Consider the following 288,358-nt stretch of genomic DNA (forward strand, 5'->3'; position numbering starts at 1 on the left):
TGACATTGCATGATAAAAATGCGCAACTGATAACCACCCAAGGAGGAGGGAAGTAACAGAGGCTCATCTTATTTGAAGAGATTCCGAAGAACTGCTTGGCCCACAGCCGTATCCGCTTCCTTGATTGCATCCAGGCAGTAGTGCCTCGTGAACGTGTGCCTGCTGGACCACGTAGCTGCCCGGCAAATCTGATGGATGGGCACACCAGCGAATAAAGCAATGGAGGAGGACATTGCTCTCGTAGAATGCGCCCTCACTCCAGAAGAAAGAGGCTTGCCAGCCTTCTGATGGCAGAAAGATATCGCTGAAGAAATCCAACGTGCAATTGTTGGTTTGGTAACAGAATGTCCCTTACAGGTGCGCCCCTAGGCAACGAACAGTTGATCAGACTTGCGAAAGGGTGCAGTTCTGCTGATGTAAAACTTGAGACACCTCTTTAAGCCCAAAGAGTGTAGACTCTGTGCCGCTGGAGATTGCGGATGAGGAAAAAATGTTTTTAAAATTACGGGTTCATTAAGATGAAAATCGGACGGCACCTTTGGCATGAAAGCTGGGTTAGTGCGGAGGATAACACAGTCCGATTTAAATTGAAGAAAAGGAGGTTGGATTGTAAAGGCGTGAATGTCACTTACTCTGCGAGAGGAAGTCAGTGCAAGCAGGAGAGCGACCTTCCATATAAAAAATTTGAAATCCGCTGAATGGATTGGCTCAAAGGGCGCCTTCATGAGCTGAGCCAATACGATGTTAAGACGCCACGTGGGCGGAGGACGCCGAATGGGCGGGAACATCCGGAACAGACGTTTATAGAATTGCTGAATTACTCTAGAGGAATAGAGAGAGAGGAAGAGCCGTCCTGACGAAAGCGAGAGATTGCTGCTAGAAAGATTTTTAAGGTACAGTGAGACAATCCTGACTGTGCCAACTGCAGAAAGAAAGGCAGAATCTGTGCCGGGGAGGCGTGCACTGGGTGGATGTGAACAGACAAACACCAGTGACAGAAATGCTTTCACCTTAGCTTGTAGGTCTTCACCGTGGAAGGCGCCCGTGCCCTGGCCAAAACTTCCCTGCATGCAAGTGGAATGTTCAAATGAGCAAATTCAAGGTGCTCAGGTTCCAAGCAGACAATTTGAGTGAACTAGGAGTCGGATGGCAGATCCGACCGTTGTTCATTGTTAGAAGGTCTGGCCGAGGGCGAAGAAGGATGGGCTCGCACTGAGAGAGGAGCAGCAACTCCGAAAACCATGCCTGCCGAGGCCACCGTGGACCAATCAGGAGAATGTGGCACGGTTGTCTCCGCATTTTCCACAACACTCGAGGAATCAGAGGGATCGGCGGAAAAGCGTAGGCAAACATCTTGCACTAGTCCATCGAAAGGGCATTTCCGCGCGACCCTCTGTGGGGAAGCCAACTTGCATAAGACTGGCATTTGGTGTTCTGTGGAGTTGCAAGAGATCGAGGTTTGGGCGACCCCAAAGGCTGAAGACAAAGTCTAGAGTCGGCTGGTGCAATCCCACTCGTGGGTCGATGACGTTGACCAACTGAGTGCGTCCGCGAGAATGTTGGAAATGGCGGGCAGGTGGACTGCAGTGAGCGTGATCCGATGGAGTATGGCCCAATCCCAGATCTTCTGAGCCAGCTGGGAAAGCAGCGGAGATTTTGTCCCACCCTGCTTGTTCAGGTAGTGCATGCTGGTGGTGTTGTCCGTCTGAATGAGCACTGACTCCCTTTGAAGCTGGAGCCGGAAGGATTTGAGCGCAACGAAAATTGACATCAGCTCCAGTCTGTTGATGTGCCAGGAATGTTGAGACAGAGTCCATTTGCCCTTGATGGACAGATGTTGAAGGTGTCCGCCCCACCCTTCCAGGGAGGCATCCGTGGTAAGAACGAGTTCCGGGGCTGTCGCCAGAAAAGAAGTTCCAGCGGCGATGTTGCGAGAAAGTGTCCACCAGCGCAGAGCTTGAGCCATGCGAGCGGTTACGAAGATCCGGTCGCTGAAAGAACCGGAGACCTAACGCCATTGCTTGTCTAGTTCCTCTTGAATGGGACAACTCTTCAGTCTGCAATGTGGGATCAAAGAAATGCAGGAGGACTCCATCCCCAGAAAAGACTTCAATATGCGGACTGAAACGGACCGTTTTGATCTGATGGAAGCTGCGAGCTGCAGGATCCGTGTTTGCCGATCGGCGGAGGCGCAAGCCATGTCCATGGAGGTATTGATGGTAGCGCCAGGGAACGTTCTGTGTAGAGCTGGCGTGAGCTGAGACTTCTGTATGTTGACCGACAGGCCCAGAGAGTGGAACAGAGTCAGACAATACTGAGTATCGAGGGATGCTTGGTGGGAGGACTGAGACTTGATGAGACAATCGTCCAAATATGGGAATATTTGGATGCCTCGCAACCTCAAATGGGCCACCACCGGGGCAAGGACTTTCGTGAAGATTAGAGGAGCTGAGCGAAGCCCGAAGGGCAGAACTTTGAATTGAAAGTCCTTGTGGCCCACACGGAAGCGTAGGTATTTCCTGTGGCGTGGTAAAATTGGCACGTGGAAATAAGCGTCCTGAAGATCGATTGTTGTCATGCAGTCGTCCTGAGAAAGGAACTGAAGAATGGCCTTTAGCGTGAGCATGCGGAATGATTGGTCTTTCAGAAACTCGATGAGGGACCTTAGGTGGAGGATAGGGAGCCACTACCCAGATTTCTTTAATACGAGGAAAAAACGGGAATAGAAGCCTAGCCCCTTCTGTGTTTTCGGAACCACTTCGACGGCCCCTTTCTTGAGCATAATGCTGATCTGATGGAAAAGCTCTTTGAGATGAGTGGGAGGAGGTCCAGATGGCGGGGTGTTGCGAGGGAACTTGACGAATTCTAGGGCATGGCCCTTTGAAACGATATCCAACACCCAACGGTCTGAAGTGATCAATGACCAATTAGAAAAGAATTGGGAGATCCGTCCTCCAACTCGGGATGAGGGGGGACTGAGGGGAGGGGGACATAAACAAAGAGAGTCATTGTTTTTTGGAGGAGTTCCCCCTATAGTTGGACTTGCCTCTGTAGGATTTACCAGTCTGTTGTCTGTAAGACTGTTGGGTTTCGGATGAAAAACTTTGGTGTCCTTGGTTGTAGGAGCGGTACTGAGTGGAATTGCCACGAAAGGAAGAGGTGGTGCTGCGTCCGCGAGCACCCCGAAAAGGCTGCCTTCTAAACTGGAGCGAGCCGAGGGCTTCTTGATTGTTTGGAGGGCGTCATCCACATGTTGTCCAAACAAGGATTCCCCATCAAAGGGCATATTGAGAATCTTTGCCTGGACTTCTTGACAAAAAGAAATGGAACAAAGGCAGCCTTGCCTCCTTAAAACAGCTGCTCCAACCAGCTGTCGAAAACCAGTGGAGGCAATGTCAACAGAGCAATCAATAATCTCTGAAGAAGCTCTTTCACCTTCGTGCAAGATTTTTAGGGCGTCGCCTCTAGAGGGCTCTGGAATGAGCTTAACGAAAGCCTCCATGTCCGACCACATTTGGCGATCGTAAAGGCCCAAGATGGCCAAAGAATTCGCCGCCCTTACTTTTGTGGAAGTCATGGTAGAGAACTTCTTCCCGATGGTGTCAAGGCGACGGCCGTCACGGTCAGGTGGAAAGGAAAGTGGAGACAATGGATTCTTCGAGCGACGTTGTGCCGCCTGGGTGATGACTGAGTCCGGCTTAGGCTGGGACACCAAGCAAGCTCGGGCCTTGTACTTTTTCTCCAACCGCGGAAGAACTGCCGGGATTGAATTTGGTGTTTTCATTAGTTTAATCCCTTCATTCCAAATAAAGTCAATGAAGGGCACGGCCCGGACTTGTTTCTGTGGTTGTGATTTGAAGTCATACAGAAAGCAATCCTCCTCTCTCATGACCATGGGGAGATGAAATTGCTGCGCCGCTCTTTCCATCAGCTGATGGAAACCTGTAATCTCAACAGGTGGAAAGTTCACTGGCGACCTTGGAGGCGACAAAGGCGAATTTATTTGATAATCGTCCCAGTCGGCCATGGTATCGTCGTCATCGCCCTGGAGCTCTCCGTCTTCCGTATCCAGAAGAACGTCACAGTCACCCCCTGCAGGGGGCACTAGTGAAGGGGCGGATGGCGTTTGCTCCGCCGGCACTGGAGGAGGAGTCGGAAAGTTCGATGGTGCGTCACGTGGAGAACTATGAGATGAAGGTGGAAAAGCGACGGTTGTAATCCTCCAACATAAATTGGAGGTTGGAGATGAGGGACAAAGGAAGCTGTGCCATAGGAACCTGTGAAGGATCCTGTTCCTCTTCCTGATAGCAATGATCGTCCAGATCGTCATCTTGGAAATCCTGACATTTGATGAAGAGTTCAGATGGACTGTGAGCAGCCCGGAAAGTGGAGTGAATGTCCTCATCAGAAGCAGAGTCATCCTCGTTGCCAGAGGGAAACAACTGTTGCGGTGGCTGAGTGGCCGGTGGCATAGGAATGGAGCCCAAAACAGCGTGACGACGCTGAAGCAAGGATTCGTCAACAGGAGCAGATGTTGGCGTAGACATTGGCACCAGAGGCTGAAATGCAAAAGTTGACAACACCGTCGACGAGGCCGCCGTCGACGAGGCCGCCGTCGACGAGGCCGCCGTCGACGAGGCCGCCGTCGACGAAGCCACCATCGATGAAGCCACCGTCGACGAAGATTTGGACGTCGACGGGATAATCATCTTCTTCGTCGTCAACGAGGAGTATATAGGAATCGTCGACGAGACAGCCTTCAATGAAACACATACCACTGTCGACGGAGAGTACGTCGACGAAGGCGTCGTCGACGACATAGGAAATCTGCTTGAAACCGTCGTCACCGTTGTCGACGAGGTTGAAGAAGCAGCAGATTTCGTCGACGGAGGGACCGTCGACGAGCCCGTCGAAGGTTTGGCACGTTTTTTAGCAAAAACATGCGCTGAAGGAGTCACAGACGCCTGAGAGTGAGATCTCGGGGGTGTTGACGTAGTAGCAGAATGTACTGGCACTTTAGAAACTCCCAAAAGGTGAAGCTTTCTCTTTTTAGAAAGGGAGAGGGCAAGTCCTGTACACTACTACGCTTGGAGGAGACTCCGGTGCGAGCAGAAGCCACACTTTCCACCTCAGAGAGGGGATTATCTGCGTCCTTCAATATTTGGAGCCACAACAGGAGGCGACCCTCCCTGTCCTTTAGAGTCTTCTGTGAGAAAGTTCTACGGATTTTACAGTTGCCCACCTTATGGTCGGATTAAAGGCAGTATATACATTTTTCATGAGGGTCCTCAGAAAAAAGTCTTAACTTCCCACAAGAAGCACAAGAACGAAAAAGAGACTTCTTACTTGAAGACATGAGGAGAAGTTGAGGAAAAATCCAAACCAGAGAAATAAACTGAGCAGAGCTCAGGGAGGCTCCCTTCACACGACGTGCGGTAGAAAATCTGAGGGCCTGAGCCTCTGAGGAGAAGGTTCTAGAGGGTGCTTGCGCCTGATTGGCTAGAGTTTGGACTATAAAAACGACATGGATATGTCAGTAAAGTGATTATTTGTTCTCAATACTTTCCTATCTGTCAATGTTATCCTATGGTACTTTTGACTTGATATGTTATTTTGAACTATATAAAGTTCATTTAGATATGTATTTTATTCTTATATGGTTTATGTATGTATCTAGATACATGAGACTTATTGCTTTTTATGTACCGTGGGACTCCCACTTCGACGACGGGGAATATTCAAGCATGTGAATCTATGAAAGACACCCCAATACTGGAGAAGAAATGTTTTCAAAGTATTTGCCAGACTTCTGGGGAGAGCATATATGGACTTCAGATTTAGTTAATAAAGTCCAAGAAGGGAGACCCAGACTCCGTCTAAACAGTGTCCACTCACAGGTAGTAATGCATTTCGTCATCCGAATTGTGACCCATCTCTATGCATCTAAGGCGAAAAATCCACATGGCCTCTTTTTTACGGAGGGTTAATTCTCTATTTCCACCCAAGGATTAAGAGGAATATGTTCGATACCATGGAACCATATTTTGTAATTTGCACTGTGATGTTCTCTCATGTGGTATGTCATGGGATATTTCAAGTCATAATTCTTTAAAGCTCTTACGTGCTCCTGGATGCGCGATTTAAGCGGTCGCACCGTACTGCCTACATAGACCTTGTTGCAATCACAGCCCAGTACATATACAACATGACTTGTTTTACAATTAATAAACTGTTTTATGTCATATTCTTTTGTTGTATTGTAATTAAATTTTTTGATCTTATTCTTACCAAACGAGCAGACATTATAACTCGAACACGTATAGAAACCTTTTGGTGTAATGGGCATCCATGTTGTAGGGCTTGTATGTCTAGGGTAACTAGGGCACAGTAGATTGCGAAGTGTTTTGCCTCTCCGAAATGTGACTCTGGGTGTTGCCGTAACATGTTCTCTCAAATTAGGTATCTCATAAAGCAATCCCCAATGTCGCTTGAGGATGTTAAACAGCCTAGCACTGTTGTTTGTGTGCTGTGTGATAAAGGCTAAATGTGACCCTTCTTTCCTTTTACGTTTGGCTCTTGTATGTTTTTGTAATGTACTTGCTCTAGTAACATTTTTGATTCTTGAATCAGCCTTTGTCAAGATGTCTTCAGCATATCCCCGTTGTCTAAACCTTTCTTTTACTTCACTGATGTTATCCCTAAATGACTCGTCTGAGCTACAATTGCGACGAACACGCACCATTTCTCCAAATGGTATGTTCTTGATGACTAAATCAATAAAGGGTTACAGTGAAATCAAGTTACTTACAAATACAGCAGCATAGTTCATTGAAAATCACGGGGATGGGGGATCATCACCATCGGCATCGTGGGGAGGGGTACATATATCGCCACGGTATGCATTTCAGGGGGCCCAAACCCTGGACCATTTGCGGGGGCATCCACGGGCCACATAAGCTGTTTCTTCTCTTAGCATACACCAGTCAAGATCTCGCTCCCAATCTGTGACAGTGGGCGGGTGTGGGGCTCCCCAGAGCTGCGCAATATTTCTCTTGGCGATCATGCAGCCAAGCGTGACCCATTGCGTAGTATAAGTGTTGAGGTCGGTAGGTTCCCAGATATTAAGGAGGCACCTGGGCGCTTCCGGTTTGATTTCTACCCCCAACACTCCACTCATGATTGTGTGTATGTTGCGCCAATATTCCTGGATCTGCTCGCAGTGCCACAGTAAATGTATGAATGTACCCAATTGTGTGCATCCCCTCCTACAAGAGCCATCCGTCAGTCCACCCATGTGCACCAGCTGGGGACCAGTTATGTAAATTCTGTGGAGGATCTTTAGTTGCACCAGTCTTAGTCGCGCCGGGATAGCGACTGTTTTGGGAGAGGAGACCGCTTCCTTCCAAGTTTCATCATCTAATTCTATTCCGTCCTCACTCCATTTGTCTCGTAGTTTCAATAGGGGGTTTTCAACATTATTAATGAGTTTTCGATATGTCAGGGAAATGGCCTTGTCTGGCAGGTGGCCATCCAGTAGTCTATCCTCTAGTGGGGAGGTATCTGGCGGAGTAGAGTCACCGGGAAATGCTGTTTTTAGCGAGTGTTTTATTTGTAGGTACCGATAGTACTCAGAATCCGCCAGGGCATACTGAGTTTGGAGAGCGTTAAAGGGCTTCACACCCTTTGCGTGCCAACGGTCCTTGACATGGGAGATGCCTATTAGGTCCCATTTATCAAACCCCTTTGAGTTTCCCATGTATCCAAGTTTTTGTGAGTCCCACAGAGGCGTGGCGAGAGTCAGCTTGTTTTGCCAGCCGAGTGACTTAGTTGCAGAATGCCAGATTTGAACTATGTGGTCGGTAGGGTCGGTGAGTGGGTATTTTCTTGGTGTGGAGTATAGCGCCCGGGAGAAGGTCCCGTTGGGTAGAAGCCAACGATCCATAAGGAACCCCGGGTTGTAAGGGCGACCATATGTGCAATGATTGATAGCTGTTAGACGCGCAGCCCGATAATATTTTTTAATATCAGGTAAGCCGATTCCTCCATCATACCAGCTAAGTATCAGCTTTTTCAGAGCAATACGCGGTCTCCCTCCCCATAGGAGGTCTCGCAGGAGCCCTTTGAGATCTTTAAAATACGAGTTTGAGACAGGATCGGCTGAGTTCTGCAGGACGTACAGGAAACAGGGCAGAGACATCATTTTAAATAATGCTGCCTTGCCCCAATAGTGAGAGCGGGAGTAACTTCCAGTTTGTTATGTCGCTTCTGAGCCTTTGCAGTGGGGGGATCAAATTCCGGGCGTATCGGACTGAGGAGTCAAGAGAGATAAATATGCCTAAATATTTGAAGCCTTCTGAGACAACTGGAATCTGGCAATTTCGGAGTAAAGGGGGGGAATTCCCCCAGAGGACATATAGAAACGATTTTTGCCAATTGACGCGAAACCCAGAATACCTGCCAAAAATATCCAATATGTCAAAGACTGCTATCAGGGATCTCTTCGGGGACGTGAGATAAAGAAGAATATAATCCGCGTATAAGGATATCCAGTCCTCCCAGTCCGCCGACCAACGCATGCCGCGGATCATTACATCCTCACGGATCCACGCCGCAAGTGGTTCAAGGGCCATAGCGAATAGCAAGGGAGAAAGGGGGCACCCCTGATGGGTCCCTCGGCTGAGTTGAAGGGCTCTGACTTCCTCTTGTTCACAACTATCTGAGCCATCGGCACGCTGTATAACAGTCGGACCCAGCAACAGAAATTCGGCCCAAATCCTTGTTTGGCAAGTACTGCAAACAAAAAAGGCCACTCCAGTGAGTGTATCAAAGGCCATAGTGGCATCAAGGGAAAATATAATGGCATCCTCACGTATCGTCGGTACTCTGCCCAGGACCCCGTGCAGTCTGCGCAGGTTGAGAGCAGTGTTTCTTTTAGGCATGAATCCTGATTGATCTGGATGGACTAGATCACCTATCACCTTGATCAGCCTCGTGGCAAGTACTATAGCTAGAATCTTGGGTTCCACGTTTAGCAGCGATATGGGTCGATAGGAGGTGCATTCCGTTTTGGATTTCCCTTCCTAGTGGCAATCCTCTGGTCATATGGCAGTGAGCCCTGCTTAAGGCTGTCTTCGAACATGGATTTCAGATAGGGGGCCAATTTATCTGGTCGAAGTTTGTAAAGCTCGATTAGAATGCCATTTGGGCCTAGGGCTTTTCCCGAGTGTAATGTTCTTATAGCTGTTGCTATTTCATCAGCAGTTAGGGCACTGTCCATAAATGTTTGGGCTGAGTCTGACAGTTTCGGGAGAGAGATATCTTTAATAAGGTCAGTAAAATATGCCTCAGGGTATGGTGCCATCGAACTATATACTGTTTGGAAGTGAGCTGCAAAGTGGTTAGCTGTGTCTTGGGGATCTGTCACAGGGGACCCGTCGGTACCTCTAAGTTCTGGCACGAGCCTGCTGGCCTGCTCCTTCTTATCCAACCAGGCGAGCAATTTGCCAGCCTTGTCACCCCAGTCTTATATCGGGCCCAGTCTATCCTGTCCCATTAGTTTGGCACGGTCAGTGACCAGTGCCCGGTATTCATCCTGGCGCAGACGGAGGGAGTGAAGGGCTTCAGGTGTGGCATCTGAGTTAACGTCCTGTTCTAGACGATAAAGCTCCTGTTCTATGTCGGAGATGTATTTTGCCCATTCCTTTTTGGAGCCCGCAACTAGGGTGAGGGCCTGCCCTCGAACCACCGTTTTGAAAGCTTTCCATAATATTTGGGGGACTCAACTGTGTGTTTGTTCTCCAGGAAGTAATCGTCAATAGTTTTGTTTAGGTCTTTCCGTATTTTTAGGTTCTTGAGGTACCAAGGATTTATTGGGGCAACTCGTCCCACTTGTGTGTGGTCTAGAACTATGCGGACCCACAGAGGGGAATGATCGGAAATACCTCTGGCCAGGTGACGGATTTCGTGAATATCTGTGATTTGTGGAGCCGGGACAATTATGTAGTCAAGACGGGACAGCCTGTTGTGTGCCCCTGAATGGAAAGTGTGCTGTATCTTGTCCAGATTGTATGCTCTACAGCTATCTATCAGCCCCATCGCTTCCAAGAAACTGGAAAAAGTATGTGCGGCTTGGGGGGTTATGCGAGGGGGGTGCCTGACTAGTGAACCCGATACTATTGAGTTAAAGTCGCCTCTGAGCACCAAGTGTCCGTCAGGCAACGTTAACAGTACAGCACTCAGGTCAGTGAATGTTATGCCCTGCATCCCCGGAGGTGCGTATATTGACATGAAAGTAATAATTCGGCCCTCCCAAGAGCCCGTGATCCCGACATATCTGCCCCGTCATCTACATATGAGGAGGTGAGTGAAAGAGGAAATGACTTTTTCTGCATAATGCCTACACCCCTGGAGCTGTAAGTAAAGCCCGCATGTGCCACCATCGAGTAACTCCATCTGTGCATCGCTTTGCACGTGTTGCCAATGAGGTGGGTTTCCTGGAGTAACACAATGTCCGGTGATAGTCTCTTAATATACTGCAATACAACACTTCTCTTGATCTTGTCCCCCAATCCGTTAACATTCCAACTTAAGATTTTGACTTCCTTGTTACACTGTACTCCCATTGGTAGTTAGACAGGTCCCCACTAGCGGGGTTACGTTTATGCATTGTACCGTCGAGATAGTGCAAAAAAACCAAACAAAATAAACAACAATCCCTCCCAACATCCCCCCACCCTGCTTCCCTGCACTCCGGGCTCAGAACTGCCCATGATTCTTAAATGCAGAGTGCCTGTCGCCCAACTATTCTACTGAAAGAAGAACACGGGGGAGGCCTTAGAGCCCTGTTGGCCCCCCTTCCTACCATTACAGGTTACCGGTGTAGTACATGTTGGATATCCAGGCCACCAAGTATGAAGGTTCCAATACGTCGGCATAAAGTTCGATTCCAGCATGGGCAAAATATTGGTGGCCTGTGTTCTATTGACGGAGAAAGCAAATTGTTCAAAGGCCTTTCCACGAGAGTTCTTCGTACTATTCACTGGTCGGTGGAGTTCTTTTCCGGCGAGGTTCTAAGGCTGTCCAGCCAGTCAGATGCCACCTCTGGTAGGTCAAAGAAGCGGGTTTTACCTTCAATTTCAACTCTCAAACGCGCAGGGAAGAGCATGGTGTATTTGAGACCTTTTTCCCTCAACCTGCGCTTAACATCAAGGAAGGAGTGTCGCCGCATTTGCACTGCCCGGGTGAAGACGGGGAAGAAAGTAATTACCGCATTGTCTAGGTGGATCAGAGGAGCGACCCTCGCTGCTTGTAGGATTGTGTCCCTATCTCTATAGTTGAGCAAGCGAGCTAATATTGGATGGGGGGTGCCCCGGCTTCCGGCGACCCCCGGGCACTCTATGGGCTCTTCCGATTACGAACAATTTGGAAAGGCCCTTTGGCTGCAGCTTTGTCGAGATCAGCTCTTCAATGAACAGGTCAACAGCGGGACCCTCCGATTTCTCTGGCACGCCAAGAACGCGGATGTTATTGCATCTCAGGCGCCCTTTATAGTCATCCAGCTTGTCCTCCGTAAACTTACGGAATGTTTGTATTTCCCCAATGTCCGTTTGTAGTTGCGAAGTGTCCTCCACAAGGCTGGCGGCGGTTATCTCCAACTGTTTGACCTTCTCTCTATACTTTGTAAGATCAGCCCTGATCAGTGTTACTTCCGAGGAGAGGGTGTCAATAGATATGCCGACCCCTATGATAGCTGCCATTAAGTCCTTCATTGTGGGTTCAGTAGGATCCTGCTCAGCTCCGCTCTGTGGCTTGTCACTGACCACCTTTCGCTCAGTCAGGTCCGCCTTCGGGCAGGTGTACTGGTCAAGCCTGCTTTGCTGGGACGCCCGGGGGCCCTTAGCGTTGGACATGTCGAGGCTTTTGTTGTTTCCCCGGAAGGATACGCAGACTGCCCGCCAATTGGGAGTGCCACAGGTCCAATCCCCCTGAGGTCTTCTTCTAAGTACCGGGCCAACTGCGTGCCAATGTGAATTTTTGCCGGGTTCAATCCGTCTTATCCAGGTGCTAGATGGGAACCGTGAACCAGATTTGAGCATTGGGGGGCGCCCATGGTGCCGCCGGCCGTGGAAGCACCGCCGCCAGTCCCTGCGGCGACACACGTGCACTATGGAAGCTGCAGGGGTTGTCCCATCCTCTGACCACCAAGCCTCCACAAGGTCTAGCTGTTTCTTTTGTCCCAGGACGCTGGTAGCAATGATTGGTATCTCTCTAGGCAGCGAGGACCAGCCGCGGCGGTTCAGATGCAAGGGCTATGGATGTGCCAGGGAAGGGGGGGAGAGGGGGATTCACACTGGGGCCTCAGGCAGCTGGCATCAATGGCGCGAAAAAACACAGAAGCGCCCGCTCCACGCTCACCCCTCCAGGCCCTCCTGAGTCACCCCGACGCCACCCAGAAAAAGCTCTCCTAGGCGCCGTCAGTCTCGGGGGTCTTCACAGATAACAAGGCCCCATCTGGCAAAGGTCCAAGAAGATCCCGGCAGCGCCCTCGGCAGGCCCGCTTGGATGCTGTACTCTTGCGGCTCACCTGGAAGTCTGCACAGTGGAGTCCCGCCGGCCCTGTGGGATCTTCACTGCAGTAGGTGCAGCCGCGTCAGGCCACCGCGCACTGCACCAGAAGGCTCCAGGCACTGCCCCAAATGAACAGTGGCTCAAAGTCAAGGAGAAGATGGGGGCATGTTCGCATTGGCGCCGCTCAGTCCGTCACATTTGCTGGGAGGTAATCCGTGCTGATAAAGGATCTCAAGCGGTGTAGATCACGGCTCCAGTTACCGGTGAGTCCGCACCAGTGGGGCTGCAGGGTCTGTCCCTGCATCGCTAGCGCCCGCCCAGGGCTCGCTGCGCAGATGCCTGAGGCCCGGCTCCGTTGCGATAGACCTCGCTCAGGGGCTGCAGTCCTCAGTCCAGAGCGTGGGGCTGCAGCGTTACGGCCCCCGGGGATGTTTAAAGGCGTCTCCTGAGCCTCGCGTTTTCAATATTCGGCCCCCTGAGGGTGGGGGAGGGGGGCCGCCCCGACGTCTCCCACAGCTGGCACTATCACCGGAGGCCCCGGCTTTCACCCGTCACAGGCCCCGAGGTGACGACAAGGATAACTTTGGCCCACCACCTCCGATTTTGCCCAGGGCTGCGTTGTCGGGCACCGCTCTCACTCCGGTTTCGGAATTCACACCTTTAGTACAGATTTATGCGGCGGATTAATGAGGTAGGAAGGGAGGGCTTCGGAGCAGCCCTAGCAAGCGGCCATGTTGGTTTGCCGCGAAACCACGCCCCTCCACATACTGTTTTTAATAGAATTGTAACACTGTTTAAAGTACGTACTGATGTACTCCCCACATGAAGGCCTGATGTGTGAAAGAAGAGAGTTATTTATTGTCCATTTGCTGATAAGCTAATTTTAGCATTGTACATATTGATGTCTTTTTAATGTGATCTGTAAGAGTTTTTTTATATGTTTTAATGTATTTATTACTGTTCACTTTAATGGTCATTTGACTGAATACATTGATTTGAGATAACAACATCAGTATGCAACAACAGACAGTAGTTACTAGCGCTACGAGGCCATAACAGACACAGAAGTGCGTTATGTGAAAAGTGAATAGCATAGCACGCAGTGCACTTTCACTCCTTCTCTACTACCTTAGTTCCATTAGCATTCTAAGCATTACACAAACAGCAGGACAATGATAAAGTTAGGATAAAATGTGAGGCCACCCCAGTGGCAGACGTCCGCTATGCAAAACCAAATAACATAACAAGCAGTGTAGTTTCATCCATTTTCTACCCCCTCAGCACCTAGAATAGGACTATGAGCATTCTAAGTGCTACAATAGGCTGCTATCACATGGCAGATGTGCACTATACAGGCAGCACCACATAAAAAGACCAGTACATGGCGGGCTCACCAGCACAGTCCAGCAGCACTGCCAGTAGCAGGATGAGCTTGACATCCCACTCCTGCCCGAAATTTGTGTGCTTCAAGTGAAACTCTCTGTAGCCTCTCCTGAGGGAGCGCAGCGTGTCTTACTCACTAGTGGGTAGCTGTTCCTAAAAGAGGTGGATAGTCAACCAATTTGGTTGAGTGGTGGTAACTGTGTAGACTCAGGAAGAACACCAAGAAGGGTCTAGATGCAGGTGGGGGAATTCCTCCTTTTGGAAGTAGTGCCCTCACACACCCTTGCGAGTGTCATGCTTCATCATCCGGCTTTGCTACTCGTGGGGGTGGCGCTGCTGTCTCCCATGGGCCCCGCGAGAGGGCTCTTTATCGGAGATCTTTTGCAGGAGATGCCGCAGTTGTGAATGTGGGTGTGTGGGCCTAGAGAGGTGAGTGTGTGTGTTAAAGTTACCTAAACAGTAACCAGAAAACAGTTTTATTCAGGGGTCCGGAAGGCAAGTTTAAAAGCAATGGATAGAAGCCAGCCCCTCCTACAATGAGCAAATGTTGCAGCAGAGGGTTGAGTGTGTTTCTACTGCTCTCAATCCGTGAAAGTGAGTGAACAAAAGTGCAATCTAGGGCAACATGTTTTCGCAAACAAGTGGTCTCTAGTGGATCCTAGTGCACTTCTTCAGGACCTTTAAGTGAAGTGAAATGAAAACAAATGGAAATCTGGGAAAAGGACCCCCTATAATCCCATGGTACCTATAATCAGGTGTAAAGCGTCAAAGCGCTGAATGGAATGTCCAGGTCACGTTCCAAATGCCCAACTGGGGATGGTAAAACAAGAGGAGAAACACAGAACACAAACAGATGTGTCAGGTAAAAGAAGGTAGGAGCATTCGTAATCAGTAGAATGCTGAGACGGTGGTATAAAAATCCATACAAACGCAAGCATGCACAGTGTGACACGCCCTTAATTTCATACTCATACATATTTATGTGTGACAGAAAACTGCACACAATTGCGGCCGGTGCAGGTAACCTCACACAGGCCGTGTGTCACCTCCGTTAGGCAAAAGCCAGTGGTGACAGGTATTGGTGCATGCATCTATCAAAAGTGTATAGACCCAGGGTATTATTAAGTCAAGTAAAATCAAGGCAAGACTGCCATGGTGCTCGTGGCAGTGCATTAGCCGTAATAGGAGTGCATAGTACTCTCGTTGACAACTCGATGGTATTCGCGGCATAATGTGATGTGACCATTGTTGAGCGCGATCTGACACACTCGCAACACACTTAAGAATCATAACCGCCTACCCCTTTGTTCGAGATGATTGGCCGTTGTAATAGAGTTAGCAGTCCAGTAGCTGGGGAGGGCGGAGCCAGAGGGTCGAGGGAAGAGGAGGAGTCCGGACAGGATAGGGGGCAGTTAGTGTAGGGACAAGGCAGAGATAAGAGGCTGATAAATAAAGCTCCTGTAAACCACAAGAAGTGTCCGTGGTTCTTTGTAGCACGATGCTACAACTGGCGACGAGGGTGGGATAAGCAAGCCCCCACTGTCCAAGGAGCCCCCGAGATTAGTGAAGAGCCGGGAGCAGCCACAGGAGCAGGTGTGGACCTGCCTGAAGCGACCGATCGCTCCGAAGCGCGATGCACGCTGGATGTGTAAGATTTGGATGCCACCAGTGAGTACAGAAGTCGGGAGCCCACCCCGACCCTGCCTTGTGCCCCAGAACGAAGAGAGGAGTGCCTCTACGTTGGAGACGCTGTCTCCGAAAGCCTGCCAGCGCGTGCCGTTGAGCGCGTTGAAATACGAGCTGAAAGCCCGTCGATGCCGGCTAATCTCACGCCCGATGCGTGAGCTTTGGCACGCTGTCGCGAGGGAAAAGCGGGAAGCTGCAGAATAAGGCGGGAGCCCACCCCGACCTCACCTGATAGCTGTCGCCGTCGGAGATAAGCAGAGCTTGAAGAGTGCCACCCTGAAGCTGCCCGCCGGTGAGTCCAGCATGGAAATGACTGACTGAGCTAGGAGAGAGAGCCTCGTGTGTGTGCAGGGGCGGCGGCCATCTTGAAGTCAGGCAGCTTTCGAGACAGTCCCCTTGAGTGGTGCAGAGCGGCCATTTTGAAGTCAGGCACCCTGCAAATAAGCAAGCCTTGTCAAGTGCAAATAAACAAGCATTGGTGAAGGGACGTAAAACAAGCATTGGCAAGTACAAATAAACAAGCATTGACGAGAGCAAATAAACAAGCATTAGCGAGAACACGTAAACAAGCATTGATATGTGCAAACAAACAAGCATTGGCAAGAAGAAATAAACAAGCATTGACGAGAGCAAGTAAACAAGCAGTGGCAAGAGCAAATGAACAAGCGTCGACAAGAGCAAATAAACAAGCATTGACAAGAGCAAATAAACAAGCATTGGCGAGAACACGTAAAGAAACAAGCACCACCGAGGGAGTGGAAAGAAGACAACGACACAATGGGGACCTCACCACAGCGGAAGCACCTCGTTGCGGGAGGATCACACCTGCGAGCTCCGGAATCTCGGACCGTGACCACTGGAGGGAGTATGGGCCCCAAGTGGCAAGAATGGTTAGAAGACTTCGAAGACTATATGGAGGGATCCAAGGTGACGGAAGACAAAGAGAAGTTAATTGCCCTCCGCAACCTCGCAGGCCGAGAAATAAGCAAAATAATCAAGGATCTTCCGCCTGCTGAAACGGGGACGTATGACAAAGTGCGTGAGGCACTGAACAAAAAATTCCTTCACAAAAGAAACGTAGATTATGAGCGCCATACATTCCATCAAGCACGCCAAGGAAAGGAGGAAGCGATGGGTGCATTCATCACCCGGCTACGACGGCTGTCGAGATACTGCGAGTTTGAAACATTCTTGCCTGATGCTGCCATCAAATCGCAAATAATAACAGGTTGCCACTCAGAGACACTCCGGAGACGGCTACTGAGGAAACCCCACGAACTAGAAGAGATTGAAGAAATGACCCGCATATATGACCAAGCGGAGGAACACGCTGCCACCATTGAAACAGGTCACAACGTCAGCCATGAGCAAGCACACCGCGTTCAAGAACACTCTAGTGGCAGAAGGAAATATTCGCCGGAGAACAAATGGAGGCACAGCACGTCGTCTCGCCAACGGTGTCCGGAGTATGGGAGAAGGGAGCTCGGGCGAAGAGATCGGAAGACAGAAAGGACTAAGCGATGTTATCGGTGTGGACGTGACTACCCCCATGTGGACACCTGTCCGGCCATGGGCCAACGGTGCAGGAAATGTGGGCGGTCCAATCACTTCGAAGCAATGTGTGGGGACTACCACCGAAACAAGCGAAGTGAAACAACGAGATCGTCCTGCTCAGACACCCGGAAACACCACATACGAGCCGTTCAAGGAGAGCTCGTGCGGTCCCCAGGCTCATCACATTCTAGCCGGGAATCACGCAGGTCATGTTGGGACCGCCGATCCCCATCTCGGGACTCGAGCTCATCATCCTCCCGAGATTCTACATACACAGTGGAATACTTGAACATGATTGCAGACCCCGATCAGCTAAAAAAATATCCGCGACTAGACATTAAAGTGGGGAATCACAACACTAAATTTGTCATGGATAGCGGTGCTTCGCTGAACTACATTCCAGTTACGGAGCATGACAAAATGGTCCCAAAACCCCCACTGACTTTTGCACCGGTCCGCGTTTTCACGTGGATGGCCAACAAACCGCTTCCCTGTCTGGGTAAATTCCACACAACGCTCACGCATGGAAACATCACCATACAGGCGGTCATACATGTCATCAAAGGGCCTGAAGCCGACTGCCTTCTTAGCCTCCCCACGGCGGAGCGGCTTCGTCTGGTGGAAATTTTATTCAAAGTCAACAACACACAGGACTACGTTACCATGTTTCCCGAACTCTTTCACGGTCTAGGCAAGCTGAGAGGTTGCCAAATTCGGCTGCACATCAATGAACAGGTCAAGCCCGTTGCGCAGCACCCACGACGGGTTCCCTATCATGTTCAAAGTGCTGTTGAGGAGGAACTTCAGGAACTGCTTTCAGCGGACATCATCGAGCGCACGGATGGCCCGACGCCGTGGGTATCGCCGGTGGTCATCGTACCAAAAAAGGGGACTCCCAACAAAGTGAGACTGTGCGTTGACATGCGCTTGCCCAATACCGCAATTGAAAGAGAGCGACACCCTGGACCACACCTGAGCGACATGATCGCTGCCCTGAATGGCGCAAGGGTGTTTTCAAAGCTAGACCTGAATAAAGGTTATCACCAGCTAGAACTGGACGCCAAGTCTCGTTACATCACCACGTTCGCTACACACCTGGGACTGTTCCGGTACAAACGGTTGAGCTTTGGTGTCTCGTCTGCCGCGGAAATTTTCCAGGAAGCTATCCGCCAGATCATTCAACACATTCCGAACACGCTGAATTACAGCGACGACATCCTGGTCTATGGGTCTGATGTTAGTGAGCATGACATCGCTCTTGACCGCGTTTGCCATGCCCTGCTGGATGCAAATTTGACGCTGAACAAAGAGAAATGTGAGTTCCACAGGGCCACTCTGAGGTTCTTCGGTCATATCTTCTCCGACGAGGGCATGAAGCCTGACCCGGATAAGATTGCGACGTTGAACAACACCAACAGCCCGCAGGATGTCAATGACTTGAGGTCTTTCTTAGGGATGGCCAGCTATTGTGTCCGCTACATCCGGGACTACGCGACTATCAGTCACCCCCTTCGGATCCTGACCAAGCTTGGTCAACCGTTTGACTGGACCCCTGAGTGTGAGAGGGCGTTCACGGAAATAAAGCGCGCAGTGGAGTCGGCCGACAGTCTCTCTTATTTCAATCCACGACGGAAGACGGAGATCACTGTTGATGCCAGCCCTGTTGGACTGGGGGCCATCCTGGCTCAATATGAGAATGACTCTGACCAGAGGCGGATCGTCGCATATGCCAGCCGCAGCCTGTCGGATCCCGAGAAGAAGTACTCGCAGCCGGAGAAGGAAAGTCTTGCTGTAGTGTGGGCGTGCGAACATTTTCATGTGTTTATATATGGCAAGCACTTTACCTTGATCACGGACCATCAGGCGCTGCACACCATCTACGGCAATCCCAAATCCAAGATGCCTCCGAGAATTGAGAGATGGGGTCTCCGACTTCAGGAGTACACTTTCACGATTGTTCATAAACCGGGGAAGGCGGAGAACCCGGCTGACTACATGTCCCGTCACCCTCAGCCATCTTCAGAATCGAAACCATCGATTGCCGAGGAATATATTCACTTCGTGGCTGCCCGAGCACTGCCACCGGCCATTCCCATGGATGTCATTCGGGAGGTCACCGCCCAGGACACCATCCTGCAAATAGTGTTACACCGGATCCGAACTAATAAATGGAGACATAACACGCAAGAAGAAGACACAGATTCGACAATCCGGAAAGAGATTCAGGCATTCCGGCACGTCTGTGATGAACTATCGGTCACCACGGATGGAGTCATTCTAAGAGGTCAACGACTCGTCATCCCCAGTCAACTACGGCAGGGAGTCATCGACCTGGCCCATGAAGGCCACAGAGGAGTGGTGTCTACAAAGCGAGCTCTACGGGAACGCGTCTGGTTCCCCTTCCTGGATCAGATGGTAGAGTCCACGCTAAGGGACTGCCACCTCTGTCAGCTGACCAGCCAAAGCAATCCACCGGCACCCCTACAGATGACCACCTTACCCAGTGGAGTATGGCAAGAAATTGCCATGGACTTTTATGGGCTACTGCAGTCTGGCAAATACGTGGTTGCCATAATCGATGAATATTCGCGATTTCCCATCGCACAAATCATATCATCTACTAGCGCCTCTTGCACTCTCAAAGTGCTAGACGAAGTATTTGCAACATGGGGTGTCCCCAGAGAAGTCAAAACGGACAATGGTCCCCCATTCAATGGACACGAATTCAGTGCCTTTGCGAAGCACATGGACTTCAAACACCGAAAGGTCACGCCACTCTGGCCCCAAGCAAATGGCACTATTGAGAGATTTATGGCCACGATTAAAAAGACATTTCAGCAAGCGTCCGCTGAGAAGAAAGAACTACAGGCAGCCCTGACTGAAGTCCTCAGAGCGTACCGGACAACACCACACTCAACCACCGGACAATGCCCTGCAACCCTCATGCTAGGGCGACCAATGAGAAATCGCATCCCGACATGGGAGGGCGCCTTGCAAGCAGTATCACCAAATCTCATCCATCAGGAAATGGTAGTGACGGATAAGCACAACATGGACAAAATGAAATCGTATGCTGACGCAAAGAGAAGAGCGAGGTCTCCGTCCTTGCATGAAGGGGATCACGTCCTCGTCAAACAAGAGCAGCGGAAAAAGACTGATTCCCGCTTCCGTGATGAGCCACTGGTAATTACTCAACAGAAGGGCACTATGCTGACCGCGGAATCTGAGCAGCGCAGAATCACCAGAAATGTCTCCCATTTCAAGAGGTGTCCGCGAGACCCGAACGGACCAGGGATAGACACGACTCTCATGCCTGCAAGTGAAGAACAGGACCCTAGTGACACTGGAGACAGAGGTCAGCAAAGTGAGCCAGTGACGAGTGTACTCACCGGGAACATGTCACTGCGGCCACGTCGTGAAATCCGGCCACCCAAGAGACTCATTGTAGAGATGGACTAAAGCACTGGTGATCGTTTGTTTTATTAAGAAAAGGGGAGATGTAATAGAGTTAGCAGTCCAGTAGCTGGGGAGGGCGGAGCCAGAGGGTCGAGGGAAGAGGAGGAGTGCCGACAGGATAGGGGGCAGTTAGTGTAGGGACAAGGCAGAGATAAGAGGCTGATAAATAAAGCTCCTGTAAACCACAAGAAGTGTCCGTGGTTCTTTGTAGCACGATGCTACAGCCGTGCCGGCAGACTCTGCGGTCATGAAGAGGGACATCTATTAGTGCGGTAAAATAATCAGCAGGTATGGTGAGATCTTTGAATACAAACGTTGCACTCGAGAAGGGTTCACCACTTATGATATTCCAGAAGTTGGTAGGTCTTTGGTTGACTAAATTATGTAGTAGGATTTTGTCGTTTAACACACTCAAATACTGTCTGGGCAAGAGTTTTAATTCGTTAGTACCAATCCAACACCTAACTTCAGCAACCAGCAAGTAAAATGTATTTATTTTATTTAGGGAGTTTTATATAGCGCTGGCCAGACCCGGGGGTATCGGAGCGCTTTGCAGCAGTTTTTCGCAAGAAAAAAGATGACAAGCTAACATTTGCATTGTCTGCTACTGTGCTGCACCACAAGCGGTGTCTTACTGAACTACAAGCAAACATTTGGGGTTAAAAGCTGCAAACTATGCAGCACATGGCGGTAATTTCAGTACCTGTGGCCGCAGAAATACATAATTCCAGTATTTCGTAATTCCAGAGGCCCCGCATATATATGAAGAAATCTCATCTCAAAAGATTGCAGCAAGCCTGCATGGAAGTTTGAAAGAGCTTTTAAATTAGCATCCAGCAGAAACAAAACACTGCACATGAGAAATGAGAAAAAATATAGCAGCAGTTAAAGCAAGCACTTGCAAAGCCAGTATGTCCGGATTCCACAATGATTCTGTACTTACAGATTTAAAAACAAAACGCTGCTGCAGCGAACAAACTGAAATGATTGCATTTTCTATACAATGCATCTATGAGATGAATGTATGATAATTCAGTATACATTTGAAATGCAAAATAATCAAAAATGCAGGCACTTCACAGGAGACAGAATAATACATCAAACACCCAACAGCATGGGTGTGTAGAGAAATATCAAGCCACAAAAGATATAATGATAGTATAGAAAAGGAAAAACTGCAGCAACCGTCTATTGAACAGCTAAGTGTTTATTGGATGAGGAAGCCTCACCCACACTGTTGTGGCATGCTTCATCATAGGCAACCGTATCCCACCCTGATAAGACGATATTAGCAGGGTGAACTTAACCTTCGTGTGAGGGAGTTCTTAATAAGAATTACGGGACATAACAGAGATCCAGCTCTTCAATTAAAAATACCTTCAGGTATACCCAAAGGATATTCCTTAATTGTTGGGTACCCAGGGTATGATTGAAACTAGAAAAGGCGGATGTGTGATGTAGTGCTATGACTCAATCATCTTGGTTAGTGCGGACAAGTTTCAACTTACCGGTTGCCCAAAAGGGTCAAGGGCTTTCATCAGGGCATGTGGAATCCCTTACATAAGAAATAAGTACACATTCATACATGGGTAAGAATCTCACCTCAGGATTGGAGATGTAAGAACCCTAACTAGAGGTATTTTGATCAACCTGGTTTTTAAAAAAGGGTTCATCTTCTGTAGTCTTAATTTGAGACTCTAAAAACTGAAGAGGGAATTCAAGATTATAAACAAACAGATAAGATGGGACAGTGAAGATAATGCCTGAACAAAACTGTTCCCAGCCGTTTTATCACAAAACAAACAAGCTTTTGGGGCTCTGGTGGGATATGGCACAAGATCGTACAAGCGGCCTGATGATCAGTTCATCCCAAATGATAAATTCACATAAAGCCCCCGTACAAATCAGTAATTATGAGCTCTTTTGAACCCCTAACAGAACTCGGAACATTTTCCGATATTACAAAGGAGGAAATATCAAAGCTAATAAAAAGTACTCGCTCTCCCAAAGCAGCTGGACCAAATGGATCGATAGATATGATCAAGTTACATGTCATCTTTTGGAGCACTCTGCTAGAACAGCTATTCTCGTATGTAACTAAGTCTGGGAAAGTTACATGTTCTTGGAAAAGGGCGATTGTGCATCCAATCTATAAACAAGGTCCAAAACAAGATCAAACCAGCTACAGATTAGTAGCACTCTTAGACTCTGAAGGGAAACTGTTTGCTAAGCACCTTCAAACTAAATTAAGGCTTTTGGCAGAAGAAAAATCATTAATTCCATCAATACAAACAGGATTCCATGCAGGCTGTTCAACAGTTGGTAATATTAAAACACTGGCTCTACTAGGGAAAATATCACGTGTATAGAAACCAACGCTATACGCCTGTTTTGTGGGCTATTCCATGGCTTTCGACAAAGTGAACTGGTAAAGGCTGTGGGATAAGCTTATAACTTGGGACATAAATCTTAGCCTTCTGCACTTTATCATCGAATTCCATACAGAAACATGGCTTCAGGTAAAGCTATCAACTGACAATACCCTATCTTCTAAATTTTGCACTGAGAACAGCCATAAACAAGGATGTATCCTCGCCCCTCTATTATTCTCCTTGTACATCTCTGACTTAACTGGGTCACTTTAGTCAGATCAGGGTATCCTCCAAATTTAGGAGGCATAAAATAAACACATTTGGTCTACACTGATGATCTGGTGTCCTGTCACAAACGTCAAAAGGTCTACAGCCTCAACTAAACAAATTGCATAGTTACAACTTGGAGAATGGATTAATTGCCAACCTGTCCAAAACGAAAATCATGACCTTTGGGCAGCAAACTAAATCCAATGGATGGGTTTTAGGAGAAACTTCAATTGAAATAGTGAAACAATAGGACTATCTTGGAGTGACTTTCGACAGTAAGTTATCATGGTCGTATCATCTGGCCACTAGAAAATTAAAGTCAACAGTGATGACCAGATCGGTCCTAAGATTCGCAAATGTGTTTGGCGGAAAAGCGATAAGGCTATCACTTAAAGCGTTAAACATGAAATTGGTTCCGTATCTACTGTATGCGTCTCCCACACTGAATCACAAGTCCATTTCTAGTCTTCATAAAAATGTTATGCAATGTGTACGCAACCTATTACATCTAAACATAGCCACTCCCCACAGTGTTATAAGACTACAATTAGGTTTAAAATATTTAACATCACTCCACTTCAGAAGCATCGTGAATTATATCCGCGAATGTGCAAAAATGGACCCACACTAAAACATCTCATATACCGAGAACTGGGTAAATCTTTACACAAGGATTGGGAGTTGCACATCTTATTGACGAACTTAGAATCTTATGACCTACCTGGTTCACAGACACTGGGACAATGAATGGATCAGCCTGGAAAATCCTCTGCCGTGATATATTAAACAGTGGGGCTTGGACTTCGTACAAGCTGGAAAATACAAGCATATGGACCTAGTCCGATTCTTACTCTGTGCAGAGCCAAGAATAGGGTCAAATTTGCCCAGCTAAGCTTAAAAAAATTCTTTAAGATTTAGATTGTTTTATATTCCGATTTGTGAGTTTGAAGGGAAATGGAACCCAGCTTTTACAGGTAAAACTGCCTATCTTCTCTGTGGGCTTGCAACTGAATCCCTCCTGCACATCATATGTATTTGTCCTAAATTGTTGTACTTAAGAAAAAAATACTTACACTCCATGTTTAACAGAGAAAAAATATGATCAACTGTGGAAGCCAGTTTAAGTTTCTTTATTAGCCATTCGATTAATTAAAATCATTAAAGTAAAATATGTGTTGCCTTTTGCCCCCTCAACCGCTGGTCTCATGGATCTCAAAACTGCAGGGACCCCCAGCACATGTGTACTTTTAAGTCAATGTAAATTGTGCTTATATATGAAAAGGAGCAACAAATAGAAATGTCAGACCCTTTGTTGATATGGACATAGGCTCCTTTACGATTGGTTGAATATCTTAAAACTCCTCCAGGTGAAGCCAAAGCCCACTATGTATATTTTAAAGACTAGGGGGCCGATTCCGATCTGGGTCGGAAGTGAACCAAACGTGATCCGGCCGGAAAAACTACGAGCCGTACGCGTGTTTTCTGGCCGACTCGTACAGCTGTACGAGCGAGCAAGTATGATGCGAGCTACGTGAAATTCACCGACCGAGTCGTTTCCGGGTCCGAACCGCTCCGTACGTCTCGGTCGGAAGCTAACCGTGGCGTGCAATGGATGCGATTTACGACCGAGCCAGTACGATGCACGCGTCGGACAGCCTGTGCAAGCCGGAGTGTTCGGCTCGCAAAACGTCCGGGTGGTTGCCTTTGGGGGTCCGCGTTGGACCCCCTGACACCCGCAGCTCTACGACTCGGACACAGGGGGAGACTCATGGGTCTCCCCAACAGAGGCATGTAAGGTGCGGATGGCACCGACGCATACCAACTGTAGGGGGCGCACTTGTCCACGACGTACCCATTCAGTCAATAGGAGCCCATGTACGTGTCGTACGACCGGCTCCCATTGACTCCTATGGGAGTCCGACTGAACCGAGTCCGGCAGCATACGGCCGCATCGTACTCGCTCGGTCGGACTGCAGGCCTCCGACTCGGTTGGAAAACACTCCGGATCCGGCTCGGTCACAGATCTTTCCGACCCGGATCGGAATCAGCACCTAGGTTGTTAACGTTCGGTCTCGCAGCTAGATGGAGTCTTACGCCAGACCTAAACATGAGGGGGAAAAAAAAAGACTGAAGGACAAGATCTAAATGAAGCTGTAAGTATTTAATGTATCTTTAATCTCAAGAACACTTTTAGGGCCTGGTGTGTCCTTAACAATTGCTTGTGGGGCGTCGCATTTAGGGGAATGAACCAGGACATCGTCCAAGTAGGTTCATTTAGGAAGTTTGAAAAAATGCCACCCATAAGTGTTGGAACATTGCTGGGGCTTTTACAAAGCTAGAAAGCCATTGTCATTGTGTAAGTGTGGATTGGTTTTGGTGTCATGTTAGACCGGGAAATTTACTTAAAACAAATTAGAGTACTTTTAAGATGTTTCATTGAGACTTTAATATTTTAATTCTAATTGTTTTTATGATTTTTTTGTAAATATAAACATGAAAAAACTGTACACAGACTCTAAATAGAGTTTCAACCTAAGAAAAAGGAGCGTGCAATTATCAATCCTTAATTAATACAATAGTTCAAAGAGGTACACTCTCCATCTGTACGCTCTTTATCATCCAATCATAAATGGTCATACGTCTTTTTGATATTATTCCCATCTACTGCGTCCTGCGCTCACTTCTTCCGTGACTACTGCTATTCCGATGTTCAAATTCCCGCCGTTTTCGGGATTGGTACAACACATTGAAGAATATAATTTGTGATTCTCGTGTGATCATGAGCCCTGATGATGTCCATATTGGACGAAACGCGTTGGCTGGATTGATTTGACTGCTAGCTGGATTGATTTGACGGTTTCTATTGATCTATCACTGATTGAATTAAATTTGGAATCGATAATTCAACCAAGAGACTCCCAAGAGACCATTTATGATTGGATGATGAAGCGTGTAGGGATGGAGAGTATACCTCTTTGAACTATTGTATTATTTAAGGATTGATAATTACACGCTCCATTTTCTTAGGTTGGAACTTTGTTTGGACTTGGCCCAGTGGCAGTGGGACCACATTAAGTTGAGCGTGATTGGAACATTATAGAATTTCCCGGCTTGTACACCAGTGCTCTCTTGATTTTAACCCTCACTGTAAGCAAGTTGTGTTTCTAAATAGAGTTTGTTTATAAAGTCTGGGGAGGTCGCAAAAATCTGTCACGCACAGAAATTAGGCATCAGAGATACATGTTTTACATTTCGTTGTTTGCACTCGCTTCCTGTGATGTCATCGATGCACAAGAGCACGTGCTATCGCATCTATGACGTCATCAAAGTTGAACAGGTACACGTAAAATGTTGAAACTTGAATCTCATAAAGATTATTTTGTGTAAAGGGTCTGTAGATATATTATTTCCAGGTTTATCGGCTGTAATGGAATGATATGAAATTGCGTATTTGAGTGACGCGTGTAACTATAAATATTCTGCACGTGTTCGGGCTCCACTCATTTCACGAAACTCCTAAAAACGTGATCGCAGAATCCCTGGGCGTGGGTTAATGGATAGCGCTGTCCTACAAGGATCTCTCCAGCCTTTGAAGGTCAAGTTTGTAGAACCGATTGCAGCCAAAAACCATGTGTCAGTGTGTAATTTGCATAATATATATTCATCCCAAAATGCACTTCTCAACAGCGACTTTGTATTTCAGACAGAGACCAGTCACCGTGTGGGTTGATGCGATGTGCGTTTGTGGGGGCTTTTTGCATTTCGGGGAGATCAGAGGCCAGTGCAGATGCGGTCGGTGGATTGCTCAGGGTAACACGAGGTGTCTGCACGCAGCAGATCGAGGGTATCCTAGGCGAGCTGCCAGTACCGCGGTTCGCCCATGCTTGGAATAATTACAGTTCTGGGAGGGTGAGGGCGCTCCACCCTCCCCTGGCCCTGATTCACCCATATAAATGCAGCTCGGCCAGCCAAGTCCAAATAGAGAGAGGAAGTGATGAGAGGGGAGGGTCTGAGAGAGTAAAATCAGGCTCCCAGCGGCAGCTGCTGGGATAATCCGGAGGAGGAGGGAGCTGCAAAGAGCTGGTGGGGGAGAGCAGCGGCAGCACTGCACACTCACTTTCAAGCATGGCCGGGGACAGCGAGCAGAGCCTGCACAGCCACCAGCAGGACGGGCAGCCCTTCCTGATCGGGGTCAGCGGGGGCACGGCCAGCGGCAAGGTGAGACGGGCTAAAGGTCAGGGGTGGTGGGAGGATAGAGCCCTCGTGGTGATAAGCGCGAGCAGGAAGTGCCTGGCGGAGGGGAATGAGGCACAGCGACGGCCGCGTGGCTTCCATTCACAGCCCTGATGTAGCAGTTTTCACGGCGCTCTCTACAGTACAGACAACAAAGGGGAGACTGGCGGGCTGGTTCCGCGCGGGCAAGAACGTTTCCTACACCGGGGCTGGTTCGAAATGTTAAAAGATCTTGACGTTCTAAATTTAAGGGATCTAGGCTTTATAAAAGCACGCGGTTTGTTCTACACAGTATGGGGTATAAGCGGTCTATAGCAGACAAAGGAATCTTGACGTTCTAAAGACATCACAAACAGGAATGTTCGGAACACCGTGGTGTTCTAGAAGTAATTGGAGAATCTAAACGTTCTGAAGACGCTGAAAGTATACGTCCTAAACCGCGGGACGCATGGGCATTCCATTGATATAAAATCTATTGAGCGTGGAACATACCCTAGTGCAAAAAGGGCACTAACCCCCCCCCCCCCCCCCCCCAAAAAAAAACTCATATGAAACGGATCTGACATTCAAGACAACCCTGCACAGTAACACTATAAGCTTCGGGTATTGTTTTAAAAGCAGCAAAGTGATTTAGACGTTCCAAATGTGCGGAACTGTATGTCCTAATGGCAGAATGTACTGACAATGTAGGGAACACTTGATCTAGACGTCGTAGACAGCTGGCATCTCGGGGATTCTAGTACAATAGGGTCTAGACGTTCGCATCCCATACACGAACGTCCTACACAGCAAGCGTGAGATCTAAAGGTATATACATAACGGGCGATCTAAACGCCGGAAGGCATGAAGAAAAGTACAACTAACTACACGTTCTAAAGACAACAAATGTTCTATTTGCAGTGTGACACCCTGTCGGGTGCCGTGATCTGTGACGTTCTTACTTAAAGGGGAGGTGTAGGCCGCCTCTCTTAGGGGGGTTCCCCTACTGGATTCTATTTACGCTGTCTGTGCATCTGTTTCTTTCGGTACAGCACACTGTAGACGTGTAGCCTTTTATTTCCTCCTTCCATCGTGTGGCTAGATTGTGCTTTCTCGGAAGTGGAGCCGAGAAAGCCATGTGCATGGCTGCCAGCGGTGGGGGCGGCGGATTCCGCGGACACGTCGGATCCGTCTGCGGGCAGGCGGGGGCTTTTTTTGTCTGTCTGGGCGCCGCGTGCCACCAAACCAGGAAGAAAACTACCGCCGAAAAGAGCGCACGGACAGAGACGAAATGCCCCACTACGGTTACTTTTAATTGCACACAAGAATGAGGGCCCCTATTAGACGGAGGCGGGGGGTTCGCGATGACAGAGATCCGCCCACGGTTTGAAATTTTGGCGGGACGGAGCGGGCTTTGTGAAACCTCTCAAGTCGAGGTTCATCATCCCCCTCCACTTTAATTGGAATATTGTACGCAGTTCAAAAAAGTTTGTATACTCACTTTATCCTCAGACTCCCTCCACCCAGGATGGTTGTCACAGCAGTTTACATTTTGGTATTTATCTTTGTAACATGCCCCCCCCCCCCCTTGCTGGGACCATCATTGCATCGTCCAATGCACCATTCCCCGTACATTGATTTTACCACCCATACCGGTGACACTGTCCGTTCTGCGCACCTCAACCGTGTTTGAGTTTGCGAAAAAATTGCAATTCAGGATTTGGAGGGCGATCCCATCGGCAGAGAATCTGCACGCCACAGGATCAAACGGTTACTCTGTAGCGTGAGTACCAACGCTTCTGTATTTTATATTTAAAGCGCCGAATAGAGATGGCTAATGGAGGATCGGACATTTCGCTTGTTTGGAGGGTGGAGATGGGTCCACCGAGGGTGGGTTGAGAAGTCCAAGGAGACGGGGCTTTTCTGTTGACCCACCATGGGTAAATCTGCGGACCAAGTACCTTCATCTGAATAAAGGCAGAACGAGCATTCGGGTCGGTGGATGGACAGCAGTCTTCCCTTACTTGTTTATATTTTCCTTAATGTTTTGCTATGCAGGGCTTTAAGTGGGCCGGGTCCTGCCGGTGCAAGGAGGAACTGAGACTGGCCTCTCTCGGGCTCTCCCTTTTTTTTGCATTCTCCCTCAGGGTGAAAAAAAACTCTTAACTCTGCAGCAATAACTTCAAAGAGACTCGTTATAGCTGTTTCACGGTCCCATAATTTCAGAACGGAACCATTTTCAATATTCTATACAACGAAGTCGTAGAAGTTGCTTATGTCGCCAGTAGGTAGTTATAGTTGGGACCCTGTTTCCATAGGAAAACCGCAACATTCTATTTTGAATAACTTTGGCGCCGGTCGACGAATCCTCGCGAAATTTTCAAAATAGGTGGGGCGCTGCGCTCCGCTCCTACCCTGAAAGTCTCGGGGGGATTTGTCAAGCGGGGGCTGAGATAAAAGGGGGGGGGTCCCAAAACGCGTTTTTCCCATGCATTTTTCCATAGGACCTTTAGACACAGCTACAGCCCGAACGGCTGAACAGAGTTCCTTGAAATTTGGCAGAGAGGTAGTCTACAGGTCAAGGGAGTGCCTTTTGTAAGTTTGGTGTAAATCTGTTCAGTAGATTCTGAGAAAATAGCCTTTAAATCAATATATATATCTGAGCCAGCTTACGGTGCGCGTACGGTGACGTGCGCTAGCGCGATTCTGATTGGCTGATAGATCTTAGTAAACATTCGAATCGGTCGAAACCAGGAAGCGGCGGCCGCCATTTTCTCTCTCGCACTCTGAGTGGGGATTAAAAAACAAAGGACCAAAACATGTAAAGGGGCTGTTTAGACAGCTCCTAAGCACCTAGCCATGTTGGGGGAGTCCCCAAAGATCCCCCAAGGCCAAAAACGGAATTTTAATTTTTTCGATAATTTCGCCGATTACGCTTACCGTACGCGTACAGTAAAAAAAATTTTTTAAAAAAAATTATCCATACTCTCCCCACCCCATGTGCAAAAGGTGCACGAAGGGCACCATTTGTGCATGGCCTATCACAGATGTGAAAAATTAAAATATTACCTTTCACAACGAAGCGCATCATATGTCCTCCATGTGCGCACGGTGCGCGAAGCGCATCGTGCGTACATGGCCCATCTAGTGTAACGTGGGCACGCGGTGCCCACCGTGCGTGCACGGCACTAACTGCGTAAAGTGGGCGCGCACGCCACGAATGGGCGCGCATGCCGCGAAGCGCATCGTGCGTACATTGCCCATCTAGCGTAACGTGGGCACGCGGTGCCCACCATGCGTGCACGGCACTAACTGCGTTAAGTGGGCGCGCACGCCACGAATGGCGTAAAGTAACTTAGCATTTAAAAAACCGTACAAATTCACTGAAAAAACCATAGGTTTCTCACACGTTATAGTTAGGAATTAGCATTTAAAAAACCTTGCAAATTCACTGAAAAAACCATAGGTTTCACACATGTTATAGTTAGCGGAAATTTTACTGATAAAACACCAATGAAATTCCCCCGTTATAGTTAGTGCAGGCAACTATAACTCACGCGACCGCAATCTTCTGCTGATGACATATGTGTCTTTATGAAAAAAAAATATTTGTAATATATGTATAGCTAAAAATTTATGGAAGAAGACGTGGGCAAATAAGTGTCTAAATACAGTATTAGCATCAGCAGAAGATTGCGGTCGCGTGAGTTATAGTTGCCTGCACTAACTATAACGGGGGAATTTCATTGGTTTTTTATCAGTAAAATTTCCGCTAACTATAACATGTGTGAAACCTATGGTTTTTTCAGTGAATATATATATAATTTTTTTTTATTTCCAGCGCCTTGCTCTGGTTTTTAATCTGCCCTTGAGAGACTGCGTACTATAATTTAAGCGGTTTCATCCGAAAGCGTAAGTTCGCCTATCACTGTACAGGAATGTCAAACTGCAGAGGCCACTATTATCGGATAATCGTATGTCGTGTAGTTGGTGTAATGGCTGCCAGCAAGTGTCAGAGCGTGCAGATAAAATACTGTCGCACCCTGCCCTCCCCCCTACGCAGCTGGGCATCGCAAATGGTTAGAGCACCTGCCTCTATGCACACTCATTTTAGACGTCCACCTGCGATATTAAAGTTTTGCACTTGTTACTCTCTGAAAAGGCAACGTTTTTTTAACAAGTGAAGGGACACCTAATACGGTGCGTCATTTATCCAGGTGAGGCCAGGTCGATTGTATGTCGCCTTAATACATGTTATAAGTAATGTATTTTATTCTACTTAAATATGAACATGTGCACAAAGCTCACCTCATTGTTTGTGAGCGCTTAATGGGTATTGTTTACCGCCCAGCTCAAAGCTGCTAATTTTATGGACCCCAAAAGAATGAGTTTGCCCTACAGGGTTTCAACCTTCTGTTTTGCGGGTTGCATGCATATATTTTTGACTGTCACGTAAACCACCCAGCACTCTCCAGGATTCAGACTTGTGATTAGCAGGTTAAAAGCAACGCGCTGCATGCATCCGGCACAATAACTATCTTACGAATCTTCATGATGCTTCAAAGCAGATGACGTAGCCAACTCTGCAGACCTGCCGGATACATGCGGCTCTGCAGCAAGCGTTGTATCCCACTTAACTGTCTCATGGGTGGATACACAATAAGTAAACACTGCATGTAAAACTGTGGGGTAATGTTCCCGCTGCACTAATTTTTGAGCAAACTGGAGTCCCTGGGTTAAAATTTTGTGCAAAAGGTAGCTTATTTTCATTCTTCTGCAGTTTAGCACCTGAGTTATGAAGTGCCTTCTTGTTACAGTTAAGTGAAGCTGTTAGCCTGTTAACATGGGGTTCACAGAAGTGTTTTTTTCTTTTTTCTCCATATATTAGTCTTGGTGGAGTTATTGGTATTCTGCTAATTTCTCTCGGGAGGTTGTTTGCTTTGAAATTTGTACTAAAGTATGCCATGCCACTAGAGTCAAGCTATCCTGGCTGATGAGGGGTGAAACCCCGAAACCGGTCCTAGGATGCTTGTTTCCAGTCCAGGGAGGGCCTGGCAGTTCAGGCTGGACTGTTCCCATTGGGCACAGGGTCAAGACTGATTTGCATATGGCTGGGTTCAAACTGGAATGGCATGGGGAGCAAAAAATGATGGATTTATGCCCAGATCTCTCTACTGAGGTGAATGCAAGACATTGTTCTGCATTCTGTCCAATTGTTCTTTTTGAATTTGTATACATGAGGCGCAAGAAATACCATCGGAATGTATGTAGTGTGCACGCAGTTTGACGTTTCTTGTTTACCGCCCGCAGGCAACGCACACAGTCTGCTTCATAGTTCCCGCAAGCGGAAATTACACAGCGTGTAATAACAAATTACACAAAACGCAATAGAGCGGCGTTACGCTGGTTTAGCACAAAATGTGCACAGCCCTGCTGGTAATACGACCTATATGAAAAATTACAAGTTTGTGTTTATTCGTCGAGTTTGTATTGTTAGAAAGGGCACAGGAGAGGGGCCTGCTAGCTCTACCCTGCACATGTGAAATTCAGGCCCTGCAAGTACACCATGGTTCAGTGTATGCATTCTGGCAGTTGTAGTCTTGGGTTCCCTGAAGTGGCCTACTACTAACAGTGATGTGGAGGAGGACCACCCATGGCTGTATACAGGTCTTCTGACCTGAAGCAGGGTGGGCACCCTGCTTGGGGCGTGGCAGCAGCAGCTTGTACTTCTGTTGAGACCAGGGGATGCTTAAAAGTGGCTGTGATAAGAAAGTGAGCACCCTAATTTGGGTTGCAGAACTGCAGTGTGGGGCGTCCCACACTCCACAAGGAGTGAGACGTTAGGGTGACTTGTGCTGCTCGGCATAGGGGGCTCTAGTCAAGATCTCAGAGGGAAGGGAGACCTTGTTGGCATCTATGGGATACAGTAGGGAAGCTATCCCGTGACAAGGAAGCAGTTTAAGGACCTGGTAAAATGCATACTACCTGCTTCAAAGAAAGCATTACAGAAAGTAAACTACATCGTTATGGTGTCAACTAGGGATGTGGAATTCCTATAGTCTGACGCCCAGGACATATTGTTTGGGGTCAAGGGCAACACATTTTCATGTGTATTTTGTCCTTGGGACAAGTAGGCCCAACCACCTACAGCACAAACCCTTTGCCTTCCAATTCACAGTACCTTTTTATAGATCAAGGAAGGGCATTTTTTGCAGTTAAGGTAATATTAGCATCCATGTGGTAATGCTGCAAAAACTTGTATTTATGGTTCATTAATGCAAAACCTTTATTAGGGTGAGCGCCCGAAGGAAGAGTTGTAAGCTCAGACTGCACTACTGACAGGTTCCCGTACAGAAATGTGTACACATGTTTTCAAAGTTTTACATAAACACAAGAAGCCGCCAACGACAGACAAAGGTTAAGCACTTAAATTCCCAAATTCATATTATCAAAATTCGGTGCATCCACTTCCAGCATCCGTCGTCGATTGATGCTACAGAGTTCAAAGATTTGACAAATAAGGAAGGTGCACTCAACAAGAGTCAGGTTTGCTGCCAGTTATTATGCTGTTCGGCATGTTTGTCTTCTATAAATCGGGATTATAACTACAAAGAACTGTTTCTGTTATTGGCACCATTCCTCATGTTCTTATGGTCTATCTTAATATGGAAGTGACCTTTATATAACTATTTAATTCGTACTTTGATGCTCCATCTATATACATCTGTGCTGAATATTTTCCAGTAAATCAATTTTGATTCTTGTGGATATTGTGTGAATCGCCTTTCCAATATTATTCGTGTCAATTGATTCATAGCCCTGAAGAAGTTCCTTGGCAAAAGGGACGAAACGCGTTGGCTGTTTGCCGCTTTCTTTACAACTTTTTGGAATAAAAGCAAGATAAATGGACATTACTTGTGGTTTTGTATGACTCTTGTTGAGTGCACCTTCCTTATTTGTCAAATGTTTTCAAAGTTTATCAATATGAGTTTTTGTATATTGCTCCCAGAATGCTCTCTGATTAGATGCACATATTTGCGGAAAGCAAGATAGATGATGGGGAGAGGATGTGTCTAATGGGCTATAAATATAGGGCACCCTGATCTCAAATCTGGGGAAGCGGGTTCGAGTCTCGGCAATGACGCTCAACATCCTGTGATTCTGGGCACATCACGTAATCTCCATGTGCTTAACAAAAATGAATGTGACCTTGTGTAACATAACTGGTGCTCATGTAAAGCGCTCTGATAACTGATACCTTCGGGTCAAGTTCGCGCTATATAAAACTCTGCAGAAAAATTATGATTCTTTAATTTCAAAATAAAATATTCACATAAAAATGCAAGTAGTAAATAAAACATTTTGCTAAACTACTGTAAAATGTTAGGTACCATTTATTTGCAGCATCATTTAGTAAAATGTGTTGATGTATGGTAGTGTTTCCCAAAAAGTTTCATAATTGGAAAATCTGTGTGACCAGTTTCAGTAAGATTATGGGAAACATAAAAATATACAAGCATTGGCAAAGACAGCAGGTCTGAAATTGTTAGCCTTTTGATTTTGTCAATGCCTGACTTGTTTTGGCATGGTTTTTGTAAAACCTTTTTGGTGTGGGAGCTCGCTGGCTCTCACCATTATAACAAACATTGGCAAAAGCAAAAATTGTTTTTGGACTCAAAGCACACATTGCCACAGTAGTTCCTGGCACTGAACAAAACTACTGTGTATGCTGATATGCTCCTTGTGAAAGGAGAATGCTGTCACTCACAGTGAAGCCAGCTGATAGACCGAGAGAGACAGAAGTTTAATCCACACAAAAGGTCATGGTTAACGCAAGACCTAATCATTGTGCCCTGTTATTGAAGAAAGTTTCAAAAGTGCACCCATGCTATATGTACTTGCATTAAGAGCAGACGTGCGGCTTTCGTGAATTCACAAGAATTTACAGAAGTAGGTGAAGAAATAGTACTCCTAGGCAATATTTGTGAACTGCATTTAAGCATGAGCAAATTTGCATATGTAGATTTGCTCAAGCGGAAAACTGTGTTTGCAAGTTCACTTACCCTCCAACCACTTTTTTTTTACCAACCCTGAAAGAAGTTTTATGTCTGCCATTTTCAGGCGTGAATTCCCAACCTTTCTCAGTATGGGAAAAGATTAGAGAAGAGTTAGTGAAAACCATTAAAACGTGCAAGTTAGTAGGTTTGCACAGACTCAAAGGGGCATTCCAACCATGGAACTATTGCTTACCACTATCCTCAGCCCCAGTATGTAGCTCTGCGGAAAAGTGGCAACATAAGGGAATTGCTAGTATTAAAACTCTACTATGGTATGAGCCCTGGCATAATCAGAGAGACTATATCAGCTCTTTTATAATGAGATTGCTGCCATAATGTGTTGCTGCATTACATGGCACAAAAGGGGCAATTGGATTTTGTTACAGGACAAGTTGTTTTATGAAGCAACATGCCCATAGACAAGGAGATATTTTATTAAATTGCACACCCCTGGGTGTCAACAAAATGTAAAGTAATGAAACTAATAGTGCTTATGCCTTTGTATCATATGTAACTTGTTCTGACTCCCTTTGGCTTGCACAACAAAAACATATTTTCCTACTTTCCCTAAATCTTAGTGGTATCTGGTCTGGAGTCGCGAAAGCCGGCGGTTAGGGCATTGGATTTTCATACAATAAGTTACAGTAATTATTGTAATGAGAAGATGAATGTCCTGTTGGAGTTGTTTATAGGAATTAAGAATTTCTCTTATAACTATAGGACGGCACCGCCCTTGAAATGGACACCATTGGCGATATGTACTACAATTTTGCCTGTATGTCTGCCCTGATGTTTTATGTAAACGACATATTTGCAAAAATGTATACACTGAAGCGCTCCGATGCCCTTGGGTCGAGCTAGTGCTATATATAAACTTTACAAATAAAAAAATATATAACCTGTAGTGCCTCACTAAAGCCCCTGAGTAGATGTGACCCCCAGACATGTTTAATGCTTCTCTATGGGGTCGAAACACAACTCTTTATAGGCCAATTGGGCTGGTTTTCTGAGCACTTCGTAAAAGTCTTTGTGGTTATTACTAAATGTTCACATTTTCATGATTGTAGCAAGAGAAACCATCCAAGACTTTCACAACGATGTCATTGTATTTTGCTTCATGGTAGGTTTAGGCCCCGCTTACTGAGCACATGGAAAGCCAGTTATTTTCCAGTCATAATGTTTTTCGCAGCGCCTCCATCTGCAGCACAGAACAGTGCTACTAAATGCATTGGCTTCGGTCTCTCTGGGCATCTTTCTCTGCCAGGTTGGTACAGAGTCAAGGGCCTGTATCTCGAAATGAGCTTCTTCTGGCTGAAAGATTTTGGTTCTGCAAGGGGTCACCAAAGGCCAGTTCTTGGATGGTAATACCAAGCATTTTCCAAGCCCATTATAGTTGCAGCCCACCATGGGTAGAGTCTGATCTCATAGCATGATTTCTGAAGAGGGTGAACACTGGTGGGGAAGGTGTGGCACGGGCAATGGGGAGAACTCTTACAGGGTTACAAAAGTCGTTCTGGGGTGAGCTAGTCTGCTCGGCAGGTGCGTCTTTGTAGCGGAAGCGCTCCTATGGACCACTGCATCAGTTCCCTTTACTGTTGCCTTCTCCACCACTTCTACATTGGCCATGGTGTTTAGGGCAGACAGGTGGCTTTGGGGTCTTTATGGCTTCTCATGTTGAGGGTCCCTGCTAGGTGGTACGCAAGCACTCTTAAATAGCTTTGCACAGCTCAAAGGGAGGCTGCCTCAGGTTTGTTCATGAGTGGCACCAGCGCACAACACCCACTTGGCAAGCAGAGGTCCTGATTCACTGAGCCAAGGAGCCCAGTAGATATTTAATTTTGTGGACAGGAATTCATCTCCAATTGAGAAATGTGCTGCGTTAGAGGATTTTAGTGGCAGCCACTTGGGGGCGAAATTGGATCCCTGGGCTTTTTCCTAAGCTAGATAACAAGAGCTAGTTTCAGCCACCTTTGGGGGTGCATTCCACCCCTGAGCCAGACACAGCTGTAATTTTCTGAGGCAGGGAAAGGTAACGAGAATAGGGAACCCTACTGCAATGTGGGTTGTCGTTAGGTGTCCATATCTACCACTAAACCTCCAGGAGCAAACATGGCACACGGGTGATAGAGAGACGGGTGGCCTTGAAACCACAAAGACTGTTCCATACATGCCCCCCACCCCCTAAAATTGCATACATCACTTGGTTGCACTGCAGTTGTGTAGTAGGGCGTGGGTCAGGGTGTCCATTTGGGCTGAACAGAAGTGGTCTCCTCTTTAGCGTGAATTCTCCTGAGTCATCCGCAGGTGAACCTGATGCTGGCAATTGCGTCCATGGACCAGAGATTTGATTTGGTGGTGACTGCCCAAAAGCGACAGGCGCTTAAACTGTTAAACACTTTCACCCAGCATGAAACCCTTTCCATGTAGACAATTTACAGCTGCAAGATGTGAGAAATATTGCTTTTTTCACATTGTCAATCATGCATTTTCTGTCTATGTACATATGAAAATGCGCTTTCAGCAGTGAGAAGAAAGGGTATAATTTGACTACATTCAAAATTAGTTAAGGATTAAACGGATTTGGTTGGTAATTAATCGTTTTCTAATTTTACTGCATTGCAGGGTTGCAGAAAAAGTGGTTAAAGGATAAAAATATGGGTCTAGCCCCAAATATGTTTTTAAGTGTATTTCGCCCTAATTTTCGAGCGCAGTACTATAGGGGGGTTGCATCTGCCACAGACCCTTCCTGACAGTTTGCTAATGCCCATGCTTTACAGTAGCCTCTTGGCGAGTAGTTTGCTTGGTCGTGGATGGTGGTCCATCGAAGACCTAAGTTTGAACAGGTCTTTTTGAACTGGCGGACCCAGAAAGCTCATGCCTGGGCAGGATTCAATTTTCACACGGTCCAAAAGCCCTCTTCAGACACTAAGGTCGAGTCTCTCTATAGGCACTCTGTCTGAAGCTCCATAATTTGTTTTCTTCATTAGTTGACCGTAGTATTGTTAAAACAAGCTGTTCTACATTCGAAGACAGCAAGAGCCCTCACAAGGCAGTCGCTCCTCTGACCCCACATGACTATTCGATCAAACCTGGGTCACTGCAACCCCTACCTCTGAGCGAGGCTTGTTATGTGACTAGATTCAGACCCTCCCCCTCTGGGATGCCTTGGGAACTAGGCTCCGGAGTCTGTGCTTCTCGTCACCATGGAAACTGGCAGGTCTCTTCATGGCCTGGAAGCCCCTCCCCCTATATCTATACCTTAAGGGAATGAAGCTACTGTCAGTTGTCATGTTGGTGGGGCAAATGCAACTGCCTGTGCAATACAGGTTCAATTTACTGGATGCTTTATCCTACAGAGGCAGTTCTTGTGCAGTGGCCTTCAAGTTAAAGAATCGTGCTAAACAGGGAGGCAGTGTTCAGTAGTCCTTCTTTTCTGGACTGGTCCAACTGACTAGCAGCATACGCCTTGAAGTAGTCAGCTGCTGAGGAAATTAGTCTGACCAAGAAATCTATAAAAATACTCTGGTCCTCCATACTGGTGTCAGGCCCTCACTGTCCCACAGGTGAGCCTGGGTTTAGTAGAATGTAGTGTACAAAAATACGTTGGAATACCGTCAACCCCCACATAGCGAAAAGAAATTGCGCTTCATTCAACTCCACACGGACAGTGACCTAGCTCGTGCATGACGTGGGCTTATCATAGCCTTGTAGCTAAATACCCATGACTGGACACCACTTCTGTTATACGGTCTGTGCTGTGTAGTCTGTAAGCACTATTTTCTTAGCGAGTTTTGTCCTACTGCAGGCACAACGTGCTTTGCAGCAACATTCAGCGCTTCATGCGCGCTTTCACTTTCCAAGCAGCCGGGACAATGGCGGGACGCTTCTTTGCAATGCAGGAGGTATTGCATTTAGGAGAGCGTGAGCTATTGTCATTCTAAATGACAATAGCTTAAACTCTCACAAATGCAAGACCTATTGGTTTGCGAAGAATGTTTTTTGGGGTGGTTTCCAAGCGCCCCATGTTTGCACGTGAATAGAGGCCATGCCCCTTTCTTTAGACAAGCTGCATCTAGCGAAAGGGGTGCGGCTTGCGTGAATTTAAGCTATTGACATTTACAATGCCTAAAGCTCAGTTTCGAAATGCGAGACCTTATTGCATTGCATATGCTTGGTAGTCAAGTGATTGTTTTTAGGCCTGACTTAAAGACCTCATAGTTTAAAGAAAAGAAAAAAAAAACAGCTGCATATTTCGAAAACCCTTATCAGACATTAGTCTGTTAAAGTGCCATTCACTTTCTGCTTGCTCCCATCAAAGAATACAATAGTGCAGTATGCCAACCCACTTCACATTTGCATTCTTGCATTGAGCGACAGCATTTTGCCCAATGAGATGTGCTCATCCACATGGAAAAGGAGGGCATGTCGGTGCTTCTTCTGCTGGGGCACTTGTGTGCGGGTCTTATTGTGTTTTTTGCATTTTTCATGCATTTGAAAAAACTTGACCCATGGCCAGGCCTATTGACATTGCCAGTGCTCAAGTTTGTTTTCTGGTTGTGCTCTCAGGTGTGAACATTGTGTGTTCTAGGACAAATCACTGTGGACCCCTGGGACAAACTTTTTGGCACATAAAAGTGCCCAAAGAACATACCATGAATCACATTTTTAGGTCGAGCCTAGCAGCGCGCATGCGCTGCTCTGCTAGGCATGGTGTAATCAGTACATGGGCCTAAAAGCCGGCTCATTACTTGTCATTGGTTGTATCGGGTGCTTTTCTAAATTTCTTACTTTTGAATGGTAAATCGTGCCCATTTGTCCCTCTTTTTGGTCTGTCGTTCTCTCCCATAGCAACTGGCCCTGTTACAGGGCTCATTCAGTTTCTGTCCATTTCAATTTGTTTTGCGCACTATTTATTATTTTTTTTTTTTTCGGATTACTTGCCTCGTGTTCTGAAAACGTTGCTAGCACGAGCAGCTGACCAGTGTTCCTGCTTTTCTCTCCCACCCACCGTTTCGCCATGTGTTCTCCCCTTCGCACCTTAGTTTTCACTTATGATCTACAGTCTGGGTCATTGAAGATCCAGTTGAGCAGTCAAAATTTTTTAAATTTGCCTTTATTCGTTAGCTCCCTTTCACCCAATCTTTCGTTTTTAGCATTAATTATGTTTCGCCCGCTTGGAGCTTCATTTCTGTTAACAGAGCTGCAAATCTTGTTCTTGATCTGGTCACAAATGTGGCAGCTGTGTCTATTCCCAGTAGTAATTCCTCGTTCTTAGTTCTCTAGGTAGTGCTGAAGCGGTGTCTCTGGTCACAGTGGTAATTCCTCATTCATAGTCCTGTAGGCACTGTTGCTTCTGTGGTCCTGTTGGTAAATCCTCATTCATAGTAGTCTACACGGTGATGTCAGCTGCTTCGCTGGTCCTGTTGGTAGTTACTCGTTCTAAGTCCTCTAGACAGTGCTGCACCTGCTTCTCTGGTCCCAGTGGTAATTCCTCATTCCAAGTCCTCTAAGCAGTGCTGCAACTGTGTCTGTTTACACATCCAATACACTCCAAACCAAAACACATAGATAAGAAGACCTTGTCATTTACCACACCAATAGCTCTAACTTTGACAAATGCGAGACCTATTGCATTGCAAATGCATGTTGTAGATCCTGTTGTACCTTAGTTGTGTCTGTTCTCAAGTTAAGACTTGCAAATAGGGGCACTGTTAATACAGTGTGTTTACAGCAGTCATAACTATGGGTTGGAAACGTGGTCCTTTCGAGTCGGTGTTCAGACAATGTATGTACTTTGCCACCCTGGAAACCTGCATAAACTGTCTCCTGCTGGAACAAATGCCTGTGCAATATAAGTGCAACCTGATACTTCAGGGGCGTGGGAGGGGGGGGGGGGGGGTGTTCCAACTGGGATAGGGCGTGTGGTTGAATGTTTACTCATGGGAATTAAAAAAAAGAAAAATCTTTTGTGCATTTATGCCAGGTGGACCACTCGCTGACGATCACGTGGACGAGGGTTATATCTGAAAACCTACAACCCGCGTGTATTTATGTACACAGATGTAGATCGTCAACAAGTGTCTAAAATGCATATATGTACAAATTTGTTCCTGCGTCTGCAAGGAGCGACCTACGGATGAAGTAATAAATGGGCAAATTCACGTGAGCTTTCAGGCTAAAAACCATTATTAAATGCTGCGTTGTCATAAAAGGAAGTAAGGAAGTGTTGGCGCTAATTTATTTATGCGAGGTAAGGTTGTCAATATTAAATTTAATTCTGCTCAGTGCAAGTAAAACGGAGTGTTTGTCAAGCACTCATTTATAAACGTCCTAGACAAACACAGGGTACACTAAGTGCCGTAATTAAACAATTACAGTCATGTCCTGTTCTTATAGACTGGTACAATACAGTATTCGAGGACGTCCAGTCTAGATCACGTGTCCGCATTCTACATAATCGCAAGGCCTTCATTGACACTGTTTCAGACCAATGTCAGTCCATATTCTCCCGTCATTTGAAAGGACTGGGAAAGGGGGTAGATCTTCACTGGTTTTCCGTATACCAACACTGGGCCAGGCGCAATTTCAGATTTTGGGGAATAGCTGTAACAGCACAGACCACTGACCCCGGATTTGTGTGAAAATGGCTGCTTTTATTGAAATAGATGCATATCGCATTTCTTAACCCTGGGCCTTTCCCCTTACAAAATTGAAACCTCGCTATACAGATATGTTAAATGATCCCTAAAAGTTCTCCCCTCCACACAACGTAAACCTGCAAGTCTTTACGTCCTCCTGGGCTGATCTTTAGCAATTGAGACCTTTAATCTCTCATACATTTTTATGCAACTTTTGATCTCTTCAGTAACTTCCTAATGAACCTTAAATTTTGTGCTTCATACAGGCGGGATCTTGTCTACCGTTTCCTTTCAGCCTGGATTGCTACTTTCAACAACATTAAATTTGGCTAACTCATGCCAACTTCTTGGCCAGCCGCTCCTGCTTCAATGTGAAAACCATACATGCTTTTCTTACCCCCTGTACACCTGTTCCAATTTAGAGCCAACCAGAATAAGCCAATTCCAAATTACCAAAACTCACAAACCACTTATGGAGTGGGCGAATGGGAAAACTCTCTGGGATCACCATTATAAAATAGTGGCTGGTAGCAGAAATTGGCTGAATTTATACCTATGAGGTACAATATAGCCCAAACAGCAGAGTTGTTGGACTGCTCCATTCCCCAAACTATCACGGGGGTGTAGACCTCCCTTTGGTTAGCAGCCACACAATACTGCGTTGGAAATGGGGGGGGGGGGAGCAGCACAGACCTCTGACACATTATTTGTGTGAAAAAGGCTGCTTTTATTGAAACGGGTGCACACCACATATATAAACCCTGGGCCTTTCCCCTCCCAAAACTAAAAACTCTGTATACTATAGTTGCCTATGTTAAGGTGGCTGCCCTACCCACCCCCACCACCCTCTGCATGTGTCTACCTCCTCCTGGGCTGATCTTTAATTTAATATACTTTTTTTTCTGCAACTGTTAACCTCTAACTTGCAATCAGTCAAGGGGTTCTAGTAAAGCCAGGCTTGTCACCCAGAGGCTAGGGAGTGTCTCCAGGCACAAGGTCCTAACGTCTTTGATCGAGCCATGTCTTAAGCCGTCTCCTGAAGTCTTCAAGTAATGGGCTGGGGAAGGTCGTTCCAGGATTTGGCGACGCGGTAGGAGAAGGAGCCACAACCGATTCAGTTCCCGCAGATGCGCGGGGTGTGGGCCAGGGTGAAGGTGGAAGAGTGGCGTTCACAGGTGGGTCGATAAAATGTCAGGCAGTGGCTGATGTAGGTGGGTCCGGAGCCATGGAAGGGTTTGTATGTTCAAGTCAGGTGCTTGAAGAGGCATCTTTTCTGTATGGGAAGCCAGTGGAGGGCTCCAGGGTGGGGGTATTGCTGGTTCTCCTGGAGAGGTTGAGGACGAGTCTTGCTCAAGTGTTCTGAATGCACTGGAGGCGGTTGAGTAGTTGCTTGGTGGCACCGACATAGAGTGCATTGCCGTAGTTTAGGCGGTTGGTGCTGAGGGCTTGGGTGACAGTTTTTCTGGTGGAGGTGGGGATCCATCGGAAGATCATGGGGAGGGTGTGGAAACTGGAGGATGAGACTGCGTTGACTTGGTTCTTCATGGCTAGTTGGCTGTCCAGGACTATCCCGGGATTGCGTGGTTGGCGGGAGCGGGGAAGAGTGCGGTGGGCCACCAGAAGTTTACCCAGGGCGAGCAGTTGTTTCCAAAGATAAAAAACCTCAGTCTTCTTTCAGTTGAGTTTAAGGCAGTTGACTTTCATCCTGCTGGCAATGTAGGACATGGTGTTCTGGAAGTTGGCGTTGGTCATGTTGTGGGGGGGGATAGGGTGAGCTGCGTGTCGTCAGCGTATGAGATTATGTTGAGTCCGTGGTTGAGGGTGATGTCTGCAAGAGGGTGGGGCTGAGGGAGGAGCCCTGGGGGATGCTGCAGATGATGATCTTGGGTTTGGAGGAGAAGGGGGGTAGATGGATCCTCTGCTTTTGCTGGAGATAAAGGTGATCATCCAGTTGACCGTTGTGTTGGGTGCCTAGGTGAAGAAGTTTGGTGAGGCTGTAATGGGAGACTGTATCCAATTCTGTGGAGAGGTCAAGGAGGATGGGGACTGCTGTTTTCCCCCCTGGTCGAGGAGGCGTCGGTTGTCCGTAGCAGCGATCAGGGCCATGTCTGTGCTTTGGTTGGCTCTGAAGGCCAACTGGGAGGCGTTGAAAGTTGTTTTGTTCGAGGTATTCAGTGAGCTGGAGGTTGATGGCTTTCTCCAAGACCTTGGCTGGTATGGGGAGTACTCGAATGGGTCAGTAATTCTTGAGTTTGCTGGAGTCGGCGGAGGTTTTTTCAAGAGGTTTGACCTCCGCGTGCCTCCATGCAGCAGGGAAGGTGGTTGTTTGGATGGACGTTTTGAGGATCTCAGTCAAGGTTTTGCAAATTTCTTCTTCCTCTAGGTTGTAGATGTGGTGAGGTCAGGGGTCTGTGGGTGCACCAGAGTGGATAGAGTTCATGATGGTGAAGATGTCGTGATTGGAGTCGATAGCCAGGGGGGTGATGAAGTCCAAAATGGTGTTGGAGAAGCTTGGACGGGACCTGGGGGTCTGTAGGCGAGGGTTCCTCTGGTAGTTTTAGCGTTAGTCTGATCTGAAAGTTTAGGTGTTCCATGAACGATGTACTGTCTCCATCTGAGACGGTGCATTGGAGAGTGTCTTTGTGGACGATGGCGATGCATCTGCCCTGTCCGCTGGCGTGGCCGAGGTGGCTAATGTACCCTTTTTAAATTTTTTAACTTTTTAAAAGTGAACTTTTATTGAGAAGGAAAATAACAAACAATAAGTTAACAATATGATATAGGAGCAATGTAATAAATACATTTGAACAATGAAATAGTACAAGAAAATATTTACAGTTATGTGTAGAAAATAGGATAAGGGGGAAGGGAAAAAGAAGGTAGGAAGAGCAAAAACGAAACCGTTCTCATGCAATTAAAACGTGCGCTATCTTAGTAGTAGAATTTAAAAAGTTGTAGAATACATGTTAGAGAAAAAAATATATGTAAACATATTACTATTGAGATAGGAAATCTAATAAGAAAAATTATGTATTTAAGGAGGCTTTGGTACTTCATCAGTCAAGGGTTGATGTAGGGTAGTCTTTAAAACTGAGGCATCTAGAAAAATGCTAGCCCACTTGGGAACCCCTCCCTCAACAACCTGGCATCCTCTTTCTGATCATAGTGCCAGCAAACAATTCAGGCGATCTAGCTGAATGGGCTTTTGCCCCCAGATAATTGTGCTCCCCTACCCATTACTAGAATCTCCTCTCGCCCCATAACAGTTAACAAGGAGATGTTTACTGGCACATTTCAAACATTCAGGCCAGAACTTGTAATACTCCCTAGTGCGTACTCCTTTGTTAAAATCCTAATGGGCAACTGTCTGCCCACCAAGTCCTTTTCCAGTTGCTCCCATGCGCATACTTGAAAAGGCAGATACACAATTCTTCCACAGCTGCCCTGAAATAGTCCCTGTCCTCCCTGCTCTTACCCTTCCAGCGTATTCCAGCTCCTGAGCAGTCCTTCCCTGGTAGCATCTTCCCTTGCCTCCCTGCCACGATCCCTCATGTGCGCCCCCTCGCGTGGAGTCTAAGCCTCTCTGGCTCCTACACCGACTGTTGCAGTGTCTCGGGCATTTGCACCGACCTCCTTCCCTGGGCTGCTGATCGTTTGCACACGCTGCATGCACTGGTAAAGGGGGTTGCTTGGGATCAGGTTCCGGCCTGTTCCATGTGCTTTTGAAGCTGCTCTCCCTAGATAAGGGTATTGTGAAAATCACAGTGCAGTTTAGGACTATGAAATATCAGATGTTGTGAAAAATGAAAATGTAATGTAATTGATTTACTTTTGTTTGATTAAATCTGACCGAAAAAGCAGTCTAAAATGTGATTGTTTCAGTCAATACACACGAAAAAGTTTAGGCAAAAGCCTTGTGCAGCATTGGCACTTTGTTTGGTACTTATTATTAGTCGACTTGGCATTGCTGCCATCAAGTCAAAACCCAGAACTGTTCTTTCACTCCCTAGATAAGAGCATAACCTGGGAAGCGGGGGCCCTACATAGCAGCGAGCAAGCAATTACCGCCGATGCGACCCCTACCAAAGCCCTATGCAGCAGGCGGCCCCCACTGGCTATGTTCTGACCCAGGAGGTCGAGACGCACTGCCTCTCCCAGGAGCGGCAGCGTCTCAGTGGCCTTCCCTGCAGATTACATTTCTTTAATCAAAAGGTGAGGTATTTCACCTTAACTGAAAGAACTGCTACCAACAAAGCGACACATGCCACAAAGACAAACGCTCTGGCACCTGCTACCAGCCATTGTCACCACTATAAATTGTGTCTTGTAGCAGAAAATGCCCAACTTATACCCATGGGCTACAATATAGCCCTGTACAAGCCCAAACTGCAGCAGTTGGACTGCTCCATTTCCCAAACTAACAAAAAGACCTCCTTGTGCCTTACCACTGAACAAAATTATTTGCATTTTGATTGCCAGCCCACTTTTCTTGTGTATATTCTAAAAGTGGAGATGACCTGGTTTGGGGAACCAGGTTTGAGAACCGACATAGGCTCAACATTGTGTGATTTTGAGGAAATCACTTAAGTGTGTGTGTATGTGTATATGTATATATGTGTGTGTGTGTGTATATGTATGTATGTATATATATATATATATATATATATATATATATATATATATATATATATATATATATATATATATATTTTTTTTTTTTTTTAATTACCTACTGGCAGTCGCCAGTAGGTAGTTATAGTTAAAACCTAGCTGACATAGGAAAAGCGTTTTTTGATTTACCAATAACTTTGGCGCCGTTTCACAAATCGTCACAAAATTTTAAAAACTAATCGTTCACTCAGGTCAGCTCCTGTCTTGAATGTTTTGGGGTGATTTGTCGGGGGGTGGCCAAGAAAAACAAGGGGGGGTCCCAAAACGTGTTTTCTTCATGTCAATTTCTATAGGAAACTTTAGACACGGCTACAGCCTGAACTGCTGAACGGAATTGCACCAAATAGCTCTTGGTCCAGAAAGCACACACTTATTTATTTATTTATTTATTTATTTTGTTAATGTAATTCCGTTCAGTAGTTTTTGAGATATTTAAAGATTTACATTTGCAAGAGTTTAAGCTATTGGCATTGCAAATGACAATGCCTTTCCTTCTGTTTTTAAAACACAAATAAAAGGCATTGTCCTTTATAATGCCAATAGCTCAAACTCTCGTAAATGGAAGACCTATTGCATTTCAAATGCTAGTTTACCTGATAATATCACAAACATAGCCTGCAGCAAGCACAAATGCATGCTAAACCCTGGTCTCCCCCAATTCCTTGTAAAGACCTGCTGTGTAGGGGTTTATGCAAGTTTGAAGCAAAAACCAAAGGAAATGATGGACGGAGTGTTGAACATTGCAAGCACTCACCCCCAGTCAACTGATCTGGGTTTAATCCATCACTGTTCTTTAGCCCACTCTGCCACCCCAGTTCAGACATGGCCATATGCAAATCAGTCTGACCCTGTGCCTCATGGGAACAGTCCAGCCCGAACTGCCAAGCCATGTCTTCCCTGGACCAGAAACAAGCTTCCTAGGACCGGTTTCTGGCATTTCAGCCGTCTTCAGCCAGGCCCATCACCGTTCTTTAGTGCTTACAATGTTCAACACTCTGTCCATCATTTCCTTTGGTTTTTACTTTGTTCGCCATAAGTTGGCAGGGTATGCTCAGACGTGAGTCCCTTGCTCACGTTGCTACTGCATTCAAGCAAGCCTGACTGAAGACGGCTGAAATGCCAGAAACCGGTCCTAGGAAGCTTGTTTTCGGTCCAGGGAAGACGTGGCTTGGCAGTTCGGGCTGGAATGTTCCAATGAGGCACAGGGTCAGACTGATTTGCATATGGCCATGTCTGAACTGGGGTGGCAGAGTGGGCTAAAGAACGGTGGTGGATTAAACCCAGATCAGTTGACTGGGGGTGAGTGCTTGCAATGTTCAACACCCCGTCCATTTCCTTTGGTTTTTGCTATGCAAGTTTGAAAACATCTTCAATTAGCAAATTTGGAACACTTTTTACGTCGATTCTAATGGCAGCGAGCTTGCGCTGCTCGCTCTGCGAGGCATGCTGTAGTAGGGTATGCTGTGGAAGCCTTGCCCACTCTGCCCATATCTGTCATTGGCTTTGTGTCATTGTCCTTCTTAAATGCTGGCTTCTGATTGGTAAATAGTCTTTTTAGTCCCTCCTCGGTACCGCCTTGTCTCCTTTTGTTACCGCCCATAAGGACTTGAACTTTTGGTCATGGTCTGCTTTATCATGGCTAACGGCGCTATTTTATTTTAATTTTTTTTATTTGCAGCGTGATCCGCTTTCACTTTAGTGGCCATGCTTGGTTTTTTTAAATTAATTTGCTGTTTTCTTCTGCGTGAGGGGCACAGGTGGGGCTAGAGCCAGGCATGTCACATGAAGCTTGGTTCGGTTGTGGTGAAAGGCAGGCAGGCACTTTTACCTAAACAAGCATTTGCAATGCAATAAGTCTTGCATTTAAGCAAGTTTGAGCTATTGACATTGCAAATGACAATGCCTTTTATTTTTGTTTTAGTTTTTAAAACTTAAATAAAAGGCATTGTCATTTACAATGCCAATAGCTTAAACTCGCGTAAATGTGCGACCTATTGCATTGCAAATACTTGTTTGGTTTAGCTATCTGATTCGCTTATAGGGACCACCTATTTTGGTGCCTAGTCTTATCGCCTGTTCCAACCCCCCTATCCCAAATCTCTTTGCCTTCATTCTTGCTTACGCTCTCTAAGCTCTCCTTGAGGAATGCATGTCCTCTCAGTTGTTGTGGTGGCCAAGCCCAGCCGCATTTTATTGGCAGTGATCGGGTCTCTAGGATTTATGTGATGCTTCAACTTTTTCTTCCTAATTATAGATTTTACATCACTTGCCACATAGTCCATCATGTGCATGATTTTCAGATTTTAATTAAAAAAAAAAAATGTTTCTAGCGCAAGTAGGGTGACCAACCGTCTATAAATTTCATGGACCGTCTTTAATGTGGACCTCACGTCCTTTGGCCGTGACCATCCCTTTTATGGACACCTTTTGTCCTTAATTTTGGGCACTCCTCTGAACACAAGAGCAGCCCCACCCCGCCAATTGTCATTCTGTCTGCCGGCTGATTGTCATATACAGAATGACAATGGGCCAGCCTGGGCTGTTCAAGCATGTGGTGCCCTCCTCCAGCCTCCGTCTAAGGCAGGGCATTCTGCCAGATGGAAGAAATGTACAAAAACGCCCATGCTGCTATGTGCCAGTTCATGGAAAGAAGATAAGGTTAGAATTCTTTCAGTCTCCTCATTTCAGAGCTGAAGCATTTTCAATATTGTACACAACTAAGACAAAGTTGCTGCTTTTTTATTTTATGCAACTAAGACCCATTGACAAAGCCGATAGTCATAGCTTGTAAGTGGTATAATGTTACTGGATGCAATGATGGAAACCGCAAAATACCAGTCGGGGGGCACACTCATGCTAAGCACATATTTTTAGCTTAGGTGTTTAGGCCATGCCTTTGATTGCATCAGACACGTCCCTTGGAGAGGACCCCTCTCCCCCCCCCCCCCCCCAGTCACCTTATGTCCTGGCGCTGTGCATCATGCATGACTCCCAAGTTTTCAGATTGCCTGTGTGCAGAGACATAGTGAACTTGCCTCCCCACCTTACCCCACTTCTTGCTTTAGGAACTACAGCAAGGGTGGAGTCCTTGATGGGCCTCTTCTGTCTGCAGCTCAGTAGACAAAGGCTCGGCTCTATAATGAATGTGAAACGGTGAGTGAGGAAGTGAAGGAATGGCTGGATGGATTAGTGAAAGGGTGAATGGATGGATGAGAGCGAGGATGGATGATGGTAAATAGATGTATGTATGGGTGGAAGGGTAGATGGATTTGTTAAAGGGTGGAAGGATGAGTAAAAGGATGGGTGGATGATGGGCGAGTAAATGGCTGGATGGATGAGTAAAATGAGGGATTGATTGAATTAATGAAGTGAAAGGGTGGATGGATGTCCGAGTGACAGGGTGAATGTAAGGATGAGTGAGTGAAAGGGAGGGTATATGGATAGGTGAGTGAAAGGGTGCATAAATGACAAAAGATGGATGGGTGACAGGATTGAGTGAGGGTCAATGGATGGATTCATGCATGAGTGGAAGAGTGGATGGATGGGTTGATGGATGGATAGGTGAAGGATGGGTGGCTAAGTGAAAGGGAATGTAGAGAGTAAGGGAGGATAGATAGATGAGTTAATGGATGGATGATTGGCAGAATGGATGGGCGAATTGGTGCATGGATGAGGGAAAAGGAGATTGTAAAGATGGATGAGTGAAAGAATGCATAGATGAGTGAAAGGGAGGGTGGGGAGCTGTAATGATGGATGCGTGAAAGGGTGAATTGGTGTACGGATGAGTGACTGGATGGATGAGTAAGTGAAATAATGGCTGGATGGGTGAAAGGGTAAATGGTTGGATGGATGAGCGGATGGGTGGGTGAAAAGATGGATTGGGTTAATGGCCGGATGGATGAGTGAAATGATGGATAGATGATGGATAGGTTTGCTAATGGTTGAATAGGTTTAGATATGGATGGGCACACAGATGGAAGGACAGAATGAATGGTGAAAGACTGAATGATGGATGAAAGAATTAATGGATGACAATGTAAATGTGAAATGGTGGCTATCGGGGGTTTGATGAAAGGATGAATGGCTAGATCCTTGGACAAGAGAGATCTTCTAGGGAGAGTTTGATGGACTTACTTTGCTTTTTTTGTGCCATAAGAGCTTTAGTTCAAAGTGGGAGGTATTTTAATATTCTGGATACTCCCTGGCCTATGTGTGACTATTCTGTATTTGCTGTGTGCTGATGTGTGGGATCTATACATCCTGCATATGACATTTTGAGTAACACCAAATTATTACCTGAATGTTACACTAGTAATTGTAAATGTTTGCATATTTTGTTTTGGGTGTAAGGTTTTAGGGAGAGCCTCTTATTGCCATCAGCGGTGCTTGATGTATATCTTGTTTGTAGCAATAGGCAAGGCATCAAAAATAAACTATGTAATATTGTATCGACAGTGCCTTCATTAAGAAAGCTGCAGGGAAAAACACCTTTGTGACTTTAGTCGGCTAGCGAAAAACTCTGCTAAGCCCCCAAAAGCAAAGTCAGATTCCATATTTTAAGTTCCACTTGTTGAAACACCCAGAATGCTTTCCCCATAGTGGGTTTATCACCGCAATCCTCCCTTTAGTTCACCTATGGGTGCCGCTTTACATCTCATAATGGCACTCCGATATGAGATGCTAGTAATAAAGTTTATCCGAGCAGCTCTTCCCGACCACTTCTCTCACCAAACATGTCTGTTCAGGACCATGAATTGTAAACAATATATCAGACTGAACAACCCAGTGCAGTAACCACATAAATAGGTTATCATCATATGAAATACCACAAAAAGAGCTGCACAGTTCTTCAAAGCTGCGCGCATATCGAATAACCTTAAAGTGCACGATTTTTGCAACCTAATATAAACATATTTTGACTTGTACTTAAGTGGTTGTCTATTTACCTACTTGTATACTATTGCACAACCTCCTCTGATGTGTCTGTAAAACGTACCTTTTTGTCCCGAAGTTATGTTCTGAATTTTGACCCTCTGTCCTGAATTTTGACCCTTTGTCCTGAATTTCTACACTTACTGTCCTGAACTTGCACCCATGCCAGTTGGTCACCCTAAGCACAAGGGGCAAAGTTCCTAAAGCACTGCCACATGTTGCTGCACTGTGGGAGGCCTTTATCGCAATGTGACTGGCCACCTTTCTTTTGCTGATTGCTGCATTTCGGTGTTTAAATTATGATGAGTTGCAACCTCTACCCCCCCCTCCCCCGAGTGTAAACCTTGTAGAAATGACAATCTGATGGAGTAATAATGCCATAAAATGTACTGCATTACACCACATAATTTGACCTTTCTCTTGCCATTATAATTGGGGCCACTGGAATTGTGCAGCATGGAGGACCAGATAACGTGGTAAACTATGTGACCCAATGCTTCACATTTGGTGACATTTCTTGATAATTGAGTCCTTTTTTCACATGTTAGGATGGTCCGGGTGAAAGTTTCACCTCCTAAAGTGGCAGTGTAACATCCAAATGCAGTAATAAGCAACTGAAAGATGATCAGTCGACCTCTGCATATGGCCTTCTACTACGCAGCCACACTGGTCGCTGCAATTTTTGTAACTTGAATTCCGTTTGAGCTAGAAACTAATTGTATTTCTGCAAATTATGCAGCATATGATGGATTGTGCGGCAAAGCCATAATTTTGTGTAAAACTCAGCGTCTGCAGAATTGCACAATTCCAGAGGTGCTACACATAGTTTAGTTTAATCCTGCTGCATAATATGTTCCTCTCTTGCTGCATAATTTCAGTGGCCTTGGTGCTAGCAGGACAATAGCTACCTCCGTCTGGCCATTCTAACAGTTTCCCTTATCCATCCAGTGCCAGGAAAAAGGAGCGAGCCAGTTATCACGTTCAAGATTTCCACAAACTGTTTAAACAGATGTACATATTGTGACATCTTTACTTTGTGCAGTTGTGGGTGTGGTTCTTTTATAGGTCCTAATTCCCGTAGTTGCAGACCATTCATGGTGTAATACATGTAAGCATATGTGCTCCTTGATACCTGACAAAATATGACCTGGATTTGATGGGGACCATTTTGGGTGGTGCACATGGCTCTAGAAACGCCCCTCGGCCAGGGTCGGACTGGGACAAAAAATAGGCCTCGTCACCAAAATAAGTGGCCTCCATTAGAGAATTAGATGGCTAAAAAGGTGACCCTTGTTTACAAACTGGGGTAGTTTTTAATTTGTGAAGACATGGATTTGGGCATGCTGCAAACAATGTTTGTAGTAACTTCGGGGAAATAAACAGTAAAAAACCGACCCGCCACACCACGCGCAGCCCTCAATCAGCAAAAAAAAAAATGGCCTAGACACTGACCTGTCTTGCCAGTCCGTAGGGTACTACCTGATTGGCCTACTATAGGCCAGCCTGACCCTGCCCTCAACCGTTTGCTGTACGTGTAGCGTGCTCCAGGTTGACTTGCCTCGTGCACACACAGTCCAGTGACAGGTGCGCGAGCGTAAGCTGCCCCTGGATGTCACGAGGCGCGGCATGCTGTAAGGTTATCATCTGGTCCCGTCGCCTCTTTGCTCGGAGGCGTCGGGAAGCACCGCCATAGGACGCCGAGCCTTTCTGGTGCCGCCTTACCTCCCGCGGCAGGCTGTCCGTGACCTAATTTCCTCGCCTAGTGACTCCGCGCCCGTTGAAAGAATTTGTGCTCGGTTCCTTTGAAGAGGTCGTGTTAGGAGTCGTCCAGGTGCCACGTGGCCCAGTTAAAACCACGTGCATTGTGCGAGGAACAGGGGGCGTTGATGCTCAGTCACACGTGACGAGGAGCAGCAAGAGGCGCCACAATAGCGCGAGGCCACCGATCCTTGAAGGGCTGACTGCAGGTGCAGGGAATGCTCACGGTATTTTGGCGCGCCTTTCCACAGGTGGCATTATATATGAAACCTTAGACACGCTACTGCGACACAGGCTTCATTGTGGTTTTGGAACCACGCACACCATTGGTGGTTTGCCCGCACTTTAACTCCAGTCCACCGCTCTGGAGTTTTACATGGCATCGAGGGCTGTTCTATTCATGAATCTGCCGTTTTGTACTTTGGCCTGTAGGGGCATGGGACTGAAGGTTTACATCTCCCAGCATGTGCCCACCTCCAGAAGCTGCATTTTTACAAAAATATCTGCATGCAAAAATCGCGTGGGGTCCAGTCACAGACTGGGGTAAATTCATAACAGCGAAGACTTGGAGACTGTTGGGGTGCATTACAAGAAGCGGTCGCTGCAGGACTCGCTGGAGGTTATTTTGACAAACTGGCATGCGCGACACAGCGAGATCTTTCACTGGTCCACACCTTAATGAAGTTTAGTGCATGGTGGTGTGCATGTTTTGTGGTTGACAGCCAGCACACCTCTTGGGTGAGCAACGTGCTTAGTGTCGCAAATGGAAACTTGTTCTCACCATCCAACTTACTTGGTATAGCGCCCACAGACCTACCATGTGAGTGGTATGTATGTGGTGCACCGAAAATGATGTGGCAAAATTAACTTTGCACAGGCGATGCATTTTGTGTTTTGGATTTGTATGACACTATCACTGTAGAATGTGCCCTAGCAACAAAGTGCTACATGCATACATGGTGAGGAACGTTTCGTGATATAGGATTGGGTTGCAGCGGCATGCAGCTGCAAAGTATTTTTATTCTTTTACTTTATCAGTAAGGTTTGGTGTTATTGGACTATAGTTGATGAGGAGGCCTGAATATTTTTGTTTATTTATTTTTTAGTATTGGGCTGAATTGCATTTAAGTGTGGCCGCGAAAGTTGGAAACTGAAATAGTCAAGTGTGCCCTAAACCAAGCATCATCCCTTCTTTAGTCTGATATGTAATTCTGTTGTCCATATCCTAGAATTTGCTTGTTTGCGATTCAACCCCGTTCCCCCCTCTGTTCCCTCTATGGGCTGTATTGTGTATTTCCCCTCCCTGTGCAGGGCTGCATTGTAGAGCACTAGTCCCACAGAAAAAGTGGGGTGAATAATTGGGTTAGGGCGCTTAAGGCGGTGACCCAATTTTCTAATGCAAGCAGATCGACTTTACAGTCGCACCTGGGACAGCCTTACCTCTAATAAGATTGTGTGCCTTAACTAATATATGTGTGTGTGATAACGTTTTGTGTTGTATTTTACTAAATCGGTGGTATAAAACCCATATATCGGCATCCACTATGAAATATGGAAAATATTTAAAGTTTGCCTCTGAAATATGGATTTCATGAGAGCCCCAAACCACTCTTCAGAATCTTAAGATTGTCATAGCTGCTAGAATTATGTGACATTGTGGCCAAAAATGCAAATTGTGGCACATTCTCTAGCAGTATTTTCATTCACATGAGCTAGATACTACTGTTGTGAAATCTGCAACTAAAAGCATAATTGTGTGGTGAATGCTGCAGCCACAGAATCTCCACTGACCCTAACATTGCCCATTTTTATAAATTAAAAAAAAAAAGTCAAAGGTAAACCTACCTAATATCAAATTGGTACCAATTGTTAGCTGCACTTTGAAGATGCCAGATTTTTCAAGCAAACTACCCCAAAAATAAATATGTAATATAAAATTTGTGTAACGGGCAACGTGTAATATGGTCCTATATTGCCCTGTGGGGTCTAGTAACATAAACAAAACTGTGCCTGCCAGTGGGTTATAAAGGTGTTCAGGGTACATGTTAATCTAGTGATTAGCCCCTGTAAAGTGCACAGGAGAGTATTATGTTTGTCATTCTGAATCTCATCCTGTGCCCCCTCTCCTCTTCCTGTACAGTGGGCCCCTGCAGCCTGGTTCTGCTGTTAACCCCTTCTCTTCCATAGGATCTTATGCATTCTATACCTCTCAATCGACAGTCTTGTTTCTCCCCTAAATAGAAGTTTGTCCATCTCCACATTTCTTCCTTTTGGGCTGTTTGTACACCGTACCCTGGACGCATTGTACATGACACCCAGCTTGAATCCTGCATGTTTTCACATGATGCTCTCTTGGAGCAGAGTCGGCCGCGAGGAACCTTGGAGGCGAGTGTGCCTTGTGGGCGGGGAGCATGGACCCGAGCACAGTGCTCTGCAGAACTTTCAGGCAAGTCACACGTACGCCAGTCTACCTCGGGCGAGGCAGTGCAGCAAAAACTGGAACATCCTTAAGTGAAAAAGGTTACTTTTGTTAGTACATTGAGGTGGGTTAATATATTGTCTACTGTTCACTTTCACCATGAACCTAGTACAAAGCATATTACCTAAACTCATGCCACCCTTAAACCACCCAAACAACTCCTAGTCCGCAACATCCAGCTTTGATAACCCCCAACTCATTCTAAACACTCCCCACTAACAAACGATTACGGTCCTGCTCTCCCCATGCCAAATGTTATCATGTACTAGTACCTAGTCCTGCTCTTCCCCCTCCCCGCCCCCTTACCCACAATTGGATATGTCTTCCCTTGGATGCTCCAACCCACTCATTAGTACCGCCTATACTTCTCCTGCCAGTCAGCAAAGCCCTAAAAGGTGCTTTCCTTCTCCACCCAACAAAGTGCGGAGGGAGGGGAGGGGGGGAAGGGTTCAAACCATGCCAGATGTTTAGCATATCTCCATTTAGATAACTACATTTATCTTAAAACTCTGGCATGGATCCGACCCTCCAGGACCGACTTTGCAGAACCCTGTTCTATAAAACCACAGTCAAGGCACCACATGTTTCAAAAACACGTTGCATAAAATACCTTACCACCTGCTTGAACCAAACAGTTCAGACAATCGAAACGTCATCTAAAACATTCAAATAATACAAAATGTAAATGCTTCTCACCATTGCTAGCAAAATCTGTGATCCGATGACAAACTGGGTGCTGGGACGCCTATCCTGGCCCAGGCAGTTACAATTCTTTTGCCTAATTCACCTGCGGAAGGTTCATAGCTCCAAAAACAATTCCTGTAATATACAGTCCCAGTCTGCTTTCATGCTATTGCCAAAGTTGAAAAATGTAGGTCATGCTGAAGATAAAGCACCCCACATCATCCCTCATGTCTGCTAAATCCCAGCAACTGTCCCCACCCACCGAGCCCTGCTAGCCAAAAAAAATCTGCCTACTCCTGCTTTTATAGGCCTTCCTCATCAACACCAAATATCCCTCTACTAAGTGCAACACTTAGTTCCCCAGCAGCCATGTGCCTGCTGCAACTGTCGTATACAATTCTGCTTATGGCACCAGTCCATGGAACCTCTGCCACTGTGAATGAAAAAGCATCTTATTCACACCTGGCACCTGTTTCGTCCTAAAGATGTAGTGGTGCACACAAAGGAACATAGATCACCCAACAGCCTCGGCAGATGCATGTACTTCACCTTCCGTCAGTTCACCAGTAACCCAGTTTCTTTATTAACAATAAAATTCCCCCTCCTATGAGCCAAAACTGAACCCTATAGCACCAATGGCGCCAACAAAAGAAGAAAAGTCCAGGAAACCAATACTATGACCTTCTGTCATCCAGCTCTTCGGCCAACAATCTGAACGCCACTTGCCGTCCCAAAATAGCATGAATCCTCCAGCTCTCTCTACATTAGAGATTCTGTATGTCCCAAATAATCTCCTTCTCTAAGGGCCATGTTTTCAAACTGTTGAAATGGCAAAGGAAATATCTCCACACCTGTAGATCGCAATTCACTTCTGACGGCTATCGCACTCGGAGGCAGCTGAACCAGTGCCATAGTAAATCCAAACTTCCTACAAAAAGATGTCCCTTCTCGTCCACCCTGCAGGAGAAGCTCAGATACCCCAGGAACACTTCAACTTTCCGCAGCTCCATCTTCCTTGCTACCACTACTCTCCAGCAATAACCAGCTTTCCCCAATCTTTTCCGGCAACAATCGCACTCGCAAAACTGTCATATCACTGGATACAGAGAAAGGCCAAAACACAGATTGGCCTCCCATCTACCCACAAGCCAGAGACCAACCCAAATCATTCGGAATGAGCTGAAAATCCGCCAACACTTGACCTGCCCCTGAATCGTTAGGATTCACAAACATAAAATCTGCCAAATAATTAGTCTGCCACACATGGTCAGATAAAGCTGAAACGAGCTCGAAGCTTCAAACCAGAAGCAAGATATCATGCAACCCAGAAACCCATATGCAAGGCAAAACCTGGTCCACAAAACCTACCTATTCAGAATGCAGGCCTAAAAACTGAATCTGCAGCTTGCACTGGCAGCAACCGGAAAGCGGGCTTTGTTGCTACTGACTCACACAATTCCACACAATTTTGCTGATCCATAGTGCACGGAATCAGTCTCTTTTGCAATGCAGTGCGTTACAGACTCCCCTTTAGATTAATCTAAAGTCCCTGTCTTTTTGGCAACCACCTTTAGATGTGACACAATCAAATCTGAGGGAGGCTAACAATTCTACCCCAATTCACTTCAGCTTTGCCGCACTACCTGTGGCATCTCTATGACAAATCACAAATAATCGGCAACATACCTATGTCCTGTACCCCAGCCTGAAATACTTCGTAAATAACGTTGTTGCTGTCTGTCCAGATAATTCTGCAATCATTCTGCGAATTGCATCCTTTAAGGGGTGTAGATGCTCTTTCCCCAATTTTGCTAGTGTCCTCAGCCCCTCGTTGGTCTCCACTACTTGCTATTTCACAATTACCCTAATCAATAGGTAATAGTGCCATCCCCCGTATTTTGAGTATTCCCATTTAAACTTGGCTACTGTTTGTTGAACAACCCTTTGTTAAAACTCCTGTAAGTCCCTGTGTTGTCTTCTTTACTCCTACAGGTTCCCACCATTCTCTGGATGGGGCGAACGAGAAAGGGCTGTATGGCACCATTCAGCAAGTAGCAATATGCAGCCCCAGAGCCTGTCTGGTTGGGGTCATCCATTAGAGCCAGGCTTCGCTATCCATTTAACCTAATCGCTTGTCTAGTTATAAACCCAAGAGTGCCCTTAACTCCTTGTCATACCGTAACCAAGCTAAACCACCAAAATCCATAAGCACCTTGCAAGTTGCACCCATTTTGAATAAGGCCTCTGGCCTTTTTTTCTTTTCTTCTCAATAAAACTAGCATAAAGTAAAATTGCTGATGCCCAAGTTTCAATATTTGTGGATTCTCGCAGCCTATGAGCCAGCTGCCACTCCACCTCCTTCGACCCTTCCTTTGCCTATATCCCCCTGCGTTGGAGTTTAAACACATAACTAATGCTTCTTTCAAGATCTTTTTCTTAGTGGCCATTGCCTGATGCATCCCCAAAGGCATGGATATACCCATAGAAAGCAAATGCTTTCTATACTCCTCAGTCACTTTCTTTTCCTCTTCCCTCTACCCACGCCTAGCTTCCCATACCCTTTTCCACTGCCTTCCCAGTCTCCTCTGCTGTCCCAGCCCTTTGGACCTACACACCTTTCTCTTCCCCCTGCTCCACACCTCAAAATGGTGTTCCTCGAGGCCATTCTCTTCCTAAAATCCACATCAGTCTGTTCCCCCTCCCCCACGCCTTTCAGTCACCAACTCCACCTTCATATTCCAACACCCATTGCACGTTTCAGTTCTGAATTTCCTTTTTTTTTATGCCAATATTTTATTGGTGTTATACAAAGCTGACAAGTGGAAAAGACCGAATAGCATAGCAAAGGGGCCACAATGGAGCCCAAAGTGTAACAAATCACACCACTTGCACTAAGTAGAGAAACCCGGTACGGAAGTTAAATCCTCCCAATAAAAATCTTGCCTTATATTTAAAAGCAAATGACCTTCTACACTTTTCTCAAATGGAATTTAGAACAAAATGGAGTACTGAGACTGCCTTGTTGGCTTCCATGGAGGAATTAAAAGCCATCCTGGACCAGGGGTGAAATGTGGTTCTTATCCTGTTGGATCTGAGTGCAGCGTTTGACACCCTCTCTCACCCACTGCTAGTAAAAAGGTTGGAAGAAGCGGGAATAGCCAAAATAGCACTTAAATGGCTTACCTCATTCCTCCAAAACAGAACCTTTTCAGGTATGTGAGGAAGCTACACAATCTTTCCATTGAATTGTGGGGTCCCCAAGGCTCTTCTTTAGGCCGGACTCCATTCAACCTGTATGCTACCTCACTTGTGGAGATCATGAAGGACTTTGGCTTTTCTTCCATATCTTACGTGGATGATACACTGACCATCAAAAACCTCCACTCAGTTAAACCACTGTCTCAAACATGTAGTAAATTGGATGGCAGCAAATAGCCTGAAATTAAATGGAGGAAAAACTGACGTGATGGTGGTGGGAAATAGCCCCACCAGATGGATGGAAATGAAGTGGCCAGAATGTCTTGATGATCAACCCACCCCAAAAGCAGAAGTCAGGAGCCTTGACTTCTGGCTTGATGCCCAGCTTTCTATGACAACCCAAGCAAAACAATTAGCAGCAGCATGCTTTGGGTTGCTTAGAACATTGGAAAGCATTTCAGATGGCTATCTGAACCCCCGCGAAGAATTGTGGTGCAATGATTAGTCATTTTGTGCCTGGACTACTGAAATCCCTTGTATCTGGCAAGACCCAAGGCTGTTCTCAAAAGATTACAGGTTATCCAAAATGCTGCGGCCCACATACATTTAAAAATCTCCAAATATAAGACTGACGCTTTGGCAAGCCTACACTGGTTACCTGTGATTAAAAGAATACAGTTTAAAACTCTGTGCCTAGTCCATCGAGCGATTGTTAAAAAAAAAAAAAAAGGGCCCAATGTTAATCCAGAGACTCGATGCCCGAGCATTGAAGCTCTGCCTGGCGCAGAGGTTCAAAGTGGTTTATTTAATCAAGACCGCCCTGAGGAAGTCGTGGGTTAACTCCCTGGACGAAGAAACGCGTGTTGGCTGGACCTTTCAAGAAGATCCTAAAAGACCAAGAAAATCTACACTGGCATTTGCATTGATGATTTGTATCTTAATAATTCAATCGTGTGCTTGAGCATCGAGCTGTTTCTAAGGCAAATACCCAGGTGTCATATATAGGGTTTTGGGTGGTTCCCCCTCCCTTGAGCACCATAGCAATAGATACCAAGCACAAACGTACCCGTCAAAAGTGAGCGTCATTACCACACAGGGCCTTATAACCCACTACATAGTTAATCCAGAGACTCCTTTCGCCCTACAATACCACAAGAACACTGCGCTTCACCAGCCAGCAGCTGCTGGCGACGCCCACAATAAAATGAACTAGAAATGGAGGAAGGTCTTATGTGCTCATAGCGCCTAAGCTCCGGAATGCACTTTCACCAGCATATCGGGGAAACTGGAGTCCGAGCTCAAATTCAGGGAATTGCTAAAAACTATCCTTTTGAAATCACTCTTCTTTCAGTTATGTCATCTGTTGCTAACATAGCGCTGGGAGGCCCTTCTAGGTAGCTACCCGCTTTAGAAAACTTGAAGAATAGAATAGTAACTGCCAGAGCTGCAAACTTCGTAAGGGGAGAGCCAGGTCCGATCTCTTGTGTCGGATCAACATTTTGTGATTCTATGCAAATCACATTATCTTGCAAGCCTTAAACTAAAATGAACGTGTCCTTGTGAAATGTAACTGGTGCTTCCGTAAAGCACTCCAATCCCTTCGGGTTGAGGTTGCGCTATTTTAAATTGAAGGAATGGTGTGTTTTTTTTTTTTTTTTTTTTTTTTTTTTTTTTTTTAATTCATAAAGCCATCTGGGGCAGTAATTATAAGTTTATAGATCTAAAGCAAAAGAAGAAACCCCTCCAGCAGCAGGCCTGCTGCTAACACAATATCTTTGTAAGAAGCCACTATCAACCTCTGCACAGCCGCTCCACATCTGCCTAATAAATGATACAAAATTAATTTTGATTGATCACTAAACCTTATTTATTAGGTTACTACATCACTTGCAGGATCTCAACTGCTACAGGGATAGTTGGAAGATTAACTAACTGGAGGAATTCAGCCCTTGTTGCTTCTGGTTGGGCACCGTATTCGGAGATTCAGACTGATAAATGAGAAGTGGGGTCTGCACACTCAAGGTACTGAAAACAAGCACTGGCAAAGCCAAGAGTCCTAGCCTATGCTAGAACTCTAGGCTTTATCAATTGTTTTTTAAACATGTTGTGCAGCAGCGCGGCTGCTGTGCAGCTTAGCTGAACACATATACATACTCTATGGCATGATCAACGTTGGTTGTGAATGCAGGTTTTTAATGTTTTTACTTTCAACCATGCAGCACAGCAGCCATGCTGCTGTACAACATGGCTAAAAAAAAAAACTTGACAACACCAAAAGTTCTCGCTTAGGCAAGACATATTGGCTTTGCCAGTGCTTGTTTAAAATATGATCAGAGCCACTTGAATTATGCGGCAGGGTTGACTAACTTGTGGTGCAAGAAAAGGCAAATTATGCAGCACGTTTTTTAATAGTATGTCATTTTTTTACACATAGTAAAACTATCTGGGCTAATATTTAACCTCATTTGTATTAACTTATCACCTAGATACAAAAATAAGCGACTGAACAATGACCATTTAACCTTTGCTAAGGGCTGTCCACTGCGTGCGAACACATGCTGCCACGTTTTAGTAACTTTTTTTTTTTTTTTTTTTTTTTTAAGAACTGCAAGATTATCCAGAAAAAGGATTATGTGGCAGATCCACAATATGTGAAAAAAGCTACTGCAGAATCGCATAATTGCAGTGGTCCTGAATATGATGCTTTTTCTACCACATCTTCTCTAAAACTTGACCAGAAGGCCATGGTCTTCACAGGAATTTCATAAGAGCTCTTAATGGAACATCCAAAAGAACTAGTGATTTGACTAGCATCACCTTCCCTACAGATGCAGGATAGCTTTTTGGCTCTCCGTCCAAAATCTGTGCTTGAAAATGAGAATCAAATCATGCACTTGTATGAATACACACACATGAATATATAAGCACATATTTTAAGTGTGTGTGTGTTATATGTTTTAACTGCTGCTTTGAGACCCACAAAAACTACTCCAATATGCCAGTGTTGTCTTGTCTTCAAATTGGTCATGGTTACTCAATGTGCCTTTGGTGTTGCACAATTATGGAATACTTAATGTAATTGCATTTATTTAGGGCTTACTACAAGGTGTCGAATCCCTTTTTTGGCAAGTAGCACGCTACTCTGGGACCCAAAAAGTATTAGTGGTGAACTAGTATAGGGAAATATAAAATTAATTTGAGCAATGGACATGTTAGTCTGTTATTTTAGATTGAATAGGATAGTGGAGGGATAGAGGGGTGGGTTTGCATTTATATAGCACTTGCTACCCCCTGATGAGGTGCTGAAGTGTTTTTCGGCGAGTAGCACATGATGAACTGGCTCACCTCCTGGGTGATTAATTAATTTGAAGTGCAGATCTAATCGGGGCGTGTGAAAGCAGACGTTTCCATGCTTGGATATTCTTGCTATCCTTTATTGAAACTTCCAATGGGAATACCACTCTTTTTGTTTCTTTAAAAAAAAAATACACGAGGATGTGTGGAACGATTGCAGCATCGGTTGTGGTAGGCAGAGCAGTGGCCCCTTGTTAACACTATTATTGTAGATTGGAGTGATATCGAGTTTTAGTAACTTATAAAATGCGTTTGTCGGCTGTATGCAACATTTTGTTACCACCTGCAGAATCCATACAGGTGAACCCGGAAATTAATGTGGTGCTATGATGTGTTTAGGTTGTACATGCGGTTGCTTACAAAAGTAAAATGTTTGCATCCCTGTCCTCAAACTGCTTCTTTTGTTTTATTCGAAGTGACCAGAAACTGGCTAAACATTTGAGGCGGATAGGCAACTTTTACTAAGATCTTGTTGCAAGCAGGCTGTAGGTCTGAACAAACTGAGTTGCAGCCTTACATTATTCCATGGAAACCAGTTACCATTTGGGAGTAAAGGATGCATTAAAGAATTTCACCATAACGTGCTTCGGAGAAAATTGCAATACTAAAAAATCTTTAGTAATCCACCTCAGTGTTTTTTGTTTTTCAATATGTTGACTTTTTGAGTTCACGCATTTTCATGTCACTCTGTATGTAGAAGTGGCACTGCATAGCAACTGTCAGGTCGCAAGCAGCCAAATGCTCAGAACGTAATTAAATTATGTTATAGCTACTTCTAAAGTGCACGAATATCCCTAGGTGTCTTGGAGCTGGCTCTATACTATCAGTCTATGCTGTCTCTAAAATATGGGTGATTCTTTCTTAAAAGATAACCGGCTAAGAATGTATTTAATGTGAAGGGTAAGGTCTTCCATTCTTCAGCTGTGCAGGCTTCTTCCGCCCCACCTTGGAGTGTTTGAACCTGGGAATTGAACCACTTTTTTGCCACCGATGACCGCAGCATCCTACTAGGCTCATACCGTTTGAAACTGTGTCTCAGCTACTCTGGTCCCAAGTCATGCATTGCTTTATAGGCTGCTTAATTTGAAGCCAGTGTCGTTTTTGGATTGTTGGAGAGGTGAATTGAAATTTGGGAATCCCGAACAGCAGACGTGTGGCAGCGTTTTGCAAAGTTTGAAGTTTGTTCTTAAGTTGTTGCTGAATGTTCAGGTAAAGGCTATTACTGCAATCTCTTTTAGAAAGCACGGAGGATGTAATTGCCTGTTTTTGTAAATCGGGCAGAATGAATGGCAGGATTTTTTTTTTTTTTTTTTTTATTATTATTATCCTTGGTGTATAGAAGGAGGATAAGACGACTGCGTTGACTTCGTCACCGTGGGAGAGCTTGTTATTCATGAAGACTCCGAGTTTCTATCCTTCCTAGCTGGAGTCAGGCGAGTCAATACCTCCTGAGGCCACCAAAACTGAGACCAAAAGTTAACCTGATTACCCGAAAGGATGACCTCTGTCTTGCGGGAATTTAATTTCAGGCAGTTATTGTTCATCTATTTGCTAACTGCCGACATACAATTATGAAACCTGGTTCCCCTGTTATCCCCGTTTGAAAGACAAACCACAATTTGAGTATCATCCGCATAAGATGTTAATAAAAATCCGAATGATCTCATCAAAGTGGCCAACAACGGGACATGGACGTTGAATAGCGTTGGGCTTAGCGAGGACCCATGAGGTAGACACCGTAAGGCAATGGAAAAAGGGTTCAGAAACGCACTCCTTTAATGCCAGTGATAGTTTTTCAGGACGAGAACAATCTCAACAGTGACAATGCAGCCCCACTGATCCCGGCGTTGTGGAGATGGTCACTCAATAATTCATGATTGACCGTATCGAACGCTGCCGATAGATCTTGCTTATGCTGGAGGGTTATTGCTGAAGCCAATTAGATGGGGCGAACTGACCGGTGTTTCCATGGCACTGCTCGTGTCCGCATTGGAAACTCCCCATGAGGTTGCTATCGTCCCCGCAGTCTGCAACGGAATACTGGAAAATGTTGATGTTTATGTGCAGGTGCAACTGCTTTGCAGCAAAAACAAACCACATGTAGAGGAAAGCCTACTTAGTTACAGATAATGGATAAACCATGCAAAATGCATTCCAACATTCACTCATGTATTTGAAAGTGCACGTGCCAAATCTTCGTCGAGAGGCCTAGAAGAGAATGGGAAGAAAGTAAACCAATACGCAGCGGGCACTGTGCATAATATTCCCTTTTAACTTTACTAGCCTTTTAGTTGTCGTATAAATAATTAACAGCCTGATGTTATAAATGAATCTAGTGCAAATGTCAGTTTATAGTACGAGTTTTCTGTCCAGAATAAAAGCATGTAAAAAAAAAAAGACTTTCAGGAAATAGGAGTCGTATAGAGGGTACGGAGAGATCTATGGCAAAGTTAGTTCAGATGGAGAAAAAGGCCGTACAGGATAGTGCGGGGAGATGAGCAAAGGAGAACTTTTTTTACATTCAAATGAAAGAGCTGTAAAGAGGGCAACTAGAATGGGAGAGAGAGGAATGGAAAAGATGAGATGAGGGAAAGGGAGCGAAGAGTAAGGAGTGCTTTAGAGAACTCTGCGTTCGGCAGACTGAGCTGTGTGCAGTGTTTACTTGTGTTGTGGACTGTTGATATACCACCGTCTCCGACCTCCATGTTGCGGTCTCTGTATGAGTGACCAGTGGTCAGTCTGACTGCAGGACAGGTGAGCGTGATTTAGATACAGTGGGCAAAACCGGAGGGCCATACAAAGGAAGTGACGTATATCTGCCAGCAGTATCCATCTCTCGCAGGTGCACTCCTCTCCTGACTTGGCTACTTCACTCCATCCTTTTCCACTTTTTCAACGAGTGTGGATGGGTTTGTTCAACAAATCTTCTTGACCAAACTCACCCTGTTACAGATAGAATGTGTGGAATGGCTGATCTGACTGATGCATCGGCGCCTCCAAGGGTTTAGCTTCAGGGGGATGTTTGAGGTATTGCGCCCCCTCCCCCCCCCCCCCCCCCAATAAATGTGTTTCCTGAAAAATAGTTGGTTACAGGTTCACTAGGGTGTTAAGATTGCAGTCGGATTTTGCTAAGGATTTGTACATGCACGCACTCAAAAAAAAAATGTGCACACACAGGCTGCCCTCTTTGTTTTGAAAGTCCTTAGTATATTAGTTATTTTACAAAATATTGTGTTTTTTGTCTCAATACCCCTACGAATCCGCATTCCTCTCCCTTTCCACTGCCCCTGAGGCCCATCAGATGCAACCTGCTGTCCTATAATGTATTATATCCCAAATCTTATTGACCAAGCTACGCCCCTGGTGGCCTTCCAGTGCCTCCTGAAAACATTATTTTGAGATCTACTTCTCCATTGCCCATCCACATGCATTGTTATGGGTCTAAAGGGCTGCTGGAAAAAACAGCAGTGCGTTATTAAAGTGACGTGCAAACGGCTGCTTGAACGTGCTTTGTTTGTTTCCTGAACCTCGCTCTGATGAATGGACAGACCACCTCCAAAGGGGAAATACACGTTTCGTCTTAAAGTTGTCTTAAGGTTTTATTTTCAACGGACGCTCTAGACTCGAGGGGGGCGGAGTACTTATGCTCTAACGCACGAGTCACGGCTGCTGTACCTCCTTGCTCACTCCTCCATGCCCTATCCTCACATCTATATTCCTATGCCCGAAGGTTGTTCTGCCAACTCTGTCAGAATTGTCAGTGACATTTTATGTGTATCCTTGGTCCATACATTTCTCGCTGATTTGCATGTGTTTGTGGCTTGCAGCCTAAAGCTGCCAGCCACTGCCGCTCCCTCTTAAAAATGGGCACCTGTTCTTTTAACTTGTGATCTGAGCTTCACAATACAGGCCTCCTGTGATTCCCACCATGTCCCGAGCCTTTCCGCATCCCCCTACATGCCTCCCAGTGCATCACCTGTTTGACTAACGTGCTCTCTGGTGCTACCTGCTGTAAGGGAGCGCACCACAGATGCCCATGCCAGCACTGACCCGGCCCTGTGGATCAAGGGGATGGTAGCCTTTTCCTGCAAGCACGCTGAAGCATCCCTGGCACAGACACTCGCACTATCCTTGACCGCCAGGAATACGGACATGAGTACCAACCTACGTGGCGCCGACACTGTGCTCCTGTCTGCATGGCCAGCCCCTGCTGTAGACACCTCACTTGCTGCCACATCCAAAGTTGTGGGGCAGTTTTGCTACTCTCAGATCCTTGTACCCTACCTTCCCTCCTCTCCCAGCAGCCTTAACTCCGTCTCTAAACCGAGGTATGCAGGTTATAACTCAGATTGCCTCCCGCTCACATCTGCCCTCCTGGACCTGCGGAGGCCCGCCCTGGCCTGCTCGAGTATCCCCTCCACTAACAGATGGCGCCTCTGTGCCTCCTGCAATACCTTGAGTACTTCTCGAACAGCTCTACTAGCATTCATCTTCTCGACCCTGATAGGACGGGAAAGTCCCATACATGCTGACCGATGTGCACCCCTTCCCGGAGGGCCCCAGCTGCACTGGTAATCTGGATCCTTGATACCGAATTTCGCTTATGGGTGATCACGGATCATGCATGTGTGCCATGACCTCGGCCTGTCGCTCGGATTGCAGAAGCCTTGGGCTCCTCCACCCATGCTACCACGGAGTCAAGTGCTGGAGGGGTAGTTCTTGGCCCGGTTGCTCAGGGTCCATAATGGGTCTGGCCCGTGACATCTGGAGTAAAAGACCTCCACGGTTGGGGCCCACTTACTCCTGCTTTCCCTGTGGCTCTCGCAAAGTGCTTCTGACCTATTCTAACTCGAAAAACACCCACTAACCTGACAAATCAACCTCTGGACCTAACCCACAGAAAAAAGCCACCAGAAGCACCACTGTGCCTACTGACATGATCATCATGCAAACCGGGCAGATACAAAACCAGCTTGACATTAACTCTTGACCCATCATTTATCCCCTGCATCCTTCTCCCTACTTCTTATGGTGTGGCCCTCCTGTTGCATGACCACCCCCAGGGTAGGTGCGAATTGCCACCTTGTTCTATTCTCTGCAAGCCCGAAACTCCATCCTCACCAGCAGAGTCAAACTTTCATGTTGCACGTTTCTGACTGAGGTTCTCTTGGTGCGTCGCGGGGAGCATCATGCACCACGATCTTTATAGTGCCACTCCTTGTCACCAGGGATGTAACTAGCAGTAGTGCATCAAGTGCTGTGGCACCAAGGTCCATAGGTGTGGTGCCATTAGTACACAAATATAGCCTTTTTTTTGCCCATATCGTTGGTGGGAGACTTTTTTTTTTTTTTTTTTTTTTTTTTTTTTTTTTTGTTCTTGCGATGGGACCAGAATGCCCTTGCTAAACTACTGCTCTCCATTTTGGTGTATGGAGCAGTACAGAGGACATCTGGGAAGCGGCCCACAGATGTTTGTTCTTTACATGGATCTACCCTAATGCACCTGCACACACCTTTAGAGAGGGGCCAGGTCTACGCTGGTAGGTAGGGATAATGGAAGGGTCCGATTGTTACACTGGTTCTGGGGTCGTGCTGCAAGCCAAGGGAGAAGTCCGAAGTCCGTCACATGTGGGCTTTGCCTGTAGGCGCGTCCTCCAGTAAAAAAAGTGTTTGGGACGGAGTTCCCCAGTGACATTAGAGGAATTGGCACCACTGCTACAGCGGCGTTCGAGAAAAAATGAGTGAAATCATTTTTTGGCTTTCTCTTTCCTGTGCCCCTCTTTCTTTAAAGGAGGGGGCGCTGTAGATTACTGTCGCTGTCCGATTGTGAGGACAGGAAACGTATCTGTAGGTCACCCTTGAATGTGAACTTTGCTGAAATCGGCGCCAACACACTCCACCTTAAAATCACATCTATGTTTGTTTAATTGATTTTAGAAATGCTTCAAATGGCATTGAACTCTGAATGATGAAAGGCGGCCTAAACCCAACAGAATAATTCAAGGTGAAAAAAAAGACTGCTTGTTTCAGGCTCTAAACTCAGTAATTCTTTAAAAGAGGCACCCCGTGGGTGCCAACATGGGTCTTCGGGGGGGGGGGGGGGGTGCCCAGCTGGTACGCTTGGTTCAAGGTGGCCAATTAGCACAGCCACAGCAAAGAATCGCGAAAAATAGGTAAAGGGCCCTCGTTTGGGCAGGTAAGAATCTGCCACTTTGTGGTTAATCTGTGCACACCCCCACCCACAAAGTGGCACATAACAGTGGGTACGAAGGGCATGATGAGCAAGGTGAGTAGTGGTAAAGGGCAATCGGACGCTGCACAATAAAGACCCTCTTGGTCAAATGTTGGCCCAAGGGAGGGGATGGATTGGCACAACAGGCTCTGGGCTGGCAAACAGCTGGGCCAGCCGGTAAGGAAAAGGATGGGCTACCACCCAAGCAGACACGGCACCCGCCGTCCAAGCCTTGCTGCAGGGCAGCAAACGCAGACCAGCTGGCGGTTAGTCACGCCTAGAATCTGTAGGTAGGGTCACGCAAACCTACCCGGAGACGCTGCAAGTGATCCAAACAGAAGGCGGCGATGACTGCTGTTAATAAACATTGCATAATCTCTATTTTGATTGCATTGAATACTTGCATGGGCGCGGTCACCCAAACTGCTTCTTACTATAAATAAATCTTCATGAATTCAATCAACCATTCTCAGCGATTGTTTTAATCGGTGAACCGTGGTGCAGCCGGTGAACCACGGGCCCTGGTGCAAGGAAGAAAATGGCCCCCTGTGCGTGGCTCAAGCCTCGGCGCCCTGTGCCGCAGCACCCGTGACGTCTAGGCTCTTGCCGGTGAAATGGAGCTCACGGCAGAGTGGCCCGAGTGCTTGGGTTGTAATGAAAGTGCCGTCTATTCATTGCTCACTGTGCGGAGATGTGGAGGGGCGGAGCACACCCTGAGGCAACGTAACTCACCACCTGTCCGCTTCCCCACCAAAAACAAAACCCATTTGAAGCTGCCACTGATGCCCTGAGGAGGTTTCACAAGTCACTAGAATTGCCCTCTACAGCCCACAGTTTAACTGGAGACCTGCTTTCTTCCAGGGGTCACAGTTAATTGTGTGCACGCCGTGTGATTTCTGCTCCTTGCTGGCTCGCTGTTGGGAGCCGGTATTGCGTGACAGGGCGGCACCTTGTGATTGCAGAAGGCTCGTTTTATTGGGCTTAGCCCTGCTTACTAGGAGGTTTCAGCCGCAACACCACTTCCTGACCTTTTCACCGGCGAGAAGTCCTTGCATCTCTCCCCTGTTGGTAGCAGACAGGCGGCTACATCCCCTTGCACCTTTGAAGGTGCGGGCCAGGGTGGGGTGGGGGTGGAGTAAGCACGCTTCACCTGCCAGGCACTTTGTGTGCCTTCATTACACCCATCGCCGTTGCTGCCTCCGAGCAATTGGTCACTTAAATCATGTCTCCCAGCCAGGTGGATGTCCAGCCATTGTGATCTGCACAAACATAGGGCAGGGAAGCCTTTAACGTAGATCATGACACGGGAGATCGTTTATTTGATTTTAGTCTTTTTTTTATATAGCACGAATTTGGTTCAAGGGCACTGGAGTACTTTCCACGAGCACCACCTCGCATTACACAAGGTCATTTTCATTCATTCATTCTTAATCTTTATTTCGGTCGCCAGGACCCTAAAAGAGTACATTATAAAACATTTTAAAAGAGCGAATGGTACAGTAATAATTTTCAGATGGTTGACCAGAGTATAAAACAATCATTCAGTTGATAAAAGCTTAATACATTTAGTACGACTGTGCCACATTGCCGTTAAAATTTTTGAAACCGCAAACACAGTTGGGGCCGAGATCTCTTTTTAAGATCCTGTATGCCGGGAGGTAGCTCCTGAAGCCCAGGTTTTTGAGGATTGGGACAAGCCAGTACTGTCTTGCTCTTCTGTATGCCGGGCAAAAAAATATTATGTGCAAGTCACACTCCCTCGGATGCGCACAAGCTGGACATTGTGGTGAAGTCTCGGAGTTTGTCCAGCAGGCAGTGTGCGCTTTAAGAGGAAGGGTGCTGTACCTCCATTGCATAATGAGCTTCCTGGTAAGCGGAGGGCCTATATTGTCATATACTAGCTCTTGGCAGTATAGGTCTTTGGACTCCAAGAATTTGCCCGTTAAGGCCCTCTCCTGTGTTATTAATTTGGACACGTAGATGGTGATCATGATAGTCTTTGGTTAAAACTTTCCTTGAGATTCTGGGGCATGTGATTTCCGGATGAGACCATAGATTCTGTCTTCCTAGTGCCACACATGTTTGTTTGATATGTCTTAGCCAAGGAAATCGTGCAGGATTACAAAGTGTCAAGATTTCCTGAAGCTCAGATCTATAGTCAGACAGTTCCGGTGTAGACCATAGCTGTCGCCAATACAGTAAGGGTTTGAGGCCCAGTTCTTCCGTAATTGATCTGAGGCCTAGGTCAAATCTCAAAGGTAGAAGGGGGGTGCTGGGGGGAAGACCTGTTAGTTGTCTGAGAAAGTTATTCTCAGTCACCTGAATGGTCTGAGTGGCAGTGTGTCCCCATATTTCAGCCCCGTAAATCACTGCCCCTTTTGCCTGTGTCTTGTATATTTGTAGGCGAGGAGAGAGCGGTTGGTAAGTTAGGCCTCGGGACATCCTTGCCAGTCCTCCTGCCATTTGGGTTAGTTTCAGGTTCGCCCTAGTGCGGTGCGTGTCCCAGGACAAAGACTGATTTAATGTTATCCCCAGGTACTCAAATGTAAAGACCCTCTCTAACCTAGAGGGCCCGAGAGTAGGATTGGGGCGAGTGTTTGATGGGGGGGTTGAAGATCATGTACTTAGTTTTTGACGCATTGATCTCCAACCCCCGGGACGTACAAAAGAGTGCAAACCCATCGAGAATCCGTTGGATGCCCATAGGAGACTTGGAGAGCAAGAGGGTATCATCTGCGAAGAGAATAGCGGGTACCCTCATGCCTCCAAGCTTCGGGGCGTCCGTGTCTTTCAACGCATTCAGGTGGCTGATCACCCCGTTGACAGAGGCAGAAAAGGGTCGGTGCAAGCACACAACCCTGTCTGACCCCCCTGTCAACGGGGAAGCGATCCGTAAGGGCGCCCCCTCTCCCACACCTTACCCTTGCATAGTTCCCCAGGTGCAGTCTTCTCAAAATAGCTAGGATGTCAGTTGGAATGCCAAGATCATCAAGAACGGGCCACAGTTTTTCCCTAGGCACTAAGTCGAATGCGGCGCGTAAATCGACGAAGACCGTATATAGAGTGCCGCCCTCTACTAATACGGTCTTCCAGTGAATGAGATTTAGACGAAAAATCTGGTCAATGGTCGAAACTTTCTTTCTAAAACCAGCCTGGTATGTACTCATGATGTTAAAATCCTCAATCCAGTCTTGCAAATGGTTGAGAATGAGTCTCCCAAAAAGTTTCTGGGAGACATCGATGAGACTAATTGGTCTATAGTTGGCTGGGAGTAGAGGAGAGCCCTTTTTGAAAATTGGGACAATCTCTGCGCCCAGCCAAGTATCTGGTAGTTCCATACCCTTCAGGATGGAGTTGAATAGAAGCATAAGGTAGGGTGCCCAGACTTCGGGTTCTTGCTTGAAAAGGTCACCTGGCAATCCATCCAAACCTGGCGCCTTTCCTGTCGCAAGAGCCATGATAGCTACTCTAACTTCTTTTAAGGAAAAGAGAAAGCCTGACGTAGTAGTAGCTTGCGTCGGGACGGAGTCGACTCCGGTCCCCTCAGGGGACGTATATAGGGACTGGAAATGATCTCGCCAGGACTCAGCTGAAATGTTGGGTTCAATCGCAGAGACCAGTTCCTCTGAGCCTGTATTTACACAGCGCCAAAAGTTCCTGGAGTCTCCTTCTACCAAGAATTTCGATGGTTTCTCCCATTTGTCGTGTTCCCATTCCAGTTTTGCATTCTTTATTAATAATTTGTATGCTGATCTTCTCTCCCTGATTTCTGACCTACCCTGACCTGACTTAATTGTGGACAAGAGATCGCTCTTAGCCTTCCTGCAAGCTGAGTTATACCAGGAAGGGACGGAAGTAGGAAGGGCCCTTTTGGGTTTGCTAGTAAGAATTTCTAATGTAGAGTTAATAAGATCTACATGCCGTAACTTGTTAAATGGTCTCGGAGTGCTGGGGTGCAAGTTAAGAGTTTGAGCCTTCTCCAGGATCGGGACAAGTAGGGCATATAAATTCGGTAGCATCCCTTCTTTGGCTACTAGATTCTCCCACTTAATTCTGCGTCTATTGGTTGAAAGGAGCAATCCCGGGTCAGGTGAATCCCAGTTATTCTCCTTTGGTTCTAGACCAGAGTAATGTAACTCAAGCTGCAGAGCATTGTGGTCACTATCTTCTCTTTGGAGTACCCGAAAAACACTTATTTGCGACCAAAGGGCTAGTGGGACCAGAATGTAATCAGTTCTCAATGTTTTGCCCTCTCTATGATATGTACAGCTTGGGGGAATGTCTGATGGAAGCCTTCCATTGCAGGCCCTAAGCCCATGTTTGAGCCTGAGAGATGTGATTTGCACCGCCAGGGGGGACCACGCTCTTGGTGCTGGTAGGTGAGACGGTGGTATAGACCAGACGTGGTCTTCCTCCTGGGACAGGCCATCCGTTAAGCCCAAAAGAGGTTCGAAGTGACAATTCAGATCTCCACCTACTATGTAGGGGGTGCCCAGAGGGGATTGTGGTTAGGGCAGAATCGAGCTCAGCAATGGTAGTAGATTCTTGCGAATTAGTAACTGGCCTTGAGTAGACATTAATTACCAGGAGACTGTGCAGGCCTGGCCACTCCAGTAGGACTGCCAAAATATCCTCCGAGTTTACTATCATAGGGGATGCCCTGCAGCCTAGATGAGAGGCTATCCAGGTTGTGAGCCCACCAGAGGGGCGTCCTTTGCCACTCCATTTGGCATTTTTGGAAAAGACAGCAAAGCCAGTGCGGGTGCTGTCCTCCCTCATCCACGTTTCTTGGAATAGACATATGTCCTTATTTGCTATAAAGCTATTCCAAGCCTGACAATTTAGTTTGTTGGACAAGCCCGCAATATTCCAAGAAAGAATATTTAAAAGAGAAATTTGATGTTCGGCAGGCTTAGGGGATGAGGGGGGGATGCCCATGAGAGGGACCTTCGGGTCAATTGTCGCTGCCTTTTGTACTGTAAATTCAATTATAGGTGTGATAGTGACCGATACGCTAAATTCCTCGTTAGTTTGTGTCTGCTTTAGACCAACACCCTGTGTGAGAGTATCTGACTGTGGCTCATTTAGTAGAGACCTTTTCGATCCCAACATGTCGCCCGTCCCTTTCTCGCTCAGTCAGTCCAGCATGTCCAAGCAACTATAGCTGTTTTGTAAGGGGAAATGATTGTCAGCAGTGATTCTAGTGGTATGGTGTTCTAAATTTGCATTGGGTCTCCGCCTATAGTCCCTTCTAGATACCAGTGTCCATCCCTCTCCATCCGAATCATGTCCTGGGAGAGGATAGAAAAAGGACAGGGGCAGTGTGTGGATGGATGACCCATGCGTATTTCTGGGCCAACTGCAGATGTACTTCACAGTGGCGGGGTCCCTAAAATTAATCATGGCGCAGTCACCCTGGATGCTCTTATTGGTGGTACCCACCCAGGGGGACTCTTCTTACCATGAGAACCTCACTGTGTGTTCCCTCTGGCAGGGGTCTATTTTTGGACAACCAATGAATGATTTTATTTTTTAGTGCACCTACTGGTTCTCTATCCGAGGGGTTCAGTTCGGGAATACCAGCTAGGATTACTACATATGGATTAGCTTGTGGTGGAAGATTAAACATTGTGTACTGTAAGGCCTTGAACTGTGTCTCAACATGAGGCACAGTGAAAGCATCTTGGGCATTCACATTTGCATGTATTGGCTTGCAAGGTAATGGATACTCTGTTGGTAGTTGTAGGAGAGTGGCATCGACTGCATAGTTGCCCCCAACTTTTTGCTGATGTTTTGACTGTTTTTATGACTTTAGCCAGGCTGTGGCCCTGCTATCCAGGACCCCAGCCTATCTGCTTCCTCTGGTAAACTATGTGAGTACCCTAGGTACCAACCAATTGGATGCTGGGCATGATCTACCAGTCCCTTGTAGATGGTACCCTAGGTACCCAGGGCATGGGTCCCCCAGTAGGCCTACCAGGGCTGCAGCACTTATTGTGCCACCCTGGGACAGCCACCCAAACTGACACCACCAGGCCACTACTGTAGCCTGGGTAAGGTGGTGCTAGCACCCCTTACAGGGATGTAGGTACCCTATGTCCCATACCATTACAACACATATACTCTCCTAGGTCACCCCTATGGCAGGCCCTGGTAATCCTACAGGGCTGGGTGCTGAGGTATGTGTGAGGGGGGACCCCTACGTGAGTAGGACCTCTCTGCAACCTTCGTAAAATCGTTACTGGGTTGTTTGTAGTGTAGCCATACCATATACTCTTAACCGCATTATAAGTTATTGCGTCATCGCTGTAACTTGGGAATGGCTACACAGAACCATATCGTGTTTGGTGTCAAACATGAAGGAATCGTACCCCCAGCCCAGCCATGGGCATGGGGGCACGATTCCCCCTTGCTAGGAGGGTGATATGGGAAAAGCGGTAGAATTTAGACACCAATTTAAAAGTGCACATGTACCACAAAATGGCTACTGTCCGCCACCTACACGACTCTGGGTGGCTGTTGCTGGGGAAAACCCCAGCCTCGCCATCTGGACAATAGGGCTCCTGTGGCAGGGAGGTGCCAGCACCTCCCCAGACAGGATATGTGGATTGGAACAGGGTGGGTGCACCAAATGTCCTTTCAGAGTTGCACGTAGGCAGCTGCAGAGCCCCAATTCTGCATACACCGCCTGGAACCGGTTCAGGGGCATCCTGCCCCTCGCCCAGGCGGGAAACACACAAAGGGGAGTGGGTGTAGCCACCCTTTCCCGCCTCTACTCTGATTGGTAGGCTCTATTTTGGACCATCCCCTAATCTTGGGGATATATGGGAATAACATTACCCTAGAGCCTTAGATTCGTCCAGAACTTCACAGAACTGACCTTTGACGAGCTGCTGCCCAGCTGACTGAAGAAATCTCCCTTGGGATAAAGGAGTTATCCCCCTGCTTGGCAGGCACCTAAAAGACTACAAGATACCCGGTTGGAACTTAGTTGCTCTCACGACCTTCGCCGCCTTCCAGCAACCTCGAGGTGGGTCTCCAGTGCATCCCAGCGTCCTGTGAGTGTGCCCAGCAAGTCTGAGCACCCTGGACCACGTGGGTGTCGAGATCCCCGCATACCCCGAGACACCGGCCACCTCTTGTCCAGCACACGACCCCGACCAGTGGGGAAGTTGTGCTTTGGCCCATTTCTGAGCCAACCATCCAGCAGCATTTGTGCCAACTCTCAGCTCCCTGGCCCGCTCCGGTGGCCCGTGGGAGCCCTTTTACGCACTCCATTTTGCTGCCTTCCGCGGTCCCTTGTCTCTCGACTTGTGGGCCCTGACGGAGGAAAACCTATCTTTCCAAGAGTTCCCCTGTTTGCTCCAGGCCTGCTCTACGCTCCCTGCAAAGGAGAGCACCCTCAGACCTCGTGGGTCTGCACCAGCAGCTGCTTTGTTCATCTTGCGTGGGTTGCGGTTGCCAATGCTTAGTGGATCCAATCGGGACACTAACACCACAGCGACCCTCAGCCGACGTGGGACAGTCGCCCTCCAGAAGCTGGCCTTCCTTGAAGCCTCCCGGAGCCCGTGACTGCAGAGCCCAGCTGTCCCTTCCACACCTGAAGCACCCGACATCCACGAGCTCCTTCCTGTGAGCTCCCTGGTCACTGTGCTGTGACCCAGACTCTGTCCCCTCTGCTTTCAGGTTCACCTTTATCTTCTCCAACTTTAATCTTCACGACTTCAATGACGCTTTCAGCTAGCAGCAGTTTGGACTACTTTTCCATAGAAAATCAGCCCGCGACCCGACACCAGAATCGACCTATGCACCCGGCTTCCCTGGGGCAGGTAACAGTGGTACTTCGGTACTCCCGTGGTGGTGGGCTCTCCAAAGCCTTAAGTCTCAAGCCTTAACTTTGTACTGTTGTTAGAAGTGTCCTTAAACCTTAATTATTCAACCGCGACATTCTCCATAGGCTAACATTGCGATCCCGATAGCAACTTCTCGCACTGCACACGCCTCCCATGGGTCCCCTTCCTCTTAACTGTGGGTGGATTCTGAAGGGGCAAGCGATCCTGAATGCCCTAGGCATTGCCTGTAGAATTGTCGTGGTTCTTATACCACTATTTTAGTATATGGTTTGGTCCCCCCCTGGGGCCCATTGATTTCTGTGCTATTTATTGTGTTTATAAATGCTTGTTTGAAGTGTAACCTTGCCACTAGCCACATAAAGTGACTGTGGGATTCTGTCTAGAATAAATACATATATTTTATATATATATACCTGTGTGGGCTACTCTTTCATTTGGATATTCAAGAGCTTATTATGGTAAAACAATAAGCTTAACACTCCTTCAAGACTTAGCCTGAAGGCTGCTCTCCACAGCTACCACTAGGATAGCTTTCTTTAAAGGTTGTCTTAAACCTATCATCAATAAGAGTCGAATTGGACTGGTGCAAGGTGTCCCTATAACTAGGAACAGCATATGCCAGGCCAACTTCTCACAGTAGTGCAGGGAGTTCACGTGTTAGGGTGGGCTGAGGTGGAAATAAGCTTTTCCTAGGTGGGAGCAGAGATTTATTAATGCTTTGGTCGCTAGTCTTGGTGGTTGTTGACTGTTTCCCCTCTGCCCTATGGGAGAAACCCTTGCTGGTTTCCAATAGTAGTGTTTCTATCTTGGAGATACGGTCCTCCAAAGGGCTTAGAATTTTCTTTAGGAGGGTTTGGATATCCAAGAGAGTAAAGGACTCAGTTGTGGATGGAGAATTTTGGTTGGGAAGTTGCTCAGGCATGTTGGAGGGAGGTGGAGGCCTGTTTTTTCCGGAATGATTCAAAGGCTTAGTTTTGGGAATGTGGAAATTGAGGTCACTTTTTAAGTTCCGGTTTGGGGCAGTCACCTTTCGGCCTCGGATGGGGCCAGCCTTCGTCTTTCTTTTGGGGAACGCTCCTTCCCTCGCCCTCCGTGCAGGCTCAGAGTTGGAAGTAGATTTCTCGCCAGTTGCGTCATCAGTGGGCAGGGTGGAACTCGAGGGTAGTGAGGGAGGCCTAGCACAGGGAAGAGGCAAAATGCTTAGCTCCGAAATGTCAGTCACATCGCTATCAATGTTAGTTATGGCAGGGCTGGATGAATCAGCCAGGTCGGGAGTGCCAGTAAGCCCCCCAGAATTAGATGCGTCAGTGTGTTTAGGGGTAGTGGCAAGTGCAAGAGGACCTAGCGACGATCGTCTGACCCAGTCAATCTCTTGGGATATTCGCCGTTCAAGGATAGATATTTCGTCAATTATCAATGAACCGGCTTTGGCAAAGTAAGTGTCTAAAGTACCTTTGGCCGGTCCTGCAGCACGCGTAGATCTGCTTCTTGTTTCTATGGCCGACATCATCAAGTGCTTCTTGGGCAGCAATGCAGTACGATTTGCCTGAGTGCAAGGGCCTGGCTCTGGCTCGCCTGTCCTCGAACGGCCTCAAACGGCCCGCTCTTTGCCCGGTCTTCGCACCGCACTTCGTTCCACGCGCGTTCCGCTAGCGCGATTGCAGTGACCAGTAAATATGTGGGCGGAGACCGCAGGGGGAGTGGCTGGGAAGAGGACCCAGCTGCGCCGATGGTGCTGTGGGCGCTTGGCAGGCTGGTCCTCGCAGTCCCGCCCTCCTCCGTAGACAGTGGCTGTGTAGACGTAGAGGCAGCAGTCAGGCGATCTGCACACAACGTCATTTTGATTTTTGGCACTGGGAGATACAGCGATTTCAATTCCAAATGATCTTTATTCGGATATATTTAAAAACCTCCATAAAAGTACATATAAATCACAACATACATCCCTATAACAATAGGAACTACATCAAATAGCTATAATATGTGCAAAAGGGGCCGATATGGGTGCAAATAGCAATGTGCAAATAATACAAAGATACTTCAGGCTTAACAGACCATGTTCATTTCGCTCAACAGCAGAAGATAAAAATCAATTACAATCGATACAGCGATTTGTGCAGAATCACAGGATGGTGAGCAGATACCCGAACCTGTTTCCTCCGTTCCAAAAGTATACAGCTTTGCATGTTATGTCATATTTACTCCCTAAGACTCTCGGTTTTTAATTTGGCTTACTTCTGCCAAAAATTTTCCACACTTGAACTACAAGTCAATGAAGGGAAATATATTCCACCCCTCACCCAACGGTTATTTTTATTTTAGACATTCGCTTTTTGATTTCTCCTGGTAAGATTTCTTGTTTCACCTTGCTGCCACGTATTCAGCTGGCATGTATACCTGTGCTAGGCTCCTGGGCAAACCCTGCTATTTCTCGGCGTCCTCCTCGGGTATCCGCAGTCGCGGCCTCACCGGGCCACACCTCGATGGAAACGCCCGGTGTTGTATTCAGACTTCATTGACCTACACCTGAGAACGTTGCTTCCTTCACTGTCATGAGGCGGGAAGTAGATATTGGAGCTCTGCTTTCCACCGTGTACCGACTTTGTATTCGGTCTGGCTTAACAGCGCAACAGTCTGCTAGACATATTGGCATTTAAAAAAAAAAAATCTGCATAAAAAGACGGCGTTGGCATACTCTCTTCTCAATCCTTGCTATTGGGTTTTTTGGTTTATTAGTTCACCTTCCGGGAACTTCTTCCGTTGGCATGCATGAGGGTCTATTTTACCTCTAAAAATATGACATGCGCATCCCACAGTTTGCCACGTTATTTTTTTTCTAGCTCATCTACCCGCTCTGTATTGAAAACGAGCCATTTTTCGCTATTTTTCTCTAGCAGTGTAAGAGCTATTAGAATAGCATTTGTGTTTTCATGTATTCGCAGCACATTAAATTTGGACCTATTGGTTTTGTCAATGCTTGCTCTACTGTAGTTAACTTATTTGATTTATAAAAAGTTTATGGTGTTTTATGAAAGTCCATGCTAAACGCTGTGCAATCTGAAGGCAATATATGAAGTGTGCACACACTAGCTGCTGGAAGGGTTTCGTATGACCTTTACAAACTTCTACCTCTGTTAGGGGTAATTTGAAAAACTGCAAAGAGTAACCTCGTGTGCGACCATTGCGAACTCACCCTAAACTCTCCAGTTTTGTGTACTTCTAGAATTGACAGCTCATTGGTGGGTGTTTGCCCTCATAGGCAGGGAGGTTACACAAACCATCTCATCGGTGACCTGGGAAGTGACGTAATTGAGACCCTAAACATTCAAAAAACCGTAAAAACACAAACTTCACGAAAGTATTCTTAGGTTTACAAAAGCAGCGGAGCCTCACTCAGTTCAAAACAGCCATCCCCTGCCATTTGACGTTTGGAGGACCCCAGGGTCCCATATGGGATTATCCCCCCCCCCCCCTTCTTCTAAGGCTTCCTGTGCTAACAAACCCTGAGTACATCCCATTTAAAGTTGCGTGTTTGGAGATGGACTGAGCTTTTGGTCACATCAGCCAAAAACTGCTATTCTGCAACCAACTATCGGGTGCACCAAATATTCCGTTTCCTTTGGGCATAGCCTATGTTTTTGTGCTTTGGTTAGGTTCGACCATGTGCTAGTGATTTACAGGCAGTTTGTGTGTTTTTTTTTTGTTTTTTTTTTTTTCTTCCTTTTCCCCCTCCCTTTCATTTTCCCTTGCCAAAGCTCGCGACTGCTCATTTACTTACGCCCTGGTGAGTAATTCTGCCTCCTTTGTTATTTATCCAGGATGCTGGGCAATGGATAATCTAGGTTGTCTTTTGATCCATGAGTGTGTTTGCTATGTGCCTCTTTTTGTAGTAGCATGTCTTGTACTTAACCTGTCATTCGGAAATTGGTGACACCCCAAAATGTATTGCATTCTATTTATAGAAATTACTTTCCCATGAATGTCTTGCACTTGTATATGCTCTCTGTGACCGTGGGAAAATGGGTGCACTTTCTGACACCATTTGTGTTCATTGGCCCTCCATGGATGATTCTTGTGCAGATTTGGCCGTCCGTGCAGTGCAAATATTTGAGTTCAGGGATGAGGTTGATTCTGTTGGTGTTCCACCATTCACACTGCATTGCACTGACGCTCCTCTGGCACTGATGGGCAACGCCCACGTCTCTCCTCTTTCATATAGAACTGGGGATTGAAGTTTGTGCCAAGTCCACCCTTCTTAATGGAGTCGAGTCACGCTGTAGAAGTCGTACCTCTGTTTTCCCTCTCCAAGACGCACAAAAGGCTGTGTGAATGTGGCGTGTTTCCAATGTCCCATTGTCTGCCAATCTGGTAGATAATTAGAAACCGAATTTCAAAAAATAAAAAAAGCTAAAGAAGCTTTCACTTTCATTCCGAAAAGCGTACAGACCTGTGCAGTAGGTGCTCAAACACACTGAGCTATGACAGTAGGTTGTTGAGCAGAAGCCCAGTTTTTAACATGCCCTTTGAATTGCGATTTCTAGAAAGCTAGCCTGTGCCACGGTGAGTCCTGGCTGCAAAAGTCTGTTTGTGCTGTTGCATTTCTGACGACACCCACTCTAGGCGAAGCTTTCATTTACCCAACAAATTACAAATATTCTGAAAAATACCAGCTTTGCACCCCCAAAAAGTCATGATTTTATTAATTTGCAATGTTTATTTCCACGCTTCAGTTATTGGTCCCCCACAATGCGTTGCTTCATCGGGGTCCAAAAGGGTCCAGGCCCCACCACACGCCATGTGTGGTGTAGGATGAAGATGGCCAGGGCCTGCGTTTTAGGTTTAGAAAAAAGCGTGCCCCCACTATGTCCTCCGTCTTTGTTCCAAGCTCCACCATGCTCGGTGTCCTCTGATTTGGGCACAGCCATGCTCTGTTGCATTAGGGTTGGATATGGGAGTGCCCGCCATGCCTTGCTTCATCCGGTTCGGGAATGGCCGGGTCCTGCATTTCCCTGCCATGTCGGGCTGATATTGTATTCTTTGTCATACCCATGCACTGTGGGCATTATAGGTTCTCCCTAAATTGATTTGGACGCCGTGCCAGATGCCCACCTTTGGATTGCAGGTGGGTCATCCAGAACATCATATTGTCGACTTCCTTTGGTGTGGCCTAGTTCAGTTAATGCTAACAATGGGCGTGTGTGTGTGTGTGTATTCATTACCGGTGGAACCAGTTTCCCCGAGTTTCCATTGTAGGCTGAGGAAGGCTTAATGTCACTGTTCGTCTTTGGATATGGGTTGTGAAACATCAGCAAAAGTGTGTGTATACATGTGTGTAATATATATATGTATGTATGTATATATATATATATATTACTGGCTGGGGTGGCGTGAGCACAGGCCTGTTGTCTTCCAGTCCCGGCTGACTGCAATTAGTACACAGGGCTTATTTCCCCTCCTACACCAGGTGGGGGTTCAGTGGTGCAACCTATGGTAGAAAACAGAAGTCCACTCGCTGCCCTTTCTTATGGATGCCTACAGTGAAGGGGGTGAGGTACATGGAGACCCTCTCCTATTTTCTCCTATTCTCAGTTATTTTTTATTTTTTTGGGATGAGGGTGGGTGTGGCACTACTTTAAGCCTCTCAGGCTATCCAAACCGTCGGAGACCTGCAAGCTCTCACTCAGGGGAGCAGTTCTCACACCGCCCACTTTTTAGGAGCTGCTACGCCTGGTGGTTGAGGAAGACCCACGGAGGGATGTTTACTCCTGGTCCAGGGCGTGGACCCGGCCCTGAATCTAGCTCTGTGGTATCTCACCCACTCGGGAATTTAGACCTACTTGTCAGTGTAGTCTTACTGGACAGAGGTGGACCTGGTTCTCCCATCTCTGCGCACGACTAGATTTTTGCCTCCTTGTCTCTTATATGAGGTGGTCAAATGAGCCCCCCCCCCCCCCCCACACACCTTGAAGCCTGCTTCGTGGTGGTATTTTACTGGTTCAATTGTTAATTGTGTTGCCCATCTTTCTGGAATACTGAGGTGCTGCAACTTCTCCTAAGTTAATCAAATGTTAGCCTGTAGCCAAAAAGTTGTTAGTTGACAACTTCTGTATCCCGGAGATTTGGAGAACATCAGGTTGACTCTTTAAGCTACTGCTGTGACATTAGGCCACAACTTTGCATGGTTTGTGGACCATGTGTCATTAGCTGGAGGCATATGTACACACCTAAGGGGTCGGTTAGCATTTCCCACACTGGCAGTTTGTGGGCCCTCTCTGGTCTTCAGACCTTTCCCATCACCGAGCTAGGCTCTAGCTAGCTCCAAGCCAGGAGAAACGGGATTTGATGGGAAGTTCTGACTGGCCTTTAAGTGAGGCATTTGTGTTGGGGTCCTCCTAGAACTGACACGAGGGACCTATCGCAGCCCCTCCAGGTTGCTGCTCTAAATGCAAAAAGCCCAGTGGCGGCTGGTGAGATTTTAAAGTGGTGGGGCTGAAAATTTTTGATGGCGAGCGAGCGCAGCGAGCGAGCCCGAACCACCTACGGAGGGTTCGGGGGGGCTCCCCCCCCGAGAAAATTTTGAAAAATTAGCAGCCAAATGGTGGATTTTCAAGACTTTCGGAAGCCATTGTGCTTAACAGAAACAGGCCACTGCCTCCCCTAAAACTATCATCAGTTCCAAGGCCTCATGAATAAACCATTCTAAATTGCAATAAACCACAATTAATTTTAACAATGTTGCATAAATAGGTTGGATCTGCCTACTGACCAAGTGGAATGATTGCACGCAGAAGGGTAGATGACGAGGAAAAAAGGTTTGTATTTACAGCACAGGTTCACAAAATGGAAACTCATCGAAAATCATGTAGGTGTGCAATAAGTGGTCTTAAAACAGGCACAACAATGAAATAGCATACATTTCTAAAATTTAATTTCACAGGCTACTATGGGAGAAAGTTTAAAATTATGTGAAAATTGTGCTTTAAAATTCACTATTAGTGCCCATTTTTTCCAATGTTTCTCAAAAGGAGAGAAACACCCACCTGATTACTACAATTCAGGTGCCTGCTCTCTTGACATATCATGTCCACACCTTTATATAGATGACAGTCAAAACAGACATTTGTTTGTGGTGTGTTGTTACATTAATCATGCAAATATTTTGGAATTTCAGAAATGTTAATTAATGTGATGTCATCAGGATTAATGTCATGTGACATCACTCCCTAGGAAGATTCAGAGTCAAAGGTCCTGTGTTGTCACTTCCTTTGACATCATTAGGGTCAAAGGGTATATGATATCACTTCCGTTACCCCAGACATTTTAGTGAATCAATGCTCATGCTCACCGCAGACAGTGGTCTAAAACAATGTGTAATGAACAGAAATGGGCCATCTCTACTAAACAGACTTCAATTCAAGTTGCTTTGGATTGCAATATCTTGTAAAACAATTATTTCAAGAACGTTTGTGAAGGCTATGGGACCCAAACACAGATGTACATTCCTACCACAGCATGAATGGATTTAAAACCTGATTGTAAAAGGTTTTGATGCATCTAAAAGTTCCAGTGTGGGTTTCATTGTATGTCACAGTCGGACTGGCCTATAGCGAACTCTGTCAGCGCCAGATGGGCTGGCCGTTTCATTGGCTGTTTGTGGGTTGCCTGTTTTAATAGTCTTGTGGCTGAATTGTTATTTGGTAATACCACAAACATTGCCTGCAGCAAGCACATGTGAATGCAATTACAGATATCTTGGAAAAACACATATACAGCTACAAGTTCAAAACTGGCTTCAGTTGCAAATGTGGACTACTTTTTTTTTAGATATCGGATTCGCTAGAAAGGACTACTTTGTTTTTGGTGCCCCGCCCAATTTTCTGTCTGAGTCCGGCTCTGTTTTATGTTACTCTTGTAGGACTCCTAGTTGAATTCGAAACGATGTCACATCTAGATGTATCAATTTGCTTTAGGAGTCAAGGCAGCCGCCAAGTCACTTCATACCGATAACGACAATGCCCCTAGGCTCACCCATAGAAACCGTCTTGTTTTGCCAGACTTAAAAAGATTACCTAGCAGAGGCTTCCAACGGAACGCGACCAAAAAACAGACACTCAAGCGAAGGAGGAGGGTTGAAAAGCAAACATGCACACAAACGCGCTACTTGTGAAATACAATATGTTACTGCTCACAACATACTTATGTCTAAATTCCTGGAAACAAATGTAACATAATATGCCTCATACAAACGTTAAAATACTCCCTAAACAAAAATGTATAGAATGTTACTGTAGGTTACCAGTGAGAACCCTCAATTAGGCTGGATTCCATGCTAGCGAAACCTCGCAGCTGTATTTAATTACGTTTCGCGCGGGAAGGAAGGCCTCATAAATGTCTCTGTAATGCAGCGTGCTAGCATCGCTCACAGTCTCCTTCTCATACCCCGCGGTGATTCGTATGCTCTGTGCTGGTTCTTCCGCCCTGCTCCCCTAGGGTAGGCTTAGATTAATCTCTGATGTCATTAGCACGAGCCATGGCGTCCACATATGGGAGTCTAGAGAACGGTCCGGTAGGCCCTACCTGCCCGAGTTCACACACGTCTCACTCTCGGTCCTCCTGACAGCAACCTCCTGCAAGTGCAACCAAATGGATGGATGGTGGACTAGGCTGGCTGCTGCTACAGAGCACGACCGGTCCGCTTTCTTTTTTCAAAGGCCCCGACCTTGACTCACTAGTCAGTCTCCACCGCTCCTGACACGACACAGTCCGTCCCGAAAATGGCGGCTGCTGCTACATGCGCGGGAAGAACTACTCCGAGTCTGCGCAGAGGGTCCTATCCACTCGTCACAGGGACAGGTGGTTCACTTCTCACCACGCCCTGTGACGAGTTGGGAGGGGGTGGGGGTGAATCTCACACTCTCCTGTCTCCTCCACTCTCTGATTGACGTGGAGATGTTAGCAATCCCGGGCTTGTGTAAAAAACGCCCGGGGCTAACTTAATCTCCACGCCATCAGGGGGTGGAGACTGGGCCTCCAGGCTATGTCTTTGCCTGCTGATGGCGTCACAGCCTTCAGGGCTGTGAGGTTCTCAGCCGGCAAAGACATAGCAGGTGGTGCAGCGCGGGGGTATTGACAGTGGGAGGCAGCAGACTGACGACAGTGCCCCATGTTAAAGTTTGCGGCGATGTGTTCTTTTTCTTTGCGTTTTTTTATTTTCTTAATAAAAAAGAAACGTACTGGTATTTATTTATTTTTTAAATCAAAGGAAACTTGTTAAATTAATTAACTGGGAAATTACCTGGGGCGGAGCCCCGACGCCCACAGAGAAACCGCCACTGATTAAAAGCCCACAAACTGTGGTTGCTGCTAATTGTATCGCAGCATCTGCAAATTGCACCGGGACACATTTAACATGACCGCCAAAGTATGAGGGAGGTACCCTAATACTTAGAAAAGGGACGGGTATTTGTAACAAAGAAAATAATTCCCTTTTTAATAAATCTAAAAGACAGACCTAGTTTGAAAGAACAGTTATGCCAACAAACTAGATATGCAAATTATGTGATTTAAGTGGCCTATCCTTAGTATGCTGAATCTCAATGAAGTAGAAAAAGGATAAGAGGGTTAACGTACAGGTCACTGCACTATGATCAACAACAATCAATACACAATCAAATAAAAATATATTCAAATATATCATATCATAGTTTTATTAAACATTTTTAATATATAAAAGACAAAATACAAATACATGTATCAATAAAATCGTGTCCACATGAGAACAAGATTTTTTAAAACTCATGATTAAAAACATACTGCTTGCAAATAATTAAATAGATTATATTCAAAGAATAAGACATCCTGAAGGTGAGCCACCAATTGATATCTTTTTCTCTTTGCCGATCATCAAATGTTTATGCTTTCTATTTTTTGTTGTTGTACCATAATACACATGCACTTTATTTGATGGGTATTCTGTTTGCCATATTTTGAAAAACTGCAGCTCGCAACCAGTTTCCTTTTTACAGTTGTGCCATGTGAAGGTTTTGGACCCAGTTCCATATAACATACTTTTTTTTTAAAGTGCTTAATACTTAGTTTTTGTTTCCAAGTCTTTGAACTAATGGTTGTAATTATTACACAATTTAAATGCACTGGTTATTCTACCTTGGTTGGATGAAAACCAGAGGTGGTATTGCAACGTTTGAGTTTTAACCTGCATATATGCTAGGAACAAGTTCAGCTTTCATTATTTTACAAGTTGCTAGGTTTCGCCGGCACAGTGCTTGCACTGTGCTTGTGAAAACGAATTTTAATATAAATCTTAAAAGGGGTTTGCATCCCGCCCTCTTACGATACTAGCTTTTCATTGGTTCCTGTGCTTGCCATTTACTTTTCATCCATTTCTATTGGTTGTAGCATATTTTCCTGCATTTACCTAGGCTTGTTGCTCGTCTGCTTCTTTTATCAGTTTCCTGCAGGTGAAATACTGTTAACATTCGCTTTGGAACTGTTTTCATAAAGTTTCGCCTCTTTCTGGTCTTCGGTCTTGTGTGAGACTTTAAATTAAATTAGCAGGTTTATATAGCCGAATTTATTAACCGGAGAGATTAAGTGATTTGCCCAGAATCACAGGATGTTGCTCGCTGAGACTCAAACCGGGAACCCCAGCACCCGAGTCAGCAGTTCTGGCTGCTGCACCACATCCTCTCCTCTTTCGTGATACTTATCGGGGAGCTCTTTCCTTCGTCCCAACGTATTTTTTTCCTAATGTTTTGTCTCTTCCTGCTCTTTCGACTGATGTGATACATTTAAATTAATGGATTTATATCCCATTGGCGAAACTGATGCATTACCAATGCTTGTTTACTTTGCAGCCATATGCCGCTTTAACAATATTTCTTTTTTTGGGGGATATTGGAGCAACTGGTCAAGTTCATTTAGAAGGAAAAGTGAGATTCTTATTTAAAAGCTTCTGGGTGTGCCTCAGAGTCTGTGAGCAGCCATTATAATTACAAAATCGCTTTTGGGACTGAGGTGATAAAAAAATGTATCTGGGTTTCTGGTGTAGTTGAGGGTCCAGGAGAGCCTTACTTTGCCTGGATTCCGGAATCCTCGGGGTAGCCATGTTTTGGATATTGTAAATTCAAATTCTCGTAAGCTGAGCTAACCCTGCCGCCATCTTTTACAGAAAAGGGTCCAGTAGTAGAGCACGGGTGAACTTGGCAGGAGGTTCCCAGAAGAGGTCAGCAACACCCCCTGCTATGGTACTTTGAAAGGAATGAGGCAAGCCATGCCATAATATTGTGGTCCGGCCTGTGCCTTCCACTAGGGAGCGCACACCAAGCCCACCCACGTTGAATGCATCCTCTGTCATGTGCAGCCAGGGAGGCGGCCACGGAGAGGTCCTGGAGCGTTAGGCCTTTCCGCAGCTTTCTCCTTGTTAGCATAACCGCTGGAGGTGGAAAAGCCATAAATTTGTGGTTTGGAAAGTCTTTCGGAGTTGGCGGATGACTCAAGTTAGTGACACATTCCCAGTTTTAAATGTTTCAAGCTGTTGACTTGTTTCTACTCTAAAACGTGTAGCGGAAGCTTGTGCAAATGCAAAGCGTACATGGAACCAACGCAGGGATAGGAAACTGGTCCGGTTCCAGAATTTGGTATCTGGGAGGGCCATGAAGAAGCATGGGCGGGCCGTAAAGATGTATAGGGTTGTCCAGAGACTCCCCGGTCTCTGAGACCTGGGTCTAGGTTGGGAGGTGGCGGGGGAGGTGTTTCCGACAGAGGACGATGTAACATTCATTATTTAATTTTCCCTAGTCATCTGTTGAAATTCGAATACCTGGCCCGCGTCTCTTACCTGCATGGGCCACTGCTGCTCACCACCCTTTCTAATGGTCTCGCCTTCCTCTCTCCCAACTTCACCCTCCTTTCTCTCAACTTTACCTTGCTTTACCGCTCACCTCATCCTCCACTTCCTCCCTCCTTATTCTCTTCTCGTCCTCCTACTCTCTTCACCTTATCCACCTATTTCAGTGCTGTGCCCATCCATTTCTCTCACTTCACTCTCTATTTTCCGCCTTATCCTAGTTTCTCTCTCCTACCCGTGCCTTCCTCTGTGCATCAACTTACTTTTGCTCCACTTCACCCTTTTTATTTCCACTGCTTTCCTCTCCCTCTCTTCCACTCCCTCTCTTCCACTTTCCACTTCACCCGTCTCTCTCTCTTCCACTCCACCCGTCTCTCTCTTCCACTCCACCCGTCTCTCTCTTCCACTCCACCCGTCTCTCTCTTCCACTCCACCCGTCTCTCTCTTCCACTTCCTCATCTGTCTATAGCTGCTGAGGTTTCTGATTGCTTATGTGTGACATTTTCATAATTTCAATGGAATTATGAGTGACATTCAACTACTATGAGTGACACTTTCTCGCAAACAAAATCAAGCACTAAAGATCAGCGAAACATATAAATATCAGAAATTACACCCAACTGACCAACAAGAAACTCTAAGATCTTAAAACTGCCAAAAACACCAGCAATGGAAGGGCACTTAGTGGTGTCTGTGAACTGCCAAATGTGTGACACTTGGGGTGGCATTTTCTCTCGAGTAAAACGAAGCAATGAAGTGCATGGAAAGAGATAAATATCAGAAATTAGATACTTTTGAGCAACGAGAAACCTTAAAATACATTGAAACTGCTTCAAAACCCCTGATACTGACACGAAATGATTTGTCTGCATAGAAGATATAAAAGTAAAGAAATTATCATAAAACCTTTCGCATCCGCATGCCGTTGCCCTTTATTGCGGCCTAATGCAGGTAAGAACATGCTGCAGAGACTAAATGATCACAGGGCAGAAACGTTATCCCGGCATGTAGAAAAAATAAGCAAAATCACCTAAAGCTGGTAAATATTTGCAAACTTTAACTGAACATACTACAAAGAGCAAATAGAAAGCACTTTAAGCGTGTTCTAGCGCTGATCCAGGACTATTACTTCGAGTAACCAAACGCAGAAATGGGAAGTTACAAATGAATACTTCTGATTGTCTCCAGTTCTATTTAGTATTATTTCCAGGCATTAGCAGACTTGATAAAACATCTAAACTTCTCTTGGGAATGTGACAACCCTAGTCAGAGTGCTTGACTCCTTTTTTTTTTTTTTTTTTTTTTCTTTCTTTTTTTTTTTCTCCCCACAGTGTTGAGGTGTGACATGTTTCGGTGATTCAGCTGCAGTTTAAAGCGGAGTCCGAGGGAACCGAGAGCCACAGGCAGCTCTCCTCAAGATTGTCTTGCTCTAGTTGGCAGAAGGTTTTTGAAACGGGACCTAGAGCCTGTTATTTTCGGGTGGGCCCGCCTGAGCGACAGTGATTCCTTCCTGGGGGATGACAGGATAGTATAGTTAAAAACATCATGCCAGTCATGGGCGCTGACAACCCTCAAGGTTTGAGGTTAGCTCACACCGTGCACTGCCAATTCGGTTCCATTTGGGCCAGAGGACGCCAGCCTCGTACTCGATCTGCTTCCGGCGGGCACCGGGCCGTACCAGGAAAAATTTGAATTTGCCTGCCGCAGTCACTCACTGCTTGGCCATAATCCCAACACAGTGCAAGGGTGGTGCCAGTTGCCGGAAACATAGCAAGGCGCCGCCCCCGTATCATTCAGTGCAGGCCCACTGCCATGTTTTGGTCACTATATAGAAACGGTGTAATCCTTCTGTGACCGCCATGTTATGTCACGTGAGGCTGAGTCCCAGCCCAGGGTGAGAGGGAGTGGCTGATTGAATGCAGCCAGACCCCACGGCATGTGACGGCGCAATGCCAATTTGAACTGGTGATAATTGCAATGCTTCCCATCAGCAGGTTGTGGTCCGGCAGCGCAGTGTGTGCACTGCATGCACCAGGCTTGTGCTGCATTACCTAATGGAGAACAGCCCCCTACATCAGTCTCACTCGAGCCACACAGTGCCAATAGTGTCAGAGAGCGCTATGAATACGTGACAATGCATTCTTGTGCGGTGATGCGGAGCACCACAGTAAAATGTGTCAGACAAACGCCTGATATGTGGTACTTGGCAGGGCTGTCTGGCCCTCCCTCTCCCCTCCCCCCCCCACCTCTGTATTACTGACTCACACTCCTTCTCGCTCTCTCACCATCCTCCTTTTTTTTTCTCACTATCCTCCCTTCTGCCTCTTATTTATTACCCTTCCGCTTCTGCTTAACCTTCCACTCTCACCACCTCCCACTTTTCTTTCTTATTAGTTTAAGACCCGAGGAGTATTAGGAGCACTATAATCGGGGCTACTGGAATTATGCAGCAAGGGATGACCAAATTATGCAGGAGGGTTGACTACATTTTGCAGCGAAATTTGAGTTGGTATTACTATATCATTTTTGTCTTTTCTTTTTTTACACATTAACACTGCTGCTGTACTTGCGCTTCCAATTGATACTAGTGAGGTAAAACCATTCAGACAAACCGGTTAAGGTGACAAGTAAACCTTAGAGAAGGGTCTTCGCCTGAGCAGCAACACGTGACTCAGTTTTTAGTAACTTTTGATCCATTTAGGTTGAGCATTGTCCAGAACTCAATGAGGCAAAAACAAAGTACATGATATTTGTTAAGGGGACTTCTAAGCCATCTAAGACGTATGCATGTAGGGGGACCATAGAATGGAACTAGTCTCTTATTATTTGGGGGATCCGTTTCACTCCAAATCTATGCTGGGTACCCCATTTAAAGAAAACGCAGTTGTCCATAATGCAGCAGACTGGCCACATAAACGAGATCCCTAAAAACACGGTGTCTAGGAAAGTGGCTCCAGCATTAGAAATATATGAAATCTAAGCCATAGAAGGAGTTTTATATGGAGCAGAATTGTGAAGCAGTGGGAGCACTGTCTTGCTGTCACTAACCATCGCATTATAAGATCCATTTTTAATCATCCAGTCAGCTCTCCCCTGACCCCAATTGTCCTTGATCTGGCCCAAAGAAAACTGGCCTACACGCTGGACTATAAGCTTTGATGTTCTGGCATCACCTATGGATAATTGAGGAAAAAACTAGTCTGTTAAACCATAAAACAAATTTCATTGGTGGAGGACAAGGCAATCTTTTCAAATAGATCTCACGCCTGGATGACCCTTAACTCCTACAAATCATTTGCCCCACAAACATTTTTTAATCGGGGCCATAAAAATGAACTTTTTAAAGCACAGAGTGGAGATTTTTTTCCATGTGCTCAGTATCTCCCACCATGGCTGAGGACAACAGCACAAGACACGTGCAGGCTGTGTAACATCAAGAATGGCGACATTCTACACCTAATTTGCTCATGCAAGGAACTGCACCAAGCACGGCAACAGCTTCTAAAAGCACCTCTTAAACAGAAAGGCATCTGCACCAGGAGGCAAGCAGTGCTGGCCTGCTTAAACCCTGATAATATCCAATTGAACTGCAGATTGCTAAAACTCCTTATGTTGGCAAAACAAAAAATGCCCAAAATACCCAAAAATGCTCCAAAAAGCTGTCGCTGAAGCCTGTCCAGAAGACTGGAAGAGGCCTTAGCTGGACCATACCAAGGATATACTACCAGCAGCATAAGGACAATCCTTGTAACATGCCGAGACATTGATCAATATACTTAATACTATTCGACATATGGGCAAGCAAAAAATCTGAGACTGCACCTGACAGTATCCAGCTAGCTAATGACATTCATTTTAATTTTTGGAACATTTTATTTTATTTAACATAGGATCTGCAATACATTTCTTATACAGGAGAGAATGTGTTGACAACATCTCAACGAGTAATCAGATATACAGCGATGGATAGGTTACACAGTTTCGCCTATTATGCTTCCTCGTCTGAGCCATGGTCTACGGCAGGAGGGGTACAGATATAGCCTCGGTATTCATTCCATGTGTCCCAGACCCTCCCCCATTTCTTGGGGCATCCTCTATGAATATATGTAGCTTTTTCGGCCACCATAATCATGTCCGTGTCTCTACACCACTCTTGTCAGGATTGGGGTTTGTGCTGCCCCCCCATTTCTGCGCAATGCTTCGCTTAGCTAACATCCCTGTTGTTGCCCACTGTCTATCTGCGTGGTTGAGGTCCGTCTGTTTCCATATGTTTAATAGGCAGCACTTGGGAGAAAGCGGAACTATGCTCCTGCTAAACCTCTGTGATAATATCCATTACTGCTGTCCAGTTTGATGTGATCCCTGGACACTCCCACAGAGTATGGTAAAATGTGCCTAATTCCTCACATTGGCGCAAACAGTACGGGTCTGAGGCTCTGCCTATCTTGTGCATTGTTACTTTTGTGTAGTAGGTCCTATGCAGTATTTTTAGCTGGATGAGACACATTTTTGAGGAGACCACTACCTCTCTAGGCGATGCGATCGCGTCCTGCCAGTCTGTGTCATCCAAGTCTCCAACTTCCACCCGCCAGGTATCCCGGAGTTGTGCCAGGGGGTCCGTCTGGTTATTAATAATTTTCTGGTATGTAAGGGAGATCACCTTCTTGTGTAAATAGTCAGTCAGTAGTCTGTCTTCTAAGGGGGACAATTCAGGATGTATGTCAGCTGCTGGAAGTGCTGCTTCTAGTGCGTGTTTAACCTGCATGTACTGAAACTTTTCTCCAGGAGCTATCTCGTAGTGCTCCTGCAGGTAAGTAAAGGTGACCATCTTACCCTCCTTCCATAGGTCCCCCAACCAGGAGATTCCTATCAAGTCCCACTTCTGAAACCCTTTTCTCTTTCCCAGGGTACCCAGCCTACCAGTGTCCCACAGTGGAGTGTTTTGTGTGAGCTTATCGGCCCACCCGAAGTGTTGTGTCACTGTGTGCCAGACCTGAATTGTGTGTGCTGTCGGTCCCATGAGCCCCATTGTTTTCCTCTTGTTGTAGAGTACTCTATTCCTTCCCCCAGTTCCCAGGGTTACCCTGTCTAGGCGATATGCTGGGTCAGTATCAGGCATGTGGAGCCACTGACTCATCAGTTGGGAGGCCCGGTAGTGTGCATGGATATCGGGTAAGGCAATGCCTCCGTCGTACCAGCTTCTGACCTGTTTGCACGTGGCTATCCTTGCTGGCTTGTTGTCCCATAGAAGATTAGTGACTTCCGAGTTTATTGCTTTAAAATATTAATGACTTTCATTATTAACCACAATTGATTCTGGTCTTGAACTGTAAAGAATTTTTTACCTTGGGTTTTAATTGCTTTTATTCGGAGATCCTTTTCTTGACAAACCCCCTCCCCAAAAAGGGGCAGCAAAGGTGGACGAAATCATATTGAATGTCTGTTTAAAATCTTTATTCTTTTAAGTGTTAATATTGCAATGGTTTTAGTTAACTATGCAAAAATAAAGAAACTTGAAACTATTGTAAAATGTGGTTCGAAGCAGAGATGTGTCAAGCCCTAGGGCCATTAGCAACCCAAACAGCACCCTACATTGCTCAAGCCCCCCCCCCCCCCCCCCAAATTCCAAATTCATCTACACAAATTCCACTGGAGATTCACTCTGCATGTTTTCATTGAGATATTTGGACAAGTCTTTGCATATTATAAGGTTTGAAAAATGTGTGCGCAATGAAAGGCCACCTTCCTTTTGTAATTGTTTCATCATTTTAAAACTTTTGTAACACAAACACACTCCACACCATGGGGCATACTTCCAATCCGCATAATTCTACTCAACACCACACACTTCCATGCCACACAGTTAACTCTACACATTTCCATTCCACACTACATATTTTGACAAACAACCTGTTTCAACTCAAAAACACAATTACACAACACACCACATACATCCACACCACAAAATTCCACATCATGCCACAGAATTCAACAGCACACCACATAATTAAAATCCACAACATTCCACTCCGCATCTCAAAATGCCGTTCCACATAATTACACTACTCAAATCCATTCCACCACACACTATTCCACAAATAATCCCAATCCAACCCACAAATCCATTCCACACCATACACTCACTCCACTCCAAAACACAAGGGTAAAAGACATTGTCGTATACAATGCCAATACCTGTAACTCGCGCAAATGAAAGACCAATTTGCCTTGCAAATGCTTGTCTTCTCCTGTGATCTGTCCTGTGTAATAAAGGGGGAGTGGCTGCTGCTGCTGCGGGGTGAGATTGGGGGAGTTCACTTGTAAGGTACTCACCTGGTGCCCTTGAACTTATGAATTGGATTTTGAGGCACATGCCTGCCTGTGCCCACAACGTGCTTTAAGTGATTTTGGCTGTGCTGTCATTGTGTTACCTCCACAGTTGTCAATAGCTTTGTTGGCCGTTGTGCTGGATGTTGAATGGAGGGTTGGTGTTGGGTAGCTTTTGGGCGAGAGTTTTGAGTTAGTTCTGATGTGCGTTTTTGTGTTCTCCCTCAGATGTTCAGTAGTTTATATTGGCCCTGTATTCAATGGTTTGTAACTGGTTGGTAGCCGCTGCCCGGGGGAGAAGTGAGTGTGTGGTAATTTGTTTGGTTTCCAGTTATGCTACTGGATCAGTGGTTCCTGGGCCAGTGGTGGTGGCGGCGTACCTCACCCAACATAGCACCCCAGCTTTGAGCAGTAACCCCCCATTAGTTGACCTGTGTTTGGGCCCTGCAAGTACATCTATAAACGGAAGACCAGCAGATCAGTTGGTGTTGTGAGTTGCCTGCTGTTTTTATATTGTTTGTATGAATGGTTTGCTTCTCAGCTTTTCTCCTAAATGAAATGTTCTCGTTTTCCCATAATTCCACTTGACAATTGAACAGCATTACCCTGCCCTCGCCTTTGGGCAGAACTATAGTGAATACTTCTCTGATGATAAGAGTGCACAGAGGGTTGGGGCATCCGTCTGCACCCTGCTGATCCCAGGGATCGAAGTCGGTCCTGCACCTCTGCCTTTCGTCTCTGCTTGATTTTAGTAACATAAAGGCTGGGTAAATGCTCTGGTTTTTACACTCCGCTGACTGTGGCTGCAGGGGGTTTGGAAGTGAGCACTGTAGAAACATGTTATAGTCTGGATTGTAAAAAAGGGATATGGTTTCAGGAATTTCACCTGTGTTTCACGCATCTCTTAAACAGCCTCTGGTCTCTGCTCTCTTGCAGTCCTCGGTCTGCTCAAAGATCGTGCAGCTCCTGGGCCAGAACGAGGTGGACCACCGGCAGAAGCAGGTGGTGATGCTGAGCCAGGACAGCTTCTATAAGGTGCTGACGGCAGAGCAGAAGGCCAAGGCGCTCAAGGGCCAGTTCAACTTCGACCATCCCGGTGAGTGCTGTGCATTGGAGGTGGTGGCCAGTGGCAGTAGGTGGTGAGGGAGGATGAGGCCATTAAGAGGCGCAGGAAGTACTTCAGTTTGGTTCATGCTGTTGCACATGAGTGTGGCAACACTGGAGGTACAGAAGTACATTGCGGTCTCATTTTATGAGGTGGCCTTTGGTGGAAGGGATGGTTCGGTGATGGGTTGCATTTCTTTGGGTAGGGTTTCACTAAGTTAATAAGACGCAAAGACTTCTGGATCAACTTTTTGCCATGCATGCAATTGTAGGCCTGCTTTTATTTCACTTCCTACATCAGTGGTGGCACATGCAATATTTGCAGAGAACCAGATGTTCATCATTTCAGCAAAATGACCAGATTAGCTCTGGTCGGGAAGTAAACTTTCTTTCTCTCCTCATAATTGTCAGTGAGCGTCCCACTGTGCTGAAATAAAAAAAAAATGGTGCCCTCTGATTGGCAGATTGAGCATTTTGGTACTGCAGGACCGTTTCCACAGTACTAAATCTGATTGGCCAGGTGCATCGTGGAATAAAATGTTGCAGCGATCATTAGAAGACTTGGGGCTCTGTCTCTGTGTGCTGGAGAGAGAAAAAGTTAAAAAAAAAATATTAATCTAAGGGGCAGGGATAGGGAAGCTTGTGCAGTGTGTACAGTGAGAGTAGCACAGTACCAAAAAAAAATCGAGTTGATTTTTTTTTTCGGGGGGGGGGAGAAAGAGAATCTTAGTCTAGCGCTCTTAGGTTTGTTTTGATGCTATAGGAGAAATCGTAGCTTCGCAGGGGAAGTGACTTTATATGACCAATTTGATTCTCCCTGCATGGGGTTTTGGTTGGTTGCTGAAGGCTGGGTATTCCGAGAGGCTTTCTGGCAGTGGGATCTGAGCTCCATGAGCGAATGAGGATTGGCGGTGTGACAAGCACGAAGCTGCTTGGCATTCTTCAGTACATAAAACACCTGTAAATGTACTCCTTCCTTTAGCTGGAAACCTCTCTGTGGGGTCACGTGTGCATGTGTTTTAGTGAAAGCCCTGAGGTTTTGTTGAACCTTTTAGTGTTTCCGAAGTGGAGACTGCTCCCCGAGACCAACCCTTAAAGGTAATCCCATTCAGCTTGCAGATGTGAACGTCTGTGGTCCTGTGCTGGCATGCCTTTAGTTTTTCTGATGTCTGCTGTGATCGCCACACCTATAAGCACAGCAACGTTCCAGGTAATGTCTGTTTTCAATGGTGTGATTACAGGCGCAGGAATGTTTGAAGAATGTTTTGGAAAAATAGTTTTTTGTTTTTGCTTGTGTGTATGTGGTATTTCTGTAGTGCCAAAAGGATGTGGAGTGCTGTACAGGGTCAAAAGTCAATGAGCAATAGAAGCTGGGCTGTGGACAGTTAATGAATTGTGATGTAGAGTTCTTTAAAGAGGCGAGTCTTCAACTCTTTCCTAAAGTGGAGCAGTGTTTGGATATTCAAGAGTGATATGGGGGATGTTGTTCAAGATCTTGGGTGTGTATATAGGCCAGGCCTGCAGTCTTGTGTGTGTGGGTTTGTTCCCCCTCTTTTTTTTTTTTTTTAACTCCTTTGTCTCCAGTATGAAGGTGTCCTAGTTGCAGGTGCATTGAGACCCACCAGAGATGGTGAGATTGTCCGCAAGATGAGCGGTGATGGTGGTTGTTATGGATTTTTAAATAATGCCTTGGTTTTGAAGATGGTGCGGGCCAGCAAGGGGAGCTAATGTACTTCCATCAGAATAGGGGGGTGATGGGAACATACTACTTTAGGCCCAGGATGAGACGTGCTGCCGTAAGGATGACCTTGAGGTGTTCCACTGGGTAGTCTGGGAGGCTGTGGAGCAGGGCATTATCACCATCCAGGTGCAGGAGTGTGAGGATTTTAACACCAGTTCTAAAGTCACTGTCTTGAAGAAACGTTTTCTCTTTAGAACAGTTTGTACTAGGCAATTTTTTTTTTTTTTGTCTTTGTGTTTCTTGAGGGTGATGTTGGTGTCCAGGGTGAATCCAAGTGCCTTGACACTCGGTGAAACTTGGGGCTTGATGATGTGCCAGCAGTATTTAAGGCATTGGGTGCCTGAAACAGCAGAGACTTTCGTAGAGTTGTGCATCATTGGCTCCTGGTAAATCTTGACACTGTTATCTGAGCAGACCACCAAGCAGCTCGGTGTAAAATTGAAGACAATGGGAAGCAGTATGGATCTCTTTGGGACTCTGCTGGTGATGGGATTCTTTTACCTTGAGGTGCCTATTTAAAAAACAAACAAAAAAAACACAATAAAATAAAATGGTGTCCGTTGAAAGGTAGGAGAACCAGTGAAAGTTGTTGCCTGTGAATCCCATTTTGACAATTGGCGGTGCGTATGAGGGTGGGGTGGTTGACAGTTGAATGCTGTTGCGGTTGCAGCAATATCAGGAGGCAGGGGTCATCTTCATCTGTGATCAACTAATCCACAATGTATAGGATCTTTGTGCTGCAACGGGATATGAAGCCAGGCTGGCAATTGTGCAGGAAATAATTCACATTCATGTGTTGGAGTTGAACAGTGTCTTTCTAGTAGGTCAGGGTGGATGTCTCAAAGCTGGTGTAATCTTTAGCAGGTGTAATGTGTCTGCCTGAAGTATGTGTTTTTAAGTTTAGTTTTGAACTTTTTGTAGGGGGGGGGGGGGGGTCAGTTAAAGGCTCAGAACCAATGTGAGCACCCTGAAAGTTTTTGAAGCATCTGTTTTGCAGAGCAGCAGGGTATGCAGACTTCATTCCAAGGGAGCAAATGAAGGTTGCTTGGTTTGTCCAAGTAGTCCAGTCTGGAGTGGTGTTGCACAGTTAAGGAGAGGTTTGTGTGGGGCTGAGGTAAGATTTTGCATTCTGGGATACAGGGAATGTATTTCCACAGTGCCTTGAACTGGTGGTTACAGGTGCCAATCCTTGCATTTATTTACAGTTCCTATGACTGGTCTCTGGTTCGTAGCTGCCCAAACCTCCACCTTTATTTTGACACATGTCTCAATAATATTCTTTACGTTAAGGAGGCTATGAAGCCTGAAGGGATGACTAGCCACAGTGTTTGATTCCTCACTTTCTTGCCCCTTCTAACCCTACCTTTATATATTTTTCTCATTTTATTTAATTTTTCTTTTCCTGTAAAGCTGTTCGGTTATATGTAGAGTTTCGCTTCTTACCCACTTTTACACCATCAATAATAAGGGCTCTGAAATGTCTTTGACGTTTTGTGTTCTAAACCTACTGTGACATCAATCTCTATATGCCACCTTTTAATATATCAATTTTGAGGCTACTTATCAGCGATCCTTGAACATCATCTGACTTTTTGTGTCGACCTAAAAATAAATATGGAAGGTGGATCGGAGGCCGTCTGCTGCCCTGATTTATTTATTTTTCTTTTATTTTTCTTCTCAAGTACTTCCCCGCTTGGGCAGTCAAGGCCCTATGTTGTGGTTGAAGGTTGTACAGTGGTCTCTGAATGTTCTTTTGAATTTAGAGGTACTGAGCAGACTGTGGTATGTCGGTCTGAGGCAACATTTTCCTCTGTATGAAACTGAATGATTGATATGTGGGTCATGGTGTGTGCCCATCCTTTGCTATGCATAGTCTATGGGGGGGGGAGGGATCTTCCGAGATACTTTGGGTATCCTTGGTAGAGGACTGGAATCCCAGTAGCCCTATGATCCAGACCTGACCCATCAACAATGAAAACTGTAACCAGAGGGACCGGCTTTGCTTTGCTGTGTGGCAAGCTGCAAATTCCCAAAATATTTATTCTGGTTTGAGCCAGTGCCTCTCGTACTGAGGATATAGTCTTTTTGTTGGCTTTATGAAACCAGCATTGGCAAAGTAAGTAGTTCTCCCCCTTTTGAACTAATGGCTTTGCTCATCCGATTTGTCAGTGTTGCACAGCATCTGCAAAAAGTGTGATGACGTGAATGCACACATGCTGGAGTAACAGTCATGACACAACTGGTGGCAGAATCATTCCGTCTGGTGGCAGAATCATTCCGTCTGTGTGTGCATGTGTGATGACATGCAAATGAATCCGTCAACATTCGCGCATCTAAGGAATGAAGCGCGTGCTATTTTATTTGTATTATTTTATATGCCATTCCGAGATGGCAGACTTCACATGAGGTATGCAAAAGCGCTTCATGAAAAAAGAGCTGCCCCACAGTAAATAACTTCTGGGCCCTAGAAACAGTGGGAGGAAAATGTCTTCAGGGCGGGAGAGGAGCAAAGGCTGAATCAGTGGGTTGTGAGGGGGTGCAACGGGATGTGGGCGGGGTTAGAATGGAAGAAACTTGATGTGAGGGCAGGGGGTGGGAAAAAAGCCGGGATGGAGAGGTGTAAGGTTTAGGAGGGAGCAATAAACAAAAAACAGCAAGACCACAAATGCAACCTAATGGAGTGCTTTCAGGAAAAAAGTAGTCCCATGAATGAGAAGTGGAAGGATACAAGTCCTCCAAGCAACGAAAGGACTGTTCAAGGGGAGATACAAGAGTGGTGTGTGAAGGGAACAAAGAGTGGCTGCTGGAAGGAGCGGGGCATGAGGAAGGAGATAAGGAACATAGCAAGCCAAATAGTAGGAAGCAATCAGAAATGGACCAAACAGGCAATGGTTGCACAGTACTTCGTTATAAAGTTCAGTGCAAGCACTGAGGTGGAAGGATGCATCCAAACAGGCAGTAGGTAATACAGGAATATTCCATTAGATTGAGCCTGAAAAGTCGCAAGCCAGTGGCTGAAATTGTTTGGAGAAATCCAATGGTTGAGTGACAACCCCAAAACCCACTCTGTGTATTGCAAGCAGTAGGTCTGTTTGACAGCTGCACTGTCAAAACCCAGACATTGGAACGGGATGAAAAATACACGTATGTGTGTTCTTGCAGAAAAGGAAAAAGTGCATAATGTGCTACTGGCATTAAAAACTTTCTGTGGCAGCAAGTCCATCTGCATGCAGACTTCAAACTCCTCTTTAGGTACCCGGGGACACATGTGGGTCTTATTTTTGGCTATTTATTTTTTCTATTGCCTGCTAACTGGTCAAGTTGGCTGCTGCAAGTCACCTGAATATTTGATCACTTGTAGTCATTCTGGCAGTGGAAACTGCGGCTAGTAATGGCTTTTTCGGACCCCACATAAACTAATGGAAGAGCCATTTCCTTTGCTTGTAGTACACGTCACCGTTGCTGCAATACTTCGTTATGGATTTGAGGAGTCCTTTTGGAGACTCGGGACATGCAAATAAATTATCATTTGGGAATGGCCAAGACGTTCTAATTTGATTTATTTTGGTTAGTCTGTCGATGATGGGGAGAGCAGGAGACACATCTTGTCGCACTCCTACATTCTGCTTCAAGCCCCACAACTGCATTAATGGTATGCTTGTTCTCAGAATATTCGTTTTTGACTTTTTACCACTGGTTTTGGGATTTGGCCTTGTTTTGTAGGCATAATCTTGCACTCGTGATGTGTTTATAGTAGGTAGACCTCCTCCTGTTGGAGCCAGGGGGTCTACCATGTGCAGTTCGACGTGAGATCAGGGTTTGAGAGAACACAAACAGCAAGTACCAAAAATGCCTATAATGGCTACCTTCCTGGCCTGTATCAATTGGACTGGTTTGGGGGGCAGCTAGTTGAAATAATCACCCACCTTAACTGAGCTACGATATATTTCAGATTTGCTGTTGTCCAAAGAATTAGTTCTAAAATTAAGCATTCACGTTCTACAATTACATAGAAAACTCCAAAAATCGGATGTGGGGCGTTGAGAAAATTGGCTATCCACCTACCATCATTTGGGTTGCATGGTGCAAAAGCTGGCTTTTCCAATGCCCTCAAGTGAACAGTGATTGATGCAAAATAAATACGTGCCCTCCCCGCACAAGGAGTTAAGAGGGCAAGATTCCTGATAAAAGGCCCCCAGGTATTGCTCTTGAAGCTAGATACAAACCCCGGAAGTCACAGAAAGCCGTAACCAAGCAGAAAAAAAGGCAACCACCAACTCTCACCTGGCAACAGTATTAGTCACATCTGAGACGTGTATCCCTGTTTGCTGGGGTTTACTTGCAGTGCCACCAGTTGTATCTCGCAGTAAAGTATACATTAAGCATGACGAGTAAATCGCAACACATGCCAGTTTTCTCACAAACTAAACAAGACCAAGACACTTCCAAACTTGCTTTTATCGTTTTGTGTGTGTGCCATTGCTGCATTTTTATCTCAGCTGCGATGTTGTCACAGTCCAGGAATGCAGAGCAAATGTCTCACCACTGTCTGTATGTCTGTAAGCAGTAAGATGTATGCAGCTGACCTATGAAGTAACCGGTACTGTAGGCTCTCGCCTGGGCAAATGGTGTGCCCCTTGGCAAATGAAATATTTAAGTGTTTCGCGTTAGCAGGGTAATGTAGGTGCCCTAGGACTCCTTCTGTGAAGTGGTTCGTTTGTGTAAACCACCAAGGGGGCGATGCAAGTAGGAAACAAGCTTTGGCATAGCCAATAGGTCTCGCTTTTGGGACCTTTTATAAGTATGTAGTTATGCAGCACAATATCCTTGGTGCAACAACATTAACTGTTGTATGGTTAAACAATTATAAGGTCCCAAAGGCGAGACCTATTTGCTATGCCAATGCTTTTTTTTTTTTTTTAAAGGACAAGCAGTGCTATCGGGCTCTGGTTGCCACTTAGAGAGAGAGAGAGAAAGAGGTGGGCAGAGAGAGAGAGAGAGGTGGGCAGAGAGAGAGAGAGAGGTGGGCAGAGAGAGAGAGAGGTGGGCAGAGAGAGAGAGAGGTGGGCAGAGAGAGAGAGAGGTGGGCAGAGAGAGAGAGAGAGGTGGGCAGAGAGAGAGAGGTGGGCAGAGAGAGAGAGGTGGGCAGAGAGAGAGAGGTGGGCAGAGAGAGAGAGGTGGGCAGAGAGAGAGAGAGGTGGGCAGAGAGAGAGAGGTGGGCAGAGAGAGAGAGGTGGGCAGAGAGAGAGAGGTGGGCAGAGAGAGAGAGGTGGGCAGAGAGAGAGGTGGGCAGAGAGAGAGGTGGGCAGAGAGAGAGAGGTGGGCAGAGAGAGAGAGGTGGGCAGAGAGAGAGAGGGTGGGCAGAGAGAGAGAGAGGTGGGCAGAGAGAGAGAGAGGTGGGCAGAGAGAGAGAGAGGTGGGCAGAGAGAGAGAGAGGTGGGCAGAGAGAGAGAGAGAGGTGGGCAGAGAGAGAGAGAGAGGTGGGCAGAGAGAGAGGGGTGGGCAGAGAGAGAGGGGTGGGCAGAGAGAGAGGGGTGGGCAGAGAGAGAGGGGTGGGCGGGTAGAGAGGTGGGCGGGTAGAGAGGTGGGCGGGTAGAGAGGTGGGCGGGTAGAGAGGTGGGCGGGTAGAGAGGTGGGCGGGTAGAGAGGTGGGTGGGTAGAGAGGTGGGTGGGTAGAGAAGTGGGTGGGTAGAGAAGTGGGTGGGTAGAGAGGTGGGTGGGTAGAGAGGTGGGTGGGTAGAGAGGTGGGTGGGTAGAGAGGTGGGTGGGTAGAGAGGTGGGTGGGTAGAGAGGTGGGTGGGTAGAGGTGGGTGGGTAGAGAGGTGGGTGGGTAGAGAGGTGGGTGGGTAGAGAGGTGGGTGGGTAGAGAGGTGGGTGGGTAGAGAGGTGGGTGTGTAGAGAGGTGGGTGTGTAGAGAGGTGGGTGTGTAGAGAGGTGGGTGTGTAGAGAGGTGGGTGTGTAGAGAGGTGGGTGTGTAGAGAGGTGGGTGTGTAGAGAGGTGGGTGTGTAGAGAGGTGGGTGTGTAGAGAGGTGGGTGTGTAGAGAGGTGGGTGTGTAGAGAGGTGGGTGTGTAGAGAGGTGGGTGTGTAGAGAGGTGGGTGTGTAGAGAGGTGGGTGTGTAGAGAGGTGGGTGTGTAGAGAGGTGGGTGTGTAGAGAGGTGGGTGTGTAGAGAGAGAGGTGTGTAGAGAGAGAGGTGTGTAGAGAGAGAGGTGTGTAGAGAGAGGTGTGTAGAGAGAGGTGTGTAGAGAGGGAGGTGTGTAGAGAGGGAGAGAGGTGTGTAGAGAGGGAGAGAGGAGAGGGAGAGAGGGGTGTAGAGAGGGGGGTGTAGAGAGGGGGGTGTAGAGAGAGAGGGGTGTAGAGAGAGAGGGGTGTAGAGAGAGAGGGGTGTAGAGAGAGAGGGGTGTAGAGAGAGAGGGGTGTAGAGAGAGAGGGGTGTAGAGAGAGAGGGGTGTAGAGAGAGAGGGGTGTAGAGAGAGAGGGGTGTAGAGAGAGAGGGGTAGTAGAGAGGGGTGTAGAGAGAGAGGGGTGTAGAGAGAGAGGGGTGTAGAGAGAGAGGGGTGTAGAGAGAGAGGGGTGTAGAGAGAGAGGGGTGTAGAGAGAGAGGGGTGTGGAGAGAGAGGGGTGTGGAGAGAGAGGGGTGTGGAGAGAGGGGTGTGGAGAGAGGGGTGTGTAGAGAGAGAGGGGTGTGTAGAGAGAGAGGGGTGTGTAGAGAGAGAGGGGTGTGTAGAGAGGGGTGTGTGGAGAGGGAGAGGGGTGTGTGGAGAGGGAGAGGGGTGTGTGGAGAGGTGTGCGGAGAGGGGGGTGTGGGGTGTGTGGAGAGGGAGAGGGGGGTGTGGGGTGTGGAGAGGGAGAGGGGGGTGTGGAGAGGGAGAGGGATGGGGGTGTGGAGAGGGAGAGGGAGGGGGGTGTGGAGAGGGAGGGGGGTGTGGAGAGGGAGGGGGGTGTGGAGAGGGAGAGGGGGGTGTGGAGAGGGAGAGGGGGGTGTGGAGAGGGAGAGGGGGGTGTGGAGAGGGAGAGGGGGGTGTGGAGAGGGAGAGGGGGGTGTGGAGAGGGAGAGGGGGGTGTGGAGAGGGAGAGGGGGGTGTGGAGAGGGAGAGAGAGGTAGGTCCCGAAGTTGCATTCTGAAAGTAAGAAAAAATTGGTTTTGATAATGCATTGTGAGCATGTAGTTTCACTGTAGCCGCTATGGATAAGGCGCATACCAGATATTGTCTGTTCCCAGAAGTCACCAAGGCATTTCAACTCTGTCTCAAGACACTCCTATAAACTAGACGTTCCATACATAGATAAAAGTCTATGCATCACGCGATATGGCAGACTGTGATGGTACGCCGCAGCGCATGAAATATATCACAAGCATTAGCCGCGCGGCCGTGAAAGTGATCGCAATCACCAGATGGCGCCGGGAGCAGCAGCAGCCAGCGGGAGAAGCGGGACGCGCTCTGTGGTGGGGGAGGAGCGCTGAAGCGCGCGCTTGGGAGAGCAAGCGAGAGGAAAGCCAGATGGGGCCTTATCGAGCGATGCAAGGAATACGCGTTACTGTGCGCATAACTGCACGCTCTAGGCCAGCAAAAGCTTGTGGTCGGATTTCTAAAACCCACTCACTAAATGGCTCGCCAGATCAGCGCATGCGCTGGCTCAGGCGAGACCTAAAAGAGCAGGAAAAACAATGTTCTTTCTCCTATGGAGTATTGAAACAAAGTAGTCCCCTAAATGTGAGCAGTAGGATTTGGTAAAGCCAATAGGTTTGACATTTGCCTGTAATGTGCACCCACGAGCTTTGCTCTGCATGCCATGCTTATTGAGGATGTGATTGGTTGAAGGCTCCTGCAGTCTGATTGCAGGGATTGTTGCTGGTTGTGTGTCCCGGGGAGTGACTGTGTGGCGACTCCCAGGCGCTGAACTTTCGAGAAGTACAAACTCAGTATATGGTCAGCCCACCCATCTCCCCATGTGCCACTAACCGCGACTCCTTCTTCCCTTTCCTCAGATGCCTTCGACAACGAGCTGATCGTGAAGACGCTGCGGGAGATCATGGAGGAGAAGACGGTTCAGATCCCAGTGTACGACTTTGTCGCCCACTCTCGGTAATAAGCCCACCTCAGCTTGCCGTTGATTACAGGGGGCAAATCCTCGGCCCTAATGACATGGTATGGGGCTTGCCGCTGCCCTCTGGGGATTCACTTATTCAGAGAAACTGTTGCAGCCCTAAGCCAAAGAGGGGTAGGGCTGAGAGTAAAGGGTGTAAAAAGGCAAGACTTTGGGCGAGAGGGCGCATTGTACCCTCTTTACAGAATTCAAAGTAACTCTGCCTTTGTTCTCTGCAAAACTTAAAGCATAGCTCCCGAATTTCAGGAATTGAATCTTCTCGTAAAACCCAAGACCCTTGTTTTGCTGAGAATCTTACTTAAACAGGGCAGCCAGCCCTCTGTGCGTCCTTTTTCTGCTTCCAGGCCCATCCCAGGACAAGAGACTCTTCGGCTGTAAACTCTATAGGATACTGAGGTACATAGAACACAGTCCAAAAAGTAACCTCCAGTAGCCCTGCAGAGTTGAACAGAGTTTTCTGCTCTGCAAAACCCCTTGTTTCATGGGAGTAAGACAGCAAAACTTCCAGAGTATGCACCTGGACACTACATGGGTATGTTGTCTGCAGTGTGCCAAATAAGGGATGAAATGCAATTGGTCATTAATTACTTTATTACATTTTATTATTGAAGTGATGAGACTAGATTTTTTATTGGGCTAAGACTTGCTCCCTCCCATCTTCCAAAAGCAGACGGCAATAGTGAGAATATGTGGTGCAAAAGTAATGCTGCTTCACATCTGGGGTGCGTATACACGATGCTAGTGCAACTGTATTCTGCAAATGTAAACTGCCCTTGCCGGATGAATCTGACTAAAGTAGCCATATAGAGCAAGTGTTTTGTGTGGCAGTGACTCAGCCCCTGCCAATCCCAACCCCCAAATTATTCTTGCCTGTTGTGGTAAGGTACTGAGCCTGGATGGAATGTCTTGAATGGCTGCATCACTGGATTGTTCAAATGTTTTATTTAAACAGATTGGCACATGTGCAAGGGAGCGCCGATAAATGGGAACTGGCTGTAGTTCGAGGTTTCAATGGGTTTAGATTTTTGATGTCTCGTACTGCATGTAAAACTGCATTTGCCCACACAGTGGATTAGTATAATGTGCTGTGGTTGTGTAGCATGGGCCTTTACATTCAGATAGGTTCAACCCTTGAAGGTGTCTTTTATAAAAGGTCCTGCAAGGAGGGAAGAATGCTGCTTCCTCCTCCCCTTCACCTGTGCTCGGTCAGTCCCCCACCTTGAACACCATGCGCCACACAAATTCGATTTTAAATCTAAGGGAATGATTTGCCTCCTATGCGCTGGCTCTTAAACTGTGGTGGATTTCAGGTCCTGGTATTTGCATCTCTCCTGTAGACCCCTACAAGTGGAACTAAACACCCTATTAAAAGGATGATTTAAATGACTGGAGTCAAAAGCTCCTTTTTAATTTGACACGTTAAAATTGTTGAATTTGCAGAGTTGTGTGTAAGCTTCCAGGACCTTACAGGATTTTCACTCCGATGGAGATCTCTGTGCCTCATTTAAGACTCTTGAGAGGACTGAAAACTTGTCTACATCCTTGCGACCGTTGCTTACAAAGATTACTCCTTTATCGGTAACCTTAACGTTTTTAATAGGAGGGCAATCTTTTTTTCTTCTCATTTAACACCCAAGCTACTGTTGCTTAAAGCTATAATCACTTTTTTGATCCCAATATTCATCTGTAAAGTCTTTCGTTTTGTTGTTAATTAATCTTCAAAAGCTAATATTTTTCTCAAATTCTTTATTAATCGGTTTCCTATCCTCTCTTTTAGCAGACTCAGCCAACGGTTTTCATCCCTTTATAGGGACTTCATCAGGGCCTAAAAAGTTACATATACACATAATCAGTACTTAACAATAAAATGGGACGATATTTTTTTTGTCTATTAAAACCTTTTTTTGTTTGTTTTATATTAAATACTTTTTCTATTTTTAAACAAAAAACAATTTGTACCTCAGGAATGTGTACAAGACACATTTCTGTAAACCCGATTCAAAATTGCCCAAATGTTAGTCAAGACTTTACGCTAAAATGTGAATACATCCTATTCATGCAAGTCCTACCCCTTTCGGAGATGGACTGTCCAAGATGAAGCCCACCCCTGAAAATGTAGCCATAGAGATGAGTAAAAAGGAAAAACGTGTATACAGCACATAAAGTAGTAATACAGGATAATGAAAGACTTTACAAATGAATATTGGGATCTAAAAATTGATTACAGCTATAAGCAGTAGAAGCTTGGATGTTCAATGAGAACAAGGAAACTTTTTTCCCATCCTATTAAAAAAACATTTACGTTCTATATATTGATTTTTGTGGACAGTTGGAACTCTAGGAGTGGGCATAGTATATTGAGAATCTACTTGGGATTTTGACCTGTGCGGTCTAAGGGTAGTTACTGCTACTTTTGGAACCGGTAACCTTAACAAATCACTTCTGTTGGTCTAATGTACACACTTAAATATTCTTCCATTATCACTATGAAATTCTTGTGTGAGCGGAGAGAAACCTTTACATTCATTTTCCTTCATAAAGAAGCCCAGTAACTGTGGCAGCTGTTATGGTATGTGTATTTGTATAGCTCGCGACTTGCCCACGAGGGTGTCCTGGAGCTGTATGGGCCGAGCCGGGGCTGTGTGAATGTCTTCAGTTTCTTGCGGAATTCAAGAACTGAGGAGGGCGCTCTGATGTGCAGGGGTAGTTTTTCTAGGCTTTAGGAGAAGGCACAGCGACTGGATGTGGGACTGTGTAAGAAGGTAGTGTGTGTGGGTGGGAGGGGAAGGGTTTGTGGAAGTCTGGCGGAGCAGAGGGGTCTAGTTGGTTTGTGGAAGTTTATGCTGTTGATGTATGGGAAGCCAGTGTTGGCACTGTGGTGTGCCTGCAGCACACTCTGGGCCCACTGAGATGCAGAGTTGCTTCACTTTACACCATGGCCCTGTTGAGTGTGGCTCTTGTGCACCAGTAAGCTCAGTTAACTGGTGCACAGCTTCCTGGTGCACAGTGGCTGAAGTGACTGCAGCAGCAGAAAGTCTAAAAATAATTTGTTGAACTTTGACCAGGTAGGGGTGGTGACTGGGTAGAGCACTGGATGGGGAAAGGCATTATTTAGTTAATGTACTTTCTGCACATTGGAAGCACCAGTGACACTTGAGTAACAAAGATTCTCCGATTTAAAATGTTTTAGAGAGGGCTGCTTGAGGGGCGAGAAAGTGCCCGAACCAGGAAAAGTTTATGGAAAGTACTGGACCCATACTAATAAACAGGAAAATGAATATGTTGGAACTCGGCTCCCGTTGCTTTTCTGTAACATCTACCCCTGAATGAAGGAACTATTCGTGGAGGGGCTGTCCTTAAATCGGCCCTGGATGCGTCCTTCAGTGCGTACATGGCCAGATTTGAAGAGAACTCCGTCCGCACCGCAGCTCCCATGGGTGACTTTTAGCCTTTTGCGCCCATTTCGACCAAGTGACCGGCATCTGTTGCAGGCATGCTTTAAATGAAATAATGGAGTAGCTGTTTGCTCCTGAGAAGTGCTGGCACTATCCCATCGAATGAAATTGCAGCGGTGCCGAGAAGTGCAGGTAATCTCCCTTTAATTTAAAGAAGTGCAGGCACTCAATACTGGGCAGCACCTGCTCATTTAAAGCACTTGTTGCAGAGTAAAAGGCTTTTAGTGCATCTTTTGTGGCAGCAAGGCTGTCTCACCTTGATAGTCTCCTTTGAAGGCCTTTCCATGCTCTCTACCATTTTTCATCCTTTGCCCTTACTCTTTCCTGGCCCCTCTATCTTTTCTTTTTAATGTTCTTCCCCCGCCCCTATCAGTTGCCTTCCTTTCCCTGTCTTTCTTTACTTCTGTGGTGACATTTCCGACCCCTAGCCTCCCACATGCAACCTGTTAATTACTGGCACCGTGCGGGGGCGGGCCTATGCAGCGCGCGCACGCAGCAGAAGGCCCAATGTGGAGGGCTCGTCAGACCCCTCTTACTCCCTTCAGCTACCCCCTCCCCCCCAGCACTGCATGCACCCAGAGCTCACACTAGATGTAGTGAGGGCCCTCTGTGGGCCTTTGGAGAAGCGCCCTGGGCGTCCGGCTGCACCTGCTCACACAAACGGCACAGTGGCCGTTGTCAGGGAAAAGAGGAAATGTGCACGGTTTCCTATTAGGCGGGGCACCCTGCGGCCTGGGTGGATGTGCTGGTACTGTCAACAAATATGTTCTATTAAAGTGCATATTTCGTAATCCTAGCAGCTTTTGATTCCACAACACTGCATCTAGCCCTACGGGTGCCCTCAAAAGTCGAGCATCCACTTCTGCCCTACATTTTGTTGTTTGGGGGGGCGGGGGGGGGGGGGGTTCTGCTGGAGAGGGGTGGGAGGGCATCTTGTGTAGGTGGGTAGGCTGCCAGCGAGACTTCTCGCTGGTATTCCTCATGCCCTGAGACTCTGGGAAGAGGGATGTTTCGGCCATTGCTGGCACACTCGAGGGACCAGGGTGCTACTGGTGGACGCCTGTCACTCTTGTAGCTGCTAGGCATTGCTTGGCACAGAACAGACTTGGCGCCTGTGTGCCAACCTCTACCTCCACTCGTGGTGCAAAAGTTCAGGTCCTGGCTGGAATAAACCAAGCTCTGTGTCCCTAGCCCGCCGCTCTTCACGAGGCCTGCAGCGATGGGAGAGGGGTGGGATATCCAATGGGTGCATGGGTGCTCTCTGTCTGACCTTCAGTCAGCTGGGATTTGGGCAAACGGCCAGCCTCAGTCCAGAGAGCTGGACTCTGGGTTTCCCTCCCTTCCTCGCTACGCACGTCCCCAGCGCTTACCCATGGATGCCCGCTCCAAGCCATTGAACGCCCATGCTTTGCAGCCTCTGAAACCGAATACTGCCCTTCCAAGTAGTTTGGCCCACATATCTAAGCTCTGTCCTCTTGAGTTTACTGTCGAGCATGATTTGGTGTGGCGGCCTCTGGATAAGAGTGAGGAAGTTGAGTGGGGGTTCAGAAGTGGGGGAGAGAGTAATTTATAGTGTCAATGAGGATAAACTAGTCCTCGGAGTTGGAAGGTGCAGGTTCCTCGTGGCATGAGAGCTGGTATGTGCTACAGTCTATGCTTACTTTATACAGCCCCCCTCCTATTTAAGAAAAAAAAAAAAAAAGCTTACTACCGAATACCAGGGCTGTCTAGGTCTTTGTTTCACCTCCTGCCTTTCTTCCACCAGCCATGCTTCCTGCTTCTATCGCACTCCTGTGGTTTCTTGCTCATCCCTGCCTTATGTGCGTGTCACGGTTTACCTATCTTTGTCTTCCACCTTCTTTCTCACTTTTATGCCCTTTTCTGTTTTGCTCTTGGTCAAAGTGGGATAAATCTGCCTCGGTCCCCAAGAATGAGCGCCTGTGACCCCCCCACTGGCACAAGTGAAGCGCTGACTGCGCTGCAGCAGCTGTGGTGTTCAGAAGCTGGAGGGCTTACACGCTTGGGTTTTGACAGTGGAGCTGTCAGACAAACCCGCTGCTTGCAATCTCCAAAGAGCGGGCTTCCGGTCCACCCCTCTCAACCACTGCCTTGCTGAAACCAGCGCGTTTCAGCCATTGGCTACTTTTTCACAAAATCTTCTCATCGCCAAATGGAGTATTTCTCTCACCTAATGCCATTAGCTGTTTTAAGTGTATCTCTCAGTCTCCATTCCAGTGTTCATATTGAACTGCATGAGGGACTATTACAACTAGGGAGCATTCATTCAATACAGTTTGCCTTTTTGGTTTTTTTCTGTTTCATGGGCTTGTGCTGCATATGTTGGCACAGCAAACCCAGACCTCTTGGTGTTGTCGATTGTTTTGGATGTTGAAACACTTGTAGACCTTGTGTGATCAGGCGAGTTGTTGAAATATTTAGTGGTGTGGTCTGGCGCAGCTGTTTGCAAGGGTCTGTGATGCAGTCCACAGGAAGCAATACACGAGCAGCAGGCTATAATGTGGTTATGGGTGCACCTTCAGTCTGCCATCTTATGCATGTGCTTGGAGATCTTCCCGGTATTAAAGCCACGGGGGGATGTGATTGCCTAGCAACAACTTCCGCATAGGATGCTCCGGCAACGTGGAATGAGGCTGTTCACGCCACTGCTTTATTTCTGCAAATATAAGGTGACATTCAGTAGGGCTGAGAGCCTGCAGCACTTGCCATCTTATTGTAATTACAAGGAGACCTAGCAACTAAACAAACAAAAGTACTAAAATATATTGTGTTGTTGTTTGTTTTCTGGGGTCCATAAGGAAAGAAGAGAGTATCACCGTGTACCCTGCGGACGTGGTACTCTTCGAGGGCATCCTGGCCTTCTACGTACAGGACATCCGGGACATGTTTCAGATGAAGCTGTTCGTGGACACTGACGCAGACACTAGGCTGTCCCGCCGCGGTAGGTGTTTGCAATACCTTTCTGCTGTTTGTCTGGAAGCGCTGTGAACTGTCTGGGCGCCTGTAGTTAACACACAAAATGTTGTATTCTGGTACCTCTGTCTTGCACCTGCTCCGATATAGATGGGAGCTTCGATTAGTATCTCAAGTTTGGCGGCTCTTACTCTGACATCCTGGCAGAAGAAGCACCATGCAGCCGCACCAGCATTCACCAACACTTGAATTAGCCACTGCTATAGAATAGAGTACTTGGGCAACTGTTTCCTCATTTGATTGACTTACTGTGATGGTAGGTGTGTTTGAGCCACGAGGGTAGCTGGAACAAAACATTTTGTAATGCAAGGATGTTGATAAAGTTCTCTCTTAATTTCTTGTACAAGACTGGCAGCTGTATGGGACTTTTTGAGTCTGGAAGCGAAACGCACTGTACTGGAATTTAGTGAGTAAGGGTGTCCCCTAGACAACCCCGTTGCAGTGCACACCATAAGCAAATGGGTGAACCCTACAGCCTGAGAAGGTTCCCATCTTCAGTAACTAGATGCAAGCTGATTGGAACAGACCCCTGTTTTTTCAATTTACAAAAAAGCATTAAATATCTTAAACATCTTATGTACTCTGGCATATTGAGTACATTCAGAACGAGTACAAATATTTTAGGTTCACATGCTAAGAAAATTATCAGGCACGTAGTCTTTTTTTCCACATAACACATCTTGATGAACGCAAACTGTCCAGAACAATACTAAAATCACAAACAAAGATACTGTTTGCTAAAGGAGGACTAGAAATCAGTGCATTTCTCTGCGCCGGCTGAGGAGAGCTCCACGTACCGTCTTACCTGTGCTTGAGAGCTCTATTCACAGTACCATCTCATGGGGGTGAGACGAGAGGTTTCTTGTAGGGATCTTCTCTCGGCAGCTTGGCATTCAAATACTCCAGTTTAACCCAAGTTCTCACTGTCCTCATTTCTGATGAAAAACCTTTAAGTAGGTCTTTTATTTTTCCATAAAAGAATGGAGTTGCGAGAAGCTGGCCTGGTATATGATGTCCACTAATGTAAGTGGGCACCTTGCACCTGTCCAGACAACCCTTATGGTGATTTAGGAGGTCTTAGACAACCTTAGAAGCTCTCTAAGTGGTAGCTGTGGAGAGCAGCCTTCAGGCTTAGTCCAGAAGGAGTGTAAAGCAGCTTGTTTTACCAGAATGCAATCCTATAGTATAGATTAAGTGAAAAAGAACCACACAAGGTATTTATAAAAATATGTATTTATTATAATATACTCTCTAACACGTTTAGATATCTCCTACCCGGAGATGATCACAATGCACACACAGTGCTTTAAATGGGTCGGTACTCTCCGGTACTAAGTACCGGCACTTCTGAATTTTCTGCCCTTGAGTACTGGAACTTCTACTTGGTCAAACAGAGTACCGGTACTCAAGGGGCAGCAACGCAGAAAGGAAATGGGTATGTGCTGAAATTAGAGCAACACAGCTGACAAGTCGGCCTGTTTTCGTGCAGCACTCTGATAATCAAGTGATAACTTGCACTGTACTAATTCGGCAGCGGACCCAGGCGCGCAATGCTACAGCTTCCTGGAAACACACACCGCCGCACCCGAATACTTCACAGGTCTTTAAAAGACCACCGACTTGCTAACGAGGCTTTGTTGATCTTTCACCCCTACTTAGAGACCCTGCATCTTTACTCTGCTGATAGCTGGAAGAATCAGCGCCCCCCCTCCTCCAAGTGACGCACTAGTACATCAGAGTATGCCAACACTTGTCTGAAGCCAGGTTGTAGGGAAGAGATGGTGACAGACACTGAGGCAGAGAGGGTGGGAAGGTTTTGTAATGCGAGGCCAGCGAATGTAACCATTTCTAAAAAAACAAAAGTATTGAATGCAGTTGACAGTTGAAATTGGTCGTTGCCAGTAGAAGACTGGTTTCAGAGAGTAAAGGCAAATAAGCAATCAATGAAGCCTGTTCCTCCATTATCAAATGTTGACAATGATAATCAGGTTTACTATTTTAAAGCAAGAATATTTTCTCAAGCTTCATTGTGCATAAGTGCTCGTGTGTCACTGTGCATGATTTTGCATGCATTAGTGTTGTCTTCAGTGTTCAGCACAGCAAATGCATAGCTTCCATCCCGAAAAGCCTTGTATTACCACAGTCCGGCGTGAAGAGCATGTAAAAGGGTTCGCTTATGGTAAGTACTATGTCACTCTTTCTCTCCCCAGTGCAGATATGTGTTTCATGCAGTGTCTCAACACAACTGTATTTTGTTTTAAAGAGGCCATTTTCTCTGGGTTTAATGGAGTGGCTCTGGGAGAGGCAGAGGTGGGCAAACCAACAAATAAATAAGGATAGCAAGTCCGAGTCGAATCAAGAGTCCGGCTTGGCTTGAAGAGCTCTTACATAAATCGAACCTTAAACATTGAAATAAAAAGTGTATTCTTTAACATGTGGAAGCATTTTACCTTGGTACATAAGATTACATAATCGCATTGAGAGGAGTTTATTAAAAGTGATAGTGAAGTTGGAAACTTTTGAGCGCCTACCATGACCACAATGCCACTAGTGAACTAAGAAGCGAATCAGTTCAAATGTGTACATTATATATATATATATATATATATATATATATATATATATATATATATATATATATATATCTACTGGCGGTCGCCAGTAGATAGTTATAGTTAGGACCGTGTTTCCATAGGAAATCCGCAACATTCTATTTGGAATAACTTTGGCGCCGGTTGACGAATCCTCGCGAAATTCTCAAAATAGGTGGGGCGCTCCGCTCCTACCCTGAAAGTCTCAGGGGGGATTCGTCAAGCGGGGGCTGAGAAAAAGGGGGGGTCCCAAAACGCGTTTTCCCCATGCAATTTTCCATAGGGACCTTTAGTGCAAGGTACAGCCCGAACGGCTGAACAGAATTACTTGAAATTTGGCAGAGTGGTAGTCCTCAGGTCAGGGATGTGCCTTTTGCAGGTCTGGTGTCAATCTGTTCAGTAGTTCCTGAGAAAATCAAAAGTAAAATCATATGTATATGTGGGCGGAGCCTAACCACACATCTCATCCTGAGATCTGATTGGCTGTCAGCACTTCATCCAAGAAGTGTTGGCAGCCATCTTGGGACCAATATACATGATAGCACCTCATTAAAAAGCATTGCAGTTAATAGAAGGTTTTAAGACTTTAGTTACCTTCTAAATCATTTGTTGATGGTACCATACTCATTTTAGGAATTGTGGTATGTTCTAAGGTGATTTCACCATGTGAAAAAGCCTTCTGCTGGGATATCATGATTGAGAGAAAAATATTTTCTCATGCTTTTCCCACAGAGGTTTGGAAGGTGATCGATCTATAAGCTAAACTGAGAGCTTATTTTCTGTAAATTCACATTATCTTTCTCAGTCATGTGAGAATGAAGTCTGACATTCTCAGTAAAACATGTACATCCAACAAGGGCAGAGACTGTCAGTTGATTCCTTTGTGTTCTACTGCAGCTTCCCAGAGTGTTCCAAAGAACAACTAGAGCGCTAACAGTCCTACTTATGATAAACGTATGGCACACCTGAAGCCATCTTGCTTGGATTAAAGTGGTAACTCTTAAAACGTTTAATTTAAAAAGGAACAAAATGAGGGGGTTCATTTTTCCATAAAAAGTATGATTAGTGCTGCAGAAATAAAAATTAGGGCACATTTTGAGTGACTTCTCAAATCCTCTTCTATTTCATTAAAAAATTCTGACATGCAGACTGAAACATGCACTTTCAATACCAGCAGCAGTTTTCCCTGGTGAGCAGTAGCTTTACTACAGTGATCTAATGAGCAAAAAGAGTGCTAACATTCTGAATTTATGGCAAATGTGTGACACATCTGAATGCCTTTGGAATCAAAGTAAAAAACTGAAAGTATTTCCTACTGAGGAGACTGCAGTAAACGAGGAAATTAAGAAACTTCATAACAAATAAGTCTGCCAAGATGGCCACCAGAGACAAAAGAGCCCAAATGTAGCCCAAATATCACCCAGATGTAGCCCAAGTATAGCCCAATGACAGAATGTCCCAGAGTGTTCTTAAAAACAACTAGAGCGCTTACTGTCTTCATTATGCCAAAAGTATGGCACACCTGAAGCCATCTTGATTGGAATAAACTGGTAACACTTAAAACATTTAATGTAAAAAGGAACACAATGAGGGGGTTCATTTTGCCATAGAAATTATGATTGATGCTGAAGAAAGAAAATGAGGGCACATTTTGAGTGACTTCTCAAATCCTCTTCTATTTCATTAAAAAATTCTAACATGAAGACTGAAACATGCACTTTTAATACCAGAAGCAGACTTCCATGGTGAACAGTAGTTTTACTACAGTGATCTAATGAGCAACTAGAGTGCTAACATTCAGAATTTATGGCAAATGTGTGACATATCTGAATACCTTCATGATGGAATCAAAGTAAAAAACTGAAAGCATTTCCTACTGAGGAGACTGCACTAGTACATCAGAGTATGCCAACACTTGTCTGAAGCCAGGTTGTAGGGAAGAGATGGTGACAGACACTGAGGCAGAGAGGGTGGGAAGGTTTTGTAATGCGAGGCCAGCGAATGTAACCATTTCTAAAAAAACAAAAGTATTGAATGCAGTTGACAGTTGAAATTGGTCGTTGCCAGTAGAAGACTGGTTTCAGAGAGTAAAGGCAAATAAGCAATCAATGAAGCCTGTTCCTCCATTATCAAATGTTGACAATGATAATCAGGTTTACTATTTTAAAGCAAGAATATTTTCTCAAGCTTCATTGTGCATAAGTGCTCGTGTGTCACTGTGCATGATTTTGCATGCATTAGTGTTGTCTTCAGTGTTCAGCACAGCAAATGCATAGCTTCCATCCCGAAAAGCCTTGTATTACCCCAGTTTTTTTTCAAAATCTCCCTCTTACCAAGTTCAAAATGTTCGCAAGTATGGTACATTGGATCATGGAAGGAAATGGGGTAGGGACATGGACTTGGATAACAGAGGACAGGAGGGACATGGAGAGGTGCACCAAACTGACCCTGCAGGGCAGGCATCAGGGTTTGCAGCAGCACAATACACCACACAGGGCATGCGGGACGGGAGTGCAGCACAACAATCCATAGAAAGCAAGAGGGAGGGGACAGGACCATGCACATGGACAACAGAGAACAGAGGGGCAAGAGGCAGGACCATAATGGACAGACAGGAGAGAAAGCTGCAGCATAACAGACCATAAAGGGCAGGAGGGATGGATCAGGGTCATTACAATGGAACAGACAAGCCAGGAGGGAGGGAGTAGGGGTCTGCACATGTAAACCGAGGGCTGGGGGCAAGGGGGCAGGGCAGGAGCAGCAAGATAGCCATGGGGGTCAGGCAGGATGGGCACTAGAAGCAAGACACACCATGAAGAGCAACAGTGAGACTGTGATGGCATACACACAGACCATGGAGGGAAGGTGGGAGGGGTTCAGGGGCAGCTAACTGACCACACAGGGAAGGTGGGACGGGCCATGGCAGCACAGAAGACCATGCATGGCAAGTGGGAGGGTTAGTGGTAGCACAATGGCTATGATGGGCAAGAAGGAGGGTGCAGGGGTATGCACAAAGGACGATGGAGGATAGAAGGGAGGGTCAGGACCTGTGCACAGACAAGAAAGTTCAGGGGAAGGGGCCTCACAACAGACCGCACGGGGCAAGCAGGAGGAGCAGTTGCAGCACAACAGACCAGGGAGGGCAGAAGGGTGTGGCAGTACAATGGACCATGTAGGACAGGAGGAAGAGGATAGGGGCATGGCATGTGGACAGGCAGGGTGGAGGTGGCAGGGACAGGTTACAGTCATCTGACAATGCTAGGCAGGTGGGAGGGGAGTGGCAGCTCAACAGAACACTCAGAGTAGATAGGAGTGGCAGGTCCATGGAACATGGTGGGCAAAAAGGATGGAGCAGGGGCATACACAAAGACATCGGAGGGCAGGGGGAAGGAGAATAGGGGCAGCAAGCTAAGCACAGAGGCTAAGCAGGAGGTCAATGATGGGCCATAAAATTGGGCAGTGGAGGGCAGGAGGAGTGGACTGGTACATCATGCTAAATGGAGGGCAGTGGCAGCACATCAGACCATGCATGGCAGGAGGGAGGAGGCTAGTCCATGGATTCAGACAACAGGATAGGGAGGAGGGGGATGGGGCAGCAAGCTAACTGTTCAGAGAAGGCGGGTATTAGGAACTTTATTGTTTTTAAAACGTGTGTCTGTGCGAACTACTTAAAATATGAACAAGTATGCAGCATAATCTCACTTTTATTCAGGAAGAAGAGGACGTTTGTGACTGACTCCGGGCTCACTTGGCAGAAACACCCCCTGACCCTCCACCCCCTATCGCAAAATGTAATGCCCGTGAAAAGGGTAGGTGAACACAGTGTTATATAGAACATAGTCCTGAGAGCACGATTGAAAATGAAAACTAGATATAGTGTATGTTATAAACTATGCACCAAAAAGTGTGATATAAGATGAACCGGGCGTGAAATATAATATGCAATACATTGTGCGCAATGACATTCATTGGAGAGCACGAGATAGCACCGGCACTAGCGCGTGCTATGCGATATGCGCCTTGGAGTGTAATATGCACAGGGCAGTGTTGTGTAACCTAACTAGTCTCTAAAGTTGTAATATAAAATATGTGCTGGGGGATGTAATGTTGCATATGCACTGTGACAAAGATATGGATCCCAGATTGTAATATGTATGGCATAGCATTGTACGTTATAACATAGGCATCGAGGAAGGCACGTTAGATGGGGCAATATAACCCGTGCGAAGACAAGTGTGGCATGACATATTCACGGGGTGGTGTTACAGTGCACATGGGCTAGAGAGTGTCATAGCATATGCACTAGCTAGTGGAATACAACACAGAGGTGTGTGGCACTCAGCAGGCAATGGTGGGTGTAACACAGCATTGAGCTCTGCCAGGAGCACGCTGTGACTCTCAAGTGATGTTCGTCCCCTTTCCAGAGAGTAAAATAAAAAGTATTACACATCCGGCAGTGGATGTGTGTTTTATTAACCGTGAGGGGGGTTTCTTGCATAGTTTTGGTCGAATTTTTGTCGAATCCCCTTTGAATGGCTTGGTGTGCATATGTATTAAATGTGCCAGTCAATAGCTACCTATGTTTGTATGAATAAACGACAAGGGTGTCTACCGGGATTAGGCACGGTAGGGCATCAGACATGTCAGAGCTTCACTAGTGGTGTAAATACATTCCACGTGGATTCATTGTATGCATAGTCGCCTTTTAATGAATATCACTCAAATCGTCATGGTGATAGGTACGTACGGTTTGTCCAGCATGTCCTAGGTGTGTCTATAAATATATATTTTTTTAAAATAATAAAGAACAGTGGCCGGCCCTGGGGATTGGGGTCAAAAAAATATAATTAGGAGACAGGCCCTGGGGGATGGGGTCATCCGGGCCAATAAATTAGAATAAGAAGGGGAACCACACAGCCCCCCTTCTTAAAAAATTAAAATAAATAAAAGACTGGCATCGTGCCGGAGGCCACGCCCCCTCCTTGCAGCACTCTGCAAACGCGCCCCCTGGCGAGTTGTAAGTTGGGGAATTAATTCCTCTTCAATACTGAGGGTCCCTGAGGGCCAACTAGCCCAACAGGCATCTCCAGTATGCACCAGGGAGATGCGCTGCAGACAGGTGTTCTGAGGCCAAGCCCCTTTTTTACACCTCTCTGCAACTCAGCTCTGTGGCACTTACTGGAGGTACCTAGTGGTCTAGTTTGACCCTAGGGACCCTTAGGATTCAAGGGGACTTAATCTCTCAACTTAGAACAGCCACAGGGCGCGCTTACACAGTGGTGAAGGGAGGGGATGGGGCCTGAGGTGACGTGTGCAAACACGCACTATGGCACGTTTTAAATTGGGGATATAATTTTCCTTCAATACTGAGGGCCCCTGGGGGCTAACTAGCCCACCAAGTGCTTCCAGTAAGCGCCACTGAGCTGCATTGCAGAGAGGTGGTCCAGGCCGTGCCACTTTTTACACCTCTCTGCAACGCAGCTCTGTGGCACTTACTGAAGGTACCTAGTGGGCTAGTTGGACCCTAGGGACCCTCAGGATTCAAATTAACTTAATCTCCCAACTAAAAATGGACACAGGGCGTGTTTACACAGTGGTGAAGGGAGGGGATGGGGCCTGAGTTAACGTGTGCAAAAACGCCCTGTGGCCTGTTTTAAGAGGTAGTTTTACTCCCCCTGCCCTATTATATACTAGGGGCTTACAGAGGAGGTCATGCTAATCACAGGGGGACCCCAACGCATAATGTTCCCTAGTGTATGTAGGTGTTTTCACTGTATTCTAAGTGTCTTTTAACATAGCACTGGCTCTAGGACTGGTTAGTCAGACTCAGTTACCACCAGTATCCGTCTGAAAAAGTTGAGGGTACAGGATGATTTTGCAACAAGGCTTCTTTCTGCTCTTCTTTTTGTTCTTTCTGCACGTTATCCTTCTTGCACTTTTCTTAGTCTTTGAGGACTTCTGTTGCTTCTTTCTGCACTTTTTTTCCTTTCTGTGCATTTTTCTTCTTTCTTCACATGTCCTATCTCTGTAGGCATAGTTAGAAATTAGCATTTAAAAAACCTTTGAAATTCACAGAAAAAACCATAGGTTTCAGGCACGTTCTAGTTAGGAATTAGCATTTAAAAAACCTTAGAAATTCACTGAAAAAACCATAGGTTTCAGGGGTGTTATAGTTAGCTGGACTTTTCACTTGTACAAAACCATTGAAATTCCCCCGTTATAGTTAGTTCAGCTAACTATAACTCGCGCGCCCGCAATGCATTGCTGATGACGTCACATATTACATCACTCATGACATGGTCAGTGACATCACTGATGACATCTCAAATGACATCACTGATGACATCATCCTTGTGATAGAGTGGCAGACCTCCTCTCACCCTAATATAACCTTTGATACACACATTCAAAAATAGAGACTAAACTTTTCAAAACAATGGACATACCAATACCAGTTACAACAACCTCTTCAGTAATTCTAAGATCCGCATACACATCCACTCATTCACCAACAGTCCTATACAGTCACTCATACATGTACTCACTCATCATATGTACTCATACACCTATACATCCTGTTACACAATGCCACTCATCCATAGAGTTACTCACACACATAGTCACTCATGCTAATAAAGAATCAAACCTACATTTATTTGCATATACAGTTATACACACACCACCACACTTACTTCTACGGAAACTTACACATACTTAGTCTTTTAAACAATCACTTATAGAAACACATACTTATTCATACAGGAACTCTTTCAATCTCTCACTCACATATACTCACTTATATACACCAATAGTCACATATACTAGTTTAAAACATATATCTGAAAGAAACACGTTCGTTAGATTCCTCACCTTAGAATATCCCCAGGCGTCAGACTGGATCCGGAAGATTTTTCGTCAGCAATACCCCTTGCGCGTCGCTAGGCGTCGTCTGCGGCTCCGCGTCCGTCGTCGGCGTCGTGCGCCGGGATGACGTCGTCGGAGTACTTAGACGCCGCCCTCGCGCGCTGACGTCAGTTCTTCTTTTTTCCGCGCCAGTAAGCGCAGATCCGGGAGAGCTACCCCTTTAGTCAATTTTTGACTGACTTTTTGATCCTTTTTGATCCTGTCTATCGACACCGGTGCCGGTATGATGCCTGGGTTTAAAGTCTGTACGGACTGTAGCCGATTGATGTCGATTACGGACCATCACCGCCGGTGCCTGTACTGTTTGGGCCTCGACCACGACGCGGAGTCGTGCTCGGACTGTAAGGCCCTGACCTCAAAGGCTAGACGGGAGCGGTCCCGTAAGCTTCTCGAGATTCGCCACTCGGCTCCGCGCGCCTCTCGATCCCGGTCCAGGAGGAGGTCCAAGGATCGGTCGCGGAGCCGCAGCCGACGTCACCATCGGTCGTCGGGATCAAAGTCTTCGGGTAAGTCGAAGCATTCCAAGAAGTCCAAGAGGCGACATCGCTCTTCGGACTCCCCTCGCCGGTCGCGCGACTCGGTCGAGGGTCAGGGTGGTTCCACCCCCGCGGCTCCGTCGGAGCCGCAGGCGCCGCGTCCGTCCCCATACCCTCCGGTCCCTGGGACTAACGCAACGCCGGTGGAAGTCAGTGCCTTCCTCTCGGCCATGAGGAACCTGGCTCCGCCGTCGGAGCCCGCTGGTGCGCCTTCGGGCCCCGCGGACCCGACTTGGCTGCCTTGCCAGCCGGCGGCTCCGGCCCCGGCGCCGTTGACGGCTCCGGCCTCGACGCCGCAAGCGCCCGAGGGACCCGTTCTCGAGTCCCCGCCGACGCCGGTCGACCTCGTCACGCCTCCTCCACCGGCGTCGACTCCGGTTCCACCGCCGACGTCGACCCCGATCGACGTCGTGCCCCAGTTAAGTCCCGCTCCGGGTCCGGCGCCGGTCCGGCGTCGATGGACGCCGAGATCGACGCCGCTAGAGACACATTTTGTCTACCGCCCGGCTCCGTTACTTTCTCCTCTACACCAGGAGTCGGATGATGGGGACTACTGGGAGGGATCCGAGGATCCTATGGCCCATCAGGCCCAACTGTCCCAGGACTGGGCAGATGAACTGGGGGAGGCCAGTGGTCTGGATACCTCACCAGACACTGGATTCATCTCTCCTCCGACTGTGGCTTCGGAGGGTGCTGCTTTCTCCGTGGTGCTGCGCAAGGCGGCCGCAGCCCTTGGGCTCGAGCTGCCTGCTGTGGCTGTGAGGACTAACGTCCTCACTGAGGTGCTTCAGTCTGCAGCAAGCTCCACTGAGCCTCTGCTGCCGTTCAATGAAGCCCTCACTGACGTTCTACAGGGCACCTGGTCCAAGCCCTCCACAGTTCCTCCTGTGGACAGGAACGTTGCCAGGCGCCACCGCCCTGCTCCGGGCGACCCCAGTTTTCTGTCCCAACACCCTACCCCTGAGAGCCTGGTTATCCAGGCCTCCACCTCCCAATCCTCTTTCCCGACCGCCCCGCCGGACGGGGATTCCAAGAGACTGGAGCAGTATGGCAAGAAACTGTTCTCATCCCTTAGTTTGGGCCTGCGGTCTTTGAACACCGCTTGTCTCTTGGACCGTTATTCCCACTCTCTGTGGGATGCGGTGGAGGACGCGCTGCCCCTGTGTCCGGAGGAGGTCCGGACACGACTTACCCAGGCTCTGGCCGATGGGAGGGATGCCGCGCGACATGCCATACGTTGTGGGCTTGACACCACGGACTCGCTGGGTAGGGCCATTTCCACCACTGTGGCGCTTCGACGTCACGCCTGGCTGCGGTCCACGTCGTTTTCCGGCGATGTCCAGAGCACTCTCATGGACATGCCGTTTGATGGCACTCGCCTGTTTGGCGAGAAGGTGGACAGTGCGCTGAACCGCTTTAAGGACTCCCGGGCTACGGCCAAGTCCTTGGGCCTCTCGGCCCCGCGGTCGCAATCTTCCGCTTTTCGCCCCTTTCGTGGCCAAGGAAGGGGTGCCTCCTCACGTGCGCCTAGCCACCAGCCGCAGAACCAACCTGCGCGCGGTCGCGGACGTGGTTTCCGCCGAGGCGGATCTGGAGGACGACTAGGTCAGCCCACATCCACCCCGGCAGCATCCGCCTCAAAGCCTTCCTAGTCCGAGCTTTCAGGCCCATTCCACGCCAGTGGGCGGCAGAGTTCGCCATCACCTGCTCCACTGGCGGTCCATCACATCGGACAGGTGGGTGCTGCAAATCGTCCGAAGGGGCTACTCCCTCCCCTTCGAGACGACCCCTCCAGCCATGCCACCGCAGCACCACCGTATCTCGGGGGATCATTTGCATCTTCTCCACGAGGAGGTTTCCGCCCTCTTGGCCAAGGAAACCGTCGAGCGCGTTCCGAGCCCAGAAGTAGGTCGTGGTTGTTATTCTCACTACTTTCTGGTTCCCAAGAAGGGCAAAGGGGGCCTACGCCCTATCTTGGACCTTCGGAGCGTCAATGCCTTCCTCCGGAAGGAACGGTTCAAGATGTTGACTCTGGCTCAGGTTCTAGCTGCCCTAGACCCCGGAGACTGGATGGTAGCGTTGGACTTGCAGGACGCTTATTTCCACATCCCCGTCCTGCCGGCCCACCGGCGTTACCTGCGGTTCACGGTGGGCCAAGAGCACTTACCGTGCTCCCCTTCGGCCTCACCAGTGCCCCTCGGGTGTTCACGAAAGTGATGGCGGTGGTCGCAGCTCATCTGCGCAGATCAGGTGTTCCAGTCTTCCCCTATCTCGACGACTGGTTGTTGAAGGCGGGCTCGCCCCAGGCAGTCGTCTCCCACCTCCAGACTACGGCGGATCTCCTGCATTTGCTGGGGTTTTCCATCAACGTGCCGAAGTCACACCTGAGTCCCTCTCAGAAGCTCCTCTTCATCAGAGCGGTTCTCGATTCGGCGCAGTTCCGGGTCTATCCACCGGAACAGCGGGTCCGGGATATACAGGCCCTGATTCCCATCTTTCGGCCTCTATCCTGGGTTTCGGTCAGGCTAGTGTTGCGGCTTCTGGGGCTGATGGCCTCCTGCATCCTACTAGTGCATCACGCCAGGCGGCGCATGCGGGCTCTGCAGTGGGACCTGAAGTTTCAGTGGGCCCAGCATCACGGCAACCTGTCCGACCATGTCTTGATCTCGGAGGGCACTGCACAGCAGTTGCAGAGGTGGCTCACGGACCGCGATTGGGTCATGGGCAGGAGCCTCTCCCTTCCCCAACCGGAGCATGTCGTAGTGACGGATGCGTCCCTCCTGGGATGGGGTGGCCATATGGGAGAGGCGGAGATCAGAGGCCTCTGGTCTCCGGCGGAGTCTCGTCTCCACATCAACCTGTTGGAGTTGAGAGCGATCCGACTTGCACTGAAAGCCTTCCTTCCCTCTGTCAGGGGAAGTGTCGTGCAGGTGTTCACGGACAACACCACCGCCATGTGGTATTGCAACAAACAGGGCGGGGTGGGGTCGTGGACCCTTTGTCAGGAGGCTCTGCGCCTCTGGACGTGGCTGGAACACCAGGGCGTCACCCTAGTGGTTCAACATCTGGCGGGCTCTCTGAACGCCAGAGCAGACGAACTCAGCCGCCGGTGCATGATGGATCACGAATGGCGTCTGAACTCCGAAGTGGCGCAAGGTCTCTTTCAGCAGTGGGGAGAGCCTTGGTTAGATCTATTCGCCACCGAAGAGAACGCGCAATGTCAGCAGTTCTGCGCGTTGGAATTTCCAAGGCGGCACTCGCTCGGCGACGCTTATCGTCACGAGTGAGTTGCGGTCTGTTGTACGCCTTTCCGCCTATACCACTTCTGCCCAGAGTGCTGAAGAAGATCAGGCACGACCGGGCCCAAGTCATCTTGGTGGCTCCGGATTGGGCACGAAGGTACTGGTATCCCGAGCTACTCAGTATGTTGACCGATCCTCCGTTACGTCTACCCCTTCGGGAGGATCTTCTGTCGCAGCAGCAGGGGACGGTCCTCCACCCGAACCTGTCCAGCCTCCACCTCCATGCGTGGAGATTGAGCGGCGGCAGTTGATGCCATTTGACTTGCCTCCTGAAGTCTGTGATATCATTCTGGCAGCCAGGCGTCCCTCCACAAAGACGGTATACGCCTGCCGGTGGAACAAATTTGTGGCATGGTGCACAGCAAAGGCTGTGGATCCCCTTTCCGCCCCTCTTTCTGAGGTTCTCCTCTTTCTTCTTTCTTTGGCCCGGCAGGGCTCTGCCCTGGGCACCCTGAAAGGTTATCTTGCTGCCATCTCTGCCTTCTTGCGGCTTCCTGATCAGCCTTCTCTTTTCAAGTCCCCTGTAGTTACACGCTTTCTAAAAGGCATTACTCACACGTTCCCTCCTGTCCCTTTTGTAATGCCTCAGTGGGACTTGAATCTTGTCTTGACATTCCTGATGTGCGCTCCCTTCGAGCCTCTTCACAATTGTCCTCTTCGTCTTCTGATTCTTAAGACTGCTTTTCTGGTAGCCATCACCTTGGCTAGACGGGTGAGTGAGCTCCAGGCTTTATCTTCAAAGCCTCCTTTTCTGTCTGTTCATCCGGACATGGTGGTCCTTCGGCCTCGTCCCTCCTTTCTTCCGAAAGTGGTGACTCCATTTCATCTTGGGCAGTCTGTCACCTTGCCCACCTTCTTTCCGCCTCCGCATCCTTCCAAAGAGGAAGAGAGGCTCCACCGTCTGGACCCAAAACGTGCGCTCTCCTTTTATTTGGACCGCACAAAGCAGTTCCGGGTGGACGACCAACTTTTCGTTGGGTACGTGGGTGCTAAGAAGGGAAAAGCTGTGCACAAACGGACCATCTCTCGGTGGGTCATTTTGTGCATCAAAATTTGTTACTCCTTGGCAAAAAAGGACCCTCCTGTTGGGCTGCGCGCCCATTCTACTCGGGCCACAGCGGCTACTACTGCCTTGGGACGGGGAGTCCCTTTGCAGGACATCTGTCAGGCGGCGACGTGGGCTTCGCTCCACACGTTTGCCAGGCATTATTGCCTTGACAGCCAAGTCCGGAGGGATGGCTTCTTTGGCCGTTCTGTCCTCCAGGACTTTCTGGTGTGATCTTGGTTCGCAGACCCACCACCGGGGATGGTATTGCTTGGGTATCTATTCTAAGGTGAGGAATCTAACTAACGTGTTTCTTTCAGATGAACAAGTTACTTACCTTCGGTAACGATGTATCTGTAAGAAACATTAGTTAGTTAGATTCCTCACCGACCCACCCATCCACCCCGTTCTGCGAACTGACATCTAGGGTTAAGGTTATCCTTTTCAGGCCCCTAGATTTTATTTTTGGCACCAGTGTCGGTCTTTGCATGGCTCTGCGTTCCTGGCGCGGAAGGCTATGTACAAGAACTGACGTCAGCGCGCGAGGGCGGCGTCTAAGTACTCCGACGTCATCCCGGCGCACGACGCCGACGACGGACGCGGAGCCGCAGACGACGCCTAGCGACGCGCAAGGGGTATTGCTGACGAAAAATCTTCCGGATCCAGTCTGACGCCTGGGGATATTCTAAGGTGAGGAATCTAACTAACTAATGTTTCTTACAGATACATCGTTACCGAAGGTAAGTAACTTGTTCGTAGTTACTCATAAAGACACTATTGAGACAGTCATTAACTCACTAACAAACCCATACACACACTCATCCACCCATACAGTCCTGCACACATGCTGTTGTCAACACATACAAACAGTGAGTCACTCATTCATGCACCTCTGCACTACGTAATACCCCCACCGAACCATACAGACACTCATACTGATACTCAAAAAACCAACTAATAACCTATATAGACACTCATGTAGCTACTCACCAACCCATGCAGCCACTTATACACAAAGTGAGAGACTGATACAGATATTTACATATTTAAACACTACTCACTAAGCCATGTATTCACTAAGAGACACTTAATCAGTCAGTTGTACAATCAATTTTTCAAAAACAAATCATCCATTTAGACACTTATATACCCATTTATTCTTCCATCGACCTTGAGATATACATATATAAAACATATTTAATTTTCAGAAAAATACATTCACTGGATGATGTCATCAGTGATATTTGAGATGTCCTCAGTGATGTCATGAGTGATGTCACTGACCATGTCATGAGTGACTTAATATGTGACGTCATCAGCAGTGCATTGCGGGCGCGCGAGTTATAGTTAGCTGAACTAACTATAACGGGGGAATTTCAATGGTTTTGTACAAGTGAAAAGTCCAGCTAACTATAACACCCCTGAAACCTATGGTTTTTTCAATGAATTTTTAGGTTTTTTAAATGCTAATTCCTAACTATAACGTGCCTGAAACCTATGGTTTTTTCAGTGAATATATATATATATATATATATATATATATATATATATATATATATATATATATATATATATATATATATATATATATATATATATATTACCTACTGGCGGTCGCCAGTAGGTAGTTATAGTTAGGACCACGTTTCCATAGGAAATCCGCAACATTCTATTTTGAATAACTTTGGCGCCGGTCGACGAATCCTCGCAAATTTTTCAAAATAGGTGGGGCGCTACGCTCCGCTCCTACCCTGAAAGTCTCGGGGGGGGGGGTATTCGTCAAGCGGGGGCTGAGATAAAAGGGGGGGTCCCAAAACGCGTTTTTCCCATGCATTTTTCCATAGGACCTTTAGACAGGGCTACAGCCCGAACGGCTGAACAGAATTTAATGAAATTTGGCAGAGAGGTAGTCCCCAGGTCAAGGAAGTGCGTTTTGTAGGTTTGGTGTAAATCTGTTCAGTAGATTCTGAGAAAATAGCCTTTAAATCAATATGTATATCTGAGCCAGCTTACGGTGCGCTTACCGTACGCGTACGGTGACGTGCGCGAGCGCGATTCTGATTGGCCGTTAGATCTTAGTAAACATTCGAATCGGTCGAAACCAGGAAGCGGCGGCCGCCATTTTCTCTCTCGCACTCTGAAGGGGGGGAGGATAAACAAAGTGTTAAAACATGTAAAGGGGCTGTTTAGACAGCTCCCAAGCACCTAGCCATGTTGGGGGTGTCCCCAACGATCCCCCAAGTGAAAAAAGGCAATTTTTATTTTTTTGTAAATTTCACCGATTACGCTTACCGTACGCGTACGGTAGCAAATAATAAAAAAAATAAAAAATATCCAAATTCTCCCCACCCCGTATGCAAATGGTGCCCATTGGGCAACATTTGTGCATGGCTTATATATACCAAACAAAACATATATTTTACCATTCACAACAATGCTCATCATACGTTTCCTCCATGTGCGCACGGTGCGCGAAGCGCATCGTGCGTTCATGGCCCATCTAGCGTAACGTGGACACGCGAAGCGCACCGCGTGCTCACTGTGCGCGCACGGTGCGCGAAGCGCACCGTGCGCGCACGGAACGAACTGCGTTAAGTGGGCGCGCACGCCACAAATGGCGTAAAGTAACTTAGCATTTAAAAAACCGTACAAATTCACTGAAAAAAACATAGGTTTCACACACGTTATAGTTAGGAATTAGCATTTAAAAAACCTTGCAAATTCACTGAAAAAACCATAGGTTTCACACATGTTATAGTTAGCTGGACATTTTACTGATAAAAAACCAATGAAATTCCCCCGTTATAGTTACTGTAGGCAACTATAACTCACGCGACCGTAATCCTCTGCTGATGATATGTGTCTTTATGAAAAAAAAGTATTTGTAATATATGTATAGCTAAAATGTAATGGAAGAAGACATGGGCAAATAAGTGTCTAAATACAGTATTAGCATCAGCAGAGGATTACGGTCGCGTGAGTTATAGTTGCCTACAGTAACTATAACGGGGGAATTTCATTGTTTTTTTATCAGTAAAATGTCCAGCTAACTATAACGTGTGAAACCTATGGTTTTTTCAGTGAATTTGCAAGGTTTTTTAAATGCTAATTCCTAACTATAACGTGTGTGAAACCTATGGTTTTTTCAGTGTTCTCCTATTTTGTTTTATGAATGTAGCAAAATTATAGTGCATTAAATCTAACACAAGATTTGACTGTACAACATACATCCTGAACTTGTGTATTTGAATATACGATCATATGTGATAATGAAGAAAAAAGGAAGACTTCTGTATCATTATGCACATTTGCACACCAAGAAAATCTCAATAAAATTAAATATGTGCTCTTCGACACGTCCCTTGCACTGCCCATAGCCCCGCCCCCAATTCCTCACCCCTTGTCCACAAATCAATTTGGTGAGTACCTGCACTTATTTTTCTCCATTTAAAGCACTGTGCGCACAATAATTTACAAAGAAACACCGTAAATAGCACCGAATACACAGTAGACCTCAGGGAAGGACCAAACCATATACTAAAAGTGGTATAAGAATCACAACTCTGGTCAAGACCGTGTCGAGAGGGTGTAGAAATGCTGGGGACCCAAGAAACCACCCAAGGTGAGTAGGTGGGGACCCCACGGAGAGCGTGTGCAGTGTGGGAACACTACAGCGTGCTCCGTACAACTCTACGGGTATTTCGCGGTTGCAGTTTTAAAGATTAAGGACCCTTCCCAGTGGACCCTGAAGAAACCCTGTGAAAGACAAAAGGTTGGAGAGCCACCCCACCCATGGATACCCTGGTATCCACGTGACCTACACCAGGGAAGCTGGGTGCATAGGTGGCAAGTGGTGTCGGAAACCACTGGAGGACTTCAGGGAAATGCTGCGGCAGAAGGAGAAAGTGTCTGGTGGAATCCGAAGGTGGATTCTAGATGAGAGGTACCTGCAAGCAGAGGGGACAGAGTTCATGTCACTCAGGAGTGACCAGGAGACTTAGACGAATGCCCTCTGATGTCGGATGTTGCAGGATGGATGACAATGACCTTGACTCTGCCGCTGTAAGGACCAGGCAACGCTGAGGAGGACCAGGAGTCGTGCACAAGCTGTCCCACGTCGAATGTCGAGTGCTGAGGGGTTGGTGTCCGCCGGGAGCACCAACAAACCTTGGCAAATGAAATCAATGCAGAAGTCCAAGGTGCAGTGTCGGGACCAGCAAGGTCCAGGGGACTCACCATAAGCAGGGGATTCAGGGCAGGCCCAAGTAATCTGGGGAGCCCAAAGAAACAAAGGTGACCCTCAATTGGACCCACAGGCTGGAGGCTCTATAGTCTCGAGGACCTCAAGCAGCTCACCAAAAGATGCAGTCCATGATGCGGTGTAGCTGAAGATTCTGGTCACTGGAGGTGCTTGAGGTTGGGGCTACTTGAAGCCCGAAGATCTTCTTGGAAGGAAGCTAACCAGCCTTTACAACTGCACGTTGACTCGGTGCACAGGGGTTCGGTTATTGCTACCCCCACGAGGGATACTGGCCTCAAACTTGGTGAGAGGGCAGGCCTCGGGAGCTGTAGAAAACCACCACCTGTGTTGCAGAACCTTGCGTAGTCCGGAGGAGCCAAGGATCAGCATACCGGTCGACTTAGTTGCGGTGCCTGCAGATGCAGGAGAGTGACTCCTGAAGTCCAAGGGAGACTCCTTCAGGTGTCATTGATGCCCACAGGCCTTTGAAGGTTCCTGTATGGCACACAGGCACAGACTATGCAGCGGACTGGAAGGGTGATTAAGTCGAACCCAAACTAAGTCCAGAGTGCCCAGACGGTAGAAGAAGTGGTGTCTGATCTGAATCTTGTCCCACGACGCATCTAGGGAGCCACCCACAGGTAAGCCCTTAAATACCCTAAGGAAAGGGCCGGGATGATTCAGGGGACCCCCCCCCCCCCCCAGGGGAGGATCTGGACAGGGGGAGGTTACTCCGATGACCTTTGTCCAGTCTCATGCCAGAGAGGGAGCCAACGGCTCCCAGAGCTGGTTTGAACCGGACTATGCATGGGGACACCAAATGGGCCCTCATGCAGACTGAGTGGCGTTGGCAAGCGCACCCATCCTGCCCCAATACACGAAGTCCTGTCTGGAAGGTGGTCACACCTCCCTGTGACAGGATGCCTATTGTTCTGCCTTTCCCTTCTCAAGCTTGGCTCAGCAGCAGGAGGGCAGAATCGTGTCTGGTCGGCAGCAACCATTTTGTGCTGTCCGGGTCAAGAAGGCTGTTACCAGGAGCACTGAGAGCATAATGGAGGGTTCTTTCTGTGCTTGTAATCATATCTCCCACACCGTTTATGGTATGGGAGGTATGATTCCAACATGTTTGATACTAAACATGATGCGTTTCATTGCAGCCAGTTTCGAGATGGTCGTCGCGTAATTACGCAGTGCCCCTCCATATAGTATATGGCTTCTTCACTTACAACCCGGGAGAATGGACTCCGTAGGCTGTAGGGGTGTCCTGCTCATGCAGGGGCACCCTCACACTTAGAACCAAGCATCATGCCTTCAGGATTGAAAAGGCCTGCTATAGGGGTGACATGTAGGTTTGAGTGCATTGACCTCAGATATAGGAAACCTATAACTGTAGTAAGTGGTGCTAGTACAAGCTTACACAGGCTGCGATGGCAGGCCTTTAGTTCCAATTTTCAAACTGCACACTATCTCAAAGCGCCTGCTATGTTCTTAAAATCTGGCATGAAAAACTGACCTTTACTTTAAATGTTTTTTGTTTTAAAATGTCCTTCTTCCCTTACTTCCATAGCATGCCACCTATGTACACAACCATCTCCAAGTCACATGCATGTGCCTAATTCTCTATTAATATATTTCTGCAAATTGTCAACACTTCATTTCAAAGATCACAACCTCCTTTTTGTTGTGGTGTTGTTGTCCATGCACTACAACCCAAGCTAAAATTACCTTATCTCCTCCAGCTCATCTATCTGGCCCCACCAAACATTTGCACAAACTCACACACCTATACCTTCTCCCTTCTAAGGTTCACACACCTAACTCCTATTAAAGTAATCTACCACAAACTGGATGGGATACATTGAATTGTTTACATGAACAAGACTAATCCCAATACCCAACAATAATACTGGATTAACCACTCACCTTGGGTTCCAGAGCAGAGTACTGGCCTCCTTAAAGCACTTCTGTGTCCCATCAATGCAGCTGCAATGCAGTACAATACAAAATAAAAAATTGTGTGGAGGGCAAACTGAGACCCAAACATAGGACATCAGTGGTTTGTTCCTGGCGTACTCTGATAATGTGCAGGTTGATGCAGACTGTGGCTTTGAAACAAAGAAATAATTGTACAGTGGCTAAACCCAAAGGTTTCATTATCTCAACAGAATCACCTGTGTCTATGATCAACTGTGTATTAAAACGTGTGCAAGTCTGCTCCTTTTGAGTTTTTGAAATATCCACTTTAGATCACACCAGATTTGTCTCAATTTATCTTGCCACCAGAAAGAAGTTTTAAACTTTTAGATACTATGCAGTCCAAAGGGTTGTTCCATAAATTTACTATGTGCCACTAACTGTAGGTCCAGATAAAGATGAGGATTTAGCACCCCTCTCCTCTAACAAAACATATTAAAAAAAGCAAGGGCAGGAGGTTGCACCTTTTCATACATGGCTGCCACTCGATGGAATAAACTACCACTGGACCTGTGTCTCACTGTTTCCCAAGGCCTATTGTCTGACCTTCCAGCAGCACCTTGCACCCCACTTCACCTCTACCATGAGATCTCTCTCCTTTAGCGCCGTGATATCCTATCGGATGAATGTTGTGCTCTATAAATAAAAAAATAGGTGTCTGTATGTTTACTTCAAAACGAATCAAAGCACAAGGTTGTTTAAGGTACAAAGGTTTGTGGTAAAAATCCCTCTGCTGATTCACATATTGTAATCCAGCCTCTAGGTATTGGAATGTTGTAACATTAAATATTTGTTTGTTTCAAAATCACTGATGTTGATGGTTCTCTGAATTGAGCAGCAATATCCATATCCATCCTCCTTTTTGTCCCTCCTCCCTGCAGTGCTAAGAGACATCAATGAGCGGGGCAGAGACCTGGAACAGATTCTCAACCAGTACATCACCTTTGTGAAGCCGGCCTTCGAGGAGTTCTGCCTGCCGGTGAGTTGCAGTAGCGCAGACTAGTTTCTACCCAATGGTGTGAGACGTGGGGAGAAGAATGAGAGGAGTCCACTCAAGTGGCTTCAAACGAATGGTTTGGCAAGTGATGTACACTAGTCCGAATGCGTGTGATCGCTTCTCCATTGGTAAGCAATAACCCTGCGGGAACCTGCAATAATTTGCACCATTTTGTCTCTTCTGTCCTGCATTAATTGTTCTGTGCTAAAACTGGCTCTTGTAGTTTGAAGGTTAAATGGCTTAGAGTTGAATTCGGATTTGCTGAAGGAGGCCTAGACTGCATACCTTTGCAAAACTGGCAACTCCAAAATGTTGAGCGGAGAGGGAAGGCCAGAAGAAATTTCATAGAAGAGACGATGCTTCCTAATTGTCATTGGGCCACAGCTCTAATAGTACGACATGGAAGGTGGGAGAATTTAGTTTTTTGTGGTTGTGTAGTTTGTTTAATTGGAGTTTTGGTAGAATGGAGAGAGTGGAAGAGTTTGTATTTGTGTTAGTGGTAAAGTGTGGCGAAGTGAATACTTCTGGTAGTGTGATGTATGGTGGAATTGTGCAGCGAGACAAAAAGTAAGGCTTGTGTTTTTAGACCATATTCTTATCTCTCCTAGACCAAGAAGTACGCAGACGTCATCATTCCACGTGGAGCAGATAATCTGGGTAAGTGGCATAGGTCTGCGTGTTTTTACATTTTTTTTGTTTGTTATTAATATAAATTCAAGCTTTAGGGCGAGGTGGAGATTAAGTATGTATATAGTGTATCCACAAACACAGGTTTCACTCAGTGAAAATGCCAACTCGCAGGGAGTTTGTCACCATTTATTGAAGACGCAGTGTACTCAGCCGCCAACACCAAATCAGTTGTAAAAAGCCCAACACATTTCGGACACGACTGTCCTTGTTAACGGGCTGCAGAAAGAGCAGTAGCATCTGTGGAACATATATAGTGTGTGTGTTCGCTGTGTGTTCGTTCTCATTCATGCATTCTGGACCATCCACGCAGTATTCGGAGCGAACATGATTCATTCAACCTTGGACAAGGTTTGCCAATATATTAGAAATACGATACAAATACCATGGAAAACCTTTCATATAACAAGAGAAGTCTATAGTCCCCTTCTGGTGATATTATTCGCTAATATTGTTACTGTTAGCCCTTTCATGATTAAAGTTGCTACTGTTTCCTCAGACATTGGCCTCCCTACGCAGTTGCTTTAACTAGAAAGTTATTGGCCACTCTGAAACTATATAAAATAGCACACTCGTTCAGTGTTTTTCCCCCTCCCCTGGGTTCTGTTCTAATTTTCTTCACACTGTCTTCTTATTTGAAGTGCTCTGCTGCCCATGTTGCAAGGTCCGTCCTCGAAGTACCCAAAATAATTAAGTGTTTTTTCTTTTGATTGAAAGCCTTGAAGCGATTTAAGCTGTAATTGTATCAACGTGTAGATATAATGTTGTTTGCCAGCAAAGCTGGCTGTAAAAATATTTATTGGTGTAAACCGCACACAGGTGTTTCGCTCAGACTTACTATGCCTATGAGCTTTTCAAGGCTGTGAAATAAACTAAAATTAACGCTCGTCCGCAATATTTGGTCATGTTTGAAGATAGGGGAAGTACCCAAGGGAAAGGGCACTTCCAGTAACCATGGGGATAGGTCCCTAGACAGCCTGAGACAAAACGTGTCTGCTGTTTTCACAAAAAAAAATGACGGTTAATCTTGGGATTAAGAAGGATTTGTTATTTTAGACTACCATTTGTTCGCATTTTTAAAACTGACTAGCAGACAAGGAAAACTAGTTTCTTTGTTGCTTGAGGGCTCAGTTTAAATAACGTCATATTCTTGAAAACAAGTAGCATTAATGGAGTTCGAAAACGGTTCGGTTTGGATGTCATTGGAAGGGCAGTGGGAAAGAGGCGCACGCCACAGGAGAATAATGGTTTTCAGAGTCTGACTAGAACAGGAAATGGGCTCGGGCCCCAAATTAAAAGTGTATCTCAAATTTTAAAGAGCTCCGATATCCTCTGGGATCAAGTTCGCGCTACATAAAACTTTGTAAATAAAGTGGCTTCGTTATTGAATCGGATAGAGACCGCCGTTTACAACTCGAGGCAGTTTTGAACTTAAGACACGCCTGTGTTGCATTGAGATCAAAAATTGGCCCAGGCACACTAAAAACAAGCATTTGCAATGCAGTAGGTCTCGCATTTGTGAGTTTAATCTATTGACATTTGTAAATGACAATGCCTTTTATTTATGGGTTGTTTTTAAAACCGATAAATAAAAGGCTTTGTCATTTACAATGCCAATAGCATAAACGCTCGCAAATGCGAGACCGCAGTGCAAATATTTTTGTGCCATAAATTTTTTTTTTTTTTTTTTTTAAGTGTTATGAGATGGCGTGTCCTGCCTGCAACCGGGACAAAGCTATTTGAGAGAATAGTGCTCGGAGGCTGTAATTAAAGCCTACCAAGTAACACACGCAACAGGGGGTGTCACCATGGGAGGTTACAAAAGGAGACCAGGAGGGACTACTAAGCCTATTGACCAATGAACAGCCACAGTTTACAGTGGACAGTGAGACAAGCCAATGAAAAATATGGGCGGAGCTTCAAGTCCCTACCTGAATACAGCATGCCTCTCAGAGCAACGCATGCGGTGCCCAGGCTCGACCTAAAAAGTGGCTCACATTTATGGATTGTGTCATTTTTCAAAACACTCCTTTAGTGTTTTAAGTGTTCTAAAAAGGCGGTGGGGGTTCTATAAAAGAGGCACGTTTTCTTAACTTCACTAAGATAAAAAAATAATGCAAATATTGCCAGGTCTTTTTATGGATTAGTGCACAACGATGACCACACCTGAATATAAGTGAGGCCGCATCTTCTCGGGCCCACCGTCCCTGCTCAATCTGCCTACATTAATGGGCAATCCCAGCGAGAGACCGGGAATAACCTCTCCACCCCATTGGTAAAAGGGAGGTAATGAATGCCCATCTGTCTCCGGAAAGGCCGCTCAGGCCCCCACTGGGTGGTGGCGTCATCTGAACTTCACAGACCCAGCCCATATCTGCCACCACACTAGCCAAAAAAGTGGCCCACGGCTGCAACTCCCATACCGGCCTATCGCCCATTGCCAGAGTGTTGGCCTTACCAATTCAACCCTGGACATGGTGTATACGTGTTTTGCTAAGTATGAAAGACTGCATGGATGTGAGCTTGCTGTAGGCAATGTTTGTGGTAATGTTAGGGAAATCAACAGTAAAAACTGCCACAACAAACGATAATACATGCCTATAAAGAGCCATAAAACCAGCCTACACACGGATGTGTCAAAGCAGCCCGTCCGGCACTACCTAATTGCCCTATAAGCCAGCCCGACCCTGATGGTTTTTAATTTGTCCATGCAACCAAGGTGATGAACCTACACATGGTAATCTGGGGCCTCCTCTGTATTTGTGAAGTTAGTGTTAACTGGAAAGTTATTTCATTCCTGTTCCACAGAGAATTTTAAATGTTAGTTTCTAATGATTTACTTTTATTAAAGTGTCGTTTGGATTGGAATAAGTCTAATTTAGGTGGGTGGGATGACTGGGCCTCCATATGTATGTATGCATGCACATTCTATAGGTTATGGTTTTAATAAATGATACGCCGTCTTTGGCTTCATGACTAAAATTTGCTGATTACAGCACAAGTACTTGTGTGTGGAATTTTAAAATGTATTTTTAATTTTTGGGTGAAGAATAAAAATGCTGTGGTAAACCAGTCAGACAAATGCTTTTCATTGCTGGCTTTGTTAGGTGTCCGATACAAGGGCCCATCTGCTGTGTTTTTTTTTTCCCCCCTTTCACTTTTTATTTCTACTTTCACAATTTATGCACAGGTTCTAGAAGTTAACATGCCAGGTTTTCAATGTAGTCAGCAGGTTTCCAGTTCAGAAGGAAATGTAAAGTTTTATATATATATAATATATATATTTTCACACCCAAGGTTGCCCCAAAGGAGGTGTCACTGCCTGAAGGGGTTACGCACACAGCCTCTGAGGCGGCGGCAGCAGCTTGCCTCCCCATGCTCCAATTGCATCTGCCAAACGCGTTTCAAACTCATTAGTTCTTGATCACTGGCTGCAATGTAACACAAAACAGCGGTATTGAGTGGAATCGCCTTTTATTCATTAAGTCCCGCCCATCGTGGGCGTCGGCCCGCATAGCATTATGGATATGATAGTCCATGTAGTTTATAGGCCACGACTAGATCCCATATTAACCCCAGTGGGTTCCGCATGTAAAGTGAAAATGTCTCGCAAATGCGGTAAGGTTTAAAAACAATTTCGACCCCCAGTGGGTGGGAAGTATGAAGAGAGAAGCGCCGTCCCGCAGCCAATTCTGTAACGGAGGTCAGGCCCCCTCCACTCCACAGTGCCTGCGATAGCCTGCACCTCGGACCCGCCTGATTCAGCGGTGGGACACCGCCGTGACAGGACTAGCCGCAAAAATCTTCACACCAAGGTTGCCCCAAAGGAGCTGTCACTGCCTGAAGGGACTTTTAATGAATAAAAGGTGATTCCACTCAATACCGCTGTTTTGTGTTACATTGCAGCGATCAAGAACTAATGAGTTTGAAACGCGTTTGGCAGATGCAATTGGAGCGTGGGGAGGCAAGCTGCTGCCGCCGCCTCGGAGGCTGTGTGCGTAACCCCTTCAGGCAGTGACACCGCCTTTGGGGCAACCTTGGTGTGAAGTTTTTTGCGGCTAGTCCGGTCGCACGGTGCGCGCACGGTGGAAAACCTTGGAAAAAAAATTAATTAATAAATACATTACAGCATTTTAAAAAACGTACAAATTCACTTAACCATAGGTTTCACACACGTTAGTTAGGATTTAGCATTTAAAAAACCTTGCAAATTCACTTAAAAAATTATAGGTTTCACACAGGTTATAGTTAGGTGGACATTTCACTCGTAAAAAACCAATGAAATTCCCCGTTATAGTTAGTTCAGATAACTATAACTTGCGCGACCACCACTCTTATCACAAGGATGATGTCATCAGTGATGTCATGAGTGATGCCATTGACCATGTCATGAGTGATGTAATGTGTGACGTCATGAGGAGTGGATTGCGGGCGTGCGAGTTAGTTATCTGAACTAACTATAACGGGGGAATTTCATTGGTTTTGTACGAGTGAAATGTCCACCTAACTATAACCTGTGTGAAACCTGTTTTTTTAAGTGAATATATATATATATATATTATTTTTTTAATAATCAATTTAGTCTTGCGTAACAATGCTTTACCCACCTCAGTGGCACAAATATGTATAGCTGTGTTTCAGCGCAAATTGAAACGTAGTATACCTTCTTGTTCTATGTTACACTTTTAACTTCTGTAAATGTTATTGACTGGAGAGACCGATTTTCCTCTGCACATTGTTTTCTGCCTGGCGATAATTAAGTTGTTACTTTGTGTGAGCAAAGAAGCACATGGCTGTTTAATATGTTGAACGCAATATGGATTATGCCAGCACAGTTTTTAATTGGTTTCTTATTCTGGACCCCGCTTGCATCCTTGCGCTTGCTTCTTTGTATACGGTGGGGGTATTTCAGGCTCATAAGAAGTGTCAGCCCAGCTGCAAGGACAGGATAATGACTCGATTTGGCCAGTAGTTGGAGTTTTCTGCCCTGTATAGATTAAAGGACTTGGAATACATTTGTGTTTTGATGTTTTTTGATTTCCTTGAGTGATGCAGTGAGGTGACTGAGCTGTAGTCCATCAGGTTCTTTATGTGAGGAACAGTCGGTCAGCAGGGCAGACGTGACCCTCTTTGTTTGTTGGTCTTCTTGGAAATCATCCAATCAGTAGAGCTGTCATACTTCCTTATTTGGAAGTCTTTCTAACATGTTTGTGACTATAGTGTTGGGTCTCTAATTTAATTTATCATTTGGATGTTATTTTCTGATCTCATCTCTCATCATAGCTTTTCAGTTCCAATGATCACAAAATATCATAGTTTGTGGTTGTGTGAGCTATTCCTCTTTTACCTTGCAGTAAATTTGAGTGGTGGACCCAGGATCGGTCGTATTCAATAAGAACCTTGTTGTTGACTGTTTCACCTTGGTGTCTTGCTGAGAAGTTGACACTACAAAAAATGGGTTACTTTCTCGGTATCTCATTGCCACTAGACTTTAGTTGACGTAGAGTTTTGCAAAAAAGCTTTCCTCTCTCTGGTGCTTATTTGTCTTTTCTTCTATATGTACATGTGTGTTCTGTGAAAGAGCAATGGAAATTATAGTGACCATGCAAAAATATTAACCTTTGACCAAGGAGAAACTAGAAGCCGCCATCAGTGAATTGCTTTTGATATTACTTTTTACATTGTGTACTACATGAATTGCCTTACCTTGACATTGTTTAAATTTGTAATTGTGTTCTAGTACAATGTACTTTACTACTTCTGCTCCAAAGTTTGATGAAATTGCTTCATCGTGTTTTAAGAGCTTGTACCGGACATCCTTAACCACCAAGTTGTCTTTTTAGGAATCCTTTCATTGGCATAAAAAAAAATGACCATGTTCAAGATAGTTGGTCAAAACTTAAACCTGCACAATTTTCAGTACAACAGAACTGGTTTTGGGATAACATATGAATTAAAGATTTACCCTAACAAGAATTATGTAATAAAGGGGTGAAATGAACCTAGGATATTGCTGCGTATTGGGAGTAAACTGGATCACCAAGGTGTAAGCTTGGAACACAGATGCGGTAATTTCCTCCCATTGGTCTTGTAGCTTTAATCTAGAGATGCAGTATTCTATTTTTTTCCTACCCACATTAAATGAGAATTGCAGACTCCAGAACCCTTCACCATTAGTTGTCAAAATACAGAATCTTTGACCTTAGATAGGCCTTCATGTTGCTGCCGTCGAGAGATGCAAAGTTTGAAATGTACCATTAAATGGGGTTAGAAAATAATCTGACACCAGGATGCATTGAATTTAATAAAGCACTGTTTTCTATGAACTGTAGTCTTGGTTCCGTTCAATTACACTAATTGAAGCCATACCTGAAAACCATTTGTAAAGCGAAAGCACAGGGCGTCAAAGGTTGTGTCCCGGTGACATGAAGATATCTAGTCCCCTTTCCTTAAAGAGTTGCTTTTTCAACAGTTCTGCATTGCTTGTCGTGCCCAGACCTGTCGGTCAGCTTGGCACGTGACCTCACAACGTATGTTGATCGGTGTAAGTCAACAACATCAGATTAAATGGTTTGAAAGCTGTGCGTATGCCCATATTTCACGTATGTACATTTAATCAGGTGTTATTCCCTATCAGCAAAATCTATTCTGTCAGCTTGTGTTCAGGAGCTGCAATCCATATAGAAATATGAAAGTGCTTGTCTCCTTGAATGAGAACTATGTTTTGAGGTACTGTTTTTTCTTTTAAATATGAGGGCTTCCTAAATCCACTGTCAATTCAAGTCCCATGGTTGCTTATAATTTCTTCATTTAGTTTGTGGAAAAAAAAGATACATGTCCCTTTTTTGTGTCTATTACAGTTGCTATCAACCTAATCGTCCAGCACATACAAGACATTCTCAATGGTGGGCTGAGCAAGCGGCACAGCAACCACTACACCAACGGATACAACAACCTCCGCGACCGACAGCTCTCGGAGTCCAGCAGCCGGCCGCACTGACGCTTGCCCCTCAGGGGGCAGGGAGAGACAGAAAATGGTGGTGCCTGAAAATCTTCTCCCCACCTTCATGTGTACAGACTTATTACGCAATGGTGTTGTTTAACTTCAAGCTTTAAGGAACTCTACCACCACTCCAATGCCATGGACTTCCTTTTTTTTCCTTGGTTTGAGTTTTTTATGTGTTCTAACACTTGAATTACATATTTGACTACTGCTGGGAAACCTAACTTTGCCAAAACCCACTGTACAGCTTGACATTTGGTTTTCGGTTATAAATGTATATATAAGAGAACATCTATTTTTGTTTAAATGTAAGATATTGTAAAGTTATTTGCCAGAAGTGTTTTGCAATCCCTGGCGCGGCTGATTTTTCAGCTGCTTGTGCCCAATGTTGCTGGCTGAATGGAGATGGAATTGATATTCCTAGATTTGTGCCATCTGGCCGCCTTCAGTACAAGGCTGGCCGAGGGATACGGGGTGTCATTGGGTGGTCGGTAGTGTAGGCGAATGCTACAAGTAATCATTTCAAAGAATATTTAGGTGAACAAAACCCGAATGAGCAGGATTGTATTGATGAACTAATGGTTAAGTGTCAATATATTTATTTCACCTTTGTGATAATGCACTCGCATCTGATTTGCAACTTCGTGCCAAGACGGTGCCTTGCATGAAATTGGGTGGCATAAATAGTGGGGGGTAGTCTGCAGAAAGTAAGTGCAAGGGGAGGGAGTGTCTCTGGTGGGAAGAAATGTTTTTTTTTTTTTTTTTGTTTACTTTTTTTATTTACTTGTTTTTTTTTTTTAATACAAGTCTATGAAGCAGTCCAGAATGCTTACCCAGATCTTTTATTATCACCCGTCCCCGCCCCCCCTTCCTTTGTGGTTCCATTAGGGAAAGTTTATTTTGGTGCACAAAAGCATGATCGTTTGCAGTCCTCAAACTCGCAAGTGAAGCCTGCCCTATTTTTATTTATTTTTTATTTTATTTTTTAAAGTAAAAAATACAGAACCAGGTCTTTGTACGCAAATAGTTTCTGACGTTTTTGTACAGAATTAATCAGAATTGTGTTGTAAATATATTGCAGTGGCTTGTATTGAAATTCGTCCGTCCTCCTCCCTGACCATGAATTTGAAAGATCGCAGTTTGTTTTCTATTGAACAAATAGATTTGCAGATTTTGGGAGGCTGCTCGTGTCTAAAATCCACTTGCAGGACACTATTCCTCCATGAGCACAAGTTCTCTGCTTCTATAGGACTTTCGTGCTCCACAGTTTATGCTGCATTCTTAAGGCGCATCGCCTTGCCAGGGTGCATTCCAGAAAGGGATTGCACGCGCCTCCGATCCTGCTCAGGTGTATGGCTTGTGGAGCAGGTTTTACTGATTCGACTCTTTAATAGCATGAACCTGCTGGATTCCACAAAGGGGTGGGCATGGGGCGTCAGGACCTGTCTGGGCACAAGATTAATTACAGTTTCCCTGCCAGGTAATAAAGGGAGCCCTTGGCTGGCCTGTTTTCTCTGTGTACGGGGTGACGGGCCACGCCCACCCCGCCCTTGCCTCAGAAGATATGGGAAACTCCGCAAATTCGACATGCGTTGTAATGTGTGTTTTTGTGTGGCAGGAGAGCTCGAGCTCTTAGGTTATTTCAAGACGCCTGCGCTGATTGGTCCGGTGTCTGATGGCTCTGATTCACCTTGAAGTCCCTGCCTCGTGCGTTGGCTGCAGCCTGCTTACCAACAGGTTGTCTTTCGCGGTTTCCCGCCTCTCCTAGTTACTGGTCACGGGTTCCTGCAATGCTTGTGGGAGCCACTTGACTTATTGGTTGGGCAAGTATAGCGCAGAGTACTTGTGGCCTGGCAGAAACAACCATGCCCTCTCTGGCTGAGCAGCCTTTACTGCTTGAAAGCTGCTAGTTTCCATATTTGCTGTGGTCCATCTATTGGACAGTGCTTGCTCTCTGTCCATTTTACAGCTGGTGGTGTCTCATTCAAGTTCCACTGCCCTGTTTAGGTCCATAAATCTTTCTAAAAACGTGCTCTCGATTCACCACCTTCTATAATGTTTCCTTATCCTGAAGTGCGCCATCTAGGAAGAAGCGTTTTTACACAGGCTTTAACTCCGATATTATTTCATCCTCGTGTGGGGAAGGATGGTTTTCATGGAGCCTTAAACCAAAGTAGACTTCCATCTTTTTTTTTTTTTTTTTTTAAATTTAGTTTTGAAATTATGATCTTACATTTAAAAGGAATGATTGGCTCTGCCCTAACACAGTAGTTTGTATTGTAAACTAGGTGTATGTTATACGGAAACTGAACTCCTGCACCGTTTTTCCTGTCTCCTAATATTATGGGTTCCAGCCTGGGAGAGCAACTGTCCCATCACAAAGTACCAGCCTTAGCGACTAGTTGTTACATAGTGGCATGCAAGTTTGTATGTAAGATTGCGTTTTCCACTTTGCTGGGTTCTTTACATCGTATAACAATCTTATAAAGATCTTCCTTTTTTCATGGATCTCTGCGGATTATGTATCTTTTCCAGACCCCTGCTGTTTTTGAGGCCCGCTCGCGTCTTTGGCCGATGGGCGTACTTTGAAGGCTAGAGGTTGTGTGTAGGTTCGATTCGGAATTTCTAAGCTTCAGCTGGGCAGGGTCTCTTTGTATTGTCCCACGCCTTCAAATATGAGCCAGGCGTGCACATCCCAAAGGCCTGGCAGTCCTAGATATTGTACTTTAATTAGAATTCCTGCCTTTTTCTATTTAAACGAAGATCATTTCCTTCTTTGGGGCTTGTTGAAGGGTTTTGTTTGAAGCAAGGCAACACTGAACTTGGGGTCCTTTTTCTACCCGCTTGTAACTCTTGACCCTAAGCAGTTTCATCCCGATTCCTGGTAAAGACGGAAGAAGCACTTCATGTCAGCATGCACAAAGTTATTATTTTTTTTTTTGTAGAAGAGGGGTCAATAATAGTTTTGTCACTGGTCTCTGCGTCTGTCCCATAAACCAGTTGTTAAAAAAAAAACAAAAAAAAAACACAATCAGCCAAACTTTACATCCTGCAAAGCTTTAGTATCAAAGCTCTTGGCAGTGGAAGCAAATGTTTTTTTTCTTTTATTTAATCTTTTCTCCTCTACAACTGTTTAACCAAAAATAGCCTTCCTTGATATAAGGGGTGTGGCCAGTTGACTCTGTTATGAGTTTTATGCCCTATGCTCATTTTCTTTGATTATGTTTTGTGTATTGCCCCTTTTTCTGACTTTGCTGGTGCGCTTCTTTGAAATGGTATATAGTTACTTATCAGTAGATGAATTTTGTATAAAGATACTTTTTGAACCACCCCTTCTTGTGTGGCTTGTGAAGGTGTTGGTGTACTGACGTGAACATGGTATTCAAGTACATCACGTTACGGGATACCTATTGAATTTGCGGATTGACCAAAGACCTCTAGCTGCTTGATCTGTTATCCGGTTTGATGGCAGTCAGAAGATATGTCTGGGTCTCTGAGGGTAGTTAGGTCACTGCACCTCCGCTTGCATCTGGCAAAATTGTGGCAACATCTTTGTTCTGTGAATCCAAGCAGTGAGACGTTTCTGTGTGTGGAAGGCCTACACCAACTGTGTGGGAGTTTCCTACTAATTTTCTCACCAGTGATCATGTGACTTCAGTTATTCTATTAGTAGCTTGTTGTGCCCTGGTTAACTTCTCTCTCCGGTCCTGACTTGACATTTTTAATGTGCTCTTTTTTTCGGCCTTGGTTGTGGTAGCAATGCCTATAGAAGCTGTATGGTGATGTCCTAGTGCGGTGACCAGTGGTGGTATTCATTTAGCTAAGTTTGTTGTCTACATTATGTTGGGTGTTTCTTGTGCTTCCTTAATGGTGAAAAGATTTGTTTGTTGGTGAGGTCGTTGGGAGGTAATCCATTAGATGACATTCCCTGGATGATATGGAGAAGTGCTGATTTTGTTTCTGCAACGTCCAACTTTGGATAGCTGAAAAAGGTTTACCACAAGTGTGGCTGCACAAATTTGATCTTTAAGGCCTTATTGTGGAAAAAATTGTATTCTATTCAAATGTGAGGATGCTCTGTTGAAAGCAATTTTAATACATTGTTTAAGAGGTTAGTGAAGCATTTTAACTCCACTGTAATTAGACACTTGCATCAGTTTGCTCTGCTCCTTAGAACATTAGATTTTAGGATTTGATTTACAATATTGTGTTGGAGAGGAGTACCTTTGTAACCTGACTGACAAAAATGCTGCCACTTAACTGACGTAGATTTGAACAGCCCCTTGCACTTTAAGTATTTTCTGTGTAGTTGACGTCTATATTTCAGGCAATCTGGACGGCGATGACCTCCTTCATCTGTCTCCCTCCTCTGCAAATATTGATTAATCTGAACATTTGTTAATCAGTCGAGCAGAACAGTAGAAAGATGTCTCACTGAACACCACCTTGCCAGCCCCTCCTTTGGCCATAAGTATACTATAATGGGATTGTTGCCCAAATTAGAAGTTTTCACTGGACATTTGTTACATAGATCCAGGAATGTGGGCTAACAAATCCCATAGCAGACCAAGACTTGGGTGTGAGGGGCACTACAGTTCTTTGTAGTAGCCCGTATTGAGAATTTCTGCCCTAGTTCCTATATTTAATTACGCAAATTGTCATATCAAAAAACGTGAAAAATGCGGGATGTCCACTATTTAGGTCACATTCTCCCATCCCCAAAAATAAATGAGCTTTTCAAATTGATACAGAAAGTGATCACTGTTGCATTAGATAAGTGTTTGTTCAGCTCCTACATTACCAAGGTTTGTTTTAAGGATGGTTAAGTAGAATGCAACACTATGTAAAAAAAAATTCCATTAGTAGGTAAGCTCGCCTTGACAATGCCACGCACTCTGAACAAAGGCACCATTGTCTTGACTCCACAGTGTGAATTGTCTTCTAGACTTGGATGCGCCTACACACTCTTGTTTTAATTTGGTCGTTTCGGCTACTGCTGATTTCGTATGCCTCTACTATTCCTCCTTTTCCATGGAACGCCCAACTGTGGTGGCATTTTGTTGGATAACGAGTAATTTGCCTTTTTTATCTTGTACGTTCGGTTATAGCAGTGCAGTGCTTACTTTTGAAAGGAGAGCCGGCTGGTTATCCTTCTGCACATAATCAGAATGGTTGTGTTTAGAGTGTAGGATGAATTGTGTCCAGAACAGGGTGAAAGCTTGCTGCTGTAGTTGAATTGTTTCAGCTTGGCATGCTATTCACGTTTTTTTTTTTCTTCCACCTGAAGGTGTCATTTTCAAGTTGGCTTGGTGAGCTATCCTTGTCCTTGGAGTATGACTGGCTATAGCCTGCTACTAAGGTGATTATAAATGATCCGCTTCCCTGTCGTGGCACCTACTCTTGCTCATGGCTAAACTGCTCCAAAGGAAAGAAGCTGTTTAAGCCTAACTCTTGAAAGATATAACTTCTTAAATATGTGAATGAGGTCCGAAATTATCTGCAAATTTCATACCAAAACTTCATAGACGGTGATCAGCTGTTCATTGTTTTTTGCGCACACCGATTTATCTTGTACTAAATGGTTTCTTTAATTTGAGAATTTACCTGCTCATGGTTTATCAAGGCAAGATTAAGTAATGTCTTTAATGTGCTATGAGTTATTATTTTATGTTGCCTAGTGAATAAGAATCTAAATTCGCATCCGCCACTAAGGAACTGGTTTCTTATCAGAAAGGTGAATGTTGGCCAGTCTAGTGAAAAATTACTGCACACTGTTGTGAATTTTGCAAACTATTTTGAACCATCATAGCATAACAAATTTCCAATCCAGTCCCTGGCCACAGATTTGAGGAGCTAAAATGCAAGCCTTATTGGAAAATTGACTGGACTAAATGTGATCTGGATAAACGACGGCATTAATTTTCTTATCTGTTTGTTATTACGTGAGCTTTCTGAGCTTGAATGTTTCAACTGTCCTTGCTACATTTTAAAACTGCCTTTTTCATTTAAATATGGTTTAGTCATTTGTCCGTGCTTGCTAAAAAAAAAAAACAAATCTGATGGTGGGATTTTAAATTGAAAACTGAGGTGTATTGGTTTGTTTGGCATAGTGTACAGCCCTAATTCGCCATACACGTAAGATTACTGCCATGTTGACTGACGTGGTTAGTGTTCCACAGAGAATGCAATACTAGCATTTTAATGCAAGGGCTGAAGTAAATTATGTGGATCACTGTTTTCAAAAGAAAAATAATTGGTGCCTAAATTATCCTGTGATTGTTTACATATGAGTTCATATTGTTGAAAAATTACATTGTGCATTGGAAACCTATGTCTTTTAGAATCACAAGTCCCAAGTGAGAAGCTTTTAGTTAAGGACCCCTTGTAGAAAAACCTTTGGTAATGTGAGTATTAATAGCCTAACCTATTGGGTTACCAAGTTGGAGTGCGAGGACTTCTTATTTGACTTATTTACTACTAGGTTCAGGTTTTTACGCTGAACTTTGAAAAATTATGTATTGTGTGTACATATGGTGGTTGGTATAAAGCAAACTGAAAAACTTACTCGCCTGTAACAGATTTGCAGCTTGGGGTATTTGATGGATTTCTGTGTTTGCGCTTATTCTGTTGGTCCCAATGGCCAGTCTACCCAGGGATACAAACGTGCCTATGCAGGCGTGCAAACACAGACCAAAGCAGATGCCACTGCCATTGTAAAAGATCAACATAAGACCAAAAGAAGCCACTGCCGTCGGACATTGTAAAGGGCACCACTGCGATGTTTATTTAGTGCCCGCAATGGGTCAGGTTTTGGCTCGTGCGTTCTTAATTGTTGGATGTCAGGATATGGGAACGAGTATGTGTAACTTGTGATACTGTTTTTGGAGAAATGCATTCTGGGTTCGTTTTGGGGTTAGATCGAGTGGCAGTGGAATATTTTGTCTCACCATGTTACTGGAGTAATTCGAAAATATTGTGCGAAGAGGACTGTTGTCATGTAGCCTTACAGCTTTGTGTTTGCAGCCTTGGTATTTGGACCCCAAGGTGATAAAAATCATGTTCTGTCTTTTTACTGTAAATAAAATGAATTGATCATATTGCATTGTTAAATGTTTTGCTTTTTTATTTCATCATTAATACATTATTTTTTTGAATTCCACAAATGCCTTAATTTACTGGTCTCCCAATTGGAACAGGTGTACTCTAATGAAGAGCCAGTTTCCAAAACTACTTAAAATGCAATTCACAAAGTCAACAATACTGCACATTTGGAATAGTCTCATAACCATTTTACCACTCGAGATGGGTAGTTGCTGGGGTTTCCACTGTCATTTATAAAGCGGCTGCAAATGGCTGTGAATTTGCCTCTTCTTGCTCCAACATTTCCCATGTTATAACACCTGAAAGGTGGAACTCTTATTCATTAGCAGGCTTCAAGTAGCACCAGTGTAAACTGTCACACCTGGACTGCTTGCTCTGTCACCTGGCTGCCCAACCTCAACAGGTTCTATCTGGAAGGTGGGAGACACTATGTGGCTTCTACAGCTCTCCTCACAGGGTCTGTTTGCAGACTAGGTATCTTTTTGTTATGATTTCAGTTTAATGAGGATCACATCAATTGAAAGCTTTGCATGGACCCTTTTTCTAGACTTGGTTTCCACTTCAGCGGAAGAGATAGTGCTAGGAAAATGGTTTCCAACATGGACGATTGTCCTTTGTTGAGTTTCCTACTTTGATGCTATGCTCTAATGCTGTGACTCAGTAGTGAGAGGTGGAGGGGGTTAGGAAAGAGGAAGGGCAGCTTCATTTCAAAACATTGACAGACTGGTCCACAAAAGGTTGGTCATGCTTCAAATTTAGCTGCTTAGAAAAAATAGGGTTAGCCACTTGTGGAAGCGTCCCTGGTATTCACGGCCGGGTTCCAAATGGAAATCAAAGTTCAACCTCGGATCAGTTTTCTGAATTACAAATGTATTCAGTTTGTTACTTCAGTGTATTTTCTTTTGATCAAAATCCATTCTTCCAACATTGTTTTGAGTTCACACGTAGAAATGATTGTGTACATTATGGATAAATATGGAGTGTCCATAAGGAATTTCATGTGAACTCATAACAATATTCTGCCTGAGGTGGTAGGGGGGCCCTCTAGGATTGCTTGCAGTTTAGCAGCGTGAATCCTTTTCTGGATTCACCTGCTGTGCATTATTCTGTCATCAAGTGATTGGGTCTGGAATAGTCTTAGTTTTTTGTTGTTTTTTTCTGCTTGGGGCATTGTTGACCACCATTTGGTGCTAGGTCCATCCCTTGTGACGTCACTGTGCCCTGTAAGTTCCTGTGCGTGGTAGCCATCTTCATATTCTTCTTTCCGCCGGTGCGACTGGAAGCAAAGGGAGACTCTCTGAAGATTTGGACGGAATCCCTGAAAGAATCAAAGAATAAGACTTCAAATACCGTTGATTGACTACGAAGACACTGGAGAATAGAAGAAACCTCTGGATACCACATTTCGTTGAGTAACTCCCATGAAATAGCAACGCACATGGATCAATAGAGGGCGAGGTAGGGACCATGGAAAATACCACTTTCAAATTCTGCCCTAAAGTGCCACCACATGTTTGCTCAGCGCGATCCACACTGTCTGTAACCTCTGCCTGCCAGAAGATCACAAGGATAAGCACTGCGAGGTGTTCGTGTCGAAGACACTCAAGGTACACCGAAAGCAGAGAGGACCACTATGCAGCCATATCTCCCCGGCCTCAGACACCGAAAGGGCCCTCGAAGTGGAGAAGAAAATGCCTCGAAGCAGAAATGGCAGCACTCCTTCAAAGAAAGGTGTTTGACGAAGCGCTAAATGAATTTTGTATTCCCGTGAAGCCCACTGTCGACACCGAAGAGATCCTCGATTCGCCGGCAACCCCGAACCACACAAACAGGACATCGAAGAACTCGACACTCCAGAATCGGAAGAAGCCTCAGACATTTGAAGAAGAATGGAATAACCTCAACACAGAAAGCCCAGAAGAGGCCTCTTGCCATCCCTCGAAGGCTTCACCACCAGATGACATTGCCTTTTACAACTGCCTCATCAAGAGAGCAGCGGACACCTTCGGGGTCCCCTTAGAGGAGGAAAAAGGAGACTCCTGCTTCGTCCTAGAGACTTTGACACCATCCATCAAAGGGACACAATAACTCCCGATGCTACCAAGCATCCTGGACCAGGGAATAGAGACCTTCAAAGAACCAGCCTCAGCTAAAGAGGACACCAAGAGTGGAAAATAAACATAAACCCTCAACTAAGGACCCTAAATACATTCAGGGAAACAGTGCCAGACTCCGTCAATGTCACCACAGCATGAAAGAGGGGCAACACCAACTCCTCCACTGGCCCACCTCCAGAGAGAGAGAAAAATAATGGACATGTTGGGGGGGGGGGGGGGGATGGAAAAAGAAGCAGCAACACAATGGCACATCGCAAACTCAAAATACTCTTCTTAACGGGTATGGCCACCAACTATGGGAGAATATTAGAATATCGAGGAACTCGTGAGCAAGCTCACAGAGGAAGATAAAGGGCCAAACCCATCGTACAGGAGGATAAGAACATAGCTAATACCTGCCTCAAATCGGCCCTAGATGCTTCAGATACAGCCAGCAGACAAATGTCCACAGGTACGTTACGAAGGCACGCCTGTTTAAGAATATCAGGATTCAAATAAGAGGTCCGAACCTCTATTATTAATAGACCTTTCACAGGATACGCCCTCTTTGAAAAGGAAGTAGATGAGTCGCTACAACAGATAAAGGACAATGAAACTGCTAGTGTCATGGGAGCCCTACTACAGAGAGGCACCTTCAAAAGAGGAGTTTTAACACAAGAAGATCTACAAGAAGAGGAGTCTTCTTAACAGGCCAGCAACAAAAGAATCAAGGTGGCGGACAGCAATCAAACCAGTAGTCCGGGTACCAAGCCTGGCAACAACAGCCAAAGCAGCCCTTTCGAGGCAGAGGGCAGTCCTCAAGAGGTGGAGGGGCCAATTCAAAGTGACTTTCCCACAACAAAAGACCCACACACCACACCAGTGGGAGGCAGGATAGCACACCACCTGCAACCGTAGGAAGACATCACCACAGACAGTTGGATTCTAAATTTAGTACAACACGGATATTGTATAGAATTAACTAACAAACCCCCAGCAAATCCTCCAAGGAAGAAAAAAATTCCTAAAATCAGAACTCTTACAGTTAAGAATCGTAATAAAGGGACTGCTGGAGTAACAAGCAATATAAAAGATGCCAGAGAGAACACAACAAAGGAAACTATTCATCATGCTACTTCCTTCCGAAGCAAGATCTCACACGAAGAACAATCTTAGATTGCAAAGGCCTTCTGCACCAAATGGTGGTCGACGCCCCAAACGGAGAAAAAGAAGAGAAAAAAAAACCCGGCTATTCCGGACCCAACCACTAGATGTTGGAATTATGCACAGCATGTGAATCTAGAAAACTCTTCAAGCTGCAAAACTATTCCTACTGGTAAGTAACCATTTTGTTATTCTTACCACATTTTGGGCCTGCTTACTAATTAGTCTAGTATAGGTGGTGGAGTGCTTCTCGTAGCCCGACTGCTCTTTGTGGGAGTGCTGCTTTTACAGCAATCCTGCTAGCATGCAAGGAGTGTAAGAATGCGTTTGGTTGAGTGACTGTTAATCTGTAAAGAGTGAGTGCTGTCAGGGTTTGGCTTTTCCACAGGAGTGCCTTAACAGTTCCCCCGTATGTTTGTGCAACAGCTGAAGATTGGCTGTGTACCTAATGATGGACATGTTACTCTTGAAACAACACTGTGGCAATCACACCTGAGCAAAGACCTATTCCTCCACTTGTGAATCTTGGTAATCTGCTTTCCTTAGGAGGCTGTCAAAAAATTGCAGGATGAGTGGGACTTTTCTGACCCAGGCCTCCCATATATTTACTTTCGGGAACCCTCGAGCAATGATCACTGGCAGTATGCCCAGACCCACAAGCCCTTCTGCATGGGTCTCTGACGGGCACATCGTCTGTAGAACCGGTTGTGCTCTGTGTTATCACCAAGCACCAGTTATACCAATGAACATTGTCTCAGCCCTTTCTCCACAGTGCCCTTGGTGCTCACAGGCATCAACCTTCTGCGCCAGGACTCACATAAACAGTTTTGCTGTAGTTTCTAGGAGCTTCTGGCAATAGCCAAACAATACTTAACTCACTGCTGGAGAAGAAACAGGATAGCACTCCTAAGTGACCCAAATGTTTGTTTTACTGCAACGTTCATCACCCCAGAGGCTACTCCATACTTGGAGGCATGCAAACATAATGCCATGATCATCTCTGGCTTGGGAATCTACATTCTACCTAGGCATGTTCCACCAAGTGTGCTGTGGCACACCCCTTGATGCATTATCCGTTTTTCAACAGTGACTGGCACTGTAGTTGTTGGTAGAGTGACCCATAAAGCAGAGGACACTGAAGGAGAAGAGCAGTAGTAGAGCTGTTTTTTAAATATTTTTTATTTTTTTTAAAGCAGTGGGGATGGGGTTAACGGGTGGATTTACTCTGTCCCTAGATATTTTTGTGTAGTCTTAGTACAGGATCATGGACCTTTGATTGTTGACTGAACGCGTATGAAAGGAGCCAGCATCCGCAATATATTTCAATGACAGTGAAACAAATTTGGCTGCACAATAATAATAATGGAGGATGGTGTACAAGCCACGAAGGGTTAGTAGCAAAATTTAGTAAAGGTTGCAAAACCATCAATCAGTAAAATAAATGTATCCAGAAGACATACATTTCAATATAATTTTGCAGTCTGAATTTATACATTCTGAAGAAGATGCAAAATATGACAAGGTACAAAGCACAGAATACAAAGTAGATGGGTTCCATAAAGAAACCTCCCTAATCTAAATAGAACTTTGAAAGTGGCAAGTGAAATTCAAAGAGGAAAGTGTCAGGATAAGAGAACCAAATTAACCCCTTCGCTGCTAGGCCTCTTTCCCCCCCCCCCCCCCCCCCCCCCCATTCACCCTCCCCCCCCCCCCCCCCCCCCTCTCCCCCCCCAGCCTCTCGAGTAAAATGATAGGAAAGGTCAAAAATATAGGGATTGAGGGGATAGCTCAACAAACACTAGGTGCTATATTTAAAAAAAAAAAAAATCAGTTTTAGGTGATCCTGCATTGGAAACCCACACAAGTGAGGTATCATTTTTTTCGGGAGACCAAGGGGAATGCTATGGGGTAGGACATTTGTGCCAGCATGGTGATACCACACAGGCGAACTCTCACATCTCCTCTAACCAATTCTCTCAATGTTCTAAAACCTTTCCTTATTGCAGTGTTTTCGACCATGCAGGATTACCAATCTCAAATTTTACATAATCCGACAATTCTCAACAAATCATGATGCAGTACGTATCCATACTGGTATCCTCTTACAGTGCTGTACCTTCTTATGCAAACCTTTCACTGTGTCACCTGGTGACGCAAGAACCAATACCAGATTAGCGCACACAAACCAATCAATTCTAGTGTTGCAGCTAATGATGTAGATTTCAACATCTTGCAGCGGCTTGCCTTCCTTTACAATTTCTTCGCGCAAGTAGAACCTTTTTACAAAGATGCCAAAACAAGCACAAATAGCAAAAAATAACACTTGTCTGTGTAAGTTAAGGAATTCAAAATTATCATTCAAGGGGATAAACTGGCCCTAATGATTTCCAATGTTATCGTACACACATGTGAAATATCGACCATCAGGAAATCACCTTGACTAGCACAGCTTCTCCTCTGTGCAACAGGATCAACCAACTCCAAGAACTATTAGTACACTCATAACAATCCATTACAGTTCCCCATCTTAATTTATGGCGGATGGTACCTCATGGAACAGCACCACAAACCTTAACAGACAAGTTAAACCACAATATACTTCTCAATCCTGGGATCTTGGACTTCGACGAGCCGGGTAACTACAACTTGTCATCTACAAACGCTTATGCCTTTTATATGAACAAAGATATACACAAGAAGCACATTAACGCTTTCATCCAGCTTGGCGACCTTCTCGGACTTATAACAGCCACCGCACCATGAAACCTACAATGTCAGCACAAACACTGCAAGCTTGACACACATACAATTTGCAACCCTACTTGGACTCCTCAAGCACAGCAACTGCCTTCAGACCTGCTGAAACACTGCTGACACTCCATAATGCGCCGTGGACGTAGGTTGGGCTTGGGCAAGTTCTAGATAAATTCTGGAATATTCTAGCTCCCCTACACCCTAATGATCAACTATTCTCGTTCTGCTACCAGCTAATATGGCGGATTTTCCTGTAACTAGATACTTTAAAATAGTTGTCCTGATTCTCGATTGGTTGTATTGTCCTTTGATTGTCGACTGAAAGCATATGAAAGAAGCTAGCATCAGCAATACATTTCAATAAGAGTGAAAGAATTTGGCTCTACAGTATCTACATAGAGGATGGTGTCTAAACCATAAAGGTTTATTAGCAAACATGTCAATATAATTAGCACAGAATACAAAGTAGATGGGTTCCATATAGGAACCTCCCTAATCTAAACAGAACTTCGAAAGTGGCAAGGGGAAATTCAAAGAGGAAGCTGTCAGGCTAAGAAGAACTAAATTATGGTTTGGGTACTCTAACATGAATCTCAACATCAAGTGGAAAGAGGATCAGCAGAGTTTGAAAGGAGACCTTCCCTCTGCGATGTAAGGACAGGGTTTGCTCAACTTTTCTAAGCAATACAAAGTAGAAGGTTATGGAAGCTCTGTTCCACCAACTCCCTCTGGATGGTCCAATCAGAAGACCGTGTTCTCTGAGAGCAGGTAAACTCCTAGCGCCGAACAAAGAATGGAGAGCTCTGCAGTCATCAAGTTAGCAATAGTTTGGTCTCCTTTGTACAGGAGGCTTTCTGATTCCTCACACTGCATGTCCAAATTTCAATTAGGTGAGTTCAATCCGACAGTTCTTTACTATAAGCAAAGACCTTTTTCCAATTAACGAGCACTCCGTGATAATACATCCTTGCATCCTCGGACCCTCCACCTCTGCCTGGGACAACACCTGGTGGCCGTCCACCCTCGGGAGTCTGCCCACCCCGACAGACCACGCACGGAACCTCGGTATCATCCTCGACTCCTCCCTTACCATGACCCGCCAGATCAACTCCATCACCTCCACCAGCTTCAACTGACTTCGGATCCTCCGCAAGACCTTCAAATGGATACCCCCAGAATGCAGAAAAACCTTCACCCATGCTCTCATAACCAGCATACTGGATTACGACAACGCCCTCTACACCGGAATCAACAGAACTCTTCTCCACAAGCTCCAAACCATCCAGAACGCCGCAGCCAGACTCGTCCTAGGAACCCCACGGCACAAACACATGAACTTACACCCTGGAGACCACCACTGGCTCCCCGTCAAAGAGTCAAACTGCTCACCCACGCTTACAAATCCTTCCACAACATCGGACCCAAATACCTCAACGAGTGAGTCTCCTTCCACGTACCCAAGAGGAACCTTCTCTCCGCAGATCTCACCCTCGCAGCCAAAGCCTGGAACAAGCTCCCTGTCAACATCAGATGCCCCCCCCCCCCCACACCTTCAGGAAGAACCTTAAGACCTGGCTCTATGACTGAACTGGAGCTGCACCCCCTCGTCCCCCACCACCCCAAGCGCCTTGAGACCCTCACGGGTGAGTAGCGCACTTTATAAATCCCTCATTGATTGAAGCTATTTGCACGCATGTTTAAAGTTTCCTCTACTAACTCCTAGGTTGTATTAACTTTCATTTTGGCAACTTGTGTACTTTGAATTTCCTCATGCCCTTATGGTGTGCTATTTTTTTTTTGTCTTTTTAGAAAGAAATTGTAACCAAAACAAACTTTTTATTGATTTGATTACTCTTGTGGTCAAGTTAACTCCTCACCTAATGTTTGAACTGAGTGGTGAAGCTAGAACACATATGTCCACAATTGAGATGTCGAGCCAATAATGGTAAGCTTTGAATGAGGCTACTAAATTACAAACATGAAAGCTTGACAAGTACTAAAAGCAGCCAAAAGTTGTAGAAACCTGTCATTTTAAAGGACTGCATGGCTAATGAGGGGAGCCTGACGTAATCGAAAAAAGTTCATCCCGATTTATAATTATAGGGAGAGCAGTGGCGGCTCCTCCGCTAAGGTGGAGCAGTGTCTCCCCTCCCACTGCTTTTTTGCACTGAAATAAAGGGAAAATAAAATGATAACTCTGTTATTATCATTTTATTCTGTCTACTGCGGCAGCTTTACGGGCTGCTCTGGTCACAGGGCAGGGGGAGGGTGCCCGCCTAAGTGCACAATGACTGTTTGGCCGGCCTTTCGCATGTTCTCCATGCAGGCTGCATTACAGCCTGCATGGAGAACATGCCCAGGCTTCCAGTCAGTGTCTGAGTGCCGAACCACTGCGTTCAGACCAATCAGGAAGCGGCAAGAAGGTACGTGTTTTTTTTTTTTTAAATGCCTGCTCTCCCAACCCTGCCCCCCTACCTCCAATCCATGCTGGCCGCTGCTGAGAAGGACATCTAGTTTCTTCACTTTGCAGGATTATTTGATAAGACATAGTGTCTTGGGGGACTAAGTGGGCATTTGGGCCATATTTAGGAGGCCCTTGCGCTGCTGCTGTGTCACTTTTTGTGCCGCAACGGCAGTGTAAACCACTAAGTCATATAAATGAAGCCACGCAAAGCCACTTTGTGTGGCTTTGAATAGCCTCATAAATATGGAGTGAGGCAACGCAAATTACTATGCTGCCTTACTCTGCTCTAGGGAGGCGCACCATGGCCGTTTGGTGAGTGTTCCCTCGCAACACCCACGGATTTTGACGCATCCCCGGATTTACAAGACCTTGTAAACCTGGGAATGTGCCAAAACCTTACTCTTCCCCAGGGGAGGCTCATCGAGGAGAAATATCACTATTTCTCCTTGTTTTTTCCTCTTTCTATGTGTGCTTCATTCTGCATTATGCAGCACACATAGAAAGAGGAAAAAGCCTACCAAGATTGTTTTTGTGCAGGAAAGTCCCAGATCTTGCATGCAACACAGACATTCTTGCACAATGGTGCCTGCTTTGACGCTAGGCTGTCGAAACGGCGCTAGTGCAGGGGGAGAGGACAGGAATGCGCTGTATGCCATAGATACGTTACCAAAGGGGATGATGGATGGAGCGTTTGAGCAAATCAAACACTCCACCCCCCCCAGTCAACTGATCTGGGTTTAATCAATCATCATTCTTTAGCTCACTCCGCCACCCCAGTTCAGACATGGCCATATGCAAATCAGTCTGACCCTGTGCCTCATGGGAACAGTCCAGCCCGAACTACCAAGCCATGTCTTCCCTGGACCGGAAACAAGCATCCTGGTACCGGTTTTGGGTTCATAACCCTTATCAGCCAGGCTATCTTGAATCCAGTGGCAAAGTGTAAAGTATGCCATAGATACCGCGCATTCCTGCCCTTTGACGCAGGGCAGTGAAGCAAGATTACTTGCTGTGCTGCACTGCGTCAAAATCTCATAAATCTGCCCCTTGGTGTCTAACAAGTGGTGAGGTGGAAAAACAACTTTTTTACCCTTTTTATGAATCTTCAAATTAGGAAGGGCGCGGTACCAAGACGCCTGGTATTATAGTTCACACAACAATCCTCAAAGTTCACAAATTGGTACTTTCCCCTTTTGACAGACTAATATGTTTATAGATTCTTGGCCCACCTTCCGCCATTCCTAAATTATGTCTTCTAGACTGATGTGGACTATGATACACAGAGGAATCTATTTGTATTCCATCTGTTCTTTGCAAATTATCTCTTCTGCAATGTAGGTTCATGCTGGACATGTCTCAAATTGTTCTAGCAATTTATTACCCTAAACCACCCCCACACCCCCCCACCCCCACTCCCCACTTCTGGGGTTGACCAACAGACACTCAGCCAGTACTGTCAAAATGCTGACTTTTCAAGTCACCTAGTGAGCTGTTTACTACTCCATGTTCATGGTAATAAAATCGTAATGTTCACTGAGCCATATCAGCTATTGTACTCTTACATGTATATGTGGGTCAGAACCTCTTTCAGAGGGCCATGGGGCAAGCAGGAGCTACTGGGCCCAAATGAGGGTTGAGGCCTTTTACTCCCCATGTTATAGGGCCTGACCTACTATGGTTCCTGGGCAACTGGGCCAAGTATTTCTTCAGTACTTAACACACAATTTTAGCACAAGTTGAGAAGTACAAGGATTCGCGGGGTAAGGTAGATACAGGGGGTAAATACAAGCTTACAACTTAAAGTACGTTCAATAGCAGCATTAAATGACTGCACAGTCAAATACTGTCTTTAATGACAAAAGCAGTATTTATATATGAACGTAAAGTGAAATACTTCATACACAAACACACACAGCCCCCTGAGGGCAAGGCTCTAGTGTTCAATAGGCAAGTCCTGGAGTCCCACCAGGGCCGGACTGGCCGTCGCGGGCACTGGGCATTTCACCGGTGGGCTGCCAGGGTGGGTGTTGGTTTTAGACAAAACCAACAACCAAAGTAGCACACAAAGCTTTCTGTCACCAAACCCCCCACCCCTCTGGGCCTGGCCGAGCTATTTGCCAGGGCCTGTTTACTTTCTCAGTCCGGCCTTGAGTCCCGCTGCCCTCTTACTAGCTGTAGTGGCTATTCCTTATTCACTATAGGCGACATTTCAGTTAGGCCCCGCTAGCAGTGCGAGTCTTAGAAGTACCACTCGGACTCTTTTAGAAAAGGCCAAAGTGTTCCAGTGCTGAAGTGCTTTCTGGCAGAGAAGTTCCCCCAGGCCTTCCAACCCATTGATCAGTCTTATCTGCACCAGCAGAGATTGCACGTCTGGAGTCTCCGAGTGCATCTCATTTGTGGGTGCAGAGGATGCAGCGGTTGCCTTTGGTGAGTAACACTCATGGCTCTGCGAGTGCACCGGCTGGGTGTCATTGACAGCCGCGGAGGGGCCGGGTGGGTGTTATTTTGACAGACCATGATGGAAAATTTAAATCAATCAATACATTTTCCCTGGTCGTCCTCTGTTGCAATCCCCCGCCCCACCGATCTTGACACTTCTCCAATGCAATAGTAAGTTTCCTTCTATCCTTCCTAAGGTGTATTCAATTTCTTCTGGTTCTGATCTTGCCAGGGCTCTGGCCCACATGGATCACCACGGTGGCCGCTCCTTAACGACATCAACCAGGCCATGATCCTTGTTCTTTCCAGTAGCCCCCTTTGCATAAAGGGACACCACTCTCCCTCGGCCAATGGCCCAATCACCACAGCAGTAGGTTCCTCTTCACGGTGACCCCTTCTGGCATACGCGGTCACTGACTTGCTGAACACGTGTAATGGCATGATCACGATAGCTAACGTCACTGAGGCCCCCTCTGGCATATGGAGTCTCTGATTTACACACCACGTGGGGTAAGGAGTAGTTTCTTTTCTGTAACTCCAGTTCTGTAGTAGGGGTATCTCTGTTCTAGTCATAATCTAGTGAATAGTCCCGCCCATGTGCGTGGACCCCGGAGCAATAAAAAATAATCTCTAAAAGGTGACAAATCATGCAGACCTGCATACACCTTTAAGAGAGAATTTAATTTAAAGACAGATAATGCAGCCTATACCCACAGGCTACACTGTCCAGTACTTCAACTAGAATTCCACCAACATCCACAAACAGCACTGCCTGTCTAGTTTTTCTCCCCATAGGAAAAAACCCTGCCTCTACCAGCAAAAGCCTCTGGAATGATAGAGAGGAAGGAGTGGACAGACAAGCCCCATAGGCTGCCATTATGTGGCTTAAAACAGGATACTGTGCCTTTAAGAAAACTTTCCAGGTTTCCAGAACTTTCCCCAGTATCCCAGAATGCCCAGCAGGTCCCATTTACTTTCAGTTCTTTTTGAAGGCGTAGCACGCCAGACCTGTAGCATTCTACAAATGAATAAGTATCTCTCCACCGGGGAGGAGGGCGGGCGCTTATGACTATAACAGAGAGACCCCTACTACAGAACTGGAGTTACAGAAAAGAAACTACTCCTTCTGTAGTAGGGGATCTGTGTGTATAGTCATAATCTAGTGAATAGAATGGTAAGCCCATCCCCACACAACAAAAGCGGTGGAGAAACCACAAGACACTACCACTACTGTGCGAACAGATTTCGCAGCGAAGCCTGCCCAACCTGCGCATCTGCCCTGGCATCCGTGTCCAGACAGTAATGTGCAGCAAAGGTATGGACCGACTTCCAAGTGGCCGCCTTGCAGATTTCCGCAATCGGAACATTACGCAGCAAAGCCGTCGTGGCAGCTTTGCCCCTGGTGGAATGAGCCTTAGGTTTACCCCCCAAGGTCTTATTAGCCTTTTGATAACACAATTGTATGCAGGACACAATCCACCGAGAAATGGACTGCTTGGAGGTCGCAAGACCAGTCCTGACTGAGCCATAATTAACAAACAATTGGTCCGACCTACGAATATCCTTGGTCTTATCCAGATAAAATTTCAACACCCTCCGAACATCCAGGGAATGGAGAGACCTTTCCGCTGGCGAAGAGGGATTCTGAAAGAACGTAGGTAAAGTTATAGTCTGGTTGACATGAAAATCAGAGATAACCTTAGGAAGACATTTAGGGTGAGTACGCATCACAACCTTAGCAGCATGAAATACAGTATAAGGTTCTTGACAACATAAAGCCTGAAGTTCACTCACCCTGCGGGCCGATGTAATGGCCACTAGGAACGCCGCCTTCCAGGATAGGTGCTGCAACGAAGCCTTGTGGATGGGTTCAAAAGGCTCCTTCATCAGTCTGGACAGCACCACATTCAAGTCCCAGGAAGGCGAGGGAAGTCTGACGGGAGGAAACACTTTCTTCAAGCCTTCCAAAAAATCCTTGACCACAGGGATCTGGAAGAAGGAAGTCTGTGAAGGGCATTTCCTGTAAGCAGTCAAAGCAGCCAGATGAACCTTAATGGAATGGAAATTAAGGCCCGACTGCGCCAGATGTAGAAGGTATGGAAGGATGACATCTTCCTTACATGTCGTCGGGTCAAAGTTCTTGGACTTACACCAGATACAGAACCTCTTCCACTTGTAAGCATAGGATGTCCTAGTGGAAGGTCGTTTAGACTCCTTCAGTATGTCCATACAATCGTCTGGTAGATTCAGATGGCCATATTGCACTATTTCAGGAGCCATGCCGCCAAACTCAAAGACGAGAGGTTGGGGTGCACCACCCGCCCCCCGAACTTCGTGAGAAGGTCCGGCCTGCACGGCAACCGCATGTGAGGAAGGAGAGACCGGTGAAGTAGGTCCGTGAACCACCACTGCCTGGGCCACTCCGGGGCGATCAGGATCATCCGCGCCCTGGACTGGGACAGCTTGATGAGCACTGCCGGAATCAGGGGAATGGGTGGAAAAGCGTACAGAAAGCTGTTCGACCAATCGATCCATAGCACATTCCCCAGCGTCCCCCGTTGGTAGTACCTGGATGCGAAGTCTCGGCATTTGCTGTTTTCGGCGGTGGCGAACAGATCTACGTCCGGAGTCCCCCACCTTGCGAAGACTTCTCCTAGTACTTCGTCGTTTATGACCCATTCGTGGTTTTCCTGAATCAGCCTGCTCAAGGCGTCCGCCTGAGCATTCTGCACCCCTGGCAGATGCGTGGCCGTAATCGTCAGTCCTCTGGCCAGCAGCCAGCGCCAGATCGCCTGCGCCTCCTGCGACAGAGTGCGCGATCTCGACCCCCCCTGCTTGTTGAGGTAATACATCGTAGTTGTATTGTCCGTCTGTATCAGCAGCGAGTTGGTCTGGAAGGACGGAAGGAAGGCCTTCAGTGCCAGGAAGACCGATCTGAGTTCCAGGAAATTGATGTGGTACGTCGATTCCAAAGCAGACCACTTTCCTTGAATCTGCAAGTCCCCGGAATGCGCTCCCCAGCCCTGGAGAGACGCATCCGTCACGACACTCTTCATGGGATGTCCTTGTGGAAGGGAACCCCCTTGAGGAGGTTTTCCGCCGAACACCACCACTTCAGAGACTGAAGAGCATGCAGCGACAGTCGTATCTCGTCGTCCCAAGAGCCTGTCCTCTGATCCCACTGATCCTCCAAACACTCCTGCAGTGGTCTCATGTGTAGCCGGGCGTGAGGAAGATACAGGAGGCCATCGATCCCAGCAGCGAAGACACCTTCCTCACTGTCGTCGATGGAGCAGTCCTGAGGTCCTGAGCCTTCTGAAGGAGTGATAACCATCTCTCCTCCGAAGGAGACACGCTTGCTGACCGCGTATCGATGGAGGCCCCCAGGTACTGTATGCACTGGACCGGAGTCGTGACCGATTTGGACATGTTGACGTGGAACCCCAGCTTGTGCAGGAGCTCGCACGTCCATCGGAAGTGTTCCTGCGCTTCCGCGAAGGATGATGCCTTGATCAGCCAATCGTCCAGATACGGGTAGACAAACACCTTGTTTCTCCGCAGGTGTGCAGCCACCACCGCCATGCACTTCGAAAAAGTCCTGGGCGCAGACTTTAGCCCGAATGGCAGTACTGTGTATTGATAGTGATTGGCGCCGACTTGGAATCGCAGGAACTTCCTGTGCTTCCGTGCTATGGGCACATGGAAGTACGCATCCTGTAGACCTATGGCACAGAGCCAGTCTCCCCGTTGCAGCTGAGGGTAAATCTGGTGCAACGATAGCATGCCAAACTTCTCTCTGCGAATCCATTTGTTTGCCTGTCGCAAATCCAGAATGGGCCTGAACTCGTTCTTGTCCTTCTTGCGAACGAGGAAGAACCGGGAGTACAGACCTCTTCCCCTTTGAGACAGAGGTACCTCTTCTACCGCCTTTTTTCTCAACAAGATGTCTGCCTCCGCCTGGAGCTCTCTCAGCTGGAATCGAGAGCTGAGCGGCGGAATCGCTGGAGGCGGGCTGATAAACCGAAGACTGTTTCCATTGCAAACAATATTCAGCACCCACTTGTCCTGAGTAATTTTTCTCCACTCTGCCGGAAAAAATTGAATGCTTCCCCCCACTGGAGTGGGTAACGGTTGAGGGGGAAGTAGCCGCTCAGGGCCGAGACCCGGCCGGGCCCTTGGTCGCGGTAGTAGCCTGCTGGCCTCCTCTACCCCTCTGTCGCTTCTGGAAGGGCTTGCGGAACTGCTGCTGTTGTTGCTGCTGCTGTCCCGAGCCCTGCCCACGCCCTCTGCCCGAAGACCCGAACCTCCTCTGGAACGGGCGCTTCTTCTTCTCGGCCTTCTCCAACCCGACGGCAGTCAGGGTTTCCGCCACCGCCTTCATGCGGGCCATCTCATCGTCCGCATGCTTCCCGAACAGGGTTTCCCCCGAGAAGGGCAGGTTGGCCACTCTTTGCTGCGCCTCCGGCTTGAGGGACGTCAGGCGCAACCACGAATGACGCCGTTGGTGGACGCCATGACAATAGGCGTGGGTGGCCAATAAGGATACATCCGCCGCTGCGCTGATCGTTTGGTTCGAAACCAGCATGCCTTCGCGCACTGTTTCCAAGAAGTCCTCCTTCTTGTCCCGTGGCAGTAGGTCTGCATATTGCTGCAGGGACTCCCACAGGGCCCGGTCGTAACGGCCCAACAAAGCCCCTGCACTCGCTGCCTTCATGGTGGTGGCGGCGGTCCCACACACCTTCCTGCCTGCAGAATCCAGCCAGCGGCTTTCTTTGTCAGGCGGAACCGTGGATGACGGGGCGGTCGCATGTTGTTTTCTTGCCGCCGTCACGATCACCGAATCCGGCTTCGGGTCCACTCTCAAAAAGGAAGGATCCGACTCCGGGGCCCTATACTTTTTGATGAGCCTGGAGGGAGCGGCCTTCGTCGTCGCGGGAGTGAGGAACAGCTCCAAAGCGGGTTCCACCAGTCCTGGTACAAGAGGCAGTAGGGGGCGAGACAGGTGTTTCTTATGAAGCGTCTCGAATATCACGGACGTCGTGGGTGTTGGAACCGTCACCGTGATACCCAACTTTGCAGCCCCTCGCAACAGCACCTCTTGGAACGAGACCAAATCGTCCACCGGAGACACCCTAGTCCCCGGGGAGTCCGACAGCGTCGGGGAAAGGTCTCTGTCCGAGGACCGCGTGTGCGACCTGGACCTATACCTCCTACGGCGTCGTCTTGAGTCCGACGAGGACCGTCCACGGCTCCGTGACCTTCTCCTCCTGTGAGAGCGGGAGCGCGACCTCTTCGGCTTCGGCCTGTCCGCCGGTCTAGCCGGTCCAGGCGACCGCGGGCGTCGTGGCTTCGGGGTCCCCTGCGGCGGAGTCGGGTACCTTGGAAGGGAAACCGACCGCGGGGGAACCGGCGGCGGACCCACAGGAGTGCGTGGCAGCGACTGAGGCTGGGGCGGCGGAGGCAGCGTCTGCGGCTGAGGTGGAGGCGGTGGAGGTGGCGGTGGCGGAGGCGGAGGAGGCGGCGTTGGTGGAGGTGGTGGTGGAGGAGGAGTCTGCAGAGGCGGGAGAGGAGGCGGCGACTGAGGCATCCGAGGAGGCGTGTACACCACCGAGTACACCGATTCCGGTGACTCTCTCTTCCTCGACGTCGATCTTCTCCTCGACGGCGACCTGTGCCTCGACGGCGACCTGTGCCTCGACGGCGACCTGTGCCTCGACGGCGACCTGTGCCTCGACGGCGACCTTCGCCTCGACGGCGACCTCTGCCTCGACGGCGACCTTCGCCTCGACGGCGACCTCGAACGTCTCGACGTCGATCTCCTTCTCTTCTTCATCGACGGCGAACGGCGATCCCTCGACGGCGAACGCAGACGCCGGGCCCGATCTCGACGACTGCCGCTGGACGGGGCCGAAGACGGCGTCGTCGCTGACGACGCCGATTTAGTCGACGGCGGCATATTCAGGTCCCTCGACGGCGATCGTCGACGCCGCTTCTCCCCAGAGCCCTGGGGAGACGGCGAACAGACGGTGGTCATCCTTCTCGACGGGGAGTGGGAGCGCTTACTGGTCTTCCTGCCCCTGGGGAGCCCCCCAGGAGCCTCAGTATGGGCCAAATCAGCCCCTCCAGACCCACCTGGTGCCTTCAGTCTTCTCTCCTCCAGAACTTGAAGCCTGATTTTCATTCTGTCCCTCAGGGTCCTGGCTGAGAACGAGTGGCAGATGGTACAGCTTTCAGGCACGTGGGACTGGGGAAGGCAACCTATGCACACCTCGTGTGGATCAGTCTTAGCCTTCTTTCGACCACATTCCGGGCACTTGTCGAACAAGCCAGGCATGTTGACCGTACCAGCAACTAAGCACTAGAAAAAGTGACAAAAATTGCCAAAATCTCAAATAAACCCTTGAAAAGGGGAGAGCTCAATGCTCCAGGGTCCTGCTAGCAGGAGCCGGAAAAAAGAACTGAAAGTAAATGGGACCTGCTGGGCATTCTGGGATACTGGGGAAAGTTCTGGAAACCTGGAAAGTTTTCTTAAAGGCACAGTATCCTGTTTTAAGCCACATAATGGCAGCCTATGGGGCTTGTCTGTCCACTCCTTCCTCTCTATCATTCCAGAGGCTTTTGCTGGTAGAGGCAGGGTTTTTTCCTATGGGGAGAAAAACTAGACAGGCAGTGCTGTTTGTGGATGTTGGTGGAATTCTAGTTGAAGTACTGGACAGTGTAGCCTGTGGGTATAGGCTGCATTATCTGTCTTTAAATTAAATTCTCTCTTAAAGGTGTATGCAGGTCTGCATGATTTGTCACCTTTTAGAGATTATTTTTTATTGCTCCGGGGTCCACGCACATGGGCGGGACTATTCACTAGATTATGACTATACACAGAGATCCCCTACTACAGAATGGCCTAATTGGCATGGCAGTCCTCTCCTCACACGTTGATACAGGCACAACCCCCCCCCCCCCCCCCCCCAGGATCCCCCAATGGGCCTTGCTCCCTCCAGCAATTTCCTCTTTCTCACAGGGCACACTGTTCTTTACAAACAAGCTGGTGTTCCAGGGGCAGGTGATCTTGGATTTTCGTTGGCTGATGTCCCCCTCCTGCAGCTGAGAGACTGGCAGTCCTTAATCTCCAGGCCTGGTCACAGGCAGAAGTCTTGCAGTGTGTCTCCTCCTCACACAGCCTGAGTGGCTGCTTGACAGTCCATAATTCTGGGGGCCTTTAACTTCCTTTATAGTCCATTTCCAGACACCAAATGTGACTCAGGGTCTGAGTCTGTGAAGTTTGTTTTTGGGAGATCGCTTCCTTTTGAAGTGCCCTCTCCTCTGCCCTACCCTTCAGAAAGCAGCCCGTCACCGCAGGAAGGACTCCAAATCTATCTCCACAACACAGGCCATCAGAGTGACTAATGGTTTGCACCTTGATATCAGCCACAGTGATGTGTATCAAAAGGTTACCACAGGGCCTCAGCCCTAATCTTCATTATTCTCTTAGCCCTTTCTCCTTTCTGAGATGTGCCCAAGTCCCTCTCCGTTGACCTCTCTTTATCCAGGAGCACCCTTTGAAGTTTATTGAAGATCCTAGCGCTCCTTGCAGCGTGTGTCCCACCCAACACCCAGGAATGCAGCAATCCCCAAATCTGACTGGAGGGGGGAGGATTTCCTCTACCTCCTCATGCCCTTCCTACAAGCCCTGAGCCTCCCAAAATGGAATCCAGATTCTTCCATGAATTGTTCTATGTATTCACAGACACATATACACCCAGTACATGTGTGTGTGTACACACACACACACACTCTGCATTTCATACTAACTTGATAGTAGCTACGGGTGAGTTAACCACACAGCAGTGGAACCCTACAGGAATGAACCTGTAGGCCTCACTCCAGGGACACAGATAAAAGGCTTGTTCATTCCTACTGATCACTAGCTGACACCACCGCACTCATGCCACTTAACTCCTGGCAAAGACAGTACCCTTTCATCACTATGAGGGTACTGCTTTGAGCACCTCTCCCGGTCCAACAAGACCGTAATCCGTGAGACAGGCCTATGTCATAGTGCACATGCATGATCTGTGTTCGCTCATGACAGCAAAAATCAGCACCAGGGATCCAGACATCGTTGCAGCTGGGGCACTCACGGAAGCGGTACATGTCTGTCACCATGCGAAGGACTTTTTTATCCAAGCAATATGTATGTGGTTTTCAAATATTGGACATTCCTTAGCAACAACGTGCCATAATGCTTGGTAGTCGAGCCAACATATTCTGGATCTTCTGAGACCTAGGAAGCAAGAAGATGCAGAGTCTGCTCACCAGAATGGTGAGGAAGAAGATAAAGTAAGGTTGAAACTTGGGAAGGGGACTAATTTACACATAGGTGAAAAATGCACCATCTGAGGCTTAAGGTTGACGGTGGGGGTGTGGGCTGCCTCATATGTTGGCCATTGACATTATGTTGGTGGAGAGAAATAGGAGGGGAAGGGGAGTTGGAGGCCCCCCCTAATTTATTTAACAAGCATTTGCAATGCAATGGGTCTTGCATTTACTCGAGTTTGAGCTATTGGCATTGTAAAAGACAATGCCTTATGTTTTGGTTTTTGAACAAAAAAAAAGAACCATCAGGCCTCCTGCCACACACCACCGTCTGTGCCTTCCCACCATCTCTCTTCCCAAAGCTGCTTAGACCAGCACTGCACCAAGAGGCTCTGTGACAACCCGGTCAGAGTAGCCTGCTATTCCTTTGATGTAGCAAGTGGGAAGCCAATCTTGTCCCCCCACTGTGGCTATGTCATAGGGGTGAACAACCAGATTTTGAGTACCTGATTTGTTGAAAAATGCCTTCCTTGAGATTCAACAAATCAATTCCAAGATGTTAATCACTTTTTCCAGCTGGTTAGGTTATTTTTTGTGCGAGATCCGGCTCTTTAGAGACATTTGCCTTCTTTCTGTCTGCTTGACGTACATAGAACCAAGCGCCTCGTGCCACCTTCTGAGTGCACTTTAGAATGCCTGCATCAGCAGGAAGGAGGTCCATGCCCAGGATGTAATGTTCAGGTCAGTTTATCAGGGTGCCTGGATTGAATCCCGGCAGTTCTTTTGTACATCACGCTCCGGGCCGGTGCTAGGCATGGGCAGCTGCCCAGGGCCCCACACCTGCTTGCAGCCATGGGGCCCTCGCAATTTTAAAGATTCCAAAGTTTCCTGGCCCAGGGCTAGGGCGTAACACCGGCCCCTGCGGGGGGGGGGGGGCTCCCCCAAGCTACAGCGCCCCCGTCAGCACAGTGCTCGGGCGGGTCGGAGAGCTCCTGATTGAGTCGGCAGTTTCTGGGGTTGGGTGGAGGGGCTGCACCCTTCCAATTAATGCGCTATATGGTGGTGGATAGTAATTATAAAAGGCAATTACCATCCTATTTTAAATTATATCAAAAGCGTCAATGGACTTCAGGCACAGCGGGACGTCTTGGAAAGGGAGGTGTTGCAGCATTTAGAAAAGGGCTTGACGTCAGTGCAGTCATGTGCTCTAAACAGTTACACGACACATGCCTCTGTGCCTCATGTATTCTGTTTAGAACTGTAATTGAGAGGTGATTTCAGGAGTTGCAGCTGGGCTTCATTGAAAAGAAGCACTGTGGACTGTTCTGATGAGACACCGACCCCTGGCAACATGACTACTAGTGACGGGTGAGTGCTTTTAGTCATCCTTGGGTGTCGGAGTGTCTGCTTCACTTTCTCTCCCTAAACCCCTTCCTCTCTTCCTTTCCCCCACTGCCCTTGGCCTGTTGCTCTCTCCTTTAACCTCTTTCCTCTCGAGTAGCAACAGTGAGGACGATTCATTCAACTAGTTTAAATTAAGTACTTTAACTGAAGTGTCATTGAGCACGTCTCCTGTGCTGTAACCCCAAAGCCTGGCAGACAGTGTGCCTAAGTTCTGCCTGCAAGAAATGCAAATTGCGCCTACTAGTTAATCTGCAAATGTAAAGGGAAACCTCTGCAAATGTAAAGGATGCTTGGGAGTTAGTACGTGTATTGGCTTTAATTGATCAAAGGTTTGTGATGGCAAAGCCATTCTTTTAGAGTCGTAGTGCAAAGAGTTAACAAGTGAGCTGTGCAGTGAGTGTTTTTAATTGACATGGTGTTGAAGGGATAGTAATGTTAAAAAAAACACAATTTTATCTTAACCTTTTAAGCATTTTGTAGCAGTATATCTTCTACCTTGTGCACTACAAGTTTAAAAAAGTGAATTACATAATCTCGGTGCTTTCTGTCACAGACTGACCTTGTGGCACTAGAAATACACAAGTAACTATTCTCCACTGCACCTAGATGTAATTCTGTCTCTCTCTGGTTACACACAGACCTCTGCAGTGTATTGACTAATAGACTTTCATAATGTACTACAGTGCATTTGCCACTATCATTTAAAAAAAAAAAAAAAAAATCATTTAAGTTGCAAGTTATTTTAGGTGTAGCTACCGGACGGTAAACTTTCATAATATTGTGGCTTTTTTAGCCACACCTTTTGTACAATTGATATTCTGAACTCACATATTTAAAAGTGCATGCATACGTGCTAATGAAGAAAATTGAGTTTTGGTGAAATAAAATATTTGGCTAAGATCACATCATGTAAGTGGGTTACCCGAGATTTATTAGGATTTTCTGGTTTCGCCTTGTACAAATCGGCCGCTAAATGAGTATCTATTTGTCATTCATTATGTTAAGGCTTTGTTTTCAACCTTTTTTTTTTCAGTTTTTATATACCGCAAACTCGACCCGAAGTAATAGAGCGCTTTATGAGCACCAGTTACATTACACAAGGTCACATTTATATTTTTATAGACAGTTCCTGAATAGGCAGCTCTGGCTGGAACATCACATCCTGGGTGCAGAAAGGGGGGCAGGCTGACGCCAGTATTGGAACTCTGGGCCTGATTCAGAAAGGGCCTCCGCACTGTATGGGGCTTTGGAGCTCGAATATGGAACTGTAAGGCACATCGAAGGTTCACAATTAAGTCTCTTATAGTTTTGTGGAGATTGTAAATTAAAAAAATCTGTGAAGGCCCAGAGTTTTTTGATTTCATGATGCTGCTACACTTGGGCCTTTCCTAAACTCCAGGCACATATGCTCAGTGTGCAACGCCGGTGCATTTCAGAAAGAAATTGCCTGGACCTCAGACATAATTCATGAGTCACAGCCTCACAGGTATTCCTCCTGTCCCATTTCCCATTGCCTTTCACCCTCCAGCTCTGCCATGGCAAACCTCCTCCTCCCCCATCTGCCAAACCACTCGCTGTATTAAAAATCGCTCCTGGACTGAAGTGATTTGGGAGGCAGTGCTCCATAAAACATTTAACACTAAAGCTGAAAATTCCTGCAATGGCACATTTTTTCTAGTTCTGAAACTTGTGCTTGTGTTAGGTGGTGTCGTGTAACACTAAATGATTTCCTTCCAGGGGCATGCTTCTGTAATGCTACAGACACATTGGCTCCATTTTGAATTAGGTGTCACCAGAACTCCAGGTGTCCCTTGCTTTTCTTGGTGGGTACCTTAGTGGGTTAAAGTATCAGTAGAACACTGCAATAAACCTACAGGCTATGGTCTGAATACCTTCAGGACAGACTTAGACTTTCATCCTCCCAAGAGTGATAAAATGAGTGTACTGTGTGTGTAAAGGTAACAAATGTTGCAGTCCAATAGCATTTGGCATAAAGAGCTACAGGCCACACAATAGTCTGATAGTGGACTCCTCCTCCTCCATAGTGCTTCATGTGCAGCAAATGTGAGGTTTGCATCCAAAATGTGATGTCTGCTTTCTTTACAGCTATGAAACCAACCACTTCTTGTGGCAAAGTCAGGACCAGGACACTAGACAAGACCTGTGTACATGGCAGGCAACAGCACTACACTGTTTCATATAGCTTAGTTAAATAAATGGATGAGGTGAAGCTGACGCAAACCTCTACTGTGCAGTCTCATCCAAATATGACAAACTGGAAAGGCACATTTTAAAGGCAAGGCACATTGTAGGCATTTTTATTATGCTCCCTTTGTTAACAATAAATTAACAACCATGTCAGTTCTTGACCATTGTTCATGCTTCTCCACGCCAACCACCCTACACTCTTTCATCTTCGAATTCTATCTACTTTCTTCTCCAACCACCCTCAACTTTTGACTACATGCATGTCTATTGTTTAATCTAATAAAGTCTTCCTTGAATATTCTCAAAACGTTTTGTCTTTGATCCTGCATCCACACATCTGCTTTTTTTGCCCACTCTGAATCCCAGTCCTCCTTTCCATCCAGCATCCAATGTATTTGTTAAATCTCCCCTTCATTCTCTATTCAACTATTTTCTATCCATGTTTTATTCTTTATATCTCTCATGACCTCCTCGACTCGCCACTAGCACCCTTGAACTGTCAACCCTAGTCGCTTTTTGTCCTCCATTTTTATTTAAACTCCATGTTTCATATTTGCATTTATTGTGAAATAAAGTACTTGTTGATTGGATTTACCAATAATCAAATTGCTGTCAGGTAATCCCAGTGCTCATATGTGAATTTGTGTAATTTCTGTTGCTCTCAACATTGGTTTTTCACTAAGTATATTAACACGAATGAGGCTCTTATGCTGCAGTCGCAGGTATGATTATCTCCCCCAACCAAGTCTATCCTCTATCAGTCTACCATTAACATCTAACACATGGTTAACTATTCTTGCAGACACAGTGACGTATGGCCTTTAACACTGGCTGCTTCACCCTAACTGGTTGTTTATAAGTAAACTATTTTATAGGTAACTGACTTTGTCACAACCTTACATGCACTTATCACGCTCCATGCCAAAACACATAGGTAAAAGACATTGTAATTTACAACGCCAATAGCTCTAACTCTCGCAAATGCGAGACCTATTACTTTGCAAATGCTTGTTGATTTTAACTGCAGCTTTCACAAATCCACATGTGAAGCAAGCTAAGCGGAAGTTATGGGATCCAATTGTAACATTAGGTCAATGGAAAATTTTAGATGCACATTTTCATACCTGTAAAGTTACTGTAAAATTTCAAAACAGCTTGGTGCTTTATGAAGGTATTTTAGATTTTTCTGGTATGAATCAACTGGGTATTGGGCACGAGTGACTAGACAAGATCAGAGAGAGTACCTGCTTTAGCACTGAAAGCACCTGGGGCAATATTGTTTGTTGGCACCCTCCCCTCCCATGGTCCACCCTCAAAAAACCCTTCTCCACAGATTCCCCCCCCCCCCCCCACTACCACACTCACACCAACATTGCCCCTTATCTCTCCATAGCCCTTCTCTCATGCAATACTGTTTTATACTGCTGTGTGTGGTGTGTACACTGTAGTTGTAGCGTAGGCTAAGGCGACTGCTAAGGCGTTATATATTTCAAAGTGAAGGTGAAGACCGATGGTACGTTAACGTATGCATATCCTGCTGTCACAATCATTACAATACCCAGACTCTAAAAGCCCACAACAATGGTTTCAATGCTTAGATGTTCAAGTTGTTGCATCAGTTTAGTACACTTTTATATTTCTGGTCTGGATGTGTGACTCCCGCTGTGGTCTTTTGAATGGTGAACCAAATGAGTCCACAATATGCATATCTTCTTATTCCACCACCCTCCCATGGCATGGGATTTGCTAGGTAGAATATCATATCACCAGGCAGGCAATGCTTTAATCCTAAAATTTCTTCTTGAATTCTGCTAGTTTGTGACCTGTTTAGTTGGTTGTTAGGTACTCAGCATTGTATCTCGAAGTCTGTTATGAAGCGCTGTGGTTATACTGAATAAGGAGCTACCTATGTCATTATATGATATCTCTTTATTAATGTAATAACTGCACTTTCAAAATTGCTTTATTAACCTTCTTGCTTTCTCAAATTTGCTCGAAAATGCACCATTTGCCCACTCTTTTTCTTTAAATGTTCGCGGGGAAAGAACCCCCGGACCCCCCTTAGGTTGTTAAGGCTCACTCGCTTCGCTCGCTCACCGCGGTGCATTACAAAACAAACTTTACGACCTGCCACTTTCAAATGTCCACAGCCGCCACTGCAGGAGGTGGCCCTTCCACGTACCTTGCAGAGGGCCCCCCTCAAGTTTCGTTACGCCACTGGCCCAGGGGGCCCCCTAAGAGTTTCTTTGTTTTCAAGTGTTTTCAATTTCCCTAGCTGGTCCCTGTGGCAGGGCCTAATCGCTGCATCTGCATGAGAATAGCAGCGATTAGACAGTTACTTAAAGAGCCCTTACTGTGAAGTGCCACACGCCCTTGTATGAATGAAAAGCGGGATAACCTGCAGGGCGCATAACAGAAGATAGAATGGTGGCGCATCACTAGGGAAACTGGTCCCCTAGGATGAGGGGGAAAGGGAGCAGAGCGGTGAATCAAAGGGGTAAGACCAACAGAATAAAGTGAGAGGAGGGGAGCGCAGATAGGTGAGAGTATAGCAGGGAGACGAGTGGTGCATACAGAGGAGCAGAATCCGCAAGTAAAAGTGGCTGGACCAGGGCTTTCAGTGTGCTGGGCCCCTCGAGTCTTCGACCCGGTGGTAAATAAAAACGGACAATGAAACGGGCTCCTATCAGGCCCTATATTCATGTCCTTAACTTTAGCTGCAAAAACTATGATCCAGTGACTGCACAATAAATCTAGAACATGTTAACCAGGTTGGACTGGCCTAAAGGGCAATCAGGCAGTGCGTGATGGTCTAATCTGTCAGGTAAGTACGTAGGCTGGTTTTTTGGCGGTTTTTTGGCTTGCTTTATGGTCAGGTGAGCCAATTTTTACTGTTGATTTTCATGAGATTAAAACAAACATTGCCTGCAGCAAAATCAAATCTATGCAGTCTTCCATACCTTACAAAAAACGTATACAGCATGTCTTTACAAGTCAAAAACTGCCCTAATTTGCAAACATGAAACACTTTTCTACCTAACTAATTCACTAATGGGGGCCACTTTTATTTTGGTGCCAGGCCTATTTTCTGTCCCAGTCTCACGCTGCCTGTTAGGATAACCCATGGCAGCAATTTAGCTCCTGTTCAAATTTCACATGCTTTATTTACTTAATATTGCATTCCCCAAGGGTGTTAGCTATTTCCAGGAAGTGTGTTTCTGTATTTCATTTCACAGAATATTACTCTTGTATGGTGCACCCTTTGTACTGAGTCGCCTCCAGGTGTTTATAACAGGCTACAGTTGAGGCTGCAGGCAGTACAAATTTCTCGCTGAGCCTGTCTGCGGGAATGCATGATCATTCAATACATGGCCTTTCTGCCACGCACACAGAGCAACGGTCCTGTATTCCAGTTGCAGTTGTGATTCTGTGCAAATGTGTGTGAAGGAGGTGCTCATTGGTCAAAACCGTGACAGAGCGAACATAAAATAATTTATTGTTGTTACTCATTTATCTTAAACAGCTAACTACCATTGACAAAAAGCAATACTCCTGGCTGTTTTTAGGGACAAGTCAGTTGTGTTATATTTCTGGATTCAATCACCGAAAACTGAGGGAAAGATGAGAAAACGAGGAGCGCATTGAGGGGGAGGTGGTATTAACCTCTTCTGTGCCCATGACGAGATAGTCTCGTCATGGAGCACGGTCGCGCTGTGCCCATGACGAGACTATCTCGTCATGAAACCCGCCCACTAAGGAAACGCCCGGCACAGGAGGGGGAAAGGGCGTGGCACCGAAGGGGTTAAAAAGGTCAGCATCAACAAGGAAAGATAAGATGCTCCAGGAGGATGGAAGGGGAGAGCTGGATGTAAATGAAACAATACAAGGAAAGAAGTTGAGGCTGAGGGAGGGATGAGAGTTGAAGGGGAGTGTATGGATACGATGTGTGGATCTAAGAGAGACAGAACCAGCAAGGGAACATAAGCAGAGTAGAGAGAGTAGTATTGGTGAGAGGTGGATGGAAGAAAGCAGGATCACTAAAAGATGTAAGAGGTTGGGCAGGGTGAGACAAGTGGGAGAGGTTGAAGTTAGATGGGCAGAAAGAGGAAGTTGAATCCTAGAAAAAAGAATTCCACTTCCACATCTTTCATAAAACGTAATTTACTCATTGACAATGTGCTGGTTGGCTTCTGACTAGTCTTAGTTTGAAGTAGCATTTGTGCTGTGTCAGATGATTTGCGGCTGACTCTTAATCACGGAGTTAGAGCAGCCTTAATATTACTAAACGTTAGTGCCACACTTGAGACTGTTTCCCAGCCAGTGCTTATAAATCTACTAGTACAACCTGGAATTTAAGTTGTTCCCCTAGTGTGGGTTACCTCTGTCCGATTTGGGAAATCTGAAACAATCCACTCGCCACCTATTTCTATTATGTACTAAATTGGATCGCCGCTGTTCAATCTATATCATTCCCAGTTTGCCATCTTGCGCATATTGATACCCAAACATCATTTCCCACAGTGGCAATCTGGTCTTTGCCCAAGAATATGTTTGGACTTGTATGCTAGCAGTTGATTTCTGAATGAAGACACATTCAAGGGTTCTCATTTCTAAACGATTGCATACCATATGGTGTGGCTGGTGGAGCTGGGTTAATTGCCTACATTGGCGGAGTCCGCGAAAAAAATAATGGATTTATTTTCCAGCATCTTCTCTGTTTTTTCGAAACAGATTAACCACGTTTCATCCACTTGCGTTTACTACATTCATAAGCAACACAAAATCATCCCTTTTCTCCCCTCTCACTACCATGAAGGGGTTGTGCAGTCAATTATCTTCTCACTAGATTATGCAAATGCCCTCTCTCTTGGGCTTCCCGCCTTATAGTATTCGGTACCCTTCAAATCATTCAGAACAGTGCTAGGCTTTTCATCTGAAATGGTTGCATCGCCATGCCATTTCTTCTCACCTTTCTGCTGTCTGCTGGGTTTTTGGTCCGACACCCTCTATCTGCAAGGCACTATCCATTTGTCATTGTGCACTGCATTAAAACGGTTCTCTCTCTTTACAGCACTCCATACTGTTCATTCCAAAATCCTATACTCTGTGCCATCCAAAATTTAGATAGCCCTGATTGGAGGCAAATCCTTCTCCTTTCTAGTTGTGCAGGACAAACTCTCTCCCTCTTGAGCTACGGTGTGACTCCAGTCTTTGGAAAACCACTTAAAGCTGTTTTTTCTCCACTTTGGTACGGTTTGCACCTCTCCATTGGATATCTTAGTGCCAGGATGCCCAGTTTGCATATCATTTTCATTCATCCCATTCAAGAGAACAATAACTAAGTTCAATTCATTTAATATATTTCCACTCATTAGAGATTTAAAATATATTTACGTATTTTATTAGGAATATTGATGCTATTTTTAACCATTTTACTGATATCCAAACTAGGTAAGTAGCTTCTTGCAAAGCGGCTTCAAACAATGCCATATAATTAATGGGCAATTGATATTGCCTCCTTTGATGTCACTTCCTGTCAGGTTAATTTTTATGCAAATTATAGGGGCTTCACATGTTCCTATTCCGCCTGGGGCCCCACAAATCCTTGGACAGGCCCTGATCACGTTAAGTGTTGTGAAGTTAGAGTGGTGTTGCACGGGCAACGGTATTTGATGCCACAGCATGTGGAATGGGCTGGCAGTGTTCTATTTTGGGTTAGTGTGTGTGGCTGAATTGTAAAGACACTGTGGGTGTCAACATTTGGCATGGCAGTGCTAGCAGCAGCCAGTTGCTTTAATCGAGTCCAGAGGAAATAAACTCCAGGTCACTGGCATCAAGGCGGGTGGTTTGCACAGTATGAAAAAGAGTTGGCAGGGACTTGCTCTCCTGATGGGATTGATTCAGCTTTTGGAGGAGGTTGTTTCATCAATAAAAGAACGGAGAAGTATAATAATCAGGGGGGATATGTTTAGGATCAAGAGCAGGGGTGCAACGCAAGCCCCTGCGGTGCAGGTGGCCCCAACCCTTCATGTAGACCTCTGGCCAGACGCGGAGGTTCTACTGTCATTTATAGTCCTGTCAGGCCTTCTGTTTTGTGACAGTTTATTTGTTTTGCAGCATGGTATTAAAAACAAAACTTTGCAATATTTGCTGTGGTGATAGAACAGTGACTGAGGATTGGTTAACATAAACTTCAAAGAAACAGTAAAGGGACGAATAAATTGCACAGGTTGTACGCATATTATTGGCAACGACAAACACCCGGCAAAGAGAATTCTAAAAGGAATGGCTCTTGCAGGCATGAAATCTTCATTCATACAGCAATGGATGGGCAGGGAGTTGGCCAGGTCCAACTCTTGCCTTTCTAGTTGTACCAGATGTTTGTTTATTTATTTTGTAAGCTCTGGAGCGAGGGAGTTGCCTTGTGGTGGTGAACTGCAGCAAAGTGAGCCAAGAGGGTAACCGGACTGAATTTCAAAGGTGGCACATGGCATCTTGGGTGCGACTATGAGATTGGTAGATCTTACGTACTGTAGAAGTTTGTAGTGGTATATGACATTGGAGACAGTAGATCTTACCTTCCGTGTAGGTTTGTAGTGGTATATGAAATTAGAAATATAAAATCTTACCTTCCGTGTAAGTTTGTAGGGGTATATGATAATGGAAATAGTAGACCTTATGTTCCGTGTAGGTTTTTAGTAGTATTTGATATTGTAAATTTTAGATCTTATGTTCCATGTAGGTTTGTAGTGGCATATGATATTGGAAATAGCAGATCTTACAATCCATGTAGGTTTGTAGTGATATATGATATTGGAAATAGTAGATCTTACGTTCTATGTAGGTTTGTAGTGGTATATGATATTGGAGATACTGTTGGGTGGGGCATGCTTTTCCGTCTGTTCTTGCAGGAGAGATGCACAGTATGATGGTGATGTGATGAGGTGGAAGTATGCCTGGGAGACATGTTGTGGTTGCAATATTCAACAAGGTCCTAAATTTGCCAAGGTAACCATTGCAGAAGCCCCATTTGATGAGGGCTAGTGAGCTGATGATTGTTTTGGCAGTATAGAATGTAATGTGCGAGCCGCTTGAGCACGTGTTCAGTCATTAATGCTGTGCTATAGTGGCTGTGTTATGAAGAATTGCATTTTCATAAAGGAGCTGAAGAGAAGTTACTGGTTGAGACAAAACACAATTAGAATCACATAGCTGACAATGGGGTGAAAATGTAGAGAAGGGTTGGGTGCCACCCCTATAAAGGTAGAAGGAGAACTCTTAACAAGGATGGGACGTCCGTGAGTGAGGTTATGTAGAGCAAATAAAGGCGATCCTTGACAGATGTTGCTTGGATCTGGGGTGAGTGTTGATGCATTGGAATCCCAGGTGACAGAGAGTGGTTGGAAAGGAATGAGGGGGGACCTTTGCTTGCAGGTCTGGGGACGCCTAGTAAGTTGAGAGTGGATAATAGTGTAAGGCGGTCGACAGTGCAGACCGCAGCTGATGCGTCTAGACTTAGAAGGATGGAAGGCAGGTGCTTGTGATGTGGTGGGTATTGAAACCTGGCTACAGAAAGTTAAGCTGATGGTTGGAGCAGAGAGCGCCAGATGTTTGAAGGCCAGTCCTTCTGTTATTTTGGAGAAATTTGAACATGGGACATGAAAGTTGAAGGCAAAAGTAGTGTTTGCAGCGGGTCTCTTCAAAGTGGTATTACCGTGATTTTAAGCAAGTTGGGTAGATGCGAGAGACAAGGGGGTAGACCACAGCCAAGCAAAGTAGAACTTTGGGTATGAGAGCAACATGTTTAATGATCTGAAGTTTGATTGGGTCACATGATGCATAGAACTGACAGCTTTGATTGTTGGAATGAGTGTAGTAGGATGTGTGCTACAATGTGGCAGTATGGCAGAGTGTGGCTTGGGTGTAAGAGGCAGTGCTTAATTTGAGCCGGGGCTTTCCGGTGCTAAGCACCAGCACTTAATTGGTTTCCGGTGCTCGGCACCAGCACCTAATTATCAACATCATACATAGAACAGTCTACCACATGGTGGCGTTGCTCATCTAATTTAGAGATGAGCAGAACAGCTGTTGTTTAGGAATACAATATGCATTAAAATTGCTAATACTCTACTCCCCAGCCATTCCTTTAGCTTTTGGGTACCTGGAGTAATCTGAACTGTCGCATTTACATGCGAGAGAGATGGTTAGTAGATGTTTTGGCAGCGATGACAAGGGCGATGGGTGGTGCAAGCTGCAGTGGCATCCTGGTCAGAGCCCTGGCACTTAATATTTTACAAATTAAGCACTGGTAAGAGGGTGCAGGTGGCAAAGTACAATGAGTAGTGCAGCCAGGGGGTCCCCAGCGGCAGTCATGTATTCGATTTTATTTAAGGAGACCTCATTTTCAAAGTCTGCTTATTAGTTTTCAGGGTTATTGCACCTATTAGTTCATGTCCTGGACCTTTAGAGTGGTAGAGCAGTGGCTTGTTGGTAGCATCAATTTTCATGGGTGAAAGATTGTATTCTAGAACTGTGGCCCAGTGGCTCATGCAAACTTTTAGAACGGCGGATCTCTAGGAAGATGCTTTTGCCAACACAGATTTCTAGATGATCAACAGAGACAAAATGATATGACAGTGTGATTTGAACGACCTACAATGATGAAATGCACTTTCACAGCGTACCTCCCACTCCACCGTAGAGCCGCACAACATGGAATATTCCACGCACTCAAATACTGCTAAAATATCATGTTGGATGACAGCAGTAACACTGCCTCCAGGTGATGTTCGTCTGTGAATGCCAGAAGCACATATTATGTCCCTTGTCATTGTCTAAATTTCACTTGTAGAGGATGATATGAGCTTGCCGTTGATGTATATGGTCCCTTCCATTATATAGGTCCAAAGCCTGACACTGGCTACTTGGTGCATTAGGACTCAAGGGAGATTTTCTAAAGTGGCCTTACTGTTGCCCTCTTAAGCTCCAGAGGAAGCTGTCCTTTACATAGAGGGTTTATGAATTGAGGGCATACAGGTGCCACCTTGCCTGGGATTCATTTTGAAATTTTGCCAGAAACATTATTTAGTGAGCCTGAGCCGCGTTAATTTTTAAAGTGGCAGTATCTATGTTTGTAAATGGGTCTAAGTAATAGAAAAAGTATGGCTGACTTTTATAGTTGTAATGAAGTACCTCATGTTTCTGATATGTACCCCTGGCGTGTGACCGCTCGGGATATAGCCGCTTGGGCTGTCATGTGCCTCTTGAATGGCTAGCATCCACCACAGTTGGGACAGAGAGGTCATGACATGTTATGATGCCAATGTTAGCAGTGTTGAGGGTTGCCCACAGTCTGAGGAGTAAACAAGTTTTTTTTTTTGCTTTCACAATAAGTTGCTTGTTTGTGCAGTGTTTTCATACAGCTCACGAGCCTGTACTTGGTGCGCATGTTCGGAAAGCTCTGAATTGCTCTTCAGTTTTTTGGCAGTGGAGCCTCCACAAAGCTGGAATGAACTTTTCGGCTAAAATGTTGATGTGCTAAGACACTATGACTTCTGCTTTCATTTATGGGTCAATGTTGGGCTTGAGCTACTTCAAAGAGGAGGTGGTGTAGGAAGTGTGGCGCAGCGGCCAGGGCGTCTGACTCCGGAACACGGGGCTCACGGTTCAATTGCCGGCGACAGGTTAGCCCAGCACCATGTGACTATGGGCAATAGCCAAGGCCGGACTGGCCTTAGCGCGCACCGGGCATTTCCTTTGTGGGGGCCAAGGTGGGGGCAGGTTTTGGACCCCTGAGGGTCGTTTTTGTTACAGGTGGCCGTTTTTTGCAGCTTAGCTGCACTATCAACCCCCTGTAACAACAAGCATTTGCAATGCAATGGTCTCGGCATTGTTAAAGTTAGAGCTATTGGCATTGCTCATGACATTATTTTTGTGTTTTTGTTTTTAAAACATTTAAAGAAACGGCATTGTTATTTACAATGTCAATAGCTTAATCACTCTCAAATGCGAGACCTATTGCATTTGCACCCACACAGAGCCACACACAAAGCCACCCACACACACAGCCACTCACATAGAGCAACCCACACATAAATAGAGCCACCCACAGAGCCACCTACACACACACACACACGCAGTAGCCCACTGACCTATTTACATTATGTGCACTTTGTGATCTGCATGGTACATGTTCTTTGCTGCAGGCACATTAACCCTATGTGCTACCTTTCCAGGAGTCAAAACTTCCATTAGACAAAACTCCGATCTCTCTCTAGGAAGAACATTAAACACCAGAGTCATCATGATATACAGTATACTGTATTTCAGCAATCTGGCCCCCCCTACTTAAAGTCTCACCTTGCTCTTAACAGTCACATGGAAACCCTGCAAGGTTTGCACCCTAATAATAGGTCTCCCACCCTCTGTAACTCGACAGCCCTTTATTTGAGACTGGAATTAATTTTCCGTTAATACTCCTTTCACAGACGTCTTCTGTTCGTATTCACGGGAGAGCGAAGAACCGCAACTTTGGGGACACAAAGGTACTCACAACCAATCATATAAGAGCAAACATATCTGATTAGTCATCGGAAAGTGTGCATACCTTGTATTGGTTAGGGAACCCCTTATCATATGATTGGAGAAAGAGGAGTTCTTGTTGGTCATTCATTGGACACGAGGCCTTTGAAGCTGTGCAGTGGCTCGCCACTGGCCTAATAAACGCATGTCAGTTGTTTATTGGCGGAGTATTGTGACGTCTACGTACCCTGCTTCAGAAATTTCCACTGTAGTACAGCAAATCTCCTTCCTTCAGATGGACTCCCCGCTGCTTCGCATCAGGACTTGATCAGCCTCTCTTTCAGCCTGTCTGTCTGAATCGGCTCGCTGATAGTGTGAACAGAATCGCAGCACGTGATCAAAATCACCAGAAGGCGGCCTTAGGCTAATCGGACTAACAACTCCGCCCCAAAGCAGCTTCTGTGACTATTTCCGTTGCCGAAAGCCACCCGGCTCGTACACCAAGGGTATGTTACTTCCTGCATGTCTTCCGTCCCAGCTGCGTAGCTGTGTAGCTTGCATTGGGCGGCTTTAGTAGTAGGAGTACTAAGGTCTTGTAAATGCCGTGGTTAAAGTTCGAGCCAAAGCTGACTGTTGATGTAAATGGAATGTGGTTTTCCACGACTGTATAACATCGGCACAGCAGGCTTTGTAATCTGAATTGGTGGTGTGCTGAAAAGGCTCGAGTGCCGTACGTGTTTCAGGCACGACGCCAGGCCTCTTGGTAGTTAGCTGCCCCTCACTGTGACGCAGCCTCTAAGACATTTGTGCGTGCCGGTCTCAGGCCAACCTCCCACCTACCAGATGTTTTGAAAATAGCGCGCCACAAAGTTCTAATCACTTTGGCGCCAGCCTGAGAGGACAGGGGGGAGGAGACCAGAGCAGCAGCCGAACACGGGAGCGGAGAGCAGGGGGAGAGGATGCCATTAACACCACCGCCTTTCTCCGAGGTCAAGCAGAAATGCCTCGGAGAAACGCAGCGGCGTTTTTGGATTCGGGGGCGTGTTTTTCTTTCTCTCCTCTTGCCATTGGCTGGAATGTTTACATTCCAGAGGAGAGAAAGAAAGTAAAAAACACGCCCCCTAATTCGAAAAAGACAGGGCTTCTTTGGAGAGACAAAGCTCTTCTCCAATGGCTGACCAGCCAATGGAGAAGAGGGAAGCAGAGGGGCGGGTTAAAGCCCCACTTCTAAAACGTTAAATCTCGCGAGCGAGTCTGCGCAAGCACAGCCTTCGCTAGCCGAGACCTAAAAAGGACAGTGGTGAGACAGGAGTGGTGTTTTCCACTACCACCCCCTGTTTGCCAGGGCTGGTTTCGGTTCCCAGTCCAGCCGTGTCAATAGCGCGCTTAATCTTCCCAACGGCCCCCAGCTCCTTGAGGCCCTTAGGGGTGATTAGTTTGCACTTAGAAAAGACCCTAAAACCGGTATTTGTAGAGAGCCAGTAAGCACACATACGGGGGTGAGGGGGTCCTTGACGCCAAAAATAGCGAGTGAGTACAGTCTTAGACAGGGCTGTGTCTTGGCCCCCTTGCTCTTTGCCATATTTATAGCAGATTTGCCTTTGGCCTTAGAGGTCGATAGAAGCGCAAGACCGAAAATGAATGGTAAAAAATTGTCATGCCTGTTGTATGCAGATGACCTGGTAATTTTTGATCAGGCTGAGCTAGGCCTTCAAAGGAAGTTAAATGCTTTTAGAGAGTACCGTGTGACAACATTTTTAACTGTTCATATGGATAAAACAAAAAAATTACATTTTGGGAAAAGAGACCCCCGATTTAGTTGGTTTTCAGGCCCATTAAAATTGGAAGTTGTGAGAGAGTACCGATAACTTGGGGTCTGGTTCGATGATAGATTAAAGTGGCACACGCACTTAAAAGCCCAGAAAGTGAAGGCCCTTACATCGGTTGAAGTTTTTTTATTGAGACTACGGAGATAAGTCCCATAGACCGCTGTTAACGGCCTATAGTGCAATGATTCCCCCCCAAATACTGTATGGAGCCGAAGTCCTTTACCTAAGTGGTAAAAGTGATTGGGACTTAGAGGAAGGAAAGTGCTTAAAATCCCTACTAGGTTCAGCAATGCTCCAGGCAATTAGAATTGAGCTAGGAACAACATCATGGAGCATGCAGGCTCAAGTGGCCTTGCTAAGGTTCTGGAAACGCCAGGATCCCGGGGCGGCACAGAAGGTCTCACAGTGGTGCCGAAATTAGATTGTCTAGTAGTTCAAAATGGGCCAAGGAGACTAGAAAGAAATTGCACAAGGTTGGCGAGAACTTAAAGGTGAGATTGTGTCAACAATCACTACATGCAGAATTTACCAAGAGTATACTTGGATCCCAAGGGCATGAATTGTCCCGGAGGGTAGACATGGAGTACTTGAGTACGAAAAAATCGGTACAGTTTATTAGGGCTTCTTGGTTGAATGAAGCCTGGTACCCTTAACTAGCCACACTACCCAATTATTGTCTCAGATGTGAAATTTTAAGACTGAAAATTGGTATTAATCCTTGGTTGGAAAACGAGAAAGTAAAAGTAGAAATTATACAGCCCAATGGAAACTGTAAATGTATGCTGGGAACAAAAACCGATAGTTTGCACATATTAGTAAACTGTGTTTCAGTTCTAGCCCAGCGAAAATTATTTTTACGCCCAATTTTTTTTAAATATGGTACGGTGTCACGGGCACAGGCAGTGGACTTAATTACAAACATGCCTAATCTTGAGATTGCAATTGGAAGTTATAAGAAGGCCGTAAAAAGTTTTTTAGGGGAAAATTAAAGGGCTTTTGTGATTTTAAGGCTAAATTTAATTAATATGTACTCATTATTAAGAAAATGTTTTAAATTAACGCAAACCTTTCTTAATTTTAGCGGAGTCGTACTGATAATGTTCATATTAGGTAACTATTTATCGTGTCGTTTAGTGTGGGATATTTGCGTCATCAGTTGTTGCCTATAGGTTACTTATTCTAATGGAATCATCGATGAAATTATATTGTTTTATCATCTATATTCGCCGTCTCATACTGTTTAAAGACTACGGTCTAAATAAACATTAATTTTTGACTCGACTTGACAGTAAGCACACAAACGTCATCCAGCCTCCTGTCTGCCCCATGCAGCCTGAGTGGAATCTGAAAGGGAGCTTAACAGTGACATCAACCTGAAAACCTGAGCAACAAACCAGAGTACAACAGGTCTAGGGCAGCTCTAAAGTCAAGTAAGGCTTTTGACTGTGGCTTTGATTCATGCCTTTAGCCTGAAGGGCATTTCTGGGTCTGTTAGTTTATAGGCATTCGTGCACATAGCCAATGTGGCAATGTGCAACTAGCAGTCATGCCTTCAGAAGAAGCAAGGTGGCTGTGAAACATATTTGTGGACCCATTGATTTGTTTGAGCTGTTGTTTTAATACCATAAACGGGGGTGACAGAATAGAACTTTCCCCTCACAAGGCTATGATCAGTGTATGGGTGAATGGATGTTTTCAGCCTGGCATGGGATTAAGAAACTTTTCTGGGTCTGGTTCTTCTTGATCTATGGAGGGAACTCCTGATTTCACTGTGATGAATTGACCTGTCCTGGTCACCAATAATGGCTGCAGTCACGGAATCCTGACCGGTGCAACACGCGAGGCTCATCTTAGTATGGGTTACACCAAATTTCTTACCAATCCTTGGAGGCATGGATGACGGACTGCTTGGGTCAAACCCAGCTGAAACTGGAACAAATTACTCCAACTTAAGCACAGCTATCTCACCCTCTGGTGTTTTGCACTGCACCCTTAAGTGCTTCTTCACGTTTGAACTGACACTATTAGCAGCCACCGCAATCCATGCACAAAAGTGCTTAGCAGTCAGGTGAAACTGGGTATACACCTTTTGCTTCACTATATACCAAGCGGAGAGAAAAATCACAGTAAGAGCACAACCCAAATCCTCATGCACAACATCGAAGCACCGCCCACATAGGCCACACCACAAACCTGAAGGCTATCATTATGCATTATTCCTTTAATGCAACTCCGCACAGCCACTTTGAAGTATTACATCACAAAGAAAACTGTTCTAAAATAGAATACTGTTGGCACATATGAGGCATGCACACAGTACAATCTGCCTCTTTTAAATGCTGCTCCATACAGATGAGTGTCTCTTTTGCTGTGTGCTTATCATACCTGTCTAAACTGTATTTTATTTTCTTACACTGTGTTTTGTTATCCTTTACTGTTTCCAAGTTACGGAAACCTTTTTATTCCCTTCATTTGTTGGTCCCTTTCCTGTGCGCTTTAGGGGTCTTTTGGTGAGTTTGGCGGGCGTCTTTCCATTCGTGAGCAGCAGTCTCTTTTTTTCTGCCCTGTACAGTGTGTTTCCCTAGCACTGAGCTGACTTGAGATACGGCAATGAGCCTGTTGTGCCGAGGGAGCGGTTTTATCTGATGCGTAGTCGCGCAGAGATCATCTGCAGCACCGGGCAGCGGCTCTGCCGGTCCGGCGCACACCCTCGTTTCAGACCGCACTGCTCCCGGTTATCAGAAGCACCGGACTTCAGCTCTGCCGACCCAACCCACGCCCTTGTTTCAGTCCGTCTTGCCCCCGATCATCGGGAACGCTGGGCTTTGCCCGGCACAAGCCTTTGTTGTCGGCCGCGTTTCTCCGACGCACATTCAAACTGGGTATGACACGTCATGAGAATCTTTAAATAAATTTAGTGGGCAAAGGCCTGTCGTGGCCTGACACCCTACGTGCTACCATTATCGCTGATCGCTGATGGTTTACACAGTTGCTCGCTTGAGAAACCGTGACGTTACGAAGACTCTTGACAATTGCGACGTCTCTAACGATCAGCTTTCGTTGAAACACACGTTATGGTTTTTATTTGCTTTAATCTTAGACATTAGTAGCCCAGAACATCCCCTTTCTAATTTTAATGAAGATTTGATTAAAAAATAATTCAACAAGAGATGCGTATTGTAATGTTGCTAGGTGCTTGGGTTACCAATTGTTATTCCCCAATAACTCGCAGGAGGCACTTATGGTATGGTAGAAGGCTTTATTCTTCCTTAAATCCTTTTCCCCGAGAGAGCGCCGGGCAACACGCTCCGATCGCTGTCTCTCTTCGCGCGCTATGCTCGCGCATGCGCAGTAGCGTCCAAGATGGCCGATACGCACATCGCCGTCCTCACGTAGTGCGCGCGTCAACTAGACCGCGACACTACATATCTCCCCCTTTTCATACCACACAATACAATGTCCCAGACCAAGTGGTCAGTCCATTTCAAAGTCTCTAAACCTGGATGGTCTCACCACTGCTCTCCCCCCCGGGTATGTCTTACCGGAGTGGAATGTCCTTCTCGGCTTCCCTCTGCGACCGGGCCTCCGTCGGTACCTTTCGGAGTGCCCTGGCCCTCTCTCTCTTTTACCTCACCGTCTTCCCGGGTGGTTTCCCCCGGGGACCATCCACCTGGTGTGTCTCTCTCTCTCTCTTGCTCTCCGCTCATATTCTCTCTTCGGCCTCCTTCGGGCGAGTCTGTGTCTCTTATCGGCCCTTCCGTCGGGGTTTCCCCTTCGGTGTCCTCTCGGGGCCATTGTAAGATCTTATTGCACTTGGCCATGCGCTCATGAGACCACACGTTTCCGTCGCTGAGCAACGCTGCCCGGTCGTACACTTCTTCTACTCTGAGGGGTGGGGAGTACTTGCTTTCTCCCTTCCGCTTTAGGACTGCCAGCTTCACTCTGACCCACTCCCCTTTTTCCAACGCCGTCTCCTTTACCCTCTTGTGGCGGTTGTAGTGCTCCGTGTAGATGCGTTGTGCCTTCTCCAGGTTGTGATGTACCACCGCCGGAGACCATTTGCTGGTGATGGTCTTCTCCTGCCACGCCACATTGTCTCTGGTGAAGGGTTGTCTTCCACGTAAGATCTGGAAGGGACTGTACCCCGTACCGGTGGGGGTGATACGGTATGCCCATATCGTGCTTTGCACTTCTTTCTCCCAGTCTTTACCCCTCGTGATGGCCGCCTGTATGGAGCCCATCAGCACCCTGTTGAACCTCTCTACTTGTCCATTGCTGGTCGGGTGGTATATCGAGGTGTGTCTAAGTAGTATGCCATTTCTGTTTGCAAACGTGACCCACTTGTCGGAGATGAACTGCGGGCCATTGTCGCTGATAATGATCCTGGGTATGCCTTCCCTGAGGAACACCGCTTTGAGGAAGCGCAGTATCTCATCCGTGTCCATGTTCTCGTTAATGTGCACTTCTGGCCATTTTGAGTACTTGTCAACTAATACACAGAGGTATTTGGGGATCCCCTGATCGTCCAGTATCGGCCCCAATATGTCCACAGCCACCTCTTCCCAAGGGTTGCTGGGGTTCGTGAACTTCCCTAAGGGTGGTCTCATCGGTTTTAGTGTCTTGTCCGCACCCTGGCACTGCACACAGTCTCTCACGTGCCTCTCTACATGCATGTCCATTCCTGGCCACCAGTATGTTTGTTTTGTCCTGGCCTTTGTCTTCACGATACCTAGGTGGCCTTCGTGTAGTATGGTTAGCAGGGTCGGTACTATGTTCTCCGGTGGTACCACCCTGTCACCTCTGTAGACGAACACCCCGTCGTTTCCCACCGACAGCTCTTCTCTGACCTCGTAGAACTGCCTGATTTTTGGTCTTTGTCTTCTCCTTTCTGGCCACCCTCGTACAATGTGCGACTTGATGTCGCCCATATCGTCATCCGCCTCATACGCGTTTTTCCATTCCTGCCTGCTGATGGCTTTTTCCGGGTCGTCAGTCAGGGCCACCATCTCTTCGTCATCTTCCCTGTCCTTGGTTGCACTGTCCATCGCAGATGCCCTGCTGAGGTAGTCCGCTATTTTGTTTCTGGAGCCCGGGATATACTCCACGTCGTATCTGTACTCCAGGAGTTTCAGTGTCATTTTCGCAATCCGGGGTGTGGCGCTGGCGTAGCCGTCCGATGTCAACACCTTCACTAGAGGCTTGTTATCCGTCTTCACTTGAAATCTGGTGCCCCACAGGAACTGACGGTACTTCGCCATAGCCCACACCACCGCCAGCATCTCTTTCTCAATCACGCTGAACTTTTGTTCCGACGCCGTCAGCGTCCTGGACGCGAAGCTGATAGTCTCCGTTCCTCCTTCCGGTCTTTCCTGCATGAGCACCGCTCCAAGCCCTTTTTCACTCGCGTCCGTCATCAATATGGACCGTCCCTGGGGATCGTACCCTTGCAGCGGGATCGCTCCACTGATTTCCCGTTTCACCGTGTCGAACTCCTCCTGCGTCTCCTCAGTCCAGATAAACGCCGTCTTGTCCCTCGTGAGTTGCCTCATGTGGTGGGTTTTTGTGGCAAAGTGGTGGACGAACTTGCTATAGTACTCCGCCATCCCTAGAAATGACCGTACTTCTTCCTTGGAGGTGGGCGGTGGTGCTTCGCAGATGGCCTTCACATTCCCTCTCTTCGATGTTATTCCTTGCGCACCTATCTCGTGCCCCAGGTAGGTGACTGACGTCATCCCAAAGTGACATTTCTCCCACTCTGCCGTCAGGCCCTTCTCCTCCAGGATTTTCAATACTGCCGACAGCTTCCTGTCATGGTCCTCCAGCTCTGTCCCCATCACTAGGATATCGTCCTGGAAGTATTGCACTCCCTCAATGTCCTTGAATAGGCGGGCCATTAGCTTCTGGAACACCGCCGCTGCCGAGGCGAGACCGAAGGGCATGCGGCAGAATTGGTAGCAGCCGAACGGCGTGATGAACGACGTCAATTTTTTGCTTGTTGAATGTAGCGCTACCTGGTGGTATGCCGATTGCAAGTCAATGGTGGAGAACCATTTTACGCCTTTCCTGCGGGCCAACATTTCCTCTATGCGTGAGAAGGGGAACTTTTCAACCACTATGCACTTGTTCAGCTCTCTGAGGTCCACACAGAGGCGCACCTTGCCTGACGGTTTCATGGCCACCACCAGAGGGGCCAACCACTCCGCACTGTCGATGGGCTCGATGATTCCCCCTTCTTCCAGTCGGCGGAGTTTCTGTTGCACCGCCTCTCTCACCGCAATCGGGATGTTCCGTACTTTGTGTGCTACCGGCCGGGCGTTTTCTTTAAGGACGATTTTGTGGGAGAACTTCTCTAGTTTCCCAATCTTCCCGCCGAAAACCTTCGGGTGTCCGCTCCGCCATTTTTCTGCCGTCAGCTCCTCTCCGTCCAGGGTCACCATCACCTGGGTGTCCCCTCCTGGGTTCAGCTGTACGCCTAACTCTCCTTGGTCCATCCAGCCCAGGACTGACGGTCCCTTCTCCGTGACGTACAGCTTGCAGAGGGCACTTCGCTCTTTGAACTGGAACTTCAGCTTCTTGAACCCTACCATCGGGATTGGGTCCCCGGTGTAGGTGACCGGTCGAATGTCGGGGGGTTCTAGCTGGGCGCCCCACGTGGGTCTGAACCTCTCATTCCATACCGATCTTTGAACAATTGTGTATGGAGATCCTGAATCTGCCACGATGGTGATGCTTATTCCTCCAATGATCATGTCGCACTGGGGTTTGCGCGTTCTACTCCCCTCGACGCCCAGCACCTGGTCCTCTATACACAGGACTTCTTCGTACTCTTCTCGGCCTTCCACGTCTTCCCCTTCATCCTGTGCCACGAATTTCAGTCTGCTGTCTCCCTTTCCTTCGGCATACTTTCTCGTAATGACCTACTAGACCGCAGAACGCACACTTGGCTCTGAAGGCGGGGCACCGTTTATCGTGCGCTGCATGGCTCGAGCTTCCGCACCTGTAGCATCTCATCGCTTCACTTTTTTCTTGTTTCCATGTCTGTCCGGGTCTTGTTTTCCCTTTGGGCGCTCCCCTGTAATCCCCCGTCGCCGGTTTTCCCCGTGCCTGATGGTCCGCGTCATCCACCTTGTTGACTGTGAGTCTGGGGGCCGGGTCTCTCTTTGCCGCTTCCGCGCAGCGTTTGGTCAGTTCCGCTCGTTTCACTATGGCGATCACCTCGTTCAGCGTCGCATCTCCATTCGCCCACAGTTTATCCTGTACCGACTTGCTTGTCGTGTGCATAACGATCTGGTCCTTGATGAATTCATCCTGTAGCCCTCCGTACTTGCACGTCATCGCCAGTTTTCGCAGCGCCGCCACGTAGTCATCTATGGATTCCCCCGCTTCTTGCTTCCTCTGCTGGAAGTTATAGCGGTCGATAGAGGTGCACACTGCTGGCCGATAGTGGTTGTCCAAGTCTTCTATGGCGTGGGAGAACACGTCTGTGTCCCCTCCCTGCCTGATGTTCGGTGTGAGGTTTTGAAACACCCGTATTCCTTCTGGTCCCAGGTTGTGTAGGAGTATCCTCTTCCTCTTGGCACTGGAGAACGCCTCCTCGTTCTCATCTTCCAGCGCTTCCAGGTAGTTTTTGAAGTACTCCCTCCAGTCTTCCCACTTCATTATGGGTTCCCCCGGGCGTGGTAGGAACGGGATAGGCGTCGTCAGAGTCGATGACTGTGCACTCATTTTGGCTTCCGCTAACTTCCTTGGGCTACCTGGTGCGTCTGTCCCCGCTCCCCTTCTTCGGGTACCTGGGACTGCGTTCGAGCTGGCTGCACCGTCGTCCCCCAATTCCGCCAGGGTCTCCTCTGTCGCACCGCTGTCCGCCTGCGATTTCCTCTACCTCGTGGCCGGCTCCTTTACTGCCCACGTGCCACTTCCTTGCGTCTATCTGCCATTGCCGCGCTCTCCCGGTGCGTAGGCGTCTATCCTCGGCCCCCTCGGTCTTCTTACCGCGTGGGGTGACGTCCCTCCTGGTGTACACTCCTCTCTGATGCAAGTTGGGGGCACCTTCCTCTTGTTGCACGCAGGGTTCTCAGCATCCCACCCTCGTCGCCACTGTAATGTTGCTAGGTGCTTGGGTTACCAATTGTTATTCCCCAATAACTCGCAGGAGGCACTTATGGTATGGTAGAAGGCTTTATTCTTCCTTAAATCCTTTTCCCCGAGAGAGCGCCGGGCAACACGCTCCGATCGCTGTCTCTCTTCGCGCGCTATGCTCGCGCATGCGCGGTAGCGTCCAAGATGGCCGCTACGCACATCGCCGTCCTCACGTAGTGCGCGCGTCAACTAGACCGCGACACTACATATCTCCCCCTTTTCATACCACACAATACAATGTCCCAGACCAAGTGGTCAGTCCATTTCAAAGTCTCTAAACCTGGATGGTCTCACCACTGCTCTCCCCCCCCGGGTATGTCTTACCGGAGTGGAATGTCCTTCTCGGCTTCCCTCTGCGACCGGGCCTCCGTCGGTACCTTTCGGAGTGCCCTGGCCCTCTCTCTCTCTTTTACCTCACCGTCTTCCCGGGTGGTTTCCCCCGGGGACCATCCACCTGGTGTGTCTCTCTCTTGCTCTCCGCTCATATTCTCTCTTCGGCCTACTTCGGGAGAGTCTGTGTCTCTTATCGGCCCTTCCGTCGGGGTTTCCCCTTCGGTGTCCTCTAGGGGCCATTGTAAGATCTTATTGCACTTGGCCATGCGCTCATGAGACCACACGTTTCCGTCGCTGAGCAATGCTGCCCGGTCGTACACTTCTTCTACTCTGAGGGGTGGGGAGTACTTGCTTTCTCCCTTCCGCTTTAGGACTGCCAGCTTCACTCTGACCCACTCCCCTTTTTCCAACGCCGTCTCCTTTACCCTCTTGTGGCGGTTGTAGTGCTCCGTGTAGATGCGTTGTGCCTTCTCCAGGTTGTGATGTACCACCGCCGGAGACCATTTGCTGGTGATGGTCTTCTCCTGCCACGCCACATTGTCTCTGGTGAAGGGTTGTCTTCCACGTAAGATCTGGAAGGGACTGTACCCCGTTATGCCCATATCGTGCTTTGCACTTCTTTCTCCCAGTCTTTACCCCTCGTGATGGCCGCCTGTATGGAGCCCATCAGCACCCTGTTGAACCTCTCTACTTGTCCATTGCTGGTCGGGTGGTATATCGAGGTGTGTCTAAGTAGTATGCCATTTCTGTTTGCAAACGTGACCCACTTGTCGGAGATGAACTGCGGGCCATTGTCGCTGATAATGATCCTGGGTATGCCTTCCCTGAGGAACACCGCTTTGAGGAAGCGCAGTATCTCATCCGTGTCCATGTTCTCGTTAATGTGCACTTCTGGCCATTTTGAGTACTTGTCAACTAATACACAGAGGTATTTGGGGATCCCCTGATCGTCCAGTATCGGCCCCAATATGTCCACAGCCACCTCTTCCCAAGGGTTGCTGGGGTTCGTGAACTTCCCTAAGGGTGGTCTCATCGGTTTTAGTGTCTTGTCCGCACCCTGGCACTGCACACAGTCTCTCACGTGCCTCTCTACATGCATGTCCATTCCTGGCCACCAGTATGTTTGTTTTGTCCTGGCCTTTGTCTTCACGATACCTAGGTGGCCTTCGTGTAGTATGGTTAGCAGGGTCGGTACTATGTTCTCCGGTGGTACCACCCTGTCACCTCTGTAGACGAACACCCCGTCGTTTCCCACCGACAGCTCTTCTCTGACCTCGTAGAACTGCCTGATTTTTGGTCTTTGTCTTCTCCTTTCTGGCCACCCTCGTACAATGTGCGACTTGATGTCGCCCATATCGTCATCCGCCTCATACGCGTTTTTCCATTCCTGCCTGCTGATGGCTTTTTCCGGGTCGTCAGTCAGGGCCACCATCTCTTCGTCATCTTCCCTGTCCTTGGTTGCACTGTCCATCGCAGATGCCCTGCTGAGGTAGTCCGCTATTTTGTTTCTGGAGCCCGGGATATACTCCACGTCGTATCTGTACTCCAGGAGTTTCAGTGTCATTTTCGCAATCCGGGGTGTGGCGCTGGCGTAGCCGTCCGATGTCAACACCTTCACTAGAGGCTTGTTATCCGTCTTCACTTGAAATCTGGTGCCCCACAGGAACTGACGGTACTTCGCCATAGCCCACACCACCGCCAGCATCTCTTTCTCAATCACGCTGAACTTTTGTTCCGACGCCGTCAGCGTCCTGGACGCGAAGCTGATCGTCTCCGTTCCTCCTTCCGGTCTTTCCTGCATGAGCACCGCTCCAAGCCCTTTTTCACTCGCGTCCGTCATCAATATGGACCGTCCCTGGGGATCGTACCCTTGCAGCGGGATCGCTCCACTGATTTCCCGTTTCACCGTGTCGAACTCCTCCTGCGTCTCCTCAGTCCAGATAAACGCCGTCTTGTCCCTCGTGAGTTGCCTCATGTGGTGGGTTTTTGTGGCAAAGTGGTGGACGAACTTGCTATAGTACTCCGCCATCCCTAGAAATGACCGTACTTCTTCCTTGGAGGTGGGCGGTGGTGCTTCGCAGATGGCCTTCACATTCCCTCTCTTCGATGTTATTCCTTGCGCACCTATCTCGTGCCCCAGGTAGGTGACTGACGTCATCCCAAAGTGACATTTCTCCCACTCTGCCGTCAGGCCCTTCTCCTCCAGGATTTTCAATACTGCCGACAGCTTCCTGTCATGGTCCTCCAGCTCTGTCCCCATCACTAGGATATCGTCCTGGAAGTATTGCACTCCCTCAATGTCCTTGAATAGGCGGGCCATTAGCTTCTGGAACACCGCCGCTGCCGAGGCGAGACCGAAGGGCATGCGGCAGAATTGGTAGCAGCCGAACGGCGTGATGAACGACGTCAATTTTTTGCTTGTCGAATGTAGCGCTACCTGGTGGTATGCCGATTGCAAGTCAATGGTGGAGAACCATTTTACGCCTTTCCTGCGGGCCAACATTTCCTCTATGCGTGGCAAGGGGAACTTTTCAACCACTATGCACTTGTTCAGCTCTCTGAGGTCCACACAGAGGCGCACCTTGCCTGACGGTTTCATGGCCACCACCAGAGGGGCCAACCACTCCGCACTGTCGATGGGCTCGATGATTCCCCCTTCTTCCAGTCGGCGGAGTTTCTGTTGCACCGCCTCTCTCACCGCAATCGGGATGTTCCGTACTTTGTGTGCTACCGGCCGGGCGTTTTCTTTAAGGACGATTTTGTGGGAGAACTTCTCTAGTTTCCCAATCTTCCCGCCGAAAACCTTCGGGTGTCCGCTCCGCCATTTTTCTGCCGTCAGCTCCTCTCCGTCCAGGGTCACCATCACCTGGGTGTCCCCTCCTGGGTTCAGCTGTACGCCTAACTCTCCTTGGTCCATCCAGCCCAGGACTGACGGTCCCTTCTCCGTGACGTACAGCTTGCAGAGGGCACTTCGCTCTTTGAACTGGAACTTCAGCTTCTTGAACCCTACCATCGGGATTGGGTCCCCGGTGTAGGTGACCGGTCGAATGTCGGGGGGTTCTAGCTGGGCGCCCCACGTGGGTCTGAACCTCTCATTCCATACCGATCTTTGAACAATTGTGTATGGAGATCCTGAATCTGCCACGATGGTGATGCTTATTCCTCCAATGATCATGTCGCACTGGGGTTTGCGCGTTCTACTCCCCTCGACGCCCAGCACCTGGTCCTCTATACACAGGACTTCTTCGTACTCTTCTCGGCCTTCCACGTCTTCCCCTTCATCCTGTGCCACGAATTTCAGTCTGCTGTCTCCCTTTCCTTCGGCATACTTTCTCGTAATGACCTACTAGACCGCAGAACGCACACTTGGCTCTGAAGGCGGGGCACCGTTTATCGTGCGCTGCATGGCTCGAGCTTCCGCACCTGTAGCATCTCATCGCTTCACTTTTTTCTTGTTTCCATGTCTGTCCGGGTCTTGTTTTCCCTTTGGGCGCTCCCCTGTAATCCCCCGTCGCCGGTTTTCCCCGTGCCTGATGGTCCGCGTCATCCACCTTGTTGACTGTGAGTCTGGGGGCCGGGTCTCTCTTTGCCGCTTCCGCGCAGCGTTTGGTCAGTTCCGCTCGTTTCACTATGGCGATCACCTCGTTCAGCGTCGCATCTCCATTCGCCCACAGTTTATCCTGTACCGACTTGCTTGTCGTGTGCATAACGATCTGGTCCTTGATGAATTCATCCTGTAGCCCTCCGTACTTGCACGTCATCGCCAGTTTTCGCAGCGCCGCCACGTAGTCATCTATGGATTCCCCCGCTTCTTGCTTCCTCTGCTGGAAGTTATAGCGGTCGATAGAGGTGCACACTGCTGGCCGATAGTGGTTGTCCAAGTCTTCTATGGCGTGGGAGAACACGTCTGTGTCCCCTCCCTGCCTGATGTTCGGTGTGAGGTTTTGAAACACCCGTATTCCTTCTGGTCCCAGGTTGTGTAGGAGTATCCTCTTCCTCTTGGCACTGGAGAACGCCTCCTCGTTCTCATCTTCCAGCGCTTCCAGGTAGTTTTTGAAGTACTCCCTCCAGTCTTCCCACTTCATTATGGGTTCCCCCGGGCGTGGTAGGAACGGGATAGGCGTCGTCAGAGTCGATGACTGTGCACTCATTTTGGCTTCCGCTAACTTCCTTGGGCTACCTGGTGCGTCTGTCCCCGCTCCCCTTCTTCGGGTACCTGGGACTGCGTTCGAGCTGGCTGCACCGTCGTCCCCCAATTCCGCCAGGGTCTCCTCTGTCGCACCGCTGTCCGCCTGCGATTTCCTCTACCTCGTGGCCGGCTCCTTTACTGCCCACGTGCCACTTCCTTGCGTCTATCTGCCATTGCCGCGCTCTCCCGGTGCGTAGGCGTCTATCCTCGGCCCCCTCGGTCTTCTTACCGCGTGGGGTGACGTCCCTCCTGGTGTACACTCCTCTCTGATGCAAGTTGGGGGCACCTTCCTCTTGTTGCACGCAGGGTTCTCAGCATCCCACCCTCGTCGCCACTGTAATGTTGCTAGGTGCTTGGGTTACCAATTGTTATTCCCCAATAACTCGCAGGAGGCACTTATGGTATGGTAGAAGGCTTTATTCTTCCTTAAATCCTTTTCCCCGAGAGAGCGCCGGGCAACACGCTCCGATCGCTGTCTCTCTTCGCGCGCTATGCTCGCGCATGCGCGGTAGCGTCCAAGATGGCCGCTACGCACATCGCCGTCCTCACGTAGTGCGCGCGTCAACTAGACCGCGACACTACATATCTCCCCCTTTTCATACCACACAATACAATGTCCCAGACCAAGTGGTCAGTCCATTTCAAAGTCTCTAAACCTGGATGGTCTCACCACTGCTCTCCCCCCCCCGGGTATGTCTTACCGGAGTGGAATGTCCTTCTCGGCTTCCCTCTGCGACCGGGCCTCCGTCGGTACCTTTCGGAGTGCCCTGGCCCTCTCTCTCTCTTTTACCTCACCGTCTTCCCGGGTGGTTTCCCCCGGGGACCATCCACCTGGTGTGTCTCTCTCTTGCTCTCCGCTCATATTCTCTCTTCGGCCTACTTCGGGAGAGTCTGTGTCTCTTATCGGCCCTTCCGTCGGGGTTTCCCCTTCGGTGTCCTCTAGGGGCCATTGTAAGATCTTATTGCACTTGGCCATGCGCTCATGAGACCACACGTTTCCGTCGCTGAGCAATGCTGCCCGGTCGTACACTTCTTCTACTCTGAGGGGTGGGGAGTACTTGCTTTCTCCCTTCCGCTTTAGGACTGCCAGCTTCACTCTGACCCACTCCCCTTTTTCCAACGCCGTCTCCTTTACCCTCTTGTGGCGGTTGTAGTGCTCCGTGTAGATGCGTTGTGCCTTCTCCAGGTTGTGATGTACCACCGCCGGAGACCATTTGCTGGTGATGGTCTTCTCCTGCCACGCCACATTGTCTCTGGTGAAGGGTTGTCTTCCACGTAAGATCTGGAAGGGACTGTACCCCGTTATGCCCATATCGTGCTTTGCACTTCTTTCTCCCAGTCTTTACCCCTCGTGATGGCCGCCTGTATGGAGCCCATCAGCACCCTGTTGAACCTCTCTACTTGTCCATTGCTGGTCGGGTGGTATATCGAGGTGTGTCTAAGTAGTATGCCATTTCTGTTTGCAAACGTGACCCACTTGTCGGAGATGAACTGCGGGCCATTGTCGCTGATAATGATCCTGGGTATGCCTTCCCTGAGGAACACCGCTTTGAGGAAGCGCAGTATCTCATCCGTGTCCATGTTCTCGTTAATGTGCACTTCTGGCCATTTCGAGTACTTGTCAACTAATACACAGAGGTATTTGGGGATCCCCTGATCGTCCAGTATCGGCCCCAATATGTCCACTACGCACATCGCCGTCCTCACGTAGTGCGCGCGTCAACTAGACCGCGACACTACACGTATTTGCTTGCTCGAAACCTTGCACCAGGTTATGGGCAATAAGAGGCCCTTGGTTTCGGATTATGAGATCGACCTGGATTCTGCTTCAGATGGAGACTCTGATGGTGGTAAGAAAGGGGGGGGGGGAAGGTCAAGAAAGTTGAAAAACATTAAGGGTCACGCTTCCATGTGCATTAAAGTAGATTCAAACACCTCAGATGTCGAAGCACCTCAAATGTATTGTGTGCCCTACGTGGAACAAATTTGAAAGGTGCCCAAGGCAGCACGATTGTCCTTGATGCTCAAAAGGAGGCACATGACCATGCCATGGAAGAAGTTGTCACAGAATGAGGAAGCCTTTGATGAATATATTTTTGATCTAGATCAGAGTGATCTGGGTGTTGATGTCATTATTACAGAAGAGCAGGCCCTTCCACGTATAGGGGATTTATGTTTAGATCCTTTGGGTCAAGAGATGTTCTGCCCTAATATTACTAGGGACCCCAGGAGTGCTGAATGGTGCCTCAAGATTATGTGGAATGCTTGAGACCTGTGATGCAGGACAAGGTATGTTTGACACCCAATCTAGATCCAGAACTAATTGCTTTTTTATTTAAACTAGGCAGAGATCTTAGAAAAGTGATGGAGAGATCCCTTAAGGCCTGCCAGGATTGTCTTCCTGACGTTTTAGGACTCCTCGCCAGAATAATTTACATGGCAGAGGAGTCCCGTGTCAACGGGAATCTGGCGGATGTTACGCTTCTCAGGGGATGGAACCAGAGGGCTTTAATCCTTTAAGTAATGCTAACGCTAGCATTAACGGCAAAGGGTTCTTTTAACAAAAATCAATCCTTAATTGGGTGACCTGCCTGCTAAAGAGACTTCTGAGAACCCCAAAGGCCTTCTCTTTGGGGAAGACGTGATTTAGTCTTTAGGGAAGTATGTAGCTACATTTACGGCCCTAGACAAAGCCCAAACTAGTATGAGAAAAGTCTTCAATTAAGGTGTTTTTGGCCGGGCCTGAAGAATGGGCCTTTCTGCCATCTGAGCTTCTTACATGCCCTACTCCAGACAAAGCAGCTTTGGTAGAGGTTACCAGCCAGGATGTTGTCATCGTTCTACCCCCAATGAGGCTGTGTTTCTCGTGCAAGAGGCTTCCAGTCTCGTGGACAAGGTACAACCAACTTTCAGAGTGAGTATAATCCTTTCTCCTTTTTCCTTTTCCCAGAAAAAAGTGGGGTTCCCCCTCAGGTTCTTTTGCCAGGGCTGAGAGTCAATTACTCGGGACCCTTGGGTTTTGGATACCGTTCTAGGGTTCAGAATAGAATTCCTAGAGGTGCCACATCAGGTTTATTTCCAGAGAGAACTAAAGCTATCTTAAGACCAACAGAAGGTGGTGGGAGAAGAGGTGACTTACATGTTAAAAAAAAGCGGGCTATCGTAGAGGTTCCGTTGGATTACAAGGTTTTTGTAGCCGTCACATGCTTTCTAAGAGAGAGAGAGGAGTATACGGCTCATTGTTTACCTGGACCGTATGCTCTTAATGTCCCATTGTCAATCGCAGATTCTGAAGGATTTGGATATGGTTGTATCGCTTGTGGAGAGTTTGGGTTTCATTATAAACAGGGAGAAATCTATTCTGATTCCGTGAAGGTCCCTAGAGTTCTTGGGCTTTACTATGGACACAGTGAAGGCTGTGCTGCTTTTACCACTGAAGAAGATTTCCAAGAATCGCAAGGAAATGTGATTTGCCCTAAGGCAAGAATACTTAACTTTGAGAAAACTTACCAGACTTCTATGCCTCCTTTCCTCTTCCGTTCAAGCTATATTTCTGGGCCCTTTTCATTATCGCGCTTTACAGAGAATAAAAGCGAGAGCACTACAAAGAGGTTTGTGGTATGGGGACAGGTTGGAGTTGGAATGGTTTCTGGACAACCCGGATGCCTGGAATGGACAGGCAATTTGTGTGTCCTCTCCAGATTACATTCTTGAATCGGATACGAGTCTTCTTGGCTGGGGTGCTTATCTGGGAACCCAGAATACAGGGGGGCTGTGGTCCCACATGGAGAGGTCCCTTCATATACATTTTCTGGCGTTAACCGCAGGCCTTTATGCTCTGAGTATCAAGCATTCTTTTCAGGGCAGAATTGTCCTGCCTGAGATGCACAATGTTTTGGCTGTGGCTTACATAAATCGTTTGGGGGGGGATACGAAATCTGCAGAACTATCGGAGTTGGTTAAGAGGCTTTAGATGTTCTGTCTAGAGCATAACATCAGACTCAGGGCAGAGTACCTACATGGGGAGGCCAATGTATCAGCCTATTGGAATTAGAGGTTTTTAAGGGATTACAGCAATTGGAAGCTGAACGAATCCCTCTTCGAAAATCTATGCTCCCTATGGGGTCCACTGAGATTGGATTTGTTTGTGAACAGGTTGACTTTTCAATTGAAGAGATATTTCAGCTGGGTGCCTTCCCTCCTATCGCAATGATTCAGAGGGTTTTTTAGAAAGTGAGGCGGGAGGTATGCTCTCTGGTTTCAATAACTCTCTTTTGGATGTCTCAGGCATGGTTTTCAATGTCTTTGGAATTAGCCTGTGACATTCCCTTTCTTCTACCCACAGAGGAAGGTCTGTTAAGAAATGTGGATGGAAGGGTGCACCCTCTGGTTTTGACAGGGACTTTGAAACTAATCTAAGAAGCTGTCCGGCCTTTCGGGAAGAGCTGAGGACATCCTCGAAGAGTCCTGGGTTCCAGGTACCCGCAGTAGACACAATGGAATATGGAAGACATTGGTACGTTGGTGCTTGAAGAGGGATTCTAATCCTGTGGAGGCGCCTATAGTTGAAGTTGTTCATTTTTTAGTGGAACAATTTGATAAGGAACTTAGTTACTGAACGCTTAACTGCTATTGGTCTGCAGTCTCAGCTGGCCATGCGCTGGTAAATGGAAGGAGTGTTGGAAAAATGTCATGGTGTGTAGAATTTTTAAGAGTTTCAAATTAAGGAGACCCCCCTAGACCTAAGGATGACACTCTTTGGAATGTGAATCTGGTTCTGGACTTGTTCACTTCTCAGCAGAGTAATACATTTTTGAGAAAGAAAACTCTTTCTATGAAGTTAGCTTCTTTACCCTGTCTGATTTCCTGTCGACGTGTCTTGGATTTTAAAGCTTTAGAGGTAAGTAACAGACATTATGATTCCTTTGGAGGGAATTTTGAGATCATTAGAATGACTAAAACCATGTCCGATGCCATAATTTATTCCAATTTTGAATCCTGCAAGAAATTCTGTGTAGTTGATTGTATGAAGGAGTATGATTCCAGAATCATCTTTGAGATGGTGTTAATCAACTTCTCATTTCATTTTTAAAACTCTTTAGAGCTGTTACCTCTGCAACAATAGCAAGATGGATTTAATTGACTATGCAGTTAGCGGGCGTTGACCTTAATACGTTTCAAACTTGCTCTATGACGGGTGCATTGGCTAGTCAGTCCTTCTGGAGGGGTGGCAGACTAAAGGACATCCATTGGGCCACCGATTGGTCAAATTCTGCTACTTTTGCAAATCATTATTGTAAGCCAATTAAGCACATGTCCGATGTGGTTTTGCAGAACTACCAATATGCATAATGGTAGCCTCCGGCCTTGTAATGAAATAGCAATTCTCCTAATTATATGCCAAGAGAATCTGAATTTCATTAAAGATACGGAGGCTAACATTATCACATCCTCCCATCCCTGGAGTTGGCTGAGGTGTATGGATAAGTAAAATAATGAAAAAATAAATACGTTTTATATATATATATATATATATATATATATATATATATATATATATATATATATATATATTACCTACTGGCGGTCGCCAGTAGGTAGTTATAGTTAGGACCACGTTTCCATAGGAAAACCTCAACATTCTATTTTGAATAACTTTGGCGCCGGTCGACGAATCCTCGCGAATTTCTCAAAATAGGTGGGGCGCTACGCTCCGCTCCTACCCTGAAAGTCTCGGGGGGATCCGTCAAGCGGGGGCTGAGATAAAAGGGGGGTCCCAAAACGCGTTTTTCCCATGCATTTTTCCATAGGACCTTTAGAACGAGCTACAGCCCGAACGGCTGAACAGAATTACTCAAAATTTGGCAGAGAGGTAGTCCCTAGGTCAAGGAAGTGCCTTTTGTAGGTTTGGTGTAAATCTGTTCAGTAGATTCTGAGAAAATAGCCTTTAAATCAATATATATATCTGAGCCCGCTTACGGTACGCTTACCGTACGCTTACGGTAAGCGTACGGTGGCGTGCGCGAGCGCGATTCTGATTGGCTCTTAGATCTTAGTAAACATTCGAATCGGTCGAAACCAGGAAGCGGCGGCCGCCATTTTGTGTATTTCACTCTGGAAAAAAAGAGTGAAAACAAGGAAAGGGGGTAATGAGGAGAGTTACAGACCCCCTAACATTTGTAAGGGGGTCAAAGAAGGACAGAAAAGTACAAAAAAAACATTTATTGATTTTAAAAAAAATCACGGGGTACGCGTACGGTAAGCTTACGGTAAGCGTACGGTATATATATATATATATATATATATATATACACATGAAATGTCTCTATCGTTCTTTTCCTCGAACAAAGACACAGCGAACCCAGGTATGGTGCAGTTAATTTATTTCAAACCTATGCACCCAGCCATAACGCGTTTCAGCCCTCGATCACATGACACATTAGGGGGGCAGACATAACCTTTTTAAAGTGACAGCACAACAAATAGTGACGGTGAAGTGATCGACATAGTGAAAATACTCGCATTGTTCAGCCTGGTATCTATTGATGGTAAACAATCCCTACACATAATATGTGCAAACTGAGCAATTTGCACTCTAATAAATATACATAAATAAATAAATATTAAATATATCCATATAAAAGATGCAACTACTCAGTTATATATATATATATATATATATCTATATCCCTGAAACGCCAACCTTCCCTCGAACTCCCAGGGACAGGAGCACGGACCACAAAATAGGTGCAGATTTTCAGTTTATTTCATTCCAATATCACCGTCAGCATGACGAGTTTCGACACCGGAGGGCATTGATCATCATCATTTTATATATATATATATATATATATAGGTTTTTTTAACTTCACAATTTATATTATGTTAATTGAATAAGTTCATATGTTAATAGTTTTTGGTCTTTTACACAGTTGGCTATAGAGTATGTACTAACATTCCTCTTAAATTTCAAATATTTGACAGTAGATCGGTTCTTCATGGATTTTCCATTGCCCTGAAATTTGCCGCATTGGGTGTTCCTCTTTCCATTGATCTACTATGAGGCTTCTTTGTTATTTAACTGTTTTCTTTATTCTGTTGTGCTCATGCCATTTCCGGATTCTTTGTGATGCAATATGGAGGAATTTGGACAGCATTTCAAAGAGGCAGATTGAACTTTGTGCATGCCTATTATGTGCCAGCAGTATTCTGTTTTGTAATTGTGTTCTTTGTGATGTAATACATCAAAGTGGCTGGGTGGAGTTGTGTTTAAGGAATAATATAATGTTAGCGTCCGTGCCTGTAATGAAATTCAGAATCTCTTGGCATATCATTGGGAGAATCGCTATTCTTCAGTCCAAGCAAGCCCAATGTACTTCAGTGCCTCATCGGGTCAGATGGTGCAATAAGCACTCAACCCATAGTTAAGTACAAAAGGCTGCTTATCCAACTGTGATATTGAATATTTCCCTTGGCATACCCCGTACAATCAAACTTTTACCTCACTAATAAAATCTCTTTATACCTACCATGCCACCATTAAACCGCCCATAACACACTCCAGGAACATCCATCTACCCAAAAACCTTATCCTACTTGGTCCGGTTCCATCCTTAAGTCTCCCATTGTAGGCCCTCTTGCACCTCCTGTATAAACCCTTCAGCCACTGATCGAAGCCCCACCCCACTAAGCAGGAATCGTCCACCTTGCAACGACCTCTTCTGTCATTATGTATTTGTGCCATTCCTCCTGCATAGCTTGTGTAGCACCTGTCCTGCCAGCAGCAACAACAGATCAAACCAAAACCGACACCAATACCTTATCCACAAAAGAACAAAAGCCTACACATCCTCACGTAAGAAAACCCAAACTAAGAACAAATACACTCACTGACCCTCAGACATCACAAATACGTTTTATTTCTCCCTGCTACTCTGAAAGAAAAAACAATACAAATACAAGCAAAAATCCAAGATAACAACCAGAGTAATGGGGTAGGTGAAAGAGACCATTAAAACTCTCCCAGTTGTCACCATGTGTGAGGACTGCTAACGAGACTTCCCATGCACACATCAACCACCTACAGCTTACACTAATCACATCCCTCAACATCCTGGCTAATCCTTGCACCCTAGGGTGAGCGGGCTGCACTACTTGCCTGAAATACTTGTGGCCTTGACTGTCGCTCCCCCCTGTGTCTCCATCAGGCGAGATGACACAATAACATAACCTGTGTTTGTACCGCGCACGTTCACCCAGAAGGGTAACGTGGCACTGAATAACAGATGCACCCAACCCAAAGTTGAAGTGCAAAATTCACAGAAAAAGTATGGAATATAAAACACTGCCCTTTCCATACGTCTTACAGCATAACTTTGACACCATCATCACTAATACGATGCTTCATCCCAACCATTTCCACCCTAAACTCCATAACACACCCTAAGAACATCAACCACACACAAACCTTATCATACCTGGTCTTGTTTGGTCATGAAAGCACCCATTGTAGCTCGTGTTGTACCTCTCCTGTTTTTACTGCTTCAGTCACTAACAAGAGCACCACCAAAATGCAACTGACTGGACAGCAAAGACCTTCACTGTCATTATGTATCCCTGCCGCCAAGAAAAAAACCTACTTAGGTGTTTTCCGTCTCCCCATTCTAACCTCCTGCCCTATAAACGAATCCCATAGCCACTCCACTAGCGCGCTTGCAATTTTGCGTCTCATCTCGAACAGGTAATACTCGCTTCCTAAAACTAAAAGATGCACTCAGTCAGGCTAAACAATTTATCTTCCTAACTCCCTTGCACCACTGCTTACTAGTTGCACTGGGCTTCATGCCCCTCGCCACACCCTTCTCTATACCATCTCTGTCCGCGTAATATATGCTCCATACCAAAAATCTTTCAGTCACCTAAGATCCCATTTCCAATTTTCAGTAATCCCAACTCAATAACAGAAGAAGGCCTTGATTCCTCCAAGGCAGTAGTAGCAGATCTGGGCAGCCCCTCCCCATGCAATAGCCTGTCGGGCATGGCAGCAACTGACCCCATCTCGTGCCGCTCTCTCCCCAATAAGAAACTATCTTGTGAACTACCCAAACTAAGCAGTCTCCAGACGACCCTCGTCTGCTTGCTTGGCTGCCCATCTCAAAAATGACCATACCATACGAAGAGAAGATAGTGCCACTCCTCAGTCCGCAAAACGTATCTGTTTTAGTGCCCTTGTACTATTCACCAGCATAAATCCTGTGACCAGTCTCCTTTTGTCTTCTGGCCAGCCCTCTTCCGGTGCCCAACCCACTATTATCCTGTCGACCAGTTCCCCAGCTAATGGTTCTTCACCCCAAAAGAACTTATTGTCGCAGGCAATCCCAGCCAACGTCCATGTGATAGGTCCTGCCAATAATGTTTTGCCAATCTGCCCCATTATAAACTTCACCACATCATCCCTTCCTCTTTGGAGCTCTTCCCCCCCAAGACACATGCCTTCCTACCTAGCTGTCTAAGAGCTCCTGCCATGCTTGTATATAGGCAGGGCGGGACTGGGAACCTAAAGAAGCCATGGCAAATTTTGTCACACCAGCCCCCTTACGGTGCATAGTGATCGAGCGAGCCTGACCACTACAATTGAGTTTGGGAGGGTTCTCCCAGCAAGACAATTTGGGGAAAAATTGCAAAAATGATGTCTTTTACAGCCCATATTCAATTGTATTTGTCTTTAAAGCATAGTAAATGATGACCTTTCATTGCACCAAGATACGGCAATCTTTATTGGGGCTCTTCAATGATTCCCTCACTATCACCCCCCAACAGTGCCTTTCATCTCTCCATAGCCCCTCTCTCACATGTATTTCATTTATTCTATTGCGCCTCTCATACCAGTGTAGGGTGTAGGAGTATTTTGCATCACACACATTCTACACAATGAAGCATACGTGTGTTATTCAGTGTATAGAAAATAAGACAAGGGGGCTAAAAGATGTAGGATTCACATGTCATCCATTCTGGTAGGTCCTTTTTAAGAGTGTTTGGTCTGGAGAAGCACAAACTCCGGATTCAGAACATAACACAGTGGATAGGGTTGACTTTACTAATAAAAATGCATTTCTACCTAAGCAAACCCTTTTTAAGCAAAATTTGGATTATGAGAGACTGGGACAAAAAACATAACTTTCTAACCTAGATAACGATTGTAAATTAAGAACTGCACACTAAAAAAAGGATTTGTGACAAAAGCAGAAACCCACATAAAATACTGTTCTGTGATCTGCATAGTACATGCTGTTTGCAGCAGGCATATTAACCCTCTGTGCTACTTTAGATGAGTAAAAAACTACCACTAGACAAAACTGATCTCTCTCCAGCAGGTACATCAATCACCAGAGCTATTTTGGCACTTTTATTATTGCCTGAAAACTGTTGGATATACAAGGTTCTCTGAAGCTGGTGCTTTTAAAACTGCTGCACTGCTACAAAAGGAGACCCCAGTAATAAAAGGAGCTCGCCACCCTTCCAGCTTCCTGGTGAAACACCCGCTACCCAGTACGGCCAGTCCTGCTTTGTATATGGGCCCTACTTTTGGATGGGGCTACTGACTTTTCCACCAGATCCACCACCCCCAGTACCCCAAATCCGAAATACCAGTGGCATCTTGGTCTTCTCTGCCGCTACTCCCGACTTCAGCCTACAAAGTCCCTGCCACTGTAATCAGGAAAATGCAAAGTTATCGTCTGTTCCTGGAAAATGTTTAGCCTTGAAAACAATATTAGATTTCAGGCGTCCTCGGATGAATGGGAACAACAGTTTTAAAAACTTCTCATCTTTTGCTTTTTGTCTATTTACTAATGTTCACTACTGTTTGATTGTCAGTGGCAAAAGTCACCCTCCTCTTTGCCAGAGCTCTGCCCATAAGCACCATTGCGAATACCAATGGGAATGACTAGGAAAGTAATGTTCCTTCTTTTCCATAGCCAATTATCTGGCCTGGGCTCTGTGCACCACCCACCATCCTAAAACAAACCAAAGCTGCATCTGAGTAAATTTGCACCTCCCTCAACCATTCTTTCAGTGGAGACCACATCGATACACCATTTAAATACTTTAAAAAGATAAGCCAGACCCTCCAATCTTCTCTCAAGCTTGTAGTTAAATGATCTTAACTTTAAAAAAAAAAAAACAGCTTCTTACAAAATGCCCTCCCTGCTGTCACTGTTCTACAAGCAAAATTTTGGTGGCCCAACTAAGATTGCACCTCCCGTCGCTCCTGTTTCTTTCCTCTAGCTGCCTCCTCCAATAACCATTGCTATACCCTCTGTCTTCTCCAGTGCCAATGGTGCCCCCAAATCCTGCATCTTCCTCTGAAAAGCTTCCAAGGCATCCCCACAATCTGTGGAACCTGCCAGCGCCACAAGCAAACAATCACCCAGATAGTGAGTAACCTGCCCATAATCACTTCAGAAGGAAAAGAAACCTTTGCAAAAAGACCTGAACAACTCAAGTAACGAACATCAAGTTGAACAACCCATTGCCAGCACCCAGCGTACAAATATTTTCCCCTCGAAGTTCAACCCCACTAATGAAAAGTCATCCTGATGCACCTACAACAATCCGAATGCAGACCTGATAATCGACTTTGCTAGCTCGACCTTACCCCACGCTTCATCACGCATGCAATAGCATCATCCGCAGTTTCATATTTAACCACTGTGTCTTCTCCGAGATAGTCATTCACCGATCCACCTTCTGGCCAAGATAAATGATGTACAAGTCTATCTTCACCTTCTTGACTTTTGAGAGCCATTTCGCAAGGGAGAGCTCACCAAGTCTGGCAAAGGCGAGTGTGTGACTTGGAAGACCTACCCCTACCTTTTTTGCAACTTACCCCATACCAACTACTGATTGGCTTTGCTGTCTTCAAATTCTCAACCCACCTACTCAAGCTCTGTCCCTGATAGCTCAAATGGAACCCTCAGTTAAACACACATTCCAGAATCCTTGCTCCCTCCCTCTCTGGGTATAAAGCCAACCAATGACACAGCTACCCTATCCCAATTAGTGTAGATGCCCTTAGCTGCAATGGGCTTCTGTCCCCTACCTGTGACCTGCTGTCCTTGAGCTCCGAATGACAACGGCATAAAACACACAGCCTGAATGGGTACCCAGCCAACGCCCCCCCCCCTCCTCTCTCCCCCCCGCCCCCCCCCCCCCGCGCGCACACTCTTAGCACAGTTGAGTCTGAGTACATCTGTAAATTTAAAACTGAGCTCTGGTGATAGAACAGCACGTACCATTCCGTGGCCACTGTCCTCTTCCAATTGCACCCCCTATGCTAAACTTGGTGGGGCACCCCCGAAAAGGCTGTACGGGCCGCTATACAGGAACGACTCGTGTATATGGGCGTGAGGGGGAGTCCAAAAACTCATGCGCCTCCGTAGCATACATTAGACTCTTTTTGTCGGGCTGTAACTATGCATGTGCCAAGCGGCAGTCTCTGTCGCTATTAATTGTGGCACAAACCATTTTAGTTTGATCACGGGTGGGACGCGGCCTCGTTTTCGGCATTTTAACATTGTCTGCCTCCGGGCGTCGCTGCTGTGGCCCAGGGAGGGGTCAGACGAGCGTTATCTAAGAGCACAATCTGCTTTCAGGAGCTAAGGGGAGGGGCAGGGCGAGCTGCTGGCAAAGTCAAGGTGGGAGAGGTCGGCCCTTGCAAGCTGGGTGTTGCCTTAATGCCTCCTCAAATTTTCTTTTAGTTGCTCTTTAAATTGCGAGGGAGTTGCTACCGTCTGTGTGGATTTCTGGACTGAGAATGCTCAGACGTGTGTCAGCCTCAGTACAGGTCTATCTATTCACGGCTGGCTGAGTCACTCACGCGATGGCGGTGAGTGCTCATTCTCACCCCCGCGGTGCGGGGGAGTGGAAGTCATCTAGACCTAAGGGCAGGCCCCTCAGCTTGACTTAGGTGGGTGTGGGGGTGGGGAAGGGGGTCGCCTTGTTTAAAAATAGCTATTGGTTTAAAAGCACGCGAACTTCCTTGTACGCCCAGCAGTTTACAGGCGACAATAAAAATGCCAAGATAACTAGTGATTAATGGTCCTACTGGTGAGAGATCGGAATTATTACAACAAACAAATGATGGACGGAATGCTGACAATGCAGACATTCTCCCCCAGTCAAGAGATCTGAGTTAAATCCATCGTTCTTTTGCCCACTACGCCACCCCAGTTTAGACATGGCCATATGCAAATCAGTCTTGACCCTGTGCCTCATGGGAACAGTCCAGCCCGAACTGCCAAGCCATGTCTTTCCTGGACCGGAATCAAGCATCCTAGGACCGGTTTCTGGCTATCAGCCGTCATCAGCCAGGATAGCTTGACTCCAGTGGCGTAGTGAGCACGGGTCCCACGTCTGGGAATACCCATCCCACTTAGGGCGAAAAGCGTTACAACAAACAAATGATGGACGGAATGCTGACAATGCAGACATTCTCCCCCAGTCAAGAGATCTGAGTTAAATCCATCGTTCTTTTGCCCACTACGCCACCCCAGTTTAGACATGGCCATATGCAAATCAGTCTTGACCCTGTGCCTCATGGGAACAGTCCAGCCCGAACTGCCAAGCCATGTCTTTCCTGGACCGGAATCAAGCATCCTAGGACCGGTTTCTGGCTATCAGCCGTCATCAGCCAGGATAGCTTGACTCCAGTGGCGTAGTGAGCACGGGTCCCACGTCTGGGAATACCCATCCCACTTAGGGCGAAAAGCGTTACAACAAACAAATGATGGACGGAATGCTGACAATGCAGACATTCTCCCCCAGTCAAGAGATCTGAGTTAAATCCATCGTTCTTTTGCCCACTACGCCACCCCAGTTTAGACATGGCCATATGCAAATCAGTCTTGACCCTGTGCCTCATGGGAACAGTCCAGCCCGAACTGCCAAGCCATGTCTTTCCTGGACCGGAATCAAGCATCCTAGGACCGGTTTCTGGCTATCAGCCGTCATCAGCCAGGATAGCTTGACTCCAGTGGCGTAGTGAGCACGGGTCCCACGTCTGGGAATACCCATCCCACTTAGGGCGAAAAGCGTTACAACAAACAAATGATGGACGGAATGCTGACAATGCAGACATTCTCCCCCAGTCAAGAGATCTGAGTTAAATCCATCGTTCTTTTGCCCACTACGCCACCCCAGTTTAGACATGGCCATATGCAAATCAGTCTTGACCCTGTGCCTCATGGGAACAGTCCAGCCCGAACTGCCAAGCCATGTCTTTCCTGGACCGGAATCAAGCATCCTAGGACCGGTTTCTGGCTATCAGCCGTCATCAGCCAGGATAGCTTGACTCCAGTGGCGTAGTGAGCACGGGTCCCACGTCTGGGAATACCCATCCCACTTAGGGCGAAAAGCGTTACAACAAACAAATGATGGACGGAATGCTGACAATGCAGACATTCTCCCCCAGTCAAGAGATCTGAGTTAAATCCATCGTTCTTTTGCCCACTACGCCACCCCAGTTTAGACATGGCCATATGCAAATCAGTCTTGACCCTGTGCCTCATGGGAACAGTCCAGCCCGAACTGCCAAGCCATGTCTTTCCTGGACCGGAATCAAGCATCCTAGGACCGGTTTCTGGCTATCAGCCGTCATCAGCCAGGATAGCTTGACTCCAGTGGCGTAGTGAGCACGGGTCCCACGTCTGGGAATACCCATCCCACTTAGGGCGAAAAGCGTTACAACAAACAAATGATGGACGGAATGCTGACAATGCAGACATTCTCCCCCAGTCAAGAGATCTGAGTTAAATCCATCGTTCTTTTGCCCACTACGCCACCCCAGTTTAGACATGGCCATATGCAAATCAGTCTTGACCCTGTGCCTCATGGGAACAGTCCAGCCCGAACTGCCAAGCCATGTCTTTCCTGGACCGGAATCAAGCATCCTAGGACCGGTTTCTGGCTATCAGCCGTCATCAGCCAGGATAGCTTGACTCCAGTGGCGTAGTGAGCACGGGTCCCACGTCTGGGAATACCCATCCCACTTAGGGCGAAAAGCGTTACAACAAACAAATGATGGACGGAATGCTGACAATGCAGACATTCTCCCCCAGTCAAGAGATCTGAGTTAAATCCATCGTTCTTTTGCCCACTACGCCACCCCAGTTTAGACATGGCCATATGCAAATCAGTCTTGACCGCCTCATGGGAACAGTCCAGCCCGAACTGCCAAGCCATGTCTTTCCTGGACCGGAATCAAGCATCCTAGGACCGGTTTCTGGCTATCAGCCGTCATCAGCCAGGATAGCTTGACTCCAGTGGCGTAGTGAGCACGGGTCCCACGTCTGGGAATACCCATCCCACTTAGGGCGAAAAGCGTTACAACAAACAAATGATGGACGGAATGCTGACTATGCAGACATTCTCCCCCAGTCAAGAGATCTGAGTTAAATCCATCGTTCTTTTGCCCACTACGCCACCCCAGTTTAGACATGGCCATATGCAAATCAGTCTTGACCCTGTGCCTCATGGGAACAGTCCAGCCCGAACTGCCAAGCCATGTCTTTCCTGGACCGGAATCAAGCATCCTAGGACCGGTTTCTGGCTATCGGCCGTCATCAGCCAGGATAGCTTGACTCCAGTGGCGTAGTGAGCACGGGTCCCACGTCTGGGAATACCCATCCCACTTAGGGCGAAAAGCGTTACAACAAACAAATGATGGACGGAATGCTGACAATGCAGACATTCTCCCCCAGTCAAGAGATCTGAGTTAAATCCATCGTTCTTTTGCCCACTACGCCACCCCAGTTTAGACATGGCCATATGCAAATCAGTCTTGACCCTGTGCCTCATGGGAACAGTCCAGCCCGAACTGCCAAGCCATGTCTTTCCTGGACCGGAATCAAGCATCCTAGGACCGGTTTCTGGCTATCAGCCGTCATCAGCCAGGCTAGCTTGACTCCAGTGGCGTAGTGAGCACGGGTCCCACATACTGGAGAATCTGCAGACATTCTCCCCCAGTCAAGAGATCTGAGTTAAATCCATCGTTCTTTTGCCCACTACGCCACCCCCAGTTTAGACATGGCCATATGCAAATCAGTCTTGACCCTGTGCCTCATGGGAACAGTCCAGCCCGAACTGCCAAGCCATGTCTTTCCTGGACCGGAATCAAGCATCCTAGGACCGGTTTCTGGCTATCAGCCGTCATCAGCCAGGATAGCTTGACTCCAGTGGCGTAGTGAGCACGGGTCCCACCAGCCGTCATCAGCCAGGATAGCTTGACTCCAGTGGCGTAGTGAGCACGGGTCCCACGTCTGGGAATACCCATCCCACTTAGGGCGAAAAGCGTTACAACAAACAAATGATGGACGGAATGCTGACAATGCAGACATTCTCCCCCAGTCAAGAGATCTGAGTTAAATCCATTGTTCTTTTGCCCACTACGCCACCCCAGTTTAGACATGGCCATATGCAAATCAGTCTTGACCCTGTGCCTCATGGGAACAGTCCAGCCCGAACTGCCAAGCCATGTCTTTCCTGGACCGGAATCAAGCATCCTAGGACCGGTTTCTGGCTATCAGCCGTCATCAGCCAGGATAGCTTGACTCCAGTGGCGTAGTGAGCACGGGTCCCACGTCTGGGAATACCCATCCCACTTAGGGCGAAAAGCGTTACAACAAACAAATGATGGACGGAATGCTGACAATGCAGACATTCTCCCCCAGTCAAGAGATCTGAGTTAAATCCATCGTTCTTTTGCCCACTACGCCACCCCAGTTTAGACATGGCCATATGCAAATCAGTCTTGACCCTGTGCCTCATGGGAACAGTCCAGCCCGAACTGCCAAGCCATGTCTTTCCTGGACCGGAATCAAGCATCCTAGGACCGGTTTCTGGCTATCAGCCGTCATCAGCCAGGATAGCTTGACTCCAGTGGCGTAGTGAGCACGGGTCCCACGTCTGGGAATACCCATCCCACTTAGGGCGAAAAGCGTTACAACAAACAAATGATGGACGGAATGCTGACAATGCAGACATTCTCCCCCAGTCAAGAGATCTGAGTTAAATCCATCGTTCTTGTGCCCACTACGCCACCCCAGTTTAGACATGGCCATATGCAAATCAGTCTTGACCCTGTGCCTCATGGGAACAGTCCAGCCCGAACTGCCAAGCCATGTCTTTCCTGGACCGGAATCAAGCATCCTAGGACCGGTTTCTGGCTATCAGCCGTCATCAGCCAGGATAGCTTGACTCCAGTGGCGTAGTGAGCACGGGTCCCACGTCTGGGAATACCCATCCCACTTAGGGCGAAAAGCGTTACAACAAACAAATGATGGACGGAATGCTGACAATGCAGACATTCTCCCCCAGTCAAGAGATCTGAGTTAAATCCATCGTTCTTTTGCCCACTACGCCACCCCAGTTTAGACATGGCCATATGCAAATCAGTCTTGACCCTGTGCCTCATGGGAACAGTCCAGCCCGAACTGCCAAGCCATGTCTTTCCTGGACCGGAATCAAGCATCCTAGGACCGGTTTCTGGCTATCAGCCGTCATCAGCCAGGATAGCTTGACTCCAGTGGCGTAGTGAGCACGGGTCCCACGTCTGGGAATACCCATCCCACTTAGGGCGAAAAGCGTTACAACAAACAAATGATGGACGGAATGCTGACAATGCAGACATTCTCCCCCAGTCAAGAGATCTGAGTTAAATCCATCGTTCTTTTGCCCACTACGCCACCCCAGTTTAGACATGGCCATATGCAAATCAGTCTTGACCCTGTGCCTCATGGGAACAGTCCAGCCCGAACTGCCAAGCCATGTCTTTCCTGGACCGGAATCAAGCATCCTAGGACCGGTTTCTGGCTATCAGCCGTCATCAGCCAGGATAGCTTGACTCCAGTGGCGTAGTGAGCACGGGTCCCACGTCTGGGAATACCCATCCCACTTAGGGCGAAAAGCGTTACAACAAACAAATGATGGACGGAATGCTGACAATGCAGACATTCTCCCCCAGTCAAGAGATCTGAGTTAAATCCATCGTTCTTTTGCCCACTACGCCACCCCAGTTTAGACATGGCCATATGCAAATCAGTCTTGACCCTGTGCCTCATGGGAACAGTCCAGCCCGAACTGCCAAGCCATGTCTTTCCTGGACCGGAATCAAGCATCCTAGGACCGGTTTCTGGCTATCAGCCGTCATCAGCCAGGATAGCTTGACTCCAGTGGCGTAGTGAGCACGGGTCCCACGTCTGGGAATACCCATCCCACTTAGGGCGAAAAGCGTTACAACAAACAAATGATGGACGGAATGCTGACAATGCAGACATTCTCCCCCAGTCAAGAGATCTGAGTTAAATCCATCGTTCTTGTGCCCACTACGCCACCCCAGTTTAGACATGGCCATATGCAAATCAGTCTTGACCCTGTGCCTCATGGGAACAGTCCAGCCCGAACTGCCAAGCCATGTCTTTCCTGGACCGGAATCAAGCATCCTAGGACCGGTTTCTGGCTATCAGCCGTCATCAGCCAGGATAGCTTAACTCCAGTGGCGTAGTGAGCACGGGTCCCACGTCTGGGAATACCCATCCCACTTAGGGCGAAAAGCGTTACAACAAACAAATGATGGACGGAATGCTGACAATGCAGACATTCTCCCCCAGTCAAGAGATCTGAGTTAAATCCATCGTTCTTTTGCCCACTACGCCACCCCAGTTTAGACATGGCCATATGCAAATCAGTCTTGACCCTGTGCCTCATGGGAACAGTCCAGCCCGAACTGCCAAGCCATGTCTTTCCTGGACCGGAATCAAGCATCCTAGGACCGGTTTCTGGCTATCAGCCGTCATCAGCCAGGATAGCTTGACTCCAGTGGCGTAGTGAGCACGGGTCCCACGTCTGGGAATACCCATCCCACTTAGGGCGAAAAGCGTTACAACAAACAAATGATGGACGGAATGCTGACAATGCAGACATTCTCCCCCAGTCAAGAGATCTGAGTTAAATCCATCGTTCTTTTGCCCACTACGCCACCCCAGTTTAGACATGGCCATATGCAAATCAGTCTTGACCCTGTGCCTCATGGGAACAGTCCAGCCCGAACTGCCAAGCCATGTCTTTCCTGGACCGGAATCAAGCATCCTAGGACCGGTTTCTGGCTATCAGCCGTCATCAGCCAGGATAGCTTGACTCCAGTGGCGTAGTGAGCACGGGTCCCACGTCTGAGATCGGAATTATGTCTAGTGGTTGTTTTGACTCACCCTAAAGCGGCGCAGAGGGTTAATGTGCATGCTGCGAAGAATGTGTACCATGCAGGTAACAGAACTGAGTGAGTGAGCTATGAGTAGCACTATAAAAAAATGAAATTTATGTCAGAGAGAAGCTATGGAGATGAGGTGCGCTATTGGGAGAGCGGTAGTGAGGGGATTCTTGGAGAAGGAGTTCATGGGGGGGGGGGGGGGGGGGCAAAAAAGACTGCTGCACCAGGTGCCACCAGCACTAAAGCCAGCCCTGTGTGTGCAAGTCTACATCATTGTGCACACAAGAGAGGGTGCTTACAGGAGTGCGTGTGTGAGTCTGTTCAGGCTCAGTGAACCAATAAATCAACAGCAAAAACCCAGCCAAAGATCTGGCATGGCTTTAATAGGCACCGTATGATCCGAGCTATAACAATATTTGACACATAAATCAGGCAGCAAACAAAGTATGATGAAGTCCCTACAAAGGTCACAAGAGTGTTCCTTTAACACGCTCAAATATATTTAATCTTAGTACATCAGAGTGCTGGGAGTGGCATTTGTTAGAAGAGATAGGTTTTTAAAATTAACTAAAAAACATGCATGCTCTTCCTCTCCTCCTGGGCCCTAATGCTAATCCCATTAGTAAAACAAGAGGAAAGTCAATTATTTCCTACCCGTGTGTGTCCTGTTGTACATCGAGCAACAGTACAGTCTACTGACTCACACACGGGAGGTCTTTGTGCAGCACACTCCCTGAACTCCTTTTCAAGGCGCTTTAAAATGGAATAAAGAAAAAAAAGGAAGACAGTTTTCTTATTTCACATTAGATAGATATCTCTTTCTGTCGCTGTTTTATGTCACAGGTCACTGCTTTGTCTTTAATTCTTGGCGCATGAGGTTGCAGCGTGGGCAGCAGACAGAAGCCACCTAAAGGCTTGGCTCGTTTGGGGTTTGACCTGAGCTAGAGCCAGGCATCTCGCTACAGCCTCCAGTGACTTGCCCACTATTAGGGACTGACTCAGTTTGCGTAACATCTTTTATGCCCCATCACCTTCTGATGCACTAGCCATCACTGCTACCATATATCACAAATGCTCACTGCTTAATTTGAGCCGGTGGTTGCCGGTGCTGGCACTTCATCATCAACACTGTCGCTTCTCATGAGTACCATTCAAGGGCACATTCATTTACAGGGAGGTAAGTGATTTGCCCAGAATCACAGGATGTTGAGCCAACACCAAATATCAAACCTGGTTCACCAGCTCTGACGTCTGCAGCTCTGGCCATTATGCCACACCCTCTGCCCAAATTCACGGTGAGTAGCTCGTTCTGTTTTAGACGGCGCTAACAGGAGAAATGGGCTGGTAAAACCTTCCTCCCGACGAGAACCCCGCCACTGGAAATACTGAGGTACAGTTTTCCACCATCATTGGCACACTCTATCATTTTGCTCTCACTATTGTTTCAACCTCCTGTTCCCTGAATTAACAATGCAATCATTTGAAGACTGTGATAAACTCCCCCATTTTTTGTTTACATTTGATTATTGGTTTTCCATTTTGTGGTGTGCATCAGGTTATACAGTTACATCACAATACAATTGTTTAAATTCAATAATTTTCCTGAGCAGTCTTACATCTGTGTGTTTTCAATAAAATATTAAACTGTTTAAAACATAACATTGATTTAACAGGGGGAATAACACATTTATCTCCTCTCTCAGAGTTGAAACCGTAATGATAGCACTTCGTTCAGAACATCATATAGCACATTACCATGTCGCCTATCTATTCACTTGTGGGTCCCACATGGCTATGTGCATTCTTGGGTGTAGGTCTCTGCCGAGTTGATAAACTCACCCATATCAATGTTTTTTTTTTTGTGGTTACCAGTAAAAGAGCCTCTAAGGGCATTGTAATTCCCATGTATTGTAATCTTTGTCTATTGCTGTCTGCACCTTTGTCCCCATTGCTACCTTTTTGAGCAACATCACCCCATCTCAAGAACTCTGCAACAAGCTCATGAAATTCTCCTGTTGAAAATCACCTCCTTCTATATAGAACTTAAACCCTCAACCAGACCTGTCACCCTAGCAACTCAACTTCCCACCACAGATGAAGAACAAACCCTGACCTCCTGGCTTGCCATCACCATTGAGGAAACTGCTGCTACTATGAAGACCATCTACTCTGTGGCCCCTTTCCATTCCTGCCTCCACCACGCCTTCATGAAAGGATTCTGACCGATATATGAAGTACTTTTGCCCATCCTCAACACCTCCATCAATTAAGCCATATTCCTGGACACCTCGATTCACACCACATTCATGCCCTTGCTCAAGAAGCCATCTGCAGACCCAGTCACGCTTGCCAACTACAGGCCATCTCCAAGGTCTTAGATAATCTAATCAACCTACACCTTACTGGCCAGCAACGACTAGCTCCTTGACTCCATTCACTCCATACGCAGTACAGAAACAGCATTAATTCCTGCCACCAACAACATCCACATGAAACTTAGACCTCTTGGCAGCTTTCGACACAGTCTCACATCCCATCCTTATCAGGTGCCTACACAAGATCAGCATACAAGGACCCGCTCTCCTTTGTATCTGCTCCTTCATAACGGATAGAATGCCAGCTATCAGCATGGCAGCCTACTCCCTAGAAGCCCACAAACTCACATGTAGGGTGCCTCAAGGTTCATTCCATCACCTGACCCTGTTCAACACCCACACAATTCCTCTGGCTGACCTCATCTGCACACACAATATCAACATCCTCTGCTATGCCGACGACGCGCAGCACATACTCTCCCTCGCGAATAAGAGCCCTCAACAAAAAAAACAAGTTCACCACCTGCATGATCGACGTTGCTTACTGGATGAAAAACAACTGTTTTAAACTCAACATCGACAAGACAAGTAGTAATCTTCAGCAATAACTCCTCATCGTGGGACTCCACCTGGTGGCCAGCTGATTTCAGACCCACACACAGCATCCATGCCTGAAACCTCTGAAACCTCATTGACAGCAACGGGGTATGACTGCCCAAACCAACACCGTCACTGCATCCTGCTTCCACATCCTGAAGATGCTGAGGAAGATCCTCAAATAGCTTCCAAGTAACCCCAGAAAAACTGTCACCCACAGCCTCGACACCAGCAAACTAGACTATGGAACCACCCTTTATGCCTCTATCACCAGACAACTCACTAGGTGACTACAAAGCATCCAGAACATGGCAGTCTGACTCATCCTCAACCTCCCATGTAGAACTCATATCACACTGCACCTCAGCAAGCTCCACTGGCTCGTGGTACACGAGTGTGCTCATTCCAAGCTCCTCACAAACACGTTGAAGGCTCTACACAACTTAGGCCCCACCTACCTGAACAACCACCTCTCCTTCCACCAATCACCCAGGCACCAATGCTCTGCAGGACTTTGACTCGTTCACATTCTACTCATATACAGACCCAGACCAGGAGGATGATTGTTTTCTTATATAGCTCCGAAAGCAGGGAACAACCTCACACTTTACACCAGAACCTCCTTCTCTAGTCTAAAATTCCTAAAGAAGCTGAAGGCATAACCTACACTCCACTCCACACTTCAATAACCTACACTCCCTAGGCTGGGTGAGACATACACACCTGCTCAGTACCAGTAGAACCTTACAGGTGAGAGTGAGCTCTGCAAATACACATCCCATAACATAACATCTTTGAGGCCTTAAATCTTTCCTCTATATCAAAAAAGAAGAGGGGGGGACCTAGGAGCTAATAAAGGTCCAGTGTCCATGCTCCTAATGCCTATATAAACAACAAGAGGACACTGTTCCTATAGCAGGGTGCAAAAAGTCACCCATGCTTTAGGGTGCAAAAGTCACCCATATAAAATTAGAGGAAAAAAAGGGAAAGAGAAAAGAGAGTCCTAGGAATGGAAAACCCATAGAAAGGGAGAAAGGAAGATCAATCTTTGTCCTTTAGTGCCCTCACACACCCCAAGGGGTGTCATGCTTCATCATCGGGCAGTTGCTCCTCGTAGGGCCGGCGCTGCAATTCCCTACGGGTCCCCCGAAGGGTCACTTTATCGGAGATCTTTTCAGGACTGCCGGATGGTGCATGGGGGTGTGTGAAGGGAGGGTAAACTGAGGGTAAAGAGGTGCGTGCAAAGTGATACAAAAAGTATATAAATTCAAGGGTAAACTTGCAGCGTAGTTGTAAATATTTTGTAAATATTTTACCCTTTACAATAAAAACAACGCCCCAAAGGCACACTATGCCTGGATGTCAGAGGTCATAGGTCAACATGTTTCGCGCCTAAATCGCCATAAAGGTCGGTGGCGCTTCTTCAGGACCAAAATCATAAACGAAGTGTAGTGCACGTGAACCAATATACATTACATTAAAATACCCTCTTTATTCTTCGGTCAGGGCAGTGCAAAATTCTGTATACCCTCATTGTGGCTACAGCTGTGTAGTTGAGGCTGCTCATGACCGTGCCTAGGAAAAAGAAAACAATATCAACCACAAATGTGGGCATCAATGAAACTATAGATGTTTCATAATGTGTTAACACTGTGTACACATCGATTAGACAATAGAAACAGAACAGGCACACAAAGCAATTTAATTGTTGATGCTGCATTGAGCTCCAATCATGTATGGTATCATAAGCGATATGTCGAGACCTTACTTACGTGCATAAGCTAAATTAGCCAAAATGTACCATGCTCAGGTGGCGGTCCCGCCAAAATAATGTTACTAAACTGATAACACACAAACCTCTCTATTGAAAAGGGGGGGGGGTGTGCTTACCTAGCAATTTAAGAATGTAACTCCTCTTGGCAAGCGCAATGGATGCCCGCATATAACCGGGCTGTAAAGACAGACAAATAACATTTTTTCATAAAACCCAAAGTATTAAATGCACTGAGCAATTTGCTCAGAATATTACAACATATATAAAGCGCTTTTAAAAGTACTCCACTTACAATTTCGTACGGGTGTTCCCTCCTCTGAACCTACCCTGTCCATGCGTATGCCGACAATGAACTGATCATGGCCAGACGTGATACTAATAAAGTCGCGGGATCAGAAGTCAGGGTGGATTCCCCTTCCGGGGTGTGCTCAGGGCTTCCAAACTAGAGGGAGCGCATGCGCGAGTGCACAGATGTAATGCGCATGTGCATAAGGGGAGAACTACTCCCCAGTATCTGGATTTCGACTCTCAAATTGGGACTTGTGGGGCTGAATAACAACAAGAGGACACTGTTGTTTATATAGGCATTAGGAGCATGGACACTGGACCTTTATTAGCTCCTAGGTCCCCCCCCCTCTGCGCCATCTGCACCAATCACAACGCTGCAATTACAGCGTCGTGATTGGCTAAGGGAAGGGGAGGGAGGCTGCCGATCAGCAGGTAAATGTGGGAGGGACCCGGCCAGGAGCTGAGGCGGCATGGGACCCGGTAAGGTACGTTTAAAAAAAACTTTTACTTAAACACCCATCCCCCGATGAGTGTGAGGCTGTGTGCTGAGCTTTGGAATTTAATTTTATTTAATTTTGATATTCGAATGGAGTAAGGCCAGTAAGGGCTGAGATATGGTGGTCAAACTTTCAGCTGCCTGTCAGAAGTTAAAAGTGCTTGAGCAGTACCGCTCTTTTTTAACTCGTTTTTTTTTTAATCAAACACCTTACCTCACATGCAGACAAATATAAAAGTAATTTTTAAAAATCCCGGTCGTTCAAGTGGGGCCTGCTTCAGCTTTCATACTCTCCGTCTAATAATTTCTGAACGGGCGCCATCGTTAGGTCCGGCTATAATCTGTAGCAATATTGCGTGTTATGCCGCCATTTCACTGCAAGTTTTTGCGTGTCTCAGCCCTTCTTGAACTTTTGGGGCAGAACCCTACATCTATATTTTACCTGGCCTACACTTCACTCATAATATTAGTTGCACAGCACATACACCACATACCCTAACGTTTCGCTTTTTTCTGTGTGTGCTTTGGGTGTTATTTCTGAGGAGCGCCTCTTCGGGGAGTTGCAGCTAAAGCCTCTTGAGTTGGCTATGTCTCTGGGAGTACTGTGCTGGTATTAAGTACTCCATTGTTATTTTACCTTTTTGGCGGGGGTCGATATTAATGTTGTTTGGAAGAAATAAGTATTGGTGTGAGGCTCACCCTTTATGTGGGTCTTTGTTTGCGTGAACTGCAGAGCTTTGGTGAAGTTGTGGTGGTTGGGCACTGTCTGCAAAGATACATTTTTCGGGGCAGTGTCAGTCATATGTATAGGGTGACCAGATGACTCTCACCAGGGCACAACTTTTCCAGTTTTGATTTGCCATATCAGTGCATTCTGGGAGCTGTATTGTAGGTAAATTTTAGTTCAACCAATTGGTCGAACACACTAGCTAATAATGTAAAAGCAAAGCCTAGATCTGGAAAAGTCATTCTCCCCGTAACTTGCAGGCACCTTGTCGCCTTAAATATGTAGCACCAACGGGCAGTGTCTCAGAAAGGAAGAACTCTTCCTTGGTGTATTTGAAAGATGCAGTTCTTTTGAGGAAGTGTCTGCAAAGTGCTATGCTTCTGTTGGTATCTGTTTGAGGTGTCATTTTGAAAAAATGTAACCTGCAGCTCCATAGGGGCATTGTCAGTGTGAAGTGCAGCTCTTTAGGCAGGAATGGGTGTGGAGACTACGTATGTGTGTGTATGCAATGGTGTCAACACGGGGTGTGCATATTTGAAGCCACTTCTCTTGCACGAGCACCTGGAGAAGTATCTCTTTGGGATCAAACTAATTGGCTTGTCATTGAAGGACGAAAAGGAGCAATGAAATCAGCACAGACAAACTTTAAAGTTGAATAAAGTTTGTGTTATTATTGAGACAAAAAAAAACTACAAATAATTCCCCACCCCTTTAGTTTTTAAATTAATAGAACGGTCAACGAAAAACGAATACATCATACCATTACCATCTACTATGCAATAACTTAGCCTGTATGTGACTGTCAGCGATCTCTCTCACCACTTTACCTAGTTCTTTGGGCTCTAGGCCCTGTCCAGTTTGCATTGGCATATTGGTCTCCTCTTAGGCCTACCAGACACCTTCTTCACACTGATCTATTAGTCCTTTCTCAAACTTACCGGTATCAGACCAGCACTGCCATATCTTAGCGATTACAGGTATTTATGTCTGACCCGGACCCTCTAGACAAATTAAGAGGTAGAATGTTCACTTGACTGGCTACCGCACCCCCTTTTTGTTAAAACTAGAAGCAACTGTATTTGTCCATCTCCACCTTTTGGTCATCCCTCATCAATCCCCAGCAGTTCTTACTTGATATGATTTATTGCTTCCGGCCATGCCTTTTTAGCAGATTACTTTTCTCCTAAATGTATCTGTTAGCCCTGGGCATCTGTGTCCTAGCTTTATCAACACCAGAAAGAGCTGGGGCTACCTCATAACCCCCCCCCCACCGCTCCATCTACAGTACTTTTTTACTCTCACCTCATCACCTTCTTAATAATTGATCTAGAATGGGCAAGGCCCCTGAATAACGTAAAATACGGCATCAAGCTTGTCCTCCATTTTCTTGCCCCCCTACTCCTAGCTGAATGTAACTCTCAAGTCTCTCAGAACTCCATCTCACCAAACCCATGAACTCCATTCTGTCCTTCCTTATGGTTTGCCTTTTGGTCTCTGCCTCTGTTCTAAAGAGGTGTGCATTGGAGGACATGTAGCCCTGCCACTTCCATGTTCAATGACTTGCAGAGTACACCTAAAACCTACCCATTTATCAGTCCCCTGATTTCCTTGTTTCAGTTTTCCTGCACCTGACCTTTACTTCTGCACTGAGATCTCCCTCTCTTGCTTTTCCACTGACTCTAAAGAGGAGGCAGGCATTCTTCTGTCCATGTTGAAACCTGGCTTTCCCAATGACACGTGCTGTGTGAGAATATTACAAGGAACATCTACTGCCAGTGTCTAGCAAATTGCCAATATTATCAATGCATTGTTCACAGCTGGACTTGTCCTCAAAGTTTGGAAAGCCAGTGTTGTTAGCCCTCTGCCTTCAATAGATGGTTTGGATGTTCCAAATGTTTATAACTCTGATCTCATGGTGCTGTTACCCACTTTGGAAAAAAAGACAAAGCAAATAATCTCTGAACAACTTCCCGACCATCTTGAAGAATCCAATGCTGTGTACACTCCTCTGTGAGTTCCTGTCCAAGTAGATAGATGGAATCAGTCATGGCTTTGGGACTTAATGAGGTGCTCCATTAATATTGTTTGAGACGATGTGGCTTAGCGAGGCTGATCCTACTGGCTCTTGAATTTGACTCAATCGTCCACTGTACCATCATTGAAAGGTTTGCTGATGTGGATCTCTCTAGAACCACATCAACCTGATTTAGAATTTTTTTCTTTCTTTCCTTCTATCTCTAGTTTTTCCCCTCTGTTTCATTGTAGTTGCCAGGGCGTCTGCTGTGGCGCCTCACAAGATTTTTCTCTTCCCCCTATGGGTTTCTTTGTTTATTTAAGCTCTTTGTCTTATTAGTTTTTTAAAAAAAATATTTAATAGTTTTGCTCTATCATGTCGGAGGATGGTGATGAAGTTAAAATTGTGCCCCCCCCCCCCCCCCTCTAAACATTTCTGCGGACGCCATTGCTTGCAGGTCCCCTGCTGTGGCCGCCGTGCGCGTGACTGACACCGCAAGATAGCTGGCTGGCTGGTAAGTAATATACTAAACAATGTGCCTCTTTTGCATGTTTTAGTATGAAGCACTGATAATAGCTTTTGTTTGTTGCCTTCAGTTCAAAAGTGAACCAGTAGCAGGCAAAACAGCCAGTCATGTCAAAGGGAGAAGAGCTCAGGGGCTACACTTTAACCTACAGCGTTGTGGTACGAATAAAGCACCACAGTGGGTCGGAAAAAGACTCGGTACAGGTGCGTCCACCAAAGAATTAACCGAAACTGAACTCATCTCCTGAACAGGATCTCTGACAGGGCCGAGTTACATGAATTCGGGGGCTTGCCGAACTCGCAGGAATACTGAATGCCACAATGAGCAAGTGAACAAAATACCGTGGGGCTGGCCACGCCATCACTGGTTAACCAAAAATACGCCTTTAACAGAGGACGAGTGACATTCCACCTGCAGTGCCCGTGCCTTTACCATCCCAGAAAAGAGAATGCATCACACTTTTATTTTCAAAAAATGTGCACGTAAGTGCCTCGCCTTATGCGCTCCTTCAACAAAGGAAATGTAACACTCTTTTTCCTTCGCTGATTGTTCTTCCCGCCCAGTTCGTTTTGGCTGCAGAACAACCTCCCTGAAGCATCACGGCGAGCCATGCCCGGCATCCTCTACACAGGCTCAAGGCCACTTTCCAAGGCGCATAATCAGCCGCCCTATCACACTATCGAATTGTAGAATGTGCACTTGCCATTAATTATCCTTTTAAAGCCAATGCCTTTATTATTACGTGGGTCGGACCGAGACTCATTCGGATTGTTAAAGCCCAAAGCCTCACTGCAGTGCAGGCTGTGCTTCCACCCCCTATGTGTTTCCTATCGGAGTGCACAGTAGGGGCTGGGTGCCGTGCTGCTGGGGTGTCGGTGTCACATCCACGTGCTGCAGGTGGACGCCAACACAGGCCATGGTCCTCCTCTCTTGTTTTTCCCACCCAGTACTGTGCACTAGTGTTACACCATGCACAGCATCAGTTAGGCCCTCACATATAGGCCCTTCACTTCACCAAGCTGGCAAATGGGTGGCAAACATCTAATGCCAATTGCTACATTTTCAACATTTCTCGGGGGGCTGGGGGTCGGGGGGAGACCCATCAAACCTCTCTTTTGTCTGATGTGCTCGCTTGCTTCGCTCACGACATAACACTCACCCACAACTTTGATGCCGCACCACTTTTAAATGTCTCCAGCCGCCACTGTTCACTACCCTTTAGCCTTTCATAGCCACTTTTACTTCCTTTCCCTCTGGTGTTATTTCCTCACCTTCACTTGCTTGCATATTATTCCTAATGCCTCTTTTTGCAGGTACTGTCTTCCCCATACCTTACAATACAATTTCAACCTTCACTTTGGGCACTGAATATGCCGTAGCATTTTTTATTCGTAACCCCCCTCCTCCAAATCCATAGTCACAATTGTGTCCTCAGCGCCTTCGATGGCTGCCGCCATCTTTGTCTCCACCAACGGTCTTTCCTTTAATGCGCTCACTGCGCGTGACCATTGGCAGCATCTGTGTCCACTGCTGACACCTTTCACCGCAGCATCGTCTCTGCGCGACTCCTCATTGTGTTGCAGCGAGCCTAGCCCTGCCTGCTGACCTGCCTTCCCTGCTGACTCTGACACCAACCCAAACACCACACATGGAACTTGGCAATGGACCTTCAATCTGGACCCAGTCATGGTGGCCCGTAGAGGCAGGTGCCTGCCCAGTTCCTGCCACCAAAGTTAGGAACCTAGGAATCATGTATGATGCACAACTTAACTCCTCAGGACAAATAAATCAACTGACCTCTGCCTGTTACCTCCTTCTAAACAAGCATTGAAAATGCAACAGGTCTTGCCTTTCATTAAGTTAAAGCCATTTGCTTTGCTATACAATACCATTAGGAAAGCAAATGGCTTTAACTTAATCAAAGGTGAGGCCTATTGCATTTTCAATGCTTGTTCTTACTGGCGCAGTTTTAAATTCTTAACCAACTTCAGGAGCATCTTGATGTCCACAATTTCCTCCAACTCGATCAGACTAGGTTTCACGCTCACTATGAACGAGACTAAGACTGACACCATTTAGGAGGCAGAGGACCTTGTTTTTAATGACACATCAACGAAGGAAACAATTTGCTCGCTGGTATTGCATTGGTGAATATGTTAACTGCTTTGAACCACATTTGTGACACTGAAGTGCATTTACTGGTGATCAGGTTAGAGGCTACGGCCATTGTGGTCTCCCAGTGTCCTCACTTGTAGCGATATACACCATTTATCACACAGAATATAAACTGATAACCAACCAAAAGACTGTAGGAGCACCTTTCCCTATCATTAAAGAAATGCACTGCCTCCGGCTCCATGCCCAGATCCACCTTAAGGTATCCTGTAAGATCTATAAGGGAACTCCATCAGAAAAACCCTGATTACTTGCACCAGAACTCAATACGTCCGTTAGGACCCAGTTTATTAGGAGAATTTAGTGGCCAGGCAAGAAATCCCCCAAAACTCCAAAAGAAAGCATAGGCCAACATGCTTTCTCTGCAAATGGACCAAGAATCAGGAGAAGCTTGCCTTTCACCTCAGGCTTGCTCTTTCATTGGTGCAACTCAGAAAATGTCTCAAACCCACCTCTCCACAACATTCCTATGATCCAAGCCTGTATACCGAACTTTCAGCCGCACCTCGCTGTGATGCCGTCTTTAACCCCCTGTGTACTTTTACACACAGATGGTCCTCCGTTTACACTGTAAATGTACCGCCAAGTCTCCATTATCACATGTGGCTACGTAAAAACATCTCACTGCCCTTTGGGGCTGAAGCTTTGCTTCATAAAATACCGCCAATAATAAAATACATTGCTTATTCGGCACAGATCAAATTTGTGATTTGAAGAATACATTTCTGAAGCCTGACATGGCAGATGGTGGCATTACTGCTTTGATGTGGGAGAATGTGATGTATGCAGGGATAAAAATAAGCAGGAACTCAGAGCTATTTCACTCGTGCTGATTGCGAACATAAAGGAGCCTGATAATCTTAATGGAAACTACTCCTAGGAGTTACTTTTGCCTCCCCCGCAACAACTGGTGCTTTGACATTTCACCTGCAGTTACAAACTGCACACATTTTAATTTGAAAGAACGACTCCTTATGAAAAGATTAAAAACCTACCTTAGTTTCAACTGTGCTTTGAAAGCAAATATCACTGCATGAACACATCAAACTGTAGATGTATTATAAAAGCATGGCTAAAACATGTCAGCTGTGTTTTTATACAATGGGCACTGTGCTGTCCATCATCCAAAACACCACACCCATATAGTAACACTGTATCACAGAAAAGCTCATCCAAAACATCCTTTAACAGGTCGATTACAAATGTGCATTTCCTAAAACCAAAACGAGGAAAGCTTCCACTGTTCAGACAAATATTTTAGACTGCTGTAAATTCTATCACAGCATGTATAAACATATCTAATGTAAAGCTTGGTACTGTAAAAATAACACAGACAACCATCTTGTATACAATCGTCGGCAACATATAAAAATAAATCCGGAAAAAAAGAATAACCTCTAATGCTTCCAAAGTAAACTTGATGCAATTAAAACAAGCGTTGGCATAGCCAATAGGTCTCGCCTTTGGGACCTTATAAGTGTTTAGCCATGCAACACTTGCATAACGAAATACTTATAAGGTCCCAAAAGTGAGACCTATTGGCTATGTCAAGCGACCGTGCGGCCGCGAAAGTGATCGCGATCACGATCAAACATCAAACCAAAAGTAATCGCGGTAATGCGTTGCGCGCGCGCCCGCGCACATGCACTGTAGCTCTAGGCTGGCCTGGTAGCACTTTTTGGAGCCCTCTCAAAAAGTCTCGTCAGGCGAGACCTAAAAACAAATGGAATACCTGTCAATAGTAAACAAGTTCAAATGAGGGTCAAACTAGATCCACCGACTGACACACGCCCACATTGCTTTGAATGCAATATTGACGGTCACATTTCATTAGATGCAACTGAAGAATCGATACAAAGAATAGCACCTTTTACGAAACCCAAAGAAACTGTTCCTAAAAATAGTCACAGTTAACGCTTTGGCTTGAATCGCAAGAAACGTTTACCGAATGCCTTCGACTTATTAGTATATGCATGCACAAAAAAAGTGCACTCACACACAAAAGGGATCTGCGACCAATGTGTGACTGGAACCCACTACAGATAAAATGTACTTCAAATGTTACTATGTAATACTATCATTATAATACCAAGTTGATTTAAAGTTATGTAATCAACATTCAACTTGTCACCATGTCTTACATATTTGTTCCAACAAAGATAGAAAATAGACGAAAACACACTTTTCAAAATAGGCCCTTGTCATAACCCTCTTAAAATTATCATTTTAAACGTGCATACCACTTGTAAAAACAAACCAGTCACTCGTTTCATACAGCGCTGACAAGTGTATGTCATAACAACATGAAATAGTAATTAAAACGTACTTTGTCTGGTTCACTGGAGAAAAAAAAGACACAAAACAAAAACATTCTGAATAATAACATTAACTCGCTTAAACCCTTCGCTGCCAGGCCTTTTCCCCCTCCTGTGCCACGCCCTTTTTCGGCTATTTGGGGTAGTGCGCGCTGAGGCCCCTGTAACTTTTTGACCACATAAGGTATCCACGCCAAATTTGCGTCCTTTTCTTCCAACATCATGGGGATTCTGAAGGTACTCAGGGTTTGTGGATTCCCCTGGAGGGGTCACAGAAATGAGCCAAAATACAGCAAAATTTAGTTTTTTGGGGGGAAAATGGGAAAAACGGGCTGCAAATGAAAGCATCTGGGTTTTTCCCTGCAAGTGTTATCAAAAAAGGGTTTGTGGGGCTGAAATCACCATTTTCCCACCTTTTAGGAGATACCAGACTTTTGTCAGAAACCCAACATTTTTTACACAGTTTTGGCATTTTTCTGGGACATAGCCTAATTTTGCTATTTTTTGTGCTTTCGACCTCCTTCCAGTTAATGGTAGAAATGGGTACAAAAGCAATAATGGATCCTGGAAAGCTATACATTTTAGAGAAGTAGACACAATTCTGAATTCAGCAAGGCGTCATTTGTGTAGATCCATTAAGGTTTCTTTATAGAAACTAACAGTTAAATATAGGATAAATTGAAAATTTGTTGAAAAAAAGCACCTTTTGTGTCAACGTTTTCACCTGTAACTTCTTCTAATTATGACAGCTCTTTGAAAGCAATATACCGTTACATCCGCTGGAGACTACTGGTTGTGGGGATATATAGGACTTGTAGGTTCACGAAGAACCCGATGAACCCAGAGCCAAAAACTGAGCAGCAACTTGCAATGGTTTTTTATTATGTACCGGGTATATAGTAATTATTCTGTAAAAATGTGTACATGGAAAAATCGGTATGGAAGACACCTATGTATTTCTGAAATCGGAACAAAATATAGAGTTTAGAAACAGTAGATATTTGCACATTTCCGAATTTGGGAACACTCATACTAGCATGAGAATTATCAGTCATTTTTTAGAATGACTTCTTTTTTACACAATGTCTTTCATTTGGAAGGCAGAAATGCATCGGAAGTCAATAGGTTATAACAGTTCCTTTACAAATCTGAATTACCCTAAGTCTCCCGATAAAAATGGTACCTCACTTGTAGGGGTAGGTATAGTGCCCACGACAGGAAATGGCTCAAAACCCAACGTGAACACACCACATTTTCACAATGCAAAATTACCCTTTTTTAGCAAAGTGCCTAGCTGTAGTTTTTTAACCCTAGCTCTGCCGGCACCTAGGGAAACCCAGCAAACCTATACATTTTTGAAAACTAGACACCCAGGGGAATCCAGGATGGGGTGACTTGACTGCCTCCCACCAGGTTCTGTTACCCAGAATCCCTTGCAAACCTAAAAAAATTGCCAAAAAAACACTTTTCCCCCACATTTATCTGGTGGAAAGTTCTGGAACATGCATGGATCCAAAAATTTCCACCCACCCCGCGTTCCCCAAAGTCTTCCGAGAAAAATGGTACCTCACTTGTGTGGGTCGGCCTAGTGCCCGCGACAGGAAACGGCGCAAAATGTAACATGGACACACCTCAATTTTGTAGCGAAAAATGACCCTTTTTTGGCAAAGTGCCTAGCTGTAGTTTTTGAACCATAGCTCTGCCGGCACCTAGGGAAACCTAGCAAATCTGTACATTTTTGAAAACTAGACACCCAGGGGAATCCAGGATGGGGTGACTTGACTGCGTCCCACCAGGTTCTGTTACCCAGAATCCCTTGCAAACCTCAAAAATTGCCAAAAAAACCACATTTCCCCATATATCTGTGGTGGAAAGTTCTGGAATCTACTTGGATCCCCAAATTTCCACCCACCCAGTGATCCCCAAAGTCTTCTGAGAAAAATGGTACCTCACTTGTGTGGGTCGGCCTAGTGCCCGCGACAGGAAACGGCGCAAAACGCAACGTGGACACACCTCAATTTCGCTGTGAAAAATGACCCTTTTTTGGCAAAGTGCCTAGCTGTAGTTTTTGGACCATAGCTCTGCCGGCACCTAGGGAAACCTAGCAAACCTATACATTTTTGAAAACTAGACACCCAGGGGAATCCAGGATGGGGTGACTTGACTGCCTCCCACCAGGTTCTGTTACCCAGAATCCCTTGCAAACCTAAAAAATTGCCAAACAAAACGCACTTTCCCTACATTTCTCTGGTGGAAAGTACTGGAATCTGCGTGGATCCACAAATTTCCACCCACCCCGCATTCCCCAAAGTCTTCCGAGAAAAATGGTACCTCACTTGTGTGGGTCAGCCTAGTGCCCGCGACAGGAAACGGCGAAAACGTAACGTGGACACACCTCAATTTTGTCGCGAAAAATTACCCTTTTTTGGCAAAGTGCCTAGCTGTAGTTTTTTAACCATAGCTCTGCCGGCACCTAGGGAAACCTAGCAAACCTATACATTTTAGAAAACTAGACACCCAGGGGAATCCAGGATGGGGTGACTTGACTGCCTCCCACCAGGTTCTGTTACCCAGAATCTCTTGCAAACCTAAAAAATTGCCAAAAAAAACACATTTTCCCCACATTTCTCTGGTGGAAAGTTCTGGAATCTGCGTGGATCCACAAATTTCCACCCACCATGCGTTCCCCAAAGTCTTCCGAGAAAAATGGTACCTCACTTGTGTGGGTCGGCCTAGTGCCCGCGACAGGAAACGGCGCAAAACATAACGTGGACACACCTCAATTTCACAGCGAAAAATGACCCTTTTTTGGCAAAGTGCCTAGCTGTAGTTTTTGAACCAGAGCTCTGCCGGCACCTAGGGAAACCTAGCAAACCTATACATTTTTGAAAACTAGACACCCAGGGGAATCCAGGATGGAGTGACTTGACTGCCTCCCACCAGGTTCTGTTCCCCAGAATCCCTTGCAAACCTAAAAAATTGCCAAACAAAACACATTTTCCCCACATTTCTCTGGTGGAAAGTTCTGGAATCTGCGTGGATCCACAAATTTCCACCCACCATGCGTTCCCCAAAGTCTTCCGAGAAAAATGGTACCTCACTTGTGTGGGTCGGCCTAGTGCCCGCGACAGGAAACGGCGCAAAACGTAACGTGAACACACCTCAATTTCACAGCGAAAAATGACCCTTTTTTGGCAAAGTGCCTAGCTGTAGTTTTTGAACCATAGCTCTGCCGGCACCTAGGGAAACCTAGCAAACCTATACATTTTTGAAAACTAGACACCCAGGGGAATCCAGGATGGGGTGACTTGACTGCCTCCCACCAGGTTCTGTTACCCAGAATCCCTTGCAAACCTAAAAAATTGCCCAAAAAAAAACACATTTTCCCCACATTTCTGTCGTGGAAAGTTCCGGAATCTGCGTGGATCCACAAATTTCCACCCACCCCGCGTTCCCCAAAGTCTTACGAGAAAAACGGTACCTCACTTGTGTGGGTCGGCCTAGTGCCCGCGACAGGAAACGGCGCAAAACGCAACCTGGTCACACCTCAATTTCGCAGTGAAAAATGACCCTTTTTTGGCAAAGTGCCTAGCTGTAGTTTATGAACCCTAGCTCTGCCGTCACCTAGGGAAACCTACTAAACCCACACATTTCTGAAAACTAGACACCCTGGGGATTCCAGGGAGGTATGGCTTGCGTGGATCCCCAACGTTTCCTTACCCAGAATGCTCTGCAAACCTCAAATTTAGCTGAAAAAACACTTTTTTCACACATTTTTGTGTGGGAAAGTTGTGGCATCACTGGGCTGACCAAAGTTCCTACCACCCAGCATTCCCCCGGGTCTCCCGATAAAAACGGTGCCTCCCTCGTGTGGGAGGCCCAAGTACCCGCGAGAGGCAAGGGTCCAAAACGTAGTGCGCCTCAACAGGCAAGGGTCCTAAACGTAGTGCGCCTCACTACGTTTTGGACCCTTGTCCGTGGCGGGTCCGTGGGGAGGGGTACCATTGGAAAGGGGAAAGCGATACCTCTCCCGTCTTTCTACGTGCTCAGGGGGCTGAGATAGCCCCCTGAGCACGTAGAAAGTGAAACTGAAATGAGCCTCTCGGCTCATTTCAGTTTCACTTTGTGTAATGACGTCGGCGCGATGTGCGCGCCGATCGTCATTACCCTGAAGGGGGGGGGGGGCTCTTCCCCAGCTCCCGAGGCTATTTTTAACTAAAGGGAATCCCTCTGGTGCCCGCACCAGAGGGATTCCCCAGGGAATGCCTCATGACGTGCTGGACTCGTCATGGGCACAGCGCGACTGTGCTCCATGACGAGTCCAGCACGTCATGGGCACAGAAGGGGTTAAAACGAAGGAGCATCAGATATACTGACTGTAAGTGAAATATCAACTTACCACGTTAGTCATGTTAAAAAAAGCTATGCAGAAAAGGAGACTTTTGCCTCAGTGCAAGCCTCAACAGGCAATGAAAGGAAACGCCACTTTCTTAAGCTTGACATATTAGATGTTGCTGGAAGCGGGAATAATTAATATGGTTCTGCCAAATCTACATGCAGGGAATATTAGCAATATATTTTGAGGCTGTTGCGAACTTTGAAAAAATAAAGTCTAAGGTAAAAGGAGATGGTGGGATCAAAAAGGTAAGAGGCATGTGGCACAGAGGCACAAACGAAATGCCTACAGGGAACCATTTAATTTTATTATGGTTAACTGAGAAAGCAACAAGCGGCCAGGTAAGGTGCACAGAGCAGGGGACTGTGCGCCCGTCAGAAGTCGCACCACAGCGCCTGTCCTCGGAGAAGGCCAGGAGACAGGAGCTTTTGCCGGTGCACTGCAATGAAGTGTTAACGTTCCACGTGCCCTGGGAGTGCGCGCAGGAGGCATCAGTACGCGAGCGAGAGCCCCACGAGGACAAACAACGTGTCCCTGTTCTATTTTCCCAAAAGCCTTTTCGTGCCACCCCTTAGTAGACTGCCCACTGGCTTCGTTTTTCACTGCATAAGAGGGTGTCAAAACCCCGGGGAGGACGTTAATGTTGTCAACAAGTTCCCTGCCTTAACATTTTAAAAATGCGCCTCGCTGGGGATGGGGGAGGGTTTCTTGGGGTGGGGGAGGGGTTGACCTTAAGAACATTTGTTTTTTTATTCTAGTTATGAGCTCTACTTATGGTTTATCTATAACCGTCTATTATTTTTTCAAATTCTCTTTGGTCTTTTTGCTGGGGGTGCTCAGGAGAAATAATCATGACTCGCCCAGGGTTTTAATGAAAGGATTAAATCTCAGCTTTAGAAATGAGTAATCTGCGTGTAGCCACATTAAATATTTGCGGCTTGAATGATCCAAAGAAACGTCGAAATGCCGCTATTGCTCTTAGACTGCTTAAAGCAGATAGCGTATGTCTTCAGGAGACACATATTGACAGGACACAGATTCACCTTTTAGGTACATTAGGATTTACAATAATAGGAGCTACATCACAGAGTACAAGGACACGGGGGGGTCGCAATATTATCTGCCAAAAGTACACTTCAGTTACCACGTATAGCAGCGGATCAGAATGGGAGGTGGGTTATAACCGAATGCCGTAGAGAAAATGGGGATGCAATTACGATATGTACAGTCTATGGCAGCATTGTAGATGATCCTGCAATCTTCGAATATTTAAATAATAAATTGGCTGGGTGGTCCCTTCCCATTATCATCTGTGGCGATTTTAATATAAATATACCATCTCACCAAAGGACTGTATCCGACACAAATTGGAAGTACACTGGTAGGAAACCTAGAGTCTTTAAAGTTCTGAAGACCTTAAGTCAGGAACAAGCATTAATAGATGTCTGGCAATCACATTATCCCACAGACCCGGGCTATACTTTTTATTCTTTTCCGCATAAAAAACGGTTAGACTAAACAACATTTTTACATCTCATTCTATTCTACACAAGTGCTCAATAGAAAACCATACACGAATCATATCGGATCATAATCCCTTGCTGCTAGAAATACGAGGGGTAATAAGGGTTAGTCAAGACAGGATAAGTTGGTCGTTTGATCGTTCCCTACTCTCTAATGAGGAATACTGTAGATACATGAAACATTGGATACCCCAATTTATTAAGGAGAACCTGGACAGTGCTAGGATCGAAGTGGTCTGGGATGCACTCAAAGCAGCTATAAGAGGAGAAACAATGAGCTTTTCATTAGCCCTTAATAAGAGGAATTGTCAATTATTGGAGTCCTTACAATTACAATTGGCAGCCGCAGAAGGAAATTTGATTAATGTATACAGAGACCGTGAGGATCCCACAGACGCATTAGCGAAAATACTCTCAGCTAAATCATTAGTTATGGAAGTTATTGCTAAAAGAGCAGCTGACAGATTAGATGCTTGGAGAAAAGAAGCGTATGAGTGCAGTGAGCAAGTAGGACACCACCTTGCGATTACGGCCAGACAAAAAGCCACAAAAAATTCTATTACAGCAATTAAGGATATCTCTCAGATAATAATTACAGATCCAGAAGGTATACGTAATGAGTTTTTTAAATACTATCAAAGCTTATATCAAGAGACTACTAATTTTAATTTAGAGAATATTATGATTTACCTTAACCAATCACCAATAGAACAATTACCTACTGTAGATCAGGCACGACTTGAAGAACCCCCAGTATGGGTTGACGCTCTGTTATGTATTAATAGCCTTTCCAGCGGTAAAGCAACAGGCTTAGACTGCATACCGGCAGAATTTTATAAAAAAATCGCTATAGAAATTAGAGAACTTATTTTTCCCCTGTTTCTACATGTTTTTAAGGGGGGGGAAGACCACCAGAATCATGGTCTGAAGCAAAAATCATTGTCTTCTTAAAAAAAAACAAATCCTCACTAGATCCCGCATCTTACCGGCCAATTACATTAATAAATGCCAATAGTAAAATCTACTCTAAAATATTAGCGACCAGATTAGCAGGGGTGATTCACAAGGTAGTATCCCCAAGACAACATGGGTTTATTCCTGGACGTGGGACCACAGATCATATAAGAAGAACTATTTCACTTTTTGATAATGGACAAATATCTGGAAATCCTATTGCACACATATTACTTGATGCAGAGAAAGCCTTCCACAGAGTTTCCTGGCTTTTCTCTGGGAGGCTCTGTCGAGGGCAGGGTTGGGACAACATTTCATACAGGCATTTAAGATGTTGTATTTTCAGCCAAGTGCGAAACTATTTATAAATGGTACACTCACCAATTCCTTCAGGATAAATCGAGGTACACGTCAGGGATGCCCTAGCTCACCTCTCCTATTCGCCATATACATTGATCCCTTCTTACGCATGTTGGAGTATAATCAGAGGATTAAACCGATAATCAGTCTGGGCGGTGAAACAAAGGTGTTGGCCTACGCTGATGATATTGCGCTTGTAACATCGAACCCGATTGAAGCTATGGCAGAGGTAGAGCGAGAGGCAATGAGATTCGGTCTACTAGCTGGATATTCTTTAAATCGTACCAAAACTCAGATTATTTGTAAACATGTCAATATGGGTGATGATGTGAGACAGGTAGGAAATGCCACTTACTTGGGGGTAGATATAACCGCTAATATCGAAAAGCTAGTTGAGGCAAATATCGACCCCATGATTGATCAAATAAAATCGGAATTGAGCCAATTACACAGTTTACATCTCTCAATAATCGGAAGATGTAACATAATCAAAATGCTTTTTTTTCCCTAAAATCTTATATCTTATAAGAGCAATTCCATTAGAATTTAATTCCAAATGTATTAAAAAGATTGAAGATATGTTTTCCCGGTTTATTTGGTCTTATGGGAAACCCAGAAGAGCATACAAGTTTCTTTCTCTCCCCGGGAAAAGGGGGGGCTTGGCACTTCCAAACATCAAATTTTATTATTGGGCAACTACTCTTTTATGTAATTATACCTTTTTTTAAGATAAACCATTAGACGATTTACCAAGCCATATCCCCACACCTATAGAATTAATAATGGGCAATCCGGCATGGGGCTGGGCCTGGAGATTCCTGAATGATTCTTACTACAAAAAAATACGGTATAAGACGTTAGCTGCTGGATATAAAACCTTGAAGGTAATCCGGAAGATGTTGGGGTTGGGTCGGTTGAACTACTATACGCCGATCAGCAACAATGCTAACCTGCCCGGAATCTTTAAAGATCTTATAACCAGGAGATGGATTGACAAAGGTCTATCCAAGCTTGGAGATTTTTATTATCTCACTGATGTAATTACCTTCGAAAATCTCAAATCGCAATATGGACTAGACAGGAAAGATTTTTTTAAGTACCTGCAAATACGGGATTTTTTAAAGAAGGGCGGTGGCCCAATAGGATTCTTAAACAACCCCATTATTGATAAATTGAGACAGAATAATCAGTCAATTGGAACGGTATATAACTCACTCAACTCCTTGATGACAGATGATATGGGATATCGGGCTAGCAAATGGAAAACAGAAATTGATGTTTCAGAAGAGCTATTTTATTATTCCATCGAACTTGCACACAAGATTATAATACCAGCACAACTCCAGGCCCAGTATTATAAAACCTGTTTTTCGCTTTATTACACGCCAAAAAGGATTGCCAAATGGGGAGTTGGAAAGGGGACTTTGTCCTCGATGTGCATCACCCCAGGCGGATTTAGTTCATATGCTGGCATCCTGTCCCACTTTAAATATCCTAAAATCTGATATCAGGAAATTTTTTAAAGAGGCTATAAAGAGAGATATAAACCTCTCATCAGCCTTGATCTGTCTTGGGGTTGATCAAGAGACTCAAGGGAAGTATGGAGAACAATTAATTTTTATAAGTATGGCAATACATCGCCTTACCCTAACATCAGCCTGGTTAGACTCAACCCCACCAGTCTATTGTCAATGGGTGACACGCTTAGTTGCTAACTACAACTTTGAAAAAGCATTATATGGGAACAGGGTGATTCGATCTTGCTCTAAAGGGCTAAAGATCTGGGAACCTCTGACCAAATGGCTTCTGAGATAGAAACCAGGGAACATGATATTCTTTTCTTTCTCTTTTCCAATTTCTCCTCTCTCACTCTGTTTTATACAGATACACTTTAGAACATTTAAGATTTATGAATCAATATTATCTTTAGAGGGAAGGTGAACCTCGGGGTGGCGAGTAAAAACAAAATCTGAAAAAAAGTGCATGAGATTATATTATTGAATTGATACTGATTTTTTCTTTTTTCTGTTGCTATAATTTTTCTATAAAGCTTATTGGTTTTAAAAAAAAAAAAAAAAAATTAAAAATGCGCCTCAGGCGGGCTCTCTTACCTCGTCCTCGGACCCCAGGCGGCACCGCGTCCTCCTGTCGCCATCTCCCTCGGGCGCCGCCGGGGCCGTCCAACGTGTCGCCATTACTTCATGTCGAAATGACCAGCGGGGAGAGACCGCATTGGCAGAGCCGGGGTGAGAGGCTGGCGGCGGAGAAACAGAAACCTCATCGGAAAACCCAGCGGGGCCGAGCGTGTCCTTTATTTTCAAACCGCACACAAAATGAATATTTTACGATCCAGAGTTGCCGGTGCTCCGCGGGAGTCCGCAGCTTTCGTATGGTTGAGGCGATGCGTTCCCAGCTGCAAAGGAGGAAGAATGTAAATAAACAAAGATAGCTTACCTTAGATGTTCGGAAATCGCTCTGTACATCCCAGCAAGAGACACGAATAAACACGAGAACGTCCCGGTAAAAAAAAAAAACACGCCCACCAGTGTAAAAGGGACGGGGCTTAAAAAAGAGAAAGAAGCGAAACACACCCCCGAATCCGAAAAAGACGGGGCTTGAATTAAAAGACAAAGCTCTTCTCCAATGGCTGACCAGCATTCAAGAGGCCAGCCAATGGAGAAGAGGGGCGGGTTCAAGCCCCACTGCTAGAAAACATAAAATCTCGCCAGCAAGACTGCGCAAGCGCAGCCTTCGCTAGCCGAGACCTAAAAATCTTCGAAAATGTTTGCCTTTCCTTCCTATGGAGCTGAGGAAAACTGTAGTGGTAGCCCTAATTCTCTCTCGCCTGGACTACTGTAACGCTCTGTATTTGGGTGTAAACAAACGTCAGTTGTCCAAACGTCAGTCCCTGCAGAACGTGGCTGCGCGCACCCTTCTCAACATTCCAAAATTCGGTCACATCTCGGATGCCATCAGAAACTTACACTGGCTCCTAAAACCCTAAATGGTCGCACACTGCTGACCTACCTGCGTGTTACCCCAAAGAACTGTGGTCCCTGTAGTCAGCGTCGGCGAGTACACCTATGCTCGTGTCGTGAGTGCAAGTGTGAATAGCGTTAGCCATCCCTGGACACGTGTTTCGAGGTTGTTGCCTCTCGTCAGCAGGGAGTAGGAAAGAGTGCAGGGTTGCGGTGTAGGCTGCTAAAATCATTATCAGGTATGTACCTCTCGTAGCAACGCAGGTGCGTAACCTAGAGCCCGTCGGCTCTCCCGGCTCAAGGAGCCACTAAATAACTAAATCCTAAATGGTCGCACACTGCTGACCTACCTGCGTGTTACCCCAAAGAACTGTGGTCCCTGTAGTCAGCGTCGGCGAGTACACCTATGCTCGTGTCGTGAGTGCAAGTGTGAATAGCGTTAGCCATCCCTGGACACGTGTTTCGAGGTTGTTGCCTCTCGTCAGCAGGGAGTAGGAAAGAGTGCAGGGTTGCGGTGTAGGCTGCTAAAATCATTATCAGGTATGTACCTCTCATAGCAACGCAGGTGCGTAACCTAGAGCCCGTCTGCTCTCCCGGCTCAAGGAGCCACTAAATAACTAAATCCTAAATGGTCGCACACTGCTGACCTACCTGCGTGTTACCCCAAAGAACTGTGGTCCCTGTAGTCAGCGTCGGCGAGTACACCTATGCTCGTGTCGTGAGTGCAAGTGTGAATAGCGTTAGCCATCCCTGGACACGTGTTTCGAGGTTGTTGTGTTGCCACTCGTCAGCAGGGAGTAGGAAAGAGTGCAGGGTTGCGGTGTAGGCTGCTAAAATCATTATCAGGTATGTACCTCTCGTAGCAACGCAGGTGCGTAACCTAGAGCCCGTCGGCTCTCCCGGCTCAAGGAGCCACTAAATAACTAAATCCTAAATGGTCGCACACTGCTGACCTACCTGCGTGTTACCCCAAAGAACTGTGGTCCCTGTAGTCAGCGTCGGCGAGTACACCTATGCTCGTGTCGTGAGTGCAAGTGTGAATAGCGTTAGCCATCCCTGGACACGTGTTTCGAGGTTGTTGCCTCTCGTCAGCGTGGGGGCAACTACCGCGAAACACGTGTCCAGGGATGGCTAACGCTACTCTGACTTGCACGCACCACTGAGCATAGGCGTACCCGCCGACGCTGACTACAGGGACCACAGTTCTTTGGGGTAACACGCTAGTGGGTGGAGCAGTGTGCGACCATTTTGTTGTAGTTATTTAGTGGCTCCCTGAGCCCCGACAGCCGACGGGCTGTAGGTTACGCACCTGCGTTGCTACGAGAGGTACCAGACCTGATATGATTTTAGCAGCCTACACATGCAACCCCACACTCTTCCTACTCCCTGCTGACGAGCGGCAACTACCGCGAAACACGTGTCCAGGGATGGCTAACGCTACTCTGACTTGCACGCACCACTTAGCATAGGCGTACCCGCCGACGCTGACTACAGGGACCACAGTTCTTTGGGGTAACACGCTAGTGGGTGGAGCAGTGTGCGACCATTTTGTTGTAGTTATTTAGTGGCTCCCTGAGCCCCGACAGCCGACGGGCTGTAGGTTACGCACCTGCGTTGCTACGAGAGGTACCAGACCTGATATGATTTTAGCAGCCTACACATGCAACCCCACACTCTTCCTACTCCCTGCTGACGAGCGGCAACTACCGCGAAACACGTGTCCAGGGATGGCTAACGCTACTCTGACTTGCACACAGCACTGAGCATAGGCGTACCCGCCGACGCTGACTACAGGGACCACAGTTCTTTGGGGTAACACGCTAGTGGGTGGAGCAGTGTGCGACCATTTTGTTGTAGTTATTTAGTGGCTCCCTGAGCCCCGACAGCCGACGGGCTGTAGGTTACGCACCTGCGTTGCTACGGGAGGTACCAGACCTGATATGATTTTAGCAGCCTACACATGCAACCCCACACTCTTCCTACTCCCTGCTGACGAGCGGTAACTACCGCGAAACACGTGTCCAGGGATGGCTAACGCTACTCTGACTTGCACGCACCACTGAGCATAGGCGTACCCGCCGACGCTGACTACAGGGACCACAGTTCTTTGGGGTAACACGCTAGTGGGTGGAGCAGTGTGCGACCATTTTGTTGTAGTTACACTGGCTCCCAGTTGAGCAGCGAATCAAGTTCAAGGCTCTTTGCCTTGTCCATAAAGCCATGCACGGAGGGGCACCTAACGACTTCCAAAAACTTTTCCAATGGCATGCACCTTGCCGGGCGTTAAGATCGGCTAACAAAGCTTTGCTCTCTGTGTCCAGAGTTAGAAGAACCAGGTGGGGAGGCAGATGCCTCTCCTCTCTGGCATCGAGGCTCTGGAATAAACTCCCTTTAAACATCATGCTACTTTCTTCTAGATCTCGGTTCAGGAGACGGATTAAAACCTGGCTCTTCCCTCGTAATTAATGACCAGACCCTCCTGACCTTCCGTACCCTCATGCCCTATCAGTGCCAAGACGCCTCAGCATTTGTGCGCTTTATAAGTTCTTACTTTACTTTACTTACAGGCACAGCAACCGCTCTCTGCAGACCTTTCAGGGGCCTCGATCTACTGCTGCTACCTACCTGGCACGGAAAGACGCCCATACCACCCTGGCTGCCTGCTGCCTCAACTCCAAACCCCAACTGCCCTCCAGGCGGCCCCAACAAACTTGCCTCACTTGCTTTTCATCTGTTTGCTACTCATACCGCGTAACCACCCCATTAGCTAACTCCCTCTGCGTCCTCTATATTCACACCCACATCTGTTCCAGCACTCCCAGCTTTAATAAATCGTGCCACTCTTGCTTCTTGCAGTACCCTCTGAGCTTCAAGCACTTCCCCAGAACCCTGCATCTTGTCCCCATGCTCTTCTGCCACTAACTACCCTCACCCCACTCTACCTTGTCACCCATACTCCTGTCACTTGCCTACCTCCTCTATCTAGGCCTAGACTGACACTGACCGTCACAAATTATTCCTACTGCATGAAAAGAGCCAAAGGTGGGGTCCCAGCACCCTTCAACCACCTAAAGCCCTAACCACCTGCACCCCGGAACCCTCTCGTCAATCCTTGTGCCATGGGGTGAGTGGATTGCATAACTCGCCTGAAATTCCACGAGGCTGGAAGACTTAGCGCCCCCCCCCCCCCGAAATCTTTTTCAGCCCCCCCGAAATTTGGCTCCAGTTGCCCGCCTGGTCTCAGCTCCCTCCAGGCCCCCACTGGGGTGTGAAGTGCTATGTATGCAACTACTACTCTAGAAGTACTGATGGGACTACCTGTGCTAATGAGAAAAGGACAGGGGGACCTAGATATGAAATGTCCCCATATTTTTTTTTGTTTTTTGTTTTATCATATTGAATTACCCAAGTCCGTGTAGGCACATAGGTTGTCCTTGTTTGGTTCATATGCACATATGAAATGGCCCTGCCATGGTGTGCGAAGAGCACGGCCGAAACTGTCAATTGACGTTGAGGCCTTCAAACTGCGCTCTCTCTCTCTCTCTCCCCCCACACACACACTCTCTCTCGCTCTCTGTTTTGCTTCTCTTTTGTAGTGAACAAGAGCCGCTTTGTTCGAGTGCTCTGAATGCGCAGTGAGCTGAAGCGCCGTCTCTGCAGCGCGCGCACATTTCTGAGAACGCCCACGCGCGGCCGTCGTAGGACGATAACAAGAAGAGGCATTCGAGGAATCAAAGCCACCCTGCATGGAACAAACAACCTGCATGGAACAAACCAGAGCCGAGGAAGAAAACCTGTTGTCCCCAGACTGTGGGCATCACGTTGTGTGCTGCAGAGGTTGGTTTCCGCAGCGGCCCCTGCCATCTCGCACACGCTACTGCAACCCCCTAAAAGGGCACCCCAGTAAAATCTAATAAGGGAGCGGCACGCGGGGACCTTTCTGACAGGGTCGGACTGTGACAGGAAGCAGTGCTACTAATTCCCTTGCCTTTAGGGTGCATATAGCGACCACCATAATTAGCAGTAGTGGGTTTTGATATAGGACAGGTGCATACAAACATTCGACAGGGAAGCGAGTGCTGATCGCTACCATCCTGTCTGAAAGTGAAGACAAAGGCAGGGTCGGACTGGGACAGAAAATAGGCATGGGCAACAAAATAAAAGTGGCCCCCCCATTAACAAATCAGAGAACTAAAAAAGTAGTCCACGATTGCAAACAGGGGCATTTTTCAACTTGTAAAGACACACTGTGTAGATGTTTTGCAATGTATGGGAGATTGAATACGTTTGTGTGGCTTCAGGCAATGTGTTCATTAAATATAACTTGTAAACACTGTATCATCTGTGTTAATTAAATTGCTTTCCGATAAGGGCTGCTTGCTAATACTTCACTAGAATTAATGAAAACTTTCCTCCTTCAGTGCTATTTGACCTTTTTTGAAAATCGAGATGTGCTGAATTTACTGAAATTTGCCAGGACAGATTGGGAGAAAACAGGACTAGACTGGAAAATCCAGGACACTGATCACCTTAAGGAGGGTATTAACAGAAAACAAATATAATGTTGTTCCCAGATGGCTCGCCGATCCGCAAGCCTGTATCTGCGAAGGGCCATACCTCAATGGTACTCCAGATTTTAAACACTGGAAAGGTGAAAGCTTGAACATGCCTGTGAAGACCCTAACCTAAGTCTCACATGTCTCAGGATTGTATCAGCAGCAAGTCGTTAATTCACCAAGTTATCCTATCCACTGTGTTGTATATGATCATCAAAAGTGTCTGACTTAGACCCGGTAATGGCTGATCGGCTACCTTTTATGAGTTAGTTATCTCCGTGATAGACTACCATGATAAGTATGGGGGACTTGTAGTAGAAGGCAAGTATAACGTTCGTAACACGCATTCATTTTTTGAAATGTTTTAGAAAATATTATTTCGTCCTTACATTGTACAAGTATTTGTTTTAGCTTGTAAATTAAAAACTACCAGGGAAAAAGAAAACATGGCAGCTCCAACTTCTGGCTCCATCTAGTGATATAGCCATATTGCCTGCCTCATCTTTAATAAACAGGGCAGATATGCTTAAAAATCTGTAGATTTTACATCATGTGTTCTGAAAAAGGGCAGTCTTGGGCAAAAACTGCCCAACTGCGTCCTCTTCTGACAGCCCTTGCTACATGCTGGGAATTGCCCCAGGTTCTGATTGAGGCTAGCTGAGTGGGCCCTAACAATGTACCCTCATGGTAAGGTTGCACATTTCAGTGTCCACATTTTGTGGTAGAAAACGCACCACCCACCAAGGGCATTTGAATAATCTAAGCTGCGGATCTGATCCCTGAAGCAGGGGCTCCTCCGCTATGGTGGAGGAGCGTCGCTCCACTTGCCGCAGAGGCAAACGGAAAAGAAAATGATCTTAATGCAGATCATTTTATTTTTCGCCCTGTGGCTGAGTCTTGGGGGGGCGGGGCTACAGCACTGCAGCAGGGAAGGAGGAATGTTAGGCCCTGCTTTCAGTGCGCATGAGGGTTTGGCTGGCTCATAGGCTGGTCAAACCGGCATGCGCACTGACATCTCTCCAACCCAGCTGTATTGCTGGGTGGAAAGATCAGAAGGCACGGGCTCCAAGCTCCCGATGGAGCACAAAACCAGTGCGCTCCGTCCAATCCCTATGCTGCTCTCATGGTGAGAGCAGCGCGGGGAATGGCCGCAGGGGAACCTGGGAGTGTCAGCATGTGCCAAGAGGAGAAGCCCGGCAGCAGCGGGGCGAGGGGAAGACCGGCAGGTACGTTTTCTTTAAAAAAAAGTCATTTTAGCCCATTTTGCTGCCCCTTGCGCTCCCTCTCCCCTGTGATTTCCCCCCCTCCGAGCTGCCCACCCACCACATTTTTATTACAGCAGCCGCTACTGCCCTGAAGTGGTTCTTCTTTTGGGAGGTACAGCCACATTGGTGTAGACATCTCTGCTCCCATTGTGGAGGATTGTAAATGCAGAGGATTTTCCACCATCAGGCTGGCACAGAAACTGCATAGATCATAAGGGTAGAACATTTTAAAAAAAATCTACCACCAAATCTTCAATCCAAAATGCCATTTGCATGCATTATGTATATTTTTATGAGTGGAAATAGCAGAATTTATGCCTGCTAGCCTTCCGCCTTGCAGTTAGAAATCCTGTAGCTTGTGTGTAAAATTACCCACCGACTGAGTACAATTATGTGCCGTAAAATCCTGCGCAAGGGATGGTGATTAGCCGTTTCAAGGCATGTTCAGTCTACCCTGAAAATACTCTGAGATACACTCCAGTCAGAAGCTTTAGTAAAGCCCGCAGGTGCACTTAATGTTGAACACCTTATTGTGAATATGACTATAAACAGAGATAACTACCCACTTAATTCAGGGTGGTAACCAGAGAGCGGTTGGGATTCTGTTAAAACATAACGATACAACACCACTTACCACGTTTTAGAAATCTGGCCAGTATACTCTTTTTTTCAATTAAATATTGTTAAATGTACAACAAGGAATAGCCCTAGGATTAAAAACAGAACAAGACACCCGATTACAACCGGCGAGTGCAAGCACCATCCACATATGTCAAGTTTGAGGGCCTCGCAACAGCAATAGATTCGTTGTCTTCTTCGATTTAAAGGGTCTTCGGCAATATACACAATCATATATTGCTGTGTCTTCTCAGGAACATAGACCCACCACAGAGACCATAGGTCCTGGAAGGTAAGACCGGTGGGAACTTCCCCATTCTGCCATGGTGTTTGAGAGGTAGGAATACCATGTGTAGTTTCACCCTCAAGTTGCTGCCCTACCAGGCCTTGTGGGATCTTCGACCCTGTTTGAAAGAGGAATGACCATGAGATTTGGGCTCCCGTCTACATTTGCAGTGACGTTTCAACTGTAGTGTTCCATGTGGACCATAAGTTGAGGATGAGTTTACGCTTTCATGCATACATATTTGCGCATGTGATTCGGGCTGTTGTTGAGTCAAGTCACACAAGCTCTGGTAGACTATTGAGACACGTGCAGAGATCTCTTTAAACCTCTCGCCTCAACGAATCCAATGCGGAACTTGCTGCTGTCTCCTGACGAGTGTGGTCAGGAAGTTCTTTCTCATCAAAACTTAAGAAACCAAAAACACATGAGCTACTTCAGGCCCTGCGCACCAGGGGCAATGGGAGGAAACTTGTTAGATGCTTATGTAGAGCTTACAGAAAGCACACAGGGGTTATATTGGCATAGGAACAGAAAGGGAAAACAGACATAGGTCGAGTTCTTAATGATAAAGATTGGGAAAAAATATTCAATACCCCAGCAAAGTGTCTCATAACGCAAGATTTAAGTAGGTACAACCCAACATCCTACACAAAGCACATCTGACTCCTATTAAGATTAGTAAGTGACGTGTTGGTGGCTTCTCGGACTGTCTGCGATATTGGGATCATGGGGCTGCAGTCATTGTTTTGGAGCTGTTGAGACATAGCAAAATCCTGGAATCAAAGCTATTCTTCCAAAACGTAACGGGTCAGAAATGGTTATTCAGAATGGAGGTGACTCGACTGGTATCATTCAAATGACCTAAAACCAGTACTTAATTTGTAAAACAATATGTGCCAGGGCCTTCGTCAGGAGGCCACTGCCGCTTGCACCACCCATTGTCCCTGCCAGCTCCACCAGTGACAGAATCCACCCAACTGCTAACCATCAGACTCCTACAAGTGTGACAATTCAGACTATTGCAAGCGTGGAAGAGTGGGCTCGCTACTCTGATAATCCCTGGGTGAAAAGATGCATCATTAACCATTTTCTGAATTTCACAGTCAATTTCCAGTCTCAAGTGGGTGGGTGGGCACTTCCATTAGGAGGAGCTTAGGGCGTAGAAGCAATACCCACCCTATCATTGTGGCCTGGATAGTCGGATCTGCAATAGTTCCTGGTTGACAGACTTGAGGGTTCTGGGTGGTCAGTATAGGGTGACAAGTTTTGCAAGATTAGTTTGATAAGTGACCATGAAACAACCTATGTACAAGGCAAAGTGTATCGAATGTTGCTCTCTCTTTTGCAGATAGCCAGTGACGTGGTTTCAGGGTAATGCTGAAGCGGTCACGGTGCTTCAACCTGAACAGCGGGTTAGCTGCAACAATTTGCGCTCTCTGGAGTTTCGAATGGGAAGAGCTGAGCAGGCCAGTGGATAGGCTGTTGCACTAGCCCAAGCGAGAAACTACGAATGCCAGGATTAGGGTGATTTTCTGCGGGCAATAGGGCAGCAATAGAACCCATTCAAAAGACGAAGGTGATGGAAAGTGGTGTTTCTGACCAAATTTATCTGAGGGATGAGAAAGGAAGGTCCCGTACAGAAAATACACACAAATGATGCCTTTGTCCAGAGGGGTTGTGGGGGAAGAGGTGGGGGTTACCCAGTTCCGCTGGCCAAAATAGAGGAAAGGGAACGAGGTTGACTACACCTAGAAGACACATTTTCATTTTGCCCCGATTGAGGCATAGCCTACTGTCCTTTATCTATCTTTTGTAATTGTATTTATATAGTGCTTACTACCCCTGATGAGGAGTCAAAGCACTTTACGCTGGGCAGCACGCTGCTCCGGAACCCAAAGTTTATGGTTAGTTCAGTGTTATTAGTTACTGGTTGTTATTGGGATTAGTTTTGTGCACTCAAAGCAAACCATTCCATGCAGTCATTTCAATGTTTTATTGTGGACCAAGGTAATAGTGGTTGGTTGCAATCTTTAATAAGGGAAAGAGAAGGTGAGCTCAAGCACATGGTTGGTGGAATTAACACTGGAGTTAGAAGAGATTAGGTATTTTTAGTTTGCATATGTATGACTTTCAGTGGAAAGAAGAGAGATTGTGATCGTGTAAATGAGTTGTGGGAAACGCTGAAATAGAGAAAAGTCAAAGGTGGATGTGACAAAGTAGATTGTGCTCAGAGAGAGGAGGCAAGCAGAGGAGATAGAAGGAAATGACAAGAAAAAAGGACAGGTGACGAACAGAAATGTTAATTAAAGGACAATTTTTTAAATGCTGGATTTAAGGAATACCGTGAATATTTTTGAGACAGCATACAGTTTGAGGATGCAAGAATGTAGGAGAAACAACATTATTTACTTTGTGAAGATTGTGCCGTATTGGACATTTTGTATGGGTACTAGAATCAGGTAAACCATCTTTCTGTTGCAGGAATGTAGAAAAAACCCAATATTTACTTGTGAATATTGCGTCTCTTTTTACCTGAGAGATGCAGCAGAAAGTTTGGGAAAGATATTTGAAAAAGGGTGAATGTGACACCTCCCCCGAATTTAATTGAATGAGCAAGCATGCTTGAGTATCTCACTGCCATGTTTGGGCATTCTCTCCCCCTAAAAAAGTTCCAGTTTTAAATGGGGGTCAAATGGTGCATTTTATACCACATTTCCACATAAATATGCAAAAAAGCAATGGTTCTGACAGGGCAATAATGGAATATTCCAGTAGTCTCAAAGAGTGCCGAACCCATCCCAGAATAGTTCCAGGTTCACCTGCCCTATAAGAATTTTAAGAAAATGGTGTAGAAATAGTGCATTTTCCAGCACCAATTCCATAAAGAAACGCTTAAAAAGCCATAGGGGAAACAGACAGATGATGAAAGGGCAGTTGACACTTCTTCGCTTCACATTTCTCCTATTTTCCTTAGTACTTAGTGAAGAGGTGAGTTAAAAGAGTTGCTTTGTTTATAAAAGGATGCTTTCTTTCCTTTTAAAGGAAATGTTTTGTCATGCACAGGAAGCGGTTAGGAGCAGGAAGCGTGCACTTTGCGGCAGGAAGTGCTGAAAGCTGTTATGCTATCAAAACTCTTGTATAGAGTACACTAGTCACGTTGCATAAATGTGTCAAGTTTAGTGCAACATTTATCAAATATGCCGCCTATAAAACTTCAACACAACATAAAATAAGACAATTTTGTACCTTTGAAGGATTCCCTTTGCATAAGTTGTGGTATCACGAATATATAGATAGCACTGTCACCTTTTTCGAAGAACAAAAAACTGATTTTTTGTAAAACTCTATTCTATTTTTACTTTTTTGGGTCGAGACTGGCCAGCGCATGCGCTGCTCTGCAAGGCATGCTGTATTCAGGTATGGACTTGAAGATTCGCCCACTCTCCGCCCATATTTTTCATTGGCTTGTGTCATTGTCCTTTGGAAATTGTGGCTTTTCATCGGTCAACAGGTTTACTGGCCTCTCCTTAGTACCACCTTGTCTCATTTCGTAACTTCCCATGAGGTCACCCCCTTTTTAGGACTCGGGACCATCCGGTCGGCAGACCGGAAGTCCGGACATTTAATGACTTGGGAGAAGAGGGGCTTGAACCCGCCCCTCTTCTGCCCTGTTCTCCATTGGCTGGCCTCGTAAATGCTGGCCAGCCATTGGAGAAGAGGTCCCGTCACTCCACTCATGCCCCGTCCTTTTCGGATCGGGGGGCGTGTTTTTTGCGAAAAGTCTCAGGGAGGAGACAACAGCAAAACACGCCCCCGAATCCGAAAAGGAGGCTGCCTTTCTCCGAGGCATTTCTGTGCTCGTCCGCTCCCCCTTCGTCCGGTTGCTGCTCTGGTCGGCTCCGCAGGGACTTATTGTGTCCGACATTTGTCTAACGTATCCATGCTTGTGAGTACTGATATGCTTCAAATCCAATTAGAAGACCGTCTCAGGAGTTAATGTGATAACAGCACACTTGCCAGGCCTAAAAACTTTGTGGTTCGGCTGGCTTTAACCAGCGGCTGAAAGGAGTGTCAGCACTTCTATCCGTTGACTGCATTTCGCACATGTGCACCGTGAACCACTTTAAAAAGCTTCCACTCACCCGACATTACATTTTTTCCCTGGAAGAAAGCTCCAAGCAGGTGTTTAGAGTCACACTGCAGCAGGACGCCGAAGCATGTGCAGGTCAGAGAGGCACACACACGGACAACTGCGTTCAGGCACCCAGCAACAATCTGATAGTGCTAACAGGCCCGCCACTTTTTAGGTATCGGCCGTGTAATTTGTTTTTTTATTTCTGTTTTGTTCAGGTGGCTTCTGTAGCAGTACACCGGAAACACACATTTCCTAATTTTTGTTTTTTAACTCCTAGCAGCGGGCGGAACGTTTTTAGGTCTCGTCTTCATACAATGTCGCTTGGCTCTAAAAAAAAAACAAGCCCAGAATGGAAGCTCATTGAACTCGTTTGGCGCATGGTGAGGCGCTCACGCGGCAACAGGCAAGGCAGGGTTCTAGATCATAATCTATGCACACATTTTGGTTAGGCTGCGTTTTAGAATTATTTTTGCCATAGGTGGTTTTACAGTCGACATCTTATCAATATGAGCTCAAATCACCTTTGCCCGTGAATAATGGAGTATATTGTGTTGTGTATAATTTACACGCATCTGAAAGAGTAGGGTTTCTCTTTGTTGTAAACTCTGGCAGTCTAGTCCCCTCCCCCAAACCATCGCCCTCTCCGTGTTTATGTAACCGGTCTCACCAACAGACTGAGTTCAAACCGACCCTGCTGACGTCCTTCGAGATTTTAAGCAAACTCTCTGCTACACTGGTTTTTTTAACAAATCATTTTTTTCCTCTCGGAGATTTTAAGACAATGTTGGTCCACGAGGGCCCACGCCATGACAGATCTTCCAGAGATCCATGTGTGATCTTTATAGATACAATTAATCAAATGAGAACAGTTTATTAACTCCTGTTGATCCTGAATTGTGGGCCCAATTTGGCTTTGGGCCCAACTTTGGACACCTCTGATTCAAACCAAACCGTATTTCCTGTCGTGAAATTTTAAACCGAATCCACTGATGCCCAGTGAACACGTGACCACACTGCGATGAGTCCTATTGTGAGCCTTCCTCACACAGGGACATTACAACCGGTACAACTTTCTAATTCCGATGAACACACCGTCCTTTCACAGTGACATGAACCACGGGCCAGTATTTCCGTGAGCTTTTGTAAATAAAGTCATTGTCATCCCACGAGTGCTTGGAGTAACCTCAATGGCACACTGTGAGATTCTAAATCAACCCCGCCCAAATATCGGTGAGATGCTAAAACAATCCTGCTGCCAACTCGATATTTTAACCGAGTTCTATTTTAAAATGCATTTTTTACCGTCCTCTTTTCTGTCCAGAAGAGGGGTTCCTCACAACAAGCCAGCAACTTCAACTGCAAAGGACACATCTTTTGAACATATGGCCGAGGCAGGGATTCTGTCTGCATCGAAGTGGGACGTTTAAGGAAACTCCCCCCGCCCCCGCCCATAAAATACCCGTTCACATTTTGGAAGACATGTGGCTCACAGAAAGACCAAAACATGTTGACCACTCGTACCTATTTTTTTGTGAACGTTTATTATGAAAATATACCTGGAAAAGTGTTACTGGAAAATGTGCTTAGTTTAACTCATTTCTCGTTTTACTGCTCTTTTTTTATTAAAAGGCATAGGATGAAATGATTTTAGGGTTGATTCTCACAACCCTTATTTATATGTAATTTGCTTTTCTCTTAGCTCGCCAAACTGCACATTATGTACCATTAGCCACGTGAGCACGAGACAAGTGTCTTGAGCACCCATGCAGTTTAGCCACACCTGCGCTTGTTTTTCTACCAGAATCTTGACAAATGGTTCCTCCATTCATGAAGATTTTGAGGAAGTTTAGACAGTGATAAATTGTTTGCTAAACTATTTCATGCTTTGGGTTTAATAAACAAGGGTGGCATGAGCTTGCCAAGGGCAGGTCCTTCATACATACATATATACTTACGTATTTTTATGAATTACCAGGTTGTCCTAAGGGGGAGGGGGTTGGTAGGAGGTTAAAGTACCCTACTGACTGTACGCAGAGCGTTGTTGTCTGCAAAGAATAAATTGAGTTCAGGATTAGTGGCTTTAAAAATTACATTGGTTCTGGGAACTTTTCAGCTGTATGTAGTTTTTTTTAAGTGTGCTGATAAGTTGGTATTTCTAGTGAGATTGTTTAAAAAATAATGTCTTATTTTTTTATACGGTTTACAAATATTTTATATGAACTTTATCAAAGCCGCAGTTTAAAAAATACTGCAAGCAATCTGCCTCAAATCCTTTTTTAATTGAAAAAAAATGAAATGTGAAATGTGTCAGGCCCCTTAAATGAACATTCCTGCCATGTCAGACCATTCACAAACATGCCCACAACAGCACAGCGTGTGTTCCTGTGCTAAGAGGTGGAGTGTGGATTTGGAAGATCCCTGGAGAAAAAGCTCATAATCTGATCCTGCTGCTGGTTAAATAATGGCTCGAAAAGACTGTGAATGGTACTTGCGACAAACGCAGATGGTTCTTTTTGAAATTCTTTAATTTTTCAGACATGCTCAGAACATCGGACGGTGCAGCTGTACAAGCATTAGGAATGCCTATTTCCTAGTTGCGATTCGCTGTGTATTGCAATTAGGACATCGGAAATCCTAATGTATGAAGCTCATTGAGTTTCCTTTAGAGATTCATAATGGGTCGCAAATCGACCAACCTCATGAATATTATTATAAGGTAGGTCACAGTTTGTGAATCATCAGGAATGGCAGCCATGCAGCAGACCACCATGTCTGAGATTGCTGTTTAAACAAGCATTTACAATGCAATGGTCTCGGCATTGGTAAAGTTAGAGCTATTGGCATTGCTCATGACATTATTTTTGTTTATGTTTTTGTTTTTAAAACATTTCAAGAAATGGCATTGTTATTTACAATGTCAATAGCTTAATCACTCTCCAATGCGAGACCTAGTGCATTTGCACCCACACACAGATTAAGCTATTGACATTGTAAATAACAATGCCGTTTCTTTACATGTTTTAAAAACATAAACAAAAATAATGTCATGAGCAATTCCAATAGCTCTAACTTTAACAATGCCGAGACCGTTGCATTGTAAATGCTTGTTTACATCTGTTGTTGCCTGGTAGGTGTAGGAGAGTAGGGTCTGCTATCCTATGGTCACCCCAAATTTCAGCTTTTTGCTTCACTGGTTTTTGACATATTGAGACTGTGGGCCTGCTAATCAGACCCCCAGCCTGCTGTTCTCTCTGCTAAATTGACACTATGCACTTTAGGTGCATGACCAATTGGAACTGGATCACCCTGTGAGCCCCTGTAACAGGGTACCCTAGGTACCCAGGGCATTGGTGTATCTAAGGCCTACCAGGGGCTGAAGCATGTATTGTGCCACCCCTGGACTGGCCTAGCAATTTGACACAACTGGCTGATCACTCAGCTGGGGTAAGTTGGTGTATCCACCTCTTACTTAGGTGTAGTATACCTATACCTAACCTTAAATGCGACACATGTTAACCTATAAGTCACTCCTATGACAGGCCTTAACAATCCTGAAGGCAGAGTGCTTGGTTTTATGTGAGATGGTGCTCTGGCATGAGCTGAGCCTGTCTGCAGTAGTCGGAACCACTTCCTTCTACCGTTTCCAGATATCGCCATACCATATACTCTTAAGTGCATTATGAACCTCGCGGTTAAATGCTAACTTTGGTTTGGCTTTATCAAAACATGTCGAGTAAGGTGTCATACGAATTGGAATACTAACCCCTCGCCAATTCTGGCGACGGGGTTAGCATTCCACCCTTCTAGAGGGACACGACATGTACGGAACCTGAAACCCGGGTAAAAATCAGACATAGCCTCAGCTCCACAAAATGGACGCTGCCACCACAGACACAAGTCTGCCCTCCTGCTGCTGGGAGTCCTTCCAGCTTGGGAGACGTGGACAAAGGGTTTCCTGCCAGGGGAGGTGCGAGCACCACCCCAGACAGGATTTTGTGTATTGGTCAGGTAGGGCTTGAAAAGAAACAGACATGCCTAAGGCTCACAAGGAGCCTCGGTGCATATGCCAGTTCAATCCGGTCCTGGGGCACACCAGCCCAAGACCTGGGGCGAGCTGGACAAAGGATTGGGGGTGTAACCACCCCCCTTCCTGGTCCCACCCTTAGGGAGGGACCTAGCAGGTAGTCCGGCCCCTAGAATCCGCTTAGAGGTAGGAGCTGTGTCCAAAGACTTCAGACATCCTGGAATCAACTTAACACTAAGAAGAAGACGGGAACTTCGACGTTCTGCTGCACAGAAGACTGAAGGAAATCTCCCCTATGGTCAGGGAGTGACCATCTTGCTAACGCAAGCACCAACCAGCGAATCGACGTCTGCTTTGCCGCCGCCTCCCGCCGGAGCCCGAGCCCAGAAACCGACAAGACCTGGACCTCCAGACCTCTCACAGCCCGATCCACAGTCCCTGCAAAGAAGGAACCCGTGGAGGCTTCGAGACACGTGGAGCCAGCCATCTTGAAAGACACTCGACAAGCTGCAAGCGCGACAACAGAGGCTCCCTCCGAGTTGTGCTTTGGGTCCTGAGAAGCCCAACATCCGAGCAGCATCTGCACCAAAGGTGAGCCCTCCAGCATCTCCACGATCTGCGTGGGGCCCCTCTGCACTTTGCGACTCGACGCGCCTACCCGGTCCATGGCCCGTTGGCTAGTGGCCATCTTGGCAACCATCTTTAAAAACTATGACACTGGTCTGGTTGCTCCAGACTGGCCCCTGCTGCCCTCCAAAGGAGCAGCCCCTCTGACCTTGCTGGTCAGAGCTACAAGCTTTCTTTACTTTCTACGACTCCTGCTTTTGCCAAGGCTTGTTTGCTTCTTCTGAGTCGCCGACACCGCCGACAGCGAGAGCCTGCATGGGACAGATCGTGAACCGACTCCTGGGCGTCGTCGACCTTCAGGGATCACGTGGCTGTGGAGACAAGCTTCACCTTTCCACCTGTTTGCACCCGACATCGCCTGGTACCTACCTGGTGCCACGCCGGTCACTGGCTAGTGACTGTGAACATTGTCCCCTCTGCTTTCAGGTCTTCTATACTTCCGATCCATCCTTGGATCCACCGCATCTCTTCTGGACCGACCGCCTGCAGCATCTTTGTCGTCAGGCTCCATTGAACAGATAGACGAAACCCGACGCACTTCGAGCCCTATGCACCCGCTTCCTGTGGGTGAGGTAAAGCTGGCACTCCGGTGCACAAGTGTAGAGTAACACCTCTAATGTCTAGGTTTGAAGTCTTGAGTTCGTAGTGCAACCAGAAGACCCTTCTAGCAGTAACTTTTGAACAATTACGCACCCATTGAAAACCTATGGGCGCCCACGTGTAACTTTCCTCACTGCACACGCGACCCGTGGACCTCCTGGTCACTAACTAAAGTTAGCTCCTTGTAGGCCCAGCGATTCTAGAGGCCCTTGGCCTTCTCCCTTTCCTGTTCGTGGTACTTATACCACTATTTTAGTATATGGTTTGAGCGGCCACCAGGGCCTATCCATATAAAGTGCAACTTTCGTATATTGTGATACTTTCTTGTTTAACAATTTGTGCTCCTGTGCTCATAAAGAGTCTAGGGGATACTTTGAGTAATAAATACATATATATTTTGAATATATATCTGTGTGGTGTCCTTTCATTGGTATAAAGGGGGGTTGCATATGGTGAAACAGCTTGCTTAACATGCCTAAACGAGTTTAGCCTATAAGACTGCTTAGCCTACGCTACCACTAGGGCAGCTGGTCCGAAAAGGTTGACTTACAACCACATCATAAGGGTTGCTTGGCATGGTACAAGGTGGTCACTTTAATTAGTGAACATCATATACCAGGCCAACTTCTCACATTGGTGGCAGCGGTGGGATTTGAGCTTGCTGTTGTTTTACCTCTGTAATCTCTTTGTTACCAATTGAAAGATCATACAGGTCCCCTTAGGTACATATAAAACAAGATAGTTATATACTTAAGTTCTACTGAACTTAGTTGTTGTAGAGCAAAGGGAGTAGCACACCCTGACTACAACTACTAGATAGGTTTAGTAGGAAAACCCAAGTGTAGGTAGTTGCAACACTTCCACCCACACTTAAGAGCAATGGCTGGAGCAGAGGGGTCCAAGGTACCCATCTCTGTCGAGAGTGACCCCCCTCAGGGACTGGAACAGGAGGCCCTCCTTCAGAAGATGCTACTGAAGTACCCCTTCCTAACAGTCACCCCTTAGGTGAGAATCAGACTACAGATGATGAGTGACAAGGGTACTGATACTGATAGTGGTAGTGATTCTGAAGGGAGAACTAGCCCAGTGCCAAGTATTATACCTGGCCCAGCTAACTTAAGGCTATTTGGGAAAGACAATGGGTTCCCCCCATTGGGTCTCCCCAGTGGACTTAACCAGGGGTCTGGGAGACAGAGGAATCACTCGGGTGACTCTAATGCCTCTCGTGCCTCTAGAGGCTCTCAGGGTCAGTCCAGAAGAAGGATGACCAGATCTCAGAGAAGGGAGCATGAGGCCAGAATGCAGGAAGCTCAGCTGAGGATCAGGAAACAGGAGCTAGAAGTAGCCCTGATGGAAGAGAAACTGAACAAGGCTAGGCAACCTAGAGAGAGTGGGTCTATACCCACTGGTGGCAGCACTGTCCCAAGAGACAAAGATAGGGTCTTTGATAATAGGAACCTGTCCAAGGTTGTGCCCCCCTACAAAAGTGGGGATAATATCCACAAATGGATGACTGCTCTTGAGAGAGCCTGCAAAGTACAGCAGGTCCCTGAAGACCAGTGGGCAGCAATCTTATGGCTCTCCTTTGAAGGTAGAGGCCGAGATAGACTCCTCACCTGTTAGGGAAGAGGATGTCAGAAACTACAGAGTCCTGAAGAGGGTCCTGGTTGATGGGTTAGGCTTAACCACTGAGCAGTACAGGTTAATGTTCAGAGATACCCATAAGGCACAGACTCAGGACTGGTCTGAATATGCTGAATGTGCCACTAAGGCTTTGGAGGGTTGGTTGCTGGGAAGTAAGGTTTCAGATTATACAGGATTGTACAATTTGATGATGAGAGAACAGATTTTAAATAACTGTCAAAACCAGCAACTGCATCAACACTTGGTTGACTCGGATCTGACCTCTCCCCAAGAATTGGGAAAGAAGGCAGACAAATGGGTCAGAACCAGGGTTAAGCAAAAGAACCAGAACCAGGGCCAAGGGGGTGATCAGAAGAAAACAGACCAAAAGGGTAATGATCAGAAATCCAAAGACCAGAAGTCTTCAACAGGGCCCCAAACTAGTACTAATGAGGGTGGGTCCCAACAATCTAAAGGGAAGAAGAAAGAAGGTCCAAAGAAACCCTGGTGCAAGTCTTGCAAGAATACAACTCACTGGACTAGTGACTGTAAGAAGGGTGGAGCCCCCAACACTGTTGCCCCTAAGGCACCTGCTCCCAGTAGTACTGTTAGCAGTGTTGGTCCCCAGACAAAGGGTGTAGTGGGAATCACTATGGGAACTGAAGGAGATTCTGACCTAGACAGAACCCTTACACAGGCAGTCTTGATCTGTGATGGGGACATGGATTTGTCCCTGACTGTCAGCCCCAGTAACCTGGGCAAGTACAGACAGACTCCCTTAATCAATACAAAAGTGGCTCAAGCCTACAGGGACACATGTGCCAGTGTCACTATGGTGACACCAGGCTTTGTGGATCCTGGACAGTACATTCCCGGTGAGAATTACCTGGTGACCAATGCCAGCAATACCACTACTTCCCATAGTGTGGCTATTGTTAACTTCTCGTGGGGAGGGGTAACTGGCCTCAAAAGGGTTGTGGTTAGTGCAGACCTCCCAGTAGAATGTTTGTTGGGCAATGACCTAGAGAGTTCTCTATGGTCAGAAGTGGAGTACAGGACACATGCAGAGATGTTAGGTATATCACCACATGTCCTTGCTGTGACCAGGTCACAGGCCAAAAAGTGCCTTACTGAACCTCAGGTCTTGGATCCTGGAACAATGGACCAAGCACCTTCCAAGAAGAACAACAGGAGGGTTAAGGCTGTGCCTTCCCCCCTGCCTCCAAGTGATGATCAGTCTTCCCAGGGAGATGATCTCGAGAACCTTGAAGGAACTGTCCCTGAAGAGCTTGAACCTGACCAGGTTGAGTTTCTGGGGACAGGGGGACCTTCTAGGGCTGACTTGGGGCAGGCTCAGTTATCCTGTCCATCTCTTGAACCCCTCAGACAGCTGGCTGCTGCTGAGGCTGCTGGGAATGCTCAAGGTACCTATAAAGTATATTGGAATGATGGGCTCCTTTATTCAGAGGCTAGAGACCCAAAACCTGGTGCAACCAGGAGGTTGGTTATACCTCTGCAATTTAGGGGCTTCCTCCTTACCTTGGCCCATGATATTCCTCTAGCAGGACACTTAGGCCAGAACAAGACTCGGGACAGGCTTGTCCCTCACTTTCACTGGCCTCACATGAATGAAGATACCAAGGAGTTTTGTCGCTCCTGTGTAACCTGCCAAGCCAGTGGCAAATCAGGTGGCACAACAAAGGCCCCCCGAATACCACTACCTGTGGTGGGGGTTCCCTTTGAAAGAGTGGGGATTGATATAGTGGGTCCCATGGATCCCCCCACTGCATCTGGGCACAGATTTATACTGGTGGTAGTCGATCATGCCACCAGGTATCCAGAGGCAATTCCCCTTAGGACCACAACAGCTCCTGTTGTGGCCAGGGCCTTACTGGGAGTTTTCTCCAGAGTGGGGTTTCCTAAGGAGGTAGTTTCTGACAGAGGTGCCAACTTCATGTCAGGATACTTGAAATCTATGTGGAAGGAATGTGGTGTCAACTACAAGTTCACCACTCCTTATCACCCACAATGCAATGGGCTTGTTGAGAGATTCAACAAGACCCTAAAGGGTATGATCAAAGGATTACCTGAAAAGCTCAGGTGAAGATGGGACATCCTTCTACCCTGCCTTCTGTTTGCTTACAGAGAGGTCCCACAAAAAGGAGTTGGCTACAGCCCCTTTGAATTGGTATTTGGGCACCCTGTAAGAGGACCCCTATGTCTGGTGAGGGAAGGATGGGAGTTACCTCTGAAAAAGCCTAAGCAAGACATAGTGGACTATGTACTTGGTCTCCGCTCCCGGATGGCTGAGTACATGGAGAAGGCATCCAAAAACCTTGAGGCAAGCCAGGCCTTACAGAAAGCTTGGCATGACCAAAAGGCTGTCTTGGTTGAGTTTCAGCCAGGACAGAAGGTATGGGTGTTGGAGCCGGTGGCCCCAGCAGCACTCCAAGACAAATGGTCTGGACCCCATACAATCCTGGAAAAGAAGGGAGAGGTTACCTACTTGGTGGACCTAGGCACTCCCAGGAGTCCCCACAGGATACTCCATGTTAACAGGTTAAAAGCATATGTTGACAGGGCAGACATGGGCTTGCTCATGGCTACAGATGAGGGACAGGAGGAAGAGAGTGACCCTCTCCCAGACCTGTTGTCTCAGAACCCTGAGGATGGTTCAGTTGAAGGAGTGACCCTTGGAGGCAACCTCACAGAGCATCAGAAAATTGAATGTAGACAAGTTCTACAATCATTTCAGCATATGTTCTCACTGATACCTAGTCAAACTGACTGGTGTACCCATGTGGTGGACACCGGTGACAGTCTTCCTGTGAAGAACAAACATTACAGGCAACCTGACCATGTCAGGGACTGTATAAAGACTGAGGTACAAAAGATGCTGGAATTGGGTGTCATTGAGCCCTCAGAGAGCCCCTGGGCTAGCCCAGTGGTTCTGGTCCCCAAACCTCACACCAAAGATGGCAAGAGAGAGATGAGGTTCTGTGTGGATTACAGAGGACTCAATGCTGTCACTAGGACAGACGCACATCCTATTCCAAGGGCAGATGAGCTCATAGATAAACTGGCTTCTGCTAAGTTTTTGAGCACATTTGATTTGACAGCTGGCTATTGGCAAATCAGGTTAGCTGAGGAGTCTAAGGCCAAAACAGCATTTTCAACCCCAGGAGGGCACTACCAATTTGTGGTGATGCCCTTTGGTCTGAAAAATGCACCTGCCACCTTCCAAAGGTTGGTGAATCAAGTCCTTACTGGGTTGGATGACTTTTGTGCAGCATATCTTGATGACATTGCTGTCTTTAGCTCCACCTGGGAGGATCACCTGATCCACCTGAAGAAGGTACTTGAAGCTCTGCAAATGGCAGGCCTCACTATCAAGGCTACTAAGTGCCAGATAGGGCAGAGTAAGGTTGTGTACTTGGGCCACCTTGTAGGTGGAGGCCAAGTTCAACCACTGGAGAGTAAGATACAATCCATCAAGGACTGGTCTCCTCCCACCACCCAGACTCGAGTCCGAGCTTTCTTGGGCTTGACTGGGTACTACAGGAAGTTTGTTAAGAACTATGGGTCCATTGTGACTCCTCTTAATGATCTGACATCCAAAAAGATGCCCAAAAAGGTTCAGTGGACAGTAAGCTGTCAAAAGGCATTTGATGACCTGAAAAAGGCCATGTGCTCTGCACCTATCCTGAAAAGTCCTGACTACTCCAAAGAGTTTATTGTCCAAACAGATGCTTCTGAGTTGGGTGTGGGAGCTGTGTTGTCACAATTTAATGTAGATGGTCAAGACCAACCCATTGCTTTCATTAGCAGAAGGTTGACCCCCAGAGAGAAGAATTGGTCAGCTATTGAGAGGGATGCCTTTGCTGTGGTGTGGGCCCTGAAGAAGCTGAGGCCATACTTGTTTGGCACTCACTTCAAGATTCAGATCGACCATAAGCCCCTCTTGTGGCTAAATCAGATGAAGGGTGAAAACCCCAAACTGCTTAGGTGGTCCATTTCCCTACAGGGGATGGACTTTACAGTGGAGCACCGGCCAGGTACAGACCATGGGAATGCAGATGGTCTCTCCAGGTACTTCCACTTAGGACATGAAGACGCGACTGGTCAAGGCTAGTTTAATGTCCCTGCGTTTGGGGGGGGTTGTGTAGAAGAGTAGGGTCTGCTATCCTATGGTCACCCCAAATTTTTGCTTTTTGCTTCACTGGTTTTTGACATATTGAGGCTGAGGGCCTGCTAATCAGACCCCCAGCCTGCTGTTCTCTCTGCTAAATTGACACTATGCACTTTAGGTGCATGACCAATTGGAACTGGATCACCCTGTGAGCCCCTGTAACAGGGTACCCTAGGTACCCAGGGCATTGGTGTATCTAAGGCTTACCAGGGGCTGAAGCATGTATTGTGCCACCCCTGGACTGGCCTAGCAATTTGACACAACTGGCTGATCACTCAGCTGGGGTAAGTTGGTGTATCCACCTCTTACTTAGGTGTAGTGCACCTATACCTAACCTTAAATGGGACACATGTTAACATATAAGTCACTCCTATGGCAGGCCTTAACAATCCTGAAGGCAGAGTGCTTGGTTTTATGTGAGATGGTGTTCTGGCATGAGCTGAGCCTGTCTGCAGTAGTCGGAACCACTTCCTTCTACCGTTTCCAGATATCGCCATACCATATACTCTTAAGTGCATTATGAACCTCGCGGTTAAATGCTAACTTTGGTTTGGCTTTATCAAAATATGTCGAGTAATTGGAATACTAACCCCTCGCCAATTCTGGCGACGGGGTTAGCATTCCACCCTTCTAGAGGGACACAACATGAACCTGAAACCCGGGTAAAAATCAGACATAGCCTCAGCTCCACAAAATGGACGCTGCCACCACAGACACAAGTCTGCCCTCCTGCTGCTGGGAGTCCTTCCAGCTTGGGAGACGTGGACAAAGGGTTTCCTGCCAGGGGAGGTGCGAGCACCACCCCAGACAGGATTTTGTGTATTGGTCAGGTAGGGCTTGAAAAGAAACAGACATGCCTGAGGCTCACAAGGAGCCTCGGTGCATATGCCAGTTCAATCCGGTCCTGGGGCACACCAGCCCCAGACCTGGGGCGAGCTGGACAAAGGATTGGGGGTGTAACCACCCCCCTTCCTGGTCCCACCCTTAGGGAGGGACCTAGCAGGTAGTCCGGCCCCTAGAATCCGCTTAAAGGTAGGAGCTGTGTCCAAAGACTTCAGACATCCTGGAATAAACTTAACACTAAGAAGAAGACGGGAACTTCGACGTTCTGCTGCACAGAAGACTGAAGGAAATCTCCCCTATGGTCAGGGAGTGACCATCTTGCTAACGCAAGCACCAACTAGCGAATCGACGTCTGCTTTGCCGCCGCCTCCCGCCGGAGCCTGAGCCCAGAGACCGACAAGACCTTGACCTCCAGACCTCTCACAGCCCGATCCACAGTCCCTGCAAAGATGGAACCCGTGGAGGCATCGAGACACGTGGAGCCAGCCATCTTGAAAGACACTCGACAAGCTGCAAGCGCGACAACAGAGGCTCCCTCCGAGTTGTGCTTTGGGTCCTGAGAAGCCCAACATCCGAGCAGCATCTGCACCAAAGGTGAGCCCTCCAGCATCTCCACAATCTGCGTGGGGCCCCTCTGCACTTTGCGACTCGACGCTCCTACCCGGTCCCTGGCCCGTTGGCTAGTGGCCATCTTGGTGACCATCTTGAAAAACTACAATGCTGGTCTGGTTGCTCCAGACTGGCCCCTGCTGCCCTCCAAAGGAGCAGCCCCTCTGACCTTGCTGGTCAGAGCTACAAGCTTTCTTTACTTTCTACGACTCCTGCTTTTGCCAAGGCTTGTTTGCTTCTTCTGAGTCGCCGACACCGCCGACAGCGAGAGCCTGCGTGGGACAGCTCGTGAACCGACTCCTGGACGTCGTCGACCTTCAGGGATCACGTGGCTGCGGAGACAAGCTTCACCTTTCCACCTGTTTGCACCCGACATTGCCTGGTACCTACCTGGTGCCACGCCGGTCACTGGCTAGTGACTGTGAACATTGTCCCCTCTGCTTTCAGGTCTTCTACACTTCCGATCCATCCTTGGATCCACCGCATCTCTTCTGGACCGACTGCCTGCAGCATCTTTGTCGTCAGGCTCCATTGAACAGATAGACGAAACCCGACGCACTTCGAGCCCTATGCACCCGCTTCCTGTGGGTGAGGTAAAGCTGGCACTCCGGTGCACAAGTGTAGAGTAACACCTCTAATGTCTAGGTTTGAAGTCTTGAGTTCGTAGTCCAATCAGAAGACCCTTCTAGCAGTAACTTTTGAACAATTATGCACCCATTGAAAACCTATGGGCGCCCGCGTGTAACTTTCCTCACTGCACACGCGACCCGTGGACCTCCTGGTCACTAACTAAAGTTAGCTCCTTGTAGGCCCAGCGATTCTAGAGGCCCTAGGCCTTCTCCCTTTCCTGTTCGTGGTACTTATACCACTCTTTTAGTATATGGTTTGAGCGGCCACCAGGGCCTATCCATATAAAGTGCAACTTTCGTATATTGTGATACTTTCTTGTTTAACGATTTGTGCTCCTGTGCTCATAAAGAGTCTAGGGGATACTTTGAGTAATAAATACATATATATTTTGAATATATATCTGTGTGGTGTCCTTTCATTGGTATAAAGGGGGGTTGCATATGGTGAAACAGCTTGCTTAACATGCCTAAACGAGTTTAGCCTATAAGACTGTTTAGCCTACGCTACCACTAGGGCAGCTGGTCCGAAAAGGTTGACTTACAACCACACCATAAGGGTTGCTTGGCATGGTACAAGGTGGTCACTTTAATTAGTGAACATCATATACCAGGCCAACTTCTCACAGTAGGCTGTAATCACCTGCCTTGAGGGGTTTCAACTTTAACTTAGTTCGTGCCTGCGTTGCCTCAATTCCTGATCTGTGTATTTTTTGAGTGCTTCGTGAAATTTTTAAGTGTTTTTAATATACTAGGCAGGAATCGCTTTTGACTATTTTGTGTGCGTGAAGCTGCCAAACATTTTATTTTGTGGGAATCAGCTGGGGGAAATTTAACTGTGTTTGTTGTGTGGGATTAAACCTACTTCCTACTTTGCCGGTCAGCCAGCTAGAGGCGCCATTTTGGGCAGTGCGCTCTCTAGTCTTCCTTGGCTGCCGGCTTATTAATATGCGCAAGGGGCGGACGAGCAGCGGACGAGCGCAGCGGGCGTGCCGTTGGCGCGCCGAAGGCGCGCCTAAGGCAAGCCCGTCTGCACCCGTCAGCGTGCCAGCAGAGGCCAGGGCCAGTTATTCTGCCCGCCGGCCTGGGGGCGCCCAGGCCGCGTTGACCTATGGTAGGGGTGAGCTAATTGCTTTGAGACTTTCCTCAGGTCTCTTTCACTCTCAGTTTGATTTGTTGGCGCCCCAGGACCATGCTTGTGCTGCCTGTGGCTTCTGTATACCTGCTGCTCCTCAAGTTGTCTCACCTGCTTTAGGTTTCCGGTCTAAGCATGCTACATCGCTGTCCATTTCTGCAGCTCTGATCAATGTGCGCTCCCTGAAAAAACATCACCATGATGTCTTTGAGCTTCTCACTAATTGCCCGGTGGACCTTCCGTTCCTTACTGAAACGTGGCTTGATGCTAATTCTGACCCTTTTGTCACTTTGGCTATCCCTTTGGGATACAAAGTTGCCTGGGCTGATCGTCTAGAAGGGAGGGGCGGTGGAGTGTCGGTCATATTTAGAGAGAAGTGGGATTTTATTAGGGGCGAGACTCATGCTTGGGGGGCAGGGGAAGCACTGGACTTTAGTATCAGGTTCTCCCCCAATTCTCTGTTGGGTGGGACTCTGATTTATCGCCCCCCGGGTTCTGCCCGCTCCGCTTTGCAGTCTTGGGGCGATGCGCTGACCACCAGGGCTCTTCGCTTCTCGCAGTTTTTGTTCTTAGGTGATCTGAATATCCACCTCGATCAAGGGGCGTGCAGTGATGCCATTGCCCTTAATGATATGTTTCAGCTTGCCCAACTGTCGCAATGGGTTGTTCATCCAACGCATCAGGGCGGTCATATCCTTGACCCTATCTGTTCTAATTTTAATATTCTAGTGGAGGACCCTCTGCCCCTTGCGCGGTCTGACCATTTTATCACCTTTTTCTCCTGGAAGCTAGCTCCGTTCCGTGGGGCGGAATCTATCTCTCGGAAATCAGCCTTTAAAAAAGTGGATGCCGCCACCTTGGCTGGGGCCTTGGCGGCCACTAGACCAACCCTCACTGGTGATCTTGAGGGGAGTCTTGTGGGTTTTACAAACTGGTTAGTTAAGTCTAGGACACTGCTTGCTACTCCCACTTCTTCTAGATTTTCGAGAGTCTCGCCGTCGAATCCCTGGTTTTCTTCTGATTTGGGCTTGTTTAAACAGGATTGTAAAAAGCTTGAACGGATTTGGCGTCGCCGCGGCTATTGTCCTCTGGCCAAGGCTGCTTTAAGGGGTAGACAAAAAAATCTATTATTCAGCCATTTTTCAGGCCAAAAAACAATATTTTACTGACCGTATCGAGCAGGCTCGTAACAATACTAAGGAGATTTTCCATATAGTTCAGAGTTTCACGTCTCCTGCTGCTCTAACTTGTACCTGCCCGGCCACGGTTGGCTGGTGCAATACCCTCTCTAGTTTCTTCCGGGACAAAATCCGTCTGATCCAGCAGACTTTTACTTTGTGTGCGGACTCCCCCGCAGGTGATGGGCCGACTGTGCCACCACAGGGTACTCTAAAACATGCATTGTTAGCTTTTTCCCCTGTGGATCTCGCCAGTTCTTTGAAAATACTTAAGGGCCTAAAGTCCGGTTCTCCCTCGGACGCCTGCTTGGCTAGACTGCTGGCAGCAGTAGTGGAGATCATCAACCCCGAGGTTAATGCTATTATCAATGCCTCCCTTGGGGAGGCTTGGGTTCCGCTGGAGTGGAAACCGGCCAAAATTCTTCCTTTACTGAAGAAGCCTACTCTTGACCCCTCGATTCCCGGGAACTACCGCCCAATTTCTTTCCTTCCCAGGCTAGCCAAAGTTTGTGAGAAGGTGGTTACCAGACAACTCACTGAGTTTGTGGAAAAAACTGATGCTTTGCATCCAGCTCAGTTTGGGTTTCGGGCTTTCTACAGCACGGAGACAGCGCTAGTTGAGATCTCTGAAGCAATCCGGGATTGCTTAGACGCTGGTGGCAGAGCAGCTTTGGTTATGTTTGATTTGTCAGCGGCTTTTGACACGGTGCCGCATTCCAAGCTGCTTACTCGCCTCTCTGAGATTTGGGTCTCTGGGTTGGCCTTGGCCTGGCTGAGGTCTTTCCTGGAGGGGCGGGTCCAACAGGTTTGGCTGCCACCAGCGGCCTCGTCCTTGCAGGAGGTCTCTACAGGTGTTCCCCAGGGCTCTTCCCTTAGCCCCCTTCTTTTTAACATCTATGTTACCCCTTTGGTCTTTTTTGGCCGAGGAGTTGGGGGCTAAGGTGATAGCTTATGCCGATGACATCCAGCTCCTTTTTACATGTGCAAGGGTGAAGATTCAGTTCTGCCTGTGCAGAAGTGCTTATCTTTGGTATTTGGGTGGCTTGCTAGAGCTCAACTCAAGTGCAACGAAGACAAATCTGAGATCCTTCTGTACGGCAACTTCCCCTTGGATTTTAGAAGTAGGATCTGCCCTCCTGATTTCCCCCTTCCTTCATCTAATGGGAAACTCGCTAAAAACCTAGGAGTTTGGTTTGAGGATAATCTTTCATTCTCGGTCCAGGTGAATAAGATCTCAGGCTGTTGTTTTGGTCTTCTTAAGACATTTAGGAGTTTTCTCCCTAGGTCTGCCAAGGAAACGGTTGTTCGGGCGTTGGTTCTGTCTCGTCTGGACTATGCCAACGCCCTGTATGTTGGCCTACCTGGCTACTCCATGAATAAACTGCAAGTGATCCATAATGCGACCGCAAGGCTGCTTCTTGGAATCGCCAGAAGAAGTAGTGTAAGTGTTCATCTTTGCGCCCTGCATTGGTTGCCCATGGTGGAGAGGGTCAAATTTAAAGCTTTGGTTATTGCCCACAGGGCACTTCACAATCTGGGTCCCATCTATCTGCAGAGGCGGTTTTCCTTCTACGTTCCGTCTAGATTACTGCGCTCTTCAGCTCTTCTGTTGGCTATGGTGCCGTGCTTTTCCCGGTCCAAGGTGGGGGGCGGTTCGCTCGCTGTTAAAGCCTCCCAGGCTTGGAATGCTCTTCCTTTTTTTCTGCGTAACACTCAAGACCCGCTGTGCTTCAAGAAACTGCTAAAAACACATCTGTTCCCGTAATCACTCATTTTTGTTGTCTCTCCTCATGGCTTCACGCTGGGACACTCTTTGGAGTAGCTATTGCGCGCTATAAAAAGATCTCACATCTAACATCTCTGAGCACCATTTTGTTTAATGGTTTTCACATGCCTTCTGTTGCAGGCAGGACACGCTCTCTCGCAATGCTTTATTATTATTATTTTTTACATAGCACAACACTTCATGCTGATAGTGGCGTCCTTGCCTTTGCTTTATTTGCTGCGCCAAATGTGGCTGCATGTTTTTTTTAAAACTATTGATTTAATTCTTTTTTTTTTAATTGCCCAATCACCGTCCAAATGAAAAAACCCGGTCAATCACGTGACCGGGTTTTTTCATTTGGACGGTGATTGACAACCGGTCCAGTGTTCAACTCTTTTAAGTATTTTATGTCACAATCTCTTGAATACTTTCTCTTTCCTTTCACTTCTTCATATTCAAACGCTTTACTTTTTGCACGTTCCCTTTGGAGCAACCTTGATTAAAGATTTGTCAAAAGAAAATTATAAAAATAATAAATGCTATAGGAATTTTGATGCTGTTTGGTTGCATGTCTTGTTTTTATGACAAATGTTATATTGAGTATTGAGGGCTACCCAAATTGACGCTTTATAGGCCAGAATATTTGAATGATAATACTAAGTAAGGACTTATAGCCTATCTCTGAATTTAGGTCTAGGACCATTGTTTTTTGTACTACATTGCACCCAGGTCCTTGACTTTTTGGGTTACCCCATTTTTGTAATGGGGGACCAGAGTGTGGCAGGCACTGGAAGGATGACAGGGGTGGGGGAGGGTGTAGGCATGGAGCAGGTGGGAGGGGTTGAAAGTGTAATAGGGGCTGAGAATATGGCCAGTAGTGGGAGATGAGGGAGAGGGTGAGGATGACAGAGGCTGGAATGGTGACAGGGACTGGGGTGATGATAGGGTTGGGAAGAGTGACAGGGATGGGTAGGGGGATATGAAACCGGAGTGTGATAATGGATGGGAGTGTGACATGGAAGACAAGGGTGACGCACATGGGCAGAGCGGATGGGATGTCATTGTGGTTTGTGAGTAGGACAAGGATTGCAGTTAAAGTAGGAGAGACTGAGAGTGTGACAGGGGCTGGGTGGGTAACAGGGGCTGGGAGTGTGACAGGGGCTGGGTGGGTGACAGGGGCTGGGAGTGTGACAGGGGCTGGGAGTGTGACAGGGGCTGGGAGTGTGACAGGGGCTGGGTGGGTGACAGGGGCTGGGAGTGTGACAGGGGCTGGGAGTGTGACAGGGGCTGGGAGTGTGACAGGGGCTGGGTGGGTGACAGGGGCTGGGTGGGTGACAGGGGCTGGGTGGGTGACAGGGGCTGGGTGGGTGACAGGGGCTGGGAGGGTGACAGGGGCTGGGAGGGTGACAGGGGCTGGGAGTGTGACAGGGGCTGGGAGTGTGACAGGGGCTGGGTGGGTGACAGGGGCTGGGTGGGTGACAGGGGCTGGGTGGGTGACAGGGGCTGGGTGGGTGACAGGGGCTGGGAGGGTGATAGGGGCTGGGAGGGTGATAGGGGCTGGGTGGGTGACAGGGGCTGGGTGGGTGACAGGGGCTGGGTGGGTGACAGGGGCTGGGTGGGTGACAGGGGCTGGGAGTGTGACAAGGGCTGGGAGTGTGACAGGGGCTGGAAGTGTGACAGGGGCTGGGTGGGTGACAGGGGCTGGGTGGGTGACAGGGGCTGGGTGGGTGACAGGGGCTGGGAGTGTGACAGGGGCTGGGAGAGTGACAGGGGCTGGGAGAGTGACAGGGGCTGGGAGTGTGACAGGGGCTGGGAGTGTGACAGGGGCTGGCTGGGTGGGTGACAGGGGCTGGGAGTGTGACAGGGGCTGGGAGTGTGACAGGGGCTGGGAGGGTAACAGGGGCTGGGAGGGTAACAGGGGCTGGGAGTGTGACAGGGGCTGGGAGGGTGACAGGGGCTGGGAGGGTGACAGGGGCTGGGAGTGTGACGGGGGCTGGGAGTGGGAGGGGGGCTGGGAGTGGGAGGGGGGCTGGGAGTGGGACAGGGGCTGGGTGGGTGACAGGGGCTGGGAGTGTGACAGGGGCTGGGAGTGTGACAGGGGCTGGGAGTGTGACAGGGGCTGGGAGTGTGACAGGGGCTGGGAGTGTGACAGGGGATGGGAGTGTGACAGGGGCTGGGTGGGTGACAGGGGCTGGGTGGGTGACAGGGGCTGGGTGGGTGACAGGGGCTGGGTGGGTGACAGGGGCTGGGTGGGTGACAGGGACTGGGTGGGTGACAGGGGCTGGGTGGGTGACAGGGGCTGGGAGTGTGACAGGGGCTGGGAGTGTGACGGGGCTGGGAGTGTGACGGGGCTGGGAGGGTGATAGGGGCTGGGATGGTGACAGGGGCTGGGATGGTGACAGGGGCTGGGAGGGTGACAGGGGCTGGGAGGGTGATATGGGTGACTGTGGCTGGGAGTGTGTATGCGGCTGGGAATGTGACTGTGGCTGGGAGTGTGACAGGGGTGGGAAGGGTGACATTGATAGGAAGGATGACAGGGATTAAAAGGGCTACAAGAAGGGGGAGGGTGACATGAATGCAGAAAATGGTAGAGGCTAGGGGTGTGAAAGGGACAGGGTAGCAGTTGAGCGTGGCAGTGATGGGGTGTATGCCATGGACTGGGGTGGTGGAAGGGACTGATTTTTTTGTTTACATTTCTTTATTGATTTTTTAATTTTTTAATTTTTTTTTTATAAATGCTGTTTGACAAACACCAATACAGATTGTACGCATGGACCTGTGATTACAGATAGACATATATCGGTGAGAATCTGCATAAAGGAAAATGCGTATGCACTACATCATATGTTCACCGTACAGCATGTGCCTGAGCATTGATGCTTAGAATAACAGGGAATGTATGAAGTGGGATATGCTCGTGTTGTATCTCAAATGCATATAATGGCCCTCCCTCCTGGCCTGGTTTCCCCTACATCACCCCCATGCTGTGTGGTACTAATACATTCATATCTAGCCTACCTATCTAGGTTGTGTGATTCTAGCCACTATTGAATGAGCTTAAAGAACATGACCTTAGTATGAACGTGAGATGCAGCGCCAGCAGGATAACGGAGAGTTCTGCCATGTGTGATTCCCAGTAGTGTTCAACACAGTCTATGTGAACCCCATGGTACCCACATGCATCTAGGAGTATCATGCGGGCGACTCAGGACCTCTGGATCATCTTGCATTGGGTATCGGATATCTAGTAGGAGCGCTTCCCATGCACCCGCCAGTGGGGTTGTCCTCAGGCCCAGTGTGCCCTGCCGCCGCAGTGCCACACTCTCTGACTGAGCCCAGTATATCAGGGACTGTAGACAGGCTTTGACGTGTGGTGGATCTGGCGACTTCCAGGGCCTAGTGATTAGGCGCTTGGCTGTAATGAGCCCAAGGTCTGTAAATCGGGACGTGACTTTATGCTTGTTTGTTCTACGGTAAAGGCCTAATATGCAGGTGTCCCAGGAGTATGCTACTGTACGGCCAATACAGTTAGTCAAATGTGCCGTGACCACCCTCCAATAGGAGGTGAGTGATGTGCAAGCCCCCAAATGTGCAATAGGTCTGCGTCTACTAGACCGCATCTGGTGCATTTAGCATCTACCCAGTTGAAATATCTATTAAACTTGGCTGGTGTTATGTACGCTCTTTGAAGAATGTAATACTGTATCAAGCGGAATCTGGCATTTTTGGGGATATGTGTAGGTCCCTGTAGCATAGCTGACCATTTGGGATCAGTGCACTGCCTCTGTAAGTCCGTGTCCCAGCGCTGTTTGAGGGATGTCAGTGGCTGTGTCGAATGCGTGCATAGGGATTCAGCAAACCATTTAGTAAGGTGTCTGCCCGTGCCCAGTTCATGTAGGTATTGAATGACCAGATGGGTTACAGGTTTGTGAGCTATATCACCCCACAAGGTTCGCAGTGCTTGTGTCAGCGTCGCATATAAGAGGAATTGGCCTTGTGGTAGGTCCACTGTCCTCAGCCAGTGTGTGGAATGCAATTAGTTGCTGGTCCTGTTAGAGGTCTCCCAGAGTCAGTAGCCCTGCCTCTTCCCAGGGGGCTAATTCCTTTGCTTAGATAATGCGACGGTGAATTGGTGTGCCTACCGTGGGCAGGGATGGGGCATATGGCGCGACTGTCTTCGTGATCTTTAGTAACCGGCGAAAGCATCTATACGCAACCAAGCTGAGTTGGGGCTGCACCTTTCCTGCCGGGGTGAAACAAGGCTATGATTTGTGATTGCATATGACCAGGCTGTTGCATGGCAGTATCTGCTAGTTGTCGACTGCTAATCCAGCGGGCCACCCTCTGTAGCTGTGATGCCAGATTGTAGTGCTCCATGTTGGGTACTACCAAGCCGCCACTGTCAATAGGTAGATATCGTTTTGCTAACACTACCCTGTTACGTGTTCCATGCCATATGAATTGCCTCAGATCTTGCTCTAGGGTGTGAAAAAAGGAGGATCTGACGTAGGTTTGCAAATTTGTAAAATGATAAAGCAGCAGTGAGAGCACTACCATTATTAGGAGCACTATGCGACCCTTAGTGGCCAAAGGGAGAGTGCACCAGAAACTCATCTGAGACCTCACCGCCGTCACTGCCCGCATGAGATTACCCTCCAGGAGGTCATCTTGTTGGTGGAAGATACGGATCCCCAAATAACAGAAGGTTGAATTTTGCCACGGTACCGGCGTACCACCCAGCACCAGTTCCAAGTCTGGCGTGACCCCAGCAAAGGGATACAGGCACGACTTCCCCCAGTTGCCACGTAACCTCGACAAAGAGGCAAACTCCGATAGTGTCCTCTCGATTGCCGGGCATTGGCCACATATATCCCAGAGGTAGATCAAAAGATCGTCCGCATATAGCGACACTGCATGTGTATCATCTCCCAGTGGGATGCCCCACTCTGCACCGGTTTGGTGAAAAGACATGGCCAGGGGCTCGATGGCAACTGTGAACAGCAGCGGGTAGAGTGGGCATCCCTGTCTGCTGCCACGCTCAATCGGGATCCGCCGTGAGACGTATGGGCCAGTTTTAATTTTGGCCGTGGGTTGCGTGTATAGTAACTTAACTAGACTCAGGATATTCTCCTCCAGCCCACAACTGTCCAGGGCAGCAAATAAAAAGTCCCTCTCCAGGGTGTCAAACGCCTTTTCCAAATCTAGAACTAAGCAACCAGAGCACGCCCACCTCTCACCAGCATAGTGTGCCACCCTAAAGAATCGGTGTAGGTTCAATGACGTGCAGCGAGCTGGCACAAAGCTGTTTTGGTCTGCATGCACTGCGGAACTAGAGGGACCAGTCTGCAAGCTAATATTTTAACAAACCGGTCAATGCTCATGTGCCGTCTGCGTGGGTGAGAGTAATGTGAGTATTGGCAATCATCCGGGGGCAGTGTCCTCCACAAGTCTGTGAGGTCCCAGTGACGTAGCCGTTCTCCTAGACCCTTAGCATGTGACGTGGCAGTTGTGCTCTGTAGTGGTGGGAAGGACCTATCTGGGTTTGTGTCTAGTATTGCATTAAAATCTCTCCCCAGTAACCAAGGGATGTCGTACCAACGGGACAGTATGCCTGAAAGTGCCCGGCAGAATGCCGCCTGGTCAGTGTGTGGGGCATAAATGGACCCTATGACTATCTGTCTCCCATCTAGGCAACCGTGTGACAGCACATGACTACCGTAAATGTCTATCCCAGTCTCTTCGGGTGTGTATGGTGTCCCCGGGCGGATCCAGATGAGGGTTCCCCTGGCACATGGGTACTCATAGTACGTCCCGCGGGCCGCCAGCGGCCCGGCAAGCCTTTCTTGGCGGCCCGCGGACCTTGCAGACATCGTACCGGTGTTTGTTTTTTGTTTTTACAGTGTCAGCAAACACAGACTCTGTTCTGTGGGGGCCGGAAGATTCGAGTGATAGTACGAGTGGAGCTGCGGGGGCGCTAAGAAGAGGTGAAATACAACAAAGCCTCGTTATCATGCAAATGGTCTCTTAAAGACCTGTGAAGTACTCGGGTGGGGCTGTGTGTGTGCCCGGGAAGGGAAGCTGCCTCAGCTGCCACACAAGCGGGGGTGAGGTGACAAAGAATGACAGAGGACAGCAGGGTGTGAGAGTTGGGTGAGGTGACAGAGGGCAGTAGGGAGAGATAGAGACAGGGACAGACTGACAGATAGAGACAGAAACAGATAGAGGCAGAGACAGATAAAGACAGATAGAGACAGAGACAGATAGAGACAGAGACAGGGGCAGACAGAGCTAGGTAGAAGCAGAGACAGGGACAGACAGACACAGATAGAGGCAGAGACGAATAGAGGTAGAGACAGACAGAGACAGACAGAGACAGACAGCGATAGAGACAGAGAGAGAGACAGAGATAGAGGCAGGGACATATAGAGGCAGAGACAGACCGAGACAGATAGAGGCAGAAACAGACAGAGACAGGGACGGGGCAGACAGATAGAGGCAGAGACAGACAGACGGAAAGGGAGACAGAGGGAGGGAGACAGATAGAGACAGGGGCCGACAGAGCTAGATAGAGGCAGAGACAGGTACAGACAGACAGAGACAGATAGAGGCAGAAACAGACAGAGATAGAGACAGACAGAGATAGAGACAGGGACCGACAGAGACAGATAGAGGCAGAGACAGGGACGGGGCAGACATATAGAGACAGAGACGGAAAGGGAGACAGAGGGATGGAGACAGAGGGAGGGACACACAGAGACAGGGACAAATAGATAGAGGCAGAGACAGACAGAGAGATGGCGAGGGAGACAGAGAGGGAGACAGAGGGAGACAGAGGGTGACAGAGGGAGGGAGAGGGAGGGAGACAGAGAGGGAGGGACAGAGAGAGAGAGAGGGAAACAGAGGGAGGGAGACAGAGGGAGGGTGACAGGGGGAGACAGAGGGAGGGAGAGGGAGACAGAGGGAGACAGACAGAGGGAGGGAGACAGAGAGGGAGACAGAGAGACGGGGATAGAGAGAGAGGGAGAGGGAGGGAGACAGAGGGAGGGAGACAGAGAGGGAGGGAGACAGAGAGGGAGGGAGACAGAGAGGGAGGGAGACAGAAGGAGGGAGACAGAGGGAGACAGAGAGAGGGAGACAGAGAGGGAGACAGAGAGGGAGATGGAGGGAGACCGAGAGGGAGGGAGACAGGGAGACAGAGGGAGACAGACAGAGGGAGAGACAGAGGGAGGGAGACAGAAGGAGGCAGACAGAAGGAGGGAGACAGAAGGAAGGAGAGAGAGAGGGTGGGAGACAGAGGGAACCAGAGGGAGACAGACAGAGGGAGACAGACAAAGGGAGAGACAGAGGGAGAGACAGAGGGAGAGACAGAGGGAGAGACAGAGGGAGGGAGACAGGGAGGGTGACAGGGAGGGTGACAGAGGGAGGGAGACAGAGAGGGAGACAGAGGGCGACAGACATAGGAGAGGGAGACAGACAGACAGAGAGAGACCGAGGGAGACAGACAGAGGGAGGAGGGCGACAGGCCGAGAGAGGAGGGCGACAGGCAGAGGGAGGAGGGCGACAGGCAGAGGGAGGAGGACGACAGGCAGAGGGAGGGAGTCAGGGGGAGACAGAGGGAGGGAGAGGGAGACAGACAGAGGGAGACAGACAGAGGAAGGGAGACAGAGGGAGACAGACAGAGGGAGGGAGTGAGACAGAGAGGGAGACAGAGAGAGAGGGGTACAGAGGGAGACGGGGACAGAGGGAGACGGAGAGAGAGGGAGACAGAGAGAGAGGGAGACGGAGAGAGAGGGAGACGGAGAGAGAGGGAGACGGAGAGAGAGGGAGACGGAGAGAGAGGGAGCCAGAGAGAGAGGGAGACAAATAGAAGGAGACAGATGGAGGGAGACAGATGGAGGGAGACAGATGGAGGGAGACAGATGGAGGGAGACAGATGGAGGGAGACAGATGGAGGGAGACAGATGGAGGGAGACAGATGGAGGGAGACAGATGGAGGGTGACAGATGGAGGGAGGCAGAGAGAGGGAGGGAGACGGAGAGAGAGGGAGGGAGACGGAGAGAGAGGGAGGGAGACAGGGAGAGAGAGGGAGACAAGGAGAGAGAGGGAGGGTGACAGGGAGAGAGAGGGAGGGAGACTGACAGACAGAGAGAGAGAGGGAGGGAGACAGACAGAGGGAGGGAGATAGGGAGAGAGAGAGAGATATATGTGTATGCCGGGTCCGGTGGCTCAGTGGACGAAGGCATCCGCTGCAGGGGCCTGTGTTCCACCTCATGGTCACTGTTTTTTTTTGTTGCTCTAGCCCCACCCCCTCCCCCAATGACCCCGCCCACATGGTGCGGCCCTCGGCCACAAACCACACTGTAAATTTGGCCCCCGAGAGAAAGTTTGTGAGTACCCATGCACTAGCATATGAGGAATAGCCCGTGGCTTATACTTGGCCTCTCCATCTATGCGGAAGCCTACATATCTCTGGCTGCGCAATGTGCGTTTCCTGCAACAGCGCTATGTGGGCGGTGTGGCGTTTTATGTAAGCATATGTTTCGTACCTGCGTCCTGGTGTATGCATACCTTTAACGTTCCAGGTAAATATGGTGGTAGGCGGCATAGGTCATCAGTGTGGGGTGAAAATGGATACAGGAGGCATGTTGTTGGGGGTTCAGACCACAGGGAATGCGCGTACATGCCAGGTAGTGGTCATAACTTCAGTGGCTGTTGCAATACAATAGTACTCTGAAAAACAACTAACAGGGGAAGGAACATTACGCTCCACAACTGTAACCGAGCAGAGGGACAATGTGGATCTGCCCAAACAGTGAACTTTGCCAACTGGCGGATGTCGGCCATGTGTGCCGTGCTTACTATCGGGGGCGAGCTAAGACAGCCAAAGACATCGGGGTCCACAGACGCTTGAGGCCCTAATTCTGCATGCAAGTGGAACTGCGCAGCGGCTAGCTTTCCGTGTTGCGGGATGTGGTGTATGAATGTGACTGTGGTCTATAGCTGTAGAGCGGGGGGTTTAGTGATGCAGACAATAGCTTACTACGTTCGCGTGGCCTGTGAGTGCAAATATTATATGCATGCATGTGTTAAGGTTCAGAATTGCTCAAGAGCCACTAAGTGGCCCTACATCAATTCATCTGCAGTTTGCGGAGTCACCATTGGAAGTCTCTGCGAACTCTCGCCAGCTGGCCACATCACAGAGGAGCTGCTCTCGCTGAGGGAGTGCACCGAAGAGGCATTAGAGTCCCCAGTTGTTTCGACGATCCGCATCATAGCCGCTGTCTTCAGTGCCTCTCGTTGCTCTTGCAACACGTGGTCCTGGTCGGGAACTGGGTGTCAGCACGCGGAAGAACTTCTCGTCCTCCTACTCCTCCGTCTTTGGCCGCCATGGGTGCCTGGAGCGGCCCGCGCCGACTCGGAGAGGTGTGATCCCCCGCTGCTTCCTGCCAGTTCCAGGCATCCTCTGGGGTATTGAAAAAGTGAGGGGAGCCTTTTACAATTACCCGCAGACGTGCAGGAAAGAGAAGGGAGTATCGGATGTCGAGCTCACGCATTCGCTTCTTCACCACCAGGAATGTACTCTGTTGCCTCTGCTCCCCTAGGGCATAGTCCAGAAAAGAAAAGGACCAATGCATTGTCCACTTTGACTGCCTACATCTTGCGTACCTCTCACAGCACCGCATCCCGGTCTTTGAAATTGAGCAGACGGAACAGGAAGGGCTGCGGTCTGGTGCCCGGCGGTGGGCGGCCCAAGGGCACCCTATGAGCCCCCTCCACTGCAAAGAAAGGAGATAGCGTGTATGCTGGCATCAGGGTTCTTAGCCATTGCTCAGTGTATGTGACTGTGTCCCGGCCCTCTGAACCTTCCGGCAGACCAATAACTCGAACATTGTTGTGCCGGGAGCGGCCTTCGGAATCCTCCAGTCTATGTTCCAGTGAGCTTAGTTGTTCGGTGAGTGTGTGTACCTCCGCAGACACTGTTTTGAGGGCTGGGAGGGCTTCCTGCATCTCTGTCTCCACCTCAGTTACCCTGCATGTTAACTTGCGGTGATCTGCATGCAACAATATGAAGTCAGATGTAACCTTGTCGATACGCCCTCCAGGGACGTCTGAGTTTGCGACAGTGAAGCCTCAATCTGCTCGGCCTCTTTGAGCACTGCTTCGAGCTTGGATTCCAGCGTGGGCGATCCAGCTGGGCCTGTCTCACCCTGATCCAGTCCGGTCTGCCTGGCGATGTCTGCTGGCGGCAACTCCTGCCCCACCACGCTGCCTTCCCATCCTATTGATCGTATGTCAATTGTTGTCTTGCGGCTTTTAGGGTAGGTGAAGTGGCTTAGTGTTACGAGTGGCCTTAGAGTCGCTCTCCCGGGGTAGATCCACTGGTGTGCGCGCCTAGTCAGTGTGACCACCGGTCAGTTCTCTCCTCAGTTTACAAACTGTGCCAATCGCGGAGCTGTGTCACCAAATCCAGTTGCCATGTAGTTTCTAGGCACTGCGACTGTGTAGGGTCACAGTGCGTGTGGCTTCGCCTAGGGCTCCGTTATCGCCGTAGTCCACTTCCTGGGGCACCCCACTTACATATGCGCCACCACCAATGCTCACCTGTTTCACCAGCGATGCGGCGGCCGCGGCTACCCCGTCGTGCAGTGATTCAACTCCGACCCTCCAAGGGCCGTGCCTCCAATTTCCTCGTTCGACACTGGGTATAGTTGCCAACAGGCAGGCCTAGACCCCTGGCTCTCACTGGGATCACTCCAGGTGCTGCACCAATGTCTATGGCCCTGGTGATGTACGGTGCGGCGGCGGCTAGCAAGGATGGTGGGGGGCAGGCGAGAGAAGGCCCAGGCGCGTATGTGGGCTGGGATCGTGGGCTTGCAGTACCCCCCTGCACCTTACCGCCTGATGTTTCCGCAGACCGATCTCACTCCCCCGCCTCCTCGAGTGACTTGATGCACTTATCAAGCATTGTAAGTTCGGTGACTTTAATGATGAACCTCAGAGCCATTGATGGTTGTCTTTCAGATTCCTTCAGGAGACGTATGTAGGAGAGAGGCAATCAATTTAGATAAAATGGTAATGGCTGCAAGGGTCGAGCGGCGAGCAGATTGACAAGCTGTTGAAATGGAAGCAGGAACAGCGTGTAACGAATAACCATTGATCATGAAAATCATACACAAGCACAAAGTAGATGCACACAAGACAACGTCTCCAAAGAAGAAAAGGTTATGCTTTCGATGTGGGTCTTCATTTTACCATGAAGGTAGATGTCCAGCCTTAGGACAGATATGCAAAGGCTGCTGGAAAGAAAACCACTTCATAACGGTCTGCAGAGCAAAACAGAAAGGAAATGCATCACAGCGAGAAGAGAAAATGGATGCCAGAAGGTTCCAGAAGAACTCTCGCCACGCCCACAGGACCAAAAGGCAACATCAGGTATGACAAGTAGAAACAAAACAAAGTTGATCGTCTTCTAGTTCGTCATACAAAGGCCCATCAACGTCATTATCTATCAAGGGCCAGCGAATAAGACAGATGTGCGTTGATGATGTCGACTAAACAGGTGCGGGTTGCGACACAAGAGTATGACTATGCAGTTGTACACAAGCCGGGGAAAGATCAAAACCCCGCAGATTAATTTTCATGAGTGCTGCTACAGTGCCACAATTCAGCATCCAAAGCAGCTGAAGAGTATCTCAACTTCATTGTGAGGTCCAGCACGCCAGTGGCTCTTTCTATTGAACAGATCGTTGCGGCTACGAAAGCAGACACGGACATGGTCATCCTCAAAGATCCCATTACAACGCATTCATGGTAGAAAAGTATTCTACCCTTTGCTGATGATGTCGAATTCCAAAAATTACAAAATGTATATGATGAGCTATCAGTCACCCAAGAGGGTATCATATTAAGAGGCTCAAGAATCATCATACCTCAGAGCCTGAGTCAGCAAGTCATTGAGTTGGCTTATGAGGGACATCACAGCATTGTAGCCACCAAAAGAGCCCTAAGAGATTGAGTGTGGTTCCCTCACCTAGATGAATGAGTTGAGAAAGAACTGAAAGCATGCCACCTTTGTAACTGTTTATTGCCCAAGGTGATGCAGCATCCACTGACAATGTCTGAGCTTCCTGTGCATGCCTGGGAGAGTGTTGCAGTTGATTTCTTTTGGCCTCTAGAAAATGGACATCATCTCATGGTAGTCATTGATGAATATTCAGGTTTTCCTTTGGTGGAATACTTATCATCAATAATCCATGACAAAGTCATCAAGCAGCTTGATGACGTCTTTGCAGTGTGGGGCCTCCATGCTATTCTCAAATCTGACAATCGTCCATCTCTCAATAGCAAAGAATTCAAGGAGTTTCTTGGTCAACTCAATGTCCAACATCAAAAGAGTACTCCTTTTTGGCACCAGACTGTGGTGTTGAACGATTTATGGGCACCCTCTAGAGGGTAATTCAGCGAGCATCGATGGAGGGAATCCATCTAAAACAAGCCATGTGTCAAGCACTTCGTGCCTTTCGAGCAACTCCTTTCTTCCCAAATGGTGAGATTCCTGCCACTTGCTATTTGGGAGAGCCATAAGAACCAACCTACTACGTTTGATATTGGACCAATCGATGAATGCTGATAAGGTTCGGGTCACAGACACTTCTCGAGAGTGCAAAATTATGATATATGCCGATCAGAGCAGGCGCACCCAGGAAACAGTCTTCAACAAAGGGAACTGGGTACTGATCAAATAGAAACGGAAGTGGAAAATGGACACTCCGATTGCTGTCGCACCTTTGAGGGTTGTGACGTGCAAAAGACACATGGTGACAGCGCATTGTCCCGTAATGGCCATCACATGGGACTCATCACACTTCAAACATCTTCCTCAGTGTTCATCAGCTCCTAAGATCATGAACGAGGCAACCCTGCCTGAAAGTCCAGATCAAGCCTCTGAGCCTATGTCATTGGTGCAGTATGAAGGTGAAACCCAACTATCTCATACCACCTGATCAGGCCGACCAGTACGAGCTCCTTGACCACTCGGTGAGGAAATATGCTGTTAATGTTGTTTGTACTTTTTATTTAACAAAGTGGGAGATGTAGTGTCTTGAGATTAGATGCACTAGGACTCTTGCGGTTCTTGGCGGACTCCAAATCAGGAATTACGTAACCTGCTAGGAGGTATTAAAGTATGGTTATAAAAGTTATGACGCAATGCATGCAGTGTGTGGTTGTATGCTGAAGAATAAAGCTGCCTGTTACAGAGCTCCCTGTGTGCTGTGTTCACTCTCATGCTCCCAGGCTGGGGAAGATACTACAACTAGCCACCTGCTCCCAAACAGAATTCAACCCCACTCATCACTACCCATCTAACTGCTAAACCTCTGCCCACACCCCAGGCACTACCCACCTTCCCCATACCACATGCCCAGAACTCATTCACCAACAGCTCACTGACTATACCCCTGACTTCACTTTGACTGTCAAACTTGCTGCTGCTCAGGCACCCCTCAACTGTACCCCATCTGGTTCCATGACCTGTGTCACCCATCCGTACCAACCTGATTGAGACACCCCCTGTCTCATCTTCCTTGCACTCAGCCCTAGAGGCTGCCATTCCACCTGTAGACTACTCATCAACAAGAAGGCGACTCCCCAAACTAATATACGCAGAAGCAATTGCAGAATGCATCTAAAGACTTATAGTAGCCACTCTGTGTTTATCCACCATATGCATTTGGCCATAGAAAACAAAAGAGAATCCATCCACTGGAATGCCTCTGTCCGAGCCGAGTATATCTTACCTGTATGACCAATATCCAATTAATCGAAGCCTTGATCACAACATTCAGCCTCCTCAGGAGCCAACATAGACTACACTAGTTTCACAGGAGGGTGCAAAATGACATGATCATAGGTGAAAAGAAGGGGACAGTCTTAACACCAATGCCTTAGAGAAGAACTTCAAAAAAGGCTCCCTACACAAAAAAGCGCTCTATTTCTATTTTATCCTATTTTAATTTATAGAGCATGTGATGACCTGGAGGTGTCCTGGCACTGTGAATGTAAGCCACTCTATTCAGAAAAATTTATTAAAACAGGAACGTTTTCGAAGACTTACAATTCTTAGGAGATTGGATTCGGATCGAATTTCGAGTTGTATATTGTTTCATAGCTGTGCATAACTGACTGAAAATGATGGTTCACCCAATCAGGCTCTGCGAAATTTGGGAACATCTGAGGTTCAAAGAAGGGGAATATAACAGTCTAGAAGGAGTGCAACTTTTGCACATTGTGGATATGTAATTTGCCAGATGGGTAGGAAGAGGACCAGCAGGAAGGGCTCTGTAACATCAAGATCTTAGTCTTGTCAGAGTTTAGTTGGAGTGAGTTGGCATTCATCCAACTAGCCACATCCACGAAGCAGCAGTTTCATTTCTCCTGTAGGACGTTGAAGCAACCATCCATGTGTACGATGACCCGAGTGTCGTCGGCGTAAGCATAAAACTGAAAGGTGAATTAAGCAATTCGATCAGCCTACAGAGCCACATACATAATAAAAAGTATGAGCTAAAGTCAGAGTGAAAAGGTGTCAGATGGACTGTCTGCATTCTAGCGCTCAGGGATGATTCAAGCCACAAGGATACGTTTCCCTGGATTCCTGTCTGTCAAAGTCTGTTCATAAGGATAGTGTGTGAGACCGTGTCAAACGCTGCAGACAAATCAAGGAGAATTTCCCAAAATATCTGGCAGATGTAATGGCCTTCAAATAAGCTTTCCAGGGAGCCACCAGAATGACTCAGGACCCCTAATGGTTATGCAAGGGCAGAAGAGGCAAAGGGGGGGAGGCAAAGGATAAACCATGTAGCCAATGAGAGGAGAGCATCCACTTCTCAACCCTATCACATTTCCTCTCATACCAAATGTTAGCAGCCGAGCATCTTGTATGCTCGTGCAGAAAGTTCCTCAAAATTATCCTTTTCTCCTGAAAGACCTCCAGGCTGAGAGAGAAATGCATTGGAGATACAAATACCAGACTCCGGTGGTCTGCCAAAACATTCACGCCGTGGGATGCTAAAGAGGGAGATCTGGTGCACCGATGCCTTTTGATGCAATGTTTAGGGACCTGATTCTCTCCTTGAACATGGACAAGACGATTTCCCATGAATCTGCACAAAAAATGATTGTGTTTGTATCCAACCCCTTCCCTCCAAATAGAAAACATACTGGACTCCTGAGTCGACCATGTGCCCTGACCCAAGGCAGAACCAAGATGGCACCTCATGGCTCAGGCGTACGTTTCCATATTGCAGGGTTTGGAAGTAAAGTGCAAATTGAGAACTATATCCGCCCTGTGTAAGATATGAATAACTCACTGAGTTATCTCAGGTTTTTCTATGTCAGGTGTGAGTCTCTCGCCCAGTCCAGAGATCTCATTTGTGACCCGCTCGCTCAGTCCAGAGAACTCAAGTTGCCCCATGTTTGGTGAGCACTCGCACAGTCCAGAGATTTCAGGTCCTGTGTCGTGTGAACTGTTCACCAGTCTGGAGATCTCAAGCTGTCCCTAGTCTGCTGTGTGTAGCTCACTCAGTTCAGAGATCTTACGCTGTCCCATGTCAACTGTGCGTTGCTCACCCATTCAGAGATCTCAATATGCAATATGTCGTGTGTGAGTAGTTTTGGCCCAGCAATCTCACATTTTTCCATGTCAATTGTGTGTAGCTCCACCAGTCCTGGGATCTTACACTGACCTGTTAGGTGTGAACAGTCAGCCCAGTCCAGAGATGTCTTAGTCCAGACATTTCAGGCTGGTCCATGCCAGATGTAAGTAGTGTACCCAGGAGAACAGATGTTCCAGTTTAGAGACCTAAGATTTGTTTGCACTTGGTGTGAGTAGATTGTACAGTCCTTAAACATAAAGATGTGCATGTCAGATGTGAGAGGCTTCTCCACCCCAGATATCTCCGACTTCTACGGTTTGTTGTGCTGGTGGCCAATGCAATTAATATGCGATTGCAAGTCATGGGAATGATAAAATCATTGTGTTTGTGACAGCAGAAAGTGTTTTTTCAATATATTCCACCCCTTTTGTATTTTGGAAAAACATCCCAAATTTAAAAAGTGGTTTTGCAACTCAAATCGCATTTAGGTATGCACCTGAAAGTGGCACCCCCTCCTTGCTATGATTCGTTAAGATAGGTCTTAATGGTTGGTGACAGCAATTGCAATGGCAAACCATTGAAAAGTTGCCAACGTCTCAAAGGCGGTGGCAGTTTGTTCCCAAAGTTTCCCCTTTCCCAGTGGTGTTGAGTGTTCTCTGCAGGGGGGTGGGGTGGGGGGAATATAGGCAGTAGTCTGGTGAACCACAGCCTACTCCCCCAATATTTGCCCAAATGGAAGCCATTCTTTTACAGTTCATCTGTCACTTTAAGGAACCTGGGCGGCTTTAACAACAATGCTTCCTGTTTGGGAATGCCAGTTCAGGAATAGTGAACACCTGTCATTTGCCTGCCTCCACCCCAGAACCTGAAGCCAGTCACAGGGGGTTGCATACAGTAACCCAGGGGTCTCCAACCTTTTGTGTAGTGAGAGCTACTTCTGGTCAGTGAAAATCGTCATGAGCTACTAAACCCCAAGCAACTCGCACATTTTTCCGAGAGACCCCCCCACGCCCAATTTCATTGATTTTAAGCCTAATTTCTTCAGAGCCCATACTGTGGTTTGAACAAAATACTAAAGAGTTCCCGTCTAGATTGGTCTAGTGGGGCCTTCTAAGGTCTAGCATGGGACTGTGCTCCCTCAGTAGAGTGGTCTGGTGGACTGGTCATGAAGGCTGATCCCGGGTACCCAGTTCCAAATTCGACAGCTCTGGCCATAGTGCCACATCCTCTCCCCCACTGAACACCATACTTTCCCACTGAGAGAAACTTGCACTGCCTTCAGCTATAACCTAATTGTGCCAGCTATAAACACTTGGATGTGGCTCAATTCAAATTATGCACTTGATAAGAGTAATATGCTGCCTAAAAAAAAAAGTTAAAGCAACCACTCATAGGGAATGCAAGATTAGGTAAACAAAGCATGTGAAATGTAAGCAGAAACAACATGGTTACCTTAACGATCTCTCACTCACTATTCAGAAATCAGCGAGTGGTTTTACCTGAAAAGTTAAGGACATGATTAGAGGGCCCTGAAGGGAACCGTTTCAATGTCCATTGCTTATATCCTTACAAAAAGTAAGCAGTATGGTTTAAAGACCACATCCATAAACACAGAGCCATGGTACACATTGTGTTTTCCAATCCACCCATCAACCAGGTATTGCAGTACCTCCAGGAATGGTACACGTTCCCACCTGGGGACAACAATGCTGTTCAAAGAAAGACGAGAAAACAAAAGTAGCGCTTAACTGGCAAACTCTGTAAAGTGATGCTGATGTATTTGGATGTAAATAAAACCAATCTGGCCACTTTGCAACCCTTCTGTCTTGCTTTATTTAGTTATGTATTTAATTTTCATATTTAAAACCTTCTATTTCTCTCCATCCTGCTGCACTTTGGAATAGAAAAATGTCAGAAAAAGGGCATTTCTCGCAAGAGTCTTTTCCTTTTTTGGATCCATTTCACAGGGAAGCAACTAAATGAAAAAAGGGAAGAGAGGTTGTGAACCGTTTCTTCAAGTCACGGTTTTCAGTAAGTGAGAAGCAAGACAGAAAGAGAGGGAATAATAGGAAGAGAGGGGGGGACAGCTGCCAGCACAAAAAAGAAGAGGACATTGCCAGAGTCCTATTCCTTCTCTGCCCGTCCCCGAATGTCCACGAAAGCAAGCCGAGCCTTATATGAATGCCTTTGTCCGCCCCCAAAATAGTGCCGCCTGGGGCGGACCGCCCCCACCGCCCCACCCTAGCTACGCCACTGAATATCGGCCCAGCCCCAGTCAGTGCCTGAAAGGACTTTTTAATTTTAAACATTGTCTGCCACTGTGCTTTTTTACTGAAGGCAGATCTAAAGTGCAGTGGCAGACAATGCTAAAATCAAAAGGCCTTGCAAGCACGGAGTGCTTTTACCCGGCGACTCGGCTCATGCAGGGTCAGGGGCCTCTCTTACCTCAGAGCTGCTCCGGGAGGCCCAAGTGAAGTCAGTGGAGTGGAAGATGATGGGAAGCGCGGTGCCAGCCTGGAAAAGGCAGGTGGCGCTTTAGTAGGAGGAAAAACGTCACGGTCTTCAGCCCGCCCCGCCCCAGCTAGGCTCACTACAGCCAATTAAAGAACAGCTGGTTTGTGTGAGTGTGGGCAAGAGCTGTTTAGTTGTGGAAAAGGGCTGAAAGTTGTGAAAGAAAAAGACGGGATACAAAATAAAATTGTAAATGACATCTCAAAAATTAAATAGCAGCACGAGCTACTCTCAGAGGGTCGGCGAGCTACCGGTAGCTCGCGATCGACCTGTTGGAGACCCCTGCAGTAACCTATCTAATCATTATTAAATAGGTAGGTTGTTCTGTGACCCACTCGACTGGACACTTTGCCACGTGATCTATTAGTACATGTGTTGCATTACAAAATGATGGGATCGCAAAAAGTCTGTGCACAATTTGTGCCCACTATTTGTGACCTGTTTGTACATCTGTAATGCTATATGCATTTACATGCATTATGAGGTTGTGATGACCTTTGACTTTGTGTTTTAATTGACTCCATTTTGTATGTATAACATAATTTTTGTGAGCTCTTGCATGATTTAAATTTCGTGCCTTCTTGCAACTTCAGAGGGGGATGTTTTTCTTTCTTCTCAGCGCAGAGCAAAACAGCCTTGCTGGAACAAAACGTGTGGGATGTGCATTTGAAAGCGTGAAAGAGGAATGTACTTCTCTGTCTTGGAGTCAAGACATGGAGGGTTGGCCAGCTTCCATCTTGACCTTGAAACAGAATGGAATAGGTCAGCCTTGGTTTTGAAATAGATGAAAGGGGTAGGGGGATTTCTAGAAGTCTCTCTCCGTGTTAGTAAACGGTATTAAAGACCAGAAGTTTTGGCGCTCATACAGAAGCTCACTCGTGGGGTGGACGCACCATCACGGGAACTTTTTTACTGTCCTATTGAGACTTCTGGAAGACTGAAAAGGGCTTCCCAGTCAAGCTGACCAGAATGTTGTGTTCAACTCAGTAGGTGATGTATAAGCTATAAGTTTCATTGTTCTGTGGTGTTTTCATGTTGTGTATACATGCTTTTTATATTTAAGTTTTTCATTTGACATTGCTTATTCTTGGCATTTGACAGTGCTTGGTTCTCGCATTGGATGTCCATCATTATCTGCGTATGTTTTATCCCATTATTATTATTATTTGCCAGTGTTTTACTATTATTATCTGCTTGGATTCACCATGGACTTTAATCTATCCCTGACCCCACATGTGAATGAAATCACAAGGATTGTATACTGCACAATGCAGACACGGCAATACATCTTCCATATCCTGGGGTACCTAGAACAAATGCATGGCATCCTCGTCTTCATGATGTTGCTAGTGTACTATATACCTATGGACCATGCATAGAAGTTCCTTGCTTCTTATTACGCAACCTGCAAAAGTTATTAACCACTCCATCAAAGGGAACAAATGACATTGGTGCTTCATGTGCTAAATTGCGTATGGATAGCTACACACTACTTTTAAGGCATTTAGCATTGTCCACAGAGCAATACAAGGGAAGGGTTTGTGGTTCTAATAGCTAATTTCCCACTACACGTGCTGAACAGGATACTTGGTCAAGATTACCGTCCTGTCTTATCATTACTTCTTATAAGGGAAATACGCTTTGTGGAACAACTTTGTCAGGACAGTAGGCACAGCTTTGGTATTCCTTGGCAGCCAAGATACAGGTATTCAAGTGAGCGGCAGGTTGTGACATTTGAAAGTGGTGGGGCATAAAAGTTCTGAATGACTGTCTTGGAGCGAGCGAGCCCTATCGGCATAAGCGGGTTTGGGGGTATTCTCCCCCAGACAACATTTTGAAAAAAAGAGTGGGTGAGTGGTGCATTTTCAAGCAAATTTGAGAAAGCAAGGCAGTTAATAAAGCAATTGTGAAAGTGTAGTTATGACATCAATAAAGAGATTTCATATGATAATAACGTAGGTAGCTGCTTATTCAGTATAACCACAGGACTTCATAACTGACTTCGAGATAACAATACCCAGTTTCCACATATTATTATTTGCATGCTACATAGGTTTATCAGTAAAATGGTTTGTGCAAAATTAGTTGCCATTCCAATGGAAAATGTGCTGTCTGTAACTCACAGTGCACTCACACACGAGGCTTTGACAATACTTTTGAGACTTTCTTGACTTCATTGTTTGGTTTTACACATGAGAAAGTGTGACACT

The 288,358-nt window shown here is 46.9% G+C and overlaps 1 protein-coding gene across 1 annotated transcript; it reads left to right on the forward strand.

Annotated features, from left to right (window-relative positions):
- The first annotated feature begins 27,159 nt into the window (after positions 1 to 27,159).
- UCK2 (uridine-cytidine kinase 2) lies at positions 27,160 to 149,346 on the forward strand. Its single transcript, XM_085601540.1, has 7 exons — positions 27,160 to 27,506; positions 96,486 to 96,645; positions 106,386 to 106,482; positions 112,776 to 112,918; positions 134,444 to 134,541; positions 135,168 to 135,216; positions 142,107 to 149,346. The coding sequence occupies exons 1-7, from the start codon at positions 27,414 to 27,416 to the stop codon at positions 142,244 to 142,246; spliced, it is 780 nt and encodes a 259-aa protein (XP_085457666.1). The 5' UTR covers positions 27,160 to 27,413; the 3' UTR covers positions 142,247 to 149,346.
- Positions 149,347 to 288,358: the final 139,012 nt, after the last annotated feature.

The sequence above is a fragment of the Triturus cristatus genome, chromosome 4_2, assembly GCF_964204655.1.
Source record: "Triturus cristatus chromosome 4_2, aTriCri1.1, whole genome shotgun sequence".
NCBI classification, from domain to species: Eukaryota; Metazoa; Chordata; class Amphibia; order Caudata; family Salamandridae; genus Triturus; species Triturus cristatus.

Coding starts and splice junctions, on each gene's coding strand:
- UCK2 (XM_085601540.1), top strand. CDS start 27,414: ATGGCCGGGGACAGCGAGCAGAGCCTGCACAGCCACCAGCAGGACGGG. Junction 27,507..96,485: donor GGGGCACGGCCAGCGGCAAG/GTGAGACGGGCT, acceptor GCTCTCTTGCAG/TCCTCGGTCTGCTCAAAGAT. Junction 134,542..135,167: donor TCGAGGAGTTCTGCCTGCCG/GTGAGTTGCAGT, acceptor TATCTCTCCTAG/ACCAAGAAGTACGCAGACGT.